A 274,664-nucleotide genomic window follows, 5' to 3' on the forward strand; every position below is an offset into this window, starting at 1 on the left:
TGCCTTCTACACAGCAAACTTGAAGATTCGAAAGGGACATTTCAGTTAGGATTAATACTGTACAGCAGTCTATGCATATATGGCAGCTTCTCTCCAGAGCCACTTCTCTACTTGTAGCAGTCCTTTTGATATGGAAGAATGTCTGGCTCTTATTTTTAGTAGTTTAACACAAGCTGAAAACCGACAAAATACAGCACTTTGCCAAAAAGTAGCATTGCTTAACCAGTGTGTATTTACTAAAGTGATCTTCTGTATTTTGTTTTCATAGTGCATTCTGCACACCATGGGGAGACATGATCTTAACTCTCAATAAAAAATGGCCGATTAAAAATTGCCAGTCTGTTCTTTTATGTTACGGGTTGATCAAAATCCAAATACCTGAGCACCCTGTTCAGGTGTGATAGGTACAAGTGCTGAGTTTCTCGGAATACTTCTAGTGCAGAAGTCCCTCTGGGAATCAGTTTGCACTGCTGATCAAGTGGCAGTGCATGGTGTAAGTGGTGTTGTACATCTCTGCCAGCTGCTGTGTTTCCTCAGCAGCATGCAGAAGTGCTGCAGGTGAACAGGACAGAGAAAAAAACATATTACCACTTAAAGCACGCACAGGGTGGAGGGAAGGTTTTTCTTTATTCTCTTGTTTCAAGTCATACCCATTGCCTTTCACCTTCCTGCCATGCACCGCCACGAAGAATCTGTACAGAAGGCTGCTGTTGGCATTCAGGAGGTGGAAGCAGGGCCAGGTAATCTGTGAGGGACATAGGGACCCTGTGCGAATGTCCAGGGATGGGGTTAGGAAAGCCAAAGCCAAACCATCTGTGGTTGAACCTGGCAAGGCATGTGGAGGACAACAGGACTCCCACAGGTATATCGGCTGCAAAAGGAAGACTAGAGATAAATGTGGGCCTGCTGCTAAATGGGGCGGGAGACTTTGTGACAACAGACATGGAGAAGGCTGAGGTACTCCATGCCTTCTTTGCCGTGGTCTCTACTGATGAGACCAGCCTTTGGGAATCGCAGGCTCCTGAGATGGGTGGGGCAGGCTAGAGCAAGGATGATCAACTCTTGGTTGAGAAGGATCAAGTTGAGGAATGCTTAAAGAGATGGGCTGTGCACAGATCCACGGGACACACCCATGATGGGTCAGCCGGTGGACTGAGAACTGGCTGAACTACTGTGCTTGAAGGGTTGTGAGCAGTGGCACAAAGCCTAGCGGCAAGCCAGTTGCTACTGGTGTGCCCTAGGGGTTGATACTGGGTCTTACACTGTTAAAAACACTCATTAGTTACCTAGATCATCAGGCAGAGCACACGATTGGAAAGCTTGCAGAGAATAGGAGTTGTTGTTTATACACCAGAAGGCTGTGCTGCTGTTCAGGACGTCGACAGACCCGAGAAATGGGCTGACAGGAACCCTGTGGAGCTCAACAGAGAAACGTGAAGTCTTGTACCTGGGTGCGACAATAACCTCAGGCACCACTACAGGCTAGAGGCCAAATGGCTGGGAAGCACCTTGCCAGAAAAGGTCCTGGTGGACACCGGGTTGCCCATGAGCCAGCAGTGCACCCTTGTGGCCTTGGAAGCCAAAAACCTCCTGCGCCGCGTCGGGCAGAGTGGTGCCGGCGGGTGGAGAGGTGACCCTTCTCGTCAGCGCTCCGAGTGCTGTGTCGGGCGCTGAGCTCCCCAGTACAGGAGGGACATGGACATTCTGGACTAGATCTAGTAAGGGGGCTAGGGAGATAGTGGGATTGAAGACCGCAAAATAATGTGGAGAGGCTGAGAGCTGTTTAGGCTGGAGGAGAGAAGTGTCTGGCGGATCTTGTCAAGGTGTATAAATACCGGATGAGGGCAGTGGAGAAGACAGAGCCAGAGTCTTCTGTAGTGGTGCCCAGTGAAAGGACAAAAGGCAATGGGTGCAAGCTGAAATATGAGGAATTCTGTTTAAACATAAGAAAATAGGCTCACTGGTCTTCTCTGGGTGGTTCTTTTGCTTTTTCTGAAATTGTATATGAATATTTTTGTGTGTGTGGTTTTGTGTTTTTTTTTTTCCTCCAGTCATCAGGGATCCTTGATGTCCATGTCTTTTCAAAGATCGTGGGGAGTGGACTTGCAAGGACATCAGCCAGCTCTCTCAGCACATGGGATGCAGGCTGCTGCGCCCTGTGGGCTGGTATGGGATGAGATGTTGCAAGTAGTCGCTGAATCGATTCTCACCCTCTGAACAAACTGGGTAACAAAATTACCTGTTTAACTGACAGCGGTGAAATGGGATTTGTGCAACAAAGCATCTCTCTTCCCAGAGGAAGCACTGGGTAAAACTTTTCCTTTCCAAATGTATGCTCTGTGACCCGTATATTTGCCAAAGCAGTGAGTCTATGCTGAGAGCTGTACAGTATTCTGCAGGAGAACGTTTGACCAATTATGCCTGTATAATCGTAGCCATACAGATAACCTAACATAGCTATACTGATATCATTCCTCCTGGGGGTGCCTAGGTCAGGCTTAATGCAGCTTTTCAAATTTAGGTTGGACACTTTCCAAAACCTCATGAACTACTGTTTTTTAAAACTTCTCCATGCCAAAGCAAAAATGTTCTTATAAAGGGTCATATCAGTGTAACCATATTGACTTTAAGTTCTTGCTTTACACGCGAGTTTTCCTGTTTATATAAATCCTCGTAGGTCTCTGATGAAGCTAGCATACTAATTACTGTTCTCCGGCACTTAACACTGAAGAAGGCACTCGGTTTCCTCATTGTGTCGTTCAGTATCTGCCTTCTTTGCCTCACTGATGATTTTTGGTGCATTTTTATAACCACAAAATGCTGTAGCCTCCGTTATTCAGTGATATTTGCAAGTGGGTTTCAGGGTTTTTGACACGCATAGAAATGACTCATCAGAAGAACAGGCCAGTGCTGCTATGGCACTGTTGTTGCCGTGATGTGGTCACGATAGATCAGTCTGAGAATAAATGGGACTGAACTGAGACCTAACAGGATGTGTATAGAGCTTTATTTCTGACAGCCTTTTTCTTCATGAAAATACTGTCCTGGAGATACTGCTGCATAACTAATAGTTCAGAAGTTAAAGTCTCTGACTTGTTCTAAAGCTTTGTGGGCAGAGTGATAGTTGAACACTCAAACACCTTAATGAGGCAGATATAACTATACTGTAATTTCATGGGCAAGTTAAGGAAAAAGAAGAATAGCTAAAAAAAACCAACACCCAGATAAGAGTATTAAAACTAGGCTAGTGGCCAGGAGCAGGCTTCAGATCTCAACTTGCAGACATGGGCTGTGCCAGAAGTTTATACTTTCTCCTGAAGTGCGGCCTTCACCTTGTCATGTCCAAGCAAGATGACGTAGTCAGGCAATACAATAAGAAACACAGTTATGCCCCAAAATCAACCTGAGTGCTAAAAGAATCCCAGATTCCCTGAAATGAGGCTCTGCAGGGAATTAGTAGAGACAGAGAGGTGGGAAAGGGGATGGAGGCCTCAGGCTTTTGGGGTATGTGGGTGAGGGCCAACAGCTGTCAATTTTTGCAAGGTGAATAAAGAAGGTGAGGTTACAACTAAGAAATGGGGGACTGGCGTGAGCAGAGGTATCCGCCTGCCTACTCACAGCAGTGAGTTTGAGCTCTAGCTATAGCTTTTCTGTTTCTGGTGTGAGACTGAGGAATAGGATATGGGTGAGTCTTGTATTAAATGGGGAGGAAAGATAAGAGTTTGGTTTCTGTGGCTCATAACGAAGCACCTAAGAGCTGTTGTTTGTAGATACATCTTTACCAAATGTCTACTAATGGAGGGCAGTTTGGGATGGGGCATTATCTCCTGCACATCACCTTTGCTGCTGGAGAGATTCATAATGTGCCCTAAACATAATTTGTAGTCCCCAGGTGTAGAAAAGGTGTTTTCTACTGTGCTTGGAAACTGGAGCATCAGCACTAAACACGCTTCACCTTGCATGCTTGGGAGGGAAAGTCCTGAGCCCAGGGCCCAGCAGCTGTAGGAGAAGCAAGTTGTCTGAATGAGGAACCTCATATGCTCCCAGGTCAGAGGCTGAGCCAGGGAGCAGAGGGCCTTCCACTACAGCCAGCTGCCTGCTTCTCCTGGCAGCAGGGGGAAAGGGTGTCTCCTAACATGCTGCCCACCCTGGAAGTCATGTTGACGATAATATATTTAGTTTCTAAATGTACTGTATTATAGTCCTACTTGTGTTCTATGTGGCTTTTTTCTGTGACCTGAGATTCCTTCTTTTCCCCTACCTACACTTATCTCCTGGTCCAAAAGGTGTCGTGTTTACAGCCCAGTGGTGAAGCAATGCTGGGAATTGTGAGGAAGGCGCGTCTTGTTGATTCCTTGAGCTGCAGACAGGAGATCCAACACAGGGTTAGGTGAAAATAGACTTATTGCTTGGCTAGTAGTTGCAGGTGCTGCTTCTGGCTGCAGAGATTCTGTCCTTACCGGGGTGTGACTATAGGCTTTGTTCAGGAGATCAGCTGTAAGGGTTGGACTTTAAAGGTGTTTCACCCCTGTTGTGTTGAAAGTAGGAGTTTAAATGTTCACATACAGGAAAGGATATGGGTCTCTGACAGGACATGGATAAAGCATCTCCTGCGTAAAAGGACTTTCAGGGCAAGATAATCTTTGTTCCAAGCTTCTTACTACTGAGGAAGGTACATCATCTCAAGAAGAAAGAGGCTGCTACAAAGAGCCAGAAAGGCATAGTCTGATTTGCTTTATGACTGCTGGAAAGTGATGGTATCTACTTCTGAATGTGAGTTTTAAAGGCTGGTAACTCACTTTCTCTGCTCCCCCCCCCCCCCCCCACTTTAAAAGCATGCCTTGAAAAAATTCAAATAAGAGAGGAAATCCTTGTATCATGCTATACCATTGTAGATCTGACCCTTCAAATTGTAAGGGAACTGTTAACTTATTCTTGATCTCTACTTGAGTTTTCTTCTTCTATTATAAAAATAACTCTTAGTACTGGTTGTCTTAAGCTGGTCTAATTGTCATACAGGCTGTTTATCAATAGCAGTCATTGCCTATGTTCTCTGCTGCTGGTATTGATCTTAGAAAGGCAGATTCACATGCTTATGACCAAAAGGTTTACTCTGTCTTGTGTTTTAGCCAACAGGTTCTTAATAACTATAACATGGGCTCTCTCCTCTCCAAATCAGAAAAGAAAAAAAATAAACCCAAACCAAAATAAGTCAATCTCATAAGGTCTTAAAAATATTCCTTAATGCATATTAAACTGGATCACACCTTGTTTGAAAGTCTCTGAAATGAAACAAGCTGGAAGGTAGCAGAATATTACAGGTTCTAATAGAAAACAAGGGCTTTGAAGCCTCAGGGTTTCAAGTTATCCCATGCTGCTCAGCAGAAGGAAAACATTTCAGTTTGGGAAGGGTGCAACTTCCTACTAAAGGATTCCTCTTTAGGAGGGGTATAAAGCTTTACTTGTGCTTTGCCTAGGCTAAGTTGCTGTAGCCATTCTGCAATAAATATGCTTAAAGCTCCTCTTAAACAGTGAAGTTCATCCACACAAGAGTCCCAGAGCAGGGCTTTCCCTTAACGAAGTTGTAGAATATCTTCGACAGCACGGCTGTGACTCAAAAGGACAAAGCCTACCAGCAGAAGTGAATGAGCACAGTAAAATATTTACTGCAACAAAGTAGGAATACAGGGGAGGGGAGGCGATAGTCTGTGATATTTTATGCCTGGATCCCAGTGGAGCTGTTTGCAAGTGTTTGTAATGAACTGCTGCTCCCTTCCTTGGGAACAACCAGGTGGATTCAAAAGCTCTAGGGGAAGAGCAGTATTAAACACCCTTGGTAAAGAGATTTATCCTTGTGGCTTGCGATCTGTGCTTTAGAGATCCTTGGCAGGCTTTGGGCTCCTTCGAGGGGATCCAGGGGAACCAGGAAAAGCAACTTCAACTCTGTAAGCTTGTAACGATGGCCCTGTAATTCCTGCCTTTCCCATGGGGCTCACACCTTCCCTGGAACATATCTAGAAGTGGTAATTAGAAAAAAAAAAAAATTAAAACCACTAGACTAGTCTAAAAGGACTTACCAGATTCCAGCACAAATACTGCTTAGCAGTTGTAGTGTATTTCTAGAAGCTTGAAAATTCTTCTCTCTTTTACACTCATCCCCTCCTAAGGAGGCATCCACATAATGAAAGAGGATGTACTGCGTGTTAACTCACTTGGAAATGTCCCAGTGAGGACTAAGTCACTTCAGTTTTATTGCCACATCAAAAGGTCAGTGCGTTAGCTTGCATAAAAATTGTAATTTCATTGTTTGCAGCAGGACTTTATTACATGCTAGCTTCTGGGGTTTGTTTTTTTGTTTCTGTAGTGCTGAAAATTTATGGGACAAGTTGCTGGCAGGGCAGAGAATGCTTACAGTACCCGGTGCATTTTCCACTATGGACGCAAAACCACCAGTACGGTGGCACGTGACCAGCAGCAGCTCACGGCAAAAGGTGTGGAAAAATGAGCAGCGTAGTCACTACAGTCTCTGTGCTGAGACCTGTTCCTAGCAGACCTGATCCATTCAATTTTTAGCTACTGTTCACTTCGCAGTGTTCTGCTTTCGTGGTGTGCCCTGGAACTTTGTCCTGATGCCCCAAAACTGCTTTGCTGCTTGGAGGCCTGCTGCCACCCAGCCCTGATCTGGCATCTGTGAGGGGTGGTTCCTTTGGGGAAAAGATACTTTGTCTCTCCTCGCTTGCTAGCCCCTTGGTGAAGTTCCAGTTCTTTTTAACAAGTTGGGTACCATAACGTTTCAACTTCAGCAAGTCAGTTAAAGGCCTGAGGTTAGGGTTAGGTCAAGTTTGCCCGAATTCAGGAGACCGCCTCCTCGCTGTAGTCGGAGGAGCCGGAGGCGCGCGTCCAGGCAGCAGCATCTATCTTGCTGGTGGGCTTCAGTGGAGACCAGCTAACAGAGCTACCTGCTGAAGGCTGCATCTCCTTTAAGCATCCTGAACTAAGATACAGGTTAGATTTCTTCAAATGAGCTGTTGCAATACAGACAGTTAACAAAGACTTGAAATGTTGATGGGCTCGAAGACATGGCACTAGTTTGTGGGTTTTTTCCATCCCTTTTGAGACATAACTAGGAGATTTTCTTCATGATGGGGACTGGAACAGGCATTTTGCAGAGCTGAGGAGTCCGGGTGGCTGCAACATCCATCCTGCACCTCTGTCTGCGCTCTCCTTCACTTGGAGTTTGCAGAGATCACCGCATCCACTCCTTCAGGTGCTGTGAGCACCTTGTGGCCTGATGAATTGCTGTTGGCGACTCAGCTGCAACATCTCTGCCTTGGGTGGGCTGTGCTGCCTTTGCTCTTGCCCTTTAGAAGAGCAAAGCTATGAGAAGGTAAGCACCAAAGCCTGGTTGTCATGCTTAATTACCATAACACATATTTGGAGGGGAAAACTGTGTTTACTCTTTTAGTGTTACGCTTGGGAAAAGAAGAAGCAGAAGTGAAAAAAAAGGGGGTGATGAGGGTGAATTTACTTGAAGGCAGCTGCGGCTTCTCTTGGTGCTGTTTTGCAGCAAGAGAGAAGACAGAGAGCACCAGTCCGTTCCCACCAGGGGAACAGCCACAGAAGTCGCCCAGTACGTGGTATGGCGAGGCTGGGTCGCTTCTGGGGCAGTGTGCGGGTTTTTGGTTTGGTTTTTTTTTTTTTTAGGATATTTTTTAGGAAAACCCCACGCAAGCCCTGAGCTGTGTCACCAGTGATCGGGAGGCGTCCCTTGGCATCGCCTCCTGAGGAAGAAGGGGAGCGCGGGGTGGGCTAGGCGGGACCCGGCCCCGCGGGGGCTGTGCGGGGGGGAGGCCCGCTTTCTGCCGGGAGGGATTTCTCCGCCGCCAAAGGGAGAGAGGAGGGGCCTGGGGGGAGATCTCGGCCACGAAGGCCCAGGCCCCTCGCGGCCTTGGCGGGGTGGAGGCCCCCCCTCACGCCAGGCGCGGTGAGGTGCGTGACGGGCGTGGGGCCGCGGGCTGACACTCGCTCCCCGCTGACAGCGCTGCGGGGCGGGCGGGAGGGGCCGGCGGGAGCGGGGCGGGGCGGCGCGGGGCGCGCGCGGCGGAGCCGTGTTTACATTCCGCCGCCCTCTGCACGTTGCCGCGGAGCGGCGCGCTCCCATTGGCCGGGGAGGGCGGCGGCCCCACCCCGGGGCGGGGCGGGCTGCGCCGAGCCGGGCGCGCGGCGTGCGGGGCCGCCGGCTCGCGGGTGCCGCCGGGGCGCGGGCCCGGGGCTCGGTGCGGCGGATCGGGACGGCAGCGCCGGGGGCTGCCCCGCGGCGGGGAAATCGGACATCGAGCGGCTCTCCCAGCGCGGCCGCCAGCAGCAGCATCCCGCCTCCCCGCGCCGCCCGCCGCTCCCCCGCGACGCCTCCGCCGAGGGGCCCGGGCGGGCGGGACGCGGGGGTGCCCCGGCGGCGGCGGGCGGGGTAGCGGTCGGGCCCGGGGCGGTGAAGGGGCGGCGCCGGGGCGCGCGGGGCGCGGGCGGCGGCGGAGGGCGGGCGGCGGAGCTGTCTGCCGCCCTCGCACATGCGCAGCGCGGGCCCGGGCCGCGCTATATAGCGACTTGGCGCCGGCGCCAGCTGAGCAGCGCGGCCCGGGCGGCGGCGGCAGAGGTGTGCGGGGGGGCGAGGGGCGGCGGGAGGTCCCGCTGGTGGGCGGCCGCGGTGGTAGTGGTGATGATTATGATGATGTTGATGATAACGGCGGTAGCGGTGCCGGTAGAGCCGGTGTGCGGGGCGCGGGTGAGGAGGGCTGCGGTGAGGCGGGCTGCCCGCGCGCCGTCGCTGAGGAGAGCCGGGGGGTGGGTGTCCGCGCGCGGCCCCCTCCGTGCTGGCGGTGCCGGTCCCGTCCAGGGCCGGGGGCGATGGCCCGGGCGGGCACGGCCGGCGGGAGGCAGCGCGGCGGGCCGGGGGGGGTTGGCGGGAACCCTCCCTCGCCTCCCCCCCGCATCCTCCCTGGGCCGGCCGGCGGCGGAGCGCCCCGCGGGGGGTGGGGGCGGGCGGCCGGGTTTTGGAGGGAGACGGGCGCGGTGGGGGCGGGGAAGCCGGCCGAGCCGCTTGGCGGGCTGACCCCGATCGCCGGCCCGCGCCGCCCGCCCTCCCCCGGCCGCTGCTCCGCGCGCCCCAGCCCTCAGGAGAGGGGCGTAGCGAGGAGGGCGCCTGGTGGGGTCGCCCCCCGCAGCCCCCATCCCTGCCGTGCCCGCGCTGGGGGTGCTCTCACCTCCCCTGGCGCGGGGTAACCCCTCCCCCGCCCCCCGTCCCCCCGAGGCAAAAGTGGGTGTCCCCGGTGCGGGGCTGCCGTCCCGCCAGGCACTCCCGGCCGCCTCCCCCTCAGGTTTTGGAGGGAGCCTCGCTGGCGGCAAGGCGGGAGCGCGGGGAAGCGGGGCGGGCGGGGGGGGGGGGGGGCGGCCGCCGTCCTGCCCCGCTCCCTGCCCCCCCGCGCGCCCCCTCAGCGGGCTGCTCGACCCCGCGGGAGGGGGCGCAGCGCGGGCGGCGGCGGCGCCCCCACCCCGGCCCGACCCCCGGGGCCGGCCGAGGCGCCCTCCCGCTCTCCCGCCCGGCGCGGCGCAGGCCGCCGCCTCCCCGCTCTCTCAAATTGGCGCGGAACCGGGGCGGCGGGAGCGCGGGCGGCGGCGGGCGGCCCGGCCCGGCTTGGCGCGGTCCGTCCCATCCTGGCAGGTGGGGGGGGGGGGGGGCACGGCGGCGAAACCTCCCCGGCGAAACGTGGGTCGGTACGGGTGCCGGGTGGCTGCGGGCTGTGCAGGGAGTGCGGGGGTCACGGCCGCAGGGACCGCCCCCACCCCCATCCTCTCGTGTAGGAAGTGTCCCGTCACGGCTTCCCCCCCTGCCTAGGCGACCGCAGCCGGGCAGAGCCAGAGGGACGGCCGGCATGGGTGGGCTCCCCTGGGTAACCCATCCGGGCAGTGTAACTCCCAGCAGGATGCGGGTGTGGAGCTGCCCGCGATGATACGCCTCGGGCGTCCTCTGCTCGGGTGCCCCTCATGCCGGGTCCAAGGTGTGTGCCCTCCTGCTTCTGCGGTGGCAACCACTCATCGTGGTGTTGGTCCGCGTTTCTTGAGGGTGCATTAACTGAGCTGATGTTCCTCCTTCGGTCCAGGTAGAGATCTTGCAACCCAAAGAAGATGTTAAGACGCAGGTGAGCTGTTAGCATCATCATACACCAAGCTTATTTTTGTTCGTCTGGCGGCTGCTGCTCTCCTAATTTCTTGTGTCCTTTTGCTCTTTGTAGTAGCCGACTGCATGCCAAGAAGCAGCAGCTGCTGTCGCATCAGGAAGAGTCTCCGCAAGAACTGCAGGCACCAGAGCGTCTCTGGACCAGAAAAAGGAAAGCGTCAGAGGTAACCAGTTTGGGCAACTGCAGAAGTTTTAATAGTATTGGAAGTTCTCAAGTACGCTTGGATGGGAGAATCTTTACTCTGCTGAGTTAGAAAGTGGGGCAGGAGTAGGAGCAGTTTGCTTTAGCTTTAAAGGTGGGTGTGCTGGTTGTTGTTGGTGCATTGATGTGTGTTTTTCTTCTCAGCAGGAGACTAAGAACACAGAAGACTGGAAAATTGCTAAAAAGCATCAATATGAGATTAAGGTAATTCAGTCCTGATCAGCTCAAACTAGGTGAGGGAGTCCATCTGGTTTATGTTGGTGGGTGTCAAGTCATGCGTTACACACTAGAAAATTTTGAATAGGGGAAGTTTCTACCTTCAGATACTAAAAACTATCTTTTTACATGTTTTTGCTTTTTTACATGTGGCTTTGTTAAAGGACCCTTCATCCGCTATGTGGAAATCACTGCGGAGTAAGGTTAGGTGTAAAAAGGAGAATAAACCCAGATATTTCAGAATAATTCCATGTGCAGAGTAGGTAAGGCCTAGAGGCAAGTCCAAACAAGATCATTGCACTTGTCTCAGCTAAAGGTGTGGTTTCACAGCCATTTAGTGAAGAAGACTCAGTAACCATGCAGGCCCTCTTTACCTTCATTTAACAGTTCTTTTGATTATTTAAATCAGTTTAGGAATCTATTTTAACTGAGATAGGCTACTCCTAAACCAACTTGAGGCGCTTTATAGTTGTTTATTTTAAAGTGGGTTAGGAAAATATTGTAACTTTCTCTTGGAAACAGTCTTGTTTACAGTTATTCTGTTGTAAAGCAAATGTGACTAAAGGCTATGGTGAAGCAAAACTCTTCTGATTGTGAACTTGTCTTTGCAGCCTTTGCGTAGGGGAAAATGCTGTGCAAGTATGTCAGCTGTACTTGGGGTGGAACTGTGTGTCACAACTTACCTTTGCCGAAAGGGGAAAATCCTGCTTCCTGTTCTTTCCTTCCTCGGTAGCTGGCCACACGTTCCATCCGCTGCCTTGCTCCATTTTTGGTTGTCTTTAAATGAAGCGGTATGCAGGTTTAGTTTGCCAAATTGGCACTACACAATGAGTTAGTATTCTGCCAGGTTAGTGAGTTGAATCAACCTAGCAAAGGGTCTGACAAGCATCAAAGCTGACAAAAGAAGGAAGGGGTCAGACGGGCAGTGAAGATCACAGGAGAGAAGAAAGAGCGTGATCTCCCCTTTCTCATGGCTGCATGCTGTTAAGATCAACTCTGGACGATGTAACTTCACTCCTAGGGTGCTTTAGTTTGGCTATAAATAGGTTTAGATACACTAAGGAAATTGTGTGTTGTTTCCCTTGCGTAACAACCTTATAGGAAAAGTTTCTGTTTTCAGGGGTGGGAGTTGCCAGTCTTTGGGAATGGGATCTCCCCCTAACTCACAGAGCAAAATTACAGTTCTGTGTCACCATTTTGAAGGTTGTCAGTCATCACAGCATTGCATATGCTCCATGCATTTGATACCTCTTTACTTGTGTTGGTTACGTACAACCAAATAAGTATTAGTGAAACAAGGCATAGAGTTAACTGAAGTAATCTAGAATTCCTTCTTCGAAGCTTTCTGCATTAATAACATCGGGCTCCTCTTCTTTTTGAGTCACTGCATCCCGTATTTGGCATTGGCAGGCTGAGAGATAGTTCACAGCTGCTGCTTGCTCAGTGGGTATCTTGCTCTGGAGCTGAGGTGGGTGGCTCCTCTCTGGAGTGCTTAATTGGAAGATAACAAGTTGCTGAATTTCCACTGAGAGACAGTAGAACCTCCACCCTCTCCTTTCTTTTCCTTCTGAGTAGATAAGTAGATAGGACCAGCAACCTAATGTTCTGCGTTTTAGTAGCAAGGACTGCCTCTGCCTTAAGTACTGTAACTGAGCAGCTCAAGCAATGGCTAGGTTGCTTGTGGGTTCATAAACTAAAGATAGTTGTCTTCCCCAAGGCTGAGTTTCCCAAAGTTATCAAATTTGGCTTCACACGTTCCATCATGACTACGAAAGGTTTTGTTGGCATTTCGTCTGTCTTTCTTGGTTTGGGTACTTGAATCGAATGCTGATGTACAAAAAGACTAGTGCAGATTACGTATATTGTTGTTGCTACTGTAACTGCTTCCCACCTTTCTTGCTCTGGTAGTAAAATCAGCATTTAAGATACCTTGTTTATGTTGCAGAGTTGTTGGCCACCCACGATAACAGGAGGCATCTCGCCTTGCACAATTATTGAAACGCCTCACAAAGAGTCAGTAACCACTGACTTCTCAAGATTCAGAAAGTACAGATTCAGAAACCTCTTCATAAATCCATCACCTTTGCCAGAACTTAAGTAAGTTTACCAGGTGCAGCTGTTGTTGATATTTTATCAAATACACTGGGCTACTGCAGTAAAATCTGTTGCTGTATTGCGTTTATGTCATAGTGGACAGTGCTCAACCCATACTTCTGCTTGTGTCCTTGTCCCACAATGATTTGATGTCCAAATAAAGGACAGAAATTCTGGGTGGGTTTTTTTTGTCAGTCTTGTAAATGCACCAGACAGGTAATTTTTTACCTTTGAGCCATCCTTTTATAACTTAACCCTGGACACTCAAAGTGGTTAAGAGGCACATAATGGTTAAACTAAACTTCTTTTGGTGCTGTTGGAAGAGAGCGATCAAAAAATACTAAGCAAAGTTGTCTTTTAAGAACTTAAAAATATACAAGTATGAAAATAAACTTGTGGCAATATTGCTGTGCAGGCAGCTTGCTCATGCAATGCAGTATGCTTTGTGCAGTCACTGTTCTAGAAAGCTTCCCCTCTGCAGAGGGATCGATTAGTAGACTGAATGGGATTTTTTCAGCTTCTGAATTTCTCAGCCATTCTGGTGTGTGAGATAAGTACCTTGGTTGCTGTTTGTATCAGCCTGGTGTTTAATGCAAGAGCTGCTAAATACACTGCAGTGCATTAAGGAAGACTTCTGCTGAGTTGAATGAGAAGAGAAGCAGAACACGAAGTGTTGCTCTAAGAGGACCTTTCTAGATACACCATGTTTTTATGTGTTCTGGTCAAGTTTTGGCCAGGACTGGGAAATGCTGCATGGTGATGTTCTGCCTCAGTGCAAAGCAATAGGTCTCTTACTGTCTGTTTCACTGAGTTTCAATGCACTTCCCTCTCAGTATTGCTCCCAAGCCTGCCCAGCTGTGCTTTAAAGAGCAGTACGCTCTTCTCTATACCTAGCAAATCACATTTTTGTATGTGTTGGGAAGCTTAGTGCAGAGTAGTTTTTAAAAAGTAATAATAATAATATAAATAGGATGGTGAATGAGGGAATCTCATGCACTCCTTTAGCAAGTTGTTGGAAACTGCTGGATCCCAAAGATACGTTCAGGTACAGGATTCCATGCAAGGAGTTTAATCCTTGGTGTTCACCTCTTGTCGATAGGCGTCTGTAAAGCTGAGCTCCATCCTTTCCGATTAGCTGAATAAGAGGATCATTCACTCTCTCCTGCCTGCTTCATGCTTTCCGAACTGCTGCAGGAAGATCCTAATAGGAGATTTCTCAATGCCTGCCCACTTATATGGGGAGACTTGTGCATTAAACAAGCAAATATCTCTCCAGCCTTTAGCTTATGACGGCAGCAGAATAGAACTGACCTGGGTTAGAGTCTGTAGGCGATACCAGTGGTCAGGTCTGTTTAGTCTCTTTTTGCTTCTGCTTGGGGAAAGGTAAACACACACCTCCAAAAATTTCAGCAGAAAATCAGCACTGCATTGATGAACATGTTGTCCCCTTTAGGAACTGTAGGGTGAGAAGTACATCTAAGAAAAAACCCACATCAATTCATAATAACAATAACTACAAATTAAAACCCAGCCATATTCATGATATAGGCATCTTCTTCAGAGGTAGACTTGAGTGCTAATAGATTAGCAATAGATTAGTTAGGAAAAAACAAGAACTCAGTTTCTTTCCCAGTAGCCTGCTTCTGAGCCTTCAGGTAGGCTAGAAAAGGAAGGGATGGATGAATGATTTCTAAACACCATCTGTAAATGTTTTTCTCAAACTAGACTGGACAACTTTGTGTTTTGTGTTTCCTGGGGAGTGGGCTGGGTTTTTTTCTTTTTTTATGGGGAAGGTTTGGTTTTTATCTTGCTCTCTGGACAGCCACCTAACCAGTTTTATTTGCTGTTCTATAAAACTGGACTTGCTGATGATCTTGGCAAGCTGCGGTTGTGGTGGTAAAATGTTCAAAGTATAGCCACAGTTGTCAAATTACCATAAGGATCTTCTAGCATGTGGAATTCTTTTTGTTCCTGAATATCAGTAAACAATAAATAATGTTTTTATACTCCTTTTGTGAAGGTGTGTGTGTATATATATACCTAACAATGCTTTGTGTAACTTTTTTTCTGTAGTTGGGGAAATTCCAAAGATGTCTGGCTGATCATGCTGGAGAAGGAGGACAGATACACTCACTGCAAACATTTCACGTCACTGCATCCTAGTTTGCAACCTCACATGAGATCAATTCTGTTAGACTGGCTCTTAGAGGTGTGTGCTTCTAGTTACTTTGCCATGTGTTATGCCTGTGAAGTAGGCAGATAAAAGCAGAGCTTTTACATAAAGATCTAATGGGAAAGTGTATGGTAATGATAAATGCCAAAACTAGTTTGCAACAAAAGGGTTACAAGTTACTACTTTTGATCCTCTTGGTGAGCTACATTCAGTCCTCCCAGGCAGGAGATGCGGGACCTTCCACACAGGGCAGCGAGCAACAGGACTTAATTTTTGCTCTTGCCACACTCCTTCCTGGGAAGGGGAGAAATCTAGTTTTGAGACATTTGTGTTGAAATTGCTGTAAACAGATTAGTTATGGAGCTCTAACTTTGCATCTTGGACTGTATCTAAGCTATGAGACAACTGCATCTGTATTGGGGACTTGGGTTATCACCCTGGCCCTGTCTACCTCAAGAGCTCTTAGGTGTCAGCCCTTAACACTATTTTCTGATTTGCTAGTGAATTTTTAGTTATGTCTTATGAAGAGAGCAGAAGAAAGTAGTGTGTTAGTGGCTGACTTCTGAAGGTTCTTGATACAGACATGTTCTTATCTCAAAAGCATTACAGATAAATCCTATCCATCTTCCAGTCTAATTACTGTACTTCAGACTATTCCAGCTGTCAGACAAAATGGAAGCGCTTCATCTCGGCAGCCTATGCGAAGGAGGGTCAGCGCTGTAGATAGAGCGCTGTGTTCTGGAGCTGTTTCCAAGAACTCTGTATCGAACATATTCAATCACCGCTGCCAAAAGCAGCCTTGGGCTGATGCAGGGCTTGCCCATCAGCAGAAGGGACCTTGCAGGTTTTTCAGTTCTGTGTCAAGTACTCCAGGGAAGCAGATGTTAGCGGCCCTCTTGGTGGAACAGTGCTAACAGCAGGGAATGTCAAGGGAAAGGAAAAGAGCATGTGGGGCTTTTCTATTAATTTAAATGTGGTCTGAGTATAAAAACTATTCCAGTTGTGTACTTCACTGCTTCCTCTAATGTGTAAATTACATAAAGCTATTAAATCATGTTTTGTTGCCTTTTTTGGAAAATCTTAAACTGTTAGGAAATCATCCGATTTCCAAACACAAATGTCAACGAGAGCCTTGTTTTTGTCCAGCTCAGTGGTTCTATATGCCACAGGGGATTGAAGTCCCACCAACTTAGAGAGTCTTCCAGTAGCTCCTAACACTGTCTTCTGTAACATCATAACTGAGATACTGTTTAACATGACCAAGCATTATTGCTTACATTTGGGCAATACACTTGTAGAGAAATTGTGCCATTTTTTCACAGGTGGGCCTGGTCTGTTCATTTTTGGTTCTGAATCTTGCTTGGAGCAGTAGTTAATAATACCAGAGTAGCACATCAATTGGGAAATACTAGATCAGCTCTAAAAGAATGAGCTGTTGAGTTGCTGCCAACCAGTTGCATTTTTGATGCCCAGGCAGGGTTTTAATTCGCAAGCGGGCTTTCAGCCTGATCTTAGAGAATAGCTAGCAGTAACAAGACTTTATTCCAACTTTGTATCTAAGTGAAATAATGAAGCAGGGCGGGAAGCTTGGACTTGGGATCTATTTCTTGGATATTCTTTCCTGTTGACTCTACACAGATTGTAAGTAATTTATAGGTAACTAGCTAGTTTCTAGCTGTAGAGGGGATACAGAGTTGCAGATACGTTGGAGTTGTTGCAGACCCACTCGAACTCAGAGATGAGAGGAAAAAGCTGGCCCCTGCATGAGATCTCCAGGCCTGGGCAGACTCCTTTCCTTTTTTGTTCAACTGGCATTTGAACCACTTTGATACAATGCAAGTATGAAAATTTCTTCCTGCCAGGGAAGCCCTGCAGCCGTAGGGAGCAGATGGCTGTTCTTGCAGTTTTGTTCCCGCTTAGTGAGGCTGTTGGTGTGCTGGAGGGGCTGCAGGCAGCGCTCCTGGCTCGCCAGCAGAGCCCCCTCCAGCAGCAGCTCCTGGGCTTACTTGCTGTAGAGCTGAAGATTTTAGTGGTTCTGCCCTGGGACAGACCTAGTAGGAGGACAGGGAGGATCTGCCCGATGGCTTCAGCTTGAGGTTTGAGCCCAGAGTATTCTTAATCAAGCAAATCAGTGGAGTGTTTTTGCTATTTTGGGTTTGCCCCGCCCCCCCCCCCCCATGAGGTTCTTTCAGTAGAAGATTGTTTGTACTAATTTTTAGGAAAACTAGATGCTATTTAGATTGGAAAAAGCGTACTTTGGAAGTGTGTTAGTGCATCACAGGCAATCCACATTTAGGTGGGAGCATGGGAAATACTTTTCCCGGTCCCGTACTAACCACTGCATCCCAGCACACCTAGGTATGTGATTGTCTGTGCAAAAGACAAAACTGTACGTACTGTGTTTTACTAGTAAAGCTTGAATCCAATATGTGTACACAAGAGTTTTTTAACAGAAAACTGATTTTTTTCTGTTTTTTTTTTTTTTTTTCCCTGTTGTAGGTATGTGAGGTGTATGCACTCCACAGGGAAACCTTCTACCTAGCTCAAGACTTTTTTGATAGATTCATGTTGACACAAAAGAACATTAACAAGAGCATGCTTCAGCTCATAGGAATTACCTCATTATTCATTGCCTCCAAACTTGAGGTAAGAAGCTCTGTTACAGGCAGGAGGATATTCAGTCTGGAATAACTAAAAAGATGTGATACCATATTTATGTTTTTCTGTCTGAATCTTTTGAACTTGGCAGTGTACACAGAACACTGAAGGTCAGAAGAGGAAATTTTTTTCTCTTCCTTCAGTTGTTCACATGTCAATCTCTTAGAGTGTAGTCTTTGTCCTCCCTTTCCTCAGCAGCAGGGAAGGAGACCACATAAGCTTGAAATGTATGCAAGTGTGCCAGGAGTAGTTCTGTTTTGGTTTGTCTTTTTCCAAATACACAGCAATTGGCAAACAATCTCAGGAATGGGTGTGGGACTTGAACAAAACCAAGCCTAAGTGTCAAACTGCCTGTGCATCAGGCTGATATCCCTCTAAACCCATTCAGTGGAGGTTTTTTTTTCTTTTAAAGATACTGTAGTCAGTGTAGTGATGGTGATGCGTTCCGTTGCACGCTACATCTGTGAGCCCAGAGCATGTCTTTGTATGTCTTCCTTTGTAGGTCATGGTAGGCTAGACGGAGAGGAAAATTTGGGATGTTAAGCTGTTATACTTGGACACACCCCCCCGCCCCTCGCCATCTAGCTGCTGTTGTTCCTAAAGCCAAGGCAGTGTGCTACAAGGGGTTGTCTGTCCCAGGGAAGCGCATGGGGCATCGGGCCATGGGGCCAGCTGGCAGAGAAGCAGTTCTGCCAGCAAGTTCTCTTTTACTAACACACCTACCTGTACATGGCCCCAAATGGCATAATTGGGTTTGCAGATTTCAAAGTGGCCGTGGGATTTTCTTTCATCTTCTTCTAGCATTTTTTTAATCAGTGAGACTTCATCAGCACCGAGTGACACTGCACGTTACCTGTATTGGCCTTTTCCAACACCGCAGTGTGCTGTACAGGAGTTAGGATAGTGTATGCTTTTACATCAAATGGAACAGCTGAGTAAGAAGTGGTATAAATGAAAGGCTGTTCTGATGGCTTGGTCAGCACTTATTTCCCCAAAAGCTAAAAAACTTGAGATAAATCTATCGTGTTTTACAACAGATAACACATAACCTACTTGCTTTTTAGTATCTCCTTATCCTGTAAGTTTCAAGTCAGTTCATATAAGGAGAAAAACACTGTCTAGCATAAGAAATGTTAATAGTCCAGTATGGACTGAGTAGTATTTGCCAGCATCTTCTCAAGCTTTCCTAGAATTGTGAGGCACTCTAATCTTCACTTTTTTCCCTCCCTTTAAAGGAAATCTACCCTCCTAAAATACAGGAATTTGCATATGTCACTGATGGTGCTTGCAGTGAAGATGACATTGTAAGAATGGAAGTTGTTATGTTAAAGGTAATAACTTTGCTGAGTTTGTTAACTTACCTGCTTGGAGAAGGAACGCGTTTAGTACGACCCTCTTTCTGTGGCACAACAAAGCCCTCAGGGTGTGCGCAGTGGACCTCTCAAGGCCTTGGCTGGGGTGACATCCCTGTCTGTTGGAGCAGGACAGGCTTCTCAGGCTTGTGTGAAAGCAAAGGCTCTTGGCAGGCGCAGCCGGCCGCGGGACAGACCAGCAGGCCATCGCTGTGACCTACGGCCCTTGCCGGTGTCCAGGGGCCTCTGGGGGAGGCAGGCAGAGGACTGAACCTGCTCAGTGCTCTGCGTGTTGGAAGGGTCCATCTTTACCACTACAGAGCTCCTCGTGCACTTATTCCTCATCAGTAGACAGCAGCTGCAGGCAGCTAGCCTGAGGGCTCAGAGAAATACTCTGATCTCCCAGCCTCTAACAGAATCACGGAGTGGTAGGGGTTGGAAGGGACCTCTGTGGGTCATCTAGTCCAACCCCCTGCCAAAGCAGGATCACCTACAGCAGGCTGCACAGGACCTTGTCCAGGCAGGTCTTGAATATCTCCAGAGAAGGAGACTCCACAACCCCTTTGGGCAACCTGTCCCAGTGCTCCATCACCCTCAGAGGGAAGAAGTTCTTCCTCATGTTCAGCTGGAACTTCCTGTGCTTCAGTTTGTGCCTACTGCCCCTTGTCCTGTCGCTGGGCACTACTGAAAAGAGTTTGACCCCATCCTCCTGACACCCACCCTTCAGATATTTATAAGCATATATTAGGTCCCCTCTCAGCCTTCTCCAGGCTGAACAAGCCCAGCTCCCTCAGCCTTTCCTCATAGGACAGATGCTGCAGGCCCCTCATCATCCTCGTAGCCCTCCGCTGGACTCTCTCCAGTAGCTCCTCATCTTTCTTGAACTGAGGAGCCCACAACTGGATGCAGTGCTCCAGATGGGGCCTCACTAGGGCAGAGTAGAGGGGGAAGACACGCAAGATCCACTTGCACAGGCACATGAAAGGGGGTTGAGAGACACATATTTGTGCTGACTGTAATGCAGCCTGTTCAAAAAGCGAGAATGCAATCCAAAATGAGCACTTGTACTTGAAATTGTACATAATCTTTAGTGTCTTCTGAGGATCTGTGCAATAAGCTGAGAAAACTGAGAAGGGGAAGTCAGGGAGAAGGAATCAAGGCACAAAACTGTCCTTGCGTGGTTTAAGGTGCTTAACTGTTTGTTTGATGTTCGCAGGCTTTCAACTGGGAACTCTGTCCAGTGACTGCCGTTGCTTGGCTGAACCTCTATCTGCAAGTGGATGCTCTGAAGGATGTGCCGAAAGTGCTGCTACCTCAGTATTCTCAGGAAAAGTTCATTCAGATCGCACAGGTCGGTAGTAAACTGTATCAGAAAGTGCTTTTTGAGTGACTGAAGCACAACTGAACGTTACGCCCCAAAAGCAATTAAAAAAAATGTTTTTCCTTGTTTCACCTCACCTGTTGCTTTGACAAAGAACGTGCACTTTGACTGCGAGAGAACTTCACAGTCAGGTTTGAGGAGCAGCACCCACGTGTTTCGTGTTTCCCAGCTCTCATGTATTTTAAGACTTTTCTGTACACTGGACAAAGACAAATCCATCTTTTTTTTCAATCACTGCAGCGTTCTGCAAATAGCAGGCAGTGGCAACGGCTCTGAGAGGAGGGTGGATCATTTAAAGCAGTTAACTGTTCTTACCTGCTTTATTTATGTTTCTGTGTATTTGCCTAGCAGGCAGGCAGAGGGGCCTGTTGACTAGTTTGGAACTGCTGTGGTTCAGTTTTCCCGGGCACGTGCTGTGTCCAGCCTCAGGGAGCCTCACTGAAGAGCAGCCCGGTCTCAGCCACTGAACCGCTAGGTCATATTTCAATTTAGGAAAATACCATCCTGGAGCTCTGGTAGGAGCTTTAAGGTGTACTTAAATCTGTGCAAGCAGAGTGTCTTGCATGTTACTGGTAGAAGTGTGAATTGCTTTGCATCGTAGCTCTGTGAGACCCACTTTTAACTGCAGTTTGTGCCAAAAATAAATCGGATGCATGCAATTGATGCTAAAAATCTCTGCTGTGTTACAGAGGAGCAACTGCAGGAGGACTCCCCTATGCACAGCAGTTCCTGAGACACCATTATACTGATGTATTGTCTTGCTCAAGTGTGTAACACTTACTTCCTCCACTCTCTATTTCCTCAGCTCTTAGACCTGTGTATTCTGGATGTGAATTCTTTGGACTTCCAGTACAGAACACTAGCTGCTGCAGCGCTCTACCACTATACCTCCACTGAAGCAGTTCAGAAAGCTTCAGGTGAGAAGCCTCTGTAAAGCCCGGTCTTGCTAGGCAGCGAACTGAAAGCTGTTACCTGCCTGTGGCTGTTGGTGTACCAGGCTGCCACACAGCAAGCACTACACGGACATCAATAGTTTGTTCTTCTGGTCTGTGGGTTTTGTTCCCCCCCCCCCCCAATTTCACTTCCTTCCTACCACTATTTCAGATGTTACAAAGACTCAAAAAAGAAGGAAATGCTTTTGGCAGCATAGTCTTAGCTGAGAAGCAGATTTATCCTCCTTGCTTTTGGGCTAATACTATGGCTCTGTGACTTCCAGTTATTCGGGGGATCCTTAGCTACACATTATTTGGCTACTTTTTCTCCTAAAACATAGTCAGCCACTACTCATCCTCAGCTGTCAGTGGCATTCAATTAACCTGTGTGCTAATTCCTACAAGCCTGTCCCTTATAAAGTGGAAAAAACCCCATCACTTACTAAGCTCAGCCCTTGTGCATTGCCTGAGGTACCATGAAGGACAGTAACAACAGTGTGAACCAAAACCTTGAGTTCAAGCTGAAAGAGTCCCTGGTAAGCACCAGGAATCCTCACGGCCACAGAGCGGCTGTGCTCAGGAGGCCCGTGCTCCCCAGCCTCTGCCATAAGGATCTTAAGTAACGAGGAAATGCTGGGAGCTCCTGGGAGGATGTTTCTGACTTCTTATCTGTGGTATTTATTGTTGGTTTTAAATTTCTGGCCACGCTGCAACACTGTGCAACTCCCTCATGACTTACAAATGCACTACTGTGTTCTACCCCCAGGCTTAGACTGGGACAGCATTTCAGAGTGTGTAGAATGGATGGCTCCCTTCGTGAGTGTGGCAAAAAAAGTCCCAGTGAAGCTGAAGAACTTTCAGAAGGTTGCAGCAGAAGATCGACACAATATCCAGACACACACAAATTACTTGGAGATGCTGGTAGGTGGTTTGTGGATTGGCAGCGTGCATTACCCTCCTGAGGCCAAACACCTTCCTGCTCGCACCTGGCCTGGCTGGCCTCCACCGGCCTGGTCAGTGGTGCCCAGCCTTTTGGTTCTTGCTCCTGCTTGGCGGTGCTGTAAACTGAAGGTGTTTTACCGTAACACCTGCAGGCCACAAGCAAAGCCATGGATTAGAACAAATAATGATCTTCACGCTGTTGTGTAACATCACCTTTTTATTCAGTATCCTAACTCTGGAGTACTGGAATTGTACTAGCAGGGTGACGAAGCACTGCTGAGTACTAGTGAAACAAAAAAGTAGAACTTGTCACCGGTATTAACTGTTGTCTTCCTCCCCCGATACACAGGAAGAAGTTAACAGTGGAGCAGCATCTACTGCCCCTGGTCAGCTCTCACCCGTGTCAACAGGAGGAATAATAACCCCTCCCAAAAGTACAGAGAAGAAATGAAATGTGGCCAACAAACGGTGTGAACAGTTTCAGAAACCGGACTTGGTGCTTCAGAACAAGACCACACTAAAGGTGATTCAAGAGCTGGTCAGCAGAAGACGCATCAAACAGAACAGCAGATGGAAACTGAGACTGGCGTCCTCCTACAGACTTGACAAAAGATTTAGACCAAGCACCCCTCTGTGCCACCGCAGGAGCCTGGACTGCTTTGGTCCCTTCTCAGACATGACTTAGGTCAGCGCTGACCATTCCTAACTTATGAATTTCCAGAACTTTTTAAACACTGCTGAGTGGCAACGTTTGCCCACTCAGGTTACATGTCAAACTTGCTTTAACTTGGGCTAGCCATACAGGACAGAAAAACGTGACAGCTTGTACATATTACCTCCTCTTGACTTGTGGGTTTTGTTTTGTGTCTTTTCTCGGTGAGGTCAGAGCTTAGGGCCTGTCAGTTCGTCAGCCCTGAGCTCAGGTGCAGTATTACAGTGGTCAGCGGGGAACAGTTTACTTTTCTGAAACCACTCTGCCCTTGCATGATGGCATCACCAGCCCTGTATCAAACTCCAGCTCCACAGGAGGCTGAGGAATTCAAGATGGCCCTTTAGGGCCGCCCTAAACTTCAGTTCTAGTCTAGCACTGACCTCAGGGAAGAGTACAAGCGAAGAACCTGCTGCTGAAGAACCGCAACTGGAAGAAGTGCACTCCTGGAAGGAAGGAGTTCTCTGTTACAAGACACAGCCACCAACTTTTAACAGGAACGAACACAACAACAGGAGAGGGTATGGAAAAAAGTGAGCCGCTGGTACTCTACAACCACTCAAAGCCATAGGAACAGTATTTTAAACTAACTGTGGAGCTGTGTTTTATCAACGTTTATAAACAGCATTAACTACTGTGTTTTCCTTGGAATGTTCTCTACCTCTGAATCACTTTGGTGATGAAGGGACAGATGGGTATCGGTCCTCCTCCCTCTTTCGCGATGCTCCGACCTGTGCCCCACATCCAGGGACGAGTTTCACATGATGCTCCAGTGCAGCTGCGTGGCCGGCTCCACGGCAGGTGCCACCCATGCCCACAGTAAACGTACGCTCTTAGCAAACTTGAATTCCTGCCTTCTTCAAACAAGCCATCGTGGAACTAGCTGAAGTTGCTTCCAGCCTTCTATACAGTTTGTAAAAATAAGGGGTTTATTATAAGATTTCATCTATTTTTAAGAAGGATACTAGACTGTAAATGTTCTATAAAAATTTAAATGAATTTAAAAAATAATAAAGTCTTGAAAGATTTTTCCACTTCTGCACATTTTATAGTAGTCTTCCAGCATTAGCCTAGAAGTAAAGTTTTGCCATTGCTTGAAGAAACTTCTTTTTTCTTCTCTGCGCAGCAAGCTGTAGGACTTCCTCGGGATTACTGGCATTCAGCTCTGTCTGGCCAATGGCTTTGATCTGGAACAAAAGAGGAGACAGCGCTGGCAACAGCCCTTCCAGCAAAGCTGTTTCACTACCAGGCGTTCTCAGCACTAGCTCGATGGGCGCTTTCTTTCTGTAACATGCTGTGCTACGTCACCCCACCCCTAAACCAAGAACTGTGCATCAGCACCCAGCCTCTGTTAGAAATGACACGACAAAATTAAAACTGGAAGTGGTGACTCTTTCTAAAGATGGTCTCTGTGGAGGGGGAAAGGCACACCAAGGAGCTCCCTCTGCCTCCAGGCACCCTGCCTCAACTTACCGCTATCTGCCGCTTGTCTGTCTCGCCTCTTTTGTGGTGGAGATCTGAGGGTGAGTCAAGGAAAGGTACTTGGGTAGGAAAAGGACTTCTTCCAGCCATGAACAGCCCATGTGAGCTCTCTGTAGTGGCAGCGTAGGGAAAGGATACATGTCAGATACTCCAAGATGGTAACATCCCAGATGTATTCGTAGTAGGAATCCATGGCGTCGTGACTGAGAGAGAACACAGGTCAGAGTACCCAACACATTCACGTACTGTGCACGCACATTTATAAACACTGTTGTAACATTTACCTGTTCTGTTCCTGCAGTGCCTTAAACGCAGTTTTATAGTCTACTTCTCTGAGGAACTGGCATAAAATGGCTACCTGTAAGGAAGGACTCGCAGGTGATTGCCACAGCCTTACCTCCCCACAAACCGACACCTTCCACAGAACCCCCGGTCACCCCTCCCTGTGCCTAGACCCAATCCAGCGCTCGTCTGCACAGCAAGCGAGTTCTGAGCAACTGAACCTCGAGGACACATGCAACTCATTCTGAAATATCAACACTAGTAGCTAACAGGAACAAAAATGGTTTTTACTCACGTCTGAAGGGCTTCCAGGTTTCTAAATGCATTTAATAGCTCTTAAAGTCAGCCTAATGTCAGCCTTGCTACTTCCTGGAGAATGAACAATCCCACGGCACAACACCGGCCACCCATGGTTATCATGATGAACACAGCCGGGTTCCCAACACCACCCCACAGACACCACACTCTCCCTCAACTATACCAAAGAAAAAAAAAAAACATCTCTATCCCAAGAGAAAAATAGGACAAAAAACCCCAGACTATTTCTACTTTTGACAACATTTCCAAGCATATATTTATTTACTTACTAATTTGGGTCCTCTTAATGTCCTAGAAGCAACAGTAACTACAACAAAACCTATTTAATCGCAGATTGCATTGAGAAGGAAAGCTGGATTTGGCTTTACTTTTCAGAAAGTTCTCCTCCCACTTATAACATCAAAACATTTCTAAACTGATGTTTTACTTGATGCCATGTTCCACCTCTTACCTGGGTGTGACAGTTGAGTAAAGAACAACACTTGATCATCCTTTTAATCACCTACAGAAGGGTTAAAAACACAAACAGGATTATTTTTTTTTTCCTCCCCATATACAAAGGTGCAGCTAACTATGTACATCCTTCTAACCCCCCCTCCCGGATTCCTGGGGCTCAGTACACCCACTGAAGCAACTGAGCTTCCATCACTTTGGAGACTTCGCCAGGGTACGACGTGTGCTACAGAAGCAAGCACTGTGGTTCTGCAACAAGAGCCGGGCTGTGCTCTGCTAAAGGGCTTCGCCTCCATCTGCTGCGCCCACAGAAGAGGCCTGACCTGGGTGGGAACAGCACACGGAGTGGGCTCGGGGACGGCAGCTCTGGCACCCAGGCAGGCCTGTGCGAGTGAGCAGCAGAGCTGCCAGGCCACGGCACGGTGGCCCCAGCCGGGACTCCCGCACTGCTGCAGCCTGCCACAAGGCACAGCTTGGACTGGGATGTGAGCGGCCAGGATCCCAGGCAAAGAAGCTCTCACCTGCCGTACGAACAGGAACATGAAAGGAGCAGCAGTGGGACAGTGTGTGAAAACAAGCTCCTTCCCTGGGCCTACTGAAACGCGGCATACAAGTAACACAGCGGTTTCCTAATGAGTAGGACAAATGCCTGGATAAAGGTTAAAGTGGCTGCAAGATCCCACTGGAACACGCTTTGGCTGGGATCGAAAATCCCTCCCAGCACACAGTTACCAAGGTGTTCTCGCTCACGGCCCACTTGCAGGTGACAAGCCACTTGTCACACCGACCTGCAGAGTACACAGGTACACACTTTGTACAGTGCCACACTCGCGGCATGCCCTGACAGTGGCAAGCTGCAGTCCTACCCATCTCTGGATAATCTTGCACAGCGCTGCGATGCAGCTCTGCCCGCTGTCAGAGTCGGGAAAAAAAAATACCAGCGCATGTGTGAAAAGCAGCCAGTGTTGCCTGAACCTCACTGGTAATGTGACCCACGCCCCCACCCCTCACCTGTGTTAGCCAGAGCAGGCAGTATTTCAGAAGCATTTAGGCCACACATTTCTGCTCGTCTGCACCATGGGTGGGAGCAAGTAGGCTCCGTCGGTGCGACACCAGCACCAGCAGCACAGTGGGAGCCGGACGTTCCCACCAGCCGGAGGCTCAGGCCAGGGCTGCAGCACAGCCAGGAGGCAGAGCGATTCCCGCAGCGCTGCCCGGGCTGGTCCACACGCCCGGTGCCACACGGCATGGGACAGCCCCGCAGGGACAAGCTAGGGGATTACCACACCATGCGGTGATGGGTGCACGACAGGCTTTTTCATTTGCTACCGCGCTGGAGTCCAGCACCAGCGCTTTCCCAGCTGGCAGCTCTGCCCGATCAGTCTCTGCAAGCCAACAGCAAAGCCTTCTGCGCTTCAGCAAAGGAGAAGCTTCAGATTTTCTATGGCTTTCAAGCAACAAGCAAGGAAAAATGGATCTATGAGGATTCATATCCCTAAATGCATCAAGATATAAAATCTTACAGGCTACAGGGACATGTGCATGTTTAGCAGTGCTGTCACTACAGCAAATGAGGATGCTGACTGAATCCAAAGAGAGATTTCTGTACATCTAAACCCCATTGTAACTCACCTGGTCTGTGTACACATCGGGTGGTACCATCTTATTAAAGAAGTCAGAGCATGCAGCTCCTGCCTGTAGATAATAGTGAAGTGCTGCTGAATACTGATTCGTTGCTGCAGTGGAAAAAAGCAAAATAAGGTCTTAAAAGTAAGCACAGCAGTTATTTCTAAGACTCAGATCAATTGTTTACAGAGCTACTCAGACATACGTATCTCCTAGCTGAATTCCACTGGGAAAGTGCCTTGCATGTCATTGTTTCAAAAGCACAGATACACAGGAGGTGATGAAACAGTGACAGACAGAGAACTACACAATTGGAAAAACTAGCAACACAGGCAAAGTTCTGTCTTTTGAGAATTACTTTTTACTTTTCAGGTACTTGATCTTAAATCCATCAACCTTAGAGCAAAAAAGGAGTTTGCCTTCACCGAACTTAGCAGGCAGGTGGTAGTGAAGGAGTTGAGCTGGCGCGAGTCAGAGCGGGCCAGCTGATGCCGCCAGACCCGTCTCAGGGCTCAGCACCAGCTTTACTCCCAGATGTGACGGCAGCCTTCAGGGGCTCTGTGGCGAGAGCACCCTGCTTGTCCACGCTGCTTCTGAAATACAGACCTGCCACGTGCCAGGAGCACGCCAGCTGCTGCTCTTTCAGGTACCAGCTTCTGAGGTTCCCTGCACAAACACTCTCCCCTCTGGGACGCTGCTCCACTTTATACGAGCAGTAAGTACTGCCGGTGTATAACCTTGAATCACTCTCCCATATACAAGGTGACAGCCCTAACCACTGGGTTAAGACCCCTTCCCCTCGCCCCAAGGGTTATAAAGCATCTTCTAGTCAAATCTGTCCCCTTTGAAAGCAACAGTCTGGGATTTCTGCACTACATCTTACTGTACACCACAGACATCCATCCAGTCCAAAAAAAAAGAGATTTGGAAACATGCACCTTGCCTCCTGCAGCAGCCCAAAGCGCCAGCAAGTAGATGGCAGTGGCACCGCACATGTCCTGTTTTATTGCCAGCAAAGAACAATCTGGCTTAAACGCCGAGTTTCACTAGCGTGGTCTCCACAGATCATTTCAGTGAAAGAAATGCCCAGCTACCTCTGAGGATGGCTATGGCCATATCCTTCTTTAGCACCTACACCAGGTAGTACTGTGCTTGTCTGGCTACCTTCTGAAAGCTCATTCTTCAGCGCCTGCCTCTGCACTCTCTTTACTCACACCCTAACGCCAGCCCCAGGAACTGACTCCGCCCTGGGGAATGATTCTACAAAGCACAGTATCACACAGGCTGGGCAAGATTTCCCCAGGCAGCTGCTGCCCTGGTACAGGCTGGGTGAGTGCCAGGTGCCCAGAATCTAAAGCGCTTTATGTCCCAGTTCTGCTGGCTGCTGGCTGCTCTCAGCCGGGAGCGAAGATAAATACTGGGGAAGTGGCACGTGAGGACAGAGCGACGGGACAGAGCTTCACACCGATATCAGATCGGGAGTTCATACTTCCTTGTTTACAAATCCTAGATACTTCCTTATATAAAATACAGATCTTCTCCACTCTGCTCGTCTTCTGCTCCAGTGAAGCTGATCTCCACATTTAGAAGCAAATGCTACCCATACAACTTTCCGTTCACTTAATAAACGACTCAGATATTAGGGGTTTGCATAATTCTACCACTTGAGGACCAACTGCACCCACAAAAAAAGTGAAGTTTATGATGACTCTTACAGTAAAGTTTCCCTTACCCTAAAAAGCAAGTCCACATGACCCACCAAAAGCTCAGTCTCTCTGCCTCCCAGCCAAATTCACCTACACTATTGCACCTACAGATCTGAAACTCATGTATCACTTAAGCTTCTTTTCCTAAGAGGAAACACAAGGAGGGTTATGTCAGGTGAATCTCAGAGGAGCAAGGTACCCCCACACACATGCTAAAAATAGACATAGGTTTCACTTACCAAAATAAATATCTGCCTGAATAATTAACCAGAAGTGGTTGTTTGCGTTGATGGTCAATGCATAGCTGACTAGCTCTTTCACTGTAACAGCCACAGCTTCAAAGTCCACTGATTGAAGACTGAAGGAAAAAAGGAAGAGAAATAATTTCCAAATGATTGTTCTGTTTGTTTAAACACTGATCTGATTTCACATCTAGTTTAAGTCCAAAGCATCTTGCATTAAGTGTCAAGCGAAAATAACTCCAGGACAGGTTTAGTGTTGCCTAGGACAGCTGTGGAATTGTTTCCGTACAGTACAGCTGGCAGAACAAATACAGCCTGCACAGACTCAGACAGAAAGCCGGAACTTTATCTGGGGCTGACTCGACAAAGGGGTTCTCTGCAAGAATGTGTGTTCTCAGTTTCAGGAAGTTTGAAGACAACACCTGAAGCCACTACAAATTTATCACAGCACCTGCACAAATGGCCACAGACAACAAACTCTGGAAACTTGTGGAACCAGCTGGGAATGACCTGGCACATTGCTAGGGCAGCCTTTCCCAAAGCTCGTGTGGAACCTCCATTTTTAAAAAGATGTTTTTTTCTCACCCTACTGCTGAATTCTAGTAACCTTGAAAATGACTTTCTTCTGCTTAACCTTATACTTACATTGCACTCCACATCAGTAACTATGAGACTATTCAATCAGAGCAATTAAGGACAGATTAACCACACTGAGATTACATGTGCTCTCTCACAAGAGTCATCTCTCCTGATGCATACTGGGAATCGGAAACAGTGAGATTCTACCCTCACAGAGCCTTAAACTTCACTGTAGAAGTAGTTCAATCCAGCCAGAACAAATCCATACATAACCATATGCCACTTAGTATTTTGGCAATTATTCAAACACACCTCCAAAAATATTAGTCATTTTGTATCAAAATATTCTGTAGTTCATATAGTTACGTATCCCTCGGTAAAGCACACAAGTGAAGCCTCCTCCAGTTTCTTGCACCTGAATCTCCATCAGGACATCAAATTAGAGCAGAAACCTCCGAGCAATCAGACCAATCTGCCCGCAAACAGAACGGGGTCAGCGATGCCCTTACATGGCAGAAATCACACTAACACACAGTAACTGAGACACCGTAACTGGAACCAAACATGTATTTTGAAAACTGTATTTTTAATTGTCATCTTACTTGGGGATGGATGAGGGCCAGATGGAAATGTGCTCTGCTGCAATATCATTCACAATGTCTTCCTAAGAGAAGAAAGATGGTAAGAGACATTACAAAGAAACATTTCAAGAAAACCATGTAAGATGTTTATCACTTATACTAACCCGAACATTGTGGAGCTTGACAAACAGGGACAATATTGTGGTTAAAACCAATGGTTCCTGTAAGGGGGAAAAAAAAAACACACCAAAAATAAGGTATTCTCATGAACCAGCACAACTCCACTTTCTTTCTTTCCTAAGCTCTAAAGCTATGTAAGAACTTCTGGCATCATTGTAATTTCCTATTGCAATAGGGCAGTATTTTGTCAAGAATCCTGCAACACAGGAATACTGTGAGAAAATTTCTGTACAAAGTCTTTAATTCGCATAACTGCTTGGATAGAAACTTCACTTTGGGTTTACACTTATTTATAGAATGAGAGAATGGTTTGGATTGGAAGAGACCTTCTGGATCATCTCATTCCAACCCCCCTGCCATGGGCAGGGACACTTCCACCAGACCAGGGTGCTCAGAGCCCCATCCAGCCTGGCCTTGAACACTGCCAGGGAGGGGGCAGCCACAGCTTCTCTGGGAAACCTGTGCCAGTGCCTCATCACCCTCACAGTAAAGAATTTCTTCCTTATATCCAGTCTGAATCTTTCAGCTTGAAGCCACTCATAGAATCATCGAATGCTGTGGGTTGGAAGGGACCTTTAGAGGTCACCTAGCCCAACTCCCCTGCAGTGAGCAGGGACATCTTCAACTACACCAGGTTGCTCAGAGCCCTGCCCAACCTGGCCTTGAATGTTTCCAGGGATGGGGCCTCCACTACCTCTCTGGGCAACCTGTTCCAGTGTTTTACCACCCTCATCATAAAAATTTCTTCCTTATATCTAGTTTAAATCTACCCTCCCTTAGTCTAAAACCATCATTCCTTGTCCTGTCACAACAGGTCCTGCCAAAAAGTTTGTTCCCCATCTTTCTCACAAGCCCCCTTCAAGTACTGAAAGGCTGCTCTAAGGTCTCCCTGCAGCTTTCTCTTCTCCAGGCTGAACAGCCCCAGCTCTCTCAGCCTTTCCTCATAGGAGATGTGCCCCATTCATTGGATCACTTTTGTGGCCTCCTCTGGACCTGCTCCAACACATCCATGTCCTTCCTGTGCTGAGGGCTCCAGAGCTGGATGCAGGACTCCAGGTGGGCTCTCACCAAAGCAGAGCAGAGGGGCAGAGTCCCCTCCCTCGACCTGCTGGCCACGCTGCTTTGGATGCAGCCCAGGGTACGGCTGGCCTTCTGGGCTGCGAGCGCACATTGCCGGGTCATGTTGAGCTTCTCATTAGGCAGCACCCCCAAGTCCTTCTCCTCAGGGCTGCTCTCAATCCATTCCCTGCCTGGCCCGTATTTGTGCTTAGGATTGCCCCAAATTACAGTGTCTCTGTGGCTAATGCCTAGTCTTAAGCTTCAGCAAGGCATGTTACAACTTTCTATACATTTATAAACCCACAAGGTATAAAACAATCTCCCTTCCTCTTACTTCCGCTGCTCAGTTATGAATCAAGTAGCAGCTTCCTTCTCCCTCCAAGAGGAATGCTTTGCTTTGTGATAGCTAGAATAAAATGAACTTCATGATAGCTGAATAAAATATACTCCTAATGTTAACTGATCTCAGAATTCAGTTTGGTTTTTTTTACAAGCTATTCCATGCTGCTGTATGGCAGGTATAGCAAACTCTGGAGTTCTTCAGCCATATAAACCATCTGTGTAGCTATCATATTTTTTGAATTTAACAGGAAAAGCCCAGAAAAATATCACATCAAAAGAAAGTTCGGGTTGCAAACACATTCTCAAGACCATAACAACTTACCCGAAGCTTTTTGATGAAGGCCACCAATTCACTCCTAAATTAGGACACAAATACTCTGGTAAGTAATCATCCACAGCAAAGAATAAATGCAAACTTCATACACTGGAAACAAAAGTCAGTAAAGCTTCTTCACCTCTGAGTTTACAAATGCAGGGTATATAAGTGAAAACACTCAAGCAGGTCATTCACTTTTAACACAATTACTGGCAAGTTTTACTTCTACATTTAAAACAGGTTAAATAACAGGTATCTGTTATTCCATCAAGCCATGAAAGGCATGAAAAATCACTTTGTAGTAAGTCAACCACTGACTCCAAAAGGCAAACCGATTGAACTATACTGTAATTCTCCAAGCTAGGATTGCAACAACGACCTACAGGCTTCCAGAAGAGGGTACGCTGTGAGCATTTATAATGTATGTCGATTTCCTTGTCCTGCCACATCAGAAATTGTCACCGCAGGACAATCCAGACAAGCACAGCCTGTTTGGAAAAGGTTTCACTGCTACTTTTTCCATAACAACAACAGGGCCACTGCCCTTTACTGTCTGAATCAGAGGTGTCAGAAAAGGTTCAGCGTCCTAGAGTACACCTGTCCTGCCTCCTTCTCCTTGCCAGAGCATACAGCTGAAACCTACCCCAAGCACGTACCCTCCTCCACCCATCCCACAGCAGCGCAACCAAAAGCAGCTGGCCTTTAGGCACACATTAACCTGATTAGCTCAAGAAAGGCAAAGACACAGTCAGTAGTTTGACAAGGACACCTTTTCCAAGTTTTTAACATGGAAAGCTGTTCAATATAATTATACATTCCAGAATTTACCATAATAGGCAACTTCTAATCAGGCTTGGACTTGAGAACAGGCTGAAAATACTTACTGAGCGGACAAGTCAGAGCGCCCTGAATCAATCAATCAGTTAAGGCTCAGGCTGGCAGAGGTCAGGTAACCAACAGTGAAATGACTCCCATCAACAGTATTGTCTTCCTTTCCCTCCCCCCAGGGGCTCAGCTGACCTAGAATTTCATTTCAAGATTGAGTAACATCTAGCTTTAGATTCAGAAACCTAAAGCTACGTGTAGACACCTGTGCTGTGAGCTAGGTGTTTAACACAGCTACAAAAGCAGTTAACTGGTACAGTCAGTGGAGCCTGCAGAGCAATTCTACTCAAGGTACAGCAGACAACCTGCAGTCGGCCAGCTGAACTGCCCTCCAGATGCCACTGACTTTATGGGAAGACCTACACTGATTGTAACGGGAGCACAGGCACACGTGCTTCGGCGTCCGCGTGTTGACCCGAGTCCCACACACCCCTTTTCTCTCTCTCAAAAGTGAACACATCACTGCTAACACCCAGCGTCGCCAGTCAGCAGACTGTTCACTCGGTAGAGATTTTCAGCTGCTTCCCCCACTTCCATAGTGGAATTCTGGCAATTCTTGAAGGGAACATGGGGTCAAATATACGGTTCAAACAATCTTGAAAAATAATTTAAGAAAACACACCTGTACATAATGCCCAGCGTAGACTCCCTGTGTTTTATCAAACTCACTCTGCCATCATTCCCCCGTTTGTGCTGGTTGGATACGCTGCAGATTTGTACGACGACTTCCCAAAGGTCTTTAGCTGTCCGTCTACTTTCTTTGGGACCTGGAAGTTCCTTGCATGTGGCAGCCAGCAACTGTCCCAGCTATGCAATGCAAGAGGAAAAAAAAATACAGTAACTACAGCTTCTCTCAGTACTGACTACTGCAAAGGAATTATCGGCATATAAAATGCCTAAGCAAGCGATTTTAAGCTACAAACTACAAAGCAATGTGAGTAAACTTTGCAGCAGACGACACTGACAAGGAACCTGGGAGACATGAATTAAACAACAGAGAATTTTTCCCTTTGTTAGTCTCCTTAGGGTATATTTCACTGCTATAGGATACAGAAAACAAGCTTTACTTAAACATATTGCAAAAAACCTAAAAAACATAAAATACAGTTTTACAAAGACAGGCTTCCTAGAACACCCTTAACTTTCATACAGTAATTAATCTGAACTAAAACCACGACCCTCTGCTATATGGAAGAATCTGAGCCTCAAGATGGAAATTAGGAAATACCACTTGTAAGCAGAACAGGCCAAAAATCAATCTGTCCTTAACATGAGCTGCATTCAGCTTCATCGCCTGATTGTGAAACAGAAACATTGCTGTAAAACCATTCTGAAATCAAAGTTTCAAAAAAGGCAGTGCTTGAACGTCTCCAGAAATTCAACACTGGTGTTGGGTTCAAAAATGGAACCATCACAGCGCATGTGGAAGTCAGGAACAGAAAAACAACCTGACATGAAGCCCAAGATCTGTACACTTCTCATACCTCCTACATGAAGCTCGGCTGAGTCCCAGCAGAGAGGAGAGTACTTTATGGAAGTGCTAGAGCGTTTCAATCAGCTTCTGGATCACAGCCACAAATGCCTGATGCTTATGGAGCCAACCTCAGCTGGCAGCCAACAATGGCTAAGATGCAGTTTGTGTCACCTGTTCTTGCAGCACAGCCTTCTGCGTCTTTTGCCAACCGTCAAGCACACTTGTTGCTTAGCCCTGCTGTCTTCTATACCAGACTTCATTCATTATAGCCACAAAACCCAACACTCTCGACAGGAGGCTACACGCTTTTAAAAGCACACAAGACTTCAACAGGAAGAATTCAATTACAGCCCAAGAAAGCTTTGAGACTGAGCACTCGGTACCTTCACATAAGGATTAGTCTGGACCAGCGGTAATGGAACTTGCATGGTCAAATACTCATTCTCACGCCAGTTTAACAGGAAGGCAACACATTCTTCAGCTATAACTTGTCGAAGAGGAATATCTGGAAGAAAAGGCATTCTTTGCTTAACTTTTTTTTTTTTTTTTTGAGAAAACACCGCGTCATATGAAAACAAGCAAACCTATTCCCTCTAGTTATCTACTTCTGTTCCGTATCTATCACAGAAGAACCCAATGCTTAGCCCTACAGGACACTTCACCTCTAAAAATTAGGAGCACGAACACGGCCTCCTCCAACCACAACAGCACTACACAAGTCCCTCAGTGTGAGACCACAGGGACTGCTCTAACAACTAGCAAAACTCTACAGGTAAAAATGCAGACATGTTTATCCTGTTTAAGTCCTTGAGTGGCACTACACAGAAACTGTCAGTGTTTAGAAACATATAGGCATCATGACTTTGCTGTTCTTATTTCCAGCTTTTAAAACCTAACCAAGCTTCTAAAGACTCGCTAAAACCAGTGTACACCTTCATTACTGTTTTTTCAATTGCACACCTAAACGGTACATCTACAATACAGAGTTGTTTTTTTTTTTTGTCTTTCTCTCAAGCTTTGTGCCTTACTGCATCCCAGGGAAGACAGCAATGTACTTACCTGGTACTCTCATTTCCAAATATCCTCGGACTCTGCTTATAAGATCAGATGGAGGACGTTCTCCAGAAGCACCAGGTCCAGCTTCATGCGTGTACATGTCCAAAAGCAGCATTTCATTCAGCATGACTTGACGCAGTTTGGGAGAAAACTCCGTCACGAGCTCCAAGCAAGCAGCAAAAAGCTGTTTTGCATGGACAAAATCCTGCAATAAAGAGGTTCCTACAATTAACGATTCCTAATGGATTTATAAGGGAAAAGACTCAGAGTTAAAGTGCTGTTCAGCTCTATTCTTGCTGAACCAACTTCGGCATCCATTATCATCAGCACTGCTCAAGCATCTCACAAATACTATTTACCTTTCTGAATCCTTTGGACTTGCTATTAAGCCTAACAGTTCCAACAGTTCCAGATTTTTCAAACGAAACAAGAAGTTTAAGCAAAAAGTCACCAGAAATAACTACCAGCATATTTACCTTGTAACCTAGCAAACTACAATTGACTGCTGTCAATTACAAGGCAAATAAAACAGCATTCCAATAAATTCCTTACGTAAAATAGTTAGTCAAAAGAACAGCACTTCATATCAGTAAGTCACATCACTGCTGGCTTTAGATGCAACATGACTTAGGACATCATAATCAGAACTTCGTAGGAATAAAACTATCTCCAGGCCCAACTCACTGGAAAGCCATTATCCTTGCTCTACTGATCGAACCTTGAGAGACAGAAATATTCAACCATTACATGACACACGGAGCTTGCTACCACACCTCCCTCACCTCCCATTTTTTCAGTTCTTTTTCTCAAGAGGGCTTTCTATATTTTCAGTGTTGTTAAAATTCTGTTGTCCAAACTCACCAGTACCCTCAGATGGCTTGCTCACCTTAATTGCACAGCAGTGTAATCCCTTCGCCATAAGGATGTAGACCAAATCCCTAGTCAGATTGTCTTTAATTCCTAAAATAACATTGCCGTAAACATTTGGTACTTCCCACTGGGAGAGAAATACACAGGACATTTGCACAGAAACAGGTTTTAGAATTCACATCACTACTTAAAACTTTAAAAACAAAACACAGATATTGAAAATGATTGACATGTAAGTGCCAACTCCTTCATTTTTGCATCTAATCAGAAGTAATGTACTGCTCATATAGAAGTACAATGAAAACAGCTAGCTACCCTACTTTGTTCATACTCTGAATATGCAATAATTGGGAGGGGGGAAAAAAAACCCAAAAGAGACAAGAAATTCTTACTTCAAAAAAACCCTCTTCTTGCCTCCTGCTCCCAGCTTTTAATGACAGGAATTTAAACTCCAATAATATTTCTAACTGGTCAGAACACCGAAGGAAAAAGTTACGGAAATTTGTCTTCTCAGAGGGAAAGCTTTTGATACAGGCAGTAATTCCTTAAAATGAAGGTTATATGTCTTGTTGTAATACTTTCCACAGAGGATGTGAATTTAGATATATATCTTCATTCTTACTAAACCACCACTATGCAGGGGGAGGGGAGGAGACATCACATTGAGGACCTAAGACAAAATGTTTACAGTATGATACCTAACCAGTCCTTTCATTACACTCTCTCACAACCATACAAAATAAATTACCTTATTTGAAACTGTCCAGAATTGGCGTTCTGAAGTCATACCATGCAACTCAATTAAGATCTGCCGAATCCTCCAAGGATCTACTGACAATATGAGCTGATGTTCAAGCTGGCCAATGTTGACACTTGCTGAAGCTAGAAGAAAAGCAATCAGACCTCCTGCACATTCCTCCTTCATGGAGATGCTTACACTTCTTTAGAATATAACACTGTAAACATAACAGAATAAGAACTGCAAAACACCAATGCTTTCATAGGCCCCATACATCCTTCCGTGCCCTTCCACAAACACCTTGTGACAGCTTCCCAGCTCCCCTGACCTCAAGTGCTGCTTGCAGTGCCCCCTTTTCTCAAATCAGCAGCTCTGAGTATTTCCTAACTCTTGCTACAGTGAAGTAACAGGTTCAAGGTCTGCACAAAAAAAAGCGTTCCTATACCGCCTTAGTGAAAATACGTATTTTCACAACCAGCTTAAGTCAACACAAGACTGTATGAGAGCTGAAAAGCTAAATTTCTTTCCAACTCCAGTCGCTATCTGGCACCTCTTACGTTAGCTTTGACTTGTGCAGCTGCACAGCCAGCCAACTATATCTGGGAAATGAACTGGCCAAAAAGATCTGGGTGTCACTTTGGTAGGTTTAAAACTTCATCCAGATGCTAGCCTTGGTCCAGCTCACCACAGACACACAAGCATTAGTGCTGGTGTAAGTCCAGAGGCAGGGTGCCCTGCCTGGGAACAGCTGCCACAGCCAGATTTGGTTCAAACCAGCTGCTACACCTGTCCCCAACTTGGGTCAGCAAGGACACATTCGTTTGAGCATATCCATTATACTCTGCTGAGATACAAGCAAATAACAGCCACCTTGAAACAAGCAGGACATTCACCAACTAAAAGTGAGAACTATTCTTTCTAAGCTTGTTCTGAGAACAGACCCGCACATAGTAACCTCAAGCATGGAAACAGGTAACTGCCTGTATTAAGTTAATGGAAATGCTGGAAAAATCACCTGGGATATCATAAAAAGAAGTCACAGGTTTTGTGCACAGGTTGATTCGAGGAGATCTCTTCCGCATTTGATCAATGAGCAGCTTCCGTTCATCATCTTTCAGCAGTTTTATGAACAGCTCATGAGATGAAATCATGAAGACAAGCTGAAGATCTTCCAAACCCAAACACAAGTTTCTAAACAAATAAAGTTAATACATGAGCAGGAAGAAGCTGCTTATTTTTCCAGCTGTAGGTTCTCACAGCATTTACTGTGCTGTATCACATTACTTACAAAGTGTAAATTCGTGCTATCTGAATATGGGTACATACTTGAGAAACGTTGCCATTTTTCTCTTCAGTTCTTCGGAAGCGCTTTCCAAGTTTATTGATCTGGAACAAACCTGGGAAAGAAAGCAGTAAATAATCACAGAATCACAGAATGTTCGGGGTTGGAAGGGACCTCTGTGGGTCATCTAGTCCAACCCTCCTGCCGAAGCAGGGTCACCTACAGTAGGTTGTAGAGGACCCTGTCCTAATTAAGGACTCCCTTAGAACTCTTAAAATACTTGGTTACAGAGCGCACTACTGCCCAGTTTTCTGACTCACAAGCGGTAACCCTCTCTTTCGAGGGAGGCAACAAAGTTACCTGATAAACACTGTAGCCATCACAGACGGATCACAGTTTCTCGCAAACCGGGCAGAAGACAGGCTGTTGCAGACAACTGCTCTCTTCCCTCAGACACAATTCACATTCATCTTTTCCTATTCCTCCAGTTTTTGGGTGTGCTGACACTGAGTGCCACAGTATCAGTCAGCCTCACAAGCTCATTAAGTACATAACAAAGCCCTTTTACCCAGATTTAGAAAGGAACCAACATTTCTAAGTGCAAAACCATAAGACTCACTAGGAGTAACACGTTTTTTTCAAAAAAACCTTGAAAGATTTTTTTTTTTTTTTTTTTGAGAAATACATTTAAATCCTAAAATGAGCGGTTTGGAACAGCTTTTACTTGCTCTCAAGTACAGAGTACTGTCAGTCAATTTTTACCACATGCTTGAAGAGACAAGCAAGACAAGGCTCAAATTAAGCAAAGAAGATATGAAAATAACCGCAAAGCAACAAAAGGAGTAAGTTTAGTTTGAGCAATAATAGTTCCCTAAATAGCTTCAACAAGGGCAACAGCTTAAGTCTCACACATACAGTAACTCAGGATCATTTCATGACATGCTAACTGTCACAAAGCTGGTAAGGGAAAGTGGTCCTCTTCAACAGATACTTCTTTTTCTAGTATCTTTCTCTGTCTTGGATTTCTTCCTTTGTTCATTGAAAACAAATGTTCAACAATATCTCTACCTAATTTAATGATGTCAGGAATAGCAGCAACTTCAAATCCAAGCTGAACAGGACAACCCTGGTTCCTCCCCAACAGATCTCAACAGAGCTATGGACATAGACGCAAGACTAATTACATAGAGTATAATTGTACTAACTGCAAAGAAGCTGAATAAAGTTTGAGAAGTTACCTTACAAATTATTTTTCTCTGCTTCAGAAATCTGAGCATTACTTGCAACAGTAATACGGTTATGTGGGGAAAGAGGTATCTCACTAAATGCTGCTTCCCTTCTAATTTCAGATAATTTCTCACCTCAAGGAGGAAGTCTATTTTCTCTTTGCTGGGCTTCAGGAACAGTTGACAAAATTGAATATCAATTATTCGACCCTGCAATACATCGCAGACTGTGTTGCACACGCAGACTTTAAAACAAACTTCATCCAGAGCATCATTCCTGCATGAACACAAAACTGAAGATCACAGAGCTTCTCTGACAAACACTGAGCTGGCAGCACAGCAAAGCTCCAGGTGCCAGATACCAAGACAAGTTTGGAGAGGTTTCAGAGATGTTTATTTGACTTCTCTCTGGCTGAAATGAAAGCTGAATTCAGTAACTACTCAGCTCTTACACAAGAGGCTGTTGCCATCGATACTTCTTTTTCTCACACATTTTTGTAAAACTGAGCCCCTCTCACTTCTTCAACTGAAATACTTGTAGACACCTTCCATTCAGAGAAGAACGATTGTCATGATTACATGGAGACGCTTTCCATACGGCCCTGATTCAAGTGCCGAAGCTCCACAGAAGGCTGAATTTTGGATGTGGCCACACGCTCAGCATTTCTCAGTTTGGAGCCATCCATAAGCTCCCCTGTAATGTGCCTAATTCTCTCTGCTTATCATAAATGTTTTCTTTTTATAAATGTACCATACTAATCCTTCAGCCGTGCACAAGGCTCCTAATCACAGATAACTACACTGCCTGTGCTCCCAATGAAGTACACATCTCCTACAATATTACTGCTCACTATGGTTAGCCTGACGAGCTTTGACTTCAAGTTTTAGGAGACCTCTAAAAGAGGCATTAACTTAATTATAGATTTGATATCTATAGACACACATATACATATATGATCATTATTACTTTTACCGCTTCACTGATTTTTATGTAAGTGTTTATACCCATTAGATTTTTTCTATATATGGCCACAGTGAGATACATCACTACACAGCTCCTTAGTTGGAAGATGTAGTTCAGATTATTGCTAGAAGAAATAAATGCTGAAGTTTCCCAGATGCAAGTAATTTGTTGTTAGAAGACATTGTACACTTTCCATGAGAAACCTAAAACTCATGAAAAATGCTTTTCATCGTCATTGAATGAATCATTATTTAATGTCTCACCCTTGTTGAGCTTTTTGGAAGAGTTCTCTCAGCACTGACTGCCTGAACTGAACAGGTAAACTGAGGGTTAGATTATCTTCAAGGAATATCTTCACCAAATCCTGTAACACAAACACAGTTGGAATAGGCAATGGATCACGCAGAAAATACAGCCAAAATAATTTTTTATCTGGTAAAAAAGATCAAACTAACAGAAGCAGCTTACACCCATGTGTAATACTAAAACTCATTGAACAACCAGAAAGGGATCAAACAAATAAGTTCTCTAGCATCAGAGAATCAAAGAAAAAAAACTTGAACATTTAAGCAGCAACACTCCCAGAAATCAAAAAAATTAGATTCTACCTGAAAATTCCATACATCAGCTAGTAGGAATTACTTGCACGGAATCCAAGATGCTTTAATCTAATATATTTCAAAATATGTTCTACTCCTATATAAGTGTATTCCAAAACAGTATGTTAATGATTAACTGGAACACTTAAATTTACTAAAATCCCTATCAGTTCAGGTGGAATCATCCACATGAAATGATAAAAAATAATCCTCAGATGTATGTGGGTTTATTTAAGCACCCTACCTGATAGTTGCCAGATTTCATACAGCTGTGGATTTGACTATAAGGAGTTGCCTGCTGAGATGCATCATCAGGAGATGAGGTAAGAACTCCACAAGCTTGACAGTACCCAGCTAACCGTTCCTCATCAATGGTAAAATGAAGTGATGATGAACCATTCTGAAAAGTAAGAGTTAATCCAACCTTAGTGGCCAAAATACTATGAAGCATAAGCTTAATTGGGAAACACAGACTCAGAATATCCCCAAGTAACAGCAAAACAACAAAAGGATGTGCACCTACACACTTTTTTTTTTTTTTAATAGCATACTTCTCTATATGCCCTTTACAGCTTAGACGATGTTTTGTCTATTAAAATAAAAATCCAAGCTTTGCAGTTTTGGGAATACAAATATGAAGCAAAATAAAAAAGCAAGCATACCTTAATAGTACATTAAAATGTATTTTTTAAAAGGTCAGAACATAATCTGATTTCCAAGGGCAAGTTGGATAAAATAAGAATAGCAAGTTACCTTCCTGAAAAACACATCACCACAATCAAAGTACCACAATAGAATGTACTGTCCAGTTGAGTTATGTTAGCACCGGAGATGATGTTTTTGCATTTCTTGCATCAATACAATTTGTGTAAGAGAATATTCATCACAAAATGTAAAACAAAGCAGCAATATATTGCAGATGATTAATATCATCTCAAACAACAATTGTCATCAAAATCCCATGAAGTATCTTTAAAAACCATGTGTACCATTAACAGTTCTTAAATTGCTAAAGGAGGAAGCAATAAGTTAGACAAGTTTTTTTTTTAGAAGAGTTGAACATACATGCTAATAAACCACTCATTACCTTTGCAATCAACTCCTTTGTTCTGAAAAACATTTCTTTAGCATTTTCATGAACAGCTGCATTTGTAGATCCTTGTTGAAAATAGATCGCACCCAAATCATAGCAAACCTGCAAACAGCATTGATGTAAAACACATTATCTTGGAAGTTTATATAACATTTTAAGTCAAGTATTTCAGTTCAAACCTCACACATACTTTGAACTATTCCTGGTTTTATCCGATGTACCAACATACACTGCATACCTTTCCCCACACACTTCGAATGTTTCCTCTTTAACTGCGATCTCAGTATGAGTAACTCTGCACAAGCATTACAAAATAACAGAATAATTTCCACATAATCGTTAAGAACAATGCAATAAGCTGTTCTTGCCATACATGTAAGGGTTTAGTCCAGAGGAAGGCAGGGGAGGTATGGGGGTGGGAAGTGAGGGTGTGGAGAGGAAGAAACAATATTTAGCATTGAAAAAAGTTCTAGTAACGTAAAAAAGAAGTCAGCAGTATCTCATTGCATTAAAAAAAGAACACAGGAAATATCAGTAGAAAAATACTGCAATTTATCTCAAATATATTACTTAACACTTTGTCTAACCAATAGACATAAATGGAAAGCTTTAGTACAGAATGTAAGGTACCTGGCACTGTATCTCCTCGGCACTGATTTTCAGTCCAGCTGTGGAACTCTCTGTTTCTCCATTCACCATACCAGGCTCCATGGCTAGCAAATCCAGAGTTCTTATAGTGTGGACATAAAGATCTTTGTTCAATTTAAGTGCTCCTTCTAGGACCAGGATGGAATCAGCAGCCTGCTCTTTCAACTGTAATATTTCAAATGCATTGAAAAAATTAACCTCTTGGTTTTGAGTTTAGCTCCGGGTTTAAACTAACACTAGAAATGTAACAGTTCAGTAAGAGGATAAAAAAAAAATTTGTTCTTATACACCTGTCATTGCTGTGTAGAATGTGCTCCTGTATTTCTTTTACAGTAAGAAATCTGTGACTTCTACTTCAGTTTCAGGTACTCGGGAGAAATGGGATCAGATCTTTGCTTCCACGTGAAACAAAACATTTTTCTCTATTTCACCTACACAGTTTTGTCCATTTTTGGAGCATTAACTTATGCATCATTCAGACCGTAAATTTTAAGTTATTCCAGAACTGAAACAAAACCAAGCTTCTATGTGAATAGCAAGATTTTTTAAAAAATTTTGATGAACTGGTAAAACAGTTAAACATTATTCAAGCTCACCTATTTGAAAAAATATGAAAAAGAAAAGCTGTAGAAAATGTGTAGGAGGTTTGTTCTTCCTCTTCCTTGCGTCTCTCAAAGGCAAACACTTGAGGCACAAATAGCATTTTGTTGAAAGCTACATACAGAAAACATTCAGCTACTAAATCCTTCTAAAAAAACATTTTAAGTGTTGAATTCTGCTGCCATACGATTTTGCAGCTCAAACGTGGTACAGTCCTAATTACTAATCACACCCTGAATTTGTATAGGCTTGCTCAATCCATATGGCTCCAAGGATGGGCTGATGCAAGAATACTCCAATCACACAAAACAAACACCATACTACATGCAGTGCAGTGACGACACCGTCCAAAACACACACAGTGGAACTGTAGCCAACACTAAAAGTGATAAATACAATATAAATGTACTGAATCCAATAAAACTGCAATGTGATTGTTTTATTTCCTGTCCATTCATATTTACATGTGAATTCAAGTAAAAATAAGATGGGAAAAAAGTCTCACCACTTTCAAAATATTTTCAGTTAGTTCCTTTTCTTGCTGCATCTGGTTCATACTGGAAAATACAAAGAAGAAGTCACGATCTGTATTACAAAGCAACCCTACATGTTATTTTACTTTATGTTCTAGACCACAACAATTCATTCACAGTAAGTTTTGCTTAATTACATTTCAAACATCATTATGCAGGACCACTGACTGTTCTTATCTATCTATAACTGAAATACAGAATTATATAATGAATGGATGAGATGGATGAGAACACAGTTCAATAAAACAGAACTTACAAAGTTTTCATTGCTTTTTTCTTTAAAAATTAGATTGTTAACATTAGCAAAATTATCATGGAGAAATCAGCTTCCACAGTGTCAAGTCTCTTGATGCCTTACTATTTAAATCTCCTTAAACATGTATCAGGGGCAGAACTGTATTCATGTGTTAATTTAAAAATTAAAAGTATTTTTAAATTATTTCCCCATACAGAATTTTTTGATTCAGGATCAGAGTGTGATGCATCTAGGACAATACAAGATTTACAGTAAAATGAGTAGTAGTATTTTTATTCAACCGTATTGGGTTTGCTTAGTGAGGTTTTGGTAGCGGGGGGGCTACAGGGGTGGCTGCTGTGAGCAGCTGCCAGAAGCTTCCCCCATGTCTGGCAGAGCCAATGCCAGCTGGCTCCAAGATGGACCCGCCACTGGCCAAGGCCAAGCCCATCAGCGATGATGGTAGTGCCCCGTGATAACGTATTTAAGAAGGGAGGGAAAAACAACCCCATAACTGTGCAATGGCAACTGCAGCAGGAGAGAAGAGTGAAAACAGGTGAGAGAAACAACTCTGCAGACACCAAGGTCAGGGAAGAATGAGGGTGGAGGAGGTGCTCCAGGTGCTGGAGCAGAGAGTCTTCCCTCGCAGCGCATGATGAAGACCATGGTGAGGCAGGCTGTTCCCCTGCAGCCCATGAGGGTCCATGGTGGAGCAGATCTCCGCCTGTAGCCTTTGGAAGGGACCCCATGCTGGAGCAGGTGGATGCCTGAAGGAGGCTGTGACCCCATGTGGAGCCCACACTGGAGCAGGCTCCTGCCAGGGCCTGCGGACCCGTGGAGAGAGGAGCCCACGCCAGAGCAGGTCTGCTAGCAGGGCTTGTGACCCTGTGGGGTACCCACGCTGGAGCAGCCTGTGCCTGAAGGACTGCACCCCGTGGGAAGGACCCACGCTGGGGCAGTTTGTGCAGAGCTGCAGCCCATGGGAAGGACCCACGCTGGAGAAGTTTGTGGAGAACTGTCTCCCATGAGAGGGACCTCACGATGGAGCAGAGGCAGAGTGTGAGGAGGAAGGAGCGGCAGAGACAATGTGTAATGAACTCACCGCAACCCCCATTCCCCATCCCCCTGCGCTGCTTGTGGGGAGAAGGTAGAGAAAAATTGGGAGGGAAGTTGAGCCTGGGAAGAAGGGAGGGGTGGGGCAAAGGTGTTTTTAAGATTTTATTTTATTTATCATTATACTACTCTGAGTTGATTGGTGATAAACCACTTCTTCCCCAAGTCGAGTCTGTTTTGCCCACGATGGTAATTGCCGAGTGATCTCTCCCTGTCCTTATCTCGACCCATGAGCCTTTCGTTGTATTTTCTCTCCCCTGTCCTGCTGAGGAGGGGGAGTAATAGAGCGGCTTTGGTAGGCACCTGGCATCCAGCCAGGGTCAACCCACCACATCAATATACTTAAGAGACTCTCTCAAATAAGTATGGCCTAATACTAGAGTATAAAATTAACATAAACCACATGAAAAGTACCACTGAGATACCACCAACTTTATCAGAGAAATTTGTAACACAAAAATCATTTCCGGGGGTGGGTTGTACCTAAAGCCACAGAACTTCTAAAATGCAAAATGAACACTGACTTTAAATTACAATTTATTGCCTAATGAAGGAAATTAAAATACTTAATTATTTCTCAGGTTATCATACATAACACAGCGAATTGCTATAATAAAACAATTGTATTAAGCAATCTACTGTAAGGCAAAACAGGATGCAAGAAATGTACACTGTTTAACCTAGAGAATAATCATTCTCCCTAGGCAAACTGCCATCTCACTTTCTCCCATGATTTTTCCTGCCTCAACTAAGTCACAGAGATTATAGCATATTAAAAGAGTGGAATGATGCACAAGTACATATATGTATCATGCATGTCTGACAGGAAAATAAGAGTACACTTGCAATAGAAGAAAGTATTCCATACTACAACTAGCCATTTTAAGCAACTGTATGGTATTAACATGATTTAATCCACTTTGAAATTAAATTTCTGATTACAAAATACAAAGTCTAAATGAGTTATGTCTGTAACTTACACATTTAACTGAGGTGGACCAGGTTTCACTTGCTTTACAGGAAAACTACTTTGAACAATGGTCCTGATGGCCCTACGTAGGGGAGAAAATCAAGCAAAGAATGATATTAGCCTCAGAAATACAATAAGCAGATTACACATCTCTTAAAAATACCAGTTTATCATTTCAGATACATTATCCCATTAGAATACATCCTCTACTCAAGAGCACATCTAGTACTTAAGAAATGCTCTTATATCCACAAAAAAAGCTAGAAGACAGCAAGATTTTTATCTTTCTAAAGTGACAGCTGAAACTACTACCTTGACTATTTTTTTAGGGAACAAAATCAGCTGTAGAACAGTTTTTCAGACTCTGCTCCTCACTATAACCTACCAACAGACCACTAAACTATTTTTGAGATTCTTTCTCCTTCTGTGTATAAGTATATAGATAGAAGAAAACAGTGATTTGTTGTATCATGATTTTAAGACTATTGCCTTAAAGTAATTTACCATCTGTTGTAGAGTAGAATTGCCATTGCAGTGGTTGGGGGTAAGCTGGACAGGTCTACATCCACATGTTTAGTTCCTGGGGGAACTTTGCTGATACACAGAAGTTCATTCAGGAGCATGTTCAACACAGGAACAGACAAGCTATTAAAAAAAAAAAAAAAAAAAAAAGGAGAATCAGATCCTTCATATAGTAATCCTACTTCTGAAATGTTTAAATAATATACACTACTATTCAGTACTACACTATTACTTAACACCCCATGATGTAGGGGTAGTACATTTATTTAGCATAATGAAATGCTCTGTATCAGATGGCATTCTAGATCAGGTATGTAAAGCGGTTACCAGTATTAGCAGCATAAATTAAGCTGAAGTGGAAGGTTGCTCTGACAACTGAACTACTGCTATCCACCACTGCATTAGTCCACACAGACACGTCCCCAGAATAATCCAGTCACCTGTAACGGCACATCCCTACTAATAAGAAATTATTTTCAAAGTATTCCCAGATCATACTTCCAGAAGGTAAACAACCACCTTTCCATGGCAAATGGAATTTCACCCATGTAAAGGGGAACACGTCTCTGTGCTGTTATGGCTTATCTCCCTTCCTGCAGCATCCCCTTGCAAGTGGTGAAGTTAAGACTAGGAACTGGAATAGGACACTGTAGAGCACTGTAAGCTGTATTATGTAAAATAAACGTTAGGTGGGACAGAATCTTCCTTGATAAAATGAGAAGGCATGTAGGCTGGACCACATCACTCCAAGTTTCTGAGGTATAATTTAACACAACTGAAACACTATTACTAGTTTAGACATTATTTGAAATTAGAAGTCATCAGCTACTGCCAAAGTACTTATGATCTTGGAAAAACTTGCATTCTTTGGAACCAGCACTCAAAACAGCCAGTGAGACTACACTTATAACAACTAAAGCCAGAATTCCTATTTAACAAATTTTTGGTCTTGTGTAATATCAGACTCGAGGTCTGTTATCACGCTATACTTTTAAATTAATAAATGTTGGTTTTAGTATGTGAGGTCCACAAATCTTGTTTTCATTGGCAAGAGTAGAACATCATTGAACTGTTTATAACAGCAGAAGTTTTAGAAAAAAGTTGGGCTCAAGCTGTTATTTTATGCGTTTTTAACTACCACGACTGAACCTTTGGGTATAATCAGTTAAAAAACAAAAGCATGTTTCTTAATTACGAACAATCTTTGGTTTCATGAGCTAACAGAACAAAAACTCTTAACTACTACACAGAGATGCTAAATTAGTAGTTGAAATTACTTCATATGGGTTCTCAAAAAATCACCACAGATGGACAAAACCCAGAATCAGCCCAATAATGTCATACAGCAGGGATGATTTTTGAATCAGGATTATACTAGCATTTTAAGAACCGAAAGGTACCAATTGACAGAAAATACAGCTAGAAAAAATGTCAGTATAAATTCCTCCTGCAAGGAGGGAAGGAGGGAGGAAGGAAGGGAAAGAAAGGAGGAAGGAATGAAGGAAGGAAGGAAAGCTCTCTTGTACACATTGACATAGATCTGCTTGCAAAGCTAAAGTATATCTAAAACCCCCCTGTTGCGTACCAGATACTTTTCTCCATACAATATTTTCACGACTAATGACAATAAAGGTTTCTGTTCATTCTCTGCAGATGTGCTGCATCTTGCAAAGGTACTTTGGCAAGCGGTAACCCAACCTCACAGCACTTCACTAAAGCAGATAAATATGATATAGCTTAACAGCTGACAAAAATACTGTTGGGGAGGGGGGGAGATAAGAGAACTTGATAGGTGAAAATCAAGGACATCTCATTCCAAACTCTTTCACTGCTCACTACAGGACATTATAATAAAAACCAAACCCAAAACATTATGATCCAAGTGAGAAATACAACTACAAGTACACAGGAAGAAACAAGCCCTACCATTTGAAGGGCTATAGATTTTTCAAAACAAGTCTGAAATTAAAAAAAAAAATCTATGTAACATCATAAAGAACACGAGCTTTTCAGATCAACTCAAAAGTAAGACAATAGATCATGTTTTTTGTTAAAAGAAACTTTCACAGAATCACAGGTTGGAAAAGGCCCCTTTAAGATCATCAAGTCCAACTATCCACCCAACACCACCATGCCTGCTAAACCATGTCCTGAAGTGGCACATCTACAGGTTTTTTGAACACCTCCAGGGATGGTGACTCAACCACCTCCCTCGGCAACCTGTTCCAGTGCCTGAACACTTCTTCAGTAAAGAAATTTTTCCTAATATCTAATCTAAGCCTCCCCTGATGCAACTTGAGGCCATTGCTTCTCCTTCTATCACTAGTTACTTGGGAGAAGAGACCAACACCCGCCTCACTACAACCTCCTTCCAGATAGTTGTAGAGAGCAAGAAGGTCTCCCCTCAGCCTCCTCTTCTCCAGACTAAACAGCCCCAGTTCCCTCAGCCGCTCCTCACAAGACTTGTGCTCTAGACCCCTCACCAGCCTCGTCACCCTTCTCTGGACATGCTCCAGCACCTCAATGTCCTTCTTCTAGTGAGGGGCCCAAAACTGAACACAGTATTTGATGTGTGGCCTCACCAGTGCCAAGTACAGGGGCACGATCACCTCCCTACTCCTGCTGGCCACACTATTCCCAATACAAGCCAGGATGCCGTTGGCCTTCTTGGCCACCTGGGCACACTGCTGGCTCATGTTCATCCGGCTGTCGACCAGCATCCCCAGGTCCTTTTCCGCTGAGCAGCTTTCCAGGCACTCCTCCTCAAGCCTGTAGTGTTGCACGGGGTTGTTGTGACCCAAGTGCAGGACCCAGAATTTGGCCTTGTTGAACCTCATACAGGTGGCCCATCGATCCAGCCTGTCCAGATCCCTCTGCAGGGCATTCCTACCCTCGAGCAGATCAGCATTCCCACCCAACTTGGTGTCATTTGCAAACTTATTGAGGGAGCACTCAATCCCCTCATCCAGATCATTGATAAACATGTTAAACAAGACTGGACCCAAAACTGAGCACTAGGGAACACCAGCCACCAACTGGATTTAACTCCATTCACCACCACTCTCTGTGCTCGGCCATTCAGCCAGTTCTTTATCCAGTGAAGAGTGCGTCCATCCAAACCATGGGCAGTTAGTTTTGCACCTCAAATACTGTGTTCAATTTTGGGCCCCTCACTACAAGAAGGACATTGAGGTGCTGGAGCGTGTCCAGAGAAGAGCGACGAAGCTGGTGAAGGGTCTAGAGAACAAGTCTTGTGAGGAGCGGCTGAGGGAACTGGGGCTGTTTAGTCTGCAGGAGGCTGAGGGGAGACCTTATTGCTCTCTACAACTGCCTGTAAGGAGGCTGCAGCAACATGCGTGTTGGTCTCTTCTCCCACATAACAAGTGATAGGACAAGAGGAAATGGCCTCGAGGTTTAGACTGGATATCAGGAAAAACGTCTTCACCAAAAGGATTGTCAAGCCCTGGAACAGGCTGCCCAGGGAAGCGGCTGAGTTGCCATCCCTGGAGGTCTTTCAAAGATGTGTGGAAGTGGTGCTTAGGGACATGGTTTAGTGGTGGACTTGGCAGTGTTAGGTTTACGGTTGGACTCGATGATTGTAAGGGTCTTCTCCAACCTAAACAACTCTATGCAAGACACAACTGGGGCAAGTATTGCCCCACTAAGATTTTACACTGCTGAAGTGCACTACCAGCATAAGGAAGTTACCAACCGTTTTACGTTATCAGACCATTCAGCAGCTGAAATTATCTGGGTCAAAAAAAATTCAAAGGAAAAATGCAAAGGTGGAGTTTTCCGTTTCAACCACAATCAGTTCAGTGATCTAGTTCGCAGATCTATGGAGTGCTTTACACCAATAAAACTGGACCAAGACCTCCAGCTTCAAACATGGCAGAATGGGGAAACATAAGCTAGTTTTGTCACTGAAGAAAACATAACCTAAAAATCATCTTTATGTAGTTTAGATGTGCACATCTTAATGCCTAAGACCCACTGTTCTTCCTCTCTAAATCATAAACAGTATTGATTTGCTCAAGACATTGCCTTTATCAAACCCCTTTTCCAATTCAGATGAAACTGAGTTTGCTTTCAGTTGTCACATCCAAGACTCTTCTTAATGTAAGAAAGATGCCATCAGAAAAAGAAGCAAGATAGATTTGCATTTGTTGATGATCTGAAGCCACTTTTGTTTTGTAATTTCAGCATGAGGATGTACAGACTATACCTTTTCTCTAACACATCCAAATCCCACTTCAGATGAGCAGCAACTTTAAGGGCAAGAAGTTTTAAAATGCGGTTTCTTTTGTTATCGGGTGGTGGCTGGACTTGGTTCTGTTCATTCACTGATGGTTTCGAAGCTTGTTCCAAGAACTGGACAATCAGCTGTACAGGTGGAGGATCTGCAAAAGACACAGCCACTCTTCAAATTCTTTGTAAGCCTAGAAATTAATTTCTTGTTGCAGCTACGAACAGGGATCTTATCTCACTGCCATTTACACAGATAACATTGTCACCTGGCAGATTGTAATGCCGAAGGGTATCTTTCTTATGCTGACTCAAATCAGACTATTAACACATCTTTGTTTAATCTTCAAGTTTACTTGACCATGACAACCACACTCTCATACTTTTATTTATATTTACTATTTTGTATTAATTATGTTTCAGTACTTCATCTACAAGAAATAAATGTTGCCTACTGAAATGACAGGTTAGTTGCTGTAAAAATACACAGCTACTTGCAATTCCCCTCTGTATTTCAAAATATATTTACAAGCCAATGCTGGTACTTCTGAATACATTTAGAAGATACTTCCAGGCTGATTAGAAAAAAAGCGCCCTCAAGTCTCTCCCTTACAGTAAGACCAGTACCTTTGAGCTGTTTTGAAAAACTGAAGCCAAACCATAACCCTCACTGAACCTTGTGAAATATAAGGCTAGTATTAAGCATTATTTTTAATTTCGAAATAGCAGCATAAGATCTAAGCACAAAGATACAGCCTAACTATGCTTAAAGTTACTTCTTATAGAAGCAATATTGTCCCAGGTTTTCCTGTTTTGTCCACCTGCTTGCAGAATCCAGTTACTGAAAAAAGACAATTCCCATCGTCTAAAGATCAGCTACTTTTAAATATGGTCACTTGCTTATAATACACCACGCTAGGTTTCCATTCATTCCAGGTCTCAGACGACACAGCAATTTCCCCACTGAATCTTCAGCAGGACTCTAGTTCCTGGTGCTAGTGAGACTTTAAAGGGAGAAAACCAGCTCAATGTTTACAAACAGCCCTTCGCACTGTAAAAACAAACACTCTGGAACGCTTGCACAAACAAAATTCACGTATGCGAAAGGAAAAGCGATCTGTCACACAGGAAAGACGGAGAAACGAAGTTATTAAACAGGAAGATTAATGCCAAACGCCCGCCGGGCCTGCCGCCCCGCCTCGCCCCCTGCACCGCGGCTTCCCCATTCCCCCCGCAGCGGGCCCCTCCGCCCCCGAACCGGCCTTTGGGCGGGGGCTTTTCGCCACCGCGTCACCACCGCCCCGGCGGGAAGGAGGCGGCGCCGGGAGCAGGCCCCGGGAAGGCGGCGCCGCAGGCCGCGGCGGCGAGAGAAGGGGCCCGCCAGCCGGGCCGGGCCGGGCCGCGCCGCACCGCACGCACCGGGAGAGGGCTTCTGCAAGTGCTGCTCCAGCAGCGCCTCCTCCAGCAGGAACTCGAACCAGGAGGTCTGCGGCGGCGTGCAGGGCCGGCTGGAGGTGGCGGCCTCCCGGTCCGCCGCTTCCGCGCTCATGGCTGCCGTCCGCCCCGAAGGCAGCCCCGCTACCCCTTCCCACGTCCTGCAACAAGATGGCCGCCGCCACCGCCCCCTTCGCGCAGGCGGGGGGCGGGCCCACGCGAGGCCACGCCCTGCGGCGCAGAGCCCCTGTCGATACGGCAGCGCGGGAGGGCGGGCCCTGCGGCTGAGGCCCCGCCCACCGCGGCGGGGAGGGAAGATGGGCGTTGCCGCCGGCCTGCCGGCTGCTGAGGGCTGTGTCGCCTTACCTCGCCCTCCGTCCCTTCCCCTGCTGCTGCTGCTTAATGAAGGATCGGTACAGAACATTCTGCGATTCTGTGATCTCTAAATTCCTGGTGACCAGCAGTTACCCGGCTCAGAGCCGGGCCCTTGCCGTAGCCAGAGCAGGCTCCCGCGGCGCGGCCCAGGGTAAAATGGCCAACCCTTCCCCCTGCTCCTGCCCCGCACTCTTTCATGCCCTGTGAAACAGCGAAGAAATGAAGCCCTCGATCCACGAGCAGGGGCAGGTTTGAGCCAAGTGGCAGAAGCAGCCAATTCCTCTCGGCAGTGACTGCCGCTGTTGCGAAGACGTCCGCCTTTACAGAATCACAGAATCACAGAATAGTAGGGGTTGGAAGGGACCTCTGTGGGTCATCTAGTCCAACCCTCCTGCCGAAGCAGGGTTTTACCTTTACGTGGTCCATCTCCGTCTATGCCGGTCTCTAGGCTGCAACTAGCTGGGAGCTGGTTCTCAAGCTTTCTGGCTCTCCCTGTTCCTAGGATGTCAGTGTCTGGGGGAGGAGCAGGATGAGTAGCAGAAGCTTTTAACTATAGCAGCCAGTTGGCTGAATTTCTCACATTTTTCACCAAGAAAAGGGTTCACAAAGACTGAACAGCAAGTTTTCAGCGTAGGTAGACAATGCGAATCACTTTTGCTCCAGTCACTGCCGTAAGTGACTAGGCTGTTCTTCCTTTCCTACAGGACTCATCCACTCAGCAGCCACAACCCCTGCAGCAAGCGAACACGGGGTACTGCACCAAACTAGTGCCCGGTGTGGCCCTTTCTCAGCCTCAGTCCACATACCTGTGTACCTAGACAGGGACCTGCCAGCCATAAGCAGTCTGCAGTTTGCTATAAGTGACCCAAGAAGACAGAACTTCCCCCTTTCTCCTCTTCCATGAGGACAGAACTCCATTAAATGTCTTGACTACAACACAATTCGTTATCTTCTGTGTGCTTGTTACTTTGTGTCTTCAGTTATTTGACGGGAAAAAATTAACTACTGCTTTAACGTTCCTGAGTTACAGTTTAATGGATCTATGTGTAAAATGCTCAGTTTCAGAATATGAATTAAAAGATTGTCCTTTGGGAAATAATAGTTTGCCTGTCAGCATTATCTGTAGCACATTGTTCGAATTAGTCTCTTTTGGAAGAGTCAGTTTACCAATAATCATGCTAAGCTTTACTTGATACCAAGTTCAGAAGAGGCAACTTCATAAAGAGCAATATAAATGTATATGCACTTCATAAAAATGTTCTCAGGATTCAAGACTCGGAACAGTCACCTTACTGAAGCTCTGGGGCTCAGCAGTTTTCATTTGCAGCAGGTGTGATATCGCTGGATGTAAGAGATTTTGTACTTTCTTACCACACCATACATCTTTAGAAACGAGGGAAAATTTACACTAAGCAAGATGTGGTTGTATGTTAATATAGCTACAATATTTATTTTTTATGACTTTGTAGAAACAATCAATGCCCAGCTGTACGAGACTTTGGCATGAAGGAGTGGCTCCTACCGACTCTGCTCCAAATTTCTAATGAAGATTGCTATTTTAGTACCATTGATACAAATAATTTTATGAAATGAATGCAGATTTTTTCATTCAGTTCAGATGATGTTTTTGTTCAATCAATTTTTAATGTAAATTATCCTTGTTCTAATAGTACCAAAATCTTCCTTCTAAGTACAAAACTAATTTACATTTGGATTTTTTTATGCCAAATAAAATGATGAATAGCAATGAAAGCTCTAATTTTAAAACAGTATTTATAAATCAAATGAAGTGTCGAGACTTCAGTAGAAAGCAAACGTTGAGTATCATGTGGTACTGATAATTAAAAAAACACGGAGTAGAAAACAATTAAACAAACCTTAGCACTTCAGAGCTTTCAAGCACGCTGTAAGCACCTATCAACATGTACACATACCCCCAGGCATTGGTAGCTGCCCCTATTTCAGAGTGGTAAGAAAGAGGGAAAGGGAAAGAGTAAGGTGATTTACCCGTGGTCGTGGAGGTGAGTGTTCAAGTCACTGCAAGATTTCAGAAGCTCCTGACACCCCTCCCATGCCCAAACCACAGTCCTTTTTTGGGGAGTGGGAGTAGGAGGAGGCAAAGGAGAACAGCGTAGGCTTCTCATGCTTTCTGTTTTGAGGAACCCAATTTTTACAATGACTCTCCTGATTGAAAGAGTTTGATTCCAACTTTTGCATGGATTCCGTTTTAGGTTCTCTTCACACCTGCTATCAGCTCTTCTGTTTTCCAGCTGCAGACTTTGAAGAAGGGTTCCACATGGAAAGCAAAGTTGGAAATAAAAGCTTACTGAATAGAAACTTTTCCCAAGTCTGACAACCGCTTTTAAGAGTGTAAATTGTTGTGTCAGCAAAGTGCTATGCACAGCTAGGGTCTTTCCACTATTTCCCCCTCTTTACAGGTAACTAGAAAAAGGTCAGACAGAAAGGTTTCACACGGCTGGGCAGCCTGTAACAGTGGGTGAAATGGTGTGTGTGATGTTGGGGGAGGTTACAGTTTAGGAGGATAAGACAAAAGCTGACAAGAAAAACACAAATTTAAAATGTTTTATATTTAATATTTATAATAATTATTTCACAGTCTAAAATGAATGCAATTAAAAAAAAATGTCCTAGCCATTGCTACCCACCTGATAGGAATCATATTAATAGTAGGGAGAAAATAATTCAAGTTCTTGCATCCAGGGCAATTCTCGTACTGGAGCAGGTTACCCAGAGAGGTGGTAGATGCCCCATCCCTGGAAACATTCAAGGTCAGGTTGGACGGGGCTCTGAGCAACCTGGTCTAGTTGAAGATGTCCCTGCTCATTGCAGGGAGGTTGGGCTAGATGACCTTTAAAGGTCCCTTCCAACCCAAATGATTCTATGATTCTATATAGTAAATCGCTGTGGTCTACACAGATAAAAAGGGATAACATAATGCTATTGTATACAAATCCTACATTCCAAAGTTTTCAAGAAAATTAATGCTTTAAAAGTCTTTGCACTTCTACCATTAAATAACTGTACAGCGCATATAAAAAGACTGTTTGGATTATCACTTCTGGGAAAAGTAATTATATCATACTACTGTAACTAAAAACTTGCATCAAGTTAAATTACTTCATGTACTGTATATGTAAAAAAGGGCATTTTTAAAAGTAGTGTCCATATGTCATGGCAATGTTTCAAGTTCCTTTAAGGTTACAAATGTTCACTTGAGACCTTATAGAGTTCTTTAAGCTTGTCAAACTTTGACCCCCACTCTTGGAGGCAATCATGATTTAGATCTTCATCGCCACTAATGGAGTCTAAGGAACTAAGGCTCCCTGCTAGAGAGCATTGTCCTTCTAAGCAGTAAAAATGAATAGTGTCAGCTGGAAGGCTCTGGAGATCATTGTCTGCATCCCAGATGATTTGAGAAACATATTCCTTGAAGTCTGGGACGCTGGTAACAGCTGATGTTGATTGTTTCTGATGTGCATGTTTTGGGACTGAGTTTCTTTTTGGGCCAGTGGGTGTCCTCGAGTGTGGAGCAGCTGCCCTCAAGGAGAAGTGGGGAGTGGTATGGAGAGGTTTCTTCAGTTCATCTATATCATAAGCATTCTGGAAAAATTAAAAAAAAAAAGAATGCCAATATCAGAGAGAAACAACACAAAAGGAAACATGTTCCAAAAATATTTTAAAATTCAATGTATGACAAAACTGTATTCTGTGAGTTTTCTGCAAACTGAAGAGAGGGCCCAGTTCAGAGGGCTAAGTTCAGATCATACCAAACCCCTTTGCGTAATGATAGTCTTCTGCTAAAGTAAGAATGCTGTGTCCAGAGCAGCCCCCTCAAAGGTGGCCACAGATGACCAGCATCATGAAAGGTACAGATTGGCATGAAACAGAAGCCACTCCCACTGAAAAGCACTTCAGGTTAAAAAGAAAACAAAAGACAAAAAAAAAAACCCAACCAACCAAACAAAAAAAAACAAAAAAAGCAAGCTAGCTGGATAAGGACAGTAAGTTAAATAACAGGTCCAGGAAAGGAAGATGAGGAGAGGCTGGATTTGCAAAGGCTCGACTGAAGCTGCATGATACCTGGTCACGTTCTCCACCTCCTTCTTCATTATAATTGAAGACATTTTCTCTAACATCCTCCCAGCTTTCATGCTCTTCGGGAATGTGGTAAATTCCTCCTTTCCGAAACCCTGAACTTCCCCACTGACTCCACACCGTGTAGGAGACCAAGAGTGCTGGAAGAGTTAAAAACGCATATCTGTTATATGACATATAACAAAGTATGGCACACGGTAAACAAGCAGTTATATGACTCCTGAGATATTAAATCAACTCTTTATTTGACAACCAAATTCCCAGGTAAAAGATGCGTAATTGTTAATATATAAACAACTTATATTCAGGAATGTAAAGAATCATCTATGTTTAGTACATCATAAACTTCATTAAAAGGGTATTTTACTTACCTAAAAGAATCCATTTAAATAGAAGGCATTTTGGCCAATCTCTGGCCTTTCACCAATCCTGAGTAAATAAGATACCCAAAGTAAGTAAAACACTGTTTTAATGAAGGTTACAGGCGTAATATAATCATGGAGTCTTTACTATTCTGAGATGCATACACAGTTTTTTTTTATCAATATGAGAAACAGTTTTATGGTGTTATTAACTTTTCATCCAAAGTGCACCTGAAACTGGACACACTGAATATTTCTTTCTGCTCCACACTCTTAATGAGGCTTGTCTATTCAGATCATAAACTCTCTAGAGAAAGATCTCTGCCCTCCTGATATGTGAATAGCACATACTAGCTGTAGGTCCTACCTAATACAAATGCAAGGGCTCAGGGCAGGTGGGAGTTTCAGGTGGATGTGGCTGGATTTGCACACATAGATGGAAAGCTCTTATTTAAGAAGGATTGAAAATAAGTGGTTCTGAAAGAGAGAAGTCCTAAATTTGCTTGAACTGGCTTCAAAGCAGGTAAACTGTAACTATGGGCCGATGCCTGCCTGTTAGCATACTCAAACGAACTCCCAGCTGGTGATCTCCAGAGAAACTGAAACACTGGTCGCAACATCCAAGGGTAAAGCAGAGTTGATTCAATGGAGCAAGGTACAAGATTAAAAAGAAAGACAAGAAGCACTTGCTTTCCTACCTAGGAAGACAAGGAGGCACATGCTGATTGCCAGAATAGAGCCAGAGCTGAGTCCAACGGGTCTTCCAGCCTTCACCTGGCTAATTTCACACCATCTTCCCTTGTAACCTTCGGGACACTGGCAGACAGTCTTGTCTTGGGATCGAGCCACACAAGTACCCCCATTCCTACAGGTCCAGTGTCCACAAGGTGACGAGGTGCAGTGTCTGAGACCTGTAAGGTTGTCAGTCACTTCCACTTTCCCAGCTGGACACCTGAGCAACAGAAGCAGAAGATATCTTTTAGGCAAGCAAAGAACCTGGAGTATGAAATAGATGTAAACTCTAACATAGTGAGCTAGTAGGCATATGAAAACATGAACGTATGTTCTGGTTTCCCTATCCAGAAGATATGCGAAAGAGCTTCACTCCTTCCTTGAAAAAGGGATCCGTCAGCTTCTGAACAGACTAACCCTTTTTCTACCGACGTGTTCAAAACTGTTATAAGGAAATAGACAGCTCAGATCAATGTGGTGAGCAAGCACTTAGAATAAGCTTTGTACTCATCATTTGGGCCTTTGGGAAAGATATGTCATTGACCTCCTCAGAATGGCCCATCTTGTCTTTTAGGACTTTAATCTGCAGAGAAAGTGATTTCTTCTGAGATGTAATTGGAGAGATCACCTGGCCTGAGAAGTGCAAATTTTGTCTGAATTGAAGGAATTCAAGTGGCACCTTCTCCCAGTCCTGCATGTAAGTATGTTTGTTTTTTTGAGCAGAGATGGCTGTATTTTGATGTGCATATTTTAATACATGTTTTGAAAAATTTCCTTAAGAGATTGGATCTTCTCCGAGGAATTAACTTCATAGGGTACCAGCTGATGGGCTTTGGTTCTGGCCCTGGGCAGCCAATTTTAGAATCCCATTTTGTGACAGTCTGATTTTCAAAGTCTCATTGTTTCATACAAAGTATGACTAATTTCAACTTCTTTACAGAAAATATATGTGTGTATATATATTATATATGCAATATATATTTTATATGGATATATACACACACTATATATAGACTACATCAAAATATATAATATTTTCGCACAGAGGAGCAGAGACCAAAGCTTTCGCAGTCCACCTTTTATGAAAGGAGCTTTGATTTCCTCACTGGACTGTGATCTTCTCAACATGGCAAAAAATAGTGGATTACGTAGGTTCCCTATCGGACTTGCAGGAAAAGTCACATTTGGTCCATGCTGGGAGATGAGACGGAGAGCAGGATTTGTCATTGGGATGCCACTCTCTGGCCAGCAGCAGCAGGGATTTTCAGTGTCAAAAGCAAGTTGCCTGACCTAAGGTGGAAAGAAAGAGCTTCCCAACCACCCCTGGGTAAAACCAAAAGCTTAATGTACCGGCATTCATATTTCCTCCACAGGTCTACACAAAGAAAAGGGCTGTAACAGGGCTGGCTGCTGCAGGCACTGGAATGGCATCCCATCGTGATACCTTGCCGCCTCACAATTAAGCCAAACCCCGTGCTTCTGCTTTCCACAAGAAGCGGCTGACCATTCAGCTGGACATCACGCATACAACCTGCATCAAAGCAAGGGAATATATAGAGAAATTAGCAACTTCCCCACCTCAAGCCTTGCCCGCAGCACATACACAGGACATCTTAGAGCACTGTCGGAAACTAAAACATTTTTTAACAAGATCCTTATACTGCTTATCAGTTTTATTTTAGAAGAAGAGCTACAGGACACGTGCCTATGTGCCCTGGCCAACATACAGATCAACAATACTTCTCCAGGACAGCTTGGTTGTACCAATGCAACGATTTAGCAGAACTGTGCTATGAGCCAGAACAGCTCTAGTACATTAATCTAGATTTTAAATATAATCTTAAAAGTGGGGTGGAATGAGAAGCAACAGAATGGAAAAAACTCTTCTGTTGAGCCACAATCTCCAGTCCCAGCATCCCACCCCATGAAATGGAGAGTGCACCATGAAGCGGTGTTGTGTCTGTCGCTTAAACCCTTCTGATGCAAAAAGGGCATGAAGATTGCAGCATGAGTTCCCCGGCTGGGGCCTCTGGCATGGGAAATAAAAATCTGAAATGCTATTTTTTAATATCTACAGAAAATGTCACATCTTCACTAGGACGAGATACAATGGCAAATAGAGAGTTGAACATTGGCTGTAAATTTGCTAGTAGAGGACGTGGGATTTCATGGGCACAGTAGTCTCCATGAGAATCCTTACCTGGGTTTTAGACTTTCCAATACAATCAAAGATGCCACTTTTAGGCTTTAATTCCCTCATTTTAGGAATCTGTCATATCGCTTACCTTGGAAATCGCTCTCTGAATGATTGGGAAGGCGGTTTCCTAGCACGATGCTTGCCCAATCCATTTCAAACCATCTATTTGTACCCAAGACTGAGGTCACTTCTTGATCACCTCCACCACTGTTAACGCGCAGGGTAAATTCATTGTTGTACCGCTCCATGGTCAGAAGAACCCACTGGCCATTGTTTATACGTAATGTCCTCATTCTCAGAGAGTGATTTGTGTCCCCCAAGCTGAAATTAATGCTAAAGAAACCCTCAATGACCTAGAGGAAGACGATAAAGACCTTTAATAACAGAAATGCAGTTCTAAATGTTATTATGCAGTCCTGCATGAACAAAATGGACCTGAGTTTTAAAAATGAAATTGGCACTTTTGTTTTAAAAACAAAAGTGCTTTATTCCCAGATAAACATTACTACAAGAAAATTGCAGATCCAGGAATTATCAACTCTTTTCTTTACAGGCCAGTCTTCTAACTCACATGAACCTTTTTATCAATCTTCTCCCTATTGATGTCTACCTCCTAATTCCTCCTGTTACAATTGAAATAATTAGCCTCTGTCTAGCTAATGTAATCCAGACAGCTTTTTTCCACAGCATTAAAATGCAGAGACAAGTTTTATAGCCAGAGACAGATAGAAGCGAAGGAAAAAGGCAAACAAGATGAAACAATCTTCCCTATTCACATGTATCACATGCACTCATCTGTACTTTTTGCAGTGAAACAACTAGAATCTATGTTATGAAAGGGTAATACTGAGAAGGACAACACAAATGAGAGTAGTTACCCTCACATGGAAAAATTCTTGCTCTTTATTGCATTAAAGAACAGGTGTCCTTAACGGGAAACTGCATCTTTTTCTCCTACTGGGGTACTCCGTGACAAATTAAGAGCACTGAAACAGAATGGCTTTTGGACTGCTCACCTCCAGTTGGATGTATCCATTCCCATCTGCAGAGGCCAAGCTGAGAAGGGTGCTGTGGGAGATACGGGTGCGCACCATCAGCTGGATCTGAGTGCTGTGAGTGCTGAGGATGCTTCTCAGCTCATAATGGATCCAACTGTCCCTTCCAAAAGCCCATTCTGGAAGAACTAAGCACAACACACAGAAAATAAAAGTGAAAATCTTAGAAGTTACTGCTCACTCAGATCTCCACAGCTTTAGAGATAACCAGCTCTGAATGTCAAGAATTTTAGTTCTTAGGAAGCTTTGACAACGTAATAAAGCGTCATGGAAAGCACTGTCCCCGCTGCCAAGGGAATTAAAAGACAAAGAACAAATCAAGGATACAAAATTTAGGCAAGACAGGGGCAATTAGATAATGTCTCTAACATTACGTCTGTCACAGGCTATACGTTCTACCCAATCACTCCTACAGAGCCAAATAACTTTTGAAGATCTGAAATATTTTTTCCATCAAAGTAGTTGGCAGTGATCTGAAGACAAAAAAAGAGAATCTAATATTTCTTTTAGTAGTTTAGTCCTGTGGTTAGTAACCCTCACTGTTAGAAAATATGCACTTCCCATTTCAGCTGGCATGAGAGAAAGCCTCAGGGCAGGCATAGAGTCAAAAGTCATCACATGTAATGTTTTTTAAATTACAAAGAGAGATTTAGTCAATGTTTATTACCTTAACTAGGGAAAATGCATTGAAATTAATTATTTCCCCATCATCCTGGGGAATCCATCTGAGAGTCAACAGCGGAGAGTTGCACTGCACTTTTGTGGAAACCAAAAACTACTAAACCACCCAGACCCTGGCGCTCTTATGCAGCAAGCACCCATTTCAGTCTCACTGACAGCAATCCTAGATCTGCTTGCTTTGGGCACAGCTTAGTTGAAAAGAGAAGTTTCTTCCTACTGAATAAACACATAGTCCAACCTAGTGACTGGACAGGAGGAACGCTGGGTCACCAGCAGCTAATCTGAGGTCAGTGTCATGCAAGTAGAAATCCAGAAAGTACCCAGCTAATGCTGGGGCACTTAGTCTGGTTCCCAGGACATAGAACCATAGAATTGTTTGGGTTGGAAGAGACCAGAGGTCATCTGGCCCAAACCCCTTGCAGTGAGCAGGGACATCTTCAACTAGACCAGGTTGCTCAGAGCCCCATCCAACCTGGCCTTGAAGGTTTCCAGGGACGAGGCATCTACCACCTCTCTGGGCAACCTGTCCCAGCGTTTCACCACCCTCATCGTAAAAATTTTCTTCCTTATACTCAGGCTGAATCTACCCTCCCTTACTTTAAAACCATTGGCTCTTGTCCTATCGCTACAGGCCCTACTAAAAAGTTTGTTCCCATCTTTCTTATAAGCCCCCTTTAAGTACTGGAAGGCTGCTCTAAGGTCTCCCTGCAGCCTTCTCTTCTCCAGGCAGAACAGCCCCAACTCTCTCAGCCGTTCCTCACAGGAGAGGTGTTCCAGCCCTCTGATCATTTTTGTGGCCTCCTCTGGACCTGCTCCAGCAGGTCCATGTCCTTCTTGTGCTGAGGGCTCCAGAGCTGGACACAGGACTCCAGGTGGACTCTCACCAGAGCGGAGCAGAGGGGCAGAATCCCCTCCCTCGACCTGCTGACAACGCTGCTTTGGATGCAGCACAGGATACGTTTGGCCTTCTGGGCTGCGAGCTCACATTGCTGGCTCATGTTGAGCTTCTCATCCATCAGTACCCCCAAGTCCTTCTCGGCAGGGCGGCTCTCAATCCCTTCATCCCCCAGCCTGTATTGATACCGAGGGTTGCCCCAACCCATGTGCAGGACTTGCACTTGGCCTTGTTGAACCTCATGGGGTCACGCAGGCCCACTTCTCGAGCTTGTCCAGGTTCTTCTGGATTGCAGCCCATCCCTCAGGCTTGTCAGCCACACCAGTCAGCTTGATATATCAAATGATCAAGAGACTTAATTTCTGCACTCCCTTTTCCTCTCAGTTTCACCTCTCTCTTTTCTTTCTTAAAGCATATTCTCTTTTTTCCTCTAGCTTATTCCCCTCATATTATTCTTCCTAACCCACTGTTCTGTCTGGTTCACTATCTCTGCAGCTACAGGCTCTAGCTGATGAGCAGGGATAGATTTTCTTGGGACACTACAGCAACTCCTGTGCCCAGCTGTCTGCTCCTTGCTGTGAGCATGGCTCAGCCATTCATAAAGTGTCAGATGAACACCACCATTTTGCAGCCCAATATATTAGAAGCAGCTGGAACCAATCAAAGTTTTCCTATTACATCAGGATATGACTTATGGATTTTGAGTAATTACTTTCTGAGCACTTGATTTGTCCCACAGTGGTGAGGGGTAAGAGCCAATACAGCAGCTGGGTTTGTGAACCATCATCCCAAGATAATGCAAAACAGAATAAGATTTAAGTCTAGGCAGATGTTTATAAACCAGTATCATCTGTCTGCAAAACATGAATACAAATAACTGAACTATATTAGCCAATCTGTGGGCATTATAAACACTTTAAACAGTGAAGGCTCCAGGCCTAGACCATATCAATTACGATTCCAGTTCTCACCCCACTGGACAGATAAAGCTTCTGCTGGGTAATTTACTGTCACACCTTTTAAGTCTTGTGTGGCAGATGGAGAAAGGAAGAGAGGGTCTGGCTGCCTGCATAGGGTATTACTGTTCTGTACACAAGAAGGAAAAGTAAGCGCGTTCAGCTGAAAGGATATGTGTACTACACCACCAGCCGTGTCTATTAATCACAGCACATTGACTCAATACCGGTTCGCCTGTGCCCCTTCCCAGCTGCTCGCTGCTGCTCATCCTCACCTGTAGCTCCTTCAAACCACAGGACTGAGGGTGCTAGTTCTGTTCCAACACTACACAAAGCCCCCAAAGTTACAGAGCACTGGTGCTCATTATAGCCTCTTACGATCAACAGTATCGTTTGTACCTTGTACTGTGAGGGAGAAGGCAGACACAGGGCAGGTAAAGTCCCAATAAACACCTGTAACTCGCTTCTGATTTCTGCTTCAGAGCAATGCCTGCTGAAGGTATTCAGATAGAGAGGACAGAGCCAACTTCAGGTGTGTGTCCCCTGTACCCTGAACCTGGCTGTGGGCTCCAGGAGTGAAATAATTTATTTCCTAAATTTTTGAATTCTTCTAAAATTTTGCACCTTCTTATAATGCCTCTGAGGTTTTCATTATCCACCCTTGCATATGTTTGTTCTCTGATACATATTTCTTGCTGATTTTGGTCAGGATAACACATTTGCTGGAGCCAGCCTGATATTATGTCCCCACATGCACACACTGCTGTGGTCTAGGGGCGTTGGGCAACCTTCAGTTCCCTTCAGTGACAGAGGGAAATGCAATTATCCCCATTTTATACATGGAAAATTGGGCCTGAGGACTTGAGAGTTGTGCCTCCAGGTTTTGCAGAGAGAACATACCAAGCTAGCAGCCTCATCACTCATAACTGCTGCAAGGTGACAAATACTATAGTGTTCATTAAACTACGTTAGGATCACTGTGATCAGAGGAAGAAGGCACAATGCAGAATGTTCCATTTTTCACCACTGAGAAATAAGATGCTGTGATGAAAAAGACATAACAACTCACCTGACCACTTGCCTCCCCTGTAAAGTAAAACAGGTCTCAACAAGACCCTTCATCTGTGACATTATCTTTATTCAACAAGAGTTAGAAGGATCTTTACATCGCTGCAGATCTAAATAATTCCCAGAATACAGTATGGTCTTATTTGGCCACTCAGTTCAAAGCTGTGGCAAATTTAAAGCAGTATGTTTGAAGCTGTTCCTACAGATCCTCGCCATTAATTTCTCCCTAGAACGTTCAGTACCTTTTTCACACACTGGTCCAGCATATCCCGGGGAACAGTCACAGCGAAAGAAATCCCAACCGCCAACACACTTGCCATGGGCACCACAGGAGGCCACCCCACCACTCTGACACATCTCATCTGTAAGGACACAGCCGGGAGCGCTGTTCAAGGACTCTGCAGGATGCTCTAAATCATAGACCTGGAAAAGGACAAAGAGAAGCATCACACCAGGTGTCTACAATTAACAGCAGTAAATCCAAGACTGTTTTTAGTAGTCTTTACCTTACTATCAACAATGACATTGCGGATGCAGCCAACAAACCCTCTGAAGCGCCTTTGTGAATCGTGGTAAGGCAAAGTCTTCTTCACGCCACCCAGCTGCAGGGGCTGATGGCCACTGAAGAGCCTACCCATGCTGAAGGGAAGGGAGGGAAAGAAAGAATTAGTGGCATGAAAAATACAGCAACTTGGTTGATTTTTTTTTTTCTCCTTTTTCCTTAGCTATTCTGAACAATTATGTTTCCAATTCAAGTTTGGGGGTTTTTACCTCTCAGTTCCCACAGTCTCTTCAGAGGCTTCACAAGCAGACAGATCCATTTGGGAGATCTTCTTAACAACACTGTCATCACCTCTAACTGAGACATTTACGCAGTGATCAAGAATCAGCTTCACTTTCTGGAGAGAGGCATTATTTAAAACAATTGCATATGGAGATATGCATACATTTTAATTACACCTTTTCTTTCACTTAGCAGAAGGAGGAATAGTAACTAGCAATTACAGTGTGGGAAACTTTATTAAAATAATAAAACACTTCCACATACTAGTCTGGAAGATTATTGCACATGGCGTATAACTAAGGAGCCACACAAAAGAAAGACCTGACTGTACCATGACTATGCCAAGTCACTGATACAGTAGAGGGAAGATGAGATTTTTCACTCCGTCAGTCCAGGAAGCATTTAGCCTCTGGATTATCACAACCCTGGAGTCTAAGTGATAGACAGGATCATTCAAAGAAAATAGCAGGGCCAATTTCAAAGTTGGATCGGACTTAGAATGATAGAATGCTTTGGGTTGGAAGGGACCTTTAGAGGTCATCCAGCCCAACCCCCTCCAGTGAGCAGGGACATCTTCAACTAGACCAGGTTGCTCAGAGCCCTGTCCATAGAATCATAGAATCATAGAATGGTTTGGGTTGGAAAGGACCTTGAAGATCATCTGGTTCCAACCCCCCTGCCATGAGCAGGGACATCTTCCACTAGGTCAGGTTGAACACTTCCAGGGAGGGGGCAGCCAGCCACAGCTTCTCTGGGCAACCTGTTCCAGTGCCTCACCACCCTCATGGTGAAGAATTTCTTCCTAATATCTAATCTAAATCTGCCCTCTTTTAGTTTACAGTCATTCCCCCTTGTCCTATCACTACCCACCCCAAGTGAAAACTTATCCAACCTGGTCTTGAATGTTTCCAGGGATGAGGCATCTACCACCTCTCTGGAAAACTTGTCCCTGTGTTTCACCACCCTCATCGTAAAAAATTTCTTCCTTATACCTAGTCTAAATCTACCCTCCCTTAGTTTAAAGCCATTACTCCTTGTCCTGTCACAACAGGCCTTGCTAAAAAGATTTTCCCCATCTTTCCTCTATGCCCCCTTTAAGTACTGAAAGGCTGCTCTAAGGTCTCCCTGGAGCCTTCGCTTCTCCAGGCTCTGAACAACCCTCCAGTCCAAGGACTTCTCCAGGCCTTGTTTTGCTTCACTGTCTGACAACTAAGGGGCATCTGAACCGACAAACTTCAATCCCTGCTATTGCAGAGATCATGAAGGACTGATTGATGAAAGAGCTCTACAGAAGGGAGGAAAGATTAGGAGGAGATAACTAGATACATGAATTAGTGCTTCCACAGGACTGTCCATATTTACACTTGCCTTTCCATCATTTATAATTTTTATATTGTGCCAGCGGCGATCTGCGACATTAACTTTTCGTGACAGCTGCAGGAAAAGCTCACCAGAGCTGTGGCTCACAGTCAGCAACGGGACACCACCAGAGAGCTCTGCAAAGAAAAGACTCTTACTGGATATGCATGAGCCATGTTCCCACTCAAAGCCAGTTGAACCGATTGTTACAGTTAGATATTAGTTGGAGGAGTTCTTTAGCCAGTTTAAAAGAATCCAGCTTCTAACACAGTGATGCAGGATACAAACTGGGCATACTGGCAAATACTTCTGCATTTTCTCCATTCATTCTCCAAAAGTAACTTTCTGAACCTTTTTTTAAAAAAAACTATCAACTGTAAGTAGAATCGCACCTTCACACAAGCACAAAGAACAAATACACTTTAACTGCTAACCTAATGCAATGAAGTCTTCCCGTTCTCCAGTCAGCCCTTGCGCCACTGGCCCGTGGTACAACAGAAGGCCATCAGTGACTTCAGTGATGAACTCTAAGGAGATGCGGCTCTCAAAACAAGGTTTGAGAGGGGGGAACCAGGCATAGCCGTGGCCTCTGAAGCTGTGTTTTGTCTGCTGGCAGTCTGGTCCATGGAAATTTGCAGAACATTTGCATCTATTAAAAATATAAAAGCAAAAACCCACCATCCAAGCAGAAGTCATGAAGGGCTCTTCCCACAGCAGGACTCCACTTTAAACACAGGAGCCCATGTTGCCGAGACCACGGTGCGGGTTAAGCACCAGTAAATCTCCCGTCATAAAATGTTCCCTGTTGACTTTTTTGTACAAACACAATTTAGCTTTAGTTCTAAATGACAATATGTCTATGCGAGAATAATTCTGTGAACAAATGATGGAGACGTAATATACAAAGCACCTGAAAACCTCTAATCTCTTCAGCAAACATAAGAAAGCCACTTTTATTAGGCTTAGTTATCAGTTTGTTTAAAGACTTTATAATGTTGACAGGGAAAGCAAAGGAAGGGTGAGGGAAGGTAATACCACCCAGAAAAAGCATGAAAAGGGATGACAGTCATAGACCTTGATAACTTCACTCTTCTTGCAAACTACTTATTGGCTTATTCCTTTACACTATCAAAACCAGATGTTTGTGGTTCCTTAATACTCTGGGCATTCTGTAGAAAAGAGTAATCACAGCATGACAATAACAAGAACTGTAAAGGGGAAACTAAAGGAGCAACAGAAATGGGCAGGAGGACAGGGAGGGAGAACAGCTGGGCCCCTATTTCTTAGTTTCTACTTCCCATAGATTGCTAGTACCTACTGAGAGCAGAGTGACAGGGGTAGGCTGCAGAAAAAGATCACTTGAAAAAAACACTGAAAATGGAGCACAAGTAAAGAAGCCTGAGAGCTGAGCAAATGATAGATGGCAGAGCCTACCACGAGTTTCTGGGCAGAAAAACTTCCCTGGTTGATTACATCTGAGCAGCAATCTCAGACACAGATCTTTACTATGACCAGGGCTTCTGCAGCTACATTCTGAGTCCTACGACCTCTATCAAGGGTTCTTAGAAGAGGCTGGCTAGTTGTTTCTGCTTTCCTATGTCGGGATGACCATTTTTAAGCAAACATGCTCAAGGCTTGCTTTCTGGAAGGGAACCAGGCTCATTCTCAACTACTCAGTCCCATCATTTTTTACACCTTCATACTATCTTGTCTATGAGGTGTCATTCTCGGAGAAAAAATGAGGCAAGGAATCTGGGAAGGAGGTTATTGGGTGACATAACTGACATGATTTAAATGTTTAACAGCATTAAGGTAGGTTGCACAAAACAATAGCATTTTGCAGGATGACATTAAAGGAACTGATACAGCCTGCAAACTTCCTGTGGTTTTCCTGTAGACTGTGATGAACCTAGGTATCTACCTGAAAATAGAGGTTTGTTTGCAAGACCTGTGCAGGAAGTATAACAAAACTCAGACCTGCCACAGCAAGGAGACACGCAGGGACACCTCCCCAAGCTTCCAGTCCTCCTCCTTATGGACCGAGCTAGAAGCATTTTGCTTGCACACCAAACAAAGCTTTACAAACCTGTAGCCCAAATCGGCATCCACACACGTGCCTCCATTGAGACAAGGGTTTGTCTGGTATGAGGAGCAGGAGAGATGAGGACTCTCCCGAGCTGCACAGCCGCAGAGGGCACGACTCCGGACTGTCACAGACACCAGTGAAACACTTCCAGCCGTGGTTATTGTTGGCGCATGACTCTGTTCATGCTTGCTGATGCATCCGCTGCTATGAGTGCAGTTTGCAGTCACGCATTCATCAATGCCAATCTGGGTGATATTTATATCCAAGTTATTTTCCAGCTGTGGAGAACAATTGCATTCATCTAACTTTTCCACAGAGAGGAAGCTCACAACAACAGCCGTGAAAAGCCCAAGTCTTATTTATTCTCAAAACTGGTTGCTATGCTGCTTCGTTCCAACACCTACCTCACTCCATCCAGTCAAGGGCAGCTCAGCCTGGCATCTGTTAAGGCCAAAGCCTTGGTATAAGTCAATTATAGTGGGAGTTGCGCACTTAGAAGACAAAAATATTGTCATATTCATCATAAGCTGAGTGGATACATTTTAATCTCTGATGGTTGTCATGGATTATTTACATAGCATCTGATTTGTATTTTTAATTTGGACTTCTGTCTTAGAAATATTGGGAAGGGTGACCAGGCATTGGGCAATGAAGAAATACCTTTTCTGGTATTTCTGGTTCATACTGCAACACTGATGCTAAACATAACTATTATTTCAGCCTCTGTGTATAAATATGTATTTATAGGGTGGTTTGTAAAACATTTATATTTGAAACTTTTAATGTAAGTGCTAAAGGACTGTTTGACTTTATTGATTAAAATTATCCATTTTTCTCACACATTACTTCCTCAGTCATTCTAAATACGCGCATTCACTAGGCAATGGATATCATCTGAATAGACACAATGAGAAGATGCTGCGGTTTCATACATAGTATGGGTACTTACCCACACTCTGGAGGCTGCTACATTGCCATTAAGTTTTTCTGCTTTATAATAGGATGGACCATAAACTGCAAACCAAACATCAACACCTTGGGTTTGACTTGCGCTATTTAATACACTGAAAATGTGAACGTTTTCGAGTTGGACTGATATAATTTCTGAAAGCAGCTTCTTCATCTGGTAGTATTTACTCTGTTTTTCAGGGGATTGAGATATGAACTCCTCCGGAGTGATATCTGTAATAAAAGATAAAAACCTGACAAACACATATCTTGCAGCTGTTGTAGCAATAAGAGAGGAGCATCACAGAATAATAGTAAGGTTGCAGAAGACACACTCCACTGCAAATTCAGGAGCATTTTCATTTTCAGGCTCTGAAATTTTTCATGCTGGCTTCTGCTCGGTGTTTGTGTTCTCAAGCTTTTTGACTCTTTTATTCATTCTTTTAAATCAGAAACATGTTTAAGAAGATTTTACTCCTCAACAAAGACTGAAACAATTTGGTGAACTTCAGGCAGACACTTGTTCAAATAAAGTTCTTTCTGAAATATAAATTGCTGCTTTGTTAAAAAGTTGGTGTAGAAATCTCTGTTTTTTCTCTTCTGCATCAGACAAGCATTTCTTGCTGTCTTTTTTCTCTGTAGATGCACCTTCACATACAGTGTCAGAGGACCATGCAAACAAAGATGCATTTTCAAACCCATACCTAGGAAACTATTAACTCTTATCTCATGTTTAAGAGCATTAGGATTCTAAGTAACACAGCAGCAACAGTAAAGAGGTAGATTTCAGTATTATGATCCTAACATACTTCATCACATTGCTTACCTTTTATTCGTATAGAACCAGCATTACGGAGGGCATCATCTTTGATTTCCCTCACTATAACTTTTACGGTTGAGACAACATCTGGCCAGACTCCATCAATGACTCTGACTCTTATGTTGTATGTTCCTGGTGGGGTTCCTTCTTTAACAGTCAGCAAACCTGAGTTATCATTAAGGATAAAGTACCTGTAATGAGAGTTAAGCCAAGGAACAAGCTATGAGAAGTTCAAAAGCTAAGTAGCAATTGTCATCGCTGCTGTTTTTTCTGATGGACTTTATTTTTAGAAAGCTATCAAGGAAAGCAGATATTTTCCCTTATGAAGGGACAGGGCAGAACAGAACTTCTTTACATTGCCTTCTGTTGGCTCCTAATGACTCTTCACTGGTATATCAAGAAGGTTCCTTCCTGCTTCTATGCCGTAGGAACTGTGTAGGAAGACTCAAGCTACTGTAACCATAACTTTGGAAACAATCCAAGCTCCTAGTTTAGATATATTCACTGAGAGTGACAGCTCTGTCAAAACCTCCAAATGGCACATGTACATCTCAACCTCAGTTACAATCAAGACACTTTGGTGTGAACACATCCAATAGAAGTAAGGTCTTAGAACCAGTGGTGACATGGAAACACCGACTCCCCAGGAGCATGGAGGAAGGAGGATGGAAATTAATGCGTATTTTTTCTGTAGCGGCACACTGGTACCAATTATGGGCAAGACTGTGAACAAGAATTTGGAGTGGCGTTCTAGCCCATCAGGCAATGGGAAGCGGAACTGTTTGGCATACAGCATTATTTTCTGCAGCTTCACACTACACTCAGAAGGGCTGTTGGAGAGGTACACACAAGCATCTAACCAACAAAATGCTTTTGCATACTTCTTTTCAAAAAAAGGCAGTTTAAATACTTTTTGTGTTTTTGTGCGTAGGTAAGTTTTCCATACATTTCACCCAACTCCCATTTTTCTGTCCACATACCTTGATGTTTTCCCTTCAAATTGGTAGATTTTGCGATCCCAATCATCATCATCAGGGGCAGGGACCTGGCCCAGTACGGTTGCAGGGAGGATACCTAAAACAACATAGCATGTAAGCGGCACGGCCAGACCTCTCACACATACACAAACAGGTTGGCCATTCAAGTTTTACTGGTTTGTCTTAAGTCTAAAACATCTACAAAACTAGTTGTGATGGTTCCCTAGAGAAGATGTGCACTAGTTTGCAAATACCACATGGCATCCTGCTTATTGGGAGTTTGCTATAAGGCTACATAGATTTAATTCAACAGGTGGCTGCACTGAAAAGCAGATGAGAAGGAAAAAAAGACAAGGCAACTCTGGGGGAAGATTTAAGAGATATTCAGAAACAACATCAGAATTACTCATTTTCCCTATTTGGCTGCAGTATCCAACCAACTTACAGAGGGGTTTAGACAAGGATTGGAGTTTGGCAGGATAAACAACCAAAATGCTGACTGGGTTATAAAGGGAAAAACCCAGTAGCAATTCGGACAAAATTACAGCAAAATAGAGAGTATGTCCAAAATACAGTAACCAGGCTCATTTTGAATAGATGGTGAGACTTTGGAAGGCGATGGAAAGCAGCATGTATTCTGCTAGTTTTGCATCCTCTCAGCAAGGCTCACAAATTAGTACTTTTTTGTTTTACAAAAGCCATTTCTGAAGGAAAGATCCACAGGTATCTGAATTCATATATCTAATGAATAAAGAATCCAGGATACACGAAGAAAAGTTAAAAATATAGGACTTCACCTTGTGAAAGGGAACAGCAGTAACCCTAACAGCTGAGGAGCTGCGTGCAAAAAAGGAGAGAAAACTGTACCTTTCCTGCAGCTGTGGCAACATTCACTGGATATTTTACAGGAGACAGTATACAGGATGCCCTGGTGTTTGACTCCCACATTATATGAATGTAGCATACAACATGATAGTAGCCTTCTGATTCTATCTCTCCTTAATATTTTAAATAACCAAAGATTGGAAGACTTGAATAGTCCCTCCCAGAAACTAACAGTACAGATGAGTTTAACTTTCAAAGAGGCAACTAAGTGAGAATTCAGGCTTAATGAAATGATCTGGTACTTAGGCTGGAAGCGGAGTTTCTCAGCAAATAGCAACCAGACTTGGTTTCAACTTTACAATCAGCTGAACTTGAGAGTGAGCACGCAACAGGCAGACCAACGTTTCAATACAAATAAATGGCCAACAGCATCTACACAGAAGTAGTTTCTAGTGTGCCCACAACAGATACTCTATCTAAAGTGCTATCAAACCACAGGATACACAGCAGAGTAGAAGAGGAAGGAATGATGTGAGCCTACATGGATGCAGGCATCCCAAAATATTTTTTACCCGTGTGGTTTATTTTGCTGTTAGGCTTATTGTGTGGGGATGCTGGATCACAAGAGAACCACCAGCTAATCGTCCAAGCAAGAAGGGAAAGGTGGCTTCTCTCACACTGCCTGAAGCTAACATTCACAGAAGATTCCCCCATAACAGCAGTTGTCAGCTGAAGGCTTATATGAATATTTCAGGCAGTTTACACATGAGTTCGGCTTAAGAGTATTCACTAAAACTGAATTCCGTCTGGAGGAGGAAAAAGGTTCTCAACATTCAGACTCATCACTTCTCAGCAACATCATTAATTCAGTGAATTTTCCCCCCCCGAAATGTTAATACTGCTGGAAAACTGCATCTGAAAACAAGGGACCATTACTCAAGTTCGACAGAAACATACATAGAATAGCAGCCAGCTGTGCTCTCACTTCAAGGCTGGCTCAGTTTCTTCCACAAGCCAAGTGGCCCGGAGTCCTGTGCCCCTTGCACGTACTGCTCTCTGGGGGTTCTTAGCAAACTAAGTAGCACCTCTACTAAGATCATAGTTTATGTGGCACAGGACAAAGTCCTCTTGTGAGTCTCACAGCTGCTCCTTTGGCCTTACTGTCACACTTGAAAGCAAGCATCAGGGAGTGATTTACCATCATAGCTGTAAATGAGACATTCCATGTAGCCAGCGGAATGCGGGTGGTCATTTTGGTCCCCGATATTCACGGTCAGTGTGTTGGTGGAGCTCATTGGTGGAATCCCGCTGTCCGTGATCAGGATGGGCAGGTAGAACACCTTGTGCACTTCTCTGTCAAAGGTACGCAGTGCGGTGAGCAAGGCACTTCCATTGTGGAAATCCTGCAAGTTGAAATTAGTCAGACTATCAAAGTCACTGAGAAGGCGAAAGGAGAAAGGTGCTCCGTGAGCAGCAGTGTCGCGGTCCTTAGCATACAGCAAAGCAGAGGTCTCGTTCATTTGGACGACCTGTGGAGAAGCTGTGTTTTCCCACACCACTGGGTTATAATGAGCCTCAAACTCTGGCCCGTTGTCATTTATGTCCTGCAGAGTCACTAAAACAGTGGCACTGCCAGTCAGAGGGGGCTGCCCCATGTCAGTGGCAATGACAATGAGCTGGTACTTTGTCACTGTCTCATGATCCAGCAGTCCTGCAACCATCACCCACCCATCACTAGCCACAGAGAACTGACCACCTGGGTCAGACTTATTTAGCAGGTGGAAGGAAAACCTTCCGTTCAGACCAGAATCCAAGTCAACGGCAGAAACCTGAACAAGTTTCGTGCCAACTGGCATGTCTTCCCCCAGTGCATCCACTTCATAAAACTGGGGGTAGAAGACTGGAGCATGGTCATTGGCATCCTCCACATAGATTACACAGTGAGCGATGTTGAAGAAGTCCATGTCTTCAGCTTTCACAGTCAAATTGAACACTCTTTCGTGCGGCTTCTCAAAGTCAATCCGCTTTCGTAGCCGGATAAACCCACAGTTGTTGACTTCATCTGTCTCTATGGAGAATTTGCGGTCGTCGTCCCCATCAAGGATGCTGAATGTCACCATGGCATTTTCTCCCTCATCTCTGTCCACAGCAGACACCTCTGCCACCTCAGTGTTAATACTCGCATTCTCAGAGACAAATGCAGTGTAGATCCTTTGCAGGAAGACTGGAGCATGATCGTTTACATCGGTCACCAAAATAGTGGCGGTGCCTGTCCCAGTGAGTCCTGCTCCATCTCTGGCCTCAACCACTACTAGATACCTGTCTTCCTTCTCCCGATCCAGGGACCCGAGCACTGTATAGATGGTGCCGCTAACTGAGTCAATTGAGAACAAGTTCAGATTAATTTCATTTTGGACATTCTGAATGATGCTGTATGTTAGCACAGCATTTGTACCAGCCTTTGGGTCATCAAGGTCCACTGCTGTCATTTCCATGACAGGAGTGTCTGCCGGAGAATCCTCAGGGACGTGACCCATGAAACAGCCATCCAGCACGCAGAGGAAAATGGGTGCATTGTCGTTCACATCCCTCACTTCTATGATCACATCTGCAAAGCCAGTCAGTCCCTCTCCACTCTCATCCGTTGCAAGAACAAGAAAGCACCACGTTGATCGCTTCTCACGGTCTAACCTTTTGTCTGCGCTGATCTCGCCTGTGTTCTCATTGATGCTGAATTCACTGCCGGCCCCCTGTCCATGCAGGGAATAGTTAATGGCACTTTGATCAGCCGCTTGGTCGGGGTCTGCTGCAGAAACCTGGAACAAGCCACAGCAGGTAAATGTTTATGTAAAAGAAAAGGGGAAATCACTGTTCTTTTATTGATAGCAGTCACTATTGTGCAGGCTAAATAAGTAGCATGCATTTTAACAGCAAACACCTGTTGGCTTGAATCATTCAGGTCAAGTATTCTTTCAATAAGCATCATGCACAGTCTAGAGAAACAAACAGATCTCATTTAGACAGACTAATATATTCTGCTTCCCAGTATATTTTAGAAAGAGAAAATAACTTCAGGAAGAACCAAGTGGAAGTAATAACAGATCTGCTGAGCAAACATTTCTACGAAACTCGTCGGAATACATAGGCAAACAGGAGATGTTTCTTTCCGAGCGAACAGAACGCTGCAAAACCAGGGTGACCGTACATTCTAGCTGATTATCAGCACAGGCCAGAGAAAAATCCCAGCTCCTAATTTGCATCCAGGGATTGTTTGGGAGACTTCTAGTTGGGCCAGCCAAGCAGTCCTTGTGCCAGGGACTGCTCTAACAACAAAATAATGAAGACGATCGAGTTCAAAGAACAATCCCTGGGAATGTTTATTTGGTAGGATAAATGTAGCCAAAGAGTCTGTGACTTAAATGCATGAGGTACATGCGCCAGCAACACTATGCTTATACAGTTACTCAAAATATGCTAACTCTGCTTTGTAAGGGAAAGCCACCACATTTTTCAACACTTAGAATCATAGAATCATGGAATCATTTAGGTTGGAAAAGACCCTTAAGATCATCGAGTCCAACCATTATTTATGCTGGTTAAGGGAGCAAGTCCGTCATGCAAATTCAACCGGGCTTTCTTTATTCTCTTCTTTACAGAAAATTGCTAGCTAAATCTTCATACCAGGGCTCACCCACCCTAACGAAACTGTCTTTTTGGATTTGTGTGAATGGATGGGATTGAGCTGAACAAAAAGTCAGGGTTTGCCCTGCTTTGTGCAAACTGTTTTACCTTTAGGACCAGTACAGGCAGATCTGTGAGCTCCTCCAAGACGCTGCCCTGATATTCGCTCTGAGTGAAGACTGGTGCTTCATCATTCTTATTGATGACATTGATGATGATAAGAGTGTGGTTTTCCCATTTTCCATCAGAAGCTATAAGCCGGAGCTCATAACGTTGTTCTTGTTCATAATCCAGAGGCTGAGCGATGAAGACAGTTCCAACCTCAGGTTCCACATCGAAAACTCCTTTCACATTTCCTGATGTGATCTGATACCTTAGTTTGGCATTTGCACCTGCAAGAGAAAGCAAACGGCATTGCCTGTCCACTCTCTAAATGTTCATTACAGGTACACACAGTGGACGTGTGTCCAAGAGAAACCATATTTGCCCAAACTGTTACAGCATCTGTGGGAGATAAAACGTAGACACAGCCACAATCAGAATGATCCATGTGTATAATTTGAAGGGGTTGTGTATGGTAGATTGGAGGTTGGGTCTGCATGTATATTAGCAAATATAATTTCCTGTCACAGACAAGCACCTGTTTATTGATAATGAAGGAATTGTGTGCCTCTGATTTATTGTGCATTTATCTGCCAATAATAAAAAAGTAACATGCTATTAAAATGCTAGAAGCTATTTTTTCTTAATGTTTCCTAAACATCCCATTTCAGACACCAACATTCCTTGACTTTTTTTTTTTAACCACAGGATGGTGCTAAAATATAACAGAAGACCTCTAATTTGAGCAAGAATTCATCTGAGAAGACCATTCCACATGTACAGCAGCAGTTATTTGATTGATGCAAAACATTTAGGAATAAAAAAAATTAAAATTGTGTGGTGCTTCATATTTACTTATTTGAAAAGGAAAAAAAATACATGACATTCGATTCTAGGACAAAAAAGTTGTTTCCCAAATTAAACAGGTGAACTGCTAGGAGTACAAAGAACATTCAACATTTTAAATTGTGAGTCATCTGTGGATGAAAAGACTAGGGCAACATGGATGGCAAGAAAGTCAAAAGGCTGTGCTCGACATTGTTTAGTGCTTGGAAGAGCTGGGCTGCCTTTGCAGCCTGTCTTTCAGCATCAGTTGCTAGCTGCTTTTGTCAAATCCTCTCAAGTGCAGCAGTCGGGTTAAAGCGACCTCTTCTCCATCACAGGCACTGAGGGGCACAGGCATGACAACACTCCCACCTAAAGGAATGGTCAGCTCCCACCCGCTCCCAGCAACATGTTTCTCTGGTGCTGATTTGTCACCAATGCAGCAGCTTGCTTTCTTTTTCACCAAGGGGTTTGTTTTCCTCCAGCAAGCTGAGATGGTCCAATTCATAACAGGAGCAAAAAAACCTCCGGTGGAAGCAAAGATGGAACGGACTGGTGGTGCATGCTGTTGGACTGGCTCAGCACATCTGGTCTCACCAGCCCCCAGGGGCAGTTTCACACCATCAAAACTGATGTAACAGTGTGAGCCCAAAAAGAAGGTCTGGCTTTCCCTTTTTTTCCTGCCTTATTCCTGCCTTCTCTCCTTCATTTCTGGCCATGTCATCCCACATTTTCCACTGTTAGACAAATTCTTCCACAAGCAGATTAGACACATCAATTCACCAAAAAGCATACAGGTTTGGTTTTCTTGCAATAGTAACAAGTAAAACTGGCTCACAGGCAGCTCTGGAAAGCACAGGAGTCAGCACAAAGCAAGCACATGCTCAGGGGTGAGTTTTCACGTTACCTCTTGTGAAGTTACAGCAAGGCTGTGACTCTAGATGACTTCATTCTGCCCCAAAGAGATTGCCAGCTAGGCTTAAACTTTGCACCGTGAGCCTGAGCACCTAATAAAAGAAAATGCTGCCATATGCCCAAAACTTGTCTCCTCACTTTACAAATGCTTAATTATCTCCTGAATGCAGAGATTTTTTTGCCCAAGAAGGAAGCAGATCTACACACAACACAGAGTAATACTAAGAAGACTTAAAAAGAAAGATGAGCAGGGCAGGTCTACTCACCTTCATCTTCATCATCTGCTGTTGCTGTCACAACAGGACTTCCAACATCCCTGTCCTCATCTATACTGACCTCATACACTGACCGAGGAAATGCCGGAGCGTTGTCATTCACATCACTGACAAAAATCCTTACGTAGGCTGTGTCTAAGAAGGAGATGCAAGAGGAGTATGCAGACTAGAAATGGCAGAGGTGGAACACCTTGTTGTATTCCACACAGCTCAAACTTCCCTCAAGTCCAAAAAAGTTAAGGAACCCCATCTTTGATATCTTTTACCCAATATATAATTCTTTATTAGTTTTACCTGTGTTGGGCTGCCCGTGAATACCAGGTCTAGCAGATTCTGAAGAGTCTTGAGACTGAACTTCAATCAAGTAAGAGGCTCTTTTCTCTCTGTCAAAAGATGCATGAGTGGAAATAATTCCTCTCTCAGGGTCAATGGTGAAAAAACGGTAATCCTCACCAGCATCTTTCAATATTAAGTAGTGAACCTAAAAAGGAAATAGTTAAGAGAGGTTGCATTTTCCACTTTCATTTGTATGTTCAAGTGCTGTGAGCTCTTCCTTCCCCAGTACCCTCCTGGGGCTGTCAGCAAAGTAGCAAGACTCTAAGGACAGATAGTTCATCTGGACAGAATTTTTTGTAGTGTTTTGCTCATTTTGAAAAACCCCCCACCCCACCCCCTGCCCCCAAATTCTCAAACAGAAGAACAGCTGTACCAATCCTATCAAAGCCCTTCAAGCCCAATATCTAATCTCAAACAGTGGCCAGCAGGAGCAGTTAAGAAAGATCATCAGTAACAGGACACAGAAAGTATGGAATGACATCTTTCCTGGTGTCTCCTCAGCTTCTAGCAACCCACTGTGCTTCTGATCTCAAAAAAAAAAATGGGGCAAACTGAGAGTTTGGGTCCCATATAACAGGACTGAACAAATGAAAACCTCCACTGATGAAAGCTATCCAGATTTTTCCCTTTAACAAAGGTTTGGCTTCCTCCTGTGAAAAAAACATTTCCACCCTCACCTCCAACTCATGCCCAGAGCACTGTCAGGCAGTTCTACCACGCAGGTTGCTCTTCAGAAGTTGCAGAATGAAAGTTACAGAACAGCAGATCTCTACTAGCCAGAGTCCCCTCCCAGAAGAGCTAGTGGGATTTTCGGAAAAGGCTCAGGAAAATGCACAGAAAATGAGCAGTTGCCTTCATGACACTGCTTTTTCCTAGGACTGGGTCATTATGACAATGATGGCCTAATGCTGGTTTGACCAACCATTTGACCAGTGAGGGTGAAATGAAATGTTACTTAATTGACCATATTTAAATGGCCATATTTAACTGACCATAGTCACTGATGGTCAATTACATAATGAGCTGAAGGGGAGAGAGTTTGGAAACATATTCTGCAGCCACCTACACTTGTCTTGTCGTGGGAGCAACCCTCAGAATCACACAGCAGTGCTCTGTCATGGTTGCTGGATCAGCATGAGCCGCTATGATGCAGGATCCCAAGACTGTGAACAGTATCTTCTCTGCCTGCATCCCATATTACGCACATCAGGCATATGCTAGACATGCTTGACAAGTGCTGTAAGAAGTGTTTGTGGCTCATTACCCTGTCATCTGCTGTCTGTGGACTCTCACTAACTGCAACACCAAAACTTGCCTATTGAGAGGAAAAGAATTGGATGTCAGGTCAAACCTCTCCATGTAGGCCAGAATCCAAGTCCATAGCTAACACCTGAACCACAGATGTCCCAACACCAGCTCCTTCTGTTACAGACACCTCGTAGTTAGAAGACATGAAGAATGGAACATTATCGTTGACGTCTGCAAAAGGAAGTGATGGGGACCACAGTGAGAAAATGAAGGCTTTTCTTTTTTTTTACTGTATTTTTTCCCACAATCGTAATTTTGCTTGGAAAAAGAACTTACATTGTTCACAGTAAGAAGCAATCCTGCTTTGGGTCTTCCCATTTTCATGGCAGCTGTCAGAAGGCATTTTATAGACATCGAGCAGTTTCTGGGAGACAGTGGCCTAATCTCAGCTAAGACACTAGCTAACAATTTGACCAGTCATCTTCTAATACTAAGTCCACGAATGCCAGGACCAGGAGGCCTTTCATTCACAGTCTGTAAAGAGCTGGGTATCTACAGCAGTAGTTAATTTCAGCATTTTGTTAAGGGCTGATTAACATACAATGGAAATTAAGATTGCAGAGTCAATAGAGCTCACAAAGAAGGTGTGTAAGACAACCTTTCCTGGCCTTTGCAGGGCAGTACAGCCAGAATTATGTTAGGCTGTTGGACCTAATGATTATTTAGGATGGAGCTGCACATTAGCCCCCCCTCATCTAAATACTGGCCAATGTCCAAAGGAAGCATGCTGATCTTCCCACTCTTTCACTCTGCTCTAAGCCATGGGATTCCCCCTTCTCGTGAGCAGGATCATGTGGCCGCACAACAGTGCTCGTTTTGTTGCTCTGAGAGAGACTGACTTTCTGGAGAGCAAAGGACTAGCTGTGTTCTGACACACTCCATGCTGTGTAATCGACAGCCGGCTGAACATGAGCTAGCAGTGTGCCCAGGTGGCCAAGAAGGCCAACAGCCTTCTGGCTTGTATCAGGAATAGTGTGGCCAGCAGGAGTAAGGAGGTGATCGTGCCCCTGTACTCGGCACTGGTGAGGCCACACCTCAAGTGCTGTGTTCAGTTATGGGCCCCTCGCTACAAGAAGGAATTGAGGTGCTGGAGGGTGTCCAGAGAAAGGCAACGAGGCTGGTGAGGGGTCTAGAGAACAAGTCTTATGAGAAGCGGCTGAAGGAACTGCAGCTGTTTAGCCTGGAGAAGAGAAGGCTGAGGTGGGACCTTATCACTCTCTACAACTACCTGAAAGGAGGTTGTAGTGAGGCAGGTGTTGGTCTGTTCTCCAAGGTAACTAGTAATAAGATGAGAGACAATGGCCTCAAGTTGCGTCAGGGGAGGTTTAGATTAGATATTAGGAAAAATTTACTGAAAGAGTGGTCAGACATTGGAATAGGTTGCCCAGGGAAGTGGTGGAGTCACAATCCCTGGAGATGTTAAAAAAAACGTGTAGATGTGGCACTTCAGGATATGGTTTAGTAGGCATGATGTTGTTGGGCGGATGGTTGGACCTGATGATCTTAGAGGTCTTTTCCAACCTATGATTCTATGATTCTATGATGTGGTGAGATTGTGCAGGTGAAGGAAAGGAAGGGCTGCCCCAGGAGCGGCCATCTGCAGTCAGGTCAGATCAGGCACAAGGCAAAGCCCCGTTAAACTTGTATCAGTGCCGGTCTTGCTTGTCTTTGCCTGACCCCTGTAGAGACCTAAACTGGAAAAGGTATGTCCAATGGTTTGAAAGGCCATTTTATGACACATTTTCTCCCTAAAACTGCTGTGTGGGACTGGGTGAGCACAAGGGACAAGCAGGAGAACTTTGGCAGCACTGACTCGGATCTGTTTAAACTGCTCTGGAACCACACCCTCCTGCTCAACCTGTGACAAATCAGCCTGGGTTCCTCTTCGTCTGTGAGACCACTACACTCCAAAATGCTGCAGAGTCCCCTACATTCTTTTGCACTTCTCACAGTTTAACAGCCACATTTTAAGAAAGTAATTTTCCTGTGTCGCGACACAGTGCCAAAACAGAGGAGCTGCAACAACAGTCCCTCGGATCCATCTGTCTTTATGAAGAGCAGACAAAATTCTTAATATCTCATTCTGCAAACCCTTAAGCATGCATTTAGTTTTACTACTGCCACATGACTCCATTGGTTCTGCCACACAGCTATTTGCAGGACCAATGTCTTATATTACTTTTTATTTTTAAGTTGTCGCTGTGGGCTCCCGTAAATCCCAATTTTCTTTCTCTCTTATATGCATAATCGTCTGTGAAAACTTCTTCTCTAACAGGTGCTTTTTTTTTCATATTTTATAGAAGACAATATGTCTTGTTAGAGATAAGTTTCAGCAAATTCACTGAGCAAGGTAAGGAAAATAAGATGCTATAAAAGACTTCCTTTTCTGTGTGCTTGTGCATAAATAAAGGACAGTTCTGTGTATGAAAATTTCTGGTGTTATTTCTCTCTTAAAGGTGTTTAACATGCTTTTTTCTCCCACTAATGCATACATGTATGTGTAACCTTTTTTTCATATGAAATACTAAGTTATTGAAAAAGCATTTTTGCTTGTGAGCAAAATGAAGTTTCTGCCAAATTCTCATACCAATAACTGCACTACAGGAAAAATTTTTTGAGACAGGGTCCATAATCTACAGTGAGGTTCAGACCCTGACTTGAAACACTCTTGCTCTACAAACTGGCAGGTTTTTGCATTGGTGGACTGTGGAAGACAGGACAATGCTGTGATAAAGTGAGGCACTGAGGCTGGATTCCCATTCAGATTACCACTTAGGTCTCTCCTTTCCATGGTGGTGAGCAAGACAAATAAGTTTGCTGGAGACTTCACTTGTTCATATTTTCATCTAAATGTCTACCTATCAAAAGTAACTCCACTAATGTTTCAAAAAACAGCGATTAAAATCAGAGTTATAGTTTTATGTGGATCTACGAGAGTAGAGCCTTATAAAAAGATCCTACTATAAGGAGGGTTGGATCAAACTTTTGAAAATTGCACCCATTGTAAGAACCCTTCCATTTTAATTTCTAGAGTTTTAATCTCAGTGTTCTATAAAAAATTCTGAATATAACAAAAAACCCTAAACAGATATCAAAGACAAACCCAACCTATCTGGGCTGTTTCTCTTTCTGTAGTACGGAATATTGCCAGTAATACTCGTCTCCTCTCAATAGCTTGGGGACATTTCCTAGACTTCTCCTCTCATCAAAAGAAAATCTTTCCAATTACACTTATAAAAGCAGGCATTAGTGTTGCGCAAACATTCACACAGCCCATTTTTGCACTACCATGTTTCCACATTTGATAGTTGTAGTTAGAAATTGTCTCAGATAGACCTTTTTAAGGACTACACAACTTCCTTTTACATTACATAAACGTACAAAGCATTCTTAGGTGGCTTGCTGTTTCATGGATGTTACCTTAATTCGTGGTGTTACACTAAAAATAACAAGTCTATTGTTCTGAATGAGCTGTTCCAACAGCAGCAAAGCTTACCTGTCACGTTCACGTAAACAGTGGTAAAGGAAGCTAAAGGAGTCATTGCTACGTTTTGTGCCCGGACTGTCAGGGTGAAAAATTTAGTTGTCTCAAAGTCAAGTGGTTCAGCGACTAGAAGAGAAGCAGATCCATCAGCTCTGTTTGGCTTCAGATAGAAACGAACTGGCATGTTAGTCTCTGGAACTTGACCCTCCTCCAGATTATACGTAACCCTGGGATCACCAAGAGGGGATGTGGCTTTGATGGTCTGAAGAAGAAAAGAGCCACCACATATGTTCATGAAGCACAGGGTTGCAAGTGTTAAATGTTCAGTTTGATGGCAAGAACACACGTGCACGTACATTCTCCAAGAACATACATGCATCTACGTTCTCCAAGAACATACATGCCTGTATGACTTGGATAACAGACAAAAGAGAAACAGTTTACAGAGCTGAGTTTCATTTTACGATGTTTAGGTTTGATGCAGGTCTTTAATCCGCAGTAAATTTACCTGCCTGCAAATGTGCCAGGCAACAACTGCATCACTGGCTAAAGGAAATCCCTCCTCTCTCCTCCTTCCAAAACTAAAGCAATCCAGAAAGAAACCATTTCTCCACTGAGTAGTACATTTTACCAGGCAAGGTACAGACAAAACCCAAATTGTTTGCAAGTATTTGGATATTAAACGCAGAAGGATGAAGGCAGGGATTATCTGGCAATTCACAGAAGGGACTATCCTTAAAGAATAAGTCTGTGCCGGTTAAAAAGCAATTGGTATGGCTTAGAAGAGCCCAAAGCAAGCTACAGACATTCCATGCTGTATGGCTAAACTGAGAAAAGCTGTAGGAAAGATGCAGGCAGGCAGCACAGTCCACTGAGGATGGAGGAGTGAGGAGTTGGCCCTTGGTGGAACCCCCATGGGTCTTGCTTCTCCTTCCAAGCTGCTGCCTGCGGGAGCACGCCCTGGCGGACTTTGGTGTGAGAAGTCACAGAGAAAACTGCTGCCAGCTGAAACGCCGGTCTGTTCTTCAGCTGGCACCCCTGACAAACACCAGCGGGGTACACAGCTGTGAAGGCTGATAAGGAAACAGCAGAACACAGCAAGGCTGCAGAGTGGGCATCCACGTACTTCTGACATGGAAACACAGCACCACAGAGGAAAAAGTTGAAATGAAAAGAAGAGGCAGGGAAGTAACTGCACTTTTAACATACCACTATCTTGGTGTCACGAATGGTGTTTTCGGGGATGGTCACCCGGTATCTGCTCTGCTCCCACCGGGGCGGCTGGCTGAGTGCATTAGTGACAGTCACTGTCAGCTCCACGGTGCTGCTTCTGTTCCCTCCATCTGTCGCCACAATATAGCGGCTAATGCGTGTTGTCTACGAAACAAAGAAGATCAAGGATATTTGCAAACCATTTTGTACAAATCAGGAGATTGCAATTAACCCTCTGCGATGGGTTTGAGGGGCGGAGGTCGCTCTGTTGCAAGCAGGGAGTCATGTTACCTGGGACAGCAGGCGGTTCACATATACCCAGCCCGTGCTGGGGTTGATCTGGAAATATTCCAGCTGATGCTCTAACATTGAGTATGTGACAGCAGCATTCACGCCTTGGTCATTGTCATGAGCTGCAACACGCAGGAAGCTTGTCCCCACCGGAGTGTCTTCGCTGAGGAAGTCTTTGAAAAGACAAAGGGAGCGTCAGCAGGTCTTGCTCTGATTTACCAGGCTGTGCGTAGTAGAAATACTCCTGCAAAACCTTGTAGTCCCCTTCCTGGGAGATTAAATGTTTCTGTAATGAGGCAGGCTATAAAGTTGTTCAGCCTGAAGAAGAGAAGGCTGAGAGGGGACCTTATGAATGCCTATAAATATCTCTAGGGTGGGTGTCAGGAGGATGGGGCCAGACTCTTTTCAGTGGTGGCCGGCGACAGGACAAGGGGCAACGGGCACAAACTGAAGCACAGCAAGTTCCAGCTGAACATGAGGAAGAACTTCTTCACTCAGAGGGTGACGGAGCACTGGCACAGGCTGCCCAGGGAGGTCGTGGAGTCTCCTTCTCTGGAGATATTCAAGACCCGCCTGAACGCGGTCCTGTGCAGCCTGCTGTAGGTGACCCTGCTTCGGCAGGGGGGTTGGACTAGATGACCCACAGAGGTCCCTTCCAACCCCTACCATTCTGTGATTCTGTGATTCTGTATCACCACTAACAGAGTGCCTACAGTCCTCTTGTAGCTTCTCCTTCCCCTGACACGCTGGGTTGTCAGGCGAGCTGCTAGTGAAGCAGGTTTACTGGCCATGCTGCTGCAGGCACTGGTGCCTCTCCACGGCAGCGCTGGCAAACCCCGCACGCCCGCTACTGCAGACGACAGCCCAGGCTGCTGGGCTCAGCTGCGATGAAGGCAGGTTGGCATCAAAAGGAACTTTGTGTGAATTAACTAATCTCGAATGCGAGTGGCAGCGGCGGCGGCACTGCCAGCCGGAGGTGGCAGGTAATCGCAAAGCATGAAAACTCAGGTCATAGTGAAGATCCCCCCCACCCAGCACCCCAGTGTTTTGGAGAAGCTGCCCGGGGCAAGGGCAATGATCTTTTTATATGTGCCCCTTCCCTTAGGTCTCACTCCCTGTTTCCAGCAACCCACTTGAGACAGAGGCTGTGTCTTTGTGTCCGTAGTCCTAGACAGACCAGTCCCTCTTTGAACCTGCTTTTTATAAACATCATCTAAAAATCTGGTGGCAAAGAGTCGCACCGTTGAAGTACCCATTGCACAGAAAAGTTAATTCATTTTGTCTTCCTAAAGCCTGATTCCTGGCAGTGACACAAACAATGACGATGGGAAATTGCGAGCCACCATTTCCTGCTCCCCGCCTCCCTGCAAGGCACAATTTCATATAAAGCTGTATTCAAAGGCAACTGCTGGCTGCCTCTCTTACACACCCCAGGCTTTAGATTGCTCTGATCTGACTTTGGTCCTGCTCTTCCCGCCATTCTCAGCCACCCATTGAGGGCCACAAAGATGATCAGAGGGCTGGAGCACCTCTCCTACAAGGAAAGGCTAAGAGAGTTGGGGCTGTTCAGCCTGGAGAAGACAAGGCTGCGGGGTGACCTTAGAGCAGCCTTCCACTACCTGAAGGCGGCCTACAGGAAGGATGGAGAGGGACTTTTCACAAGGGTGTGTAGTGATAGCACAAGGGGGAATGGCTGTAAACTAAAAGAGGGCAGATTTAAATTAGATATTAGGAAGAAATTCTTCACCATGAGGGTGGTGAAACACTGGCACAGGCTGCCCAGAGAAGCTGTGGAAGCCCCCTCCCTGGAAGTGTTCAAGGCCAGGTTGGATGGAGCTCTGAGCAACCTGGTCTAGTGGAAGATGTTCCTGCTCATGGCAGGGGGGTTGGAACCAGATGATCTTTAAGGTCCCTTCCAACCCAAACCATTCTATGATTATATCCAGTCCCAGTCCCTCCTCCAAGTAGCAGCGGGTGCTTGCCTGATTGGGTTTTTGGGCCATTTCCATGCACTCAGGCTCCATCAGCTCAGTGTATTGGAACTGCCCTGGAAGTGGGAAGGCTGTCACAGCCAGGTTTAGACAAGCCAGTCAGTCTAGTTAATCACTTCTTGTTCAGAAACTGTTTCATATCTTTGATCTCCCTTGTAAGTGCCTCCTTTAGCATTTTTTAAGCTGGGACAATCAGATTTGCACACTATTTATAAAGTGGAGTAGCCATGTTTTCTGTTTTGGTTTTCTTCCTATTATCTACAGCCTGTGGCATTGGGGCAGTAAAATCTTAAACCACCACTGTTTGCTCCATGAACACAAATTTGAGCTTTAATTAGCTTCCTTCATCCCTCAGGACATTTAATTGGCCTAGGATTCATGCCTCTGGTACATCAGTAACAGCCAAAGCCGCTCTCAGAACAGATTTACTGGCACTAAAATAGATCAATGAAAGTGGAATTTATTGCTAAGAAACACTGTAAAATGTCCATTTTTGTGTTTAAATTTACGCTTTTGCAGTCAAGTCCTGTTAAATCGCATTGTAAGAAGAAATACAAAATTACTTGGAAGGGCCACACTCTCTAATTTCATGTACTTCTGCTTGCTGCTGGCATAACTTCAACACTTACTATACCATCCCTACCGTGTAGAGCAAAGCATTTCTTTAATGTCTGTTTTGCAGGCAGATGATAAGATGCATGGCTTAAATCAGGGATTTGACCAACATCTTAGTGCAGAGGAATAAAAAACCAGCAGTTTCCAGGAAGAACAAAAACCTATGACTAATGGCATTTGATCTTGTTAGGGAAGAAGCCATTTTTAATTCTGTGATGTGCAAACATTGATTACTTTGATGCTGGAAAAGTGCTATGCATAAAGTGACCTCATTATCTGATGTTTCCCCATCCTGAAGGACTGCTTTTGCTACAGGACCTTTGCTGATTCCCTGTGTTCATGAAAAAAGAAAAAAATCTGCCCTTTCCTCAGAAGTGCCAAAGTCATCATAATTACCAGGTGCAACTCACAGCTTCACTGCTTCTGAAAAGAATAATCCTGGGCAGTTTCATTTGAAGGACATGCTTGAAGGTAGAGTAGAAAGCTGCTTCTTTGCACAAACATTTCTTTTACCTCAAGGACTTCCCTGCTCTGTCCAAAAATATTTTTGCCTGGTGAGATCACACCCACCTGACTTCTCAGTGCTGCTTTGGCCACGTTTGCAAAAACTACTAGTAGGAATGCAGAAATGGCTATTCCCAATCTGCACATTTTAACCAATTTGGCACTTGGAGTTATTCTCTGTAAAATACTCTAAAAAGGTGCAACACAATTTTCTTCTGTCCTTGTGCATAACTCTGAAGTGTGGATGTATATTTAGACTATTTCCTAGCAGGTCACTATTCCTCTTTATTAAAATCCTGCCACGCAAGCATCCAACTTGTTTTTGAATCCTGCTGAAATGTTGGCCTCCATGATGCTAAAGACGACCGCCTTAGGAGCCATCTTCGTTTTAATAAGGCATTGGTCACTGCTTTGCCCTACATGACATTTCCATAGAACTGGCAAAACATCTCCAAAACAGAGTTGTAGTCACATTTTTTGCCATTCTTGGCGAGGCAGTTATGCAATGAAGGGCCTGTCCTAGTCCAGCAACTAGCGCGTACGCTCGTCGCTTGTGGGTGACATGAAGTGTAGAGGGTCCAAGTGTACTGAAGTTCGGGATTTTACTGGAGAAGCATGACGTAAAATTAAATGAAAGACTGATGGAAAGCATGTCATGTGTGGATGAAAACAGGCAAATGGGAGAAGCTAGCTCAGCAGCACAGTTACAGGAGGCATCGGGGCTCAGAGCCAATTGCTGGGTAGAAGCCAAGGATTTTGGGCTGTTTGACAAGATAAATACCACTCCAGCCTATTCAAACAGAGGTGCTGCATTAAAGAGGCACAGATGATAATTGCTTTTCTAGTTGGGGTTGATGACTTCTCAGCTAGGATGTCATGTTTCGTTTTGGGACATCAAATAAAAATTCAGTGTGCAGAAAAAACAGGCAGGGAAAGGCCGCAAAGGGAAGGGATCACATCTGCCTAATCTGTAGGAGTGAAGACTGAAAATATTTTCAAGAGCATTGCAATGAATAAGCCAGAAGGACAGTGATCAATTCTGCATATTTCCACTGATGATGGATTAAGTGGAAATGGGCTTAGTGGGCAGCAAAGGAAGACTGGTCACCTAAAAAACTGACCCTTGTTATAAGGAACTACTAAACAGGTTCATGTTACAGCACTGGGACAGGTAGTTAAGAAACACTCACACTGATATCGACTGTTCTCAAACTTGGGATCGTTGTCATTGACGTCAGCAATAATGACGGTGACCTGACACATGCCGATCAGTGGTTCCTGTGCCTGGTCGGTGGCTGTGACAGACAGCGTATACTCCCTCTGCGTCTCGCGGTCAAAACTCTGCGTGGTTGTGATGACTCCTGGGAAGAGAGACACCCCTTGTTCTGCACGTCACAGCCTCGGGACTGAATTTGCAGAAAGGGACCGGTACATCTCCCGCGCAAGAAGAATCTCTGACCGCACACAGCATAACCATCAAGCTCAATCCACACCAACCCTGCAATGTGTGTCTTGGACAAGACCAACTCCAACTCCCCTGTCTCTCCTCCCCTCACATGTCATATGCTGCCAGCAGTCAACAGCTTTCTCTCCTGCTGCCCTGATAAGGAGCTTCAGTCTCAGTACCTTGTTATCTCACTCCTCACGGATCACACAAGGACTTTCCCCTCCTCATCGAGAGGCCTCTCTTAGGTTTACTCCAGCGATAGTCCAAGTAACTGAATATTTCAAAGACAGCTCATTATTACTCTGGGGAAGAGTCACACCACAGAAGGCACAAGTGATGTGACCAAAGTCACATTTACTACAGGAGCTGGAGGCTGCTTTGTTGAACAGATTAAAATAGGGTAGAATCACATAGCTCAGGTAAGAGGTTGAACAATTTTCTCCCAGTATTCAGCTTTCCCTCTCTACTGATCAAATCTCTGCCTGTCTCAGGTCTTTTCTTCTGGTTGGGAGACTTTAAACTGGCCTTTTGGAGGCCACTTCCAGACCTATGTCTCTGCTATGCTAGGGACCAGGATTCTGTTGCTCTGTTGTCAGCCCTTCCAGTCTCCCGTGCAGTTCTGGAAAAGCACATATCACATCTTACTGTTTTGAGTATAGAATCACCAACAATCTTTATAACTCCTTTGTATGAAATGCATCAAGACTGTCGCTGCCTTGTTCTGGTATGTATATGCACTGCACTGGACCTCCTATTTGTGCATGAGATGAGAAATAAACCATTTTAAAGAACTGTCAGGCCACATTGAAGGGAAGAACAAACTCAAGCTGTTAGAGTCAACACTTTCTGCTCTGCATTTTTGCAGCTACACTTGATCCACTAGGATGATAACTGATACAGAATAGGTTTTTATGTTCTTATTGAGCTGGGGCTTGTTTACCTACTTAATTTGTAATTTAAATCACTGTTGTCTTAATTTAATCTATGTGCATGGCTATCCGTATACCCTGACCTTTTTTCAGTGTTTATTCTACAAGCTGTTATTGCTAACCCAGCAGTTACACTGCTAAAGCATGAGCCCACTTGGACACGCTCGTACAATAGCATTCTCATTACAATACAACGCCATTTTCATTTTATCTCTGTAACCTGAAAGCTACTGACCTGTGTCTGGGTCAATGCTGAAGCCGAGGGAAGCTCCATCTCGGTGCATGAGCCCGTACTTCACCTCTCCGTTAATGCCGAGGTCTGCATCATAGGCTTCTACCTGTAGCACATACGTGCCTGGAGGCTGATTCTCCAGAATCCAGGTGCTGTCGCTGTAGTAAGCGCACTAAAAATACACCCAAACATCCAACCCTATTTATTACACAGAGCCACGTGAATTTGCTGCACAGTGTCAATATTTTTTTCCAGCAATTCTGAGAAGAACTCAGAAGAAATTCACTTCTGTTACTTATACTCACAAAGAAATCAAGCTCTAAGGGAGAGGAAGGAAAAAAAAAGAGAATGAAGACTTTGCTCTTTAAGGATGAAGAAAGCTGACTATGTGTTCACTTACAGGTTCATTCTGCTCTGCAAACACAATGCCTTCAGCCCCACCAGCAATCACCAGTAGCCTAGAAGAGTCTATAGCTCCACTTATGGATGGGAAAAGAATATTTGCAGAAAGATGTCTTACCTCTCTGAAGACAGGCTTGTTGTTATTAATGTCATTAACTCCTACAATAACCTCAGCAAAACTGCTGAGAGGGGTGGGTCCCCCCGAGGCGTTGTCATCAATGGCAGTGATGTTCAGTGTGTATTGTGGCCCTTTCAGGCTGGGCAGTGGGCTTCGGCGGAGTTTAATGATACCTAAATTTGGAAGCACAGAGTGTCATTTTGTTTTACCATATAAACAAACAAACAAAATCAAGTGAGAATCACATTTCTCTGCCACTATATTGTTGGTTCAGTTTGTATTTTGGTTGCAAAGCAAAGGAATCAGTCATCTTAGACCGCTCAGTCCTTGGACCAGGATCACAAATTTTGGATGATATTTGGAGAAAGACCATAATATCAAAGAGCTAATTCTCACTGATACAAAGCATCCCCATTTGCAGATTATATAAACATGGAACTTCCTTATGATTTTTGACACAGAGGTGAAGCAGAGTCAATACACACTAGGCAGTAAATAACTGTGTTCTAAAACCTCTTTCCTTACCTTTCTGACTATCCAGTTCAAAGTTGCCCTCCTCATTGCCTCCTGTAATTAGATACAGCAGCCCATCTCCATCAGGGTCCTTTGCCTGAACTATCGCCACTAAGGTGCCGGGACCAGCATCTTCCGAAAGGAAAGTTCTGTAACTGATGCACGTAAGGGAATGATGGCAGTGCATTCAGTATTAGAATAAACATCACCATGTTAACCATCAGGCAATATTACAAATTCATTATGAATGCAATTTGTTTTAAGCTTTGGCCACGCAATCATGGAATCTTTAGTCAGTTTAAGACAAGACTTTGATCATCTTTGTTTGGCATAGGGTATAGATTTTAGGATTGCAATCCTGCATTTTTGGTGTACGTAATTTCTACGGAACCTTTGGAAGATATCAATATGCACCATACTACATTGCACTGCAAACCAGGATCACTTGTCTCCGAAAGATGAGAAAAAGGACTAGTATCTGTCATGCAGTGTTTCTTATTTCCCTATATACTTATGGAAAACATCACATACTACAGAGTTGAATGTAAAACAGTATTTCATTTTGTAAATAAATGTATGCATGTTTTGTACTTATAACATGTCCGTACTTTAAACTTGTGCAAAAAATAGACATTGTATTCATTCAGGAAAGAAAAGAAGACATTTTAAACAAGCAGGGCCTTGTGAAGTGAGCTTATCATAAATTGTGCTGATGATAAAATTAAGTTTTAATGTTTGCTAACTACCATCTTTATCTGTCATATATTTATCCATGGACAATCACTCTGAGACTTCGAAGTCAACACAGTTAAAATTATTCCCTGTAGACTTAGGTCTTTTACTCACTCTGCTCTCTCTCTATAAAGTCAATATGCTGGTATCACAGCTGGCGTATTACTTTATACAGTCTAGAAATGAAGGGCCAACTTTTCAAGCCTTTCTCCATTCAAATTACCCCTCGATTTCACTGGTACTTATCATTGCACAAAACAAGTGACCTTTTAGCTAAGTGTTATTAAGGTTACACATATGAACAGCATCTTCAAAAACCGAAGCAGGAGTTCAAGCTGGCTTACACGGATTGGGAGAAGACAGGAGCCTCGTCATTCACATTGACCATTCGAATGCGCACAGACGCTGTCCCTGTCCGAGGCGGGTGTCCTTTATCGACAGCTATCACCACAAACTCGTACATATGGTTTGCTCGCTCAAAGTTCAGCCTCTGGTTAGAATTGATGACCCCGTGATGCGTGATGGAAAAATCAGTGCTCTGGATGAAGTAAGTGATCTCAGAGTTGGAGCCAGAGTCACAGTCTGTTGCAAGCACTATTAGAGAACACATTTCACAGAACGGTCATGCGGCAGAAGAGGTTTGGTTACGCTATTTCTTACCAAGTAAACTTCAGATTGTTTTGAGAACAGACATAATCCAAATCTGTTTTATCCATAAAAGCCCTATTTTTGTGGCAAGAGTCTGGGAACTCAGCAGGAGGCTGGGAGTGAAAAAGCGAAACAACTCTTCCCCCCGGCTCCAACCCAGCCTGAGTGATCGCAGCAAGGCAGGTTTGCAAGAGAGCTGTGATCCCAATACCGCACAACATGCTTTGTACAAATAGCAGTCAAGGCTGGTAATTAACACACAAGCAATATGCATGTTGGTAGAACATTATCAGTCATAAACTGTGTCCTCACTCTCTCCAGGGATGCCGTTCAAATTTAATTAGCTCCAAGCTATGTTATAGCTAAAGTAGTTTTTAATTACCTGGTGCTTCAAGGTACAGAGAGTGATTAAACATTCCTCCCCAGCAAGTGTTTATTCAGTGTGTTGGGTGTCCCATCTGCTCAGAAGCAGCAAATCAGCAGAACAAAGAGCTAGAGCTCACAATGTAGTATCAAAAGTGATTTTTCAGAGCAGGAGCTCACCTCTTTAATTACCCTGTCATTTTTCTAGCCAAACAATGAGGCTTCACATCATACCCACACTGGTGTTAAACTCCTTATTCTACCAGGAGGACACAGATGCAGCCATCGTGGTAGCACACAGCCTTTTGGAAGTGATTTCAGTGCCCATAACAAGCACATGGACACCTTGGCAGACAGCTACAGCGTCATCCAAAAATGAGATGATGAAGAAGCAACAACTACTAACTGAAAACAGGAAAGGGGAAGAGAAAGATTTCAAAAAGCGCAGTGAAATGCTGTGCTACTTAGTTGCAAAAAACCTCAACTCCCTCTGTCTGTGGAAATTGTCTCACCTCAGTTTAAAAGAACATTTAAGGCATTTGTAACATTTTGTTTAAGGTTTCTCAAAATCCTGTTGTGAATAAATGTTTGGGTGTGTTACAGACTACAAAAGCAAGGTCTTTAGAGTTAATCACTCTCTTGCTATCTTGAAAGATAGAATATATTAAAAACTCAAGAAAGACTAAAACGAAAGTGACTTAAAACTGTTAGTGGTCAATTATTGTTTTTAGAAAGACATGCAGAAAGTGATACACATACTTGATTTGAAAAGTTCTGATTTAATCTGGAGAGTCACTACCAAGACATTATAATCATTCACAAAAACACATTTTGTGTCCTTAATGATCATACTTTTTTTTCCCCCAAATGTTTTCTGGCAAATAGGGAACATGGCATTTATTGGTACATAACCAACTCAGGCCTCACTTCCCCATAGCAACTGGGAATTCCATTCCCTTTCCATTTCATTCCATCCTGCAAACTGATCTGCATTGAGAAGTTATTTCAAGGACGATACAGCAGCCACAGACAGGTCTGTGTTGGCTCTACCCACACTCTGAGCTAGCTTGGTGCAAGCTAACTCCAGCGCAAAGCCTAGCACGTTAGCACAAGGTCACCAACTAGAACGCTAAGGCTTGCTCTGCTGGCCCAGTGGTGCAGCTGAAGGAGCACACTACCCTCTGCTGAGACCATACCCCCACGCTTTTCGGATCAGAGCTTGTTTGCATCCAGACATCCTGAAGCACACACAGTGAGTGTAAATCTGCCCCTAACGACCAAGCTGACAGACTCAGCTGGTGCAGCATCAGCACTACAAACATGACACAAGATACAAGCCAAACTTCAAATATGTTAAAATAAAAACGGTTGACAACTAAAACCTACATTTACGTCATCCACAGTTTTAACAAATGGCATACATCACAGCACCTTAGAGAAGGCTGAGAGGGGACCTTATAAATGCTGATAATTATCTTAAGGGTGGGTGTCAGGAGGATGGGGCCAGACTCTTTTCAGTGGTGCCCAGTGACAGGACAAGGGGCAACGGGCACAAACTGAAGCAGAGAAAGTTCCGTCTGAACATGAGGAAGAACTTCTTCACTCAGAGGGTGACGGAGCACTGGGACAGGTTGCCCAAAGGGATTGTGGAGTATTCTTCTCAGGAGATACTCAAGACCTGCCTGGACAAGGTCCTGTGCATCCTGCTGTAGGTGACCCTGCTTCGGCAGGGGGATTGGACTAGATGATCCCCAGAGGTCCCTTCCAACCCCTACCACTCTGTGATTCCATGATCTTTTTCACTGCTATCAATAGCAACCCAGTCAGCCACAAAATGGCATAAATTGTCTTGAATTTGCTTTTCTTTTTGTTTGTGGGATGTCCAGAGGCTGCAAACATCCCATCTCTCAAGGAGCTACAACCAGGGTAAGAGCTACATTTTCTTCTTTTTTCCTGAGATGGTACATACTTTGGCAGTCACAGTTAGTGGCACAGCACTCATCCAGCACAGGGCGCAGGTGACCACACACACCACTTCCTTGCAGCCACTGCCAACGCTGCTCAGCCCTTCAACACCAAGTGAGCATTCACCCATCCATTTCCACTGATTGTCACTATGCTTCCACCTCACATTTCCTTTTTTAAGAAGGCTCTTTCTCCTGAAATGTACCTTGTATGGCAAGACAACCAATCAGGCTGCAATTGCGAACTGTACTGCACCACTTTGACATCCTGCTTGCTTTGGACATGGGGAGCGCTTTTCTTCCCCACAACTGGGTGAATTTTCATCAGCTTTACAAGTCTCCTGGAGAGAAGAACACTCATCTCTTTAAACGAAAACCACATGCTTAGAAATTTTTAGGAGTTGATCATTCCAATCAACTCATTTCTTCCCAAGAGCCACTAAACCAAAAAATGAGCCACAGCAAGCTCTGAACGCTCTTGATAAGTGTTTAGAGAAAGCAGTCCCTGCAGCCCTGTCATCAGCATGTGGCTACCAGGGAAAGCTAAGCTTCTTACCACTACTGCGTCCTGCACACGTTCAGCTTCAAATTCGGGAAATTTACATCATTATCTTCAAAAGACACATCCTAGACATGTTAATTTTTGCTAAGTCTTGGCTTGGCACTTACCCATTTCTTCACATGGTTCATAACCCCCCTGAGGTCTCAGCCCATGCTCCCATTACCTACGCCAGTACCTGCCCCTATTTCCAGTGTGAACACTTGACAGCGAGCCCATAAGCTTTCTCCCAGTTTTAGGCAGAACACATCTGTGGCATGTGTCACATCATGACAGACTATGTCAGATCTCGAGACATCTTTGAAGGCATTTAACTGGCACCAGTAAAACAGGTTGGAATCATAGAATCATAGAATAGAATCATAGAAAGTTTTGGGTTGGAAGGGACCCCTAGAGGTCATCTAGTCCAACCCCACTGCAGCGAGCAGGGACACCACTAAAAGAAGAGAATGGAGAATGGGCTTCTAATTCTGTGTCTGCTGGACTCCATAGACTGAGACAAAAGATGCAGCATCATCCAAGTTCAATCTTTATTTGTGCAACCACAGTATTTTGAGAGTGACCTTGAAGTTTTGGTTGGAATTTGGGGCTTAAAATTATTTCCAACAGCTCTAATCTTTCAACAGGATACTATCCTAGCCTCTAAAAATGTCACCTGTGCACTCAGGGTTTATGTGCAAGTGACATGTGGCTATCTTAAACACAACAAACTTTGATGAGTGGTAAGCCACAACCATATATATAAAATTCCCAGGCTTTCCAAAGGCTTCCCCTTTAACACTTTGTAACTCAATTATACAGCATTAATACCTATTTGATAAAACTAGTTGCTCATTTAAAAAACTGGGTTTTTTCTTAACACATTAAAAAAAGAAAAACTAGTTGCAGTTGCTTCCAGGACACAAAAATATGACCAAGCCGAGTTAAAAGACAGCCACAAGATTTAAAGGAAACAAGTTATGGCAATCTAGTAAGCCACGGCCTGTCAGCTGCCTTAACTGCTCTTGAGATACTACAGGATCCATCCCTAGACACAGCTGTGCGACCCAGCATGGTGGTCCTCACCTGAAGACACTCCCCAGCCTACTTAGAGGATGCCTAAAAGCCACCTACAGACCTCCAGGAAGGCTACCATCCACATCTCACAAAGGCAGCGCTCGCAGTCGTCACGAGAAGAACATGAACATGTAACACAAACTGGCAGGTCCACGTCAAGACTGGAAGGAAGGGTACCAGGACGGCCCTCACCTTGCAGTAGCGATGTGCCGACAGGAATGGTTTCGGGAATGTTGTCTCTGCTGTAAATGGAGTGCTGGAATTCAGGAGAACAGTCATTTTCGTCTGTGATATGGACCATGACCTGAGACAAAAGGACATGCTGAGAGGGGATTTTAGTTTCTACGCTCAGGAGAAGGGGCACGCCGATCTGGACATTGCCTGGGCAGTCACTGCTGTCCCATCCTTACGCCTCCGATGCTGAACATATCCTCACACTACTGTAACACAGAGGGGTATTATCTCCTTCAGTTCCAAGCAGATGGGAGGCTAAGCCAAAGAGAAATAACAAGAGGTATTTCGCAGAGCCTAGATCTGAACGCAGATCAGAGCCCAGCCTTCTGCCTGCACCATAAGGCTTCCTCCCTCCCCAGCATCTTCATGAGTTTTCTAGGCTATCCCTGTGTGTAACTGATCCCGCTAACGAGGTAATGAAGATTGCAGAGACAGCAGATAGGATGCGAAGGGATCCACGTACCTCAGTCACACTACTCAGGGCGCTCTCCACCTCCATGGCTTTCAGTAAGAGGTGATAGAGGTGGTGCTCGCTCTCGTAGTCCACGGGGCGAGTCAGGCTGAGCTCTCCGCTCTCCTGCCTCAGCCTGAAGAGCCCGCTGGGGTTCGTCAGCAGAGTGTATGAAAGAGGCTGGCTCTGGAAAGAAACAGCCTCAACAACGGCTACTCTGTAAAGAATGAGAGAATAACCCTTTGCTTCAAAACAACAACAAAAGCTGTCTCCTGAGCACCTAGAAGAGGAAGGTGAGGATGACAAAAGGTGAATTGCATACTCTGTCAATGCTGGGCTCGGCTTTGTATTCAGACTGGAAGTCCCTGTGCTACTGGGAGCCCACCTGCCCTCTCTTCTCTCACTAAACTGATCCCCTGACATAGTGGGGTTGGTTAACAACCCATTTCAGCTCCCTAGTAATGTGGAAACATCTTTTGGTTCCCTTTTGTACTCTTCCAAATACATGACAGTAGTTACTGGTTTAGCTTCAGTTACAGAGCTAACGGAGCTACTATACTTTTGACTGTCTTTGAAGCTGTATGTTCGGAACAGGAACTAGTTCAGAGATGGATGGGAAACCCATGGAGCACAGGGCCTTTCCAGACCCTGCTGTCCCCCTTGTCAGGACATGAAACGAATGTTTGCCTCCCTACCGTGACTTAGGCTTTGAAGCTCCATCTCTCCCAGCAGTCTCTGGCCAGCGTGGCAATACATTTTAAGCCCATCTCAGTGAAAGCTCCAGGGAAGGAGACAAATTTGGCTCCTCCTCCTCATTCCGTCTCTTTTAAGGAGCAAGTGGCACATCGCCAGCGATTTTTCCTACTTCATCAGCTTATTTTGAGGCTTCCTACTCCTTAAAGGCCCTATGGCACTGCTCCACCTGCTGCTTGGTGCCTTAAAAGCCCATGCTGCTCCCAAGCAGCTGAACAGTGACAATAAAACCAGAGCCAGCTCGGCAGCATCTCCCCACTGTGGCTTGGCTCAGCTACTCTTCACGCAACGGCAGAACCCCCTGGAGACCTAGCTGTGTCTATTTGCACTTCACACAGGTGTTGTTCTCTCAAGAGTCTGGCAATGACTTGCCTTTCTAAAAATTTAAATACAAGTCAAACAGGATACAAACAACTCCAAATGCAGTTAATTAAAAGACACTATTTTTCAAGCACTCATTTATATCTGAAGTGCTCCAGGGGATGCATAAACAGGAGTCTGGCTGTTTTAATTCACAATGCAATGCAGTAAGATCCCAGGAGCATTAAAATAATAATTTCAGCAGAATCCCAGCATCTTGGACTACACCATGTGCCACACTGCAGACTCCAAAACACCAGAAAAGGCATCATTTCTTTTAGAAAACAAAACGCTATTTTTAAAGTGTAATAGGCAAACACACATGCATAGCCCTGAGAAGCAACAACACAAAAAATTGACTTTATTGTGCTCTGTGATGTTCCTCTCAGACTTCAGGGGGGAAGCTCACCTAACAAAGTACAACTTACTTTTCTCCTGCTGGAGTATTCTCGGGCACAAACACACTGTAGGACATGTTAGTGAACTGCGGAGGTCGGGAGCCCGCCAGGATGGAAATGGAGGCGTAGGGGCTTTTGTTGCCGTACTCATCGGTGGCTTCCACAGTAACCACGTACTCCTTGTTCCACGACAAAGGCAAGCCAGTCGTCATGATAATGCCAGTGTCCTCCTCTACTCGGAATCGCTCTTCACCACCTATCAATATATGCACAAAGCTGGTCTGAAAAACGGCCCACAGCAAGAACGTTTGCATCTTCACTATTTTAAGGTAAGGTATCCTCAAATCATCTACATATGTCCTTGCACGCATGTCTTTTTTCCTCCCCAGCTGCGCACCTTATCTTTCACTCACACCGTGCTCTCTTGACTGGTGCAGTATAAAGGAGATGAGAACAGGCGAGAAACGGAGCCTTAAGCTAATGGTAACGCTGCAATCGATTTCAAAATAGAAGTAAAGAAAAGGCAGTGGCAGCAAGAAAGATTCTCATCCACATAACTGTTTTACTTAAAGCATCTTCAGCTTCTACTTGCTGTACCTGCTGTATCTCTAAGGATTCCCCAAGGGAAAAATCTATCAACAAAATGATAAAAGGGAAATGGTTAAGAAAAATCTGCAGCTTAACAGAATTTCACCATTTTTTTCAGAAGAGACCTACCTGCAATGAGCGTGTAAGTTATCCCAGCACTGGTGTTTTCATTGCTACTGTAGTATGCGACAAGCTGGTAGACGAAAGTGCCTTTTCGGGCATCTGGATCGACACGTGCCAGGTAGGGGTATGGGTACATGCCCCAGGACAGAAGTTCCTCTTCTGGGGCAAGGAGTGTCACGTGGCAGAGGTACCAGTCGTTTTCTGCAAAAGAGGCAGGGATTTCTAGACAGCTTGTTCACAAACTTTAGTTGGGCATGTTTAAGATCTTATCCATTAACACCTGTAAATAAACTGAATTGCCAATCACATCCATCTTATCGCACGCACAATAAGTCCAGTACAGATATGGACTTTGGCAGCTCGATATGCATTAAGTGCAGTCAACAACTAATTAAAAATACTTTCAATCACAGCTTTTAATTAATCAACAATAGCTTTTAATTAGTTAGATATGCATATTAAATACTATGCCAGTTACATCACTTGCCACGACACAGTTTTAAGTACTCATCCAAACTCAGGTGAAATTTGTCCATTTTATTTTCAACAAATTCAGCATAAATGTTGTCAGTTTTACCAAATCAGGTTTAGGCTTTATTAAAATATTTTTATTAAAAATCAGTGGAAGTGGTAAGCAATCAAAACTCCCCAAAATTGTTCCTGCTCCAACACTAATACATTTAGTCAAACCACTGGATATTCAAGGAAAGGCAGACGTGCCTTCCCCTTCTGCCCCCGGCATCCCATCTGCTTACATCTTGGGTGAGTGAAACACTGGCTGTGAAAGGGAACCCTGCCAAGGCAAAGCCCCGGGCTTCGCTGCTGCAGGGAGAGGCAAGCGAAGGGGCAGGTCAGCCAGCTGCTGCAGGGAGAGAGCAAACCCTGCGTACGGGCAGGGAGAGCACGGCACAAACTGCTCTCCCCTGGGCATGGAGGATCTGGAGTGGAGAGCAAGCACCTCTACCCTGGAGAAAAATGGCACATATGTTGACTGCGCCTGTATTGCTTTGTGGCTAAGAAGTGAACTCCAATACCTAAAGCAGCGGGTGCAGACGATTGCATCTGCCCAGCCTTGGACTGTCAGACTTGGGAGCGGCCTGGAAGGACCCGCACCACTGAATGTCTGACCTAGATCCCCTCTGATCTCCAACTGGTAGCACAGTTGAGGAGGTTGAGGTAGCAGGGTTGACCATCAGAGAGACAACTCTTGGGATCACCCCAGATCTGCTCCTGGGGTGGCTGTGCCACCGCTAGTGCCAGCCCAAGAAAAGGGGTGAACCCCTGACATGCAGGAGGGCTGTCCACGGAGAAGAAAGAGAAGGAACCTTCTGCTGCAAAGAACCCACAGAGGTTTAATCACAGTATTTTTACCTCTTGAGACACCTAAATTCAAACCTTTTGAACTCACAGTAACTTGCTAACAGAAGCTAAAGGTACATATGAGCTTCTTGAAGAAATTTTCCTAAGCACATTTGTGTTTCAGAGGCAGCCTTGAAATTTGACTTAAAATCAAAATGAATATGTTATTGAATATATAAAATAAGTTCAAATAAAAAAAAAAGATACTGAATGTAGGAAGGTGGGGAAGCAGAAAAGCACATATGAGAAATGCACATTGTCTGCCTGATAAAATATGATCGCATATTGAACAAACTGCACTGAGGTTCCAGCTCTGTTAAGGGCTACACGACTAAAGACATTGAGTTGCTGGAGCGTGTCCAGAGAAGGGCAACGAGGCTGGTGAGGGGTCTAGAGAACAAGTCTCACAAGGAGCGGCTGAAGGAACTGGGGCTGTTTAGTCTGGAGAAGAGGAGGCTGAGGGGGGACCTTATTGCTCTCTGCAACTGCCTGAAAGGAGGTTGTAGTGAGGCAGGTGCTTGGTCTCTTCTCCCAGGTAACTAGTATTAGGACGAGAGGCAATGGCCTCAAGTTGCGCTAGGGGATGTTTAGATTAGATACTAGGAAAAATTTCTTTACTAGAAGAGTGGTCAGGCATTGGAACAGGCTGCCCAAGGAGGTGGTGGAGTCCCCATCCCTGGAGGTGTTTAAAAAACATGTAGATGTGGCACTTCGGGATATGGTTTAGTAGGCATGATGTTGCTGGGTGGATGGTTAGACTTGATGATCTTAGAGGTCTTTTCCAATCTATGATTCTGTGAAAATCAATATAAATGATGGCAAGTATTACCTCTGACATTCGATCATCTCTGCTATCTAGTAGAGTGTCCAGTGAAGAATTATTCACAAAGGTACCCAGGAACACAATTCTATGAAGAAACCTTATAAATTCTTATAAATATCTGAAGGGTGGGTGTCAGGAGGATGGGGCCAGACTCTTTTCAGTGGTGCCCAGCGACAGGACAAGGGGCAATGGGCACAAACTGAAACATAGGAAGTTCCAGTTGAACATGAGGAAGAACTTCTTCCCTCTGAGGGTGACGGAGCACTGGGACAGGTTGCCCAAAGGGGTTGTGGAGTCTCCTTCTCTGGAGATATTCAAGACCCGCCTGGACAAGGTCCTGTGCAGCCTGCTGTAGGTGACCCTGCTTCGGCAGGGGGGTTGGACTAGACCCACAGAGGTCCCTTCCAACCCTGAACATTCTGTGATTCTGTGATTCTGTGATTAAACACCCACCCGGGTGTATGTGTGTCTCACACAGGAAAACCTTCATCTCTGCCTTCAGGAAGGCCACATTTCACTTAGAATGGTAGAGGACAGCAGCACATGGACAAAATGAGCACCAAAGGCAAGAAGCATGCTAGAAATCCCAGACTAACTGTAGACCTCAGGGATCCAATACTAAATAAAAGACTAGCCACAGACTGAGACCTCCGCTGACAAGCAAAAGCTGTATTTATGAGCAGACTTAGCTCACAGTAAAAATACCTGCTGGACAGATGTACCAGAGGTAATCATTCCCGGGAGGGAAAAGATTTCATTGAAGTTTTGTGGGTTTTTAAAATAACTTAAGACATGATTTCTTTAGCTAGGGGAAATTCTTGGATTACATGGTTTCTGGTTTTCTAATGTACCAACACTGCATGCATGGGAACATTCTTTAAACACGCTCCTCTGAGATTTTTTTCCTCTCTATTGCACAGTGTAACACAAGGCACAAACCTCAGCATGAGCTAGCAGCTTACAAGACCAGCTGTAGCGGTCAGTATTTCATCCATAGCCAAGAGGGAGGGCTGAAAAACACACGTCTTAATTAAGCCAGCTATAAACGGTGTCATTTTGCTAGGGCCAGGTGACAGAATGAAAACTTGTAGGCACGTGGCATGAAAAATATTTTTGTTCCTTCATTGGTCTAATTCCGGCAGTTTTAATTTCTGTGGAGATGAATATCTAGTCTAGCATTTTTCTCATTTAGTGAAACCCAGAGAATGATTTCTAAGAAATATAGTTCTATGGCTTATTCCTTAATATTGTCCCATGTAGGTAATCCAAGTGTTAAATATCAATCAACAACAAAATCCTAATCCTGGTCTAAGAATTATTAAAAATCACCATGTCAATAATGTCAGCCCTAACTAGAGCTCTATGCTTTAAAAAAGACAGACAAGGGAATAAATTTCACTAATTCAGGACACCATGTCAGGAGAAATATTCATGTTGTTCAAATTAACAATAATTTTCTGGACTTTTACAAAAACTTTACCTACCTCCTCTCTGAAATGTGTATTTAAATAGACTCACAGAATCATTTAGGTTGGAAAAAACCCTTAAGATCATTGAGTCCAACCATTAACCTAACACTGCCAAGTCCACTGCTATAAACCATGTCCCTAAGTGTCACTTCCTCACGTCTTTTAAATACCTCCAGGGATTCTGACTCAACCGCTTCCCTGGGCAGTCTGTTCTAAAGCTTGATAACCCTATCAGTGAAGAAATTTTTCCTAATATCCAGTCTAAACCTCTCTTGGCACAGCTTGAGGTAATTTCCTCTTGTCCTATCACTTGTTACTTGGGAGAAGAGACCAACACCTGCCTCACTACAACCTCCTTTCAGGCAGTTGTAGAGAGCAATAAGGTCTCCCCTCAGCCTCCTCTTCTCCAGACTAAACAGCCCCAGTTCCTTCAGCTGCTCCTTGTGAGACTTGTGCTCTGGACCCAGGCTTGTTGCTCTTCTCTGGACACTCTCCAGCACCTCAATGTCCTTCTTGCCGTGAGGGGCCCAAAACTGAACAAAGTATCTGAGGTGCGGCCTCACCAGTGCCAAGTACAGGGGGACGATCACTTCCCCACTCCTGCTTGCCACCCTGTTTCTGATACAAGCCAGGATGCTGTTGGCCTTCTTTGCCACCTGGGCACACCGCTGGCTCATATTCAGCCCTCACTGAACATTGGTAAAATTGTGCCACTAGCAAAGCCTCAGATCACAGACTCACAGGATGGCTGAGGTTGGCAGGGACCTCTGGAGGTCCTCTGGTCTAACCACTCTGCTCAAGCAGGCCTACCTAGAGCTGGTTGTTCAGGACTGTGTCCGCATGGCTTTTGAATGTCTCCAAGGAGGCAGACTCCACAACCTCCCTGGGTCACCTGCTCCAGTGAACTAAAGTTCTGGGGACTGGGTTTGAAGCAAACTGTGGACCGGCTGGCAAGCGTCCAGAGAAGAGCAAAGAACACAACCAGAAAACATAGCCTGTCAAAAAAGGTGGAAAGACCTGGAGATTTTCCAGGGACTGCAAGGGATGTGTAAGATGCTGAAGAACTGATGTATGAGATCAGTCAGCTGTTCCCTACACCACGAAACAAAAAGTAACAAACTCTCATTCCCAAGGAAAAGATTTGTGTTAGATTGAGGGGGGGAATCCCCCAGCAATTCTTGAATTCTAAGAATGATGGAGCACTTGACAGCCACTGGAGAGGTGACAGATCATCCATCAATGAGATCTTTAAGACCTGACTAGACAAATATCTGCCAACAATCACTTTGTTACAGCAAAGCCTGCCTCTAGGCAGGGGCACGGTACCAGCAAGACTGTTAAATCCTTTCCATCACACTTTAATCCTGCTGCCCTTCAGCTTTTGCATCTCATTGATTTCTGAAGCTTACATGTTCACATGTCACTTGTTCCCCAGCAGCCTGAGGGAATTTCTAGTATAAACATTCTTTGGACTTTGTGTTTTTCTTTGCCGTTCGCTTAAAAGTAAGCAGTGAGGGAATGAGTGAACACCACTCTGGAGACAGACAGCACCACCCATGAAAGGAGAAACACAGGATGAGGCCAAACTTGGAGGGCCATGGTGCAGCACCAGGTGGTAATGAACTCTGGCTATCAGGTGGAACGTCTTTCTGCAGCTGAGACCTGGCTCACTCCTTCAGCCACTCAGCATTTATTTCTGCTTTTAAGGCTTGAAGGAGCAGAGTTGTTCTCTCTGTGCAAGTAAACAAAACTTCAACTGAAGCAGCCTGCAAGCGTGCTGACAAAACAGTCCGGCTTGTCTGCACACAGACATCGGAGCTCTTATTCTGGCAGGGAGGGAAGGGAAGCAGCGAGGTGGATGTCAGTCTCTTTTCCTAAGTAACAAATGATAGGACGAGAGGAAATGGCCTCAGGTTGTGCCAAGAGAGGTTTAGACTGGATATTAGGAAAGATTTCTTCACTGATAGGGTTATCAAGCATTGCAAGAGGCTGCCTGGGAAAGTGGTTGTGTCACCATTCTTGGAGGTGTTCACAAAAAGTGTGGAAGTGACACTTAGGGACATGGTTTATAGCAGTGGACTTGGCAGTGTTAAGTTAACGGTTGGACTCGATGATCATAAGGGTATTTTCCAACCTAAATGATTCTGTGGTTCGATGAAGAAAAGATTGGTATAAAGGTCAGGTCTAACTCGGAGCAAGTCCAAAACACTAAAAAAAGCAGTGTTGAACATACACCGGAGAGTAACCGGAGGCCAGTCAAACAGCACTGTTCAGCCCTATCGCTCAGAAAAAGCTGTTCAGAAGCTGCACTTTGAGCCTTCGCTACTCAGGAATACAAACATTTCTGTTCTGGTATCTGTCACCTCTTTGCACAGACACCAGGCATAAAAAACTCAAGGATTTTAAGGTGTGACAGACAGATGGCAATCAAACACTATGCAAAATTATTGCATTGACTTGAAACAAGTCAGTGAAACAAAACTAGTCTTGATAAGGTAGGGTTTTTTTCCAGCAATGCATTGGTTTTTCAGCTGTCATAACTGCAAAGGCATTAACAGTTCAAGCCTCTGAAATCAATAGTGGTTTATTTTGTTCCACTGACACAACCGCAGCACCCTATTAAATCAAAATGCAACATCACCCAGTGATGTCACAGCTCGCCCGTTTTGTCAATATGAATGATCCACTGAAAGGAAGGAAATAATCAGGAAACCAGGCTCTACAGCCTGTGAAACAAGGCTATCAACAGGATAAAACCCCTGGTCTCTGCACCACCCATTTGAAAAAGAGTCTTGGTATGATCAATGTAGAAGAGAGTATTAAGGGGCTGGTTTTGCTTGAGATACCAGTATATCTCCAAGGCTTCAACTCTACCCCTTGTTTACACATAAGAAAGGCATGTGAGGGATGGCATGAAAGGGATGTCAACCAACCACCAGCCAAGAGGAACCTACGTAAAAGTGTTAGGATGTAGCAAGTGTAAGGATGGGGGAACTCACCACATGGCCATCCATGCAATGACAAGCTGCTAACTTTATGTCTTTGAGAGCTGAACACACTTCAGCAGAGCAGAGCAGATAAACCTGTGTCATCCTTGGACAAAAGCATGAAAGCAAAGAAATAACTGGAAAAGGATTTTAAACTGCAAGTGGCTATTGCAAGCTTGTATCAGTTCTGTGTTCCTTTAATATTTTTTTTTCTTCCCTGAACGGAAGGAGGAAACATGACAGAAGTCATTTTCTTTTCCTGAGATGAGGATTAGAGCTGCACTGGCTGATGTGGGCTTGACGCGACTGACGTTTGGAAGCTGAAGAGTAAAAAAACATGCATAAAAAAGAGTAGTTTATGTTTTGCTTATATCCCCTCTGGCAAAATGGATCATTTGAATGTAAAAGAGACAGCATGGTATGCAAAGACATTTCTGAAGGACCCAGCTTGAAACAGGACGTCAAGGTGGGATGGCTGCACAGCCCTTCACTGTGCTGTCAGGCCGCACTCTCCGCGGAAGGGCAAGACACCAGGAGCTTTGGCTTGGTATTGGACTTGGACCCTCACCAGGAAGTCCACACCTGAGAAATGGTTACTCTTATGGCTAAGAAACTCTTGTCTTCTTTATGACTGAAACACAAAATTAGTTTCAAATGACGTGTAGTTCCTCCAATGAAAAAGAACGTAGTTTCCGTGAAACACCTGATGCACTGAATAAGTTAATAAACTTGTGTCTTGAATATCATAACGCGCAGATCAAGCTCCAGTCTTCCCAACACATGACAGATCTGAGGAGCCTCAACAAAGATCAAGAGAAGGAAGACAAAGGCTTTTTGTGCAGGAAGACGAGAGAAAACACAAGACTAATCGGAAACTGTAGTCCTCAGAGTTTAAGAATGCTACACTTCACACCCCTCCCGAACACACAGCGATTTAAAAATAAGCCACTGACAGTGATGAATACTTCCCTTCCCTTCGCTAGCAGCCCCATCCCCTCGGTGAGGCTCCAGTGGACAGGAAGACAAGGCCTCCTGCTCTTCTGAGGGAGCAGAGAAAAGCCTCAGCTGTCATTGCTGACATCTGTGCAAGTCAACAGTGTTAGAAATGGGGTGAAACCCCCCAACAGAGATACTTAAACCACAGGCGTGATGGGTGAAGCACTGAGAAGCAGCTTTTATGCCTTCAAAAGCTACAGACTTATAAAAAAGATGAGGAGAAACTTATTAGCAGGGCCTGTTGCGATAGGACAAGGGGTAATGGTTTTAAACCAGAAGAGGGTAGATTTAGACTGGACATGAGGAAGACATTTTTTATGGTGAGGGTGGTGAAACACTGGCACAGGTTGCCCAGAGAGGTGGTTGATGCCCCATCCCTGGAAACATTCAAGGTCAGGTTGGACAGGGCTCTGAGCAACCTGGTCTAGTTAAAGAAGTCCCTTCTCTTTGTATGGGGGTTTGGACTAGACAACCTTTAAAGGGTCGTTCCAACCCAAACTATTCTGTGATTCTATGAATTCCCCCTACTGTCATCTAATAGTGGAATGATATTAGATGAAAATGTCTCCTTTTGGAGACACTGTTTTGGTTGTTTTTTCTTGGGTTTGTGGTTGTGTTTTGTTTTTTTCTTTCAAGCACTGTTCACATCTCTCACTCAGATTTTGTAAGACAGCTTCGCATAAATGACCTTGCAGATCATAAATGCCAGTTCATCAGCCTTTTTCATAACTAGGTGCTCTATGTTTGCGAGACACACTGGTGCCCCAGTTCCTAACCATTATCCTTGACTAATAACAGATATTTTCAAAGTTCAAGCTGCTTTTGAACATTCTAGTCTCTATTTTGTAGTTATGGTCAGTCATATACTCCAGTACTACCTGAGGATCAGACAAGATTGGGTCATTGTGTGTGTTAAGTATCTCACAAACTAACTTTAAAACATCCCTGCCCTCACAACACCTGTAATCCAGTCCTGATCCACTACACAGTATCCTACAAACACTGAAGTATTGAATCTGAAAAAAAAAAACCCCAACATATGGACATGACTCATGAAAACTCTTCCATGTGGTTTTTTGTGCCTTTCAGAAAACTAAAGTATATGTAGGAATAATCTACTTAAGAGTATTTAAACTTCCAAGAAAATGTCTTATAGCAGTAATCAATCCTTAGCCAGAGTTCATCACCACTTTTAGAAATGCCTTTTAGCCTAAAGAAGTGATTATTTACACAGTCATGCTATCCGCTGTGCCCATCTCTCCTGCCCAAGTGGCTCCTGAATCTGGTGGCCAGTTGGTTCCTGCAAGCTTTATGAAAGTCAGCAGCTGGCCAGAAGACGGGGATCCCAAATAAGGGTGTCCCCTGAGGGTAAGGGGAAGGGAAAGCTGCTTTCATTTGGTCCGAAGAGCAGACCAGTCAGCAACGCCTACCATGCTCCTGCACCTGCCAAGCTACCGCAGGTGCTGTCATCCCTCCCGCGAGAAGCACTGGGGCGAGGAGGAGCTCTCACAGCAGAGAGGGCCTTCACGGCACAGGTCACCCCTCTGGGACTAAAAGCCATAGTATTCTGAATTTCTTTTCTGCAGTTCCCTCAAGAAAAGTTGTACAGGGAAGTTTTAGTACAGCCGGTCTGCTGTCATAAAAATGATGGGTCAGCTCCACCCCAAACACCAATGAGAGATTCCTGAGGGTGAAGTTTCTGTTAATTAACAGACTTGATTTCTTAAAAATACCTCTAAAGTTTGGATACAATGCTCAGGGGTATCATACCCCCTTGTAACACACAGTGTACCAGCTGGACTCTGTTGGACTTAGTAGACAGAGCCAGGTCTTGAAGGCAGGGTAATATCCTCACTAACCCAGTTACAGAAGTAGTCTCTCCAGTCCCTTGAAAGTCCACAAACCACTCCATTAGCCACAGAACAGCTGGGCAATGCAACTGCACCAACTGCCTCATCTAAAGCTCTCTCAGTGGGTTTCAGTTCTCCCTCCTCGGTTAACCACAGCCAGCAAGCTCGACAGACCCGCCTGCAGAGATCGCTTTGTGTTATTTTCATGACATATTTCTTAACAGGCACCAGCACTTGGACTTGTCTTCTCATACACCACTTCTCCAATATTAGGAGGCAAGGTCTTGCTTACCTCAATACTACCTGTAGACTTACCCAGCGGGACACCAGAGCTAAAAGGCAATTGCAGGTGCTACTGCACGCACGGGCAGCAAAGACAAACCTTCAGCCAATTTTTCACTTTTTGTGGGAATGCAAAGCTACAGCAGGTACCTCCATCATGCTGGGTATCTGAGACACCTACAGCATGTGCTGGGCACCAAAGACAACTCCACAGGCAGATGTCCATACATCACAGGAAAAGCTTCAGGCAGGTGCAAGAGTGGGACTGCAAAATCCATCGTATCTTTTCTACTACCACATCATCCTGCCCTAGCCTTTACACCTTGACTGTGGTGTCATCCTCTAGTATTTCAAGTGTCTCAAATTTTTGCGTGTTTCCAGAGGAAGGCTCTGAAGCACTGTCAGACCTGTGATTACAGAATTAGCGTCTTTGCCTCTGCCCTTAAATCTACTGTGTCTACCAACAGCTGCCCATTACCACCCAACCACGAGGATGAGGAAACCTTCACAGCACCGCAGAGAAGGTGGGAAGTGCAATTATTTACAGGATCTCAAAAGCTTCCAGGTGACAGTATCCTTCATAAAACAAGTTTTTTACTACAGCTTGCCACGTTAACAGTCATACTAATCACCATTAAAAGACACTATTAAATACTATACAATCCATAATTATTTGCAGGCATGTCAGTTGGTGAGGAAGTCAGACCATGCTGACATAATAAGAATAGCTGAGGAGTCAGCAGCACAGAGGACATTTGGGGGATTTTTAATCTTTTTTTTTTTTTAAAGAAGGAAAGTGCTGTAAGACACAGCTATAATCTTGGCATTTAAAAGTTGCTTCTCTTCGCAGATCATTCAGCTTTCACTGTTGATAGGAAGGAGAGGCATGTTCTTTGGGTTTGTGTTCATCGCTCCAACTTTATCTTCTACTCTGTGGTCAATATTTCACACAGCAGGAGAAATGACACAGACAAAATAGACATTTATGTGGTACAGTATACTCCAAGACTGTACTTAAGTGTCTTAACTGTCACTGAAGTGAAATTACCTGCAAGGTCTCTTGTCTGCCAGCAAAAAAGAGGCTCAAAACATATAGTCACAAATTCTAGGAAGATTCCTAAACATTTGTAATAAAGGCAGCATCATCAAAGAAACCCAACATCCCTCGAGAAGCCCACGACTGGACAAGCTCCCAATCACTGCCTCTGCCTCGCCATCGTCCCACACAACACAGCACCTACTCTTCCTCATTAAAGTGGCACTTAATAAGTTTAAAGTAGCTTGTGTGGGCCACAAGAGATCCTTTTCCTGAAAGAGAGAATCTGATTGCTGGAGCAGTTAGGAATCACCTTGCTTCCAGTCCCGGTCTTTCTGCAGAAAAGCTACAGGCATTTGTTCTTGTGTCAGCATTGTCCTTTAACATAAGTAAGTCTCTTCTTGAGATTTGTTCAAATGGTTTTAAAATAAAAAGTCGCTTGCTGAAGCTTTATGCAATAAGAGCTGTTCCTGTGACCATACTTTGAGTGTATTATCTTCTTTCCAAACACCTGAAAAGTTACCATCACCAGCAAAATATTAGTATTTTTTTTCGGCAGCAATAGGATGTTCTCTATGCAGAAAAAGATGCCAAAAAAAGTTGCAGCAATATTTCTTGTTAGCACCACTAGATGCAACTGTGAGAGATCCACCTCAAACATAGGAGCATGTGCACTTAGGTGGAGGCAGACAGCGGCATTTCGAGGTGCGTTCGGATTAACCAGAGCAGCAGTCTCCAAGGGAGCCGTGTGCCGGTTCCGGCGCTGTGTCCTAGGAAATGGAAAGGCAGAGTCGATAGCCTACCTTCCCGCTCTCCTTGTACGCTGAATTTCTAAACAGATGCTTTTCCCCTTCCACAGACACATCCCTCGCCGCTTTGCTACTTCTCTGTCACGAAGCAGACGTCTATTCCATGTGTCTGGTGTTTGTTACTCACTCAAAAGCCCAGCCGATCCATCTGAGGTACAGCAAGTGCATCTGCAGTCACCTGCACAAACCGCTCCTTACCCTGCTGTCACCAAGTGCTGCTTTTAGAACCTTCCCTCAGCAACATGGGAGGCAGGGAGAAGTTACTGTTACAAGAGCAGAACTCCAAGTCCTTTCCATCAGCCTGCTTCCTCAGGTCAAGCTTTTGAAGGCTTTTCTTAAACTTTCTGCTTAACCTTCTCACAGTTTCCACTAGCATGCCAACCCCTCTGCTCAGGCTAAAACTCCAGCACTGTTGTGACATGCACTAGTCATCGTCTGACTGCTTTAGCGAGGAAACACTAATGCCCAGCGACAGGACAATGGGCAATGGGCACAAACTGAAGCATAGGCAGGTCGATCTAAACATGAGGAAGAACTTCTTCCCTCTGAGGGTGACGGAGCACTGGAACAGGCTGCCCAGGGAGGTTGTGGAGTCTCCTTCTCTGGAGATATTCAAGACCCGCCTGAACGCGGTCCTGTGCAGCCTGCTGTAGGTGACCCTGCTTCGGCAGGGGGGTTGGACTAGATGACCCACAGAGGTCCCTTCCAACCCCGAAGATTCTGTGATGCTGTGAAACACCCGCTGAGAAGCCACTGCTGTTCTCCAGCAAGGACTTTCAACGCCCATCGCAGACGCACGAGTGGGAGCAGTCCGACTCCACTTCAGAGTTGTATTCCCAAAAGGGAAGGCTACGTCCATGTCTGCCTAGGGATGCCTATAGGAACAAACTGCTGTGCAAACACAGTATGCGTGAATTTTGGGCCTCCCATGTGTGATGTGGGTGTGACAAGGCAGCCGCAGCTCAGCCAGCTCCTGCCGGCACACAAAAATGAAGCCCTGCCACCACACCACCCAGTCCTCTTGGAGCGTGAGACAACAGTGAGAGCATGCAGGGGTGTTTCGGGCATGGTGCAGCTTTGATCTGGCTCTGAAACACATCTTTAAATGCCTTCCCGCTGTTGTAATGAAAACTCAGAAATATGAAATCATAGGCTGTATAATAGGATTTATGATGCTAACATTAAGGGTCTGAATATTCTATTGTGAAGGTCTCCTAGTGCTTTTCCCTTAAAATCATTACGATAAAGGCTTTCTCATCATTTGAATAGCTTCTTATATACCTTACTAAGAATACTTCTATCATAAACTTTACCGCTTCAGTTTTTAAGCTTTCTGTTGGTTTCTCAGCTGTAGACTTTATCAGACATTCTCCCCACTTATTTATTGCCTCTGGGTCATTCTATATTTTTACATCAGTTTTTTTTACAGTAAGATTCTTCCAAAGATACGCACAGACAGGGTAACACAATAACCTTCATCCTGGAGCTTGACCTTTTGTCTAACGATCCCTAGCCATTAAAATGGTTTCACGGTTTGAGTGAAGCAAGCTTCTCTGTCAGCACCTGAATTTGAAGGCATAGCAATGATATCCACACATGGTTTTAATCAGTCCAATACCAGGAGGGAAAAAAAAAAGGCAGCATATAGTGTGATCTCCAAACCCGACTGCCAGGTCAGATTTCTGTTTCTGGAGTCAGATTTATTTTGTTTTAAAAATGTCAGGGGGTGCCAGGAAGCAATGGGCCATTTCTGGCTCCATAAAAAAGCCCCTAAGCTATATCTTGATTGAAATCATAGCCAGCAACATATACCGATTATTTGTTAGTTTTCACACAAGCTGTATTATGTGGATTAAAAGGCTTTCCTTTCCCAGTAGGCATCCTGGTGGAAGCTTTTTTAAGAAAGTGCGAGGGACTCCAATCACATAACGTTTCTATGCGCAGTCCAGGCTGTATTTTCAGGAATTTCAAGATTTGACAGATGCCTTTTCAAAATGTAGCTTGCTTCCAGCGAGTCATAAGGGTTCAATACGGACCACATTCTACCAAAAGACACTGTGCCCGAGGAGCAGCGCTATGCTACAGCCTCCTCTGCCAGGTTTAAGCTCTGTCTCCTTGGAGCTCAGTTACAGTAGTAAATAGTTGCTGTCCCACCTGAACGAGAAGAGGGGGCGAGAGGTCCATCTCAACTCCAAAACATGGAAATACTGAGCAGCCTGACAACTGTTTTACTCATTTCGGTTGTAAACTAACTGCTGGTGTTTACCTCACTCTGACGTCTTGAGACATCCCAGATTTTGGGGTTGCTAGCTCCTTCAGAGCACTGAACACATGCTGGAGGGGGAAGAGATTTGTCTTGCTGGGCTTTCAGATCTCCCTTGTTGTTAAAGAAAAATAACCTTTGTAGATTATGGAGTGACTTCTTACCATGGGTGTTTTCAATCTGACAGCACGTGGGCTGTGTCCGTGGTGTCGGTGTGTGCAGGAGCAGGGAAGTCACCCAGCCGACCTCACCATTCCAAGCCAACGCAGCGAGCGCTCTATGACCCCTCCGTGGCAGGCTCTTCAGATTCGAAACACAAAACAAAGCTGAAAGTCTGCTAGAGCCAAAGCGCGGGGTAAGAAATTGTGTCCCTTCACTTTCTGAAACACAACAGACGAAGTCCCGAACACAAAGCCTCTATACAGGGCGCACCAGTACGCACCGCCAGCTACAGAAAGGACTGCCATCGGTGGAGCAAGAGGGAACAGTTGTGTAACTGCACACGTCCCACCCTGTGCAAGCCAGTAATGAGAACCTATGTAGGTGCTCGCAAGTGTGCATGAACAGAGGCAGACATGGAAGGGAAAGAGAGCTACAGCCCTCCCAATCCTTTCCCACTACCCCCAGGCCTCCTGCGCTCAGGCTACGCGCTGTTCCTCTGTCTTCTGGTGGCACAGTCAGTGTTTCCAGGATGTCACACGTCCCAGAAGAAAATGCAGATGAGGAAAGGGTGGGTTAACAGCTCCTGCCTCTGTGTAAGAGTCTTGTCTGAACTCCAGGTCCCAATCCCACAACTACACTTGTGCAGAGCCCAGAACAGCAAGGCTTTGAGAGACTGAGGCAACCTGCCAGATGCCTAAAGAAGGTGCTAACTGCTTTCTGTAGGTAAATAGGACAACTCGCAGAAGTTGTGCAAACCTCTTTGCGATGTACAGTCCACGTACCAAGTGTGTATGCAATGGGAGAAAAACCCGTATCTTCGCAGCGGCAGCTACGGTGTCCCCACAGAAGAGACGGCAGCCCCACACACATCACTGCTACGAGCGCGACCGAGCAACAGGTGGGATTCACAAAGTTACTGTACTCTGCGCTCAGTTTATTTCAGTATTTCAACCCTGTACATGAATACCTTGTCTTCCTAGGACTACAGCTGCAAGAAACAGTGCTCTAAGCTACCATCTGACCTCCTCTTTTTTTTTTTTTTTAAGTGCCAAATAAAGCTTTGCTTTTCTTGACGAAAACAAAACCCCAGGACACACACTTCACTGGAGAAGCAGCACCTGTGAAACGCAGAAGTCCATTCATGACTTTTACATAAGAGATGGCAATTAATAAGGGTCTAATAGTTTTGGTTTTGAATTAATGAGAGGATTAAAGGTTTGGCACATGTTCCACAATATTGATTGCTATGTCACCCACTGTTAATTGTATTTAGTAAGAGGCAGGAGGAGAAATGAGGAGCAAACCAAAGTTAATTCTGTTTGGTGTTAGACAGTTCACCAGGTTTCTTCAGATAAAATACGGATGCTCAAAGCCTCCCACTGTTTCATCATCTTCCTGTAAAACAAGCAGCCAGAAAAAGATCCCAAGTGTGCTACGGTACAAAGTTACGAGACGGTTTTGATTTTAAAAGTAGCTTAAAGGAACGTCGAAATGACCTTGTCCCACTTGATCATCGACTTCCTTTCTCCCCGAGGCTCACCTCTTGTCAATACATTATCAGTGCACAGACAGTGGTAAAAACATGTTGTACAGTACCAGACTGGAGAGGGCAACACGATTAATCGTTTGTACAGCACTGGTTGTTTGCTTTCATTATAAATAAGCAAACCAGTCAAGCAACACGTCACCTTTCCAACTCCAGCTGGAATGAGAAGTCCTGCTTCCATTGTCTGGTGATCTGCTTTAAGTTAGCACCTAGAAATAGCGTGCAGCCTCAATGTCACGTTAAATGTCTCTCACGTGCGTAACACAGCCCATTCCCACAAGCAGGAGTCTCTCAGGCAGGCGGCTTGGGGACCCTCCGCTGGCACACAGCGCGGGATGGCGAAGGAGACCACAGCCCCCAGCACGCCTCAGCACCTTTGTTTTCCTCCCAGCCCTGTCTTTTGCATTTTGGGACTGTTAGGCTGTAAAAATTCGTTTACAGAAAACTGTAAATATTCCCCCCTCCTGAAATTGTTATAAACATCTAAGAAAAAAAAAAATCACATCGAAATACAAGCCAATGACAATGGGTAACATTACCAGAGACCTGAGCTACAGCTGCAAACACGCTACCAAACCTGCTCTGAGCCGGACAAACGGAGCGTGCGGAAAGGCCAGCTCTGGTCACCGCACCTTCAAGCTTAACGTGGGGTTCAGGCAGTTTCACCAGCGCAGCCGCTCTCCCTGCTGCTGTCGGGAGCAGCACACGGACAGCACACAAGCTGTTGGCGCGCTGAGGATTTACACCGCCGCATAACGATATTTCCACTTTGTTCTCTACGCTGAGTCCTGTGATTCCGGATTCAGGGTGGGGGTTTTTTTATATTTCACTTGTCCTAAGGCCGCTGGCATCTACCGCTGGCTTCTTTGCCCTCCCGCGCCCCGGGGGCTTCCATCACCGCTCGGGTGGGCTTCGGCGGCCGCGGGAGGATCTCCAAGCGCGGCGGCCTGCAGCTGCGGGTCCGTCAGGCGCATCCCCGGGGCAACCTCACCTCTCCCTCTCCCGGTCCCGCAGGACGACGGCGAGCTGAAGGGGTTCTCCGGTCACCCCACCGCTCCGTGAACAACCCCCCCGCCGCTCCAAGACAAGCTGTCCGTTGCGGGGTGTGCTCCCTTTCCTGACAAGGTTCAGGTGGTCGCTGACCCGTGAGCAGACACCCCCGGTCCCGCACAGACCCCCCCGGTCCCGCAGAAGCCAGCCCGCTGTGACCGGCGCCCCACGCCAGGCAGCGCGACCGCAGCACCCGTGGTTTCGGGGGTTCCCTCATGACCTCCGCACCGGAGCAGAGCCGCCGGGCCCCACGCCGCCGAGCCCAGCCCCCGGCCCGGCTCCCTACCTCGTCCGCCGCCGCCGTGCACCTTGACCAGCACCTCGGCCCGGCCGCCGGCCCGCAGCTCCCGCCGCAGGTACAGCCGCCCCGACGCCCCGTCCACGGCCACGGGGGCGGCGGCGCCGGGAGAGGCCAGCTCGAACCGGCCGCCCGCCGCCCGCCCGCCGCTCCGCGGGACGGTGAAGACGGCGTCGCCCACCCGCGCCCCGGGGGGCAGCCGGGCCGTGTAGCGCCGGGGGCCGGGGCCTGGCGAGGGGGGGGAGCGCGACCCCCGCCGCCGCCTCCCGCGCCCGGCCAGGCGCAGGCACCGGCACCGCCCGCCGCCGGGCACCGCCGAGGGCCGGCGGCTGCCGGCGCCCGGAGCCCGGGGCCGGGCCGCCTCCGCGCCCGGGGGGGCCGGCTCGCCCACCGCCGGCAGCGCTTCCTGGGGGGAGCGGCCCGCCCGCTGCGGCTCCCGCAAGCCCCGCGTCCCCGCCGGGCTGTCCTCGGGCAGCCGCCCGGAGAAGCGGAGCGGGCGGGGAGCCCCGCCGCGCCCCGGCCCCGCCGCCCCGCCGAGCAGCAGCAGCAGCAGCAGGGCCGGGAGTCGCCCGCAGCCGCCCCGCCGCGCCCGGGCCATCCTGCCGCACCCACGGAGCCCCGCGCTCCCGCACACCCACGCCGCGGGGAGACCCGGCCCGCCCCCGCCGCCGCGGCCACTCGCAGCGGGTGGAGGCGGAGCCCCGGAGGTGGCAAAACGCGTGGCGGCTCTGGGCAAATCCCTCGTTTTCCCCTAATTCCGCGGCTTTTTTTGTTTTCCCGGGCTCCCTCCTGCTTCCCGGGGGGGCTCCGGGGAACACGGGCACCCTCCCGCCTCCCCGAGGCTCTGTGAAACCCCCCAGTCAAGCTAAAAGCGCAACCAGTAGAAGAAACGGAGGAAACCCCACTGTCACACACAGGGCAAAGGGCCTCGGGATGCTTCAGTCGTTGGAAAAGAGCTGTGACCGCGCAGACCCATTTTTTCTCGCCTTGGACGCGCGGCCCCTTAGGAGCGCGCAGAGGCTCCTGCCGCGAGGACGTGGTTTTGGCAGAAGGGGGAAGAGCAAAAGATGTCTCAGCATAAGACGTGACCAACAGCACCAACCACCACATTTAAAATATTTTTTGCGGGAAAGAAGAGCGTGTGCTGATCTTGAGGGCAATACCAAAACGGTCCCGAGGAGTTCGGCAAGCGAACGCGTCCGTCCTGCTGAACGCGCGCAAAACCGCCCGGGCGTGGGAATCATCGCGCCGGTTACAACGCCGTCAACGGAGGTGTGAGCCCCAGCCAGACCACCCCAACGCCAGTCGCTCCCCGCCACGCGTCAAACCAAGCACGAGCCCCGGCAGCGCCTTCCACCCCGACAGCAAACAGGAACAGCAACGCGTCCCTTCACACGGGGACGGTAACGGCCTTTCGCCGAGCTCCGCGTCCAGCTGGTCAAACTGCGCGAGGGCTTTTTCCTGTTGGAAATACTCCCCCTCGCTGTCTGAGCACGGGTTTGCTAGTTTTAGCAGGGGGCTGCTGTAACCCCAGTGACCGCATCTCCAGGCTGGAAGCGCAGCTTTGCTCAAAGGAAGGCAGAGACCGTTTCAATCAGGTTTGGTCAAATATTACGGGCAACAGTCAAAGGTGACAACCAACCGCTAGATCTGCACCTCTGGCACCTGGGGCACCGCCGGTTTTAGGGAGAGGTGATCCCTGCGTGACCATATCACGTTCCTGCGAGCTGACAGCCTTTATTCGTACCCCAGGAAGGCGAAGGGATGGTCATCCCTAAAAACTGGCACAATGCGGGATCTCAGACTGCGAAGGCAAAAAGTAAAACCAAACATTTTTAAGGAACGGTTTACCAGTAACAGCAAGAAAGTAACCATCAAGATTCATCCGTGGTTAACGTGCAGTAGCAATCTTTGAGTGCATTACCCTTACTCTTTGTGCGCTACGTAAAAATAAAATGTAATTCCCTGCCTCACAAAGGCACTAGAAAGCCCATTAACTTCTGACACTTAATGAGCCAGCCAGACCACCCAAACCAGCATTCGGTTCGAGCTGGATTTTATTCAGTGCTCCCTCGCACACGTGAACCCACATATCATCAATACACTTGTTAACACATCACAGCGTCACAGAATGTTCGGGGTTGGAAGGGACCTCTGTGGGTCATCTAGTCCAACCCCCCTGCCGAAGCAGGGTCACCTACAGCAGGCTGCACAGGACCTTGTCCAGGCGGGTCTTGAATATCTCCAGAGAAGGAGACTCCACAACCTCCCTGGGCAGCCTGTGCCAGGGCTCCGTCACCCTCAGAGGGAAGAAGTTCTTCCTCATGTTTAGGTAGAACTTCCTCTGCTTCAGTTTGTGCCCATTGCCCCTTGTCCTGTCACTGGGCACCACTGAAAAGAGTCTGGCCCCATCCTCCTGACACCCACCCTTTAGATATTTATAGGCATTTATAAGGTCCCCTCTCAGCCTTCTCTTCTTCAGGCTAAACAAGCCTAGCTCCCTCAGCCTCTCCTTGTAGAAGAGATGCTCCAGTCCCCTCACCATCCTTGTAGCCCTCTGCTGGACTCTCCAGTAGCTCCTCATCTTTCTTGAACTGGTGAGCCCAGAACAGGACACAGTACTCCAGATGGAGCCTCACTAGGGCAGAGTAAAAGGGAAGGAGAACCTGCCTCGACCTGCTGGCCACACTCTTCTTAATGCACCCCAGGATCCCATTGGCCTTCTTGGCAGCCAGGGCACACTGCTGGCTCATGGTTAACCTGTCGTCCACCAGGACACCCAGGTCCCTCTCCGCAGAGCTGCTCTCCAGCAGGTCCCCCCGAGCCTGTACTGGTGCATGGGGTTGTTCCTCCCCAGGTGCAGGACCCTGCACTTGCCCTTGTTGAACCTCATCACGTTCCTCTGCGCCCAACTCTCCAGCCTGTCCAGGTTGTTTTGGTGATGTAAATTTAGGCTTCCGCTGCACGTCACTCCCACTGACGGAATTTAGGGCACCCCTCACGGGGCAGAACCAGCCACAACCCTGCCACCGTGGACACTTATCAGCCCAACCGTGTTACTCTCAACACAACCCGTGCACTGCAAACCAACCATACAGGTACTGGCAGACACACATCCCACCCTCCAGTCCGAAGGGATGCAAACACACTTGAGGGGCATCCGACGGTGATTACCAGCTCCACAACTACGTGACTGCATCCCAGCCAGGCATGGCTGAAACACCGCTCTAACTGCTGTCGGGCAGTATATGCATTAAATTAAACGTATACGCATTAAATACCTGCTTTGAAATGGTGTAATTTGTAATGGGCTGTTCGGCCATTTTTTTCAAGCTTTACCAAAAGGACCAAACTGCATGATTTTGTTGGAAATAGGGAAGATGACGAAGAGACTAAACGCCTCGATCAGTCTTTCCAATGAAAACCATTTTTCTTCTGGAATTGAGGGGTGGGGAGCAAGGTCCCGCTCAGCTGATGCGGATCAGGGAAGGAGCACCTCTCCTGTGAGGAAAGACTGAGAGAGTTGGGGCTTTTCAGCCTGGAGAAGAGAAGGCTGCGGGGAGACCTTAGAGCAGCCTTCCAGTGCCCGAAGGGAGCCTATGGGAAAGATGGGGAAAATATTTTCAGCAGGGCTTGTTGCGATAGGACAAGGAGTAACGGCTTTAAACTTAGGGAGGGTAGATTTAGACTAGACGTAAGGAAGAAATTTTTTACCATGAGGGTGGTGAAACACTGGAACAGATTGCCCAGAGAGGTGGTCGATGCCCCATCCCTGGAAACATTCAAGGCCAGGTTGGACGGGGCTCTGAGCAACCTGGTCTAGTTAAAGACGTCCCTGCTCACTGCGGGGGGTTGGGCTGGATGACCTCTAATGGTCCCTTCCAACCCAAATCATTAATGATTCTATGAAGTCAAAGCACAAGCTTGTGTTTTGGAACTCCGTGGGCTGCAGGGGAAGAACCTGCCTCACCCTGGTCTTCTCCACAGGCTGCAGAGGACTCTCTGCTCCAGCACCTGGGGCACCTCCTGCCCCTCTTTCTTCACCGACATTGGTGTCTGCAGCATTGTTCCTCTCACTCCTCCCTTTCGGCTGCCACTGCGCAGGGCTTTTCTTCCCCGTCCTTAAATCTGTTATCACAGAGGCACTGCCACTGTCGCTGGTGGGCTCGGCCTTGGCCAGTGGCGGGTCTGTCTTGGAGCCAGCTGGCATTGGCTCTGTCGGACATGCAGGAAGCTTCTGACAGATGCTCACAGCAGCCACCCCTGTACCCCCCCCACTACCGAAACCTTGCCATGCAAGCCCAGCACGTTGCTGTAGGAGGATCTTTCGGGAGAAAGCCAGAGCTCGGTCACTGCACACGAAGCACCTCGTGTTTTGCCGCTCGTCCTCGTACCGGTGTGCCTCAACGGGTAGTCGCAGCCAGCACAACGCATGGGTCCAGCCTGAGCAGGCCACTATCCTCAAGAGCTGTGAGACTATTTATGCTCTGTTAAGACAGATATTTGAGCTGTGCTGTACAGTCCTCACTTGACTGAAATCTGCATATGCAAATAATACAACAGAATACAAAAATAATTTTATTACTGCAACAGAGGAAGGAGGTTAATTCATTATGAACTACATGTTTTTTGTGAAAGGGTATCAGACTTCTCAGAAGAAAGCATAAAACGGTTTGTGTTCCAAACAATCCATACTTTCTAGACTCAGCTTTTATTACAATTTCTTTTTTCCACAGAAAAAGTTTGTCACAAGAGGAAAAAAACCTTACTATGTACACATTGTTTTGATAAAAAACTGCCCAAGACAACAAACAGGACAAGAGGAATTGGATTCCTTAGATTTGTTATTAAACACCTGCACACAGATAAGCCCATACGCCATACACGCTACTGCTCAAGGTCACTGTTAACAAGTAAAGCACCACCAATAAGTCTTCTGCATTACTCAAGCAACAAAGTTTGCAACTTTGAAAGGCATGAAACACCCACCTCTTTTCCATCAAATAAATAGGTAACCTTAAACATTACTTGAAAGGCAGAATTACATTTAACTGCACTGAAGTCAAACACATTGCCAGATTAATTACACATTTAAACATCTAGCTGAGGTACCGGACGATTCAGAAGACCTTTAGGCATCGCTAGCCCTGCATCTGGCATAGTAAGAGTGCAGCAACGTAACGGTGACATTTCCTTTTAGCTGTACTGATGAAATAGTAGAAATGATTACTAAAATAACACACACTGCGTGTTTTAGAATTTTCACTTCCCTCCCCCCCAAGTTAAGTTTTAAGAAGAGTTTAAGTTTTAAAAAGCGCACTAAAGGCATGATTATACAGATCTACGTTGAGGTATTATTTCATATTACATATTGCTTGTGTTGGAATAAACTCAGCTTTTCTTTCAGCTCTAATACCATAGTACTCTAGAATCCACCTGCCCATCAATATATAGGGGATTTACAGATTCAACCCCCATTAGCAGTAACAGAAGCTACTCATTACATCTCCAGATCACAGTAGTAAACCAGACATCTCTAAATGCAAACACAATATGCATGCCCACGCATTCACACGAACAGCCTACGCTTCCTCCTGTTAGATTTTTGGTTAAAGGATAGGTTATACATAGTTAACAGCAGTCATTAAGAAGCATTTCAATGACAGCTTACAATCCCTACGACCTGCTCTTGCAGCTCCCGTTCATGTGAACCCCATGGGAAAGCTGATGAAGGGTCGCGAGATTCAGACATTCGCATACAAGTTAGTGAAAACAAGGTGGCAAGAACAAGATTTGGTCCCTAACCTTCCACCTGTCAGTAAACAATAATGCCACCAGAGCAAACAGTTTGAAGAATTTTCAATGCCTGTTAACCCTTTTGGCCCCTTTTCTTCCATATTTGTGTATCTCTTCCTTACCCCCTCAATGGAAATTGTATTTAAGATCGTATTGTATTAAACTCTATTTCCATTTACTTATGAAGAAATAAAAACAGTATTTTTTAAAATAATATGAATAGAAGCTTGTATGTTCTGAAATGTCTTTACTTCATTAGTGTCAAATATCTCCTGGCAAATCTATCAACTGAGTTCAAGTATGTGGTAATTCAGGAAGTGAAAGAGCATTTTATTAAGATTAAGACAAAACTGTACATGTCATTTTTTGATTAAACTTTAATCCACAAGTGTAACGGTAACAGGTAAGTGCCTGAAAATACTATACTCAATTTATCCTTTCAAGGTTTTTTTTAATTTTTGCATTTACTAAGATCAAGCATATCAGAAGTTGGAAATCCGAAGGAGGAAATAAGACAGCAAAACAGCAACACAAATTGCTACGCAACTTCTCCTTCTTTCCAGTGAACCACTGCTACCTGGCTGGCACCCATCCTAGCTGTACCACTCAGGACACAAGAACCCCGGAGGCTGGGGGACTGAGACACAACAGAAGCTCAAGAAAGCAGAGGGACAGGATTTTGAAAAAAACCCAAAATAATCTTCACAAAAAGAAACACAAACCGAGTTAGTTGTTTGTTTAATAAAAGCTTGCAAGGCACATGTTTCAACTGAATTGCAACCTCTACAGCAAAACATATCAAAATTTGCAAAACGTTCCCCCAGCCCTTTCAAGGAGTTAAAACCTGTGACCTGTCTGAAAACCGAGCCAGGGCTGGGTGTACAAGTCTGATGTAATTATGCCCTATTATTGTCCTTCTGAAGGCTATCATGAAACTTAGCTTCTTTTTCACAGAAGGTAGACATCAGAATAGACAATAATATTTTTGCTAATCCATAGCTGGATAAGAAATTCAAGCTTATCATTTTCTTTGTAAGATATGATTCTTCCAGTCACTCATTTTAAAAATGGTGCCTTTTTACTGGAACAACAGCAATGTTCCTCCCACATAAAAGGCTCCTTCTGGTACTTAAGGCTGCTGTGCCAATGGGGCTGCAATACAATTTTCTCTAATATAAAAAGTAAGGTAAAAATCTTAAATGATTCTCCTAAAGCAGAATCGATCGAAGTATCAAGAATATATCTTACAAACTATGACAAAACTAATAATAACAACTATGTCACTGTTCAAATAAAGTTCAACATGTTTGTTTAAACATGTATAAAGGCCAACGTGCTACCAGATAGTCTTCTTCAGATGTGCGGATGGCCTCGTTGGTGTTTTTCTCAACACGTGTGCTCTACATGTCAGCACTCAAACTATGTTGTGTGGTATCATGCACATACAGCGCTGCGGTAAAATGCAACGGGCAGTCGAGGATAGTTAAATTTTGCATCTTGACATGGCAGTCTAAGGCATGAAGCCGTACGCTGTGCGACTTTATCCACCCAAGTGCAGTTGTAACCCTGAAGTTTGCTACCTGGAATGCCTTATTGCTGTTATGAAATGGTATTCATGAATGATTAACTTCAGGCGGGTAAACGACTGGCAGACAGACACACAATTCCTTGACAGCGAGTCAACCAAAATTAAATTGAATAAGGAACTCTAAACTTACTTGCAAATATTACATCTACATCCACACTAGCACATACAGAGAAGGTTCCTGCAGGCCTGCCATAGCTCAAGTTAATACACAAGCTTCTGTTGTTAGAAAGTAATTGAGAGGTCTGAAACAGTCCAATGCAGTAAAACACACGCACTTGTGCATAAACAAATGAAGGCAGATTGCATTTGGCCAGAGGCACACAAACACACTACCCTCAACACAACGACTATCCCCAGAAAGGATATTTACTTTTAACTTGTAACTCAGTTATACTGACAAATGTTTCTCTCAGTGATCACATCCAGCATATTCGATGGGGTTTATCTGAACATTGGTTTCAAATGAAGACTCACAGGCCTAAAAGTGTAACTGAAAGTAAAAAACAGATTACAGACATGTTGACTTTTACAACAATAAAGCTTTCTTCTTTTAAATCACTCCACTAGTGATAACAGGTTTTAAAAAATCTCAGCACTACATGTTAGTGTCAAGTAAGCAAATTTATCTGCTTAGAGCAGACAGAAATCACAGATATACACCAACATGCTGCAGTTCCTAATAATTTCAGAGTTAAAAGTCTCTGAATTTGCATTTTATCAACAAATGCAGTAAGGATCGTTTTGCAGCTGTCATTTGCAGAATGGTCTGCAGATTTTTCAGTTGAAGGTTCATCCTGTTTGGCCAGATCCTTCACTGAAGACATCTGGGCTCCAAAGCATCATTCCCACATGTCTGATAGACTGGTCTTGGCCAGGTGTTACAAGAATCCATTACTGCAGGTAACACCTAACGGGTGAATAACCTCTTCCAAAACTTATGTCCTGGCTTTTTGTCCAGCCAGACCTACAAAAGCAAAGTTACCATTACCTTTTATTGGATTTCCCATTCGCAACACCAGGATTAGACCCAGAGTCAGAATTAAAGCATCACTCATTCTCACGACAGTGTATCAGCCAGCAACAAACAGGATGAACAGATAATTTGCTAACAAAACAGCTGTAGAGGCAAAGGGGGTCATACAAGGAAGACAAATTTTAGAGGGAAGCAAGATTGCAGAGTAGATTTTCAAAGATCTCAGTGTAGTTGCATACTTAATATAAAAATAGCTATGAACAACTGTACCATTATTTATTAATGGTGGTGATTATAGTGTTTTAAATTACAGTTATGGCACTATCTCAATATAACTATCACATAATAAGTTGAATGAAACGAGGATCACCCATCCTTCCCCATACACACACACACCAGCACGCACACAGAGGGGGTGAAACAGAAGTGCAGAAGTCTCAGTAGCAAACCTAGTTGTCCTGCTACACTTGTCTACAACCAAGTACAGCATACTGTTGTATACTGGCCCATTCTGATGGCTGCTAAGACACACATACGCATACACACATACACACTTCATCACGGAAGAATCCTGAAGACAAGTTCTTTCCAAACGAAGATGTGACCTTGTCAACTGCTACTGCTAGGACTAAGTCCACGCACTTCCACCAGCACGTCTCTAACAATGTAGAGATGAGTGCCTTAATCTATGGAAGTATTGCTTAAATAAAATTTTCCTTATTTGATTTATACAAACACTACAACTACACATAAGATGTATGAATGTGTCTTTGATAAACACAGAAATGTTTACAGTGGAAGGCAGGAAGAATTAAAACAACTGAAAAAAAAAAAATCCCAAACACTTACTTGAAAAGACTCGGGATACCGACTGCTTTCTTACTAGAAAATAAAAGCTGTATGACTTAAATGAGCTCTTTAAATAATTTTTCTGCATTTACTGGTCTACCCACACCAGCTCTCTAACACTAAAGTTAGAAATCTCATTTACATGAAGATAATTCATAATGGGAAGAAAAACGCAAAAACATGGAAGACTGTCACACTTTGCAGAGACTGCAGAATTGACATATTTTCCCGTTTCCTTCAAGGATGGTATCTGCGTCTGTTGATCTCTAGTTCAAAGAGTTCCAGTTTGGTAAAATAAAGTTGTCCATACACTGCATGCGTGCACATGTATCTGCAAAAATAACTTCCTTGATCAAAAGGAACTTTTCCAACTGAATTTCATTCACAATCAATCCTCACAAAGAAGCCTGCATGCTTTTTCACGACTGGAAGGATATCACAGTGTTGATTCTATATACAAAGTAGGATCTATTCCAGTATACCCGAGTAAAATAATTCACATATGGAGAATAGTTCATTTTGACTTCATGACAAAATCGTCCATATTTTGAGTAGGCATAACTGTCGCCTTCCTCACAAACCACCTGTCAGAAAAGAAGAAGATCTAATTAAAATACTGAAGTGGTGACAGAACGTAATTCTGTATGTTCAATTTACTTCCGTATTCTGTAAATTTCATTCAAGATATGCATTTAATTTCCATACTGCATGATTCCAATAAGCTGAAAACATATTCCTCTATAATTTGTTTAACCATCTAAAATAGCATTGGTGAATTCATACTTTTGTCAGGATAGCAGACATTAAAACCAGTGTACTTTATTCATACAATAAAGAACAAGGGCAGTGGAGATTATCCACATGTCCCATTTACCCAGTACTTCAAACTTGACCTGCACGCAGCATACCACCTATGTAGGGAAGGAAATTCTCAATTACCTTTTCTAGGCGAAGTTTGACATACCTAATAAAGACTGAAGATACACACATGCACTGCCCTATAAAATACAACCAATTGACTTGGAAGCAAATTGCGTGTGCATTTTAGCATCTGCTATCTGGTATCCTTGAAGAGATCCCTTCGTTACTCCTGATTGGCAGAAGTTTACATGGGCTTAAAAAAAGGTTGCAGGACAAATTAATGGAGAAAAATCAATCGGTGGCTACCAAACACAAAGATATTTCCCCTGAGCTACAGTTCTTCAGCAACAGACTGCTGGAAAACATTCCTGTCTTGCCCTATCAATAATCAGAGAAAGGTAGGGGTTGGAAGGGACCTCTGGGGATCATCTAGTCCAACCCCCCTGCTGAAGCAGGTCACCTAGAGCACGCATCACGTCCAGGTGGGTTCTGAGTATCTCTACAGTTTATCCAACCAATCTTTCCACCAGCTGTGGCGTAAATATCTGTTGGGATGCTAACCTATCTGCAAGGCTGAACAGAATAGACTTGCAACCTCATCAGTACCCAAAGTGCTGTATTGAATTGAATGGCAGGCTGGTCCTCATCCCTGGCAGACTTTTAGAAGAACTGAGTATAACCATTTTCAAATTTCATCTTTAAAGCTAGTGAAGAACGCTCTCTGAGGCAGGGCTTTACTGCTTTTGTAATAACAGGTGGTACAGTCTTAAACATTTATCTATAGTCAAATAGTATTTAATGATTGGCAGAAAAGCACCACAGCTAGACACTAATGTATTAGGAGGGATTAGGAGAGTTAAAGAATAGTATGGGATAAGATTACAGGTGTATAAGAAACAGACAAAATTGTCCTGATCACTTTTTAAATTTATGACTCTGTCTACATGCCAATTACAATCAGAAAAATAAGATCAGCATTATAAGCAGATTTCTTTTTAAATTAATTGTTTACACATTCAAACATTCGTTTTTCCTTACTGTTACTTACATGACCATTAGCAATATCCAACAGATCTTTAACTCTACATCCTCTTACAGGTCCCACTTCATTGCAAATTGAATCTTCAATAATCAGAAAGTTCGCTTTGTAAGATGTGAGTATCTTATAAATATCCTCTGCTGACCTCTTTGAATAGATCTGATAAATCTATAAATTAAGAAAATATGTTAATGCAATGAAAAAATCAGTGATAAGTTAAATACTTCGGGGGTCACGGTATTTGGAATGCCACTCACATGTAGTGGCACCAAACAAATGATTTGTATTGCCAGGTGGCCTGGGGGGCACACAACAGCAATGCAAACGTGTGTGTCATGCGGAATGTTACAAGGTCATCTTCTCTGGAGCATTAATATTTACAGTACTCCCACATATTTCAGTCAGGCACTTCAGTCTTACATGATGGAACAGTCTATAAATCACTGATAATACACACGCACTTACAGAATTGGATACTCACATTTTCATTTCTTTTTAGAAGATCATCATCATTATATAAAGGCAAGCTTGACACCATCCATCCAGTACAAAGCTTAATCACACCCATTAACTGTGGGCTGCCTGCAAACACAGCAGCCACAGGAGCCTGTCGTCTGCAAAAGCAACATCAACACACATATCTGAGTACAGGATGCATTTCTCAAAACAATGTTTTTAATTTTAAACACTGTGTGAATCTTTTAAGGTGCTGCAGTATGAATTGGAGTGCATGAAGGTATCACTGGGGGTCTAGTTACAACTGGTATTAATGCTGCACTGGCAGTAGTTTCCTTGCCAGGAAAAGCTCAGACCTGCAGCAGTAGGGAGTTTGCAAGGAAGGTCTCCTGCTGGGGCAAGGGCTGATGGCCATTCTCCTCCCCTCCTTGCAATCCATTCAGAATGATCCGGGAATGGATCAAACTATTGCTTTGCTGAATGGTTGCTGACTTGTGACAGCACAGCCTTGGGAGGGAGGGTAGGCAGAAGGAGAAACAACACGATGTTAACTTGAAAATAATCACAAATCTTTCCCTTACATTTGACCTCTAGGACCATGTATTTCATCATATATGAGTAAATAGTGTTATGATACAAAATAATGTCTACGGTAATTATGTTTCTAGGTTTGGTTTCGTCTTTTGACTATTCATATTCCTGTGTTAGTGAAAGAAAACAGTGATTGTCAGACACTTTGATAAAGACTTTGGACAACTTTTTCTGTAGAGAAGTTAAAAATAAATTCATAGTATCAGGAAGAAAATTTTAAGAAAATACACTGTAATAATGACATTCAATTAAAATTCCAATATGGATATCTAAGTATATCCTTAAGAAAAAAAACTATTTTCATTAAAAATAAGAACAGCTGCTACAAACAAGGGTAGTCAAAATGCACTTAGCTGAGTGAATCTCAATGCAATTCACCACGATTAATTATGTACTTGAAGTGTAATGTATGTGGACTAATGTAAAAGCCATTAGGTACTTGGCATTATTCCACTTGCTGCCTTGAAGAGCTACAGCAGTGACAAACAACATACACTACTATTAACAGAAAGAAGAAATTGGCTGGAACACCGTAATTACCAGACTCGTCTTTTCTGCAGATGAACAGGTTGACACTAAAGACTACACAAATACAGAAAATAATATTCTAAAAAAAATACAGTTACAGACAAGTAAGTTATCTGAACACAGGGGATCTAATTTTCAGGGAAGTGTAGCTCCTAATGACATAGTTCAAAGTCTGAATGAGGCCAGAATCCAGTTCTGAAACTTTTGGTGAGAAGAAAAATATGTCTGCGAAAATCACTTGACTCAGTGCTAGCTGTGCACATGGCTCAGTTCGAACTATATAACACAGCTCAGTATTTGCTACGCCCTGCCTAGCCAGACCGACAAGAGCCCTTCCAGCCTTCTGGTCAAAGGGGAAGCTTGAATCATACGTGCTACACTACATGTGTCTTGACTGAAGTCTCTAAGTCCTCACATTCAGGCATTTCATTTTACTGGCTCATGCACACAAAAATTTCAGTGTTTCTGTCCCCCTTTGGCATTACAATCAGCATGAATCCTCTAATCTACTGAAAAGTTAGTGTGCAAAGAACCAAGTACTAAGATGTCCACCTTTATTTAGAAATTAGGTCTAGTAATAATACTAAATATGATGTGCTTGCATGTTTCAGGATCTTCTCGTAATCAATGATAAATTCTTGTTTCTTTCCATGGGAATAATATCAATCATAAAATACACATTTCTCCTCCCATACAACATGGAATGACTTAGCAAGGGAAAACTTAGATTAATAGAGGTAGCTCCACAAAATGCTGAGATAAAAAGACATAAAGCAGCAAAACAGAAACGTAGGACTTCATACTTACTTTATCCATGTCATAAGTTCTACTGTATCAGGATCATAGAATTCTTGTAGTTCTGAGAGCTCTGTCATTATCCTAGGGAAAAACTGATGGAAAAATATTTTTGGTTACTTACATTTAAAAAAATAATTTATAGAGCATCTCATTATATTAAGGCCTTAAGTAACACAACAGAAGTGGGTTTCATCTGAGTTTTCCCTGCTGATTGGTATTTTTGTTTGAATACTTTGCAAAACACAGTTTATACTTACCTGACAGCAGAAGACCTTCTCCAAAATAAGTATGTTAAACACAAGTTCTCATCTCTCTGTTTGATTAGAATACTTACAATAAAAAAAAAATTAAAAATTAAAAAAAAAAAAAAATCACACAACCAAACAAAAAGTCGCCAAAACCAAAAGCCCAACCCAAAACACAAAAAAAACTATGCATCAACAACATTCATCAACTTTAACTGGCCTTAAATGCATCAAAACCATAGTTCAGGTTTTCATCTGCAAATGCATATAAATAAGGACACTGAACCAAGTTCTCATGGTCAACCTGCTTGAGCAGGAGGGGTTGGACTGTTGTGACTTGATGGAAAGGTGCTAAGCAAGCAGGACAGAGAGAAGAAATTTGCTAGAAGACCATTACGTGGGTAATCTGCCCTGGACTTTCCGCTGACTTTTACTTCAATCACTGCAGTGAAGGAAAATACACTATATTGTATGAAGTAGGATATCTCAGTTCATGCTCTTGAAAAACACTGTGGGAAAAGGAGGGATTCTGGAAAGCCAGACAGAATGCCAACTCCTTCAGACCAGCCCAGGTTGCAAGCCTGCACCACGGCTTCCCTGTCCTGCGAGGTTTGAGGGATGAAGGAACAACAGGTCCTTTTTTAAGGAGATTTTGTCAGTCCTTGAGTGATTTTAATCATTTATCTGAAGAAGGCGTTGCTAGAAGCTGGCCAGCCTTGAGGGGCTGGAGCATGTTCGTGCTGTCGTAAATGCTAAGCGAAAGCTTCCGGATGTCAGGTCTTTTTGAAAAGCATAACGTTTACAGGTTATGCAGACTAAAGGGACAACTTACTTCAGGACAGCTGTAGTGGACAGACAGCTGGAAGTGGGAGCCTGCTTTTAACTGCGGAGTTTCCACCCTCATTACCTGGACACTTCAGCTGACAAGTGATAGCAGCCTACAACCAGACGCGTTAGGGCAGCACAAGAACAGCTTCCGTATGTTCGCATCAGGGCTGAAAGCTGTAGCAGTGCCGTTCTACGCATTTGTGAACTGTCCTCGGAACAGAAGACGGACAGAAAGAGGAACCACTAGTGCCACCCCAAGGAGAACCAGCTTCACTTATCAATCAGAGGCCTTAGAAAAATCTAGTTAGTTAGGTGAGGGACTATGCCAAACCGAGTCAGAAGGCAGCCAAGCAGAAAGATGCTGAGCTGTACACTCAGCCATTTATAGCCACGGTGACAGATTAGGAACCTCAAGGCAATTGCACTGTCCCGTTACTATTAATCAAAGTTTCCAAGCTCAGGGATGAGTTACGAACTTGGAGAACAAACTGTTCACCACTGTTTAAAAGCAAAAGCTGGATCTGCAATGGATGAAGCCCTCTAGAGTCCAAACCCTCACACTGCTTTTATTAAAAAATTATCTGAAAAATAATTATTTGGTCAACTAAACTAGTTTCCTCTATTGTGAAAGATTTCATAACTCTTTTGAGCAACTGTAGCTTTTTTTTAGGAGAATATCTGTTGCTCTGGTAGAAATGTGTAAAGAGTCAGATCAAATTGCAACCAAAATTTCTATTATAAGATAGATGTTACAAAATCTGTTAAATACTGTTGGTCAAGACCAGCTTTTATGTTCGAATTCTTATAAAACTATTCAAACTAACTATTTTGAAGCTATGTCACTACAGCAGAGGGTTACACTTTATGGGATATTTCCCATAATTTTTGCATTTACAGAAGTTTAAAAAATAATTTCCAAATACTTTTCCCCTCAGTCTGTCTGTGATTTGCAATAAAGAACTTGGTATTTATTTTAAACATGGAAACATCTGTACATTTTCTTCTCTGTATTGTAGTATATACATACCTATACACAGTGCTCTGCACACAGGACTTAACTCCATCATAATTTGATGGGAGCTTTTCAAACAGATTGTTTGTGTATGGCCTCCCATAATTTTACTTCCATCTAACCTCACTCCCTCTTACTAAAAACAAGTTTGGGGCAACACAGTTTTCGATATCCTGAGCTCTAATTTGGCAGTATTTTCTTTGCTGAGTCAGTTTATATATCCAAAGCATAATAGCTGAATATAACAAAGTCTTCATTTAAATTTAAACACTTTATTACAATAAGCAATCATTAACAAATTAAATTGTCAAATACCTCATACTGAAAAACGTAAACAGTTTTGTTTAAAAACAAAACATATTCTCAGTGGATGACAGCTTTTATTTCATCACATGTATTTAATTTCACCAAGTACATTTCATTCTATTTGGTCATTTTGACTCATATTGTGCCTACTTACAAAACAAAAACCACAAAGGTACTTTTCTTACCTCTTTCCACAAGCTGAATCCAATTATCGTGGGAACTGCCATACTCAGAATAAGTGCCTAGAAAATATATGTTAGAAGAAACGGATTATGGATCATTCTCCAGCCTTGGACTATCTGTTGATTCTGTTCATACAGTAGGCTACATTTATGCCTGAAAGCCTAGAGTGACAGTAGGAGAAACTTTGCAGTTCTCTACCAGGCAAAAAAAACTCCCCGCAAACAAGCATTTGCCTAATTTAGCATAGAAGAATATATTTGACCCACGATAGCTTTACCATCAATATTAGGGATGGTTAACTACTACTCAAATAACAATGACACAATGTGCACGTGATGTAGGGAAAAGAAGAAAAGTAAACACCTCACATGCAAAAACAATGAGATAATCTGAAAAAGAAAAAAAGTATGAAAGCAGCATTTCAAACCTCTGATCTTGTTAATGCTTTTGTTCACATTAATAATATTGATATGCAAACCCAAGAAACCCATTCTTCAGTACACCATCATTCTAGCTGATACAATTTTTGCTTTGCAAAAAGGAGAAGATAGCTCAAATGGTAGAGGAAACATTTGGTAAGGAGTGCACACAAGGAATTCTCTTGATAATAAACTATTAACATATCTACTGTGTTAATAATAAAAAAAAGCAGGTCTATTTAGCAGAAAGCATGAGGTACATAAAAGAATGTGTTCACCATGTACATGAATGCATCGTTACTCTTTGATTGGAAGAACACTGTCAATGTTTCTGATGTAACAGTGTACAGCATTTTCACAAGTGACAGTGAATCTCTGTTTAAGTGTAAAATACTTATTCCTATAAGCCTCTCAAAATTAAGGTAAGTATCCTTGTTTTATTAATAAAACAAACACACAAAGCTGCTAAAAATTGCACAAAGCAACTCTCGGCACATTAAGAATAAAGCTAGGCTTGAAAGTAGGGGAGCTGTTTGCACTGTAGCACAAGCTCATCTTCAGTCACAGCACTTCTCTATAATTGCCACACATCAACAAATCTTACGCAAAGTAATTCAACTTACCATTTCTTATGAAGCAGCTTTACTCTCAGCAATTAAATACATTTAACTGTCACATTTTTAGCCTCATTTCCTAGTGAAACAAGGCTTATATTGATGCTTGCCTGCATGCCTGTACTAAACTGTAAAAAACGCATGACCTTCTTGCCCGATCTCAACTAAATATGACAGAGAGCTTGAGGTCTCAAAGATTTGTTAAAAGAAACTAAACAGATGAGTGAAAGAGAGAGATGAAGACAGCTCTGCTTCTTATGAGGAAAGGCTGTAGCGTGAACACACCTTTACTATCAGGCACCAGAGAACATGGGAAAGTGTGATATTAAGAACGAAAGATACAGAAAAGAAGACTACATGAGATGCACCGCTCAGAGAACTACATGTTCTTTTAACAGGTTCTTCTACAGGTCCTAGGCAATTGTTGTTTGAAAAGTTATAGGCTTACTACCTGTAATTCCCAAGACAATAGCAACAGCAACTCACCAGCAATATCGGGTGCACAGCTTTCAGTCGAAACCACTTGAAAAGTGTCATCCAAAGTTCAGGAGAGCACACACCAAATGCAGCAAGCATGCAAACATAAGGTGTCCATAGATATTTCATTCTGAAAAACATGGCAACAACTTAGTTGGAACTCTGTGCATGCCTCATATACAAGTTGTTTATAAAAATATTCAGGTTTTTTTTCATCTGTCAAACACGGTTTGGATGTTCAAGCAATCTGAGATCAAATTTGATGGCACTGAAGGGTAAACCAAGGAAATCTCTAGCAGAAGAGCAGGCACCTGATTATCTGCTGCAAGATGTAGGAGCAAGATCCATGTCAAAGATGACAAAATTCTTCACAGAGTTCAGGGGAGGATGAAAGAAAAACAAAGACACTAGTAAAGTCACTTGGCTGTTGCGCTTTTCCAGCCAAGCAAGGATAAAAAGCAGCTATTCAGCAAAGCTGTACAGACACTGTACTATAAGGGAGCTCCTGAAGAAAGGAAAGGAAAATATTTAATAAACAATTTATGATTTGCGGGTATTGCCTGCCTCTGAAGGATAGACTAGTCAAGCTAAAACAACTACATGGTAACACAATAGTCTGATCACTTTAAGAACTTGTGAATATTCAGATTTTAGGAAGATGAGCATAATACAAACACAAGTCTGACACCTTCAAGCTGATTTAGCCAAGAGCCGAGATTAGAACAACATCTTCCAAACATTAGCTTCTGTAGCTTTAAAGACTAACACAATACCTTTGAAAATAGTTTTGTTACAGCTTTAGCATGTCAAGCAAAGGCATACTTTGTGCTAGCGTAGACACAAGAAGATGGATAAGAAATGTTCCACATCCCAATACTGCAGAACATACACTGTTCAACAAAACACTACACAAGATCTTGCTAGAATACAATAATAAAAGAATTACAGTACCGTTCTACACTTAAATACCATAAAGAAAGTGATTAAAATTTGCTTCAATTAATGTTCTGGATTTTGGCTGCATTAAAGCTTGGTAAACACGTTAAAGAGACCGAGCACAATTCATCATATACCTGCATCCAAATTATAGTCAAAATGATCTTTGCTCTCTCTCCCCTACTGCCTAGTACCACTGTATGCCAAATACACTTCTGAAAAGGGGTGAATTTCAAAGGGGTGAATGGTATATCGTGTCCAGTTAGGAACTCTCTGTTGCTTTCAAAAGAGATACATCAAAATCAGACTTACCCTTCCAAACACATCGCTAGACAACCAAGTAAAATTGTGTGAATTACATGATAAACTATTTCTGGCCTCTCTCCAATTCCACCATCCTCAAGTTTAACTGTCTCTTTCAGTGGTTCACCACTGCAGTTGGAGAAAACGAGACATCACTTAATTCAGACATTATCTCAGGCAAAGGTGCCAATAAAACTAATTTTCTGACCGTTAAGTCATCAGCACACTGAGATCATTCTTTGTCATATCATACAGTATTGTTGCACTGCTTATTTGTTTTTGTACTTCAATAATCTATCTGTACTTGCTGTCCCTCGTTTCAGACTGTAACCCCTCTGGAGCAATGGATGTGAATTAATACAACGGGATCACTGCCTACGACTGTAAACCCTATTTTAAGGTAATCCAGCAACAAGACACAGTCTAATTTAAGAGCATGCACCCTCCACAAACATTTAGATTAAGCATGTTGTGTTAAGCATTCTAACTAGCTTTCTTCATATCATTAGCTTGGTGAAGAATTACAGAATCTGCAGGATGACAATTGTGTACGGAATGTGTATACCATTTTCTGACAAAGTAAGATAACAAAACCAGGCTTCAGTCACATCATTATAAATTCTAGTAAAATATTATAAATAAAAATCATAACCAAAATCATGCAACAAATGTTTTCCTACAAACAAGGTAGCAAGCCACACGATAGATAACATTTTATTCTACCATGATGAGATTTCAGGTTACAATTTTATAATAAGCTTTCTCATGACAAACAGAAAAATATTTGAGATTATTAACTGTTTCAAAATTAAAAAAAAAAATTATGTGGAGAAGGTTTATTTTAAAAAGCTGTTCGACATACTGGAGTCACTGCTCAATACAATGTAGTAAATAGCTATTTCAACCACTAGCAAAAAATTGGAAGTTTGTTTCACTGTTTTAAATATATTATAACACATCCAACCTGACAAATATTTTCATTTATAGCAGTATAATCTTTATCTATTAGAAGTCTTGGTTCTTGAAAAAAAAATATTGATTTTTGCTGCAGACAAGCAAGAAATCTTCCCTAATATCTGAGTAGTTACACCATTCATCTTCTACCAGGAAGAGATAATTTCCTAGCCACTGAGTCTCCAAGACAAGTTACGCTAGGATCTACAGTGTTGCTATTCTTAGTGTGTAAACAGCTCCACCAGCCCTTCTCTCAAGGGAACTGTGAATCACTGTGAAACTAAAAATAATTGAGTCAGTTCAGCTCTGTTCTGAGCAGTAAAGCCTGATGGACTTTATCACAGTAAGCAAGAGTTTAAAAAAAAAAAAATCAGTGAAGCATTAGAAATCTGAAATCCTCTCAACTCCACCCATTTCATCCTTCACAGTATGTAAACTTGGAGAAAAAAACAAACAACCCCCAAACAGACAAACAAATTCTCTAGCAACAATCAGGTAACTTTGCTGTTGGAAGGGGAAAACAGACAAAATATCTTTTTCCTTCCCAATGGGAAGAGACATAAACATATCACAAAACTTTAGCCAGAGCTCTCCAGAAATTACACCCATGGGGTAAAAAAACCAATGACAACTCCCTGTATTGACTGGAGGGATGCTCAAGTAGCTCATTACTAAAGGACTATCTTTAGAAGCCTTTGGTGGGCCCTTCCACTGGTCCTCACACCTGGGCAAGCTCAATGGTGCAACAAACTTTAGAGCAACAAACATGATGACCATTCACTTAGACAATTTTTAACTTCTTGTTTTCAGTATAATTAAGTTACTTACCAAATCCTCCTAAAAACGACCTGAGTTACAGAAAAAAGGCAGATAATTAATACTAAAATATAGAAAGGCAACAATGATGACTGAGTTAGTCGCAAAAAAAAGTCTTGGGAGGGTGCCTGAAGAGATTCTTGACAAAGGAGCCAATTCATTGTAAAATTCCTAGTAAGGCAAAAACATCCCATTAAAAACAATAACAATACCCCACAGATTAGAAAAAGAAAACTAGTACACAACAAATCACAGTTTAATCTATTCATGTCATAAGAAACTATTTGAAATTCATCTTTGAAAAATTATCTTTTTATCATATGAAACTGCTTTGCAAGTACTCTTTAGAGTAACTGTCAAAAGCTTATCCTTCAAAAAAGAATCTGTGATCTGAAGAGACCAGACTACAGCTCTTTTATATCATAAAAACCCAACCTCCCATATAACTCCATTACAGGGACCACAAAGCGCTTTGTTGTCACAGTGGATTAAGATTTTAGAGATACTGATGCAAGAAGGTATGCTTGTCCTCATTCCAAACGGGGAGATGAAGAAGGGTCATCTGAGATCACAAACAAGCCCGAGGCACTGTCAAGAATAGAATCCTTAATGCTGAAATCCTAGTTCTGTAGCCAAACCCACTCGATCATTCTTCTTTCTCAATTAATGAGCAGAACGATTATATATTCTGCCAAGAAGCACTATCAATGGATATTCTCAACTGGGACTGGCGCAGCATGTGATGGTGCGAATGCATTCTTGTCTTATTTTGTTTTGCTTTCCTCCCTCCTTTCTTTTTTCCTTTTCCCCCAAGAGAAGACTAGAGAACTGAACCACTTTCAATTAGACAGAATCTGTTTAAAGATTAACAGCTGGGCATGTCCAAACTGGCTGTAAAAGACAGATCTTGAAGCTCTTGTGCTGCAAACCATAATTCCAACCCAGTTACACAACTTTCTACGCATAGTTGCACCCAGTTTGTCTCAATCACTGGCTCCATTGTAGAGTCTGACAGCCGGGAAAGTAACATGTAGCAAGTCCCTGAGGGGAAAAAAATAAAATCCATAATACCTGGTAGCTGAATAAACTGAAATCCTGACCAGAAGCAGTCCTTTCTTTTCTTGCAAAAACTTAAGAACACGCACATATGTGTTAAACAACGCATCTCAGTCAATGTCATTACATCTTGTCTTCCAAAAGTTCGCCAACAATTTCAGTTATGTGTGATGTCATTTTCCACTTCTTCCCCTGAAAGGCCGTGAAGTAGTTTTGTAAGAGAGATGCAGCTCCTAGGAGAGAGTTCCAACTCCTGCACAGAATTGCAAGTCTTGGCCCGGCTCCAGGATGTGCCTGAGTCCTTACCAATACTGCATTTGAAGTTTTCCAGAAAAATCTGTAGCCATGATGTCTTCCTCTTGTAGACCACCATTCAACTTCTTTACAGATGCAAACAGTTTTTCTTAGATTCACAATTCCCTCTGACTTTTACAGTGTCCCTTGTACTAATTTCTTCCAAAACAGACAGGGTTTTTCTGGGCAGTGTTATTCTTACCAAACTAAGAATAAAACCCCACAACCCAACCCTGTTTTGAGATAGTACCAAGTTCATTACTCTTATCAGAGCCCCTTCTTTTTCAGGCTACAAAAAGTTAGTACCATCACCTTTACCCTATTATCTTCACTTTCAAGTCTTATTAGAAACACTAGACAGGGTACAGAAAGTTTTTGCTCTTCAACATCAAAATAAAACAAAAATCTATGAAATGCTTTCACTCCAAGGCATGAAGAATATTGGGGTGCCTCAGAAATCTCAAAATCCTACGTAAATTCTGTATATGCATCTTTTTTTTATAATTCAATCAGGTAACAAATAGCAACTGTTTCCATAACTCCTCTACAAAATTCTCAGAAGCCACTGAAATTTTATACTTCTCAAAGCAGTTTCAGAAGTTCGGGTATCTTAGAAAGTGTAAAGAGTTTAAAAACTTACTTATTTGTGTTTAAGCCAAGTTTTACTTCAATGAACTTCACCAAATGCTCATTTTCTTTATGAGGAACAAACATCTGAAAATAAGTTTAGCAGAGAAAAATCTTATCAAGTGCTGGAAGCAGCTTTCACATAGTCACTTCATTCAGATTACAAAGTGGTGTAGAACAATCAACTATTCAAGATTTAGTTAAAACTAACAAATTGGATTAAGTGTGCCAGTTAAGGTACTGGTATAGTATTGTAAATCTTCACTTAAATAAATCTATCTTTAGGATTTCCTTGAGAATACCATTCCCTTCATTTCATTTATGTACCCCAATAGGAGGGCAAGTGAAAAGCTGTCAACAAGTTGTCAAAAAACTACCAAGCGGTGTAAAAATGGAAATGTCCATGAAAAATGGACATAGACTTACCCCCAAGCAAGCCAAAGAACATTTCTTTTGGCTCCACTAAACAACAGAACTGCAGCCTAACAAAAGTTATGAGGATTTGTAATCTTCACATAAATTGTTTGAGCAGGCAAAAGCTCTGTGTACTTTCTACGTAATTTAACTTGTATTTTTCAAGGTTAGTTTTTATTTTCCTGGAGATACAGCAAGGCTAGCCTGTCTGGATGGCACAAGAAAAACAATCAGATCTGAGCATTCTCTCAAACTTTTTCAGGTTCCACTAGCTTCTTTATTTTTTAAGTTAACACTGTTAATTAACACGACCAGGGTGAGTTTGAGACATACAGGAAAAGCACAATAAATTATGTAAAAAACTAAAGCCAGCAAGAGGGAGCTGCTAATCAAAATACAAGGCCAGGCTAAAATCCCCCTGCATAATCTTAACTCCTAGCTGACTCCTACACTAAGCGAAGGTCTCTGTTGCCACATTCTGGTTGAAACGTAGTTGAGAATTAACATCCACCCTGAGACTACTCATACCTGTTCCTGCCTATCAGGTGTTCTCAATGCACAAGAACCCTGGTTTAATATTCAGACCAGCTTGCAGAGGCCGCCAACAAAAGACACATTTATGAAATAGCTAAAGTGCAATTTAAAGAGCATTTCTGTACTATGCTTTAACCTCGACCCAAAAGAGCAATACCCCAACAAAATCCAGCTGCTTGAGTTGTTAAAGACTTTTACATAGATAGAAATTAACTCAATTTTCAGTCCTCCAGTTTTCTATGAACCTAGCTATGAACTCTCAGAGCAGTAAGATAAGCAACAATTCAAAAGATTTTTCCAAGATACATCTGCAACTTTCCATTTAGATTTTGACAACTAAAATCACCTTTTTTACAGAGCAATCTTACCTTTAGTAAGAAGTTTAGTGTCACTGTTATTGTAAGTACCAAATAAATGTACATTATTTTCAGCAATCTTGACATAAATGTACCTTTTTTCATATTCATCTGCAAAAACATTTAAGAATGCCATATCATTTGGAGTTCAGTTTAAATAATAAAAACTACATTCAGAGTTAGAGGACAGTCTAGTTACCTGAAGGCATTTAGAGATCATTAAAGCTGCTACAAGACTCAGTAATGGTGACACTAGTAAGGCTGAGTTTTCAAACTGCAAAAGGTATCCCAAGAATAGAGAAAACAAGTAGATTTTGTATACTTCATGAACCTATTGAAGAAACAAAATAAAACACCATAAAGTAAAATTACAGTGGAAATACATCTTGCTTTTTAGAGCAGTAGAGAGCTCACTCCTTTCCTCTGTTAATCAGGGGATTAATGGATATCTGTCCTCCAACTCATGAATCTAGCAGGGTACCATCTGGCTCTGGAAAGTATTTCCCATCAAAATGATCCTGGTCAGCCTCAGTAACTAATGCACAATTACTCCACAGGAATTCTGTAAAAACACGAAGCATAGTAGTGTTTTGCAAGATCTCCCCATTCTGTAACACCTCACTGTGATGCAGCATGAAGAAGTAACCACAACCTAACAGTACGAAAACATACAATTTGGGTGAAAGAGCTGACTATTGTAAATCTGCGCTTTCCTTGCCCTCACAACAATTTGTTCACTTACTCCATCTCAGGCATACACAGACTGTTACTGATACTTTGTTATTTACTAATTGGTAAGCAGATCTTGTGAACCCTGATACTTGGTTCTTTAGACTTTTACCAAAACACCCATCTTCTGCTTCATATTTTAAAGATCCTGCTTTGAACTAAAATAAATCAAACATTTCCTACAGCTGAGGAACAGGAAAAAAAGCAATTGAAAGATGTGACAAATTAGTACTGCATGCAGTTTGAAACGGAAGTTACATCTAATAAAACTAGAAGGCACACATGTACAAAGTGTCATACATGCCGTTGCAACTGGCAGAGTAAAAGTGCCTCATTGTTGCAACATTTCTAAGAACCATTTTGCAGAATAAATTGAAATACTTTCTTGTATTGACAAATCAATTTGCCTTCAGCATCTGTCTAGCCTATTTATTGACTAAATCAGTACAGGGTGGGCCATTCAGGGTGAAAATGAGCCCCTTAACTGCACAGAGCCAACCGAGCAGTTTTCTGGTCAGCCCCATGCTGCTGTGAATAGCGAAAGGAAAAGAAGAGGCAGCTAGGCCAAAAAGGATGCATGACAGTATCAGTCATCACTCTTGCAGCTCTCCAAGGATGTTTCAGGTCTCAGAAGCTTTGTTTAGCTTCTGACCCTTCTGTCAGGAAAGCTGTCTCAAACACAGTAGTACAAAAGTGAGGGAGTTTAAAGCCATTTTATTCTCCTGATGGACATGACATGCACTTCAGCTGGACCCAGGCTACCAGACACTCCAGCCATCGCTCAGCCTGCGCCCTTTGGAGCTCCCGAGCAGTATTTATGGCAGGCACCTCTGAGGCTGTATTTAAGTCCACAACTATCAGTAGGTTGAAGAGTTCCAATACCTTCTCTGTCTGTGCCAGGGCAAAGTTGTCTAGCAGAAAAAGTGAAACAGCCTGGACAAACAGGAGATAATGACTGTATTCCCACATCATCATGAAGGTAAATGTTGAAGCATTCACCAAAAGGTAACAAAATTTCTAGAGAAAAAACAGAAAAACAAAAAAAAGCATTAATTTCATACCTATGCATCTCTGTCACTAGGTAACTAAGAGGTCATTAAAACAGAAACTATGGAAATAATTAAAATAATTAAAATATTGAATTCAGACATATTTAACATGTTCTCAGATGGGAGAAAGTAATGACTGAAACATTCAAAAACATTTAAAGTCAATCAGAAGAAACATCTTTGACAGAGACAGGGAAAGCAAGTTACCATCATCTTCTCCAAGCAACAGGAAGAGCAACAAAACAGTTTACATACTAAGAAAAACTTCAGCATCAGTTTATTTCAAAAAGACAGCACACAGCTCATTACCACACTGTACTCTCTGAACCCTCACGGGGGCATAACAGGGCAGGGCACGAGTCACTTAGCAAAACTGCACATGCCTAGGTGAAATCCAAGTGGCTGTTTTGAAAAGAGCGAACAAAACATCTACTGTTTTCTGCCTAGTGAGGCAACAGTGACAGAGGTAACTACTCTAGAGCACAGTTCTACCAGCAACTCTTTATTAAGAAATTAATTTTGCTTTACCTCAGCAGAACAATTTAGGTTTTTTTTTAAATAGCCTGTGAGAGCTGCTACTTGACATGCAAAATATGGCAAAGCCCAATTTTCCCTTGATGGTATGGAGTAATCAATTCTTGTTGTATCTGTCCTAGAACAAAGTACAAACAAAATTATTAAAATATTTATGGAACAAAAATATCAAGGAAAGCCACCTCTAGTTATTAGTGTGGGCTCACAAGCAAACTATTCCTGTATTAGATGTAAAGTAATACTGACACAATTTTGCTACCGATACAGGTCACAAATTTAGTACTAGCACAGAAGGTCCAATTTTTACTCATTTATTCAGCAAGTCTCCTTATCAGGTGGCGTTTATAGGACTGTAACCAAAAAACATCTGCCTCCAGCCTTTCCTGACTCCCCACAACACTGGGTGAGCCAGATGCATCACACACTGCTTCTGGCAATCTGCACTGTGACAACGGAGCCTTCTTTGGCCACGAGCAGCGCTAAATGCTCTCATGTCCGTAGGCAGGGGACCACTGCTGTAACGGCAGCTTTTCACACTGCAATGAAAATCAGCTCACAGCTGAGAGAAAAGACTGCTTTCAGTTCTCACACAACGCGTCTTAAATAAGTGATTTAGGCAGTCGAGCACAACGTACTTAGAATCCAAAACAGTGCACCCTCATAGTAGCAGCACCAGCAGATACTCTTGTCTACAGGGAAAATTCTGCCCAGCAAAACAAGAGGTTAAAGACGGATGGGGAGCATGGGCGAGAACAGCAGCAGGGGCTTCTCATGGAATGACTTGACAGTATCTGCACAATTAGAGCTGCAGAAGAAAGTTTTTAAAAGTGCTAAAGTGACTTAGAAGCACAAGTCACACTTTCAAATGTGATCAAAGGCATCAGTTTCAGAGGTACGTAGTCTTCTTTGTGTCTACCATGCTTTTAAAGCAGAGCCTCAAGCTCCTTTATCATTTAGATTTTGAAAGTGTCACCTCTCATTTTTACCTCTGAAGCCTCTTACAGAGGCATATTTTGAGCTCTTTTAACTACTGGACCTTTCAATTTGTTAACAGTGTTTAATCTTCTTTGCTGTTGAACAAAACCACAGATTTATTCACCGTTTTTCCTACTTTCCACTGTTCACATCAGCTTGATTAACAGTATTTTTAGCTACTAATCACAGATTTGGTCATGATGACTTCACACTCCTAAAAGATGATCCCCAACAGTTCAACTTTAAAGGTATATCTCTAACATCTTGCTCTTCCATAGCTCTTTTCTTTCAAGCGCTCTCAAGTTCACAGAAAGTCCCAGAGCTACTTGGTGAGAAACCAGGAACCTGAACGCAAGTTCTCATTGCCCAAATGAGGCTCCCTGTTACTGTGGTTTTTCACAAAAGGAAGGGACATTTTCTTGCAAGTGAAACATTTTAAAATAAAAGAATCTTGAGATCAGGATAATCTAAGAAGATTCCACTTTGCACAAAACCCCATTACAAAAATCAAATTTAAGAAAACAAACAAACAAACAAACTGAAGACTCTTTAAAAGACAAATGCACTTGGTCATTTCCTTCTAAGCAACAGAACAACTGTCACAATATTTAGAGCTGGCCACAGAGAGCAATTCTGTTTTACAGCAACTTCGGAAATTTGTTTTCATTCTTCACCAGCACAAACCCAAAACGTTCTGAGGAATGTTTTTGCAAAACAGAATTGTGTGAGAATACTCCTGTATTCACACACATACATAAAGTCAGTTCAGCTGGCAGCACTGATGGTCTGGACAACAGATGGCCTTTACATTAGTAAAAGCATCACGAGAATCAGTGCATCTCTGGGAAAGGTTTAATATTTGGCATAAGAGCTTCCTCTCATAACGAGAACACAAAGTTTAACAGAAAGCATTTCAATCCGCTCTAGTATTTTAAAATGCCTTATTGACAAACTAGATCGTATAAAGATGTTTTTCTTACCTGTTAATAATGAACCATGCTACAGTCAGCATTCCTGCCAGCCAAGTCCCACTCATAACCCAACTGGTTACAAACAATGCAGTCACATAAATTCCCTGCAGTCCAAAAACTATACCAATGTAGAAATATACTGGTTCAATAATTTCCTGAAATTACAAATGAAAATGAAGAGACAAAGCAGCAACTGAGCTGAAGCTGGAAATGATTACTATTTACTATTTGCATACTGCTCGCAGTGCGCTAGGTGCTTTATAAACAGGTAAGAGACAGCCCCTATTCTAGAAAAGTACTGAGCTTTATTATGCTTTTATTTAGGGCTTAGTGAAAACAAAGCAGCATGAATTAAGAGCACACTTCAGGACTCAGCTTGCTAGTGCCATGATTTTTGTATTTGCTTTAGCATGAACATTGTATGTGTCAGATTTAATAAATCTATACCGCAGTGAGATATAAAGTTCACGAGACTACTGAAGAAGTTATGTAGGGGAGGAACTTTGAGAAACAAAGATGTGGCAAAAACGGCTCCAAACAAAAGCATATATAAAATAAATACATAATAAAAAGAAAGATAGTTGAGAGAGGACACAAGTACGCAGCATAAGCGGAACAAAGCCCGAGCAGAGCAGAAGGAGACAAAAGGTTTATCTACAAAAGTGTTTTTCCCTTTATCTGTACAGGAATGGGTACCACTATAACAGATTTCTGTGCTCTGAAGGACGTAATCTTCCTGGTTTTAATAGATTGCACAGACACTCTCCGCATTTCTAAGCGGTTTGAAGAAGTACAGAATAACAGACAGAAAAGTTTAGTGCGTATAAACCCTGAAAAAATCCTATGCCAGAGACTGATCAGAACTGAGGAGAACCTGGACCTGGTGAGAAGCCTAGCTCAATTCATTCAACAAAAATTGCATACACTTATCGTATACAGCACAGAAAGCCTCATACACACACACAAAGACACAGCTATAATGAAAGCACAGAAAGTCAAAGAAATGCACATACTTCGCTACCAGCTGCTTGATACAAAACACTGGCAATCAACTCTGGGTACAAAGTCATTTGCTGAACTGCATTTATCGTCTTCAGTGATACTGTCTTATTGTTGTGTGTCAATTCATGAACACCTATAGACAAAAAAAATATATTATTTTCAGAATCACTTACTATTGCTGTTCTTAAAACAGGTGAAAGTATACTCAAAGGTAGGGGGAAACAGATTTGATCATTAAAGCTGCTGACTGATTCACCACTCCTAATTTTGAAGGAAGGAAAAATTTCTGTGCCAGATGCCATTCCACCCTAGTGATTAAGCTACCATGTTTTTTGATCTAGCCTTTAAATAGAAGGCCCAAAACTAACCAGCTGAAGCATAGTCTCTTCAGTAACACACTGATGCAGCCCCGAAACCAGCTACCTACAGGTCACCTTCACAGGAGGTTCTTCAGAAGTGAGACAAAGATCTAACAGGGATCAGCAGGATGTATTAAACTTGTCTCCACAAAAAGGTCAGATATGATGGCCTCGTCACCGTTTTCAGCCCTGCATTTCTAAGACTTCTAAGAATCACTTAGCACAATACACTGTTGCATGGGATTGAGATGAAATTGAAGCCAGCATACTTGAAGGTTACACCATTCTGAGATATTCTAATTCAAGAAAAGAATTCTCATTACTTAGGACAAGTGAGGGAAGAGGAAAAACAATCCAAAATGACTGGGGGGGGGGGGCGGGTGGAACGGACAAAAAACCCCAACAACAATGCAACAGCCAAACAAGATTGCTGTTTCCAGCTCCAAGCATATCTCGGTGTGTGGTCTGCAGCTGGTTCTCTGCAGGCAAAACCATTTCTTGCAGGACTTAACTGGGTTCAGCACAGCTATGACAGACTTTTGAAAACTGGGTGCCCCCATAATGCTTAGTAGACATGCGAGTCTACCTGTTTGCAGAGGGAGCATGCCTTAATGAGGCAGTCCATCTATCCACAGCATGGGTAATCTCCCTAGAGATAATAAGGAACTGACTGTACCAAAGACCTATTAAACATTGCTGACATGCTACATATCACTGTTCATCCAGTAAAACTATACCTGCAAAGTTTAACCGGCTTTGGATGAGGTTTCACGAGCGGGCTGAACTAATTCAATGATTACCGCTACGAGACAGGGCTGTTCACTCCCTCTTTTCTCCTGGCATTCTCACCTTTTCCCCATGCTAGCCCAGGTGCCCTTCTGAACTCACTAAACTAGCATGAAAGTGTTCCATCTCCTCTTCATTGCTTTAGTTTTCTGCTGGTTTAGGGACCTGACCCAGCTGATTGGGGATCAGTGAGCTCCAGAGCCAGTGCAGGATAAAGAGCAGGAGTGCAAAGGGAGAGAGACCACTGCCACCCAGTTTGTTCTCCTTCCTGTTGGTTTCTGTCCCCACCGCTCTGTGCTCAGCAACATCTATTCATCGCAGCTGACAGGAGAAGAAACCTCTGGCAGGGACAGGACTGAGCAGATCAACTCTTAACAGAAACTGTTCCACCTTCTTGCAGAGGATGGAAAGCAATAATTTCCCTCCCCTATTCCCAAAGTAAACCTCAGTTATGCTTACATGGCAGAAAATCCACCATGTAGTACAGGCAAACCCAATGATAAATTCCATATGGGACAATACAACAGTAATATTAATCCTATTCCACAGTACTGATTAAAGGCAATTCGCTGGAATACAAGATAGGTAAATACTGGTTTTTTAAAAGGCACTGAAAAGTTAGGACAGCATGCAGTTTTTAATCAATCTAACTGATATTTAAGAGTATAAAATCAGCCTCCCCAGTCTGTAGGAGTTTTTTACTGTCTCCAAAAGGAACAGGACTTTTCAAGGTTAATAAAACAAACGGGTTTTGTACCTCTTTCAAAGGTAGGAGCCTTTAGCAGTTCTTTATAGAATGAGTAATAAATGGCACTGTCACCCTGAAATGTAATTTCTCGTTCAAGTTCCTAGGGGGGGAAAAGAAAAAAAATATTCACCTCCTGCAATCTCTTCCCATAGAAGACTATATATTTCAGACAGACTGATTTTGTAGTACAGCACATGGTTATGACTCCACTGTACATCTTCAAAGTATTCCACAAAACATTAATCTTCACAGCACCTCTGTCAGGCATATAATGTTGTCTATAACTTAGCAAACATGCTTGGAATCGGAGCAACTCAAATCCACATCGTAAGTCAGCACAAGAGCTACAGGATCCTTTCCTACTCACAAACCTGAATTTTATTCAACTTTCCATACTTCACTAAATAATACAGTTCTAAAAAAAAAACCAACCCCACCAACATACATTCCTGTTGTTTAGCTTATGCAATTCCAGTACATGCTTTGTTTTTTTTCTCCAGATTCTAGAAAGGTATTTGAATGATAAAGGATGGCACGGAAAAAACACATACAAGCATGACAAGCCAAGACTACTGCTAGTAGGAGAAACACTTTAAAAAAAAGAAAAAAAACTAAAAAAAACCACCCCATGCTGTATCAAAGACAGAGGCCTGAGTAGAATGACATGGCATTCTGCAAGCAAGAGGTTCCAGCCTCACGTGGATCAGCTTTGATTTCAAGGACACAATTTGGCTTTTGTTTCAGTAGTTTAACTTTTTTCTTTACCTGCCTGCTGGAAAACCAGAATTTCCGTTCATGATATGTTGAGAGGTACACAGCATACATCATTCCACTAGTGACTGCCGCAAGACAGCCAAAGAAAAGTTTCGCAAAACGCTGAATTAACATATCTGAAAAGGGACAGTGAAAAAGCTAAAATAGTCCAGAGGACTTAGAAACAAACAGTATGTCCTAAATATGACTCATTTCTGAACAGCAAGTAAACTTACTGGCATCAGAATTATCACACCATGATCAGCACAGATACATCGAGAACTGGTTTGTTATTCCTGTCCTGCAGAGTTTTCTTTCCCAGTTGTTAGCACTGCTTCATAGGACTCAGATAAAACATTCACACACTACACTGCAAATTTCTTTCCATTCTAGTAAGCTTCACTTTCAAATGAACTCCAAGAAGGAAAAGCGCCTTCCAAATAAACAGAGCGAACTCTAGATTTTACCCAAAACACCACAACCTTCTTGAAGACATTAACAGGAAGAGGCGGCCATACCACATCTAACATCATCACGGGGACATTCTATTCTTCGTTCTGTTCTCAAACATAAGAGGAAGGAACTAATCTGAATTTTACCAAAATCATTCAATGGGTGTCTACTTCACCTGTAGCTTCCCTCAAGTCAGTATGCTCTTTCAACATAAAAGTTTTTGGTAGATTAGTGAGAACTTGCCGAAAAGTACACCTGGTTTTAGTTCTTTCTTGAAAAGCTGAAAGGACTTGTTCTCTGTTCTTGTTTCAGTAACATTACTTCATGCCTTTCAGCTTCCCAACTGCAAGATCATCCCAGGAGCAATTAAAATATTTATTTGCACTCAAATAACAACAACAGTAAGATTCTTAAGCCCTCTCCCTCTTCCCCTTCCTCTCGCCCCCAACCTGCAACAATTCAGGACTACCATTTTACTCTGCAATACATAAAACGTCATCATTAAAGAATTCTAATGTGCATGCCTGATTTTTCTTGAAACATTCAAAAACCTAATTCAAAACAAGTCTGTTATAAATTACTGTGCTACAAATATCTTCCCATAAAATGTAAAAGAATAACGGAGGAAAAAAAAAAAGAGAGGTTGGCTAAAAATTCTGTAGCTTACATTTTGGCCATCTTCCCAGTTTTGAGTTTTCTTTGTTTCTCTCCTCTGGAGCCATTTTGTTAGATTCTGTGCAGTTTTGCTTCTTTCTCTGTCGCAGGTCTGCTGCCCCTGAAGACATTTTTTTTGAAGTTATTGCAACACAATACCTAAAATCACACTCTGAGAAATCTACACAGCAGCAGGTAACACCAGTTACTGCTACTGATTCAACCTCACAGCAGATATATTTGACAAAAAGACTCAGTTAAAGTATTTCATAAGCCTAACTAAAATAAGAACATAACAATACAGAGATCAATTCCTACGTTATTCCTTAGAAAATGCAACAGTTTTCTCTTGAGGCCATACTCTGGGATTACCCAGAACTCTAGGTAGAAGCTAACTGCTTCATTCCATGGCGAATGTATTACACAAATGAAGGAAAATAGTAGTTTAGATAAGTTGATACAGACGCTGCAAGAAACTGGTGCCAATTTCATTCTACTCGCATCCTGGTTTTATGCTGCTATAGTACAGTAGTGTCCTAGGCACATTACTGTAATACGAAATTTGGGCTAGTCCATTACTTTTAAATGGAGCTGTCTGCTATTCACACGGTGAAAGCTTTTATAGAATAAATTTAATTTCACTTTTTCCTGCTTCCATATCTACTAGAACTAAGCAGATTTATAAATTTTTAGTCTAACATATAATCAAAACGCCCAGTCTGCTAGGACATGTAGATCATATCACAAGATCAAAGGCTTCTTTGGCTTCTGTCAAGTTTTCTGCAAACAACAGCAGGTTAAGCCCTGACCCATTTATTTTACAGTCTGAAAGGCAACGAGGCTAACTCACAGACCTCAAGTCTCCATGCAAAAAGACCCATTGCTAAAAATCTGTTATAATTACTATATTAAAAATGACATCCATGTGTGATGAGAAGGTTTAACTGTAACTCATGCTCCAGAATTTTTAGCAATCCAGTTTGATCTACTGTCCGACACTGCTTGAAGTTTTGTAGCCACTGATTTCCTCTGGACTTCAACCAGCTCTTTCACAAAGCCATTCAACTTCAAATCTGAAGTGTCAATCTTCACAAGCCACAATAAAGCTTTTACTTACTCTGGTTGTACATTACTTCAAGTCTAAATTGGTCTACTTTTAGTTTGCAACTATTAGATTTAAAAGTTAGAAACTAGAGATAGCAATATAAATAAACCTTTAAAGCATTGTCTGACTGTATCAGGACACCTGTATTTGTGTTTTAACAGGATTTTCAAAGCAATTTATAAATTACTCTGAGCAAACCAAGATCTCAATGATAACATTTTTCATGGAATGAACAGAAAATGTCTACCTTCTTCAACAAGACAAGAACCGGAAAGATATTAAACAAAACAACGTTTAGGGCATTCAATATCACATTTATCATTAAGTCAATCCAAAACGAAGTATACACCAGGATCTCTTCATGACATGTATATTAAGTTAATCAGCATCGCAAATGTGTACTGCAATTAAAAAATCACTTGTACCACATAAAATGTGAGGAAAAAACCCTACATCACCAGATTGGGCAGATATATGCTTGGAAACACAACTGTCTGCCCTTGTCAGTCTAGTTACTACCAAAGCAATAGCAGTGAGAACACTGGAGGAAAGGGCATTTCTTCTGCTTTTCTGGCAGATAAGTGAACCCCATTAGAAGTGTAACACACTTATTAAGTCTAAAGTTAGAAGCAGTAATAGAAAACTCCCAAAGAAAGAGCAATTTAAAATTCTAATTCTGAAACAACTACATCTCCGTCAGAAAATGATCTTTGGTTTTGGAGACTGCCCAACAGACTCCCCCCTCAAAGCAAGAACAAAGAAAGATCCAAGTACGCTACTTCTGTTTCATTTGCAGCTGCCTCAAACAAGAAAAGTGCTGTTTCCAATCCTATGAATCCTTTAAATGGGGTGAAATGAAAGTCAAACAAGGTGACAACTAAAAATAATCTAGGAATTTGAATTGATGACACAGGCCATAGAAGCTCTCTGTCCAGCAGGCAATTTTTCTTCCAAGATTGCTTTCTAGTCCCTTGTAAGTTCCTAGTCCACTTTTTTTCAACTTTTGTTCAGACAATGTGCATTCCACTTATGTATATATTGTAGAAAAGCACAGCTCACTGCTCCTATCTGTCGCTGTATTAATCCATTTTTTGCCTGAAAATTGAGCATTGTTTGCAATTCTTGTCCTCTCATCTAAAGAAGGGTAAGACAGAGCTGGGAAACATTCAGAGAACGGCCACAAGCATGGTCAAAGGTGTGCAATGGCTCCGATACAAAGAACAAGAAAGCAAGTTGAGGATGCCTCACACTGGGAAAAAAGATGACCAACAGAAACATGTCAGAGGTCTACAAGCTAGCGAAGCGCACAAACAGGCTGAATAGAGAGCGGTGATTCACCTTCTCGTCTAATACTGGAACAAGAAGTTATCAAACAAACCCAGTGAGTCAGGCTAAAAGGAACCAGTTCATCGCGCATTGCCTTCACGTAGACCACTCCTACTGAAAGAATGTTCTGTACACTGAGAGTTCACACAAATTCAAGGGAAGATAGGACAACTTTGCAGAGGCCAAACAGCCACAGACTACTAAATACACGGAAACTATGGCCAGCTCAGAAAGCTCCATAGCTGAGAACGGCTGGGAGGCTGGAATACGCCATGGGACAGCGTTGCATATACTTGTTTTGCTCTCGCATCTCTCTGGGTGCCTACTTACGGGCATGTTTCTGTTGTTTTCCCCAAGAAAACTAAATGCCACCTCCTAGTCCCCACAAAGGCACAAACGAGACCTGCAGAAAAACGACAGCGCTGAGGGATATAGGTGACACGAGGCCGGAGCCAGACTAAAACACACGAACGGGGAAAAGGAGCGGATGCCAAGGAAACAGCTCCCTCGCGGAGGCACCCACGGAGCCGACGGACGCTGCCCCGGGCTGCAGCGCCGGGCGAGGGAGGGGAAGCAGACCTCAGGCCCCCGGGCTCCCGCCCGCCCCGATGCCCCCCGCCGGGTGCAGGGAGGCGGAGGCCTCGCCGGCGGGGCCCAGGGCTCGGCCTGGCCCGAGCCGGCGCAGCCCCCAGCTGCTGCGGCGGGGGGGACCGGCGCTGCCGGGGGAGGCCGGCTCCCTGTCACACAAACCGCGAGCCCCAGCCGCAGCCCCGCTGCCAGCCCGCTTCTCGCTCCCCGCTCCGCGGCCCGAGGCGGCGGCGGCCCCGCCGAGGCGGCCGCCGGGCGCGCGCCCCCTCACACGGCGCCGCCGCGGGCGGCAGCGGAGCGGGATCGGGGTGACACGCGCGCCGCCGCCCCCCTCACCTTCCTCCATCGCCGACCCGCGGCCACCGCCCGCCGCCGGGACCCCCCGCCGCTCTCTGCGGGGCGAAGCCGCCCCGCCCGCTCTCCTGCCGCCGCCGCCCGCCTCTCGCCGGCCCCGGGGGCGGGAGCTCTCCCGCATAACACGGCGGCCGGAGCGGAGCGCGGCGGCCCTCCACTTCCTGCCGCCGCGCTGTTGCTCCCGCCGCCGGGCGCCTTCTCCGGCGGAACCGTGGTGCAGAGCGAGGGGGGGCGGCCGGAGCGCAGCCGCCGCGTACTGAGGCGCCTGGCGGCCCGCCCCGCCTCGCCGCCTCCCGGAACCTTTCGCCGGCGGCCGGCCCGGCTGTGGAGGAACCGTGCGCCTGCAGAGCGGCCTGCCCGGGCCGCGGGGCCCTGAGCAGAGTATCTCCCGTGGGCGCCGCTCGCTCGGCCCCCCGCCTGCCCGCTGCCAAGAGCCTTCCTCCCCGGGAGCTCAGGCCTCCCTGCCGGCACCCCGCTCTGGCTGAGCGTCGCGGCCTGCCTGGCCCTGTAGGTCTTTAGCTGCCAAATTCAGCAGCACGGCGTTGTCTGGAGAGCCCAGGCTCGGTGGTCGTGTACAGCGCTGTCCCGGCTGCGGAGGCCTGGTGGGAGGAGTGGTTGGCTGAGCCTCGCTGCACACCTGCTTTGGGCTCCTTTTTGCATCGCGATGAGCTACCGGAGAGCAGTACCAGCAGCCCGCTGTGGCAGAGGCTGTGCGAATGCGGGACAAAATGACATCCCCAGCCCCAGAGGAGTTGCAGCCTGCTTTTGGGAACGTGGGCTGTGTTTGGTAAAGGGACGCCAGTGAAGGAGCATAAGGATGAGATGAAACATCCTGAAGCACTGAAATAGGTGGGCATTTCTGCATCCACCTAATCCAGGGCAATCCCAAACACAAGTACAGGCAGGGTGGAGAGTGGCTTGAGAGCAGCCCTGAGGAGAAGGATTTGGGGGTACTGGTGGATGAGAAGCTCAACATGAGCCGGCAATGTGCGCTTGCAGCCCAGAAAGCCAACCGTATCCTGGGCTGCGTCAAGAGAAGCATGGCCAGCAGGTCTAGGGAGGTGATTCTGCCCCTCTACTCCGCTCTTGTGAGACCCCACCTGGAGTCCTGCATCCAGCTCTGGAACCCCCAACATAAGAAGGACATGGATGTGCTGGAGTGGGTCCAGAGGAGGGCCACGAAGATGGCCAGAGGGCTGGAGCATCTCTCCTATGAGGACAGGCTGAGGGAGTTGGGACTGTTCAGCCTGGAGAAGACAAGGCTGCAGGGTGACCTTAGAGCAGCCTTCCAGTACCTGAAGGGGGCCTACAGGAAGGATGGAGAGGGACTTTTCACAAGGGCCTGTAGTGATAGGACAAGGGGGAACGTCTCTAAACTAAAAGGGCAGATTAGATATTAGGAAGAAATTCTTCACCATGAGTGTGGTGAAACGCTGGCACAGGCTGCCCAGAGAAGCTGTGGCTGCCCCCCTCCCTGGCAGTGTTCAAGGCCAGGTTGGATGGAGCTCTGAGCAACCTGGTGTAGTGGAAAGTGTTCTTGCTCATGGCAGGGGGGTTGGAACTAGATGATCTTTAAGGTCCCTTCCAACCCAAACCATTCTATGATTCTAATGATTATCACAGTTGTTGTCAGCACCCTAGCTAAAGAAGGGTTTGAAGGGATGGGATAATTTTGTGAATGTGAGACATGCATGTCTTCAGAGCATGAAGGACAGTGTGGAAAAGTGTTTGGTGTAACTTAACAAAAGAGCTGGGGAAGCCAGTGTGTTCACTGATGGATGTGATTAGAGGTAGCAGCTAAGTTAGGACAGGACTGGTGATGAAGGACCTTTAAAGTGAAGTTACATGCTTTATGCTTGAAATGACAACATACAGGGGTCCACGGAAGAGAGGCAAAGAATGGGATGACGTGGCTACGACTCTCATCTCCTACAGTGTTTATTGCAGGAGCCCTTATGGGCTCCCCCAGTCAAAACCTGCTCATTTTGGGGACCCTGTCAAGCACGATGTTCAGTTGCGTCAATCACAAGTAGTGATGCTGCGAGAAAGAGCGTATTTCACCCTGAAGCAGTAGCAGCCTGGATTTTTGATGGTGAAAGTCTTGAGTTCTGATTGTGACAATAAACTGACCTGATTATATACGTGGAGCCAGTTTCATTGCAATATGACAGTCTCCTGATTTTGCAGCTATGGGAACGTAAGCTACTTCTGTGCCGCACGTGGGATGCCAGGCCAGGGCCCAGGCTGGCGCCGTCCCTGACTGCTGCCTGGGGACACACCTCAGGAGGTCCCGCTTAGAAGTAGTCTTGCTGATACTGATTGCATTTGCCACTGCAGACATGCAAATGCTTGATTCTTGGGTTGGGATTGTCGAGGGCAGAAGTTCTCACCCTGCCATGCCCCAGATCTGCAGATCTCTGCGGTGGGCACCAGCTCAGGACTGAGTGGGCTGTCTGGACCACAGAGGGAGTTTGTGCTTTGGTGGTTGGCCACAGCCCTGGGGAGGGCTGGGGAGGACCTCCAAACCTCCCCCAAACCTGCTGTGCAGAGAGAAGGTGGAGACAGCTGGTGCAGGACCCAGCCCGGTGGGAAGGGTACTCCCAAACAGAACATCTGCCAAGGCGCAGCATGTTGTCTCCTTCCTGATGTCTTGGGGATGGACTGAGCACAGACACAAGCTTGGGCTGTCAGGCAGTCATTCCACAGACCACAGCTGTACTACGGGCTAGCCTTCCGCGTGGGACTTACCTCCACTCATCGTGGTCAGGGTGAGCTGTTTAACAGGCAGCGTGTAAGGCCCCATGCATTAAAAGTGTGCTGAGAAGCTCCAGAGTTTATGGGACTGTTGTCTTGGCAGATATAGCTCTGGAGAGCTGGGGCTAGATCTGATGCTCACCTAAAGCGGCTTAGATTTTTCCCTGTCTTGGGTCAGACCTGTGATGTCGAAGGCTGGGGATCTCTAATGATCCGGGGCGTGTGTGTGGAGATGCACCGAGGTTCACTGCCAGGGCACAGACATCATTCCCCACGTAAGTGCTCTGGACAAATTCTGCTACTCTTTGAGGATTCTTGCCCTGAATGTGAACTGTCAGCTGCTGCAGGAGTGCATGGCGGAGCAGAGCGGCTGGGCCCGTTTAAACCCCTCAGAAGCAAACCGTTGGAGGAGCTATCGAAGAGGTTTGTGGGAATCGCCCCTTGGGGACTGCACGTCTTCTGACTGCAGGTCTTTGCAGTGCAGTTGGGCCAATGGCCGATGAACTGCTGGAAGCTGATTTAGTTACTTGTCTAGCAGCTGCAAGGAAAAACTGAACCAATTTGTGTGTCCTATTGGAGCGTAAAATGAGATTTATAAGTTTCCTGGATTTTTTAATAAAATCTAAAATACTTCTGCAATGGTAGATTTATTGGATAGTTAAAAGAGTTGCTAATGTTTTTAATGATCCATAAATTATCCATTGCATTTTTAATGTAATTGGGTTTGATCTGGTTTATTTTTTTCATAACTTGATTCTGTTGTAAGTTACTGGAATATGCACAAATAATCATTGCAATCAAAACAACAATAATCCTTTTAAATACTTGTACTCAGACCATCAGTACATGGGCAGGAATAAAACAAATGACTGCACAGTTATGCTCTGAATTTTATTTTTCTTAAGCCTTCTTTGTACCTGCTGTTTCATACTGTACCTTGTTACACTTCTTGTGCAACTCCAGATTTCTACTAATGCTCCAGCATGTGGATCGTCCCACACCTTGAATTCAGTAGAACTATAAATGCACATCAAGTTATTTACATGCACAATGGTACACATAGCAAAGAAGTGAAAAATCTAATCTACTCACTTGTTTTTAATTTTTTTTGTCCAAGGTCTTCCGTGGAAAAATTGTGTATTTGAGGGTGGGAGAACCAAAAATCATCTTTCATGTATGTTTCTTTCTCCCAGAATGAATATGCTGAAATGATTTTGAGAGTAGTGTTGAAAATGTTATTACTGCTGCACCTCAATCTTCCAAAGTGCTCTCTGTAACTAATATTATATGAAAATTATTTCATGTGGCAGCTTATTATGTGCCCTAAACATTGTGCTGTAATAAATTACAGTGAATAAATACAGGGATGTTGTGTTCTTTTTCCAAGCTTTCTCTGTGCAAGCATGCATCACGTATCTGCATGATGGCATTCGTTCTCTATTTACATATTATTTCTAAGCCCTACAGACATAACTTTCCTTTTTGTTTACAAGTCCAGGATGTTGATGCTTCCTAGTGTAACAATCTTTCTTTCTTTCGTTCTTTTAGGGATGTCAGGAGGCAAACAGACACAGATACGCCTTAGTGTGAAGCTTTAATACTGGGCATGTTTCTCATTACTCAAAAGTGAAGACTGTGTACTTGTTTATTTTGTAAACCAAACAAGTTTCATTTTTTCTGTGTTAAAGATCCCATGCCTAAAAAAGTTTCGTTTCAATGATTAGGTAATGACTGCAGATATTTCACCCATTCTCCTAATTTCAGCCTTTTGTGGGGTTAATTTTCTGGCTTCTGATTTGTGGTTCTGGATGATCAGTATCCCACAGTTTTTCTTATTTTAGTTATTTCAAACCCTTCCCTCCCCAAAGCTGTATAGATTCTACTGGGATGTAAAGAAATATTGCCCACATAAGTGTTTGTGGGACCAAGGTTTTGCACTGTGCTCTCCCTAATGAGATGGGGAATGGAAGGAAATAAGTGGAGGAATACTGGGGGATAGTGACAGTATGGAAGCATTACTTGAAACTGGACCTAAGAACTCAGAAAATTAAACTACATAAACCATATAGAACCCTATAGAATCTTTTGGATTTTTCTATTTGTTAATTCTCTTCCTACTTTGTCTCAGCACAGCTTTGAGTGCTTTTGATCACTTCAGCTCCTGCCTGCCTTGCCGAGGACATGAGTGAGTCAGGTTCTATTGCCACCTGCTTCTTTGTAAAACTCGGTTGATATCCATGACATCAATGGAGCCGATTTAGATTTGCGCACTGAAACCGAGTTGGGGACATGGAAACACGCTTTGACTTTATTCTCTCTTTGCTTCTGTCCTCTGGTGGTAAATCTGTATTTTGAGTTCTACTGGGGCCTTTGTAAATTTTTTTTATCCCTTTTAGCAGCTCCCCCTGAAACGGAAGACACTACTGATGTGATTACCGCGACCACCTTTCTCCTCTCTTTTGTCTTATACCCTGCCTCTTGTGTTTACCATATCTTCAATGATGCATTTTCCAACACTGTCCTTGAAGCAGCGTGAGATCCTGCACGTTCATTTTCTTTGCTTCTTACCATCACTCCTGGTGCTTCCCTGTAATCTAGGACCAACTCATAAGTCAGCCTGTGTTTAGATTTGCGTGGTGCTGTGCAGCCTCTCATCTTGTCCGCTTTCTCTCTTACTTCCCTCTAACAATCCCATCGTCTTCTCCATTCCTTTTTTGTACCACCTTAAATAATTCCTCACCCTTTGTGTTTTCACCCTCCAAAAATGCATTGATCCTTATCACAGTTGCCTTTATCTGACCTGTAATTTTCTGTATTTGTTTCTCCGCTTTTCATCTTTCTTCATAAGACCAAGCCACGCCATCTGGCTAATTGCTGTGTCACTCCTCCAGCCTAAGTGCCTGCAGAGCACAGTGTCATTAATAAAATCATGGTAAAAGGACTACAGGAGAAAAAAATTGATGTTTGCTTGTTTATTTGTTTGTTTAAGCACATACACCTCCCCGCCTTAGTGATGTGACTTGCTTTCTGTACCACTTTCCTTCTTTCTACCCTTGTTCTACTTCTTGTTTGGACTGTAGACAAAGTTCCCCAGGGCAGGAGCCTGACCCTTGTGTTTGTAAAACACGCAGCGTATTATGTGCCCGACCAGAAATAGCTGTAAGCGAGCGTAACTGGCTGAAAGCAGCCTTGCCCTCTGCTTGGCCTCTGCTCTGTGAGGAGGCCCAGTGCTCTGCTGTTGCCTCTGTTCTTTCTTGCACACCTTTTTTCTCCCTGAGCTGTCTCTGACTGTTATCCAAGGATAAAGCCCTTTAAGCTGGATGACTCACAGCTCGACACTTCCTTTGACTCACACTTTGCCACCTAGGACATTGGTCAGCTCTTACTAAACTGAAATTTGGTTTTTTATTGCTTATGACGACATCCCTTGCAGCTCACGTCTCTGATTTCACTATCACTTCTGCTGGGTCAGAGCTAGGCTTGTTTTTCTATGGCTGGTCAAAGCTGTATTGTCCCCTTTCTCCCTCCCCTTGGGTTTTATAACCTTTGTTTTTTCAACCATCCCTTGCAGATTTCAGAGCCTGGGAGCCCTCTTGTCCCTGCAGGCCGGCTGTCGGGGCTGCATTTCTGAGGAAGAAGGTGCTGCTCCCTGCCGCAGCTTGCCCTGCCAACACGGAAAGGCAGCCTGGCCCCTTGCCTCCCCGTGCAGCATCCTCGCCGTTAATCAGCCGCTTGGCCGTGAGCAGCGCAGCCTCTCCGGCTCCCGGCAGCGTCGCCGGTGACGCTTGTGCGATGACAGTGCAGTTGGTGACATCGCACAGGTGCTGATGCTGAGGGCTTAGCAAACACTTCAGCTGGTGCAAAACAAGCGCTAGAATCCAGGTCACTTCCCAGGCTCCGTGTTGTCCCTGCAGGGCAGGGCTAGCATGGCTGAAAGTCACTGGAGCCCCGTCCCTGGCACTGTCATCAGCAGGAATGACTGATCACGTCCAGGAAATTGCGCTTGGAATATTGTGCTTGTTTTTTCACGTAAGTATTTTTCGGAGAAGTGTTGCAGTGCAATCATTAATGTATTTGTGCCTTAGTGTCCTACTAAATACACTAGTCGGGCACATCTCCCCACCCCAACACAGCGACTCCCACCCTTAGCCCCATGTTCTTGTTTGTCCACGTTACTGCTGGCAGAAGGAAGGGCAATATCGCTGCTTTTGATGGGTTTCCAACTTTAAGCAGGAAGGAGTTTGGCCTGGTGCTTGAAGGTTATAAATCAGGAGTACAATTCATAGCCCTAACACTAAGCAGACACTAGGTCTCAAGAGTTGGGTCCAGCGTTATTAAAACGTCTTGGACTCGAGCAGCTCTCTGCAGCTGGTGCTGCTTTTCAGTGGGGTGAGTAGAAACAGACTTCAGCACGGGCAAAACACACTCCGACCAGGCAGATTAGCTACTACCAAGCTACCAAAGTGTTTGTTGTCTGCTAGGATTTCCTAGACAGCAGGAAAAGAAGTGGATGGGACTATATGCTTCTCTTAATGCAGGGTGTAACTTCCATCTGGGACGCAGATTTTCAACTCCCAGGCAGCTCTGAAAATGCCAGCTGCAATTTTCTGAGGAGCAAACATAAGCCAGGCAGTTTGTTTCGAGCAAGTGCAATTCCTCTAGGATGGGCAGTTCTGTTCCCTGAGCTTTTCTTGACTCCCGGTCGGCATTGCTGGACTTTGACTTAATTCCCAAAACGGATGCTCCCCAAGCCTGGGGTTGTCTGAATTAAACTGCCGCATTTGAAATTATTACTTTTGCTGGCACCTATATCAGTCCATATAACTGCTTCTGTGAGACACGGGGCATTATGAAAAAAGCATGGAACAAGTAGACCTCACACGTAAGCAGGAGATGCATCACTGTATTATTATGCATAACTATACAGTTACATAAATGCTTTTCTTGGGGAATCACCAGTGACAGCAGCAAGCTTTGTCTGTCGTGTTTGGGCTAGTTAAAACACTGATTCATCATACTTTGAATACTTTGTTTCCTGCTTGTTCCACAGTACATGGGTTACTGCCTGCAATTTCAATAGTAATTAATGAAGATGAGAGATTGATCCAGTGATAAAACTGGGTCGTCAGAAGAAGAGGAATGGTCTACCCCATGCGTCAAAGCTCACGACGTTACTAGAACATCCCTAGCTTGTTTGCAGACCAACTCTTCCTCTTCCTGCCAGGTGCATTTCTACCAGGTGGGGTAACAAACCTAAGCATATGAGCCATGATTTGGCTCTTTTGTTCCTCCTCCATCTGAATTCTCCCCATCCTTCTATTTGGACTAATTTTTGCAGTTGTGTATTTCTTCTCAGATAGTCCCACCATTCGATACACATCAAGTTGGTCAAACTTTGAATGCCGAAAGCTGCACAGCTGCATTGCTGCAATGCTCACCGTACTTGAATTTGTGCTCTGCTTCCAGCAAAAATCATCGTACCACTTCTGGTAGCCCCAACAGCTTATTTAGCTCATTCAGCTAGCTCTGGATGAAACCTTACTGTATTGAAGGAATGGGCTTAGATGGAGAACGGGGCAAAAGGGAACAATGCCACAAGAGAGTAGCTGGCTAGGCAGGGGTCTTGGCTTATTCCATTCAAATGGAAGCTCTGAAGGAGATTCCCACACTGATTTTTTAAAGCACAGTGTGATCCCCAGAGGAAAGGCACTGTATTAGTGCAAGATATTTATTATTAGTGGTATTATTACCAGTGTTACAGTGGCTGTTACTGTAATACCTCATTGCAATGTTTACACAAGAAGCAAACATACATTGGCAGGTAGAGAGAGGGAAGGAAAGCTATGGGTTTGCTTCAAGCAAATAGAGGCTAAACTTGACATTTGATCTGAATAAAGTCATCTCAGAACAAAAGCAGATTCTTTGCTTCCTTATAAATCTTTCTGGGCGTTTTGGGGTTGATGATGCAAGTGCTTTCTGCACAGGTAAAGCAGACAGCCTGGATGGTAGGTGGATGAGAGATCTATCATTAATGAGTAATTTATGAATAGATTAATTTATGGAGAGTTCAGATGAGCAAACATTCAACATGTTGGTGCATATTGCTAGTGAAAGTGCCAAATGTTTATATGGGTTCTGTGATGGGAGAATCTGGGGAAACCAGGCTTTGTGGTTGAGCTTAGTTGGCAGCGCTACTTTTTCCTGTGTACATCATGTAAGAGTCATTTGTTAAATATCCTTCCCAGCTTCACGTAACTCTGACTTTACAGGTGAAGAGTTTGGTCCTGCCCTAGGAATTGCAAAGCGAATGATGTGTGTTGACGGAGGCAGATAATACCTTCCTCTTCAGTGAGTCAGGATGTCAACAGCGATGACTTGGACAGGAGCTGACAGGAAATGTAGGCTTAGTTCTTGAACTTGTCATTTTTGGCAGAGATGCAAAGGAACGAAACACAGATGGAAGGAGAAACCTGGATTCCCTCCCAGAGAGAAAGTTTACTCAAATTGCTTGGTCATGGACTAGCTTGTTTCATTCACAGAAAACACTACGGATAGTCTCAAGAGAGACTACGGTACCCATCCCGTTGACATCAGGGACCCTGAGAAGCAGCAATCACGTAACCTTTCCCTGGAATACACTTCAGGAGGGTATAGTTAATCACTGTTAGGGCCCAATAGGGCTTAAGTGAATTCAAGTAGTCCCACAAATACCACTGAAATTTCTCTGGTGAGTTTTGTAAGTAGGATTTGACTACAAATTAAAGCTTGGCATACATGATGAGTATTCAGAATGTCAGTTAATTTTATCCTGAAACAATTTCTTAGGCTAGAGTTTAAATTTTCATTAGTTCAAAGAGTGGGTATTTTTTTTGGTTCATGTCTTCCAGATGTGCAGGGTTGCAAATCAACAGCCAGTCTCCTGCAATAAATTTTTGTTTTAGACACTTTACAGCCAGGGCAAAGAGTACGTATGTAAATGGGGAGAAAACGGATAGACTGCTAGAAAACGAGTGCGCCTGCCTTTCCTTAGAAAGGTTAATGGAAGTATTGGCCTGCGGGTATTACATTTGTTTGCGGAGTTTTCCTCCCTCCTCCTCACGCCTGTTTTTGCAGTTGACATTTGGAGAAGTCCTGAACTAAATCCAAGCTAATGCGTATGTCCTGTAACTCTGCTGAACTGAATGGAGGGGCAAGAGGTCGATGGGACCAGTCCTGGGAGATTCTTGCTGCTGTCTGTGCCCACAATAGGGAGCAGTGGAGGGAGTTCAGTGTATTATGAGAGCAGAGTCTAAATTAAGGCAGGCTCTGGCACGCGCAGTGGCAGCGAAATGCAATTTGATAGAGACGTTGGGGCTCCGAGGTGAGCGAATGCCACCTACACCGCTCCCAGGAGGCTCCTGTTTCTCGAAAATGTTATGGCAACATGTTGCAACCTAGATATTAGTTGTACTTTTCGGTTTGCTTTGTCATTTTGATGAGTAGCTTTTACTCTGTAACAAAAACAAACTAATATGAGGTGATATAATTATACTAATATGAACACGCATTTTCAATTACTCAGAAGAAGTGGGCAGCTTTCTGGTGCACACTCTTGCCTTTTCCAGACTTGATTGCAGTGAGCAGTTCCTACCCTAAACGCTGAATTTCCATCATTAAAAGAAATGATTCTCAGTAAATACAAAATTGTGAAGTGCACCAGTAACAGGTAGCATTTTTTCCATTGGACTAAACATACAAAAATTATCAGGACTCAGCCCTTGCCGGCCAGGTTCAAAGGTAAATAAGCCAAGAAAGCAAATTCAGATAGAAAAAAAAAAAAAAAAAATCCCACTTCTACAGCACTGCCCAATGAACATTTCTTGCCCTGTGAAATGTTCAGTAATGGGGTGGATATTTTCCCTCGATGGACCCTGCTGAACAGACACGCGTCAGAAGGCTTATTTATAGCTCACATGTACATAAGATGCTGCTCTCCTGTTTGCCAGTGCTCTGCTGCTCTCATTTGACCTCATCCCTAGAAGGCTGAAACTTTATTACTGTAATGAATCTTTGTTTCTCTTTCCCTGCACCTGGGGAATTTAAACGTGCTTGTGCCAAGAAGCCGTCTCCTAGCTCGGCAGTATATACTCTAGGATACATGGAAGTTGATTTCACATGGGAATTAGAGAGGATGGAAGAGATTTGTCACAAGACATTTGTGACCCTTTTACATCAGCCTTTAGGAACACAGTATATCAGCCAAGATAAAGACTTGCCCCGTGAAATAGGTCGTTAGCACTGATAAACAAGGCTTCAAGAAAGATGGAGTTGAGGGTCAAGGCAGTAGCTTGAAATACTGAAGTCATTTGGGACTTTGAATTCATGTATTTACCTGTAAACAGGTTCAGGGTGGAGAAGGGCAGGGCAGCCGTTCTCACCTAGCAAGGACCATGCCCAATCTGATGCCAACCATTGTGGGAGACCTTCAACCTTCTTTGAATCCTTGTTAGCCCTCAGTTTGCCACTTAATTTGTATTAAGTTAATCAGTGCAGAATTCAGCCAGTCTTGTGCTATGTTTGTGTTTTATTCCCAATAGCACTGGCCTTCAGCTTCCTAGCAATTTATTGATTTAATGGCTCTTGTCATATCTGATCCGATGCCACCTGGCAGTGATCACTGAATGTGCTTTCCATGGAAACTCTGCTCTCTGAAGGGGCAGTGAACCCCTTCACTTTTACACTGCTTTATAAATGTGGGTTACTTAAAATGAGACACAAATTAATATTTCTGCCCCATTTTTAGAGCTTGGATTACATGCTTTTCATTGGCAGCTCCCGGTGGAAACAGATTTCTTCTTTGATTGTTCTGGTTCCTCCTTCTCCTCCTGGGCCAAACAGTTCAGCACCTGTAATCCTGGGAAAACCAGGAAATCAGAGTTACTGGGAAAACCAGGAAATCAGAGTTACTGGGAAAAGGGATGGGGAATGCCTGGCATGCAGCCCCAGCTCATCATCCCAGCTCCAGCTGAGCTAATGGCCAGAGAGGGACATCTCCTGGGGGCCATTAGTCCCGTCCTGAGAGAGCTGGCTGGGAGAGGTGTGAGGAATTGCAGCCGGCAAGCGCCCATCTCCGGAGTCGGAGTCAGCGGTAGCCACGCTGAGAGCTGGAGGTGCTTGTCGTGAACCGTGCCCGAGCAGCACAGCCGCACGGCTTAGAAAGAGCGAAAAAGGCTGAATACCAGGAAGCACAGGTTGAAGGTAACAGATGTGTAGGAAAAAAAGGAGGTTTTACAATGTGGTTCATCTAGTGTGCCATTAATAGAAAATAAAACCCTTCTTTCATTTTTTTTTTTCCAGAAAACCTCTGGGGTTTTTGTATTTTCTACTAAAAACAAGGTGCCTCACAACTTTACCAACAAATCCCAGGAAAACCTCCCAGGAAAGCTAACAGTTAAATCTGTGTGACTCCCTGGGCGTCTCAAAAGTTTTCAGCAACCAGAGGCCAACACTTGCACCTCCACCTGTAGCACCCTTCATGCATTATTAACTCTCGTTCCTTTTCAAAACACACCACTGTGCACATTTGCTGTATGTAAATACAGAGTTTGATTTTTATTTACGCCACATAGTACCGTAGAGTGAAAGAGCTTTTAAAGTGCATGTATATTTAGCGTAGTTTCTAAGAAAATTATTTAGTTTCTAAGAAAATTATTTAGTTTGTGTTTAGAAATCTGGACCAAACATAGAAGTTTTTGCAGTGTAGTTCATATGTCACAATCACTATTTGCTATGTGACCTCAGAGTTTATTTACTTGTGTAACACAATAAAAGCTACCCGTAAATTAGTCTTTGCAGTGGTTCTGCTTCTCGTGACTTCTAAAGCTTTATATTTGTTTTATGTTTTGCTTTTAACTCACATTCCAGAAGTCACGTGCCTGGGGAAGAATCTCAGTTATCTTTCTGTTTTGCTTTGGCTTTTTAAAAAAAAAGCAAATTCCCAACTTTCGCGATTAGATAGAAACTTGGAAAGACTCAAAACCATGAAGGCAAATGTATGCCAGATATATTACTCTCATGGCTTCTCAGTTAATCTCCTGACGTGAGGTTTGTTAGGACACGGGAGGCTCCCTGCTACGCTGTAATTTATGAAACCCATACTGCTGCATGAGTAAGCAAAGAAAAAACAGTCACAGTCAGGATTTGGGTAGAGCTGGTAGGTTGCTTTCCATGAAGTCTGTGAGGTTGTTGTACCTGGGGAAAAGAGAAAGGAGGGAGCAGAAGTCAACAAGCAGAACTGACGAAGAGAATATGGTTTAGAACAAGGCTCCTTATTTTCCTTTTCCAGTGTGCTTCAGCAGTGAGTAGCCTTAACACAGGGCCCACCTAGACGTTGTGGAGAAGGATGCTCAGGGCTTCTCAATGGGTGATGTCTGACCAGTACAATCACGGGGTTGTCCTGTTCGTGTTCCTGACTCACTCCAGGAAAGGTACTGGTAAAGCAGCGAGCATCCCACTGCACACCAAAGGGATGTTTAAATCCTCTGATCACATCTGAAGCATCAGTAGCTGCTTTGTTAGTGAAGAAAAGAAAATCAAAACAATAACATTTGAGCTGTAAATTAAAAGCCCACTGCAGATGTGGATTTCATGAGCAAAGTTATTAAGAGCATTAGTATGCATATTAGAACTAATTAAGAACAAACAAACAGGAAGAATGCCAGGTGAGAACACGCAGGTCGGCGGAGAATTCTCCACTCAATTACACAAGTGCAAACGAATATTGTATAAATAAATCCACCATCATTTCCATGGGTGAAGTTACAGTCGTACTGTTTATGAGTAGCTTAACCATAAGCACTGGAAACCAAAACAACAGCATACCATTTACAATAACAAGAAGACAAAACCGAAATGGAAAACAAAACCAGCTTGTCTGTCTGTTCTCAGCAGTGCCCTGGAAATGAGGGCATCCTCTCTGAGGATGCTGATAATTTGCTGAGGCCTTTGCAGGGCTGAGACCTGTCTGGTTTTTTCTGAGTAATGTTGTAATTGGTGGGTTGTTTGAAGATATTTGTCTGAGAAGCCTTCTCTGATACTGTTACTGGTTTTTAAAATGTTGTTTACAGTTACAGTTCCTCATACTATTTCACTGATGAACTTCTTCCCTTTTAAGTATGCCTAGTGGTCCCTATTTTCTCTACACAAATTCTTTATTTGCGAGTGTTCTGCGAATAATTCAGAGAATAAATTCTCATTCCCTGTGATCTTTAGAAACTCTTTATTCTCCTGTGTTTTATAGTTAAGCTGTAAAATGCATCCTTGTACTTGCTCCTGACTGGAAAATGAAAAGCTTTTAAAACCATGTATAATCAACAGCAATGCTCTTTTGATGAAAATAAGTAAAGGGTTCAGAAGTATTTTCAAGAAGTATTTTAATATCTGAAAGTTGTCCAACTGGTCAAATAAAAGATGACTCATAGATCCCACTAGGAAAAAAAATATCCATCTTGGTTGCCCGAATGCTAGCCCATCTTTTAATCCTCTTCATATTAGTTTACTCATGTGAAACTGATATTTCAAGGTGCTGCAGTACCTACCAGAGCAAATAAGTTACTAACCAAGCTGGGGTCTATAGAGCTTCTGCATTCCACCAGGTTCCACAAGGAGCCTTGACTGGTCTGTGCTGACTGGGGGAATTAAGGCCAGGTGAAATGGCAGGCTCCTTAGCTCATCTGCTGCAGAGAACAGGTCTGCAGTGTGCCTGCTCAAGTCTTGTTACGGTAATAAATCCGACATGCCTGTCTTACTAGGTCAGAGGGAGTCTGCAGTGTCTTGATACGCAGCGTGCCATGGTATCGTATGTACCACAAGAGCCGAAAGCACGATTAGGTTGCAAAGGCAAGCACTGGAAAGTTAAGAAATGCCAGAATTAAGGATGCTTACTCAACTGACATTTGTCTGCCGATGGTGAATGATTTATGAAACAATCTCTAGCCCCACGATCGCCCACTGGTGTCTTCCCCTCCTCCGGTGCCCAAGATGAGCAGTTTGTTTACTCTGTACTGAGTGTGCCCAGCCCGTGTTTACTATAAGCTCTTCAAACCCTGATTCGAAAACAGAACTATTTATTCATACCATGTTTTCCATCATATCTTTGGAGTAGCTCAGAAAAATAGAATATGTGCAGGCAGTCCTGGCATTTCCCATCTGCAGATGTTTGACCTGGTAACTGCAAAAACGCTGCTGTGCCGCAGAGCAGAGGGGAAAGAGAGGGGGGACTTCACCCACGCAGGGGATTGGGGAAAGCAAACCAAGGGCAATTCCCTTGGGTGCTATCACAGTGAAGCCCACCCGACTCACCAGCGAAATTCAAACCCTCCTGTCCAGACATTCCATCTCCATCTGCAACTCCTTGCCCCAGTGTAATCCTCCTCTCCCTCTACCTCCTTCCTTCAATTTATTCTGCCTATATCCTATAAATCAGGCCCTAAACTTCCCGCATTCAAACTGAGTGAATTCTTCTTCATGGCTATGTCAGCTGGTCGCATTAAGGACCTAAAATCACGACTTCCCGTTAGTTCTGGCATCTAGCTCTCACTGGACTGACAGCACTGCAGGCAAAGTCGTGAGCAGCCCTGGGCTGGAGCAGCCTAGGAAGTCAGGTGTGACGCACGAGCATCTCAACAGGGTACGTGCTGATTTATTTTTCTCCCAGGTCACATAATTTACCAGTTTTCCCTAATTTTCATATGAAATGGCAAAAAGCAGATCACCGAGAAGAAATATCTCATGCCATGACAGACTTCTGCGTATAGAGAAATTAGGCTTCCTCAAATTAAAAGTCACTGGTGTCTATTTCAACACAGGCAGTATCACGTCTTTTCCTCTAGCCTCACAGCTGGACACAGCTGCACTGATCTGCCTGAAATCTTCCACAGTAATTCAACGGGAGAGAGAGATTTAGAAAGAAAAATTTCAGTTCAAGTTTCACAAAATCAAAAGCAATAGAAAACAAGGCTCCTAATGGGACATGATGGAGACCTTAATAAGAGATGCTGTCAGCATCTTTGCTTATAATAAGCTGTGGGAATTGATGGCGTTCATTTTGAAATCATTTTCACATTTAAATTTTGATGGGACTCATTGGTCAGACACTGTGTGCAGGACAGATAAAGCAAACAGTGTTGCTAAGTCATCGGCAGTCCTGCAGGAGTGTTTCAGGAAATACTCCCTTTCGCATTTAAGAGGAGGATGGGGTTTGTCTCCATCACAGCTGCAGATTCAGGGCACGTTGGTCTGTTCTCCTGCACGACTGTTTTAGTGCCTCGCTCAGAACGGCCCCTGGGGCTGTCCAACGTATGATGCACACCTATGCTCCATACTTGCCCTTCCAGAGACCATTCCCCACATGGTATATAGGCTTACTCTATCAGCTTGGGCCTTCTCGGGACGCTAGTCACTGAGGTGCTGGCTAGGACACCCCAGTACCCCAGCTGGAGTGACTGATGGGTATCTTCAGTTGCCTGGCTGGGCAAACCCAGGCTTCTCTTCAGCGGTTAGAAGAGGGTTATAAACTATTAGGAAGTGACCTCAGCTGACGACTATATCATGTTCTTTCATTCTATTCACTTACAGCATTTACAACATCTCCCCATTATCGTTTAGACTTTTACAACTTTTAATGACCCTTTTATCAGAGCAGCAATAACCAATAAATCCACTTTGGCATTTATTGCCCTGTCTCTAATACATAAAAGCCCCAATTTATAGCATCTCATGAATGCCGAAGATTATTTTTTGAACTGCTAGTACTGTAAAACTTCTTCAAATCTCACTACAAAAACGAATGCTGTGATAAAGGCCTTGTTTCTGTGGTTTGCTTAGCATCAGCCCTAAACAAAATGTAGACACAACCTGCAATGAACTTTGTGGACTGGATGCTTCATGGCAGAGAGAAACCAGAAGGCCAAAATGCCTTCCCTGTGGAGAGGTGTCCCATCCCGTGCCTGTGTCCTGCCAGAAGCAGTTTTGCCCTTAGCTGCCAGGAGGGGTTTCAAGCCTGGGCACATTCAGCAGGAGCTCTGGGGACAGGGGACACAGCTTTCATTGCCAACAGCCATCACAGACAGTACAGGTGGGGCTTGTACACTGGATGTGGTCCACTCAGAAGTCAGGTAAGTGAAATCAGTTGGCTGGGCTTTGCCTGAAGATGGTGGAGAGAAACAGGCACCAGCAGGAGAGACTTCATCCCACCCTACATAAGGTGCCTGGGAGGGACACCTCCGAGGCACGTGGTCCCAGCTGCCCTCCTCCCTTTGACACAGGTGGAGCTATGCCCCTGGCTGACAACAGTCATCAAACTTCAAAACAGCTAAAATTAGATGTCCCAAATCTCTAGGTCTTCATTTACCATGATGACAACATAGCTTTGAAGTTATCTCTCTGTTATCAGAGGCAGGGACCAGACTCCAGAGGTACCTTGTTTACTCGTCCTTGTAATTTTTGCCCAACGCCCAGTAATGCCCTGCACTCCCTGTAGGACATTTAAGGAATTACCGCTAGTATCATTTGAAAGTGTGCCTTGGCTTGGTTTATCTGCAGGTACAACACATACAGCCCCGGGACCCTGCAGAAAGGAGCAGGATCTCTGTTCACCCTGCTGAAACCCTCGCTTGCACTTCCAAACCCCAGGAATCAGTGCACAGCAAATTAGTCCTTAGGAATCATTTCAAGCTGAACTGTTGAAGAAGGCGACCCAAGGATACTATGTGTTCCTGGCAATGGTCTCAGTTTTGCTAACTATTTCTAGACGCCAGTCTCGGGCTTGATTCAAAGCCCAGAGCTGGGAAGACTTGACATCAGCAGATTTTGGACAGGCCCGTAGATATTTCTATGTGGTGAATGCGACACTGTGTAAAGACGCCCAGGCTGGGTCTAAGTGAGCTACTGCCAGGTCGGTACTGCTGTGCTGGTGGGACATCATATCCCAGCTAATTAACCTTGACTAGAAACTGCCTGTTTTGACCTGAGCGGAGAGCTCAGTTAAGGCAGCACTTTTCCTCCTTACGTGCGCTAGCCCAAGCATCTTTGTGCCATGTGAAGATGATTTCAGTGCCCAAGTGCAGTTGGGTCTGGGCTGAGGCACACTCAGCTCATCTTATTTCCCATCTGCTCGGCCGCCTCTTCACTGCACTTCCCTGCTCTGCCCAGGTCTATTGCCAGGTCCTCTCACTACCCACTCTCATTTTTCTCCTGTCTCCTACTGACCCTCTTCTCCTCCACAGAACTATAAACCCAACGGCTCCCTAAAGAACTTTTCATTAATAAAATTTATTAGTTAAATCATTCCTCTGACCTACTTCCCGTTCAACTAGCATGTCTCCCCGTCCACTCAATATAATTGGTACAGCACCTGAACTCTGCTGCCGGGGTTTAAATGGCCTGACATATATCACCGAGTCACAGGATATTAAGAGAAAGGTGAGAGGATTACTGGCACGCTGCCACTGGGATCAGATTGGATTTCTTCTCCAACCACTGAAACATGCGGTTGTGTAAGGAGGGTTCACGCAGGCTTGGTTTGGTCCTTACGCAAAGCTTGACTGCTTGCTTGGAAACACCGTGGGGGTTTCACTAAGGACTGGGGACTTGGCCGTGTAAGGAAGCCTTCCTTGTATCCACTGTCCTCTTGATTTTTGGAAGCGGATGGTCTGCGTGAGGCTCAGCGGGATGGGGCTGGTGAGGAGAGCTGTGCTGACCTGCTCTCTGGATCTGGAGCTGCATCAACGCTCTCCCACTGCCTGGCCATTGTAAGAGCAGATGCACCCGGCCTGGCCTTGCCTGCCAGCCCGCACGTGGCCCCAGGCGCTCCCGTCGCTGAGGTTTCTTCTTCGGCATCGTGGCTCTCTTCCCCACTGATCCTCTTATTTCCAAGTCTAAGGAAGTATTAAACACTGGGCTTTAGGTTTTCCACTGACGATTAATTTTGTTGTGCAGTCTTTTCCCCCTTTTGAGTTATAAAACATCCAAGGGCGCAAAACACAGCCACCGTCTTTGCTGAAAGACATCCATTCTGCCTTTTTGTTCTTTTTCCCAGGGAAAAAAAAAACTGCCGACATCATCTGCCTTGTTCAGGATTTTTGCAAGTGGCTCCTCCTTCTCTCCCCTCATCTTCCCGAGTCCCCCACCCCATACCAAGGGGTAACCAGGGAAACCAGAAACCATGGCAACCCTAAGCAGCATAATTTGTCTCAGAGGGGAAAAAATATAAGCATGCAAAATCCCTTTAATGTTTATACTAGGCAACTGGGTCCAAATCTTCTCTTTTCCCTTCTCTTTGGATCAAGGAAGTGATGAGCCTGCCTTCTCTTCTCTGGGGCTGTCGGTGCTGGTTGATGCTCACTTCCCACCACTCGCTTCGCCCGACCAAAGCCCTCCTTGTGCCCGTGCAAAGCCAATGCAGCAGCGAGGTCTTGGTTTCCATCGGCGTGGTGGTCCTGCCCCACCAAGAGCCAGCAAAGCAATCAGACATGCTAGGATGGCTTGCCCCACAGCTTCTTGCTCCCTGTTACGGTCATGGGGACTTGGTTGCCTCATTGCTGAGTGCTTCTCAGTTTTGAATACATCTCTCAACAGGACTCTTGTGGTGCAGGGAAGTGCTTTTGTTGCCAACTGGAGATGGAGAGCTCGGGCACAGAAGTTTCAGGGTCAGGTTTTCAAAGGATGAGCCAACTGGGCACTTCTCTGTAGTTCTGGACATCTTGTCCTTGTCACAAAGTGAATCTGTGACAGAGGAGAGAAAAGTTAATCTTCCCAGTCCCACCGAGTCATTCACCCTCAGGTTCCAAACTCTCTGGATGAGGGATGAGGCTTTCTCCCTGCCGGGCAAGGACACAGAAGTCCAGAACACAGAATAGGTCTTGTTATTACTATTTACTATAAACTGATGTCAGTGTCAGAGTGGTGCTGTTGTCACTGCTTCTCCAAAAAGTGGGAAGGGAAGGTGGCTGGGGAGGGAGGAACATGATGGCTTCCTTCTCTCTCTCCCCAACCATGACACTTTTCCTTTTCCCCCAAAACGGGGAGCAGGGTGTTAATGCCCATCACAGGTGTCATGCATGGGGAGAGGAGACGAGGGCACTGCCACCCTGCCTGGGGTGGCATCCCTCTGGGGTGAAGCTCTTGGGGCTCAGCCCCTGCTCCCCGTCCCCTCACCCCTCAGCCAGACCAGTCTCCTCTGGGGATGATAGCAAGATCCCAGCCCCTTGGACACCCCACGGCCACTCCTTCTCCAAAGGGATACTGCTAATGCTGTTCTTGGTGGGGTGCGGGAGGTGTTTGGTGTCAGCTGTGGAAGCATCGGGCAGCATTGCCCAGCACTGCTCAGAGGCCAAGTCAGCAAAGAAATAACTGGAGAGTTTTGCCACTGTAAAGGAGTGCAAGAGACAAAGTGCTTGACTTCTAGCTTATTTCCAAAATAGAACAATGACTATAAGTTGCCTTCTTTAGGAGAAGAATGATGACAGTTGTAATAAATTGTACACACTGATTTTTGAGTTTGCAGATGGGTGAATGTTGAGCGATGGTTGGGAAGAAAACAAACAAACCCTGGCAAGCAGCTATTTTTATAGGATAGTTTTGTGTTGAAATTTCTATAAGTTGGCAACAGAATTGTCATGAGACCTTTTATCCAGATAAGACCATGCCAAAATCTTCAGGAAACATCTTGCGTGTTTAATTTTTTATATACAAAAACGGGGAGAGGGAGGGGAATGAAGGCTCAGGGCAACGTTTCCAGCCGCAGTGTCTGCTCTGTAAGGCACCAAATACTTTTCATTCTGTGGATGTAAATCGGACTTTTTTCAAACCTGCCACTTGCTAAGTTCAAATCTGGGGTCGCTCCAAGTCAGGCCTTGCACCGAATTTGTTTGCGGGCTGGGGAGGAAGATGTCAGCAGGCAGAGTAGGCAAAGTTCATGAACCCGAAGGGCCAGTCTGCGATATCTCACCTTTAAGGTCAACGAGCCTTTTGAGAGAAGATTGGCTCTCCAGGTTCTCCAAGCACAATTGTTTTAAAGAGAAGAAGTCAAAACTCCATCGGTCGTGTTGTTCCTGCCTCTTGCCTCCCTGCCAGCACCCAGGCAAGGTCTGTTCATGAGAAACATTGAGCCAAGAAGATGTCTGCTGCCCCTGTGACTGCAGCTCCAGGCCCAGTCCTCTGGGAGGTGACTTCTTTATCAATGTTTGCTGTTTGTGTTTAATGTGTAGGAAATGTCTGGACTTTCTTAGACTTCACGGTATGTCATGAAAGTGCTGCTGTGTGCGTGCATGCGTGTGTCCGTCCCTAAAATCTGAACTATGAAGAAACTATTTAAGAATTAAATGTTGACTCATAAAGGAAAATTATTTTATGCTAAAAAAAAAAAATCCAGAGCCCTTGATGCTGCCCCACATAGTTTCTGGTTAGAAAGACATGTCAAAATTCTGTTTATTAGAGTTTTTCTGTTGAAAACTGTCATGTAGTCTGTCTGCAGAGGGGAGGAAAGGGTTACCTACTCTGCGAGAACGGAAATCTAAGACGGGAGCTTTATAACTGGCTCTGTGATGTGAACATTAGATAGTAGTGTCTCAAAACTAAACTATTTAAGCAGCTCCAGTTTCTATGTTAAATTGACTTTAGCATGTTTGTAACTAAAGGGACAGCTGCTTCCCAAAGAGCCTTTCTTAATGTTTATAAGGATTAACTGGTTTTGTGTTGAGATTATTGAGATAATCCTGATGCATTTATTTTATTTTGATTTGTGGTCTCGTTTTCTTTGTGCTGTTAATAACTTAGCCTTAGGAGTATCTTTTCCTTGATTTTACTCCCTTTACTTAAATTCAGTTTCTTTTACTAAATAGGGGCCTGGGGGGGGGAGGTGTCAGAAATGGGTGCCTGTTAGCCATCTGAAAACTTGACCACCTCCTCCAAATTTGCCCACAGTTCCCTCTTGAAAGGTTCATAGTGAATTCCACAGTTTTCACACACATGTGCAGTTGCAAGTAGCTCACCAATGTTCCCAGTGGAATCTGTTGCAAGTTCAGGCACTGAGGGGATTTTTCAAAGCGGTTTGCGAGTAGCGCCTAAGTCTTCTAGTATTTCAGAGGCTGTTTTCAGAGGTCACGCCTGGGCCTGAGCAGCAGGTTGGTCTCCATTGAAGAGCTCGCAAAGGACCCCGTATGCTCACCCAAAAGCATGTGCCTTGTTTACATTCGAGGCATGGCTGCACCACGAGGTTCAAATTAAAACCCTGAGGCATCAGTCGCTAATTAGCTTCTGTGCTCATTGCATACCCATGGAGCCAACTCTAGGCAGATGAAAGACATATGCCAAGCACTCTGGAGAATGAAGGAGACCGGGAAAGTACAGAGAACAAAGGTTGGGGCCAGGCAGGAAGAAGGAACATAATTTATAGCCAGGTCCACCACTTGGAGGGGTCAGGATCCTGGAGGGAGGAAAAAAGGCTGTCTGAAATGATCAGCAACTGCTAACAACCACCAGAACCCTGTCCAGAGTGAAGGGCCATAGAGAGCAGGTGAAGAAAAAGAGGATGACAAGGCAAAGAGCCTTAGGAGATGCCTATGTGCTCCACCATGGAGCCAAAGAGGGTCCCACTTGAGCTTGGTGCTAGGGAGTCTTGCAGTATAGCTCCCTTCTAGACAGCAAGGTTCACATGCAAGGCACTAGGGTAGCACTGTTCCTGTCTCTTTTTTCTCAAGACAAAAGGAGTCCTTTGACAACCTGACTTCCAGCCTTCACAATGCATCTTCAGATGAAGCTTCACAGCTCTAGCAGAACGGCACCAAGAGATCATTTCATTTAGTGACACAGCTGCCTCTGATGGACTCATGTTCTAGCATAATATGCATCCTCCTAAGTACCTCTGCTTGTTTTCTTCAGGATGTCTGAGCTTCTTCCTTTGAGGCTCCATTTCCCTTACAATCTCCTAATTCCATTATAAAATATATCTAATCATTCCTTAAGCTGCTGATACCGCTTGCAAGTAGGGATAATGTATATGCATTATGTATCTAGGTACAACCGGCTGCGATAGCCATGTCCATCCATTAGCTGGTGTGTGTAATCGTTGGCTTGGTGTTTCTCCCATGTGGAGAAGACACGGGTGTTTCCCATGCAGAGGGCTCAAGTGCACGCTCCTGAGGAGGAGGAGAAGGAATCCATCCCCCCATGAGAACTCCTGGAGGTTTTGTGCTGGAGCTGAAAGGCGTGAGCAATGATAAGACATTGATTAGGTCTCTGAGTCAGTGGCAGACGCACCCTCACCACGCTGCCGACTGGCCTATTCGCTCTCCCACTTGTTTGTTCCCTAACTCGTCTCCTTGACTCATCCCAAACCCAGCTGATACTAGAGACAGGCAAACTACACACCACGGCCCCTCTGCCAGCCTGTGGTGCACCTTGTGTAGCCATAACTCTCACATCAGGAACAACAACATGGCAATGAACTTTTCTTTGCTAGATCGCAAGAAAAGAGCTGAAAATATTGAGAGTATAGTGAGGAGATGGGATCCTGGAAAGGAAAAGTGAGTTATGAGAGCTCCTGAGAGAGGAAGAGCTTTTAAAAAAAGATATATTTCCCTTTCTTGCATTCCTGCTAAAAATGTGTCACATTGGCACCAATCTGATGTTTCAGTGAAGGTGATGTGCTCAGCACGAGTGAGCAGCAAGGGCATAATATGTGGTACAGGCTTTCAGCTCTCTTTCTGGCTATGACAGGATTCCATCAATGCTTGGGTTTTTTTGCTTTTTTTAATGCCAGGTTGACATTTCACAGTGCCTGATGAGTGCAAAAGTACCAGCATGGTGCCCAAGGGCACCCCAGTCCTGGAGATCCATGAGCATCACCATTATAGCCAGTTCCTGCTCCTCGCTGGTTTTGAGCTCAGCCATTTGGACCCAAAGCAGACTCCTAAGCTCCTCTGCAACACCTACTTTTTAACTAATGTGCTATGAGGTTGGTGCAGCTGTAGCGGACACAGAGAGAAAAAGGAATTTAGGGAAGGGTGGAGAGCGCTTCCATCTTCTTCCCTGGGATCAGGTAGCCTCTAACAGTCATGGGTGCCTTTGGAAAATCGAATAATTTCCTTCTTTGCTTTAATTTGCAAAGGGAAAACAAGAAAGGCACTGTGTGCTGCTGGTTGACAGTAACTTACTGTCTTATGGGGAGCAGATCTCACCTCCCAGCACATGCTGCAGGAGCCCAGTGGGAACCTGGTAAGACGCAGGGAGGCAATGAAAGGAGACGGCATGGGCTTGGATGGGACTTGACAGCAGATGGAGGTGGGTATGGGGTGGATCCAGGTTTGACGGGCATGAGGGAGCTGGGCCTGGGACAGAAATGTCCTGGGGCCGATGAGTAGTAGGAGAACAGGAGTTGCGGAGCTGGCAATCTGCATTGGAAATCAGAATGCAGTGGGAAGCTGGGGTAGGGGACTGAGATATTAGCAAGGGGGTGGAAGGCAAAGACATAGTAAAGGAGGGCGAGGTGGACAGTGTGGGTGTACCTCCTCCTACACACACGCACACTGGCTTGCAAAGAGATAGCCAGAACCCCCACTGTTGCTCCAAGGGACCCTAAGCTTTCCTTCCCACCTCGGCCTGAGGACCCCTGGTGCAGTGGCACCTCTCATGGACCCACTAGCCCTCCTGGAAAGAGTGTCTATGCTGTGGTGACCGAGCTGTAATGAGGACAGGAGAGAACTGACGTGCTCCACGACATTGTCTTGGTGGGGAAGAGTCAGGTCATTCGCAGACTGTGGCGTGCCAGGTGGGACCTGCCCCATGGTCACTGGATCTGCCACCCACTCACTTGCTGGTGTCAAAAAACACCCCGTCAGCAAAATGTCTGCTGCTATTAGCGCCTAATCCCAAATAACCCTAATCACAAATAATGCCTTGCAGTCTCTACTTTCTAAGATGAATCCAGTGTCTCAGCCTTGTGCTGCCTCCAGCCCTCACTTGGTGTAGTGACACGCACAACCAGCAAGACTGCTTCTGTCTGATGGTCTCTTCTGCCTTCAGACAGGTACGAAGGTTGAGTCCCTTCTCCAGGTGAGTGATAGGCTCTGCTGGGGTGGCCTGCGGAGGTGCATCATCCCATAAATAAGGGGGATTACAGATCTGGCCTGGAGATGTGGATTGTATCTACTCTGCCTGTTTGATGTCCAGGTTAGTCTTGCTGCTTGTTGTGAACTCAGCAGCTCCAGGTTTGAATTCTCAGTCCAGTTCTCCCACCGGCTTTGTGAAGTCCCAGCAGCCTGTTTGAGAAAGGCGTCCAGTGATCTCCAAAATGGCATCCCAGTGCTCACGAGGAGCTTTGCTGGTGACTGAGGTGTTCGTTCAGCAGCACTTGCTCTCAGAAGCACGGAGGGCTGCCAGAGCAGACCTCCCTCCTCGAATTAGCAGCCTCCAGCATTTTACACCAGGCATAGTGTGGATATCAGTCTGTTCCTTTTGGTCTTCATCTTTCTCGCCTGAGGACAAATGCCCACGATTCTTCTTTCATGCGTGAATGTTTGACAAGGACATCCTCAGCAGCATCTTTCTGAGGCAGCTCCCTTTCCTGCTGCTCCGGCGGTTGTGGTGCTGATACGAAGTGCACGTGAAAGGCCCAGCCTGAGCGTATGTGCTGCTGCTGCTATCGCACGCTTGGAAACTGTATTCGTTGCAAAGCTGAGGGACTCATGGACAAACAGACCCGCTTTCATTTCTGGCCCTTGCTGCTGCTCTTGGAGACGGAGATGTTCCTCTGAGTTGAATCAGCTGCAGGAGGTGTAGCTGGAAGGCTGCAGGCTTCCCTGCTTACCAGCTCGCAAACACCGGCACGGGCTGTTGTGTCACAGGCTCTGCCTGGGCTGGCAGAAGCCGGTGGTGGCTGGGCAAAGGTAAAATTTCAACTTTCCCTGCTGTTAAGGCACATAAGCTTTGCTTTATGTTTTGTGGCTTCAAAATACGAAGGGAAAACTCTTGTTTTTCAATGTCATTCCTGGTGCAGCCAGTGGAGGTTGAAGACCGTGATTAAAAACTGCTGGAAGGGTATTGCAGGTGTGTGATCCCGGACGCTTGACTTTACCACCCTGTATTTACAAACTTTATCTTTACCTTTGTTTTTTACTTTCTTTACCTTTCCAGACACATTAGAAGGCCCCCATTTTTCCACTCCTTGTACAGCTTGAAGTGACACAGGAATTCCTACAGAGAAATATTCAGGGCACTATTTAAATAGGCAACTATATCTTGTAGATCATTTGCTTTGCTATGTTGCAAATGTTGCATTTTGTATTGTTTAGTGTGTGTTGCGGATATGTGTTGCATAGAGTCTGGGATAGGCCCCTACTTGTCATGATGGCAAGATATAATCACACTGGACCAGATTTACTTCTCCCAATTCCTCAGCAGGGCTGGATTTGTTTGTGAAAGCAGTAAATTTGCACGCTATTCCCAGTTACAGGGGTATCTGACCTAGAACCAGAAAAGGAGTTGTCAGGATGATTGCTAAAATTCGAACACATTCTTTATTGATAATGGGGTTGAAAGAGATGGCTGTAGCCCACCCTATTCCTCGTCACCTGCTCAGCTGTATTGGTAAGTTAACCAGATGGATCCAAACTATCCTACAGCCTAGTGTGAAGGAACATGCAAAACTCCAAATCCAGATTCCAATCTGTTTGCAAATGACAAGTTTATTTAGTAAAACACCAAGGTAAACCCTTGTATGCCAACAACCCTTCCGCTTGGGCATTCCGAATCCTGGTCCAAACCGAAGCTGAGCGCTGGGGCACTGAGCAGCACTGCGGTGTTTCCAGAAGTTGCTCGAGGAAGTTTTCTCCAGAGAGTGAACCCATTAGGAGCCAGAAGATGCTGGGAGCTGCATCTGTTTGCCCAACTCTTGGTGTGAACCCCTGCTTGGCGGGATGAATTATGCACTTAATGGCTACAGAAAAGCTTTGGAAAGAAAAGTTTATATTTACACAGTACATTTCATCCCAAAGGACCCTAAATCACACTGCACAAACTTTACATAAACAACAGAACTGAAATGCAGCCACATCAGGAATGAAGGGTGGCAGCCAGCTGGCATGTGTTACCAGGACAAAAATAAGAGAAGTGACTATTTTTGGCCAAGGACACCAGGGCAAACCCCTCTATTGCAAAAGTGCCTTCAAAACTTCGAAGTGCAGTTTTACTCTAAATAGTGATTGTGGATAAATAGATCTTTTGTAGTCAATTGACTTCTTCCCAGGCACATCTGGGGAATTCACTCACTAAAATAACATTTTGCTGTGTTTTGTGCCTGCTAAAGCTGCAGAAGTTCCTCACCCAAGATAGCACATTTCTACTCCAACTCCAGCCCCATCTGCAGACTTGTAAGCCTCTCTTACGCAGCCCTCACCGCTGTGGGTGGGAGACCCAGAAAAAGCCTCTCTGGCTTTCACAGCTATCTTACCCTGAAATGGCAAATATTTAAATGCACGTTTTCAGCTGCCAGCCGGGCAAATCTGTGAGTTGATTAGAAAGACAAATTTCCACCATGTCCGTCTAGGTAACTTTCTGGAATGCAGCTGACCTTTAAGTATCAGTGCAGAGCAGCCAGGACGTTTGAAGGTCTCGCCCCAAAGCCTCTCACCGAACAGGCTGTGCAGCATCTCTTGGGCCTTTTTGGGCTACGCAAACACTTCACACCACTGAAAGACACAGTTCCTTATAGCAATGTCACTGATGAAATGCATGGTACTTTTACAGACACGATTACTTTGGGGCCAAGGGGGTGTCTATACTCAACAGAGCATGTTACTTCTCAGAGGACCCTAGATATTCCCACAGGATAAGTCGCCCCATGGCAGCCAGTTGCTCCCTGTGGGCCTCCTCCCATAACTCCACATTGTGTAGCAGCTGGCCCTTGGCAGATGGATGCTTGCATGTGAGCCATCCCCTGCTCTGGCATTCACCCTCCTGAGCCATCCCATCATGTCTGCATCATCCCCGTGCTAGGCAGGGCCATCACAGGGGTTCAAGCACTGCCACACCATTTAAGTGCTACTAGAGCACTCCCTGGCATGATTTTGGCTCCAGACTACAGTCCAGCCCAGTTTGGGGGATATGAACAACACAGGGACCATTCCCCAAAGGCAGGATGGATGAGAAGAGTTTAGCCAAGCCACTTTCCCCTAGGGCAAAGGAAGAAGTTTCCAGCCTTTTGATTTACTAACTTACCTGTGGCCTTTGAGTGGTGCTCTGCTGAGCACCCCTTCGGCAGCACACTGCACATTGGATGGATGGGGAAGGATCAAGTGTCCAGGAGCCAGATGTCTTTCAAGGAGCCTTTCAAGCTAGAACACAACTCTGCTGGACCTCAATTTGACATAATTTGGGGCTGCAGCCATCCTCCCTGTCTCCCATCCCCGACACCAGCACTGGCACCAGTGTAACCACACAGTGACTGGGTAAGGGAACTGGTTTGCCTGAAGACTCATCACTTTTTCCCCATGATGTTAGCTTTCAGCCAGCTCAGCTCCCTGTGCTGGCTCCCCACCAGCCTTGGATCTGCAAGGCCAGTACAGCTACAGCTGGAGAGGAGGATGAACCCCATCGCAGCCCCATTTTAGATTGGTTTATGCCGCTGTGGAACAACCCCACATTACCATCTCCCTCCCTACAAATGTGAGATGCAAGAGGGAGCCTTCCCACCTCAGAGCCAGCTCCCCATCCTCTTCCCTGCATCCGTCCCCTACCACACCACTGGCGTGCTCCGTCCTCATACAGCCCGTCTGCCTGCCAGCCAGCTCACATTTGCTAGTGCAAAACCCTATAAAACTCAAACAAGCATTTCCTATCGCTAATAATTTTGAAGTCGTATTTCTCTGTCAGAAGAACTGTAGGAAGCCCGAGCAGGATATACACTGCAGAGTGCTATTAGTAAGGCTTCGATACGGTTAATTCCTCAGTCTTCAAATTTATAGCAAAGCAGCGTTAAACACCCTGTGGGCTCAGAGCAGGGCTGCTAGTGATGTAGGTGGCATTTCAGATGCCCAAAGTGTGGAGCTCCTAGCTGCCTCCCCCAGGATCCCAAATCTATGGCCAGCTCCTACGAGCCAAGCCCTTCTCACGACCTAACAGAAATGCAGATCTCATTAATTTTCCCCAACCTTTGCAGAAAGCCAATTTGCTTGTCCTCTCGTGATTTGTTTGTACTGCAGGCCCATACAGCTGGACTGCAGCCAGCACATCCCCTACGACAGAGGTGGCTGCCCCTTCCCCACAGCAGCTGTGGATCCCTCTCTGAGGTCCAAAATCACGTGGGAGGAGAGATGGGAAGGGTTCACCGTTTCATGAGTCTCCCAAAATTGGGGCAAGGCTCCAAGGGTGGCACCTGCGAGTGGGGCAGTGAGTCCTTTCCCTCAACTTGGCTGCTGTGCCCATGACTTCTCTGACTCTACAAGGCCTGTGCCTGAAGCATCGTGAGAGGAGCTGAGAGGGAAGAAAGGAAAAACACAAAGAAGGAAACATTTGGTGATCTCATTTGAGCTCTGAGAAATGTGACAATGTGCAGGACAGGAGTGTGATGCTCTGGGAGGAGCAGAGGCCGTGGAATGCAAGACAGCTCTCTTCCTGATCAAAGAACTGGTGCAAAAATGTTTCACGGAGGTGGATCCACCTTTGATGTTGTGAGCAGATTATAAAGCCATGCCACACCAGTTCCCAAGTTTCCTAGATAGGGAAAGCTGGTTACACACACTGGGAGACTCTCCACAATGTGCCAGGAGCTCCTAGGTCTGTATACTGAAATCTCACATTAATTTAGCCCCCTTGCTTTTGCTCTGTTTGCACAGCATTAAAATATTGCACTTCCCAGAAGAAAAAAAAAAGAACAAAAAAAGTTTTGTCTAATATTTGTCTTCATTTTAAAGTTGATTTATTTTTTAAATGCACCAGCATTATCCAACATGTAGTCCAATATATAAAATCAATCATGACCTAGAAAAGGCCTACAAAGCTTGTGGAATGATGCTGCAGGCAGGAAGGGAAGCCCCACAGGCCAGCACTTAGGCACTCAAACTGGTTGTGCACAAGTGCCACACTTTTATACATTCATAAGCATACTCAGGCACTCAGAAGAAAAAAATCACCAAGATGTAATACAGACCGTCCCCCCTCTTCTCCACCCGCTGCCTCCCACCATAGGGCCCTGCAGGGAAATGCGCTGTGCTACTGTTGACATTTCCCCCAAGCAAACTCGTATCCATGATGGTATGAAAAATTAATAAAGGAGTACACAGTGCATTAACAAACGCTGACATATCTCCCACAGTTAATTGACATCCATCATTCTATTTAAAATTAATAAAGGCTTGCTGAGCACGCAGAACTTGCACCTCATATGGCAAAGGAAATGTCCCACACAGCTCAGCGGGTCGCGTCACTGTATCAGTGATACTGTATACCACAAATCACGACAAATATTCCAAGTATTATGTCAGGCCTGTATCCAAGGTGTTGCTCCCAGCATCGGTGTAGGAGGGCTGTCTGATGCATGCTCTGGAAACTGCCACTCCAATGGGTGCACAACAGGGGCTGCGAAGACAGCCTGGAAGCGTCTGAGCCTCTGCTCCCCAGCTGAGGGGAGTCCCTCTTTCCTTCTGATGCAGCGAGGGGGCTGTGGTAGCTGCAGGCCGATCGCGCTTGCCTCGCGCAGCCTGGCTGATGACGGGGACCTGCATTGCTGTCCTGTCGCTGCTCCTGCAATCATTAAATAGTCTTTTCTATGAGCCAGATGTCCCACCAAAGTCTTACTCAGCCATGCAGAGAGGGTGCAGGCAGGACCTTCTAGAAACTAAAGAAGAAACCCTGGCATTGCTAATGACACTCTGAAGTGGGATGGCAGTCATCTTCAGCAGTGGAGGCAGGTGACAATCTAGTGAATTGCATACACTACAAAGACCAAGACCTCTGAACCTCTGTAAGCTTTTCGCAAGGCCCAAAGTAGAGCAGAGAACACCTAGATGAAGTTTTACTGGAAAGCTGTGGGCATTGGGGTACCACCAGTTCTGTAGCCCGAGATGGGACTGGCCCAGGCGAGTGGGAGTGATCCCACACTTGTGTGGTTTGCCCCATCTAAGCTAGGGCTGCACCCAGCTACGGGTACCTGGTTGTATTTATTAACTCCAAGCCTTGGCTCAGGGATAAAAATGGCAAGGGCTATGCTTCCAGCCAAGCCAGTGAAGTCAGGGACCCTCACAGGTGACACTAACCACACCCCGGGACCTGGGGATTTCCACCCTGACAACACCTTTCTGGATGGTAATGGCTGACTGCTTTCTAGTAGGCAATCTCATATGGTGGCTCTCAGGTGAACCACATGTGGAAAAGCGCTTCTTCTCACCATGAGCAGGTCCTGTGGGCCAGCGGTGGCCCACAGCATACTCCTTTCCCACCAGGGATGTCAAGCGCGTGATGAGGAGGGAAGACATTTGAAAGGCAATTCTTCCAGGAGAGCACTTTGCTCAGCCATATCGAGCTCCTCCTGCTCCTCTGCATCCTCATTCTTCTGGCACTGCTGCCAGCAATGAAGAAGAAGCTGGAGAAATGGCAGCCAAAATTGCATGGGAGAGTTGTGTCTGGTCAGAAAACTTGCAGCTGTCCAGCACTGACACACCAAATATCCCCACACTGACTGCCACCTACACCCAGTTACCAGCCCAGTTACCTCAGGCAGAGCTGGTTTGTTTGTAGTGATTTGTTGGGAACTTGAACAATGATACCACCCAAAAGGTGAATCACAGGGGTTTGACGGTGTGAACACCTGGGTGGAAATCAGTGACTTCTGGCTATGCTCTGTCACCTGCCCCACCGGGTGCCACAGGAGCCATCCCACAGCCTGGAAGCTCCACCAGGTAACGTGGGGTCCCAGCTCACCGCATGAGGTGAAGCATCCTCCCTCCCTTTCTCCAAGCGGAAACAACAACTCGGGAAGTAAAAGCTGTGTGTTCATTTGGAGACTGCTCCTGCCTGCTGCTTTGTATGAAGCAATTACATTGCGACACCACACTTCAAAGTAAAGTCCTTTGTGTAGCCAGCTCTGAAAAGAGAAAAGAGCTTCTCCCCACATTTCAGCTGAGATTTGGACCCACACTTCTGAGGGACCTACCGGCTCTTTTCATTTAGGCCATGGAGCTACCTCCTTGAAAAAGGTACCAAGCCCCACTTTGATTTTCAGTTTCTAGTCTATACACAGGCGCTGAATCAAAGTAACTTAAATCGTGGCTTTGATTCACGTTCCCAGAGCTGGCTTAAGATGTAGTTTCATGGGCTTCCTGCTATTTGTTATCATCTGCCTGCTGGAGATTCATACCTCCCTGGCAGAGCTGGTGGACCTGGATGTGTGTGTGTGCATCTCTGGGCTTTGATGTTCACAGCTTCCCAAGACAATGTTGAAACGTGAGCACTCATGATCAGGAATAACGGTGAGAGCTGATGAATTAACATATGCCTTGAAAAGCTCTCGTTCTGTTCTCCGGGATAAACATGCTCAGTATTCTGGTTTAGCAGTGTTTACACATACCCCTATCCAGTTGTTTGCATCATACTTGGTAATTACCTTCACAGAGCTGTTTGGTTGTTTCTGGGGATGATGTAATCTTTGCTTGCACTGCTTTGCCCACACAATTTGCTGTATTGAAAGACTTTGGAATACTTCCTCTGGTGATTTTATTTCACTGGCTCTTTAAAAAAAGCCGTAGCTGTTTTCTCATCTAGCAGTGCCCAGAACTTTTGTCTTAGGGAAGAATATGGGAACAGCCGACTTCCCGCCATTAAAGAAGCCTCTCATTGTATGACTGGAGTTGAGACAGATTAATTCAATCTACGCTTGCTACAAAATAGGTTGGATCTTCAGCTATGTTAATGCACTACTTCGTCTGAAAAAGCGAGGGGACAAAGGTTTAAACAAGCCTTTGGATCCCCCTTCAGTTATCTTACTTCTCAGAGGTTGTGGGGGCTTCCGTTGTAACCCATGTGTAACATTGCATCAGTTTAACCGAAGATGCCACTTTAGCCTTGAATGGATACACTGGTGTGTCTCAAAGCTTGGATGCGTCCCACCAGACTCCTCCAGGGTGGGTGTACGGGTGCAAGCAGGGTCACATAAGGCCCCTTGTGCATGATCTAGCTGGTGGAAGGGGGCCTAGGCAGGGATAGGAGAGGTTCAGTTCAAATCTGATGCTTGGCTAGGGGATGGGAGGAAGATGCAAGCATTTAACTATGATCTGTCTCTGCCAGAGAGGTTCTTAGTTGGAGGCACTGTCGTGAAGTGAGTGGGTCACTGGAAAGGATCTAAGGTGACATTTTTTCCCAGTTCTGTCACTTGCTTGCTAGGTGACCTTCAGCAAATCACCCACCTACTCAATGCTGTCAGTGCAGTGTCTGTGCAATGGGTGTAAAACTGTCTGCCTCCAAAACCACTTTGAGATCCACCAGTAGGACATAACATTTAAGGCCTCTCTTTGCTCCTTCTGCCTGAATCTCGATTTCTTTCTTATCAGCAGATAATAAATCATGGGATGGGATGGAGAGTGTCCCCTTCTCCTCCAGCTATCCCCCAGCCATGTGGCTTGGGCATGCTGCTGAGGTGTGGGAGAGGAGGGTTTGAACTCCCTGGGGCTGTGGAAGCAGCTGTGCTGACTGACAAATGCTGACAACCCTCGCTGCTGCGTTCGAGGATTCCCCACCCCATGTGTTTACTCAGCGCTTGTGCTGGTCATCATCATCCCGCAGTGAGCTGGCAGAACCAAACCTGCCCGTGCCCCAGCTCCTCCGGGGCGAAAGTCCAGTGTCCTCCCACAAGTGGCTGATGGAGGCCGGTGTGTGGGGAAGTGCCTGGATTTTGCACAAAAGCAGCCGAGATGAGCACCCCGGGCAAGGGCCACCTGGTCTGCCGTAGACCTCTGAACAGAGAGCTGGGAACTTGTGAAACCACCTCTTGAACTGGTTCTGGGTATGCGAATCAAAGCCATGATATAAGTTAAATTGGTGCAGCTTCTGTGTACAGACGAGTCCTCTAATCTTTGAGCTGCCAAAGGCCATGAGGGGCCTCACGTTAGGTAAAGGTTACTGAAGGACGGGTTGCTCCAGCCTCTTCTCGCCCTCGATGGGTAGGGAGAAGCCGTGCAGGGACGGCAGGGATGTCTCTGGCTTCCTTGTAAGAGGGGGATCTTCAGACGGACCGTGGAGGCAGCTTTCTGACCCTTTTCTTCCATCAAAATGGCATAGAGGAGCTCCATGGGGACCAAAAGCTCACCTGGGCTTTTTTTAACTTGTAGAAGGCTTATCACAGATTTACATTTGAGAAATCAGGCTAATTCCAGTCTAAAGTGCAGGACAATTCCCCCTGGTTCCCAGAGGGTAACATCATAACCCATTATTAGCTGTGCCAGTTAGCTATTTCCTTCCCACATTTCCTTTCAGGTGTCAGACTAGAATGCGATAGCTTTTCTGCCTGAGAGCACTATTTTTAAAACTGAAGAATTGAATGTTATTAATATAGTAGGTGTTGTACTGTGCAGCCCATTCTATAATGGGGTGTTTATAGCGCCGATGCTCTTACCCGGTCCATTCGTAATCAGAAGTAATAGTACCACTTCACCACTTGCTCTGCTTGAGGATGCTGCAATAAATCCCGATGAGGCATAGCTTGGCTGCAGCTGGCGGGTGATGTAGAAGCTTTGTGCATTTTTACTTCTTTAATGTTTATAGCTCTTTTACATTATATGAATATTGCCAGTCCTGAGCATTCAGCTGTCATGAATCAAGCCTCAAAAAGTAACGAGATTTTACAAAATGTGTACATTTGAAGCGTGTTTTATGAGCCTTCAGATGCTTCAGCCTTTGTGTCATGCTGACAGGCTTCCCTCGTTTTCCTGCCATGAGCTTACTTTAAGAAAGGAAAAAGAAAGCTGAGATTCACATGCGATCATCCGATTCCAACAGCTGGCCTCTACCAACATCACCTGATATCACTAAACTCGAGATAATGTTCTAAGTGCAGTCAGTACAGTCAAACAGACCCTCCTCTGTGTGACGGGCCAACGGAGCTCAGCTAAAGCAATGTCACGTAGAGCTTATACACCCCTGGTTTCCACGGGAATTAAACCTTTTGCCTCCAGCTGCTTGCTGCCGAGAACTCCCCGTGTGGGAGGAGGAACGAAGGGTGCATTTTGGAGGTGTTAGCAACAGAAGCCACTGGCCAGGACGGCCCAGGCCAAGCAGAGCAGAGCACAGGCGTATGCCACCCTTGCCTCGTTGGCAGGGAAGGCTCAGCAGCACGCACCCCCCAGCCACCAGCTCACTGCCGCTGCCTGCTGCACTGAGGCAAGCGTCTGCGAGGTTGCAGCATGAAGCGCGTAAGGGAATCGATCCAGGTTAAAAATAACCGTGCCTCTCCCTCTCTCTCTCCCCTCCTCTTCCCAGTTGTAAAGCATTACTTTGAACCTGGATCGGTTTCCAGCTCCTGCTCGGCGGTTGGCACTGCAGCGGTAGCGACGGCACGGCCGAAGGGGTGGCGTGGCTGCAGCGCGCTGCAAGGGGGAGGTATCACTCTGAGGACCAAAGAGCTTTCTTGGGACCAGTTACAGACCGCAGGGTGCATGTGCGTGGGAAATGGAAAGAAAGGAGAAAAAGTCAGAGGAGGAGTGATGTGTTGTCTCTAGTGGAAGTAAGGAAGAAACTCAGAGTCGGGAGAGACGTTTGTTGGAAAGGCAGGCTTGGCTTTCTTGCAGTGTTCAGGGAGACGTGACTTTGAAGAGCCTTTTTGTAAATGAGGAAGACTGTACCTAAGAAATGTCTGACCCTGGTATCAGTTCCTCTTAAAACCCAAACATAGCCCCAGATTTAGTTTGGGACTTCACTGAAATGAAGCACAACTGCAAATGGATTTGACTCTGTATTTCGCATGTTTTTTAGCACTGGGGTGCAGGACTGCTCGAATCGAGACTGGTGGCCTTAGAAGCAACGCTTGAAGAGCAGACCTAACAAAAGGGTGCTGATGGGGAAGCAGCATGGGAGGGGGTGGCAGCATCTCCTTCTGTCCTGCTCGTGTAGCATCCCTGCCTCAGTCCCAGTGGTCACCGGTTCCTTTCTGATGCCTCTAGAGCTCGTCAGCCCAACACCTACATGTTTAAAACTTTGGCTATTTTTCACTCTTTTCCTAAAGTACCAATGGCTGTTGTCCTGCTTTATGCTGCTCTTCTCCTAACTTAGCACCCTGTCATCTCCCCATGGTAGCATTCTCCATCTGCGCGTTTTTCCATTCCTATGGCACTCACCTTCTTTCTTTCTGTTCTTTCTTTATCCCCATCTCCCTTGGTTTTCTTATCCCCTTACTGATTAGCCCTTTCCCCCCTCTATCTTTTCTACACTGGTGAGCCTTTCCTGAGTCTAAAACTGGATTTCCAAACAAAGCACAATAAGCAGGAAAGCCAGGATTAACTATTCTGCTACGAGTGTATTTCCCCAGGTGTAATCTATAAACGTGTGCAGGAGTTCTCATCATTACCTTGGTATATATTTGTAAGACAAAGTATTACTTTGCCCCAGCCTCCATCTCCTTTATCTTTTAAAAGTGTCTCCTAGTGACAGAGACTATAATTCCCTCTCACTATGTACAATTTCTGGCACATCTGATCACTGCTGCAATATAAATGCTGTGTAATCATCAAAATAATACATAAAGCCCTCATTGCCTGCAATCTTAGGATGTCTGGAGTTGTGCACTTCGTAAGCATCTCTCTCTAATGATCACCCACGTACCTAGCACTGAGGAACTTGAAGCATCCTCCAAGGATGACAAGGTGCTCTTATCCTCGTACCACACACGAGCATCAGTGACGTGCCACAGGACATGTAACGTGTCCCTACGGACAGGGTGAGGGGACAACCAACATCTACTGAGCCCTTGTGCTACACTTTGAATATTTGGCCTCATTCTTTTTCCCGCACGGTGGTGGGAAGCAGGACGTGACTTCAGAGAGGAGTGGAACCCGAGCCTCCGCAGGCCGAATGATTTTATGAGTCCCCTAAATGCAGCCATGGCACTCGCTGGATTGGAAAGGGGCAAATGAGAAGGGAATAATATAAAGTCCACCTCTGTTTGCTGACATCCTTGATTTCTTTTGTAAACAATGCTCTCAGCCAGTGTTTCCCAGGGGGGAATCTGGAGGGAATCACCTTCTCCACATGGACTCATATAAGAGAGGAAGCAGCTGGTCCCTGACATTTATTGCTGTACTTCAGCTTGGAAACTTGAAACACTGCACAAAACCATGTTTCTCTGGGTTGTTTTCATCCTCCCTCATTTTGTTCAATTAAGTAATTAATGCCTCAAGAAAAGAAAATCCTCTGGGAGCTGATTTCACCCAAGACAGGGAGTGCTGGACCACAAGCAGAGGTAAGGTTGAGGTGCTGTGGGACGCAGGTTTATTCCTATTCTTATTTTAGCTGAACCAGTTCACCCTTCCCGGTAAACAGGTGATAAAACAGCGTGTTTATAGTATCCCACACGGCACAGCTGTACTATGGATTAGGCAACGTTATTGACTCACTGCAGAGTTATTGGGCCACCTCGTCCCTTCCCTTGCCAGGGCAACAGTCTTCACCGTGTGCACACCGATGGGCTTTGCATGCACTAATTAAGCTTCGCAGCTTTTCCGTGAGGTTAGATGTAATTATAAACATTTTTCAGATGTAAGGACTGAGAAACAAATCTTCTTCCCAGAGCCATCAAGTTGTTTCCTCTGATTTCTTTCTAGAGGTACTAAAAGTGCCTTTCATAGAGCCAAACCCTTGCAGGTTCAAGCAGGAATTATCAATCAGTATTGCCACACCTAGGGAGTTCCTGGCCAAAACTTCAATACTTTCACTGGATATTGGGCACCTAGATCCAAAACAAGCCAAAAATAAGTGAGGTTTCAGTAATTCTGCTGTAAGCATGAGCTACGCACCTCGGGCCTCTTGTGTTAACCCCTAGGTGTTGGACCTCCTTCGATGGTTTTGGAGAGTTGTTTCTCCATTCTGGTTTAGTGCAAGTGGTGTTTTAATGGGTGTACTGACCTGCCCAGATGGGCAAGTCCCTGAAGGCTTTTAGGGGAGCCAGCATGGGACATTCTCTGCACAACTGCTAAAGCCACACATGCATGGAGTACGTGGCCAAGCACAGGGAAGAGGAGGGCTGGATGCTTGCTTTCAGCAGACGTGTCCCAGGCATCCAGTGCTTTTTTCCCAGCCTGTGTTCTCAGATGAGCTGGACGCACAGGAGCCTCTATCAGCCACAGATCTTTTTTTTTCCTTTGGGTCACATTGAAGGGACTTACTTTACACCATCCCCAGTCACAGCAGAGTCCAATAGCCGCTGTTGCAGAATATCAATAATCACATAAAGCTGGTGAATAAGCCAGGAAATGGGAAAACCTCTATGGGTTGCTACTCAAATGGACTTTTAGTACCCGCTCCAAATGCCCTCAGATTGGAGCTTCATAAACAACATCAAAACTCAGGTGAGTTCTTTACTCTAAACACAATTCCATTGAAAACACGGGGAAAAAATATTGATTTCACTCTCACTGAGATTTGGGGTTGCAATAGGGGGACTAATTATTGTTCACTGAAGCCACTGGAAAGAACTGTAATAACTTGAGCCTGTGGTTTGGCTTCTGGTGTCAGTACCCCTTTGAACTGGCTAAAGCAGTTGCTCTTTACCCTGTCCCCATGCCTCCCTACAGCCTCCTGAGTTGCACCAGCCCGACCATTTGTGTAACCATGCAGTAAATTGCCTTAGGAAATAACCCAGCAAAACTATCTTTGTTCCCCAGTGCAGTTCACCACCCGGCTGCACAAACAGCTGGGCCAGCCCAACAGAGAGGTGGCACGGGGTCAGGGATGAGCGGGGACCTTAACGCTGCTACGGAGAAGCTGTTCCACTTGGAAGATGCTCCCAGGCTGGTTATGCAATGGGCCTGAGCTATGTCAAGAGGCACTGCGAAGAGGGTCTTTGCTCCAGCCATTTTGCTTGCATTGGCTCTAGCTTTCGTTGGAGACTTCACTGAACTGACTGAGCTCTCTAACCTGGCAGAAAACTAGGCTGGCCAGAAAAAAAGACGCTAATTTTTCACTGGGGTGTTTGATGGATCAGCTGTCTTGTGTGATCTCAGCCTCAGTGACCAGATCCTTGATGTGTGTTACTTATACAAGGACACATGATCGTATCCGTAGCTCTTTCCATGCTTGATGGAGATGATCCATGTTTACAGTGGAAATACCAGAGAGCAGAAGTCAAGAATGTGGTGACTAATTATATTCCTTCAGCATCACTATATTACTATTTTGTTTATTGAGCTCTTCCATTCCATTCTTCAACACATGGGCCCGTTCTCTGGCCTTTTCCAGGACTGCTGCCTTGTGGAGGACTTCTGCTGAGAGAGCTTTCTATGTCCTCCACTTGTTAATCCAAAGCTTTTATTGAGTTGAACATACCCGTCCCATGCAACATTCCCAGCAGTTTCACTTTTATATGATTCAAAGGCAGCGTAGCCAGGGATTTTTTTTTTTCCTAGTTTCTCCCTTGTGAGTTTGAATGCTGAGTTTCAGCCTGAAAAAATATTTACAGCTGTGTTATATAAACTAATGAAAAACAGTGTTTAAAATGAAAGTGCTGGCACGACTTTATGGAGAACAGCAGTGGAAATAGCCATATGGTAATAAACAGGCTACCTGATATGGTTTATTGTTTAACTCTTTGCTTACTTTTAGAAACTTAGGCTTATGTTTTCAAATGCCTCAGCCCTCTGAGACACATGCATGTGTTGGGTTAGTCCCCCAGACCTGAATCTGGGTCCCCTGTGAATACGTAGCCCTGGAGTAGCTCAGCTAGAAAGGAGCCTTCTCAAGCAGGAACTGCCCGTATTTCCATATGCTTCATAGCACAGAACACACTGTAAACAAAGGGTGAGTTTCTAAGGTAAACAACAAGCGATTCTGGTTTTAAAAAAGGACAAGAAAATGTCTGGACATTAGCCATTAGCAGGTTTTCCTTCTTGCAGCTTTCCATTAGGAAAACAAAAGAGAGCGGGAGAATTTATATTACTGCAGTGGTGCATTTCTCATGTGTAGCTGTGCTAGTTTCCTAGCTTGTGATTGTAATGGCATGATGAGACATTTATAACATGCTAGGAAAAATGTTTCCTTTATAAAGCCCATCACAGTAGCATAATAACAAGCCTTGAAATCTGTCTTTCCTATATCCCAAAATCACTCGATGGAAATGATTTTTATGTGCTGACTGTTGGCATGCATATTAAAGCCAGTTCTAAGGAAAAGCTGTAAAACATACATCTGTACGCTGCGCTGTGCACACATGACTGCACAACGAGATTAGGCCACATGGCAGTAAAAATGCCGCTGCTTGGTCAAACAAGAGCTTCTGCGGTCGTTACTGCAACTGAAGCCGCTCCGGTACCGGAGCAAGGGTGGGAACAGTGGGAGTGCAGATAAGCCTTTACGGTAAATCAGCTATAACATGGTTTGGCTCCAGGCCCAAGTAATAACTAACCAGTTTTATGTTAATTATTTGCTATCCTTTTACATATAGCAATAGTTACAAGCCAGTACTAAGCATAAATGACTGCAGTGCGTAGTTTGCTTTCATAAAGTCTCGACTTTTTTGATGTACTGCATCACTTGCTAATTGACAGTTGTGAATGATTCTGGCTTTTCCTTTTGCTCTGGCTTCTTTCTTGCAGCCTTTCATGAAGTAATATTTTAGAGTGTGTTTGTAAGGATAAACAGGCTCTTCTATGTCTGGATATTTCATTCCATAGTTCCCAGGCATGTTATATGGTAATTCACCCTGCAAAACAGTCATTCTCTCCCGAGTGCCCCAGTAAATCCACTCCAGTTAGAATATATTTCCATATCTGGAATATAACCACCAAGATGGGCAGCATAACCACAGAGCCCCCCTCCATCCTCCCCCATCTGTCCTGACCACAATTCCCCACTCCCAAAACCACAATGCACTGCCCCATCAGGGGAGCCAACACAGCTCTTTGTGGGACTGATTGAGAAACTGGTCCAGCTTTGAAAAGTCAGCACGTTTTTTTCCCTCCAGGGTTACTTTTTTAAGCTGACGTACCAAAGGGGCAGCCTGCAGCAGCACCGGCAGGGGCAGAGACAAATGTCAGAGAAAGGGATACCTGTAATTAGTAGTGCCTTGATCCATCCCTTAGTGGAGCCGTGGTCTGAGTCCAGTCTCCATCACAGAAAGATCACAGTAGGAACGCACTGGCTATGAGGTGCACTCTTCCTAGACAATTGCGCCAAGGGACTCTGCCTCCTTCAAAATATCAGCCTCAGAAGTCCTCTACAGAGACTTACATGCATAAACTTCTCTGAAGTGCTTGTGGAAGTGTTGCTTTATCTCTTACCAGCTTGGTCTCCACTGGTAAGAATTTTGATTCCCTGTCGTGACTTGCCTAGTCCTTCAAAGCTGGTGTACACTTGGAAGGGTTGCCAGCATAGTTCTACACTACAGGCATCCCAGTGACCCCTGCAAGTGGGACCACACCAAAAGACATCTTTTGCCAGAAGTATGGCATGGCCAGCATGACTTTTGGGTCATTGCAGGTTTTTGTGGAGGAAGGCAAAATGCTACCGAATCCCAAACAGACACCTCTCCTAATATTTGATTACACCTTGCACAAGTATAAACGGCTAACAAGAAATCAAGACAGAAGAGAATTAGGCCCAAGGGAGATAAGCTTTAATAAGTCTTCAGCCTCCCCTGGGAGGTAATTTGTGTAGCCGTTAAATAAAGTGAATACTATTGGAATTTCACAAATAACATGGATTAATAACAGAAGGAATCATTCTCCATTATCTGGGTGGGACACACATTGCCTAATTGATATTGCTACAGTGCAGGGACATTGAGAAAAATCGTGTTTTAATTAAAATAAAATGTAAATAGTGGAAGGCAAAGGAATTGCTAAGATTCTTCCAGAATACTCCAGAAAGTGTTGCTCTTGATAACGATGGGCAGAGTTCACCGGTAAAAATGAAAGGTGAACAAGCCAGAGGACATAAAGATAAAAAATTAAGGGAAAATGCTTTGAGTCAGGCTGACAGCTTGGTTAATAGAGTCTGTGCTAATGAATATTAGCATGTATGTCGGCCCACCTAGGCATTGAAATGTTTGGGGTGTGGAGGGGTGGTTGACAGCTTTGCTGCTATTACAGTGTACCTGGCTCCCTGCAAGCCTGGGTTCCCCATTAACAGTCGGCACGGCTGTAGTATCAGATCGCCTGCAAAGCAGGAACAGAACAGGCCTTTGGAGAAATTATTCTACAGATCAAACCCTAATGTTGGAGAAACAGAGGGGCAGTGCTGAAAGCCCCGGGCTCTCACGGGTTTCAATGACACAGCAGCTCTCAGGCTCTGAAAATGATCCCTCAGCACACGAATGGCAGCAGCTGGCCACTGAGGCTCCCCAAATCCACTCGGAGAACTGCTGTGTCCTGACCCCGCCAGCCAAACTCACAGACTCTGACAGCAATGAACCTGAGTCTTTCAGAAAGCTACATCACAAGAAGGAATAGGACAGAAAACCGAGCACGTGTCAGGCTGTGGAAAGGGCAGTGCCGAGAGCGAGAACTTGCATTACCATACAAATGAAATGACGACTTTGTAAAAAAAATAGAAAAGGATTTGGAAAGAGCCCAGCTCTTGCAGCCCTCATTTTTATGAATGTGTTCATTTGTTTTATTCTATTTACAGCCTCTAGTTTTCGAGCATGTCCAATTATGTTTCACCTTGGAGCTTCCCAGCCTACAGATGCCAGAGTCGGGCACTGGCTGCTGCCCAGCTGGCCTCTGCCCTACTTACTCTCCGTAACGCCGCGAGGGCTGTAGTATCTTTCCTTTTCAGGGCTAAACCACGCCACCAACTTTTTATCATTAAAGGAAATGAACTTGAAATTGCATTAAAGTAAGTAAATAAGACTTGTGCACAAGGGCATTAAGATTACAAAGCAGGCAGTCGCCAAGGTTCGAAGACACAGCGTGCGGTGCCGCTGATTCAGTGGTGTTCTTTGGCAGGAGTATAAATGACAGCAAGAGGTGTGAGGCAGTGAAGAATAAAATCCTGAGTATTCAGCTTTCAAGGAAATTTGCAAAAGCCATTGTCTCAACAGCCAAGATTTACATGCATCTTCCGAGAAAGAGTTACTTTTCTATGGGAAAGTAATCGTCCCTTGCACTGCTGAGCTAATGATGTATAAAATAACTCTGACAAGCCCAGGTCCCACGGTGACACTAGCCAACAGCAAAGAGAAAAGGGAATCCAAACAAACTACTGGTGACCAGAAAACAACTCGAAGCAGATCGCTAGCAATAAATCTTAGCGTGACATTGAAGCTGGGCTCATCTTACAAAGAGCAAAGAGTAGAGATAGAATTGCTGGGGGCAGATGGCTGCGCCTTTCCCGGTGATATAAACATAGATGAATGTGTATCATTTCGGAGCACTGTATATGGCCCTGCCTATCTCAACAGCACAAATAACTGAAAAGAAAGAACATTAACGCATTTCTAAGGACTGAGTTTTAATTGTTTTGTGGTTTATAACCATCGGTTGTGTCTCATCCTATTTAATGTGGCTACAGCTTCAAATATTTCACATTATGGAAAGAATTAATTTCAGCTGGAAACATTTTACCTGCCAAGATCGGAATTTCATGTTAGCGTTATCCTGCAGTAGCTGGTGGCAGAACAAACCTACTGCAGCGTAACAGGAGGTTACATCCTTTATATTTAATATCTTTTGATGCTTATCTGCATTGTAGCCAAGTACGAGGAAATACAGATTCTGCATTCAAATTGTTGCATGTATGAATAGTAATGCAAACAGCCATAAGAATAATGCATAATTCTTGCATCTGCCTGTCCAAGGAACCCAGGAGTTTTTTATATTTTACAGGTAGATCACCCTTGGTTCAAATATTTTCCACAAAAATTTACTGTATGGAAAATCCATGAAAATCAGGAAATCTGCCTCAATGTAAGGAGTACGGGAAGAACCGTGAGCCTAATCATACTGAATATATGCTCATATGCATAAAATGAACAAGCTAAAATGACAGTATATATCCTTTCTCTGATATTCTTTACTTACAATTCTTTTGGGGTTATCTATAGCAATAGGATCCAAAAAAATTTCAGATAGTAGAGTGACTTAACAGAAAAGTATGTCCATGCCATAACACATGAATAAAACTTTCATTTTTCTATGCTATTTATGGGTACATTTGTTTGTAAACCTTTTAAATATATTCTTTTCCACTTCTTGAGATTTACTTACACCATTTCATAGTTCTTCCGTAGAACAAAGCTGACATCCCCAGATGGCAAATATAAACATAGAAAGATGGACTGCCACTCAAAGACAAGTGGGAAACATTTGCCAAAGCTACATGCAGTCTTAGAAGAATTTCAATAGTAGAGTAAGAGTTCTTCTGAATATGCCATTAATACTGGCGCAATAGATCTGACTGACATGTTGGAGGTGGTGAGCTGCACTCAAATACTTCGCTACTCACAAAATGGCACTTATTTCGGGATTGTTATATATTCAGGAAATCATACAGCAAATCAAAGTTAGGAATTACACAAACTGTGCTATAAAATGCAGCACACATTCAGGGACATACAAGAAACATGCGCATGTGCATAGCTAGGAAAGTGTGTACGGGATTCAGCGTTTTTGCTAAACAAATGTTTGAGGGTTTTATGGCTCTTCAGCATCTCCTTTTATATAATCGCATAACTGCAACTACAAATTCAACTTGAGGACTGACATTTTTACATTACAATGGCTTCTTTGTTGCTCCAAACAGCAATATATATACAACAAATCAGTTCAGAAAGAAAATGCTTTCCATCATACTCATGTTTGCTTTATTATCAGAATGAGAGACCATGTGCGTGAAGTTCTTCGTAATTTTTTTACCAGCAGTACTAGTCTCCTTTAGCTATCGGCAGCAGTGGGAGGGGATCTGCCAAAATCCGTCACACATTTTGTCTCGGCTGTAGTAAGAAAAGGTGTTCGCTGTGAGCTGGGCAGTTCAAACATGTAAGATTGGGAGAAAGAGTTCACTCAGAATAGTGAATAATTGCTTTGAACTTTGCCACACTCTCCAAACGGAAACGGTTTCATAAGTAAAACATTTTATGAAGTTTTCTCAGCAGGAGAGGTCCAAAAAGCTCACTCTTCCCTTACACCAGCCTCAACAGAGATAGCTCTTTGTGGTGACTGGTTCTTGCCTCGGACACCAGTTTTGCAAGTCATGTAGTTGCATCAGAATCACTCCTCTTTTGGAGGCTTGTCTGCACACAAACTCCCAGGTAAACACTGAGGTCGCCTGTGAAGACCACACCTTCAGGCACTTTGGCCCAAGTCTAAATATAGACACTCTTTAGGGTTTTTTTTTTTCCTCAACATAAACTATGGTTCCTTGCCAGCATGTAAGAAATTGCATTTTTGTTTATCCCCAAATTCTGATTAAAGCAATGGATTTTGAAGGGCTGTACATGAACTAATGAGTCTATATTGAGCAGACCTCCGTGGCTCCAGTCTGCGAAGGAGATCTGTGGTGGCAGCAAGCTCTAAGAACTGTACTGCAATTGCATTGGCGTCCTCTTTGCAATGCCTGTCTGTGCTGCATGGCTGTGTGATGTACAACCAAGGCGTCACATACGACCCCCAGATAGATGTAACAATGCTATGCTGTGATAGCTATGTGTTAATTTGTTCCCCCAGCAGAATATTTGCTGTGGAGAAAACTGAATCCACTGCTGTAGCTGCCACACAGAGCATTTTCTTTAAGTAGTAAGCACAGAGGAATTGCAGGCACTGACGAGTTCAAGGAAAGTGATCCGCTGAGAACCCTCCAACTGTAGTTTCACAGGAGGCTGGCTCCAGCAACCACGTTGGTTAAAGAAGTTCCTGCCCTAGACCTCCAGCTACTCACTCCTGGTCTTACACCACAGCTCATCACCCCGGCTGTTGCATGAGAGGATGTGTACCTTGAGCCACAGCCCGATCTATAGTCAAGCCCTATAGAGGGTGATTGCGTGGGCCCATCGGAGGAGCCTGTGAACTTCAGCACAAGGGCAGGAGCAATCAGCTGGGCATGGAGCGGGGGCAGGCACTTCTTAAAAGAGCTTCACCATCAAAGTCAGTGTCTTGGGGGAACTCCAGCTGCAGGTTCATGATTCAGTTAAGCCAAACTTTTAGCTGAAAGAAGTCCCACTCCCCCTTCTGCCTGCCAGTCATGCTTTCTGCCAGCGCTTTCCCAGGGATGTGCATCAAACCATAAATAATCCAGTGCAGAAAGCTAAACTGATATAAAACTCATTGCTTTTTTGCAGGCTCAGTTTTCTGTGGGCTGAGCCCGCTGATCAGACTGGCTGTGGCTCCCAAAAGCACCAGGGCCAGCAGGAGGGATGTGTCAGAAACACAGAGAGGGGTGCAGGTGGGGAAGGGCTCTCAAAGGCAGCTCGCCATTAGGTTGGCTCAGCTGGGTTAGGCCATTATCAAATGGCATCTCCATGACGAGGTGCCGGCCAGACTACCCACAAGTTACACAAGTCGCCTTACAACACCCCCGCGAAAGCTGGGGTACCTCAGCACAGGAAATATTCATGTGGTCACTCCCTTCTGTTCGTCATCATCAAGGGGTTTCTTATTGAGCAACGCAACCGTCTTCCTCTTTTTGTATCTTAGAAGAGCTTTTCTTTTGGGATTTTGAGACTGCACAGTTCTTTCAGAATGATTTCATGAAGGAAGGGCAGTTCAGATTCACATTGTCTTCAAGGAATTTCTTCAGTTTAATGTCCTATCTACTTCAGTTGCAGAGGCATGAATGAGCACAGCATGGAGAAGTCAGCAGCTGAATGATGGCAGCAGTGATAATAAGAATGCATATGGGAATCCCAGGAACACCTTAATCATCATCAATAACATTTTATTTTCTGCAGTGCAATCCCTGCTCCACTGTAGCACAGTTTGCTGCACCAGACCACGCAATGCCCGGTGCTGATAAGAATCTGCAAAATATGAAGAGTGAGAAAGCCATGAGGAAGAATGCCATCACAAAGCTGGAACTGCCACAGGAATCTTGAATTTTGATATTTTAAAACTATTTTTGTTCTGCTGGGTGAGTATGTTTCAGGTCAGGTATGATTTTGAAGTAGAAGGAAGGTAGTCTCAAGCATATAGGCAGGTCATGTCTAGCTTCCCTGGTTCCTAGTTTTGTTGCTCATTTATAGGTTTGCTTCTCCACAAACCATATTGCAACTTCTGGTTTTAGCACTGTTTTGCCCAATTTACTATCTTATTCAATTGAACGTTAAATAAAAGTAGCAAAACCCACCAGGCTGCAACAACAACGAATTCTGGCAAATGCGGTGGAGAGTTTTCCTCTTGCAGCTTGACATTCAGTAAGAAACACGAATTTGAAGTAGGGACCATTTTAAAATGGATCACGTAGGTAAATTTGTGAAAAGAGCAAAGGAGGGAACTTTTGAAATATATGAACCCAGAATGCCGATGGAACATAACTTGAGTGATGACTTCCTAGCTGAAGATGGTGACCTAATGTGTATTTTATAGGAAAGTTATAATGGAAGCTAATAATATTAAGTGCTTTATAAAATGGTTCAGTAACTGAAAAGGGGTTTCTTCCTCGGACAATTTGCCTTAGAAATGTTGGTCTTTGGGGTCCTGTCTTCATTGCTAAAAGAGAATTGTGCCAGCAGATCTACTTTATACAGTTTTAAATCAATTTTGCAATGAAGGTTTCTGTTTATAAGCTCTTTGGACTTAATTTCACTGCCAAGCTAACCTGAGTTATAACTTATTCCAGTTATAACTGGAATATTTTCTACAGAAAAAATATTACGCCTGGGCCTGTGGTTGCTTTTGATTTGAGGCAGCTTAACAGGAAGATATAGGCTGATATTGAAGTGTTGATCTTGTCAGCTACTCTGTACAGTGAGCACAGTTTTGCACCATTTGAATGCTGTTGGTCTTCCAACGCTTTCCTGTTCCTCCTTCCTTATTCCCAGCAGGATCCTGCTCACGCCTGGGCCAGAATTAATAGCACAGCCAGCTCGCGGTGCTGCTAAGAACCATTAAGGGTGGCAGAAATCTCAGTCTATGGTTTGATGGTGTGAAGTTTTTATGGGCAAAACCCACTTTCAGTGTTCCTGTCCCACCATCCTTCCTCAGCCCCGCCATCCTCTGCCCCAGCATTGCTCATTTCTGCTGATCCAGCATTTTTAGAGTCCTGAAAAAGATATATTTTTAAAGAACAGCTCACTGGCTCCCAGCGTGGCTTAACATAGCTCTGCTAGCACAATAGTGAGGGCTCCAACACAGGCATGGCAGCGGAAACCTCAAAGCAATATTGTTACTAAACATTTTGCATTGTGAAGCTGTGGCTACTGCAGCGGGCACAAGTGAAGGTATAAAGACATGCTGCTGGGGGCAGAGGCTGTGAGTGTCCCTCTGTATACTAGCAAGGGGCCTGAAGCAGCTACTGCAAGAGCACATCAATCATTTGTAAATCCCAAAAAAATGCACTCAGTGTTCAGGGAGTATTGGGGAGGGCTAGCCCTAATTTTCTTGACAAGAAAGAACTTGACTCACCCCTCTGAAATACAGTCACATCTTTCATAGAATCATAGAATGGTTTGGGTTGGAAGGGACCTTAAAGATCATCTGGCTGCAAACCCCTGCCATGGGCAGGGACACCTTCCACTACACCAGGTTGCTCAGAGCTCCATCCAGCCTGGCCTTGAACACTGCCAGGGAGGGGGCAGCCACACCTTCTCTGGGCAACCTGTGCCAGTGCCTCACCATCCTCATGGTGAAGAATTTCTTCCTAATATCTAATTTAAATCTGCCCTCTTTTAGTTTACAGCCACTCCCCCTTGTTCTAGCACTACACACCCTTGTGAAAAGTCCCTCTCCATCCTTCCTGTAGGCCCCCTTCAGGTACTGGAAGGCTGCTATAAAGTCATCCCGGAGCCTTCTCTTCTCCAGGCTGAACAGCCCCAACTCCCTCAGCCTGTCCTCACAGCAGAGGTGCTCCAGCCCTCTGGCCATCTTCGTGGCCCTCCTCTGGACCCGCTCCAACACATCCATGTCATTCCTATGTTGGGGGCTCCAGAGCTGGATTCAGTACTCCAGGTGGGGTCTCACGAGAGCAGAGTAAAGGGGCAGAATCCCCTCCCTCGACCTGCTGGCCACACTTCTCTTGATTCAGCCCAGGGTACGGTTGGCTTTCTGGGCTGCCATAGGAATCAAAATGTCCAGTAGCAATGATTGTTGTGTTGTAGCAGTCACTGGTGAGAAGAGGAAACAGAGCGAGGCAGCAGAGTTATTGCTATTTGACTTTAAAGTGTTGAAAAAGTTTTTTTTGTAATTGGCACAAATTTTGTTTTTGCTGCTTTTAATTTAAATGATGCTATCGAGATGGAGGAGGGGGGAATTATTCCAAAACGCTGAATGTCTTCAAAGAGAGAAGAGCACATTTATTGATAGCAACAGTGAGAGTCCAGTAAGAACAATTCCGATCATGTAAAAAGCAGTGGCTCCCGTAGGACTTTACCTGCAAAGCTTCCTTCTCCAGGTCTCCATTCAACCGAGCATGATGCTCTGATCCAGCGGGAAGGCAACGCTCACACTGGGACAGCTGCAAGAGCTTCTCCCATCCACTTCCCCACTGCCCGCTCCTCCCGCTTCAGGGGCCACTCAGAGCTACAGAGCCGCCACAAACCCGAGTCTTGCTATAAAGCAAAATGAAAATCACAGCCGGTTTATGTGAGTGCCCTTGGCTGTGAATCGTGGCAGTTCAGCAGGACCCTGAAGAGAGGAAAGGTGAATGAGGCAGGAACCTCAGCATGCCTCTTACTGTAAGCCAGAGCTCTTTTTTTATCCAAAAGTCTTGAGAGCCCTAGATCAGAAAGAGGTAGGTGACATGACCTGCGACACTTACTCTAAATTATGCATGTATAATATCAGCCAAGGATCTCATGAAATCTATTACGTTGGACATCGTATGCTGAAAGGTTTGCAACCTGAAGGGCTGTTTTTCATTATCCACTGTGGGTCAATTTAGCTCTAAACAAAATACACAGGAAAACACGGTTGCTAATGTGATGGAAATTATTACTGTGTAATAATTTATGGATCTTGTTTGTTGACTTTGCTATTGGGAAATTCACTGTCTAAATATGTTGGCTTGATTTAATGAGGGAAAATCAGGCTGACCTAATAGGTGGCTGGAAGAGAAAATAAGTGGACAAGGTTAAAAAAAAAGCTTTAATTAAGCCACTTCTTCACAAATGTGTGTGGATATCTAAAAGTTAATGGGAAAAAAAAACATAAAGAAAAGTACTGCAAGAAGATCAAAAGGACTACATTAGGTAAAAAAGAGGGGTGGTGCAGTGGAATCAGGCTGTCACATGCATAATATTTTTAGAGAGAAGAAGGGAAGGTGTTTCAAGAAGCTAGATTGACCTCTCTTGTTTAGAAGGGCTACTAAGACTTTAGAAAAATGGATATGAAGTTTGTTGGTTTTAAAATCTTTTGCTAGTCACAGGCTCTCACAGAGAAAAATGGCAGAGATCAAACTTCAAACTAAGTACCACCAATGGACATAACAGTGATGTGCAGGACTAGGATAAGCAGAAAAACTGAGGAATTCATGATGAGATGAGTAATACCACAAAGAAAAGGAAGAAACAGATGAGCTGTGGTCAGGGAGCAGAATGAAGGAAATGTAACCGTATCTGTAATCACAGCAGCTGCCCCAAGACGTTTCTCATCTGAGGGTTGATCTTTCTTCTGTGAGGAGCAAGTCTGGGCCCTAAACTATGCAAACACCACAGTTCAGATTCAAAACAAGAAGGGGTTATCAGCTCTCAGGTGGTGCCTGGTCTTTTTTCTTTTTAAGTAACAGCCATCTTCACAAACTGAAGCACAGGAAGTTCTGTCTGAACATGAGGAAGAACTTCTTCCCTCTGAGGGTGACAGAGCACTGGAACAGGTTGCCCAGAGGGGTTGTGGATTCTCCTTCTCTGGAGATATTCAAGACCTGCCTGGACAAGGTCCTGTGCAGCCTGCTCTAGGTGACCCTGCTTTGGCAGAGGGGTTGGACGAGATGACCCACAAAGGTCCCTTCCCACCCCTACCATTCTGTGATTCTGTGATTCTAATGGCGTAATGTCAAAAGTATGCTTGAAGGAGGGATTTCAATGAAGAAAGCTGGCAGTCGTGCCCAGGTTCCATTGATTCAGTGGAATTGGCTCCGGTCCTTGTGGGACAAGTGCTCCCTTAATTTTAGACAAGTCTACTTCAAACACAATTAGACAAGAGGCACTTTTTCTTCTCTTTTTTGGCCTACATGGTGAGTGAGACACATTAGTTGTAATCACTATATACTAGTTTATTGATTGTGGCTTTTCAGTATTCACTGTAGATAGGCTTGTTTTAACAGAACTGTCAAGAGACGCGTCTGGTTAACAAACAATTACCAACTGAAGGTATAACAGCAAGCACAGGGATTTTGTCAGGATGTACAGAAATGTGCAGGGAATTTTGACGAAAGGTGAATGGGGTTTTCTTTTGAATCTGGGGTATTTTTCAAGAGATGTCACAAAAGTCTATTTTCATGGGATTTCGGGGGTGGTTCAATATTTCATTTTCGTCTCTGCTTCCTATATTTTAATATTTGAAAAGATCAGACAAATGGAAATTATTAATAGGAATTGCATATATGGAAAATCTGTAAGATCCCACACGATGGATTACACTGGCCTATTGCTTATAATATAATGTTGCCATTAAAATGTATTCTGGTTATTAGGAAAGCTGGAAGTGAGTCAATTATTTGAATAAACAAACGAAGACCTGGTTGCCCCGTAGTTTAGTGCATCTCTGAGATGTCCGTGGGCTCGTTTCCCACGCCTGCTGTCTCATTCCTAAACTAGCAGAGGCTGTTGTGCAAGGCAACCTGACAACTCCTACCAAACAGGTAGCTTAATGCACCCTTCTGAGGCAACCCCTGCACACCGGGCACCTTTGCACATTTAGGGCAGGCAGAGGAAACTGACAGCAGCTCATGTACAGCAGAGGAGGGAGAAGAGGCTTTACAGCGTAGGGAAAGGGAAGGGTCAGCATATCAGGCCAAAGGAAGGTTCCTGTGGTCCCTCCCAGGGGACACGTGTCCCGATCACACGGATGAGCTGGGATGCAGCAGTCTGCTGTGTCAGACATCAGAAGAAGGTGACAAGTTAGAATAAGGTATCAGCTTTAGCTTTTCCCCTAAAGTCTGGGGTTTTTTGTGGCTAAAACATGTAAGAAACAGTGATAACTTCAGCAAAAAGAAGTTAACTCAGCCTCATAACTGACGATGTAGTTCCCAGCCTTGCTAGGAAGCAGTACCCCTATTTGCAAATTCTTGAGTAATTGACTGGGGATAAACAGAGACGAAAGATGAAAGAAAATCCCATACATCTGAATTCAGGCTCTTGCGTTGGGACAAAATATGCATATTTGAATTTGTTAGAAATCAAAGCCTATATTTTGAGAAGTAACTAATGTTTCCCGTTTCCTTTAAGGTCTCAGCCTGGGCATCCAAAACCACGTAAAACTGTTGGCCAACATGTTTGCGTTTACCCTGGGAGTCAGGGTAAGGCTCACGACATTTCTGCTTATTAATTCCCCTGTTTTAATGTGTTTGGCTTTTGCCAGTTATGACACAGTAAACACATTTGTGTCACTTAGCAACCTCAGCTGTGTCTAAAGGAATGTCTTTTGTTCTTGGAAATCTATTATAAATGCAGGTTACAAAACGATTACTGGGGAATCTAAACTCGTCTTATTTGGGTGGTGTTCTGGCCTCTCCCCAGTCTGCATTTAAAGTGTGCACAGGAAATTAATTTACTTTGCACAAGCATCCTTCATTGACACTATTGTTATGAAAAGAAGCTCCGCATATTTAATAGACACGACAGAAGTTTCTGTTGAAAATAAAAGACGTGAGAAGTGCTTGCAGAAAGAAAGGACTAGAAAGGACCTCCTAGTCACTGGGTTCACCCAGTTCAAAGCCCTTTTACTGTTTTGTAAACAACGCTATAAATACTTTACCATTGTGATGCAACACTACATAGTCTCTATCACAAATTTATCAATCTGATTTATTTCAGTACAGAACGCTGAAGTCTGAGATCACAGATCACGCAGCTCCAGCATAAGGAAATGTAAACACCTGTGCAAATTGAATATCATTTCTCATTTCGCATTGATTGGGTAACTAGGTTTCCGTAACAGGCCAGAACATGTGCACGGCCCTGAACACCTACATGTAGCGGAAGGACTGAGATTACACTGGATGGCGGATTTCAGAGGATTTAAGGATCTTCTTTCCTTGTCCTTAATAAATTTAAAGCTCAGAAGTTGCATCCAATTGTCCACTTTGTCAGGATCAGTACAAAAGGTAAGATAGATAAATTGACCTTTATATTCTGAAAATGAAACGTATCCTCAGGAAACACTGTAAAATTATGTAAAAAATTTTATAGATGGCCACATAATTAATACAATTAGTACTTGTTTATGAAACTCAGACTTTGTCCTCTCCTAGGGATATCTGAATGTCAAGTATTACTAAAAATATTTTAAAGGCTGTTTTCTAAAAATGTGGACAGATAAAGTGAGAGTGCAGATGAACAACAATAATATAAAGGAACCAATTATTGTTTGCAACTGTAACATCTTGCTGGCAGAATGACTTAGGCAACAATTTGCAGTCGGAATTTTGGCAATCCCGGAACAGAAACAGACAATCCAGAGAAATGTATTAGGAAAAAAAAAAAAAAAAAGAATTGTGGCAACGTTCATTGTCAAACTATTGCTCAGAAAAATGTTGTCGATGGTCGGAAAAATCTTGTTGACAGTTTCGCAACTCTTTTCATCCTTTTATTTTTTAAAGAACCTGCCCCTATCCTTAATGTTTTGGGGTTTAGGGGTTTTTTAATTGAAATTATTGTGGTAAGCTGCTAAAGAAAAAGCAGTGCTGCAGAACTCATCACCAGCAGTAGAAGGCAAAGTATGATAACTAGCTTGCGATTCTCCCAGTCTAAATGAGGATACCCTGCTGTAGCTAACTCAGGACTCGGCCAAATGCCTCGATGGCTACAACTGAAGAAGCTGGGGCTTCTTCAGGGTTGACCTGGCAGCCAACCCGGCCACTTAATGCTCACAGACTCTGCATCAGGGCACCTGTATGTCCGGCAGCCACTTTATCGCAAAACCCACCGTTAAAGTTGTTCTTATTTCTGCAGACGGGCACTAGCAAACAGCTGACAGTTAATAAACCACAGCAGCGGCTTCTGCCAGGAACATCTGATGGTGGCTGCAGACAGTTTAGACCTGCTCCTGGAACTGACTGATTTGGGTTTACATCCAGGAAGGACTCTGGGTGCTGACATGCTGAGATCCACTCCACAGATGTGAGCACGATATAAATTCATACTGAGCCCACTTTGGCGTCGTTTTCCCACGTAAACAAACCTCTGAGGGAGAACTTCAGATCTGGCACGGAATATACTGTCTTCTCCAGCATTTCAGCTTTTCTCTTACTGTGAAGAGAGCAGTTAGAACACCAAAATAATGGCTGAGGTTCCTGATTCCTCTAGGAGAACCTAAACCGGAACACCCTGCTTCTGATAAGTCCTTAAGATACGCAAATTTACAATACTCACTTTGTTGAGGCGGTAAAACTCTTAACCCTGATCAGTAGCATTCAATGTAAACATTTTCAGTGGGTTTAGTGCTGAAATCCTCAGCAGATACTTCCTCAGTCGATTGTCAATAAGTCATCACTGAAGTTTTGCATTAAAAAAGATCTGAGGACATGAGGATGCTGCTAGTGACTGCGCTCTGAGCTCCCTGTCTGTGGCACTGATCTGCTCTATCCTGCAAACTTCTCCCAGCACTGCTGTTGGTTAGGGATGCAATGAAGCACGATTTGTGATTATCATTGCTGGGCTCATGAAAGCCCCAGGTGTAGATGTAATCACAGGCAGCACTGAGCTTTTGCTGGTATAGCTTATTTTGCTTTTGTGAGAGGAGAAGAAAAGGCTGGAATAAGCCGTACTGGTTTATTGCAGTTTTGCTTGTACAGAATACTAGAATACCTACTCAGAAGTGCTCTGAATACAGATCTCCCTTGGAGTTGAAGTAAATCCATCCGCTGCATCTATGTAGGCCTGCCTTTATTTCACTTGGAAAGGTACTGCATAATTAGGGAACAAGGGTAGAAGCGTTTTCTTTAAAATATTTTGGCGTGGGGAAACAAGACCCCACTTTTTCATTACCTGTAGAACAATGCGATCAGAGTTTTAATGGCCAGTTACCAAGAAGGTGATGAAAAAAAAAGTATCAGTACGTTAAATACATATATAAATAAATAATATGCATTTATGTAGCATGCTTTACACCCAGCTCACATAAATCCAGCCTGGAAATGTAGTAGTGGACTTGGATATCTAGTGGTAGTTGTGGACTTGGACAACTAGGCTGGAGCGACCAGTAACACGTTCAGGTGAAAGGCACGGTTACAAACACATGCACACAAGCACAGGGTCTGTTTTGGTTTGTACAGCAAGTGAAAGTAGCTCAGGAAAACATGGACAAATGGACCGAAGGACATGCCCTCTCCTTTGCAGGCTGCTTACTGATTAACTGAGGGCATGGAGCTGACAGCAGTTACGCCTGTGAGCAACTTCCGTCTTAGTCATGGTTCTCCGGCAGCGGCGGAGCTCTGGCCCAGCTATGGGAATCACAGAATCATGGAATCATAGGTTGGAAAAGACCTCTGAGATCATCAAGTCCAACTGTTAACCCAACGCCACCATGTCTGCTAAACCATGTCCCGAAATGCCACTTCTACACGATTTTAAACACCTCCAGCGATGGTGACTCCACCACTTCCCTGGGCAGCCTGTTCCAGTGCCTGACCACTCTTTCAGTAAAGAAATTTTTCCTAGTATCTAATCTAAACCTCCCCTGACACAACTTGAGGCCATTTCTGCGACGAGCCTTAAACAGCATTTTCTGGATGTCAAAACTCTGGGGGGATGAGCATGTCCGGGACCACTCTCCAGTGTTTTGACATACGGAAAACGCTGTTTGAGGCTCGTCGAAGAAACTCCAGCGCTCGCTTGAAGGCCGCGGTGGCATCGGTTTCACGGGAAGGAGCGGGACTGGGACAGCCAGAGTAGGAGGCAGGGCAGAGCCTGGGCCCAGGTGATGAAGCAAACCGCAGGCAGGCACAAAGCCCGGGAGAACGCCAGTACTGCCTGGCCTGGCGACTGCTGACGGGAAGCAAGGCCCCGAGGGCACTCCCGTGCCAAGGGACGAGGCCCCAGACCCAGGCGCTGTCGGGTGCGGGGACGCACGGCCGGGCGTCCCGAGCACAGGGAACGCGGCCGCGGTCTCGCCATTTCCCCCTCCCCGGGGCCCGCCGCCTCTCCTCCGGGCGCTCGGCCTGAGGGGACAGAACGGCGACAGTCCCCCCCCCGCCCCGGCCCCGCGCCTCCCCTCAGCCGCGCCGCCGCCCCGCCCCTTCACACCCCTCCTGCCAATCACCCGGGCCCCGCCCCCGAGACCTGAGGTGCGGGGTTTGAAAGCGGGCCGGTCCAACGCAGCGCGCCGATGCGGGGGGGGGGGAGAAGAAGCAGCGAGGCCGGTGGGCGCGGGGCGGCCTCGCCCGGCCGGCGGTCTCCGCCCGCGGGAGCCGCTCCGGTACTGGCGGGCGAGTCGCCCCCGCCCGCCGCGCGGGGTGTCGGCGGCGGGAGCGGCCGGCGAGCGGTTGGTCGCGGAGGCTCCCCCCACCTCCCCCCGGCGCAGTGGGAGGCGCCCGGTCTCTCGCGTCACCCATTGTTTACAAACCAACCCCAGCGGGCCGAGCTCCAGCTTCAACCGCAGCCGCCGGAGCCGCGTGTGCTGGCGGGGCGGCGGGCGGCGGCCCCGGTCCCGCTGCGGCAGGGCAGGGCACGGCGCCGAGCGAGATGCCGTGCCGCCCGGGCGAGCGCTTCCTGCTGCTGGAGCGCTCGGTGGCCGTGGGGCAGGCGGGCTCCAAGGAGGTGGACGCGCTGGTGGCCAAGCTGGGCGAGGTGCTGCAGTTGAGCGCCCAGCGGGCGCCGCCGCCGCCCCGCGGCCCCAAGCACCTGGGGCCGGGCAGCGCCCGCGACCGCGCCGCCCCCTACTCGCCCCGCTGCGGCGGCCCGCTGGCTCCGCGGGGACCGGCCCCGACGCAAGCCCAGCAGCAGCAGCACGCCGAGCCCCCGCGGCCGGACAGGAGCGGGCACCAGCGAGTGACCAAGCAGCTGTGCGGCCGGGGCTGGCTGCGGAGCGCCGCCCGCCGGAGGAAGCAGCCGCCGCCGGGGCTGGGCGACGGGCCGGCGGAGGAGGAGGACCCCCACCGGCTCCTGCAGCAGCTCATCCTCTCCGGCAACCTCATCAAAGAAGCCGTCCGGCGGCTGCAGCTGGCAGCGGTGGCGGCGGCGGCGGCGGCCTCCGCGGCCTCCAGCGGCAGCGCCTCGGCGGGGAGCAGCGGCGCGGACGGCGAGGCGGCCGAGGCGGCGGCAGGGCAGCCCCTGCAGTGAGCGGCGGCCGGGGCGGCGGCGGCGGGGGCCGGCGGAGCGGAGCGCGGGAGCGCGGCGCTGGCTCCGCCGCGATGTAAGTCCCATCGCCCCCCCCCCCCTTCCCGCGGCGGGGTCGAGTCGGGTGGGGCGGGTGTGGCCCCCCCCCCCCATCCCGCCCAAGGTCACCCCCGGCGCGGCGCCGAGCCCCCCGCCGAGCCTTCCCCAGGAGCTCCTCCTCCTCCTCCCGCCGCGCCGGGGCAGCGGACCCCCCTCTCCCCCCCGCCACCGGTCCGCGGCCGCCGCGGGGCTGCTCCCTCCCCCAGGAGCCATTTGCAATAATTCTCGCTGACCCCGGCGGGAGGTGTTCCCCTTCCCCTCCCGGGCTGGTTTCGGTTTTTTGTTTGAGTTTTTTTTATTATTATTAATTATTATTTTAACATTTATTATTATTTTTTTTCCCCGTTGTGACTGTACGAAGCAGTTTAAAAAAAAAACAAAATGTGAATATCCAAGCTGGAAGGCAGCTGGACTTACAAATGTAAAGCCTGATGAGTGAATGGAGCCTGAGACGCATTGTTCGCATAAGGTAGCCGAAACAAGTTTTTCTACCAAAAAGAAAAAAAAAAAGAAAAACAACAAACCAACCCTGAATCCACCCTTCCCCGACAAACTCAATGGCTCGAATACGAGATGCAGCTGTTGATTTTAAATATATGCACTTCGTACCGGAGTGTTTGAAACGTGTTCCTGGTTTGCAGGACTTACTGTCTTAATTAACCTGTCTGTATTGAATAAACGTCGTCTTGTTTTTATTTTCGGGTCTGTGTCTCATTGTTCAGGGGAAGTGAATTTCTGGTTGATGAAAACAAAACTCTCCGGATGATGCTCCGGTGGGCACGTTCCCCTTGAGCTTCTTTCAGCTGCCAGATCTCCATTTTGCAGACAAAAAAAAAACACAAAAAGAAAAAATCCCCACAACAGTCCGCATAGTGGGATGCAGTGGGACACTGGTTATTAATGCACGGAGATGCAACTGAGCCCCTTTGTTTGCCAGCGGCGTTCGTTTGTAAGCCACGAGACGCCCCTTCGAGCAGCCGAGAACGTGGCTGTTGGAATTTAGAAGTCGAATCATCCTGAAACCAAAATCAGGTTATCTTGTGTTGGGGAAGGAACAGAGCTTGTGTTGGTTGCTCATTTGTGGGGTTTTTTTCCTTTCTCCGAGGAGAGAAGGGGAGAGGAAAAAAAAAAAAGATGCTAGAAAGGAGGGGAGAGAGGTTGAGGCAGCAGTTTAAAAAAAAAAAAAAGTCTGTAAAACAGAATTTGATGCTGGTGATGGTTAAGTTGCAATACCTATTGTGAATCGCTTCCTTGGTAAAATCCTGCGTTAGGTTTCGAGGGGTCGGAGAACGAGCTTGAAGATCAGTGCACTGAACACATCAGACAGGCTGGAGCATAACAATCTCCCAGCCCCCACTCAGTTTGAGGTAAAAGCTGCTCCTTTGAAGAAGGTAGCAATCCCACATGAAAGAAAATGGAAGATGTTTGCCTTTGTCCACGGGAGCAATTTGAGCGGCTGCATTTACTTGCGCGATTCGTTCTTTCAAGAATACATTAAATCCGCAAAATATTTTAATGTCTTCCTCTGCTACTGGCTACTGATCGAAACTGATGCTGGAGGTTTTTGTAATGTCTGGCTGAATTCCTCATGTGCTAGAACAGTATGTGATGTTATTATTAGCTTTATCTTGATTAATTTATAAGCAGAACGCAGTTTTTCCATATCAAAGCATGTAAAATGCAAAGGAAGAAGTTCAGCACATTTTAGAACCTCCTTAATTACAAACATCTGAAGTGCTTTTCCTCAGAACTTATGCTGCTTTTGTGGCATTTCGCACAACTTGGAAAGGATTTGGATCTGCTGTTGGTTCTTATCCTCTAATGCAATAATGTAATGTGTAGGTCGTCCTTCTTCAAATGAATTTTTATTTGAAATTTTCTTGTTCCTTTCTTAATCCAGGAAACAAAGTTCAATAGCATGTAAAGAGAAATCTTGGCTTCAAATACAACCACGAGTCAAGGACTAAAAAACTAGTTGTTCTCGTGTTTGTCCTTTAGCTGCTCAGGCAGATGGGTGTTTGCTGTGCCGACGCTGAGTTTGAACCCTAGGATGAGTAGTTTCATTGTGTTTACTAAAAAAGCTGGAGGAAACAAGCTAAAACCCGAGCAGAGTCAATGGAGTCCGAGTTGTTACACAACTACGGTTAAAAGTGTACATGTGGCTGTCGGCTGAAATTCTGAAAGCTGGCGTGGCTGACTTGAATTTTTTGCCACTGATCATTATGCATCGATTCTGCATCCCCCTTCCCCCCTCCCCAAATCCTAGCCTCTGTATACTAATGAGAACAGCTAACTTTACAAGTGTCCTTTGTAGTCATTGGAAGCCTCGAGACATTCCTTTTAAGGATTTTACTAGAATAACACTTTTCAATAAACTGGCAGTTGAAGTGAGGCTTAGAAAAGGTGCTAATAAATTTCACAGTGACTGGCTGGTTTTTAAGCTTCCTAAATTACTTCTAAAATAGCTTTTACTTTCTCCTTTGTGCGGGGCTGGGAGATGTCCGTATGAAAAGGCTTATGGTGCGCCAAGTGTTATGTGGAGTGTGTGATGATTTGGGAAAAGGAATTTTGGCACTTGTTTCAGATAACTTGCATAACTCACTGACGCGTCTTCATCACTCGTAACGTGAACGTCCTAAGCTCATGCCAGCAACCTTTATCATCACATCTTCCTTACAAGTCTTTGGAATGATCGTCTTCAAAATAGACCACACGTCAGTTCTTCGTAAGGGCACGGATTGAACGTGGCTTATTTTGGTTTTGGAGGCCAAGTTTTACAAGACATTGGACCAGTTGAAATACTGCCAGGAGGTTTCCATTGAGTTATTGCAAATTCTTTGTTTTAAAATATTGCCTTGTGCCATGCTGTGCCAGTGTACAAACAGAAAGGAACTTTGATATAAAAGTCATTGTCTATTTTGTTTCCCAAATGGGATAAAAAATGTTGAACAGTGAAGTAAATGTTTTTGTAAGCTTTAAATATCTGTGTTTTAGTGGTAGATTTTCTTTAATACAGTTAGCTTGTGCTGGTCCTCAGATACCAGTTTTTGGTTTCTAGAGAATCAAAAAGCAAATTTGGGTATGTACTACCTTTGGCCTTCACAGTATGCTTAAGACTATCTTCATTTGTAAGTGAAAATATAGTTTACTTCAGCTTTAAATCTGGAATGAGATTATATTTTCATAATAGGCACTTAGCTGAGCTTTATCTTTTTTTTCCTATCTTGGGAATAAAAAAATTGTTCAGAACAGAGATTTTGCAGTGGATCACATGAACTGTAGGATCAAAAATAAGCCACTTAGATTATTTGTAACAAGTGATATTGCAATGCATTGGGGAAGAAGGTTATTTTCATTATATTTATGGGGTCTACATTTGGGGGGTAAACTTGATTTTAAATAACTCTGTAAACAGAAGGTTCTCAAGCTTGTCTTTCAATGCGCCTCTCTGTGGTGCTGCATTAGCGTGACACAAGGCTGCCACAGCTTTTTCATTTGCGGTCTGTGTTGCAGCTTAACTCCTCCTGAGTTTTCCCTTTATGACTGGACAAGTGTTCTCCTGACCCCTTGCCCAAAACCCAGCTTCGCACCCTTGTTACATCTTGCTCTTTCTACTCTCATGTTCTCTGAGCTCAGTAACTCAGTTTAGCCAGAAGTCTAGCGGGTAGAATGGTTTTTGTCTGCTCTTCCCCTCGTGTCTCCTGTCTCCCTTTAGCTTACTATTGTGTATTGCACCAGCACTTAGAGACTCCTGTAAAAATCGTGTTGGTATAGTACTCGGCATTATACACATGGTAAGCAAGTAGAGACTCTGCCCTAAGTCCTTAAAAATCATGTTTTAAAGAAGGTGTTAAAGAAAGTAGCAAGCACATCTCATGGAAGGCATAAGGGAGAAGAAGGTTGTAGGCTGGTTAATGTACAACGTAAGTTTTGGCCAGCCAGGGCCAGTCCCAATGGCGGCGACTTCTCCATCTCCATCCCCATCCCCATCCCCATCCCCATCCCCATCCCCATCCCCATCCCCATCCCCATCCCCATCCCCATCCCCATCTCCATCTCCATCCCCATCTCCATCTCCATCATCTCCATCTACAGAGCATCCCTCATTCCCAGGTAGTCCCTGGCACCACAATTTTCCTCTCTGCACCCTGCATTACCCCCTTACCCAGGCCGTTATTTTCGGCTTGTGGTTGTCATCTTTCACTTTTACATGTCTTTTGTCCATGTCATATGGCTCTTCACAAATGTTAAGTAGCTTTGCTCTCCTCAGTTGCTTTTTGGTAGGTAGTTTTGACTTACTTGTTCATTTGGCTTCAAATGCGGTAGCTCAGTTACTTCTTGGTAGCCAAGATCTGGTTTACTTCTTATAACCCTTGCAGTGTATGAGTTGGAGGGCAAGTTACAACTGTCTTTCATCTTCAGTTTTGTACAACATAGGGTGGAAATCAGAGGTGAAATCCCAGCTGCAATGAAATGAACAGATGAAGTTAACAGAAAAAATTCCTCTCAAATTCTATGGGAATTTCCTTCTGTGGTTTTTATTTTTTTAGGGGTAGCTGGAAAACACCACTTAAAGTGCTACAGTAACTACATAAATACCTTTGCAGCAACACAAAAATGACATCAGCAAACTAATTTCTTGTATGAATGATGTTGGTTCGCTTTTTCTCTTCCAAAAATAATGCTTTAGCTGTGTGACAAACCTCGAGCACCTTTGTCAAAGCTGCCGAACTGCCACTCTGCAATTTCCACAGCAAAAGGCAGCCGTGAGAGAAGAAGGAACGGGTGCCCTTAGGGAGAGGAAGGCCCCAGTGTGCCCAAGCCGCACCAGTAGACACTGTAGACGCCGCAACAGAGGAAGCTACAGGAAATCTGGCACCATAAATTCAGAGGTGCGCAGCGTTAGCTGTTCCTTATGCAATATCCTGTATCTAAATTGTATTATTTTTGCTTCCCGTGATCTAATCTGGTGGTGTCTGGTAGAGTAACACAGCCAGCTAAGGGTGCTCTTCATCACTGTAGGCACTAGGACATTAGCAATCAAAAGAAATTCTAAAAGCACCTTGTCCCTGTGTCCCCATGGTCATCACTGACTTGGCAGCACTTTCATGAAGAGGTGCTAAAGAAAGGCTGTAAGCTCCTGAGCTATATGAAAAGTTTAATACATTCAATTCCAACCCCAAGTGCAGGTTTTATAGCAGCATCAATTGTAAAACTAGGAAGAAAAAAAGATCCTGCTGGAGCTTTTACACTTGGAAGCCAAGTGGTAAGTTAGAGAATAAATAGACCTGCTTTCGTTTTCCTCCCGTGTAGGTACCATCAGTCCTCATTTGAGGAACTTCACGGCTCCCGAGTGTGCTGTGGGGCTTGTGCCACCTGCTGCCGCTCAGAAGGTGGTCTCTGACGGATATTACAGTCCAGAGAGCTTGTAGTCTTCCAGCTCAATGGGATCACTTTTAGGAGCAGCACTGAATTAAAGAAATACATTTTTCATTTGGTGGTATGTGATGAAGCAGCACCAGGATGAAAATGTTTTAATTAGAGGAAATGAATCCTGGCTGGCTTAATACTAAATATTTGCTGCTCTAAGCATTTTACCACAAGAGGTCGGGGCTTATTCTACCTGTACCAACAACAATGGTCCTAGTTTCAAGGCTTAAATCTACAGAAGCGTGGGCTCTAAGTTAAGATGCAAATTCAGTTTATTAGTGTTTCGTAAATCCACGTTGTGATGCCTTTTTGTTTTTACAAGACCAGTAGTTTTCCGCAGGAAACCAAGCAGTGCTGAAACAGGTGACCAAATGTGCATATGTACATCCCCAGCTTCACCTAAAAGATGGAAAATGAGGGGGCTATCAAATCCTCTCCTGTTGTTAGCAGGCAGCATGGGCAGTTGCTATTCTGGCAATACCTAGCTGTCAGTCAGTGCACAGGTATGCCCCACCTGTGTGATGTCCCATCTGTACATCGTTTTGGCAGGTAAAAAAGCAGATATTTGTATTTTTCTCCTTGCTGCTCTTCTCTGCTGATAGCTTCCACCAGGCTGCTTTGATAGCTTCTTTCCTCCAAGGCCTCTGATGCAAACTTCTTCAGCTGCTTTCAGTTCTGTCCTGAACCACGGTTGGATCCAGGATCACAGGACAGGGAAATCTTATTCCCGTAAGAAAGGAGTATGTCAGCCTGGAGAGTGCCAGACTGGTAGCAGAATGGAAATAAGAGACAGAAATTCCCACCTCTGCATCTGTATAGAGCTGTTTCTCCCTGGGTTTTTTTTGTTTTGAGAGAGGCTACAGATGTCAAGCGCCTCTGAAAGTCAGATTGCCTACCTCAGTAGGGATTTAGCAGTGATCCACAGCCCTCTTCTTCACATTTCCCACTATTTTGCTGGAGACCCTTTCACAGCCCGTATGGTTTGTGTTGCTCGTGTTCTCCAACCTGTGGTAAGGCAGAGGTGCTGCGGGTCTGAAGGGCGAACACACACAGCGCGGGTGCTGCCTGTGCGCACACACAAGCCTGGGGTCAAACGCGAGTCACTGAAACAGGGCTTGCACGCAGGGTCAAATGTGCAGGTGCTTTGTTGACACTAAGAATAAAAGATAGTCCTTCACAAAGGACATGTGCTATTAATTAGCTTTAAAGTTAATTTTTTAGGAAAAATTTCAGTATACAGCAGAAATTACAAAGTAACACCATTGTGCTTTTTGTCTCGTTGTCAAAGTTAAGGCACATGTATTCTTAGTGCAATATTGCATATGTCCTGTGCATACGTTGCCTTGATAGCTGCTCCTGAACAGGTCGTGTCTTAGTAAAAGTAGATCAGACCCTGTCAGAACTACCAAATTATTGCAAGGAATAGAGTTTCAAAGGGGTTTTGGTTCACCTGCTTCTTCCTAAACAAAGCAAAAATCCTTATTTTCAGGTACATATTGATGCTGAATAACTCTTTCAAGGACATCTTCGTGCAGGAGTGACTTGAAGTTTGCAGCCAGCAGGTTACAGATCTGCCTTGTGATCGCAATGGCAATAGACTTAATTTGACTATTATTAAAAGTGTCAATTCTTTTGGCTTCAGTGTTTTTAAAAGTGGTTGCAACGTTTTTTCTCAGTTGCAAGTGTGGAGCTTTTTCTCATATTTTCTAGAGTCAGAGAAGTTTTCCTTCAATGTGAGGAGATAAAAAAAAAAAAAACCAAGAAAGATGCAACTGAAAACCTAATTGTGAAAAACATTTAATGGTTTCAGATTGTATCTTCTTGGGGAAATTATGTTACAAACTGATTTTCACCTTTAAGTACGAAAAGTGCAGACACTTAGAAGTTGAAATTATGTTATCCAGGAGGCACTACTTTTAAGTCCATAAACTTTAGAAAAGTTTTAAATCTGGGAGGGGAAGTGAACTTGAATGTTAAAACTAAATAGAAAGAGCAGAGATTTTCAGTGGGCAATTTCAACTTTGCAAGTAGTCCAGTCCAATTTATTTGAACTCCTGTGACTCAACAGAGGGGATTATTGTGTTGACACCAAAGGTGATCTTTCAGAAGTGACAGCCCCACATAATTAAATAATTAAAGCTCTAGTGATTGTCATACTGAGTAAGACCCGAGCTCTAGGTAGCTCGATATCTTGTCTGCTGGTCAGCTGCTTCGTACCAGCTGCTGCATGGTGGCAGAGCCCCAGCAGTTCTCATCCTGATGTCTGGCAGTTTGGCTTTCTCTTGGTTACATAGCTTACTATTGCTTCCATACTGTTGGGTTTTGGAGCTTTAGTCATGGTTACAGTTGATTTTCTTGATAGCTGCACATGATGGTGTGCATTGTCCAGTGCTTTCAGACCTGCTGTGGTCAGTTGGCTCACGTATGCCTGGATGCAAAGCTGGCTTCTGCGGAGGGCGGTGGTTGGGTGGTCGGGGTGGTCAGGGTGGTCAGGAGAACAAGGTTCCCTCTGTGAGAAGCAGAATGCCTGGCCAGCCTGTCAGACATGGCTGGTGGCTGCCTTGGCTTCTGGTTGTAAAGCTGAGGGCTGACAATGAAGCTGCCTCCGAGAGGGATGTGGGACTGGGAGTCGGGCTCCATAAGAAGAGACTCCTCAAGATATGTTGGGGCTGACCAGGAAGAGAAACAGAAGATAAGCAAGAGAAAACACTCCCCAAAGAGGTGAGATTTGAACTAACACAAGGACGTGAAGAACTCTGGGGAAAAAGTGGTTTCAGACACTCTAGACCAAAAGACCTACACTGAAACCTAGAAGTGTGCATAACCCTCAGTTCCCCTTACTAACTCTAAGAGACGGTGATAACTAAAACTTTGAGAGCGGATTATGGAGCTCCATCATCAGAGGGAAGACTCTTAGAGACTCACCTGGAGAACTGCAGGTAGAAACAAGCTTCCTGATGAGGAAAAACAGTAGCATGGCAGAGAAAACCAAGGTAGGCTCAAGCACCTTCCCCTGGTTGTTTACAAAAGGATGCTGGCATGCGGACACTGACTGTGGGCACCACAGACCCAGCTCTTTCTTCTGTTCTGGTGCGTTCTTGGCTTCGACACCTGCCTGGGTCTCACTGGGATTTTGTCCTTTTCCCGTCACTGATTGCCTTGAGGACTGTGGGTCTGTGCTGGCAGGACAGACCTGATTTGGGGGCTTGGCCATGTTTATTTCTGCATCGGTACCCCTTGACACCCCAGCACTCGAGATCCGAATCTTGTGTCTAACGCTGCACACACAAGCCTCAGGCTCCTCCATCTGCCCTAGAGAGAAGGGGAAATGCAGCACTGCCCAAGTCTGATTTCCACGGTTGTGGCTGTAACGCAGAACCTGCCTGGTTATCACCTCCTCGGTTATTGCAAAGCTCGTGATTTTGAAAGCAGTGAAGCTGTAGCAGTTACACTTTCCTCTTCAAGGTGTTTCTTTTTGTTTGTTTGTTTAAGTAAATTAGTTACTGCTGCACTTTAACCTGTGTCACAGTGAGAAAAAAGAAAGTACAAATGGTATCTATTACTGTCTTGCTGTTCTTCAGACTGTAAATTCAGCAACAATGACAAAATGTTTGTCAGTACCAAAGACCTCAGTACTAACATTGTCAGCGTGGGCTACCTTTGCTGTTCTGCATGTGGTACTGAGAGACTCGCAGCTGAGATTTGTGGCCCTGGGTGATCATGGTATTAACGGCTTCCTTGCATAACTGTCGTTATTCAGTGGTTAGAACTCTCGTTGTGTATGATGACGTTTCTGAGGCACAGAGAAGCTGATTAAAGAGTTTACCACAACCTTATGTCCTGGATATAAGGAGAAACCTCTTCCCCATGAGGACAGTCAGGCATTGGAACAGGTTGCCCGGAGGTTGCAGTCTCCATTCTTGGCGGTTTTTAAGATCAGACTGGATAAAACCCTGAGCAACATGGTCTGACCTCAGAGCTGTCCCTGCTTCGGAACAGGAGGTTGGACTAGAGGCCTCTTGAGATCTCTCTGACCTGCATTATCCTAGGGTCCTACAAAGCTGGCACATCCACCTAAACCAAAATATTCAATTCTAATGCAATGCATGGAATTCACCCAGTATTCCCCTGAATCTCAGCTAGGAGTAAGGAATCCAGGCTACGTGAATGTAGCCCCTTAGCAAGAATGCCTTGTCAATGTCATTTTGTTTTCCTGCTGTAGCTTCATTCACCCCACTTTGTCTGGAGTACTACCCTCATTTGCGGTCCTGTCATTGATAGGACCATTCTCCTCAGTTTCTTCTAGATCTAGATTCTGCCCTTTCTCGCTGAGATCTGTGAGAGCTCAAAAGGAATGACAGCCTTTCCCCAGCCACCAACTGCTCATCTGCAACAGGGAGGACATCCACTGCTCTGCTGCCAGGCAGACACGTGCACCTTTTTCTCCAGCACTGCAAGAGGCAGACAGAAAGGACCAGATGTCATCCTCATGCTTCAGGCATTCTGACTGTGCCCCCATGGCTCACATCTGGATTGTCTGTTGATACCTTTGAACTCTGAAGGGAACAAACCAGTGCAGTGTTAATGTGTGCCCAAGGGTAAGGGTTATTTTTGATTCCTAAGAGAGCAAGAAAAAAACCCTCTCCCAGATATGAAGGAGCCCTTCCCTTGTGCTCTTGGGGTTGCGTTCATAGTGGCAGCTCTTGTCTCAGTAAACCTAGTGCCTTGGGGCTTGACAAGAGGTCACAATGCCCTGCGTATCAGGAAGGAGCTTGTTGTGAACTTCTCAGAAAATGTTATAGTCTAGTGCCCAAGTTGGTGGTGTCAGATCACTGTGCCTGGACAACAAAAAAACCTCCAATTTTGATTGTTCAAACTGAAAACTGAGCGTGAGGTCAAGTTTCTGTTTGCTACAGAATTAAATTCACATCCTTTGCTTCAGATAAGCTGCAAGCCTGAGACTGTCTCTCAGACACGTCTGTGTACTCCGGATGCCTCTGGTCTCCAGTGCATACCATCCTATTCTTCTTTCAGCAAGTGCATGAGGAAATTCAGGTGAGAGGCCACATGTACGATCTCAACAGGGCAGGGCCAGCCCAGGCAGTTCAGCTATCCAGATCTCCTGCACCTCGCAGTTTAATCGTCAGTAGCGTGGCCAAGTTGTTCAGACAGCCTTTCTGAACGAGAGCGTCTTTAAACCTCACTTGGAATATCAGTTGGCTGGCTTCCACAGGGACAACTTCTTCGAAGTCAAACAAAACTCCCCCAAGCCCCAAATCATACAAGATTATTATTATTAATAAAAAGGGGGGGGAGTTTTCTATGGTGGCAGAACACTATGGTATTTCCTAACGGAGTCAGACATTTGTAATACAGGCACATACGCTCCAAGAGCATATATGGCCAACACATCTCAAAGAGCCAACTCTGAGGAACTAACTGTTCTTTCCTAATTAAATATCAAAAATGGGAAATGATGGATAGTTTAATCGGGCCCCTTTACGTAATTTACTCTGGGACAGAAGATCATTCACAGCATTTTTTCAGATGTGTCTTGGCACAAGGGCTTTTCTTGATCCTTAATCCTTCTTCCCTCTCTTATCAGGAGTGCCATTATTTCCCCATTGCTCTCTGTGGGAGGGGGGCAGTGCAGGCAGGGAGCACGACTGCCTGCTATGAACCGCTGTAGCCCTCTCCCTTGTCTCCATCCCTGCCTCTCAGAAACTTGAAGAGCTTGTTTGGTTTTTGAACAAAACCACTGAACTGTCTCCTGCAAAGCCCCATTGTTCTGCCCACTGTAATGTACTGCTTTCGATTTTTGCTTGGCTGCTTTGCTAGCAAACTGCCTCTGCACATGTAGGTACCGTGCTGGCATGCCGAGAGGCAAGCAGAGATATGCCTATCTGGCTACATGTCTGGCAAAACTAAACCAATCTTTCTATCATCAAATGAGATGTCGTTATAGCCACCCTCTGGCCTCCCCCTCAGCAAAATTAGGCTACAAGAAAAAGGCAGGTCTCCAGCCTGTCCTATCAGAGTTAATGAGAAAAACACCATCAAAGCCAGTGGCACAGGGGCCTTAACCTTTCTTAAATCGGCGGCACAATTTGTGTCGCAGGCGGTGTGGTGAGTCAGCGCGGATGGGATGAGTTGGTCGGTGGTTAGCAGGTACTCCACGACTTGGCACCTGTACAGGCTGCCGTTGTGTCACTACTGGGGGTGTACTGACGCCTTGCCTAATCTGTGTGCTTTCTTGGGGGGTTATCCTTGCACCTCCCTCAAGTGTGAAATAGAGGGAGAGCGCTGACAAACTCAGACTTTGAGTGCAGAGATTCAGGATCCATGCCAGCAGCTTGTGTCAGCTTTGAGCCTCCCTTTTCCCGTGTCGTGGGGCTGTGACTGCACAAACGGGCGCTTCACATTAGATACTCGCAGACACCGAAAATAGACACTCCATTACTGGAGCTCATTAGCTGATGGTAATGATAGGGCTCTGCTTACCAGTTCAGGTACATACTGGCAAACTGGCCACTTTGCATGCTTTATTTATCAGTTATTAATTGCAACTTCCACTTATCACCCCCAGCCTAAATCACTGCACCGTCCGTTGCAGAAATCAGACATTTACTCATTTTTGCTTTTGTTATTAGCATCAGAAAACTCAATTACGGGCGAGCAGGCATGCATACACAAACACACAGTAGTAGGTTTGTGCTGATGTTTTTAAAGATACACATCTGCTGATACTAAAAATAGGTCCTTGTCAGCAGCTTGGTAATTTTAGGCTCAATGAGTATTCATCCCCATGGTAACTGTACAGTTGTTGAATCATTTATTATTTGAGCTTCAAAATCACAACAGTGCCGGCAATTTTCATCCTCTGAACATTTTTAAGGACCTTTTGCAGTGTTGCAGTACTCCTTGCTCCACACCATCAATATTTATCAAGCAAACAGCGCTAGCCCTTGAACTGCCTACCTGCCTCTCCGCGGCCGTATCGGGACTGGGATGCTCGATAGGAGGATGGCAGTTTAAATAGGTTTCACTTTTGTGATAACAGTGGCCCCGCTGGTGTGGCTGTTTGGCTGGGGATAGCATGCGCCAAACCCTGCGAGCTCCCGATGGGTAAAATGAAACTTTAAAGTGCGGACGTAAGCCTCAGTCTTTGTCTTGAGAGCCAGAAAACAAAATATCTCAGGTCTGTCTGTTGCAAGAGGTCTTGCAGATAAGGGGCTGGTAGTTTTTAACCGCATAGATAGATGTGGTTGACACCAAGCTAGTGGGGGGTCACACTGCCTGGCTTTGTGGAGATAAAAGCTGTTTGTACTTTCCCTCGCGCACAGATAATGCTCGTTAGCCATCTTGCACTAAAACCAAGAGAAGTCAGATGACTTGGCTAGCAAAGCATAAGGTGAAACTCCAGTCCCCTGAGCCCAGGGGTTGCTCGGACTCCGATCTCGTGGAGTATCCAGAGAGCGGGACCAGGGGAAGCTCTGCAGGATGGGGGGTGGGGTCCGTGACCACCGTCAGGCTTGAAACAACAGAAATAACTCAGCAGCAGAAATGCTTCTGTAGCACACAAATTGCAGTGAAATGGGGTGCCTGAGACTGATTTCGGGATGGATTGAATTACAGGCACAAACTCCCTCACCAGCTGCCCGCATGACGTTTGCTGCACCATTGCTGGCCGTTAGATTCACTAGAGTGCGCAATACGGAGGGCTGTTACGTTTTAGGTAGAAGAGGTTCAGTCCCTTTTAGTCTGAGAAACTGGGACCTGAAAGACCAATCCAGAAACACAGATGCTATTCCCAGGTGCCAGCAGTCGTAAAATGATATGTTCAACAGAGCCAATTCCTCCTGGGTTAAACATTATGGCTATTCTATACTGTCATGACCGATGCCGTATTTCTAGCTCAAATGCACCTTCATTGTGTGAGCTTTTAAGAAGCTCTTGGACAAGGTAATCTGCAAGGCGCTTTTAAATTGCCTTTCATTTTACTAGTTCAGTTGGGTTGAGCAAAATAAGGACGTGCAAGCGCCTCGTAGAGCCGTCGAGTGGCTGCCTTCCACTTTAAGCAGCTTTCTGTGAATCTGTCAGTACCCAAAGCGCGTTGTGCATCCCCCATAGGGGATTTGTCAGATGATCCTGGTGTGTGCCATGGGGAGAGCCAGCGTCTGCCATCAAAGGGAGCTCCGTTTCCCCTCCCGTGCAAGTGTGTGCTCACCACTGATGTCAGCCCAAGACTCCTACGTGCAAAGGGACAATACAGTTCTTCCCTCAAGGGCAGGAGCAGGAGAAAGTGGCCCGTCCACGAACCAGCCCCGAGCACCAAAGTTCCCTCCTGGACAAGCGGCAGCTCTTCCTCATTCTTTATTCAAGCATCTGGTTGCTCGGTCTGTTCATTTAATTAAACCAGAAATTTCCTTCCCTCCAGTTGGTTCAGCCACTGTACATTTATCCCAGAGCACATACGGAGACAGATTTGGAAGACGCTGCCCTTTTTTATTTCCGCCTACCAGCCTCCATCTTTCTGGGCTGGAAGGCATGCTCTGTGGCTCCGGCCTCAGCTGGCAGAGGCGATGCTGGGTCTCGCCGTGCCGCAGCCAGAACATTCCAATAGGAGAATTACTCGCCTGTAGCATCCAGTAAACTGATCACAGCTCACAGGTTTTATAATGAGTTGGGAGGGGGAGAAAATCACCTGCACAATGGACCAGAAGCAGCGTTTATTTCCAAACCCGTTGTGGCCAAGAGCTTGTTTCCAAGTAGTTTTTTCCACTTGCCACTCAGTGCTGGGCAGGTGGCTCAGCTCTGCCCCACAGGCTGCTGCCCCTGGAGATGGGGTGGTCATGCCAGAGCCCCCCAGCTCTTCCCAAATGCTGTTATCCTCTTGTCACAAAGAATGAAGATCTCAGTAATGACCTCAAATACACTGTTACCGCCCTGTGACGTACAGCTAACCACAGCACCCAGTTTTACCTTGTCATTATTTATTCATATTTACCTTGTTATACTTTTTGATCCCGCCTGGGGGGGTGGGGCTGACACACGGAGCGGCAGCGTGTGATGCTCCAGCAGCGTTGCTGAACACAGGCCCCTGCACCCCGTGAGCTCCCGGGGTGACTGTAATCCAGGGTACCTGCACAGTCAGGAGACTACACCAGGAACCAGCGAAGAAGTTACTGAACCTGCAGAGCAGCCACAATCGATGACCGAGACCACATGCAGAAAGGAGACCCAGCCTGCCTGAGACTTGGAGATCAGGCTGAATTTGGAACTTTGGGTGCAGTCTCCTGCAACACAGGATGCTTTTTTATCGTAAGTCAGAGAGAAAAAATAGATGTGTGATTCCTTCACACTATTTTTGCAGTTGCTGTCTGAAAAAGAATCAAGTGTTAAAGCCCATCTATTAGCTCTATCTTACTAGCTTTTTCCATCTGGTTGTAACCGTATTTTCCATCTGAGATGTTGGTTAGTAAAAATAGCTCATTTATGATATGTATTAGAGTAGTGACAATCACAGAATCACAGAATGTTCGGGGTTGGAAGGGACCTCTGTGGGTCATCTAGTCCAACCATCCTGCCGAAGCAGGGTCACCTACAGCAGGCTGCACAGGACCTTGTCCAGGCGGGTCTTGAGTATCTCCAGAGAAGGAGACTCCACAACCTCTCTGGGCAGCCTGTCACCCTCAGAGTGAAGAAGTTCTTCCTCATATTCAGACGGAACTTCCTGTGCTTCAGTTTGTGCCCATTGCCCCTTGTCCTGTCGCTGGGCACCACTGAAAAGATTCTGGCCCCGTCCTCCTGACACCCACCCTTAAGATATTTATAAACATTTATAAGGTCCCCTCGCAGCCTTCTCTTCTTCAAGCTGAACAAGCCCAGCTCCCTCAGCCTCTCCTCATAGGACAGATGCTCCAGTCCCCTCATCACCCTCGTAGCCCTTCGCTGGACTCTCTCCAGTAGCTCCTCATCTTTCTTGAATTGGGGAGCCCAGAACCGGACAGAGTACTCCAGATGGGGCCTCATCAGGGCAGAGTAGAGGGGGAGGAGACAGGGGTCCTTTAACCAGGCGCCTGAGCGGTGGGGTGCGCTAGAAATGCTGCCACTCCTTAACTTTGTGCTTATGTATGATTGCTTAGAAGAGACATTTATTCCGTGTAACATCCCTCCCCTCTCCACCCTGCAGGCAGATTTGCATGGGATGAAACTTTTTAATAAATGGGCTTCTTTGTCCTTCATATGGAGCATACCTTGCACCCCCAGCTTCACACCAGTCTCCTAAGAAGGGTGGGTGAAGCGCTGCTGTGCCATTCCAGGCAGCGTGCAGGTGCCAGCCGCTGCCTGCCAAAAGCAGGCTCCACTGCCGGCTGGGGAGCTCGCAGCACAGGCACCATCCTCTGCAACCTCATGCTAGCTTTGAGGTACGGGATGAGGCTGGAAGCAAAGGAGGGCCAGGGGGGCTTCCCCCATTTCCTGGCAGCCAGAGGAGCAGATGGAGGGATACACAGACAGAATGGATGGACCACAGCAGCCCCTGGATCACAGCAGCCTGTGCAAGTGCCCACCTGCATGGATGGACACAGGACATCAGGGTTTGACGTTAGAGATCACAGAGCAAACACTCACAAAATCCCATGTTTGCTGTCAATGCTTCATCATACAGTGATAGATTCTCTCTACAGGCACCAATGGGTGACAGCTCTCTAAAAAGCAAACCAGGCTTGCTGATTAATCTAGGCCATCTTTAATTTTCTCTGCGCTCATTTCTATGCGTTCTTATTTCATTCCCATGCTGTCACGGAGGGCTTTCGCTGCTAAATGCTACTGCAGCTGTGTGAGAGAGGACTCCCCTCCCTCCCCTTCAGGGGTCCGGCTGCAGCGGGACTGGTGCAGCCTCAGCCCCTGCCCAGACCCCCCTGCGCTCCAGCAGTAATTCACAGCATGGCCTCAGCACTCCCACCCCAGGCTCCGTGAGTGCAGGGAGCCCGCGATCGCTCTTTTATCACCTGAAAAATCAGTATGAGATTAGTTTTGATTGCCGGAGTAGACAAGGCTCATATGAGTGGTCCAAACCACTCCTGCATCTGGCTTTTCTTCCGTGGTGCAATGAGATTGGGTGGGATACTCTTCTGCTACGCGCTCACCCATCGTGGGAAGCCTTGGTTGAGTTAGTCTGGTGGGGGGGTGATTTGATGTGCTGGTGCTGTCGTCAGGATGAAAGCAGAGCCTGTGCCTCCAGCTGGCCTTCCTTAAATGTCCCCTGGGTTTTTCCAGGCTGTTTCATTGCCCGGGATCCTGTGATGCTCTAGTGACAGCCCAGTGTTGATGGTGGTACTACTTCAGATCCCTGCTCATTCCTGGCTTGGTGCTGGGGCTCCCCTTGGCTGTGCAGCCACTGCTGTTGATCCAGCTCCAAACTGTGCTCAGTAACGGGGAACTGCTCCGGTGGTTAAAGATCTCCGTGCTGCTCTATGCCCAAGAGTGCCCTTGGACTTTCAGTGTGTGGTGGCACAGGGCTGGGTGCAAGCATGGCCTGGAGGAAGCAGGGATTTTTGGTCGGGGTTGCTCTCAGACTACGAAATCATGGCCCCAGGGGATGAATGTAAGCAGTGATGATATCTTTCATTAACTGTTGAAAGCTGAATAAGTTGAAAAACCCCAAAGTTTGGGTCTCCAGGCCCTTCCTTGGGTATGATATTTCTGTGTTTCAGACATCCCACAGGCAGTCAGAGCCAGTCAGGCTATGGTTTACTGGAGTTCGTGTGGGCTTCTTGCTCAGTTAAAGCCACTGAAGCAGTCTTCTCCCCTGAGCCCAGTCAGGCCAACATGCGCAGCCACATCTTTCACAGCAGTTACTGAAATGGTGGGGTTGGTATTTAATAATTTTTTTTAGCTGTTTTCCAGCTCAGTTCTGTAGCCAGTACTTTGGCTGTGTGTGCTTTCCGCAGGGTTTGCGGCAACGCTCCCACAGCAGACCGGGATTACACCTCCTCCGCGGAGATGCAGGTACAAAGCCCAGTAACCGCCATGTGACATGCACATGCCACAGGACAACATTTTTTATCACCATGCCGCATTTACACCATGAGAAGAGGTTTTTTTTCTGTTTCCAATTTAGCTCAGCATGACCTTCCGTCAGCTTCTCAGGCCAAGCAGGGCAGAGGCGGCAAAGGTAGACAAAAGCAAGCTCCTCTCACTCACACTCGCTCTGGCCCCTCCAGGCTTGCTTGCCAAGCACCCGTCTTTGACCTGCGGTGTGTAAAAGGACTGCTTGGCTTCCTTTGCGGGCGGGGATGCAGGCAAGCGTGGCTGTTTACATCTCCATTCGAGTGATTAAATGATTAAACAACAAAAAAAAGGAGTCCGTGTGGAGCCATGAGCCGAACATGCCCATCTGAGCACACACTGAAATACCTGGTTGCTTTGAGGTGGCACTGAGCCTGGCAAGCACAGGGGCTCCTTCTCCGCAGCGTGGGACCTGAGAGGGACAGGGGCTGGACAGGGATGCTGGGGAGCGGGCCGTGCCTGCCCCTTGACGCCCTCTCTTCTGGGGTGCATGGGATGCTCGGCGTGTTGGGTCTCCATACGGTGCCTTCCACCTCCTTCCCTCCCCTCCAGCACTGGCCCCTGCCAGCCCTTCTCCCCCTGTGAGGTACATAGCCTGGCTGTACCCCCTCCCCAGCTCCAGAGAGGTCAAGGAGGTGACACCCGAGAAAGAGCAGGGTGGGCAGAGATAGGTGGGAGCATGAAAAAAGACAGAAAGTCCATACTCAGGAAAGTGACTTGCAGAGTGGCAGAGGGCATCTTCACCCTCAACCCGCTCCGAAGCGCTTTTTTATAGGGTGGGTTAGAGTATTCTCTGTCTTCTCATTATTTCGGCCAGTTTCTACCGGCTCTGCATTTTAACAAGGTCCCTTGCTGAAGGCATTCAACTGTTGGTAAGAAGCTCAACATGACCCGGCAATGTGCGCTCGCAGCCCAGAAGGCCAGCAGGGCGAGGGAAGGGATTCTGCCCCTCTGCTCTGGTGAGAGCCCACCTGGAGTCCTGCGTCCAGCTCTGGAGCCCCCAACACAGGAAAGACATGGACCTGTTGGAGCAGGTCCAGAGGAGGCCACAGAAATGGTCAGAAGGATGGAGCTCCTCTGCTATGAGGAAAGGCTGAGAGAGTTGGGGCTGTTCAGCCTGGAGCAGAGAAGGCTGTGGGGAGACCTTAGAGCAGCATTTTGGTACCTGAATGAGGCCTACAAGAAAGTTGAAGAGGGGCTTTTTACAAGGGCGTATAGTGATAGGACAAGAGGTAATGGCTTTAAACTGCAAGAGGGTAGATTTAGACATAAATTCTTCACCATGAGGGTGTTGAGGCACTGGCACAGGTTGCCCAGAGAAGCTGTGGCTGCCCCCTCCCTAGAAGTGTTCAAGGCCTGGTTGGACGGGGCTCTGAGCAGCCTGGTCTGGTGGAAGATGTCCCTGCCTGTGGCAAGGGTGCTGGAACTAGATGATCTATGTGGTCCCTTCCAACCCAAACCATTCCATAATTAAAAAAAAAAAAAAAAAAAAAAGGCAGCACAGGGCATTGCATTTTTCATTGCTGCTTTCTCACAGCATTGCTTTTAGGATGCCACCACTTGTACGGTCCTGAAGTTCATCAGTCCTAGCATTCAAAGCCGTCAGCAGTGATAAAAGCACCCTGAAAAATGACGTGTCCTTACAGAATGGCACTGCTGCAATTCAGACAGCAGAACATACACAGCCTCGGTTGGCAAGTTACCAATTACAGGTTAAAACCCTTCGTGTTCACAGACTTGGGGCATTCCCTTCGAAAGTTATGTTAACCAATGCATATTTATTTTCAACTTGCAATCTTTAAAAAGAAAAGAACCAAAACCCACAGACCAAAATATAATTAAAGACTTAAAGTATTTGATAGACTAAAAATCATTTAGTTTTGATGGCTCAAGATGCATGACAGGAAATTTGGGACAAGAAATTTCACTGGTGTCAGACCTGGCAAAATAGGGAGCACCGAGATGTCTATAGCTGCCCATGGGTGGTGTGGAAACTGGCTTTTAAGATGTTATAGTCAGATCACCCCTCATCTTGCAAAAGTGCTAATAGAAAAAAAAAAAATTTGCAGGGGGAATTTTTAGGAACTCCTTTAGTCTTTAAAAAAATCCTACTCTAAATAGGGTGTGTCATTTTCATCAAAACCAATTTGTCATAAAAGTATCTTATTTTTTAAAAAATTGTTTTAAAACGAGAAAAGATTATAGTGTTCCTCAACAGCGTAACATCATGCTATGCAGACTGGCATACTGACCACAGAAAGCACATAAGCATTTGATGAAAGCTTATTTTAGAAGTTGCTTAACATTAACGTCTTGTAAAAACTACATTAAGTGAATAAATATTCAGTTTTAGATTTTCAATTTAGGATTTTAAAATACAGGACAACATGATTTCTGAGACTCAGTTTAAAAAAAAGAGAGAAACAGGATGAAGACGTACCAGCCTGAGTACTGGACATACTTTTATCATCAGGGTAAACAGTCATTCCTTAGGTTATCCAGGCTAGTAGAAGGCATAGTAAGCTTCTGCAGCTTAGATTTTTAAAACATATAGAACCGTTAGATTTAAAACCACGTTTTACTAAGACTGTAGTTCAGAAGGTAAATTTCCTCCAAGTAATAAAATTTAAATATAGTCTTTATGAAAGTATAATATATATTTTCACAATGTTTTTTCAGCTTAATTCCAGGTATTACCTTCATATTACACATTATTTACACATCTGTATACCTGTGTGATAGATTCACATCTCAAGTTCTATCAATAATCTTAACCTCAGAGAAAGTTACATCATGAAATTGGCCTTCCCTCTTTACTGATGGAGTCTCAGGCTTTCCTGCTTCAATAAATAAAATTACCTCCAGCTGAGATCCTGTGCCTAACTGAGGTAACTAAGATATTTAAAGATATCAAAGCTGTCAGATTTCCCAACTGATCTTGTGAAAATAAAAGTGAATATACACACATTTTTCCCTTTTGTAGGAATTGCCTCATTTCTAGTTAGTTTGATTTCTAAAACACACAACCATTATAATGGGGGGCATGGTATACGACTCAGCTTTAACTTAAAGGAAATTTAGTGTTGTTGTAATCAATTAAAACAGACTGACTGAAAAATAATATAAAGGATTCAGTTCTGAACTTAAATAAATAGAATTCAAAGTATCCAAAATACGAGAGAGCTTGTGAAAAGTAACACAAGGGCCAAGGCATCATATGCATTAGGATGTGCCTCTAACTTCAGAAAATCTGAGGCCAGGGCCCTAGCAAGAAAGCAGTATTGTCACAGAAAACAGGGCTAGCGGGGACCTGAGAAGGAATTCTTGTCCACGTCAGTGCCCATCAGTGGGATCGGCGATACCAGCGTCATCTCTGATGGGTGCTTGGCCAAGCAGTCCCAAAAGATTGCCGGGGTGGAGGCTGAGCAGTCTCCCTGGGCTGCCCAGTACTTCGCTAGTGCTAACATAGGGAGGTTTGTTCTGATCTCCCCCTTCAACCCTGGCTATAACTCCATCTCTCGCTCCTGGTCCCATCCACAATGGGAAGGATTTGTTTCTTCTCTCTTCATAGCTGTATTTTTTTAATAGACTGTTCTCCTACCTATCCTCAGCCTCCTTGTCACCAAACTAAGCAATCCCAATGCCTGTTTTCACATCCCACCCGTTCACTCTGCAGTTGGTCCACATCTTTCCTCAATTTTTGTGCCAACTGTTGGCCAGAACTCTTCACTAAAGTTTTACCAGCACTGCATAGAAGACTTAGAACACATCACGGGCATCCCAAACAAAAATCCCATTTGTGCAACCCAACATGAGATTTGCTCCCCCCCTCCAAAGCATTTAGTTATTGTTACATTCAGTTTGTGATTTATTTTTCCAAATCTTTTATGCCCTACTGCTTCCCATCCACTCATTTGCTATCTGTTAGGAAATTATTAGCACATTTGGGATATTCCTGTGAAGTTAACATTCAAAGACCCTATTCCACCATCACTCCCCGAGTGGCTCATGTAGGCTCTTTTCTCTCTGCATAACTATTAATTCATAATTGTGCTCCAAAATTAAAGGCAGAACCATCATCTCAGAAAGAGAAGTTGGAAATACCATTTTAAAAATATTTTGCATCAATTAATCTTGTTCAATATACTCATGTTTACAGAACAGTGATTTAAAAAAATGTCTTGTCAAATACTTCAGACTGGAACAGTGTGAAGATCACCAAAAGAAAATATAAATCTAGATCACTATTGCTGCAGTGATTGCGGGAAGGTAGCACACAGGAAAAATGAACAGGGGATTTCTTTTTAATTTTTTTTTTTCAATTAGATGGCCTCATCACCATTAGCACTTGCCTTGTCTGGAAAAGTTTTCCCAGTTTGCCACCCGCCCCCCTCCCTTTTTTATTTTTTCTTCCCTTGTATTTACTTTCAGAGATACCAAGGTACTGCTGTGGATTTTGTCTCACAGTAACTAAATACCCTTAGAGGAGGAACATAAGCATCCCCTACCCAAAACGCTTTACAGGAACTCTGTTTTAACCTTGGAGGTTTTCCAAGGGCCTCCAAGGAACCATAGCATGAGTTGGATCCTAAAATTTTGCTATTCTGTCTGCTGAGTTTGGGGAAAATAAAGAAAAAGAAAGTGGTTGCAAAGCCACCAGAGAGGCGACAGATTTACCTCACGCAGTCCCTTCACAGGCTGCAACACTGCAAAAGCCCGTTGCTTTCTTCTTCTCAAGAGAATATGCAACCAATGGTCCACAAAGGTGCAGCCCTTCGGCCACAGTTAAAAGATGTATCTGGGAGAACAGAGGCAGAACCTGATGCTGAGCTCAGCCTCTCCAGGAGACGCAGGTCCCACTTCTGAGGCTCTCCATGCTGGAGCATCCACGTGTTTGAGAGGGTCTTGGAATAAAGCACATACACAGCTCTGCGTGCCCATCTCTGGGAGAGGAAATACCTTCGGTGTGGTAGTAGCCCAGCTGTGCTTTCCAGGAGAAGCTGGACCAGCAAGGCGGAGTCCATAAGGTAAATGCTTTCCCACATCAACATCTAGAAGTACAATCAAGCATGTTTTTGTGGACTTGTGTGTTTCTAAATACTGAGACAGGTCAGTTTGCCAAATACCTTATCTTGTTTGGCAATTACTTTCTCACTTGGAAGACAGCTTCTAATGTGCAGCAGAGAAGAGTTCCTTGTGGCCAATTTCATAAAAAGATCTGCTTGCAATCCTCAGGTCTGTAATATTTACTCTGAACATGCAGAGAACCTATTCCATTTGCAATTTTTAGCCTCACAAATATCTTTATTTCAGGGTTTCTTTTGCCCCACTCCAGTTTGAGTATAATTACCATGAGAAGATGCTGTGCTCTGACTCCTAACTGAAGTCCAATCCTAGGGCAGGCAGGGAGAGAGATGCTAAATGCTGAAAGACATCAGTTATGTAAGTAAGAGCATGTACCTCATCTGATATCTTTACTTAGAATGGCAGTTGTGGTGCTATGTTAAGGTCAAAGTATACTCATGGTAGTCCAGAGAGACCAAACAAACCAACTGCCCCTGCCTGACCCTCCCATAAAGTAGACGAGGTGGTGGGTCTTACACCATCACGATTCCTTCTCTTAAATATGATGTCATTAAACACCAAGTAGGGTGAGTAGAGCAGGAAGTGAAAAAAAAAAAAATAGTATGACATGAGAGGTTAACTGCATTTCTCACTTTCTGACTAGGTAGTGTGATTAAAGTTTGAAAATGTCTACCCTCGTAAGCCATTTAAAATTTAAATACCTGAGTACATACAGAGAGTGTAGAGATAAGAACCAGAGACAGAGCATTTAACATCCTGCACTTTTTTTTTTTTACAAAGTTACAGCATTTTTTTTTTTGCCCTCAGATAATCCATTTTATATTCTAATTCTTTCTGTGCTGTGTAAAATATGCCTATCAGAATATCTTAAAGTATACAGAGCATAGAACAATCAGACACATACAAGACAAGAAAACACAGCTTTTTTTTAATAAAAATGTCAACTGCACAATTAGAGGTCTTAAAATACTTTAAAAAACTTTGTGTGCAAAATTAGGTAAAAAATACTTTTTTTGCTATTTCATATAATGTAGTAGATCAGACATTGTAGGTTTAGGCTAAACTATTTCTGTGTTAAGAGCAGCTTAATACTTTACCAAGAAGCAGCCCTTGAGGACTTGGGTGATTTCAGCACGTGTACTCTCAGTGCAGGGCTTAGTGGTCTGTGTGTGCATGCCTGTGAAAGCTGTGCATGAACTGCAAGAAAGTTAGAGGTCCATCCGCTGATTTCCAGAGTTCTGATGACTTTTCTTGAGCACAATTGGCTTGAGCAGTGGTAAAACTTGGAACATAATAAAAATCTCCATCTAGGCTCACTGTGTTTGTTCAAAACATCAGAAAGGGTGGAGGAATCTGCATGAAAGAGTTGTGCAGGTCACTGAACCCCATGATAGAAGTAAATTTCAATTTCTTGATATCCAACTTATCAAATCTTTACTGAAGGATCAAAAGCTTTCCTTTTCACCTTACACACAACATTTCTGTCAGAGCAAACACCGTTTCACTAAGAGTATGCCAGACTTCATTCAATATTGCATGACCCTTTAGCTTTCATGATGAAATTTTACCATCAGCTCCAACACAGCAATGCCATTACCATCCGTTAGTGCCTGCTTTGCTCACTTCTACCTTCCCTTCTCCTGGCGACACAGGTACTTGCACAGCTAAGCAGTAGACTGGAGTGGGCGAATACTGCCTGAAAGGCAAACCCTTTTTGCCATGGGTTCCTCCATCTGGATCAGCTTTCCTGACCTGGGGCACTGCACGGCAGCGCTCACCCTAGACAATCAGCTACGGGTGGATGGGAAGCAGCGTAGCACAGTTTAAGGCAGGATGCTTCTAAGCGTCTATGGCCTCAGGTTATTAGTGACATTAGTTGCATGGATGGGGTTTGGCTTTACCAACACAGCCAAAAACCGGCTTGTTGGCCAAACAGCTGAGCGATTTATTTGGTTTTGCTGGGATGGTTTTTGTTTTTTTGGTTTTGGGGTGTGGTTTTTTTTGTTTGTTTTGATTTTATTTTATTTTTTTTTTTAACCACATGCTCTACTTCACTTAGCAGGACTCTTAGAGCAGATGACAACGACATGATGCTGCAGGTGAAGATTTTGCCCAGAAGTGGATTACACCCTGGGCTAGTTGCCTTTGTGTCAGAGAAAAGGAAGAATGAAAGACGGTGCTTTTTTTTGTTATTTCTCAGAGGAGAAGGTGAAGAATGGAACAGAGGCAAGAAAAGGGCATGAAAGATATCACTTCTTTGAGTACGTATTTTCAAAAGACTGGAGATTACAGAAGCATTTTTCTCAAATATATTTCTGTATCTTCCTTTAAGACTGCTACACATGATAAAGCACGTGGTGCAGCCATCACCACAGTGCTTTTCAGTTCAAGTTGCATTTTTCTGCACAAATGCTTTCTGGGCGACTTCACCCTTTGACTGTTCCTATAGAGAAGATCAAGTAAACCAAGCCTGAAAGGCTGAAATGGCCTGATCAGAAAGCTTACAAAAGCAAGAGAGTAGCTGGCAGTTATACAAACACAGTCTACTTCACTGTTGCAATTTTACACCAGCACAAGTTTTAGAAATCAGATTCTGTAGTTACCAAGAGAGTAGCTCGTTCTGCCTAGCCAACTCTATCCTAGTGCATTGCTAGGAGAGTAACATCATCATCTCTGTACTTTTCTCCTCAGAGAAAACTGACTCTGAGGAGCTTTCTCTGGAGGCTCTCAATCCTGATACTGAAGCTCGAGGTAGCATGCATTTGGAGCCCTGGGAAGTACGCAAAGCAGCAGCTCATAACAAAATCGGAGTAGTCAGAATCCTGTAGATCACAGCTTTAATAGCCAAAGTCTTATATATCACAGTGTGACGTTCTGGACATAGCAAAGAGTAGCCATGTTCCCAGGGCAGCAAATGAAAAATTGTGTTGAGTATCGTGGCTATCTGAACCAAACACTTATGATACCCCCAAACCCATCTCCTGAGGCTTGTTATCCTTACCTTCTCTAAGGAAGTCTAACTGCTGGGGCCTTTAAATGCAAATCCATTCTTTGGACACTGTCCTGGCTGGATCATTTGTGTGTACAAGTCCATCCTCTGCTGCATACTACAAACACAAGTTAAGACAGAAGCAATCAGAAGGCAAACTAGTGCAGAAGAGAGAGCCAGCAGCTGGCTGTGCTACCTTAAACTTTCTTAAAGCCCTGGACAGATATCAAAGTTCAGGCCATGTAATAAGACATTTGTAATGCTCTCATCACCACGGCATCAAGAGCAATTCAACAAGCAGCTACACGGGGGTAATCAGCCTCCCTTAACAGCACAACACATGGGTACACACAGTGTGGTGTTGAAGATGACTGTCTCCAGACTCTGGCGGTCACAACTGACTGACCTCAATAAAGTGTCCCTGGAGATCAGAGGCAAACACCTCCTGTACAGTCAGAGCCACATGTACTGTCAAAGTCTCTAAAGGAAAAGTTAACGAGTTCACTACTAGGTAGATCCGCATAGGCGGTTTATCCCTGAAGTTGTCCTAATACCGAGGGATGCCACTGATGACTTCTGCATATTATAAAATTTTAAGATGAAAGTAAAAAATTGCAAATAAACCACCCCAAAAGCCCATACTTTTTGCTTAAAGCCACCTTGATCATATTGCTTGATCTCCTGAGCCTGGCTTCAAGCATCTACCATTTCCACGAGCATTTTCATACTCTTCCTTAGACCTAGGATAACCTCCCCAAACCACACTAGAAAAGTAGTTCACAAACCACCTCCATTTCTGTTCTCCAGATTCACGACGATAAAAATACCATGGGAAGGCTTCTGCTGGGGACTATCAGTCTTTCCTTTGCTTGCTTACATCTGTGCTTGAATCCTTAGCTAAAGTTATATTAACAAAGACTAAGTTTAGCCCAAAAGCCACTGTTCCAAGACACCTTGTGGAGGAGTTGTCCCTCCCCACAAGTCCTACAGTGTTCGCCTATATTCAATCTCTCTAAATTTAAGTTCATCTTGAGTTCCTCTGTACCTTTAAACTGCAGTAGGTGCATTTGGCTACAGGCATCTGTTCTCACCACTGTTTTCAGTCTCCCCCTTCCCCAGTTTCCGCTATTTGCAAAGCCCTGGATCATCTTCGTAGAGCACAGTATGGAATGGGATAGCTCAATCACAGCAGGTGACAAGCAAATCAGCAGACAAGAGCTATTCCTGGACACAACACACAGATGCTTATGGTTTCTCTTCAGAAAAAAGTCTTGAGGGACCATCACTAAGCAAATGCAACTGACTGGGGCCTAACACTACTAATTCTATAGTGAACACCTATCCGTGTCTAGAAGGGGAGTGTTTTTCTACAGGAACTGCTTATAATGCTTCTTTATACCCATGATATTGTGTTCCTGGGTACCTTTGTGAATAATTCTTCACTGGTCACTCCACTAGATAGCAGAGATGATCGAATGTCAGAGGTAATACTTGCAATCATTTATGTTGATTTTCACAGAATCATAGGTTGGAAAAGACCTCTAAGATCATCAACTCCAACCATCCACCCAACACCACCATGCCTGCTACAACATATCCCAAAGTGCCACTTCTAGACGTTTTTTAAACATCTCCAGGGATGGTGACTCAACCACTTCCCTGGAAAGCCTATTCCAGTGTCTGATCACTTTTTCAGTAAGGAAATTTTTCCTCATATCCAATCTAAACCTCCCCTGATGCAACTTGAGGCCACTGCCTCTCATCCTATCGCTAGTTACCTGGGAGAAGAAACCAACACCCGCCTCACTACAACCTCCTTTCAGGTAGTTGTAGAGAGCAATAAGGTCCCCCCCTCAGCATCCGCTTCTCCAGACTAAACAGCCCCAGTTCCTTCAGCCGTTCCTCATCAGACTTGTGCTCTAGACCCCTCACCAGCCTCGTTGTCCTTCTCTGGACACGCTCCAGCAACTCCATGTCCTTCTTGTAGTGAGGGGCCCAAACCTGAACACAGTACTCCAGGTGCGGCCTCACCAGTGCCGAGTACAGGGGCACGATCACCTCCCTACTCCTGCTGGCCACACTGTTCCTGATACAAGCCAGGATGCTGTTGGCCTTCTTGGCCACCTGGGCACACCACTGGCTCATGTTCAGCCAGCTGTTGACCAACACACTCGGGTCCTTTTCCGCTGGGCAGCTTTCCAGCCACTCCTCCCCAAGCCTGTAGCATTGCATGGGGTTGTTGTGACCCAAGTGCAGGACCCAACATTTGGCCTTGTTGAACCTCATACAGTTGGCCTCAGCCCAAATTTTGAGTCTACTGTCAGAAAAACAGCTACGGGAAGTTAAGATTTTGTGCAGTAGATTAGCATCTTCGTACAAATTTATCACAATACAACACTTCTCACTAATGGTTGCCTGCATGCCTTTTCATAATATTAATAATTTTACTGATTTTTAAAAAAATACTACCACAGTCACTATATCTACATACTACTCAGCTTCTCAAGCACAAGGTCCAAGGGTCAACTGATGACACTAAGGAGGCTGAAAATAAGCCTTGCTCCGCAGTGCACTATTCTGCTCTGGAGCTTATTGCCACCACATGCTGTCTCCAGCCACAAAGTTTTAAACATACCTAAAGAGTAAGGAGATGAAACCATGGCAGGCATGCCCATCTATGGTTTGGATGCAAGTTCCACGTCAGTGCTCTCCAATAGCTACCTGCCAAATACCCTTGAGGAAGGAGACCTCCACAGCTGCCAGCAATGCTAGCAAGGCATTTGCTTTCATTTAGTTATATTTCATGGACTCTTCAGACACAGCATCTTTGGCAGTCAGTGGCAACTGGCACAGGTTAGATGCTAATACCTACAAAGGGACACACTTGTCTTGCTTTAAAGCAATATTAATGCCATGATAATTAATCTAATTTATTCAGGAGTAATTAAAAAACCTCCAACACCCCAAATACTCATAGTTTGTAGATATTAGAAGCTTTGATATTCTTTGTCAGGTTTTCCATAATCTTATTCAACTTGCCACAAAACTGTAGCTAGTTCACAAACCCTTGTTTTGTTTTGATTTGACAGTTCCAGCAAATATGCTCTTTTTGCTGAAGTGTCAGGTAATTCATACATGTTTCCAGCTACTGCTAGGCACATGTAGCTACATATAACATTTAATTTAAAAAATTTACTCTATTTCATTGAATAAGATGCACTCCCCAGACTGCTTGCATCTGCATAGCTTTGTGGAAAGTATCATTAACACTAATCTTTTTGACCAGACAGCTGAAGCTACCAAAGAGGGGTAAATTTTGCATCTGAGAAAACAGAACACCGTAACAGAATCATAGAATGGTAGGGGTTGTTGTAAGGGACCTCTGTGGGTCATCTAGTCCAACCCTGCTACTGAAGAAGGGTCACCTACAGCAGGTTGCACAGGACCTTCTCCAGGTGGGTCTTGAATATCTCCAGAGAAGGAGACTCCACAACCTCCCTGGGCAGCCTGTTCCAGTGCTCCGTCACCCTCAGAGGGAAGAAGTTCTTCCTCATGTTCAGACGGAACTTCCTGTGCCTCAGTTTGTGCCCCTTGTCCTGTCACTGGGCTCCACTGAAAAGATTCTGGCCCCATCCTCCTGACACCCACCCTTCAGATATTTGTAAGCATATATTAGGTCCCCTCTCAGCCTTCTCTTCTTCAGGCTGAACAAGCCCAGCTCCCCCAGCCTCTCCTCGTAGGAGAGATGCTCTAGTTCCCTCATCATCCTCGTAGCCCTCTGCTGGACTCTCTCCAGTAGCTCCTCATCTTTCTTGAAGTGGGGAGCCCAGAACTGGACACAGTACTCTAGATGAGGCCTCACTAGGGCAGAGTAGAGTGGGAGAAGAACCTCCCTCCACCTGCTAGCCACTCTTCTTAATGCACCCCAGGATCCCATTAGCTTTCTCGGCAGTCAGGGCACACTGCTGGCTCATGGTTAACCTGTCGTCCACCAGGACACCCAGGTCCCTCTCCGCAGAGCTGCTCTCCAGCAGGTCCACCCCAAGCCTGTACTGGTGCATGGGGTTGTTTCTCTTCATGTGCAGGACCCTGCATTTGCCCTTGTTGAACCTCATCAGGTTCCTCTCTGCCCAACTTTCCAGCCTGTCCAGGTCACGCTGAATGGCAGCACAGTCTTCTGGTGTATCTACCATCCCTCCAAGTTTGGTGTCATCAGCAAACTTGCTGAGGGTACATTCTAACTCTTCATCCAGGTCGTTGATGAAGAAGCTGAACAAGACTGGGCCCAGTACTGACCCCTGGGGGACACCATTAGTTACCAGCCTCCAACTAGACTCAGCGCCGCTGATGACAACCCTCTGAGTTCTGCCATTCAGCCAGTTCTCTATCCACTTCACCGAACACTCATCCAGCCCACACTTCCTGAGCTTCCTTAGGAGGATGTTATGGGAGACCGTGCCTTGCCAAAATCTGGGTAGACAACATCCACGGCTCTCCCCTCATCTACCCAGCCAGTCATGTCATTGCAGAAAGCTATCAGATTGGTCAGGCATGATTTCCCCTTGGTGAATCCATGCTGACTACTCCTGATAACCTTCTTTTCCTCACACTTTAAACTATAGAATAGTTTAAATTTTTCTAGAATCCTTATGAAAACCACTCCATTACTTCCAAAATTTACATGAAGAACAAGGAAACAGACCTTTTGCAAGTTTTCTTTGCAGAATTGATTCTTACAAAGGAGAGGAAAAAGCTCAACCCCCAAACCAGACCATGACACAGCTTTCTGAGGTAAACTAATTTCGTAAGGCAAGACAGAGTTACCTTCCATTGCTGTTAAAAACAAACACCAAAAACCAAACAAGAAACCACCAGAAAACAGACCCACAAGAAGACAGACACCTTGGGCAACGTAGCCTCCCTTTTGAAGCAAGGCTACAGCCCTTGTCTTTGGAAGGCATTGCTGTTAAACTGAAGTTACTCTGCCTTTCTGGCCCTTGCTGAGAGCCTGTGTCTTGAGAACTCTAGTGGTAGGCCGCAAGAGCCTTGGCTGGATATCCCAGGGGACAGATTTCTCACCATCCCAGCCACCTGGCTCTGCTGCTGAGCCTCTGTGGGCTTTCTTCTCAGCTCTAGGAGAACAATATTCAGTGGGGCAAAAGTGCTTCCGCTTCAGTCCTCTTCCTCCTGCACACTACTTTATTGTCATTTTTCCAGGTTCCTTATCTGGTTTAGCAGAAGTCAGACATTGCTATTTAAAACTCCAGCTATTCAGGCTAGCCTTGCTGGCTTTGCACCAAGATGCTACAAGCACTTGCTAATTTATAAACACCACCTTGGAGATAAAGGTAACACACAGCTTCAGCACCAGGTTCAGCTAAGGGCACTACCTGCTCCAGTTCCCAATACAAGATAACATATGGACCACCCCCAGCCATTTCTGTGCTCCCCCAGACTGAGGGGTGACCACCTCCTAGAGAAACAGCAGCAAGTGACTCAGTGATCATGTCTCCGGATGGAAAAGCGGTAAATAGAGGACACTAGTAGTGAAAAGCGTCCAGGGAGGGACACACTACAAACAGCTCTTCCAGTCTATCTTCTCCAGTTAAACAAACCCAAGGAACAACTACTTGCATGTTTTACATGAGGTCAGAGGATTTCTACAGCTGTTCTTCATAGCTGCATATCACCATATAATGGTAGAGTGCAAGACCTTAACTCTTTTTATATCAATCTAGTTCTTGAAATCAAACACAATATGAAGCATTTCCCAGTGCAAACCTTTTTTTCTTCATGAATTGATCCTTCTTCTTGGAGCTAATCAACAGCCAGATTGATTTTTTTTTTTTTCCAATCAATATTTCTGAGACTGTGGTATTCTCCAAAAACTCTCAAAATAAAGAACAATTAGGTTTCAGAAATTAGTTTTGGATGCAAGAACAAGTTTTCACGTGTTCTAAAGGTTGATGTTGGCATTCAAACAGCATTTATGCACCTCAAAGTATCCCAAACTTTCATCACTAAAATATTATGTAGAAATATTGAGGATCACCATCTCTGATTTCCTAATATTTTCCATTACACATTTGCTTAACAGATGTCGATATCCAGAAGGAAGCTATGGTTTACACTGAAATTGGGTGTGAATTGGGAGCAGCCAGCATACATAACCAAGCAGGTTTTCAGATCTCTGCTAAGTATCCTGCAGCTCAGTCAAGAGAACCACAGACATACCCAGCACTATTTGCACGTAGGAATATGTGCAACATAAGTGTATAGACACTATCTACAGGTTTCAGTTCCCTCCCTGCAGGTTTTCTATCCCTCTTTTTCCTTTGACTTTGTTCTCTGTAGTCGTGGAAAAATTTTTTGTTCATTAAGCATTAACTGTTTTCTGGTCTGTGACATTAAATACTGAAGATACCCTTTCGTCGGGCTACTGATTGACAGCTTCTATTAGTTTCAGGACTGTAAGATAGGTCCCGTATTGCAGGTTAATCTTAATACCTATCCCTCACCATACTACTCAGAGGAACACTAGCATTTCAACACCAAATTAGCCTCCCCCTTTGCTAGCTCTAGGAAGCCCAGCAGGCCCTGCAGAGCTCTGCAGCACTCCAAAGCCAGGTCCTCTGACTGAAGCCAGCAGAAGGAACAGCAAAAAGCAGAAGGTGCACATCACCAAGCAGCCTTCAGGAAACCTCAAGGAAATGTGACAGATCACCCCCAGTGTCTGATGAACAGAGACCAAGAGGGATTTTCAACTACTCCTTGGGCTGGCACAGGCTGTGGGTGTAAGGGAGCACGTATATACGAGCTTGCAGCATAATGCCTATAACGTTCATTGCTGGAAAGCAGCCCTAAAGCAGCAGGAAAGGCAGCTTCACTGCAAAGCTTTTTTAGAAGTGGTTCATAACCAAGTTTGAGAGAGGCAAAGCTAGTAAATTTTGTGGTATAATTACCAAAGTTGAAAGTTTTAACATGGTACTTCATTCACAAAAGCTAACAAGACATGTTATTAGCAGAAGCATTTGCATAACCAGAATAGTTTTTCTTTTCCAAGACTGGAATGTTTGCCCATATTTAAAGAAAGAAAGGCCACATAACCTGACAAATAGCAGAATTATAAGTGCTAAATCATCAGGTCACCTGTTAATCAAACAAACATTTAGACCCCCATGACTGCTGTTCAGTCATGGACAAATATCACAGACTGTTCTCAACAGGGAAGGCCTTTTTGTTTTAGTAAAAAAAAATTTCAGCTTTAAGGAACCTTATTCCCAGATCAGTCCAGCTCTACTCCTGGAAATGCTAAAAGCTGCTTTGGTACAGATGCCGTCCCTGTGTTTAACCAGATAACCTGCTGCCCACTCAATGCCTACCTAACCAGTCTGCCTACTGCAATTAGCTTCCCATCTGTTTAAGTCAGTGGTGGCACAACACCACCACTCTACGGAATGGAGCCAGAAGCACTTGCTGCCACAGCAGAGTGCAATGGTCTGCCCTGTGTAGTGTTAGGACTTCCAACACACCCCTGTAGAGAGCTGCTGCTAAGTAAAGAGAAGCATCTGACAACACATCTTTGCGCCCTGAATAACCCAAGATCACCTGGCCATCACTGCAAATGTTTAGAAGAGCCACCTGCATGGATGACACACTTGCCTTGAGGCACAATAGGATGATCCCTCCCACCACTGAACTGTGCTGCAAGTAAGCAAAAGGAAAAGCTATACTCGAACTGATCTCTGCAGCTAGCTCGCACAACATTGCAATATCAAATAATCCCTCGTACTAATCCAAATGTTTTACTAGATAGCAAAGTCAGATCATACAGTAAGAGCTGCCAACTGATCATCAAATCATTCGGTATATTAAGCTAACAAAAGGAACTGGGATCTGCAAGTAGAACCACCACCAGCATCCATGGTGGGTTGAATAAAGCTTGGACACTGCTACCAGCAACAACATTTTTTTACAGGATTATCAACTTTGAAGTAAGGTGGGTTTTTTTAAATTTAAATAATTTTACTGTCCCAGTACCTAGGTACTATTGATCAGAGCATTACCATTCTGCTGCTTTTCAGACACCACAGCAGTTTTAATAATTAAAACCTGCAAGTGAAGAGATAATGACAGCCTATGGAGGCATGCAATAATTAGTCTTCCCTGCTAATGCACTTCTCCAAGGAGATACAGTAGTAGTTAAAGGCATACCTACTGTTCTAATCTTTGGCAAGCTACCTTCACTTAGAAGAGTGAATCATTAAGGCTTCTTCCCAAAACAATCACTGACTTTTGTGCCACTAACTCAAGAGTTGAGGTTATTTTGACAAATCCATGATGGATACCAGCTCACCACGAGCAAGGATAGGTAAGAGTCCCAGATTCTGCCACTTGATGTAAGTATGTGAACTGTTTGCTGGACAGCATCTAAAAGCCACCAGCGGGCTTTTGTGCTTGGTGAGCCCATTCACTGCAGATGTGATCTCATGCAATCCAAGCTGACATACTCATAAAGAAGTGTACTACAGTAAGAGCTGTGGTCCAGAGTGTTGCTGTGATGCTATGAGTACAAGCTGATTAAGAGGTTTTGTTTCTCACTGCTGCTGTTTTCCATCTGTGACAGATCTCCCAGGCAAAATACGCATATGGTTGTTTCCTAACCCAGTTCTGTCAAGTGATGCTGGTTAGCCAGACACACAGATATGCAAATAAAGCTGCTGGCAGCAGCTCTGAATGATATCACTCCTAATCCAGCCCACTTGTTCCTAGTTGTGCCAGTTTAAACTGGTTGTAATTTAATTGTGCTTCAACATGCATCTGATCAATGACCAAGGCTAGAAAAAAGCCTCACTTGTTTTACACGATGGATCATGTCCTCCATAATGAACACTGTGGAGAGTAAGTGAGGCTTTTTTCTAACCTTGGTCATTTTATTTTTATACACTCTTTTTACGTATGTATGCATAGACATAGCATTAACATAGGTTGTATATGTATATAAAATATCTATTAAAAAACTTCTACAAGTTGGTTAGTGTATAGATGAGAAAAAAAACATACCTAATCCATAGCAAGAAGAGGCAGCAGCAGACAGATGAGAATAACAAATCACTCTGTATGTCCTTGTGCAGCAAGTGTCAGAATCATGCCTTTAACTACCCCATAAAAAGACCTTTTAATTCAAATCACTCATATGGAGAGTGCTGTACATACAATCATAAATCATTTAGGTTGGAAGAGACTCTTAAGATAATTGAGTCCAACTGTAAACCTAACACTGCTAAGTCCACCACTAAACCATGTTCCTAAACACTGCATCTACATGTCTTTTACGTACCTCCAGGAATGGCAACTCAGCCACTTCCCTGGGCAGCCTGTTCCAATGCTTGATAACCCTTTCAGTGAAGAATTTTTTCCTACTCTCCAGTCTAAACCTCTCTTGATGCAGCTTGAGGCCATTGCCCCTCCTTCTATCACTAGTTACCTGGAAGAAGAGACCAACACCCGCCTCACTACAACCTCCTTTCAGGTAGTTGTAGAGAGCAATAAGGTCCCCCCTCAGCCTCTTCTGCTCCATACTAAACAGCCCCAGCTCCCTCAGTTGCTCCTCATAAGACTTGTTCTCTGCAACCCTCACCAGCCTCGTTGCCCTTCTCTGGACACGCTCCAGCAACTCCATGTCCTTCTTGTAGTGAGGGGCCCAAACCTGAACACAGTACTCCAGGTGCGGCCTCACCAGTGCCGAGTACAGGGGCACGATCAGCTCCCTGCTCCTGCTGGCCTCTCGGTTCCTGATACAAGCCAGGATGCTGTTGGCCTTCTTGGCCACCTGGGCACACTGCTGGCTCATGTTCAGCCAGCTGTCGACCAGCATCCCCAGGTCCTTTTCCGCTGGGCAGCTTTCCAGCCACTCCTCCCCAAGCTTGTAGCATTGCATGGGGTTGTTGTGACCCAAGTGCAGGAGCCAGCAGCACTCAGCCTTGTTGAGTCTCACACAATTGACCTCGGCCCATCCATCCAGCCTGTCCAGATGCCTCTGCAGAACCTTCCTACCGTTGAGCAGATTGGCACTCCCACCCAACTTGGTGTCATCTGCAAACTTATTGAGGGTACACTCAATCCCCTTGTCCAGATCATTGATAGAGATATTAAACAGAACTGGCTCCAGTTCCGAGCCCTGGGGAACACTACTTGTGACCAGCCACCAACTGGATTTAACTCCCTTCGCCACTGCTCTTTGGGTAAAAAAATGGCTGGATGGCTGAGCCCAAAGAGTGCACCTGTCCAAGCCATGAGCAGCCAGTTTCTCCAGGAGAGCACTGTTGGAAACAGGGAGATAACCCATACTTAGCTACTATTAGACTAGCATGGCTGAATACAACTACAAACACACTGGACCCATGCTCACAAGCAGTACCAATATCACTGAAGACAAATACTACTTCAGAAATGCAAACAACTTCACCTACCCACCCTGGTTCAATAGCACAGGAGTTTACCGTAGGACACAGAACACAAGAACACTCTTCCAGTTATTTTGAGCTCAAGGACTTCCTGAGCCAGATGTGGTTTCTATGTATTCACTAACTCACAATGAATTTCCTGCCCTTGAATTCATCTAGTTTGTTTGAACCCACATCAGTTTTCAGGTTCTACATTACTTTTTTGGCTACTAGCCCCACCAGCATACTACTCACTGAGTAAGAAGCTCCTCTTTCCACCTCACTGTTCAAAATATTATTAAAGAAAAGAACAAAGTTGAAGTGTATTCCTACAATTCTGGATTTTGACAGAATCTTTCGAGGTTTTAGACACTGCTTAAAAGTGATCAAAATGGCATTAGAACTGAATAAATACAGTAAGATTTAACTCTGTTTTAAAACTACATATCCCATAGCAGTAACTTTCAAGTTTGTTTATGGTAAAAGTTTCTACAGCACATGTTAGCAGTTGCCGAGTAGTGCAGTTCTTTATTACTTTCAATGTACATGCATACAGCAACTAACACATCTATTTATCCAGGATTAGATAAGGAAAGAAACACCTCCCTCCCATGAATCCTGTTCTTTCTCAAAAGCCTGGGACTAGGTAGAGACTGAGACCACTGATTTGATGTCAGAACATGTTGCCAGATATAATTACATGTGGGACACAGATATCAAAGACTGACAGATCCTGAATAACTTGCTCTCCCTCCTTTTCATTAGGACTTCACTAAAGCTATTTAAATAGCATTGAAGGCATCCATCTCTTTACATCATCAGGTTTCATCACCAAAGCTATAAGAGCATTAAGACGAGTCTAAGTTTTGGGTATTTCTGATAGCTACTGAAGTCCAACGCAATGCCTCACTCCCCCCCACACCTAGGTTGATTACTGTGCGGAGAACAGAATTGTCTATTATAAAGCAACTTGACCTTGCAAAACACAAGCAGTAGAACCTTTTGGCAGCAGGTCAAAGAAATTTTCCTTATTTCCATAAGTATTCACTAGTTAGATTTATGAACCATTGTCTGATCATTAGCAACCAGCTCTGTATTGCTTTTCCATGTACATGCATTTAAATGCACCACTTAGTACAGAGGATTTCCCCTTCTTTCCTGCTGCACATACTTAACTTTTTTAAATTACATTTCAGAACCAGAAAACTCCATTTAAGAGAGTTCCGACTGCTACGTGAAAGGGACCCAATTTCTTATTGCATCCTTTACAAAGTACAGGAACTTGCCTGAAAAGCAATAAAGCTTAATTTTTTGGAAGAAAAAAATTAACTCAAATGTCAACTACAAAGAATCACTCCTCCTATTGAAGTATATACTATTTGTCTGTAGATCAAACATTTACTCCGGATAGAAAACCAACATCCAAACACCAGAACTCACAAAAAGGAAAGAGAACAAGTTGACTTCACAAATTTCACTTTTTTTTTTTTTTTTTTTTTTTTTTTAAGGAGAGGTACTTGTAATTGGCACAGAAGGATTGGAATCCACAGAATGGATTCCTAAGAATAGTATACAACTGTTAGAAAAGAACATAAAAAAGATATTTTGGGACTCAGGATTCATCGGCCTGTAACCAACATACATGCCTACTGCCCAAGCAGCCAGTGATGGGACTCTTGCGGAATCCCATTCAGTGAGAGACCTCTATAGGGCCAGACACTTAGCCTGCAGTGGCCAGTCTATCATTACTTCAAGAAGTACAACATGTCAAAGTCACTACGAACTATTACTGCTACTGTGTTCTCATGACATACAGAACTATTGAGAAACTTGTTTTATATTGCCAATGCAAGTTTGGAATTTTATTTTTCTTGATCTTACATTCAAGTTGCTGAGTTTGGTAACATATTATCATAACTATAAGACAGACATTGCAAGCATTATAGAAATTAACTCACGAGTGAAGAAAACATTTTAATAAAAAACACAACAGGCAGCTCACAGACATAGTGGTTTAGTGTAAAGTAGTAAGAAAAACTTTGTTATCTTACAGGTACTAGAGAGTCCATATTGCTCAACAACATCGTAAGTAGCTATTTGGACCCTTCTCCAGGGATAAAAAGCACTGGTCATAATCTAATGGAAGACTTGAGTTCTTTAGCAGGTTTCCTGACAAATGAGGAGTGGTTTATGGCTTACAGGGAACATGGCTCTTTCCAAGGCTCCATGACTGCAAAGGGCAAATAGTATCGAAAGCTTTTGTTCTGTAGAAAATAGCTAATACATCCAGAAAAGCCAAAAGCCCTTTGTGAGAGATGTTTATGAGGTCAGGAAAAATATATGCCTCTATATGCTTTACATACGCATTCAATACATATGTTTCAATGCAGTACTTTTTATAAATTAGTAAACAGTTTTCACCATAAAGGTCAAAAGTTATTTTATTAAAAAAACAGATGCAGAATTTCAGAAGATGTTAGGGCAGAACTGATCCACCTGTTCTAAAGAAGGGCCAAGGGATTCTTTACAGACATGGGAAGGAGTGCTGCACACACTATTTCCCACTGAGGGCACAACAATGTAAGCTAACAAATTTAAGAGGCATGTTAAGTGAAGAAAAAAAAAAACAACTCAAAACAAAAATCCCACTGTAACTGTGTGAGTTATGGTGTTGTTTTTTTAAAAAAAAAAAATGAAAAAGAAATCAACACTACCTGAAATACTCTAAAACTTGGGAAATCCCTAGATATCCCTAAATTGTTTCCCTGAACAAGATACCAAATAAGCTGTTCTTGGTAGCACAAGCTTTTAGCACAGCAGACAATGTTCTTTTCAGAGCTTTGTGCATTTGCTCCAAAAAAAAGACTTCTTTGTTCCTGCTTGGTTTCTCTTCTGCTTTACCTGGGGTAGTATGCTGTGTAGTTCATGAAGAGCTGAGCCCCAGCAGGGTAGTACGCTGTGGAGGGCTGGAGCGTTCGTGGGTTCAGGAGCACGGATGGCTGATACAGAGCAGCTTCTGTTGGCACAACTGCAGCAGGAGCCGGAAAGGAGTAGGATGGGGGTGAAAGGCCTAAAGGGAACAAATGGAAAGTAGATTAAGACCTTTTGAATTCCAGCATATATATGTCTTAATTAGCTGAACAACTCTGTGGTAAGTTAAGAGCCTTCACAAGCTTCTCATTCTCTTGCTCATCACAGAAAATAAATCTGAGCCACCAATGTAAGCCTGAGTACAAGTGTTGTGCCCACTCCCCCAGTCAAAAGCAAAGTCAGTAATACACAAAAAGTCATCTCTCACTTTGGGAATAGGGTCTCTTTCTGTAGAGGAGACCAGTTTTTCTTGTCGAGGCTCAGACTTAACGAAGTCTCCAATCAAGGCTTGTGAGACTTCTCCACTACAAGAAGGAAACTTCTGTGCTAAAGATCTGCCTAACATTGCCCAGAGCAGGGGACACCTTCTCATCCTGACACTCCCTATCCTCCAAACAGCTCTGTCTTCATTTAACCAACAGCAGAGTGAGAAAAAGTCATGGCTCTGCAGCTTCAAGTGTTAACAATGAATTTTAAAAACAAAAGTGCACTTTGCGGTGTTTCAACAAGATGCAAGGCCCTAAATGGATTCTCACTGATGACAGTTCACCCTCCTACTTCACCACTCTCTTTTCTTCCCTTTTCCCCTCCTCAGTGCCATAAGAGTGAGCACGTAAAAGCTTTATCTATAACTCTGAATAGCAAAAACAGAGGCTTACTTTAAAGTGACACTTTGGGATGGGGCAGTGACAGCCGAAAGGGCTAATATATCGCTAGCATTTGTAGTTGGAAATGGGAACACTACCAACCAAAGAGTGCTCAAGTTTAGGGCTCTGCCCAAGAACCCATCCTAGGGGCTCTCAGGAGAGGCTTCCAACCCCTGTCTGTAACAGCTGTCACATAGGACTACATACTGCAGATACTTGCTTTGCAAAAAAAAAAAAAAGAAATCTAGGTACCTGGAAAACTTATCTCCTAAGGATTAGCTAAAGGTCTATTCACACTCAAAATGAGCCACACCCAAGAAGTTTGCTGCCATGTTGGCAGCTCTGACTAGGATTTAGAGGGCACTTCTTAAAAAAGCCAACAACAACAATAATACATTTGCATAGAGACAGAGAGAAAGCTCCTACTTGACTACCTTGCCATTTATGATCTTGGAAGCAAAGTATTATTTTTCCCATAGGCTCAGATTTATATGGCACATATGCTTAGTAAGTTAGCCCTTGAGCTCTTGAAGCATTTCCCACAAACATTTGTCTAGAAGTCCATGTTCATCCTAGTAGCACCGAAGCACTTAACTTTACATGAAATACAGTTTCTGCAATTCTGAGACCAAAGCTATGTGCATTTTACTCCCACATGGGCAATCTCAATTCTGTATGAACAGCAAAAAGCAAAGGGACAGTTCAGTAGGGATTCAATAGGCAGAACACATGTAGTTAAGTCCCAATGAATACCATTACCAGTTGTTTCCTGAGTTAAGTTTTGGAAGTGAAAGGGGAAGGGCTTTTACTTGACATGTTCATCATGATGCGAAATGTACATACAAATTAATTTAAATGGGAAATTGTTCTTTAAGCTCTAGTCAGGGCTTACAAATTACTTCCCAGAGTCATGGCTCACTCTGGCGAAGTCAAGTTTCAGAGAGAGGAGGGGAAGTTTGCCACTGGAAAAGCCAGAGTAATTTTAAAGTGATTCTTCGGTCATAGTAATTCACAACCAAAGGGAAAAATAATGATTGCAAGCTGCTGATGATTTAAGATGAAATCTAGCACTCCTTTCCAAGAATCAGAATCACAGTCAAGAAAGCAGCTCCAACACCTACCCGCACATAGCGTAGAGTATTGGCAAGACCCATGCAAAACTTACATGGTAACTTACATGGTGGCGGGGACAAGCCATTTCGATTTAAAGTGCCCCCCATTAATACAAAGTTCATCTCCTCAGCAGAACATTGAAAGACTTCAACATATCTGTCCTTCATAGTCTTCTTATGACACTTCTGCGCAGCCAGAAAAGCTCGGTCTGCAGATTTCATCTGAATAAAGGCATCTCCCGATGGACGTCCCTACAAACAAGGCAGACAAAACGAAATATTTCTGGAGCTCCAACGAAGTAGCAGCATAGCAATAACCTGTGTTGTTAAAAGCAGTCTCTTCAGCCATAAATATATTCATCTCCAAAGTCAAGTACAGTCAAGTCATCCCTAGCACCCATCACCATATTTAAGCTCTCCTCCCTAAAGTTTCACCCCCTATTGCTGAAGAATCCTAGTCTGCCCGCTGCATCATATGGGCATTCTGCCAACTTGTGCTAACTTGCATACATTTATTTACCTGTTTCAATTAAGCTACATTGTAACTTAAGCCATGTTACTTCTATCTTTAAAAAAAATAAGGACACCTATGGGAGAGACTACATTCAGGGTACTCTGGCAAGAGCAGGTCTCTGGGTACCTATTTAGTAAGAGTGCAGAACTGAAAGATCTAATCCACGTTTGTTATGTGTGCTTTTTAAAATTCAAGGACAAATACAGTCAAGTGCCAAATATTAAATAATTTTTTAAAAATTATTTTTGCTAAGGCAAATGTGAGCTGGGATGTTTTAGAAGGGTAGTATCCTAAGGCTTAGTATGAGCTTGTGGAGAAAAAAAAAAGATGACGTCCTTATATACAGCTATAAGCGAGTGGGATATGTAACTGGGAGCAGTCATTTTAGCCAGAAGCAGCTGCTGACTTAAATAAGCCAAAACTACAGGTAGAGATCTGAAGCCAGCTCTAACTTAAGTCCTGGGCCAGTTTTTCTAGTTTCAGAGGGAAGAACAACTTTATCACCATCCTTTACACAGATGGTCATAATTAGAGGGTTGAAACCAGGAATAGTGGGAGTAGGGAGAGCGTGCAGAAAGATAAAAATCTAGTAGTCAGGAAAAAGCAGTATCTGGAAAAAAAAAAAAAATCCAACAGCTTTGGGCCAGGCTGGCAGAGAGCTATCAGGGCTACATACATACACCAATTTCTTTCTCCAGGTTCTTTTCTTACTGCTGGTGGCAAGGGCTGATTCTACTGTAAACCATTACTTGCGCTTTAACATTTACATAATTTCTTTGCCTCTCCTAGGTTTGCACATTCTTTAGTTTTTCAGCCTTGACTAGGTCAAGTCCTCACAGACACAGAAATCTCTTTAGATAGAGAGGTACTGGAATAACTACAGTCCCTTCTCCCTCCTCACACCTCCAAAACACAGAAGCCCCACTCCAGGACAAGGAAATATTTTGTAGTTTCAGTTTAGGCTTAGTGTCAACAAAAACAATTTTAGAAGAACCCTTTTTATACCACAATAATCAGTGTAATCAGTGCAACTACTCAGGGCATCTCCATAGAGTTAGAGGAGCCTCTCCTCCCCCGAAAGTCACAAGACTATGCAGATAAAGGCGAGCACAACAACGCACAATCCTTTGTCTAGAAAGTTTTGGTAGAAACTGCTTCCAGAAAACAATGGCAAAGACGTGACTGTTTATTCATGTCAATGAGCTGTTAATCTTGGTGCTTAGCTGTGACTGTTTAGAGAAAGCAACCACACAGTTCAGGAAGCCCGAAACTTCAGCTGCTGACTTATGGCATAGGAAATCCTGTCTCTAGCATGCCGCAGTCACGTATGTCCTCAAATATACCTGAGGCACATTGTTCAGCAAGGCAAGGGCAAATCACTCCTCTGAGAACTAGCACTGCCCACACTTTTGTTTTGAAGATAGTCCTCGCCTGGTACAAGAGGAATTATGCATGCTGTTGAGCAAGACTCTTCAGTTCAAGCCTTCTACAGTGCAGGACCACAGCTGCAGCAGCTCTGGGAACACCAACCCTACCCAAAACTGTGGCTTAGATTTAGGCACACAGGTCTCAGTAGCAGAAATCACTCTGCAGCAAATGCTGCAGCAGAGTTCAGATAAGCCAACTCATTTGTTACCAGGACACTTATAGAGGAGAGCTGGAGGCCAATTAACACCGTTAGTGTCGACCCCAGAAGTGCTTCCCTAATGAAACCATCAGAAAGACCATGTTCGCATATCCAGCCAGTTGGCACAGACTGGCTAGAAACGTGGTGCCTACCAACCTGGTGATTTAGTACCATGTGAACTCCATGGGTCCGAATATCTGTGGAAAACTCCCCCAAGAACTCCAGGATGTCCTCTATAGTAGCAGCATAGGGAAGACCACGCAAACGTATGCAGTCTCTGACGTTAGTGGGAGGCACAAATTGTTGAGGTAATACTGGAAGAATGGGAGGTGTTGGGAGAGGAATGAGAGGCGTGGAAGAGTACCTGTTCAGCACCTGTGCAAACCAGGAAAACAGAGGTTACAGAAAGCCTCCTCACTCATTCTACAACTCAGAGGAACTGAACGTAGTAACACCAATGCTATCTGTTTTCACTCTGGACAGTATTTTAAGAAAGAAGCGAGCTAGATTCTGGGCTTCAACCACAGCTGTAGTGCTTAAAATTCAGATGTTTTAAAGTAAATCTTTGGATCATTCTATCTTGAAAAACATCATTTCATTTTGGATAATTTACTTGAACTCTTGCACAACTTTCAGAAGACCTCTTAGAACATGAAACTTGTACTTCTACAGTATTTTTATTGAGAAAATATCCTGAAGCATTCTACCATCTAAAGAGTCGTGGGTTACACTCCTATCTAAAAATATCTCCTCTGCAAAACGGTACGAGAGTCTGGGAAGTAGAAATGTATTTCACTTCCAAACATACCTAACTTCAGATGCAATAGTCCATCACGTAACATAGGTGGTGTTATTGAGTCACAGTATCTGTAACAGAGTCATGCTTTGAGATTTCTTATTACTAATTTTAACAGTAAAAACCCTGCCTGGTCAAGACTTCACCGAATATTCAATTACTACTCTAACTTTTGCTGAGCAGGATTAAGATTCATTTACATTTATACAGTTATCAGAAGGTTGTGCTAAACACAAACTTATGAAAGCGCTTGATAAAAACACAATGACAAGAGTGAGTGTTGCAGCTATGCCTTCTCATCATCAGTGCTGTCCTTCAAACGAAGCACGAAAATCTCTACATATCTGGGGGATCAGAGTTGCGCCATTGCTTGGTTACAATGACATGGTTATTGGTTGGCCATAATTTGCATCATAGATGAGACCTTTTAGAATCACCTCTAGAAGTTACTGACCTCAACTGAAGCTCTACAAATCTTTGGAGACATACATACACAATCTTCTCAGCCCTACTTCCTTTCCCTGACAGCATAACTGCAATTAATGGTCCATTAAGCCATGGCAATGCAAGAGGGGGCACTCTTCAGGCCCAGTTTCACAAAGTCCTACCATTCTCTGCTAGGTAGCCAGTGCTGGCATAAGATGGCCGAGACCTGCCTTTAGAGGCAATTTGTAAGACTCTTCAGATAAATTGCTCTGAAGACAACTACCTCAAAAGTTTCTGCTTTTCCGTGACAATGACTGAAGATAAGTCTTTTAGATCAAGATTTGTTGCTAATGCTCCTCCTGAATACACCATCATTAGACAAATGCAGTATCTGCAGTGTAAAGCCCTAGACCCACATAAACTTTCTGCTATAACTGGCGTTTGCAAGGCTAGTGGAAGCTAAAATCCCAAAGGTTTGTATATATGATTGAGAACATCCATATACTTCAAGTTCTTATATTTAGAGGGTCTAAAACCTCATGGAAATGCAGACAGTGCTCTTTCCAGCAACAGTCAAGAGAGAAGAGAAGAGAAGCTTTCAAGTCAAGGCCAAGCAGTGTTTGCTGCCACTACTGTACTGTATGAGTTTGGATTACAAGCAGCCATCATTTGTAAGCTTTAGACCCACCTGCTGAACTTCTGCTGCAGTGCTCCTGAAGAGTTCAATGTACCTTTTCCCCAGCAAGTCCTTATGCTTTTTCAGTGCATTTTGTGCATATTCCTCACAAGCAAACAACACAAAGGCATCCCCTGTTGGTCTGCTGTCAGGGTATGTGACAAACAGGACTCCTTCCTTTCCTCCTGTTACTGGGCAGTGCTGGCCAAAGAATGTCAGCACTTCTTCTGTTGTTACGTTGAAAGGAAGACCTCGCATCCTCACAATCACTTGGTTTTCTTTCGACAAGAACTGTGCAACCTCGTTGGAAGTGCCTTCAACAAAAAGAAGTACAGGAGCACTTAAGTCTATGCAGCCACATAAAATCACGAGCAAGTCTGACATAGCTACCTCCTCCTCCCTACAGACAGTTTTTGAGCAGGTAGAACAACATTTGCCTCCAAAGTCAGGAAGAGATGTCCTACTTTGATTAACTAGGAAGATGGTACAGGACACTTCGCATTAAAGTCTAACAATGTTACTCCATCTCTTGGAAGAGTCATCCTTATTCAAAAGGAAAATAGAAAGAACTTCCAATCTTCAGAGCCCAAGGAAAATAGTCTGTGAATCTCTTGCACAAACAGTATCTGCGCTACCGTTCACCTCACCTTTCTAGCTTATGAATACCTTTGGCATGCTCTGAAGCTACAATATATAGTAACTAAGTACCCAGCCCATTATGCTGGGAAAGCAAGTTGGAAGGGCATGTTGAAAACAGCTCAGGAATGTCATCCTATCCTGGTAGGACTGTCAAAGTCCACCAATTCTACTTTCAGTATCTCTAGGAGAAGACCACTGATGCTCATACTTATAATGCTACCCTAACCAAAGCTAGCTGCTAGCGAACTTCACATCTTAAAGTGGTCCTTTCACTTACAGTTAGCTCATTCAGCTAAGAATTTTGGTGGTGCCAGACACGCACCATTTTTCCCCCAGCGTCAGTGTGCAATGTCTTTACTTTGAATGGTATAACGATTACCAAGCTATCAATTAGCTATTTGACAGCTTAATAGCCTCTCCCACTCTAAAACCTCAAACTCAGACATCCCGTTAGTCATTTACAATCCCCAGACCAAATCTTTGTCAGAAACCAACAAGGACCTTAAGGTAGTATTGCAGTTACATAAACAGCTTATTTAACTCAAAGCCTGTATGCTTGTAGTCATAAAAGGGAGGAAAAGAGACCACGGGAGAGTTTGTAGAGCAAGTTTTGCAGCCTTCCAATTCAACGCTGCAAATATTGAAATATTCCCTTTAAATAAGCATTCCCCCTTTAGTCTGAGGCAAAGATTTGACTTGAAGAAAATCAGTTCCATAAATCCCTTGTTATTTACACTGCGGTATCTGTGTGCTTTTACATACAAGTCTCTAGAGCAACAGCAGTTATACTGTTTTGACAAAACTACTCTGGTTTTGTTTATCAACAACCAATAACATTTAGGTCCCTTCAGCTAAGAAGATGACCTAACAAATTATGTTCCTATGCAAGATCACCTGGCCTGATCAAATCCTTATTTGATAGGCTCTTTGAAAACAGTGAGAATATGGAAGAGAAAGATGGACAGAAATAACAGAAAGTCTTGGACTGCTGCTAGCAGAGTACATAGTTGGCTGATGTGTTGATTACTATTTGCTCAAAGAAAGAAAATGAAAGACCATATCCAACAGGAGCAGTTTATAGCAAAAAGTTAGTTACAGATACTGATGGAACAAACCCTCCCTTCTCACCCCCTAAAAATTACCTCCTGCAATTTTAAGGAAGTCTTCACCTGTTGCCTTGTATACCTAGGGAAAGAAAAGAGTGTGATTGACATAGTATTCGCACTTCTGTTGAGAAGAGGATTTCAAAGCCAGTGTCACGCACCTCAATGTATCGATTCCCCATGTGATGCTTGTGCCTTTGTAGCGCTAGATCTCTATGCTCTTCGCTTACGAACCTCACAAGAGCCTCCCCATTCCTCCTACCTTGGGCATTGAGACAGAGTGCAGCACCACCCCTGCAGGATTTAAATCAAGAGAAATAAAACTCCATGACTGACACAGACAAAGCACTACAAATGTAGAGGTAAATTCTTAGCTACTAACTTGGCAATATTCAAGCCTTTGAAGAATCTCGCTATGTCCTGGTCAGATGACTGCCACGGCAATCCTCTTGCTCGGATAACAGCATTGTCATCCACAAGTTCCATCTTGCTGCTGCAGGCACAGAAAGAGGGAGTAATGCAGAGATATCTGCCTGTAGTACCCACCACACACCACCCTCCCTGCTTGTCACCTGTGCTCCAGGGACAAGCTTCTGTCCCTGCTCCGTGTCTGCTGGATGGCACTGCCAGGGCGGCATGGGCTAAGTGCCACCACCATCCAAAGCCACTGCACATGTCACCTCAGGGAACATCGGCTCTGTTAAGCCACCCCTTTCCCAGCTCCCCTTTCCTGCTTCACCACATTTGCTCTCTGAGCGTGTTTTCAATTTACTCCCCACTCCTGACATAGCAATGGTTTGTGCTTCTCCATTGTCTGAACAGGGTTACTGGGATAAAACTAAACTTGCTGTTCTAATGGTAGCTACATGGAAATTGAAACAGAGCAGTTGGCTTGTGACTGGCTTTTACACACTGTCGCAGTACAAATAATAAGCACTAACCTCGGTTACAATCTAAGACCAAATATGTTCAGGGCTATACTCAGCACACAGACTCCTGCTCAGAGTTTAGGTTTAACATTGCTTGTTCAGGCCATCGCTGTGCTCCTAGAGACTAATATAGCTACAGGCTACATTAGCTGCTTAGCATGGGAATAGCTCAGCCACAGAAAGCCAGGTTTAATTGGTCATTACCGAAGTCTCTTTTGTTCTCTTACAGGTTAAAAGTGCCATGTAGAACACAACGCTTACAGCTACACAAGGCTGCCTTTCTGGCTATTGCAAGGACAGGTTTTTGCATAGAAAAGACTACGGGATTGATTGAATGGATGAAGTGTTGTTCAGCAGCCATACAAAAGGGTAGTGGTATGCCCTGTTGTAGGAGGGTCATGTTTCTCGCTTATATTTTAATTTCTCAGGTGGGCTTTCCGTACGTAGGTGTCTGTCCCAAACTGTTCCCTCCTGCCTCCTGATTCTGTACTTCTCACTATCACAAGTCACATGAGCATCTTCTACCTCATCCCAGGATTTTGCTAGTGAAAGGGAAAAAGTTTAGAACAATGCTAAAACATAACCCTGAACTAATCTCACTGGATACTTTCTGCCAATATTGTTGCATTATTTTGGCTCAAAAGTGCAAGCATCATCTACTATTATGACAGTTCCTTAATCTCCAAGAGGGAAGTAAGTATTGGTACGAGACAGGAATATAAATAAGGTCAGATTAACACCAGTCTCTTGTGAAACTGCAGAAGGAGTACCCAGCAAACCACCGAGAAAAATCTGTATTTGCACAAATAAAAGCATGCTTACATTAAAAAAAAAAAAAAACAAAAAAACCAAAAAACCCCACACAAAACAGTCATCAAAAGTATACAGAGCTTTGTTTAAAACATATTTGGGAAGATGACAATAACAACAGCTTAAGCAATTGACTGGTAGCATAGCATCTTTGGCAAAGTATCTTTATGGAAATGTTTCTTCCCTATAGAAAAGAAATAATAATTATGTGTATTCAAGTAACTGCAAAACAGATTGCAGGAAACATAAGAGTTCGTACCAATAGGGTTACTTCTACAAAAATACTTACGTTTGTTGTTAATAGCACAGCACACTTAACACCAATTATAAGCATTTATTAGCAGAACCCAGAAATACCAGCCGCTAAGAGGCAATACTGAAGCCTAGCAAGAAAACTGACTTGCATCTGAGTATAGAATATCTGTTCCCTTTCCCACTTCAAGCATCTAATTTATTCCCACAGTAGCGGGAAGATAAATAGATATAATGGTAACAGCTATTTGCAAATTAGGATTACAGAGAAGTACATCTTATCTAAGCGGTATCTTGAAAGAAAAAAGGCGGGGGGCATAGCAAGAAGAGAGAGGAGGTACTTACCAAGGCCCACTTTCAAATTTGTAGTTCACTCTTTCTGGATCTGCAAATCTGTGATCTATGAAACACAGTACAAGTTATCTTGTTTTTGCTCAGTGTACAAGAAAGGCAGTAAAAAAAACCAAGCAAGCAATACAGAAAACTTGCTCGTCGCAATCACTTACTGTATGGTTCAGATATTAGTGTTAAAATAATATTCCCCATATCTTCAACTTGAGAGGCTCCATAGGGAAATGCTGGACTGTTCTTGTCAAGATTTAAATCTTTATGCTGGAGTTAAGTCAATCATCACCAAACAGATTTCTAATTGGCTTACTGCTAGAGCAACTAGCTTTCATGTTATCCAGGATGGCAAATCACTTCTCAGGGGAAGATTTAATCCCTTTTCCTGCTGGGATACATTAGTTGTTCTGCCTTGGCTTCCAACTACTGCCACCTGCGGGAGAGTGAGGTCACTCCAGAAAGCGTCTGGGGACATGAGACCCCATAATAAGGACATATATATTTAATATAGTCATGAATTATTTATGTTTGACAGATACACTTCTGCATGCAGAAGAGACTGAAGTCCTGTCCTCTTTAATTAACATCTCCTTCTATCTCTAGGGGAAGATCTGGGGAGGGAGAAGCAAGCCATCAACCAGAAGCTCCAGAAAAAGCAGGATATACCATATGCTTTCTGAACAAGTAAATCACAAAGTAGAATAAATCCTTACTCACCACTGGACAAAATTTACAAATGGCATCTAGTCTAAACCTTGCCTATTAGAAGTTACAGCCTGAGGGTTTTTTTGCTGTTACACAGAAGCATTTTGAGAATCTAGTAATAACACACCATTGTGGATAACTAAGAGACAAAACAGAGTCCCACAGCCCTTGTCTTCTTGAGTCTGTAGGATTACGGAACATGATAGCAAGGATCAGCTCTCCTGCCAATAGAGATCAGGAAGCATTACATCCTGGAAAGACAGGCCATAGAATGACCAGGTAAAAACCCTCATGTTCATAAAGATAGTCTAATTTAAGTTGCACATACTGTCTTTTTTCACACAATTTCAAATAGAGTTTATTATGGTATCTCTCCCACTTCCTGCCATATTTACCTCTCTCTAACGCCAAGCTGGACTGTAAGATTACTTGCAACTCTACTCCAACATTTCTAAAACCAATTTTTAAAAAGTTCTTTTCTACCCACATCTTCTTTGAAGAGTGTAGGGTAAAAAAAACAAATGCAAAACAAGAAGTGAAATATAAAGCAGTTTGGGAATAGGAGTTACTTTTTTGATTTTTATCACTTTGCATCAAGACTTCAGAACAAAAGTGGAAGAGTTTCCTAAATAAAATCTATCCTGGCATGGCAGTACAGTAATGCAAGACATTCAAAACAGTCAAATGCACCAATTATTTGCCCACACTCCCACAAAACTACATTAAACACATTTCAAGTGCTTAAAAGAGTCTGCATTTTGGTGCTCAAAAGTTGCTTCTCAGTCCAAGATAACAAGGTTCCTCTGAAAAGAAAAAATGTTTGCTCCACCTAGAGCTGAGCACATTACTGAGTTGGCAGATGCCACACGAAGGGCAGGGAAGAGAGCAGCAGCTTCTGTTAGAAACAGACACCGTGTGCCAGCTTTCTCCTGTCATCTCATCAACAGGGGAGGCAGCACAAATTTCACTGTGAAATAAATTTGAATTGAAATTCCCTCTTATTTGTGGGATGACTGCAAGTCACTGTTACAAAACAGATTATTCTTTAAATAGTTTTTGAAGTTTAACTGTTATCTTGTTGTGAGGTGAAATTTTTCACCCGAATTAACGAACCCTTCTTTCACAGCAAAGAAAGGAAAGCCTCTGTGCCAACACAATACACTTTGAAGCTAACTTGATTTTGATTCTTTGCTGGTTTTAAGCATGCATTGGAGCATGGAAGGTGAAAGGATGGTGCTTAGTCTTACCCACACATTTAAAGTTTAAGTGAATTATCATAGTTTAAAAAAGACGACAAACCAGTGATCCCGCCCCTCCAACTGCCTCACTAAAAACAGTTTGCTAGCCATTGCCATTACCCTGTCTCCTGGTACCTTCATTGGAGTGAAGTAGTGAGCAAATTAAATGGTTTTCTTAAAAACCAAGCTAAAAATCCTGAACAAGCCACATGCAACTATCCCAAAGCACAGTTTAAGAGACTATCAGTATTTATGACAACAAGAAACTTCTTCATTGCAATGCCTTTTCCTAAGCCCTACACTCAAGCTAATCTTCTTCCCCACCCCCTGGGGAAGGAGGGGGTTGAAAAGAAAACAAATAATCCACAAACAGACTGCCTTACAGAGAGACTGCTTAATCAGCACCATGCAAATGTTTCTGGGCACCTGGTGTATCAGAGCAGAGGAGCACTTCTCCTCCTTTTCCTGACACCTTTCTCCCCGCAGCATCCAAGACCTCTGCACTGCACGTCCACAGAGACTCTGCTGCCCGTCCAGGGAACCAGAAGCTGCTGAAGATGCAGGTATAGGAACTCTGGTCTTGCCTGACATTTTTTCCTGAAGATTTTGGAAATGTTATCTTTCCTCTGTCACAGTCAAGAGAAATTGGGCAGGAGTTTCAATAGCTGTTACAGCAGGGGACATGCACACACATGTGCACACACGTGCACTTGGCTGTTAGACTGTGCTGTCAAAACTGAAGAGACATTTCAATTTTTCCTTTTTGCAGAGCCAAAGATCCCTACAAAGCGATCAGCCACCAGAGGAGAATGCAGCAGCGTGACAGAGCTGGGAATTTGAAGCAAGGCTATCACACAAGGAATAACAAACTCCCCCACCCCACGTTCGTTTTCTTCAGAAAACATTTTCATTGAAAATATTGATCAACAAGAGATACAGTTCCTAAAAACACCCAAATGCCGACAGGAGTTGGTACCAGGTGTTCAGACACTGGGAGTCAGTTGTGCCAAGGAACTCTAGATTAATATAAACACAGTGGGAGGGGAGGAAGAAAGTCATCAGCATTAGTAGGAGTGAGAAATCGCTCACACCTTCGTGTCTGATTAGCTAGAAACAAGGCTTTTAGGCAAGACTGGAAAAAATTGATAGCTTTCTGCATATGTAAAGGAGCATGTTAACAACCTTAACTAAGTGAAAACCTGAATTCCAATGAACAAAATAGACTATATACCGACGGATTCCTGCGCACAGAGGCACTGGCAATTATGGACACTTAGGAAAAAGCTTTCAATAGAATAGTTTTTATGAAACCCACCTCTTGTTCTTTGAAGGGATAGGAGATTGCACATGTTTGTGTACAGTGATATCTAAATGTTGCCTCTCCTGGGCAATTGGAAATGGTTGATTGCAGTGGATAAATCCAAGTTTACATTTACAGAAGTGTTAGAAAAAACACACCTGGCTGTCTAAAGCTACCATACGCAGAAGCATGCACACATATATTCTAGATGAAGCAACAGGCAAAAGACGCACCTAAATAACACGGCAGGATGGAAAACAAGGAGCTTCTTAATCTTGCTGAGCAGCTGTGGTACCACCTCCTGCAACACTCAGGAAGTTAGTAAGGGGAGGGAGTGTATTCTACATCAGAGTTACCTATGTCATATGAGAGAAATTTCTAAACCATTTGACCACTTCCTCAGATTTGTCACTGAAACTTTACCCTCCCACTGGCCCTGCCAGTGCCCTCCAAGACTTCTTCCCTCGCACCATCTCTTCCATTTCCCAGAGTCTCAACTCCTTTTCTTAACTATGGCAAAAAACACTGAACAACCGACACAGCTCTGAGATGAGATGACCTGAACCAGTATTGCAGTTGTGTTCTGCACTGATCCTCTTCCCGTGTTGTTCTGTTTTTAGCTCTCTTCAGGCATAAGATCACTTCTTTCTAAATGCTACTTTACATAAAGGTAATCTGATATTACCCAGTCGCTGGCTACTATCACAGGAAATACAAATAACAATATGCAAGATTCTGAAGTAATACCCAGTAATGGGCTTTTTATTGCCAGAGTTAAGAACTACTGGTTATAACTGCTTGACACAATTATTTTCAAGACACTCAGATCAAAAAAAAACAAAACAAACTCCAACAAGTTTCAGTTTCAGCATTGCAGTCTCCAGACTGTATCCAGCACATTAAGCAGGCAGTTCTGAAGTACGCCTACCTTTCTACTGACACCACCCAGCACATACTCCCAGTAAGGAGTTATCCTGACAAACCCAGTTCAGAGCTGAGTGGAGCAAGCCGTGCACTGGAAGAAGCAAGAGCTATTTGCCATTTAATGGCTTCTGCACACCCAATCTTGAGGCAAAGGATGAGTCTTCTGCAGAATACGAATAGTCATGCAAGCTTTGTTCACTCCACCCTGAAGGCACTCACAGCGGTGAAAACTGGCTCAGCAAGCTTTGCAAATCAAGAAGTGCAGCCCATATGGGAGGTACAGAGGGTGCAAGAACAACCCTGCTCCTTTTGTATACTTATACACGTTTAAAAAAAAAAAAAAAAAAAAGGATTTCAACAGACCTGAGTTCCTTTCTCTGCCAGAACATGATCACTTCTCTCAGGTTCTTTTTGTTACTTGAAATTTCTCATAATTGTCCTGCTGTCACTACTCTTACACAATACTGATTAAAGAAAGTTTGCCAGAAGACTGTCTCCTGCACTAAAAACTGTTTTGAGACCATAAGTTAGGCAGCAGTAGCACTCAGAGATAATAGTTACAACTAGTCTCAGTTCTTCCTCAGTTTCTCAAATTCCATGGCATTTTAAACATTTCCTTCTCTTGCATTAAAAGAAATCAGTGATTGTTTGCATATGAAATTTATAATTGGGGGGGAATGTAGAGCTTTCACCTGAGCTCTTGCATTTGGAATGGTTTCACTGCTGTACACAATTTCAAGGAGTTTGCTGAAAGAGTAAGTCCCAAAAGTACTTTCTGAAGGAATAAGAACCCAGCCAGTTATTCAGTTTAATATCACTATGTTCCTTTTTCAAGATTGTGCTTGCCTTGTCTGCAAGAAATACATAGCCAAGCACCAACTATCCAGTGTGTTATCCACTGGAATACATATCTTGATTGACTGTGCAGCAGGAAATTATTCCCCCTGTCTGTTGGGAGCAATAGAGTACATTCTCCATTTGCCTGTAATTTGTTGTTTAATCAACTGCTACCCATCAAAACAGAAGCATTTGGAAGAGTCCTAATAACACCCAGCTCTCCCCTAAACCTTTCGTATCACACAAGTTTCCTCTCACTGATCACAACCATCTCACACACAGGTAAGTGGAGATGTAAGCACATGAAGGTATGCACCCAAAAAACATTCTACTCCTGCTCCTACTAGTTTGTTAATGCAGGTCTTCTGCATGTCTAGTCAGTACCCTACTCCTAACCCAAAACCTTCTTTCCCCACCAAATGCTAACAAACCTGGCCCAGTATAGTTTGTGTGGCACAATTGATTGAATATTCTACGAATGCAGCCCTTTTAGCTATGGGGTGGAAGATTTGAGCTTCCTACAAGGATAACACGAGCTTGGTCAGGTTCTGTGCACTAATCTGCAACTTTGTTTCAATGTACGCCACTTTAAATTCTTTTTGTGTCCCCCATCCCAGCATATCCACTTCAAATACAAGTTACTTGTCATTTGGACATTTTCTTTTCTTTGCTACATAACTGTCCCAGGAGGAAAGTAACTGTCCCACTTATGTGAAGAAGGAAAAAATCTCTGCACGTAACTGTTTGAACTAGTCTTTAGACTTACCACCTGCTTCAACATTTTTTTTTTATTACAAGCACTACACTACATCCAAACTCTCCAAATGCAATTAACTAACACAGTTTCTGACACCAAGGAGACTAAGTTGGTCCATTTCAGCAAGGTGAAGAGAAAGAAAATTATCATATTTGTCAATAAAAAGGAAAACAAAAATTATTTCATCATTATGGTCTCTGCATCCTCCACCCCCAACACTCAAGCAGTAGAGGGCAGAGGCAGTTAATTTCAGCCATGTTGCATAAACATAACAAGTTTACAAAAAGGACCATCAGCAGCTACAAAACAAGACAAACCACAAAGATTAATATAAAAACAGAATGAAGTTGTTTAGGTTTATACACCTTAAGCAGCATATCAGATCCAGAATTCAGACAAGTTCAGAGCATGTGGATAGACTGACCAAGCCTCTAGGAACGTGGAGGAAATACTGCTGGCAATTGCCAAAACCACTCTCAGATGGTGCTGACTTTTTAAAAAGGGGCTTCCTGACTGTCAGGTAACACAGGGTGGTCTGCTCATCCATCCCAGCAGGCAGAAAGTGCACAGTCAGTCACAGTGCCTTAGCTGACCAGTGATGCTCCAAGGTGGCTGCAGTCATACAACTGTTTCCACAGTGGCAAGATGTACGCCAGACATTCACACGAGAAGGCAAAGGTATCTCTCCAAAACAGCCCAAGTAGCTCATTGTCTTTAACTTCTCCAGCTCATGTCAAAGCATCCCTAAACAATGTATTAATTTTTTGATCATAAATTTAAGAAGTATCCGTCATCCAGCTTCCAGACGATGTAACATAAGCATTTATTTTGTTTTTCTACATAAAAAAACAAAACAAAGTCACTCCTACACTAAGTGTACCACCTTGCTTCAGAGTAAGGAGAGAAGTAATTTCTGACCCTTCACTAGGTGAGATTAATCTTAATTTACAGATGGCAAGGCAGAGCAGACAGCCTCCAGTATTCAATCTTATGGTTAAAACACACACACAAAAAAAACCCAAAAAAAAAACCCCCACACAGAGATATTTTATGCGCCCCAACACAGGTACAAAGCCCAGGTACTAGTCCTGCAGTGAAAGGCCAAAACAATTGAGAAGCCACAGACTTTTGAGTCTGAAAAATACCAGCTCTTAATGGTAACTACTCTACAGACACAATAAGCTAGCCAGAGGAAAAAGTTATTAAAAATAAAGAGATATTGAAAAAAATACTCTCAAATTCCTTGATCCCTCCTTGCTAGACAGCTTTTGTGGTCACTGCTTCAATAGGTCAGTAGGGAAGTCAAGTGTTTTCCACTTCTGAGAGTGCATTTGAAACAAGGACTGGCACCTGCAGTAAGAGGGGAGCAAGGAGAAAGGCACAGCCAAATAATTCACAGCCCCAGTTTCGGCTCTGGTAACTGTATGTGGCATGCAAACAAAATCAAGCAAAGACTAGTAAAGAGCCAGATGGGACTATGTTACAGACCATGTAACACTATTCAAAAAGTAATTTTAGACATCCCAATCACTGAAAATGGAAACACATTACTGACTATCTTACTGCCAGCCCAGCCTCACCTTGCAACATGTAACACATACCGCCTCCATGAGACTGAATACCATGTGTGCCAAAAACATTCCTGCCTTAGGTTCACTCCCAAATCAAGGATTTGCTACAACTTCACATCAAGAATAATCATTCCCCCTCCTAAAAATTAAGATGGTCGCCCAACATTCATCCTTACCTAAAAATAAAATAAAAATCTAACTGATGCAACAAGCAACCTCACAACTTTAATACTAGGATTCCTATCAGCAACTTGAATAAATGTGCCAGTTACACTAAAGTTTAAAGAGACAAAACTATAAAGGAAGTAAAGAAAATGTACAGAAATGAAGAAGAAATACAGGATTTTTCCCCACAGGAGTGTGCATTCTCCTATGTTTTTATCTTTGTGAGAAAGCTCAGTACAGCTCCGAGTCACTCATTAAAGTTATACCACCCCAAAACATGTGTTGCAAGTATTACTCACGCATCTCTGTCCTAAAGTTCTGCCAAGGCTGTAACAGCAGTAGACACCATCACTGTTAAAAGGATACATTCTGTCATGGCCGCAACATCGAGTTTGCTAACATCAGGTGAGTCAGGGCAACACTTCTTGAACTCTTTCCGCAAGTCAAAAAAGGAGTAGAAGCATTCAGGCAGTAAGATATTCTGTAAAACAAAGTAACTGCTGTCAGCTAGGGTGAGTGTAACCTACTTTGTCTTTAGATAACAAACTTTCTAACAATTTCCTTACAATGAGTAGGAAACACAAAGAGCCTTTGCTACAGAGAAACTCACATAACTCTTAGCCACATAAGTATGTTCATAAAGTTTTTTGCTTAAGCAGCTTCTTCTCCATGTGGTTTAAAAAGAGAAATGTGCTTTTTCACTGCCAGAGAAACATTTGCTCTTATTACTAGTGCCTCAAATCCAATATGTATGTAGGAGAGCAAATGCCTGCTAGTGCAACGTTTATCATCAATTCTTGATTCCTATTTCAACTGTAAAAAGCCAGAGGGCATTCAGTTCAGTTTAGAGCCAAACAAATTTTGCAAGACTAGCGGAAGACGTTTTGGTTTATAGACAAGGCTGTGTTTCCAGAGAATATCCACACTTCAAATATTTATTCCCCCCCCAAAAAAGCAAACATCACCAAAAAAACCAACTGTGTGCAGATGATGGTTTGATATGGTGCAGAGGTTGTCAGTCTATGTGTGGTAATTGCTTTAATTGTAGTCTATGAAGCCAGGAGCAAGTTACATAGCCCGTTGGAAGTCAATAAATCCCTTTTTGCCTGACCACTACTACATCTACTACACGCTTTTAATTTGTTGGAGGGTGGGAAGGAAAAGACTCGGGGGAAGCTGTTTAAACCAACACAAATCCCTACTCCTTCAGTTAGTTCATCACAGAGCTTCAGCACAGAGACAATACTCCATATTCCACTTGGATGCTTGTTGCCTGCAATGCCTCTCTTGATCAAAAGTAAGGGCTTTCTGTGATTTAACGACTAGTTAGCCATTATAACAGAATGACAGGATATGCAAGAGCACATCTAGGGAGACCAAAGAAAGAAGTTTAGGCTCTAAAACAAGTTCGTCTGAAAACATTAGAGCTTATCTTTGCATATAGGCAGGTGCATTAGGCAAACCATACTCTTTAAAAACAAACTTCTGAAAATGCAAGTGTGCTTGCCAACATTTCCTGCTCTAGTTTTAGCATGGCTATTTTTCTTCCTCCGCGAGAGATCAAGTTCTGTACCTCACTGACATTCACTTGGAACAGTTGATGCCAATTCATTCTCCAAATACCATGAGCTGCTAGATTGGTTAGGACTAGGCATCTTAAGAAATAAACATATTCTCAAAATCCTAGTGACTTCTGCCTATATGGATTTTAGTGATCTCCCACTAAAACCTTTGGAGATACGCTAACCCCAAGAACTATTACAGGTCTCATACATCTGGTTTACTATATCTATAGGCAGCACAGAGCAGATTTCAAATGAATAATTCCTAACAAAACAGCAACAGAAGATTTTGATGAAGATTTGATTCTTATCAGCGAGCCCGTGATGATACAGAAAAAGGATGCATATCCCTTACACCAAGCAAACTTAAATAATCGTAGGAGTTGTCCCTTCTTTTATCCACATAATTGAACGGAAAGGTAAACTGTGTAAAACACATTCCCATTACAAGGGACAAAAAAGTCTGTTAAAAACCTGTTCCCCTATTTTCTCATATTATACTCTAAGACAAATTACGTATCTACATGTTTTTTTTTATAGTAGGGGTTGGAAGGGACCTCTGTGGGTCATCTAGTCCAACCCTCCTGCAGAAGCAGGGTCACCTACAGCAGGCTGCACAGGACCCTGTCCAGGTGGGTCTTGAATATCTCCAGAGAAGGAGACTCCACAACCTCCCTGGGCAGCCTGTTCCAGTGCTCCGTCACCCTCAGAGGGAAGAAGTTCTTCCTCATGTTCAGACGGAACTTCCTGTGCCTCAGTTTGTCCCCATTGCCCCTTGTCCTGTTGCTGGGCACCACTGAAAAGAGTTTGGCCCCATCCTCCTGACACCCACCCTTCAGATATTTGTAGGCATTTATAAGGTCCCCTCTCAGCCTTCTCTTCTTCAGGCTGAACAAGCCCAGCTCCCTCGGCCTCTCCTCGTAGCAGAGATGTTCCAGTCCCCTCACCATCCTCGTAGTCCTCCGCTGGACTCTCTCCAGTAGCTCTTCATCTTTCTTGAACTGGGGAGCCCAGAACTGGACACAGTACTCTAGATGAGGCCTCACTAGGGCAGCGTAGAGGGGAAGGAGAACCTCCCTCGTCCTGCTGGCCACACTCTTCTTGATGCACCCCAGGATCCCATTAGCTTTCTTGGCAGCCAGGGCACACTGCTGGCTCATGGTTAACCTGTCGTCCACCAGGACACCCAGGTCCCTCTCCGCAGAGCTGCTCTCCAGCAGGTCCACCCCAAGCCTGTACTGGTGCATCGGGTTGTTCCTCCCCAGGTGCAGGACCCTGCATTTGGCTTTGTTGAACCTCATCAGGTTCCTCTCTGCCCAGCTTTCCAGCCTATCCAGGTCACGCTGAATCGCAGCACAGCCTTCTGGTGCATCTACCACACCTCCCAGTTTGGTGTCGTCAGCAAACTTGCTGAGGGTACATTCTAACTCTTCATCCAGGTCGTTGATGAAGAAGTTAAACAAGACTGGGCCCAGTACTGACCCCTGGGGGACACCACTTGTCACCAGCCTCCAACTAGACTCAGCGCCGCTGATGACAACCCTCTGAGTTCTGCCATTCAGCCAGTTCTCTATCCACTTCACTGACCACTCATCCAGCCCACACTTCCTCAGCTTCCCTACGAGGATATCATGGGAGACTGTGTCGAAAGCCTTGCTGAAGTCAAGGTAGACAACATCCACGGCTCTCCCTTCGTCTACCCAGCCACTCATGTCATCGTAGAAAGCTATTAGATTGGTCAGGCATGATTTCCCCTTGGTGAATCCATGCTGACTACTCCTGATAACCTTCTTTTCTTCCACTTGCTATATATATATATAAGCACTGTCCCTTCACTATGAATCACAGTCCCTGTTTCTCTTCTAAGCCTTCAAAGCTATAAATACTTACAGCACCAACAAGTATTAAACTCATCCAACATCAGTTTTGTAACAGCACAGACGTGCGGCAGTGCCCCTTCAAAGATGAAGCTACAACTGATCACTGTGCCCACCAATTTGCTATGAGAGGAGTAGAACAGCTCAGTCACAGAGTGTTGCATGTTCATAGTAAACTAAAAAACGGGATGTTATTAATTTTGATGCAATTACTTCAGGACTAGAGACTCCGTATATTGCTGCAACTCTATCACTAATGAAAAGTAGGCAGGACCTCATAACACTGTTAGCGATTTGGCAACTCTGAAGTCACAGAAAACTCTAGACTATGGTACTAGTCATCACCCATAGCCTGCCTCAAACTACTGTTCAGCTCCTTACAAATTCAAGCACCACCCTCAGAGCGTCAATCGAATACACAAAGATTGAAAGTTGCTGAAGCTGAAGGTGAATGTAAAATTTCAAAAGGCAGTTTATGATTAAGGTGGTTAACTATTTGGCAACACTTCCAAATTCCCACCTATTAACCCATTGTATCTCCTACAACTGTAAGTGCTACAAGTACTCTGTTAACGAATTGCTCCTTTCTCAAACACTTAATTCAAGAAAGTCTGTCTTCTGACTTGACATAAAAATACATCTCCGGGCTACATAAGCGCAGGGCATTGTCTATGCCTTCCACATGGGCAGGCTCTTCAGTCTGGTAAGCATATTAACCTGTGAGCAGCGTTTGTACTACGGTTGTGTAGAAGCACCCTCACACTAAAAACAAGTTGATCAGTTTTGCAAGAAATCATACAAAACACTTTAAGAGTCAAACTTAAGCTACAACTACATACCTTTTTGGAAGCTTCAGGGTGCAGAACCTGTCTAATGTGCAACTGTCCATCAGTACAGAAACAGAAGGAAGTACCTACACCAATGTTCAGCTCATTGCTCACAGACTGATTAAACTGAAAGCAGGAACAACAAGAGACATACACGTAAAAGATCAGAGTGGCTGCACTAGGTAGTGTCATCAGTTGGTAACACATTATTCCTGGGCAGCAGGAACATCAAGCTGGAATTTCTTTTTCTAGGAGCCTAGCCCTTCACTTCTGTAGATTTGTTTTTACTAGCTAAGCACATGATAACTTTCACAATCATCTTCACAAGGAAATTGCCCCCCCGCCCCTCACTGAGAAGTGGCCACATGGACAGTCCATATCACAGAAAAAAATATTTTTCCAGGAGCATTTGCAAGAGGACTACAAGGAGACACAAAGCTGATTGGAGAGGGACTGCTAGGGCATGCTAGATGAGCATTTCAAGACAGGGCACTCGAGCATGTTGTAGAGGAGACAGGCTTTCAGCCCTTCCCTCAATTAGAATCACATACACCTCCCCGTCTATCTAGAGGCTTCAGCGCTTTCTCTTTCCCAGGACTGATAAACCACCACAAGCCTTAACAGGGCCTGCCACCACCTAGCCTTTTCAGGGGGAACCTAAACTTGGCCTCTCCCAAGACTGATTGGGGCTTACCTTCAGCCGAGACTCAGGGTCCAGCACAGCAGGAGATCAGGGCAGGGGGATACCTGATCCTGACCTTCCTCTCTTGGGGTTCAGTCCCTCCCAATGCGAACAAGCAAAAGGCAAGGCAGAAACCCCCCCAAAGCCCACCACACACCAGGCTGCCTGGCCCACACATGTCTGTGGTGCCCCTGTGCCAGGCTCCACTGCCCCAGTGGTGGTGGCAGAGGGATAAAGGGATGGTAACAGTGCCTCCACCCCACCAGGAAGCCCCCAAGGGAGACCAGCGCCCGGCAGCTACTTATGGGGCGTCACCTGTCTCAGCGCCTGCTCCAGCGGTGGAGCCAGCTCCAGGCTCTCCACATCCACCTGGGTGATCTCCTGGCACTCGGCCGTCAGCTCCGGGTGATCGGGCCGGACCAGCACGTCGTGCGGGTGCCCCAGCTCCAGAGAAAACAGAGGAGGGGCGAGTCATCTCCCGCGGCTGAAGGTCCCCACTGGCGGCACCAACCCCTGCCCTCCACCAGAGCCTACTCCAGCCCGGGGCACCCGCCGCCAGCCCAGCGCCGGGACCCAGCGGTTCGGGGGACTCCCCCCGTCGGGGGCAAATACCTCCTTGCTCCTCAGGTCGACCACTTTCCACAGGAGCTGGAGCAGCTCTCGCTCGTCCGAGCCCAGCCTCGCCCCGTTGGTGCCCGCCGTGGTCACGAAGAGGATCACCAGGTAGTCGGGAGACGCCGTCATGGTGCCACCGGGCCGGCGGAAAGGGTAAAAAGCGGGAGAGGAAGAGGAGGAAGACGGGGAAGCGAGGGGCTGAGGGGGGGAAGAGAAGAGGCCCGAAACTTTCCCCGCCGGAGGCGCTCCCGGTCGCGCCGAGTGCCCCCACCTGCGGCCCCGCTCCCCGAGGACACGGCGCGGGGGAGGCGCGGGGCTCCTGGGGCAGGCAGCGGCCGCTCCCACGCCGGCTGCACCCCCAGGAAGGGCGCAATGGCTGCGGGCTTTTCTGCGCGGGGCCGCAGCCCTACCTGCCCACGCCCCGCCCCACGTGGTGCAGGTAGCACACACCTGGCGCCGCCCGCCCATTGGCCCCGCCGAGCGGGGACGTGGCAAGCGCGCGGGGGCGGCGGTTGGCCGAGTGGGGGGCCGTGATTGCGGGGGGGCGGGCGGGAGAGCCGCCCGGGGCCGCCCCGGGCCTCCGAGGGGTCTTAACGCGCACCAACGGCGGCCCGGAGCACGCCGGGCTGCGCCTCCCGCCGTCGGGGAAGGTGCGACTCCTCACCGACGGGAGCGGGGCCGGGCGGGGCCGCCAGCTCCTGCCGGGACACGTCCTGCCGCAGCCCCGTCCGCCGGCACGGAAGGGGAGGGCAGACGGCCGCACGGTCTGGCCGTGCGTCCCGAGCCGGCTGGTCTGACGGCCGCGGCCTTTCCCCGGTGGGTCGTGGTGATTCCGGTCCTCCCGGCAACCGCCTCTCTTCTGCCCGTCGTCGCTCCACCGTGAAACGCACGTTTCAAAAGCATATTGCTCAAAAACTTTCTTCACGATGCATGACCGAACAGGTCACAGAAAATAAATAAAATAAGTAAATACGTAAGGCTAACTTTCCCCAAGTCCTGCGAGCCCCTGATTGTGTGTTTCCAGCTTCTCACAGCATCACAGAATGTTCGGGGTTGGAAGGGACCTCTGGGCCATCTAGTCCAACCCCCCTGCCAAAGCGGGGTCACCTAGAGCAGGCTGCACAGGACCTTGTCCAGGCGGGTCTTGAATATCTCCAGAGAAGGAGACTCCACAACCTCCCTGGGCAGCCTGTGCCAGTGCTCCGTCACCCTCAGAGGGAAGAAGTTCTTCCTCATGTTCAGATGGAACTTCCTCTGCTTCAGTTTGCGCCCTTCTTGGTATAAGATATTGAAAATGGCATTTACTGATAGTAGACCCTGCAATTTGAGGGGTGAAGATGGCAAATTAATTCCTCCATTTTTTCCAAGCGGTAGCTGAAATCAGCCGCATGAATCTGGCATCAGGAAACACCCGAGGTAATCGTGTCCCTTCTGTCGGAGGGTTAGAGTCCCTGGTTTTCTTCGTGCATTTGTCTTCTGCCCTTCTGACGCACTGAGCAAAACATGCGTGAAGCGGAGCACCGGGGCGCGTGACCTCGGCGGTGGTTGGAGCTGGTCTGCACCCAGCCTCTGAGGAGCGGGGCCTGTCCTCATGC

The 274,664-nt window shown here is 44.7% G+C and overlaps 7 protein-coding genes and 1 long non-coding RNA gene across 15 annotated transcripts in view; 3 read left to right on the plus strand and 5 right to left on the minus strand.

Moving 5' to 3' along the window:
- TP53INP1 (tumor protein p53 inducible nuclear protein 1) overlaps nucleotides 1–334 on the plus strand; it is an 11,804-nt gene extending 11,470 nt beyond the window's left edge. For all 4 annotated transcript variants that reach the window (XM_075415831.1, XM_075415834.1, XM_075415832.1 and 1 more), the window contains one exon: nucleotides 1–334. This exon is cut by the window's left edge and continues 3,167 nt beyond it. The gene's annotated coding sequence lies outside the window, so the exon portion shown is untranslated.
- A 9,751-nt stretch (nucleotides 335–10,085) lies between these two features.
- CCNE2 (cyclin E2) lies at nucleotides 10,086–22,635 on the plus strand. Its single transcript, XM_009943526.2, has 11 exons — nucleotides 10,086–10,196; nucleotides 10,290–10,398; nucleotides 10,581–10,640; nucleotides 12,598–12,749; nucleotides 14,820–14,955; nucleotides 17,419–17,565; nucleotides 18,813–18,908; nucleotides 20,146–20,280; nucleotides 21,116–21,227; nucleotides 22,009–22,163; nucleotides 22,534–22,635. Exons 1-11 carry the CDS (start codon nucleotides 10,183–10,185, stop codon nucleotides 22,633–22,635), a joined length of 1,218 nt encoding a protein of 405 aa, XP_009941828.2. The 5' UTR covers nucleotides 10,086–10,182.
- Nucleotides 22,384–52,722, minus strand: INTS8 (integrator complex subunit 8). Its single transcript, XM_075415837.1, has 27 exons — nucleotides 52,533–52,722; nucleotides 51,094–51,268; nucleotides 46,851–46,991; nucleotides 46,357–46,428; nucleotides 44,001–44,052; nucleotides 42,878–43,060; nucleotides 42,242–42,349; nucleotides 41,399–41,554; nucleotides 40,819–40,919; nucleotides 39,727–39,868; nucleotides 38,410–38,480; nucleotides 38,099–38,274; nucleotides 37,093–37,226; nucleotides 36,361–36,471; nucleotides 35,478–35,679; nucleotides 34,802–34,923; nucleotides 33,567–33,751; nucleotides 32,066–32,099; nucleotides 30,327–30,383; nucleotides 30,184–30,245; nucleotides 29,000–29,118; nucleotides 27,061–27,164; nucleotides 25,427–25,477; nucleotides 24,660–24,733; nucleotides 24,514–24,578; nucleotides 24,367–24,410; nucleotides 22,384–24,080 (listed from the first exon to the last, which is right to left on the minus strand). The coding sequence occupies exons 1-27, from the start codon at nucleotides 52,660–52,662 to the stop codon at nucleotides 23,964–23,966; spliced, it is 2,988 nt and encodes a 995-aa protein (XP_075271952.1). The 5' UTR covers nucleotides 52,663–52,722; the 3' UTR covers nucleotides 22,384–23,963.
- A 2,818-nt stretch (nucleotides 52,723–55,540) lies between these two features.
- Nucleotides 55,541–117,219, minus strand: LOC104337569 (neural-cadherin). The gene is made up of 33 exons (XM_075415838.1): nucleotides 117,111–117,219; nucleotides 100,199–100,393; nucleotides 99,512–99,737; nucleotides 97,983–98,187; nucleotides 97,478–97,589; nucleotides 93,040–93,289; nucleotides 91,976–92,118; nucleotides 91,451–91,623; nucleotides 90,934–91,102; nucleotides 89,513–89,683; nucleotides 85,213–85,385; nucleotides 84,919–85,086; nucleotides 83,722–83,971; nucleotides 80,269–80,396; nucleotides 78,876–79,062; nucleotides 78,573–78,716; nucleotides 76,573–76,856; nucleotides 73,982–75,599; nucleotides 71,962–72,055; nucleotides 70,988–71,172; nucleotides 70,163–70,395; nucleotides 69,214–69,491; nucleotides 67,562–67,776; nucleotides 67,137–67,264; nucleotides 65,756–65,883; nucleotides 65,491–65,623; nucleotides 65,227–65,407; nucleotides 61,346–61,512; nucleotides 60,418–60,682; nucleotides 59,483–59,663; nucleotides 58,099–58,352; nucleotides 57,024–57,178; nucleotides 55,541–56,543 (listed from the first exon to the last, which is right to left on the minus strand). The coding sequence occupies exons 2-33, from the start codon at nucleotides 100,326–100,328 to the stop codon at nucleotides 56,142–56,144; spliced, it is 7,530 nt and encodes a 2,509-aa protein (XP_075271953.1). The 5' UTR covers nucleotides 100,329–100,393; nucleotides 117,111–117,219; the 3' UTR covers nucleotides 55,541–56,141.
- A 4,493-nt stretch (nucleotides 117,220–121,712) lies between these two features.
- Nucleotides 121,713–153,518, minus strand: DPY19L4 (dpy-19 like 4). Of its 5 annotated transcripts, XM_075415840.1 has the most exons (20): nucleotides 153,170–153,185; nucleotides 152,750–152,822; nucleotides 150,002–150,109; nucleotides 148,894–149,018; nucleotides 148,138–148,228; nucleotides 146,247–146,368; nucleotides 145,243–145,388; nucleotides 143,282–143,405; nucleotides 142,587–142,721; nucleotides 141,175–141,306; nucleotides 140,988–141,086; nucleotides 139,685–139,758; nucleotides 137,707–137,865; nucleotides 135,934–136,053; nucleotides 134,695–134,815; nucleotides 133,178–133,234; nucleotides 130,611–130,693; nucleotides 128,710–128,842; nucleotides 128,238–128,396; nucleotides 121,713–126,912 (listed from the first exon to the last, which is right to left on the minus strand). In XM_075415840.1, the coding sequence occupies exons 3-20, from the start codon at nucleotides 150,054–150,056 to the stop codon at nucleotides 126,748–126,750; spliced, it is 2,100 nt and encodes a 699-aa protein (XP_075271955.1). In that variant the 5' UTR covers nucleotides 150,057–150,109; nucleotides 152,750–152,822; nucleotides 153,170–153,185; the 3' UTR covers nucleotides 121,713–126,747. The 5 variants fall into 5 exon arrangements, with proteins under 5 accessions (XP_075271955.1, XP_075271954.1, XP_075271956.1 ...); XM_075415839.1 differs by lacking the exons at nucleotides 152,750–152,822; nucleotides 153,170–153,185 and adding an exon at nucleotides 153,344–153,518; XM_075415841.1 differs by lacking the exon at nucleotides 153,170–153,185 and having other exon boundaries at nucleotides 152,750–152,948.
- A 43,542-nt stretch (nucleotides 153,519–197,060) lies between these two features.
- Nucleotides 197,061–210,085, minus strand: LOC142360833 (uncharacterized). Its single transcript, XR_012763405.1, has 3 exons — nucleotides 209,928–210,085; nucleotides 202,862–203,115; nucleotides 197,061–200,294 (listed from the first exon to the last, which is right to left on the minus strand). It is a non-coding gene; the product is annotated as an uncharacterized LOC142360833 (long non-coding RNA).
- Nucleotides 210,086–210,235: 150 nt separating this feature from the next.
- On the plus strand, nucleotides 210,236–211,717 carry LOC142360728 (GSK-3-binding protein-like). Its single transcript, XM_075415235.1, has 2 exons — nucleotides 210,236–210,999; nucleotides 211,387–211,717. The coding sequence occupies exon 1, from the start codon at nucleotides 210,330–210,332 to the stop codon at nucleotides 210,924–210,926; it is 597 nt and encodes a 198-aa protein (XP_075271350.1). The 5' UTR covers nucleotides 210,236–210,329; the 3' UTR covers nucleotides 210,927–210,999; nucleotides 211,387–211,717.
- A 38,068-nt stretch (nucleotides 211,718–249,785) lies between these two features.
- On the minus strand, nucleotides 249,786–273,198 carry ESRP1 (epithelial splicing regulatory protein 1). Its single transcript, XM_075415236.1, has 13 exons — nucleotides 273,067–273,198; nucleotides 272,770–272,898; nucleotides 271,785–271,898; nucleotides 267,873–267,987; nucleotides 260,171–260,269; nucleotides 260,010–260,064; nucleotides 258,056–258,166; nucleotides 257,835–257,967; nucleotides 257,713–257,755; nucleotides 255,944–256,245; nucleotides 254,190–254,408; nucleotides 251,946–252,144; nucleotides 249,786–250,113 (listed from the first exon to the last, which is right to left on the minus strand). The coding sequence occupies exons 1-13, from the start codon at nucleotides 273,196–273,198 to the stop codon at nucleotides 249,941–249,943; spliced, it is 1,824 nt and encodes a 607-aa protein (XP_075271351.1). The 3' UTR covers nucleotides 249,786–249,940.
- Between the last annotated feature and the right edge of the window lie 1,466 nt (nucleotides 273,199–274,664).

Source organism: Opisthocomus hoazin, chromosome 3, assembly GCF_030867145.1.
Source record: "Opisthocomus hoazin isolate bOpiHoa1 chromosome 3, bOpiHoa1.hap1, whole genome shotgun sequence".
NCBI classification, from domain to species: Eukaryota; Metazoa; Chordata; class Aves; order Opisthocomiformes; family Opisthocomidae; genus Opisthocomus; species Opisthocomus hoazin.

What these genes read in the sequence shown, in the direction of transcription:
- CCNE2 (XM_009943526.2), top strand. An exon ending in TCACCTTTGCCAGAACTTAA is followed by an intron (nt 12,750 to 14,819) that starts GTAAGTTTACCA and finishes TTTTTTCTGTAG; the next exon opens with TTGGGGAAATTCCAAAGATG. An exon ending in TGTTAGACTGGCTCTTAGAG is followed by an intron (nt 14,956 to 17,418) that starts GTGTGTGCTTCT and finishes TCCCTGTTGTAG; the next exon opens with GTATGTGAGGTGTATGCACT.
- INTS8 (XM_075415837.1), bottom strand. Translation starts at nt 52,662, where the DNA reads ATGAGCGCGGAAGCGGCGGACCGGGAGGCCGCCACCTCCAGCCGGCCC. An exon ending in TTGGATGTGTTAGAGAAAAG is followed by an intron (nt 46,992 to 51,093) that starts GTATAGTCTGTA and finishes TTTTTTTAATAG; the next exon opens with CTTGTCTGTTCCTGTGTTGA. An exon ending in TTCCAAAAAGCTCAACAAGG is followed by an intron (nt 39,869 to 40,818) that starts GTGAGACATTAA and finishes GTGTTCATGCAG; the next exon opens with GAATGATGCTCTGGATGAAG.
- LOC104337569 (XM_075415838.1), bottom strand. Translation starts at nt 100,328, where the DNA reads ATGTACCCATACCCCTACCTGGCACGTGTCGATCCAGATGCCCGAAAA. An exon ending in TTCGTGACACCAAGATAGTG is followed by an intron (nt 83,972 to 84,918) that starts GTATGTTAAAAG and finishes TTTCTTCTTCAG; the next exon opens with ACCATCAAAGCCACATCCCC. An exon ending in AGCAGATGATGAAGATGAAG is followed by an intron (nt 76,857 to 78,572) that starts GTGAGTAGACCT and finishes TTTCTCTTGCAG; the next exon opens with GTGCAAATGCCAAACTAAGG.
- DPY19L4 (XM_075415839.1), bottom strand. Translation starts at nt 153,482, where the DNA reads ATGCGGGAGAGCTCCCGCCCCCGGGGCCGGCGAGAGGCGGGCGGCGGC. An exon ending in CACTAAACTTCTTACTAAAG is followed by an intron (nt 139,759 to 140,987) that starts GTAAGATTGCTC and finishes ACTTATTTTCAG; the next exon opens with ATGTTTGTTCCTCATAAAGA. An exon ending in TGGATATTGCTAATGGTCAT is followed by an intron (nt 126,913 to 128,237) that starts GTAAGTAACAGT and finishes CTTTTCTGACAG; the next exon opens with GTGGTTTGTGAGGAAGGCGA.
- LOC142360728 (XM_075415235.1), top strand. Translation starts at nt 210,330, where the DNA reads ATGCCGTGCCGCCCGGGCGAGCGCTTCCTGCTGCTGGAGCGCTCGGTG.
- ESRP1 (XM_075415236.1), bottom strand. Translation starts at nt 273,198, where the DNA reads ATGACGGCGTCTCCCGACTACCTGGTGATCCTCTTCGTGACCACGGCG. An exon ending in TGGAGCAGGCGCTGAGACAG is followed by an intron (nt 271,899 to 272,769) that starts GTGACGCCCCAT and finishes TCCTGCTTTCAG; the next exon opens with TTTAATCAGTCTGTGAGCAA. An exon ending in AAATTTGAAAGTGGGCCTTG is followed by an intron (nt 258,167 to 260,009) that starts GTAAGTACCTCC and finishes CTGTGCCTGCAG; the next exon opens with CAGCAAGATGGAACTTGTGG.